General features: G+C 40.3%; 3 protein-coding genes across 13 annotated transcripts; 1 reads left to right on the forward strand and 2 right to left on the reverse strand.

The window, feature by feature from the left end:
• Positions 1-12,712: 12,712 nt before the first annotated feature.
• Positions 12,713-20,840, reverse strand: LOC117408372 (ubiquitin carboxyl-terminal hydrolase isozyme L1-like). Of its 2 annotated transcripts, none has more exons than XM_034013314.3 (9): positions 20,721-20,840; positions 20,617-20,628; positions 19,919-20,047; positions 17,581-17,734; positions 17,081-17,166; positions 16,792-16,839; positions 14,436-14,505; positions 14,145-14,203; positions 12,713-13,233 (listed from the first exon to the last, which is right to left on the reverse strand). In XM_034013314.3, the coding sequence occupies exons 1-9, from the start codon at positions 20,751-20,753 to the stop codon at positions 13,150-13,152; spliced, it is 675 nt and encodes a 224-aa protein (XP_033869205.1). In that variant the 5' UTR covers positions 20,754-20,840; the 3' UTR covers positions 12,713-13,149. The 2 variants fall into 2 exon arrangements, with proteins under 2 accessions (XP_033869205.1, XP_058862440.1); XM_059006457.1 differs by having other exon boundaries at positions 20,578-20,628.
• A 31,327-nt stretch (positions 20,841-52,167) lies between these two features.
• On the forward strand, positions 52,168-178,253 carry LOC117409505 (amyloid beta precursor protein binding family B member 2-like). 8 transcript variants are annotated; one of them, XM_059006459.1, is made up of 17 exons: positions 52,168-52,336; positions 95,838-95,957; positions 102,661-103,446; positions 118,116-118,324; positions 124,071-124,199; positions 125,136-125,198; positions 125,568-125,653; positions 125,741-125,801; positions 139,401-139,547; positions 142,503-142,630; positions 163,002-163,116; positions 164,410-164,497; positions 165,057-165,137; positions 166,080-166,127; positions 169,447-169,562; positions 171,061-171,237; positions 175,481-178,253. In XM_059006459.1, the coding sequence occupies exons 2-17, from the start codon at positions 95,912-95,914 to the stop codon at positions 175,649-175,651; spliced, it is 2,451 nt and encodes an 816-aa protein (XP_058862442.1). In that variant the 5' UTR covers positions 52,168-52,336; positions 95,838-95,911; the 3' UTR covers positions 175,652-178,253. The 8 variants fall into 8 exon arrangements, with proteins under 8 accessions (XP_058862442.1, XP_034766949.1, XP_033871558.1 ...); XM_034015667.3 differs by having other exon boundaries at positions 52,170-52,336; positions 171,058-171,237; XM_059006458.1 differs by lacking the exon at positions 52,168-52,336 and adding an exon at positions 52,347-52,423 and having other exon boundaries at positions 171,058-171,237.
• Positions 178,254-179,563: 1,310 nt separating this feature from the next.
• On the reverse strand, positions 179,564-226,211 carry LOC117408905 (putative methyltransferase NSUN7). 3 transcript variants are annotated; one of them, XM_059006462.1, is made up of 12 exons: positions 226,164-226,211; positions 221,603-221,921; positions 213,000-213,058; positions 208,154-208,284; positions 205,687-205,839; positions 205,060-205,243; positions 203,866-204,076; positions 202,768-202,911; positions 202,223-202,324; positions 189,718-189,835; positions 189,013-189,136; positions 179,564-181,609 (listed from the first exon to the last, which is right to left on the reverse strand). In XM_059006462.1, the coding sequence occupies exons 2-12, from the start codon at positions 221,865-221,867 to the stop codon at positions 180,974-180,976; spliced, it is 2,127 nt and encodes a 708-aa protein (XP_058862445.1). In that variant the 5' UTR covers positions 221,868-221,921; positions 226,164-226,211; the 3' UTR covers positions 179,564-180,973. The 3 variants fall into 3 exon arrangements, with proteins under 3 accessions (XP_058862445.1, XP_033870222.2, XP_033870219.2); XM_034014331.3 differs by lacking the exon at positions 226,164-226,211 and adding an exon at positions 222,874-223,029 and having other exon boundaries at positions 179,564-181,606; XM_034014328.3 differs by lacking the exon at positions 226,164-226,211 and adding an exon at positions 222,874-223,029.
• Positions 226,212-281,873: the final 55,662 nt, after the last annotated feature.

A 281,873-nucleotide genomic window follows, 5' to 3' on the forward strand; every position in this document is an offset into this window, starting at 1 on the left:
TATGTGTGTGTGTGTGTGTGTGTGTGTGTGTGTGTGTGTGTGTGTGTGTGTTATATACTTCATTATACAACATGACAATTTATGTGTAAGTCACTGCAGAAAAAGAATGTCATGAGATAGACAAATTAAATATTGTAAACACAAGAATTAGTGTAAACCGTTTCTTTAACATAATCACAACAGTACAATACAAGTACAGTGTCCCACAAATAAACAGTTATGAATGCAAATCAATCATTCCCAGAAACACCTTAGAGCAAACATGCTGCCTTTTCTACTTGTTGTGGTTTCCAGGTGATACACAGCATAAGCTTTCAGTCTTCAAAACTGTTACAACCTGTAGCTGCATTCTATGTATCCCTATCAATTTGGGATTCAAAGAAATGCATGCACATGGATTAGGGAGTGGTTAACATGTAGAAAACAGAATGTACTGATTAGAGGAGAAACCTCAAAATGGAGCAAGGTAACAGTGGAGTAACACAGGGATCACTATTAGGTCCTCTGCTATTCCTAATATACATTAATGACTTAGATTCTGGTATAGTAAGCAAACTTGTTAAATTTCCAGACGACACAAAGATAGGAGGAGTGGCAAACACTGTTGCGGCAGCAAAGGTCATTCAAAATGATCTAGACAGCATTCAGAACTGGGCAGACACATGGCAAATGACATTTAACAGAGAAAAGTGTAAGGTACTGCACGCAGGCAATAAAAATGTGCATTATAAATATCATATGGGAGATACTGAAATTGAAGAAGGACTCTATGAAAAAGACCTAGGAGTTTATGTTGATTCAGAAATGTCTTCATCTAGACAATGTGGGGAAGCTATAAAAAAGGCCAACAAGATGCTCGGATATATTGTGAAAAGTGTTGAATTTAAATCAAGAGAAGTAATGTTATTATTATTATTATTTATTTCTTAGCAGACACCGTTATCCAGGGAAACTTACAGTCGTAAACAAAAATACATTTCAAGAATCACAGTACAAGTAATAATACAATTAAGAGCAAGATAAATACAATGACTTTGGTTCTAGCAAGTACAAGTATGACAAAATACGATTCAATAACGGATCGGATAACAGTGTCAGTGATAGTTACATCAGGATATAATTAAATACAAAATACTAGACAACCAAAAAGGAGCAGTTAAAACTTTACAATGCATTAGTAAGACCTCATCTAGAATATTGTGTTAAGTGAAAAGTGTAAGGTACTGCATTCAGGCAATAAAAATGTCCATTATAAATACCATGTGGGAGATACTGAAATTGAAGAAGGAATCTATGAAAAAGTTATAGGAGTTTGTTGACTCAGAAATGTCTTCATCTAGACAATGTGGGGAAGCTATAAAAAAAGGTCAACAAAATGCTCGGATATATAGTGAAAAGTGCTGAATTTATATCAAGGGAAGTAATGTTAAAACTTTACAATGCATTAGTAAGACCTCACCTAGAATATTGTGTTCAGTTCTGGTCACCTTGTTACAAAAAGGATATTGCTGCTCTAGAAAGACTGCAAGAAGAGCGACCACAATTATCCCGGGTTTAAAAGGCATGTCGTATACAGACAGGCTCAAAGAATTGAATCTATTCAGTCTTGAACAAAGAAGACTACACGGCAATCTGATTCAAACATTCAAAATCCTAAAAGGTATTTTCGACCTGAAAAAAGAAACAAGGACCAGGGGTCACAAATGGAGATTAGATAAAGGGGCATTCAGAACAGAAAATAGGAGGCACTTTTTTACACAGAGAATTGTGAGGGTATGGAACCAACTCCCCAGTAATGTTGTTGAAGCTGACACCCTGGGATCCTTCAAGATAAGCTACTAACAACCAAACGAGCAAGATGGGCCAAATGGCCTCCTCTCGTTTGTAAACTTTCTTATGTTCTTAAGGTCCATTATGGATACCTTCCGGTAAAAACACTGTTTTGTTTATTTTACAAGTCAGAGAAGTTGCATAAAGATGTCAAAATATTCTGATAATTTTTTTTGTTTCTGGATGAATGAGCCCACACGTGTGTATATATTGTGTGTGTTTATTCTGAAGAAACATTGCTAATAATACAAGTGTATTATTGTTTGCTGAGGTTGCTTTGCTAAAATAACTTCCAGGAGTTTTTTCTTTTCTTTTTTTAATTAAGAGACAGATGTTTTCCTCTTCCTGAGCTCAACCTAAACAGCACGGGAGGAGAGGTAAAGTATGTATAGGGCTTGAACTTTTCTGCTTTTATTTTCCAAATTTCTACTTTCCTTTAAAGATTAATTAGTTGTTGTTAAGCTATCTCTGCATCATAATAAAGAGAAAACTATTAATTAAAGACTGGATTTAAGATATTTTTGTATTTGCTACAAATCAAGGAGACTTGAAATGATGGACTTACTATCAGTGTACAGTCCGTACTGGGTATTTTATGCTGAAAAGAAAATCTGTCAAGTCCACTGTGTTAAACGAGTGAAAATAACAAAAAAACGAGACGAGTGCAATAATGAAATGCAATTAAGATCAGCGATGTGCAATTAATGTAATTTGTCATGTCTTTTTTAAATAAAAATTAAGCAAAACAGAATCAGGCTCAGTCAGGAAGGTAAAAACAAGTGACATTTTTTCTGAGTTTAATTAGGAATCAGAATTGGTTAAAAATTTTGCTTATGATTGTAAGTCACCCTGGATAAGGGCGTCTGCGAAGAAATAAATAATAATAATAATAATAATAAGTTCAAAGGGATGTCATGTGATCAAAAATAAAACCTGAAAACTTCAAGTCCTAAGTATGTATTACTAAAGCTGGTGTCTTAGCAGTTCAGTAAACATCTGCTTGACCCACAGTAGGCCACATAGTGTATACACTGTACAGTACATGTTGAAGTTTTTGGTTTCCAAACAAAAAAATAACTGTTCTTTTGAAAACAATGCTTAACATACTGTTCACTAATTTTGGGTCTTTTTTGCTGTAGAAGTACTGTAACAGTATTCTGAGAGTGCTTTCTTTCCCTGATTAACAGGACAATGACATCATTCGTACCATGACAAAAATCCTGAGTGATAAATCCAGCAGCTGTTTGAGACAGGAAAGGACATCATGTCGGCTTCCTCACAACACTAAACAAGTCATACAGAAATCCTCGCCACATGAAAAGCAAGACAAACAACAGTGGTGTGATGCAATGTTATTATACCTACTTACACATGCATTACACTACATCATCTCATTATTATCATTAATGAATCCACAAATTTGCTGTCTTAAACTAACCCTAAAATGAAGAGATTCACCCTTCATATTCCCATTAATCAGCATGCCTGTAAACTTAAATAGCGTTGCTTCTTGGATATTAATTAACTTGCACACACTGTCTATCAGGCTGAAAACCACTGGAGGATGTTCTACAATTAACTAAGACCTATAAACTGCAATACAGACTTGATTAATTATCTGTTCATCAAGTTCTGGAACTAAAAAGGCTAATCACATTTTGTACATGGTTACCTCAACAACCTAGCTTTGTAGGGAAAATGGAACACTAGTCTGTGTTTGTTTTTATTTTTTAAACTGATTTAAAATTTTGAAAATAACCTTCTTATGGTGAGAACATGGGTCTATTGTAATAATCTAAACCAGTTGTGTCAAACTCCAGTAATCGAGGGCCTCAGGGTCTTCTGGTTTTCATTCCAACTTAAGCTCACAGTTAACATAATTGATCTATTTGTTCAATTGGACATATTTAATATTTGTCAAGGTCTTTTACAACTGATGGTTTACAAAATACACTTCAATCAAGATACACTACACTGTGACAGGGTAGCCGATGTGGTGACATCAGACCAGAATGCAGGAAGAAAACAACAAAGACACTGCAGGTACAGTGCAATGGCGCTTGTGCCGTTTTATTTTTGAATAACAAAAATAAATAAAATATTCAAACAAAAACACTTGCTCACAGAGCAAAATAAAGGTTTTAAATAAAACAAAATAACAAACACAAAATACTGTGATCTGGCTGGGCAGTAGGCTTCACTGATCGCACAACAAAACAAATACAAAATAATAAATTGCACAGGGATGGAGGGGTACCCCGTTCTAAAATAAATACAAAATACATTTATGTCATGGCTTTGCCCTGCCCCCTTTTCATGTGCAGGGCTCCTCGTCCTGCCACAGGCCCTGAGAGAAGTGTTAAATTTGTCCAATTAATCAAATAATTAGACTAATTAAGTAATTGAGAGCTCAGGTAGAACGAAAGCCAGAAGACACTGTGGCCCTCCAGGAACTGAGTTTGACACCCCTGATCTAAACAATGGTGAATCTTAATGCTTCCACCTAAAATGTATTGTAGTGTTTCGTGCAAGGGGCAGAAACCAGAGGAAGACTTTGAATGCTTTTTATTATCATGCTTCTCTCTAACACACATAATCCACAGGTCTGTCAGCAGCACTCGATACAATACAGTGACCAGAATGCCAGGCCCAGCCCCTTCTTATACACTTAGCTCCGCCCCTGTATGTAAATCAGAGGTGAACACAGCGGCGGGGGGAAATACAGAGTGGAAATACAAAGCGAGAATCCAGGGAGGGAAACACAAATGCACATATTGCTACATTGCCCCTACCTTAGTTCCTTTTTGTCCCCAAAAAGTCCGCAGGGCGCAATGCCTGAGAGTCCTGCTGGCATTCACAGTTCCCGTCCCATTAACAGGGCAGGGGTGCAGTGTGTGGACTCCTGCTGGCATGTCACAGCGCCGTGCATGAAGTGGCAACGGCAAGTGGAGGTCCCACTAGTGGCAATGGCCAGGTAGGTGCAGAGCATGCGGTTGAAACGCTCAACCAAGCCATCACTTTGGGGTAAAAGGGGGTGGTGCGGGTCTTACTGATCCCCAGCCGCTTGCAGATGTCGCCTTCCTCTCGAAGTTTCACACTTGGTCGGTGGAGCTCCTGGGGGACCCCGAACCTGGAGATGAACCCTCCGATGAGCACGTCCGCCACCGTCTGCGCCTCTTGGTTTGGTAGCGTGTAGGTTTCTGTAGTCTACTGCTGCCAAAATGAACTCTCCAGCGGCAGTCACAGCTCCCATCCGAGAGCAGGCTCGCTCTCCAGCGGCAGTCACAGCTCCCATCCGAGAGCAGGCTCGCTCTCCAGCGGCAGTCACAGCTTCCATCCGAGAGCAGGCTCGCTCTCCAGCAGCAGTCACAGCTCCCATCCGAGAGCAGGCTCGCTCTCCAGCGACAGCCAGCACTTCCAGCAAGTAGCATGCTCCCTCCCCACCAGCAGTTAGAGCTCCCACTTGAAATCACACTCACTCTCCAATCGTAGCTTGTCCCTACAGCAGTCATCTCTGCGCTCCAGCATTGGGTTGGGGTGTTGACTGTTTGGGACAGCACCAAGCTTCCCTCTGCCCCGGTCAAGGCCCTTTCTATGCCCGGCCCCCAGGTCTGACAACAGTCCTACGAATAGGAGATGTACCTTACCAAGTTCACAGTGATTGCCAAGGTGAATGGGTGATCTATGCAGGAGAAAGTGGCCCACCTTGTCGCCATCCTGGAGGGCCCTGCCGAGCAAGCCTTACTTGACCTACAATCAACTGTACGCCCAGGAAATGGGAGCCTTTGGAAAAACTGGGAGCCCTAGCCACAGACAACGAGTACCTATCCCGGCAGGCATTCCAGCCCTGCCAGCGATGACGGAACGACTGGCCCTGGACATTTTAATTCACAGGCTCACACCCAGCGAGCTCCTCTGCCTGGCATGATCCCAGCCTGGTGCAGGAGCTTGAACAAGCTGAGGATCACCCCCAAAACAGCCTCCTCCGACCGACTTGCTTGTAGTAGTGGATGACTGGGACAAGGGCAAAGTCTTTACAAGATGTGCTCCATCAATGACTTGCTGTTCTGGGCACTGGTAGATACTGGGTCCACCATCAGCCTGGTAAGGCCTGGGATCCTACCAGCTGACCGCGACGACGACCCCAGCGACTGGCAGCCCACAGCAGCATAGATACGAATTGTGACCAGAGACATGGCCCTGATCCGCAACAAGCAGACCCTCCACTTCCTGCTTTCTGAAGCACTTATTCTGGCTCGCAGAGATTGGGGATCAATGCATCCTTGGGCTGGATTTACTCCAGAGACTGGAGGCGTGACTCAACCTTACCGAGCCAGTGATGGAAGTTGGAATCCAGAACCGGGTTACCAGCATGGCCACCCTGTCACAGAGCCCCACTCATATCATACTTCCTACTTCCCTTGGCTAACCACAAGCAGCGTCGCACTGTCCCAACTCATTCGCTGGGGCAGTTCATCGGCCAATCTATCATCTCGCCTCCGTCCATTCCAGACTTAGAAGACGCCATTGAAGGACTTTGGCAGCGGTTCCGAGAAAGGCTCAACAGCAGCTGCGGTCCCTCCTGGTCGAGTTCTGGTTCATCTCCTCGGCGACACCCCAGGACACGGACTGGGCTACCTCCGATCTGGGTGCGGCCAAGATGGCTCCCTCTAGCCAAGTGGGAGGCCACTGAGAGGATGGTGCAAGAGATGGCCGCTGCCGGAGTCATTGAACCGTCCAACAGTCCCTGGGCGGCCCCCGCACTGTGGGTGAAGAAGAAGGATGGAACCCACCGGTTCTGCATGGACTACCGATGACTTAACACAGCTACTTGCAAAGATTCCTACCCGCTTCTCCGGATCAACGAGGCACTAGACTGCATTTCTGGCTCATTGTGGTTCAGCACCCTTAGTTTGAGAAGCAGCTACTGGCAGGTGGAGCTGTCCCCCAACGCACACTTGAAGACCGCTTTATCCATCGGACAAAGACAGTGGACTCTGCAACACCCCAGCCACCTTCAAACGCCTAATGGAGCGGATGCTGGCCGACGTTCCCCGGGTACCTTGTGTCGCCCACCTTCCAGCGAGCCAGACTTCCTCCGCATTCGGCCAATGTCATCTACTATGGTGAGGCGTGCCAGGAGGCATTCGACTGGTTGCAGGCACTAGTGCTTGCCATTTTGGATCCCCAGAAGGACTTCATCCTGGTCCTGTCCCAGGATGGACCGGATGGGGAATGTGTCATTGTCTTCTATAGTAAGGCCTATTGCGTTACTCGCCGGAAGCTACTAGCCGTCATCCGGGGGGTCAAACACTTCCACCCCTAAGGTCTCTACGGTCGGCGCTTCAAGCTGCGAACGGACCATGCTTCGCTCCAGTGGCTCCTCTCCTTCAAGAAGCCAAAAGGACAAATGACCCGCTGGATCAAGCTCCTTCCTCCAGGGCTATGACCTTGCCATTCACCATTGTGCCGGCCAGAGTCATGCAAACGCCGATGCGCTCTGCGGCCGCCCTTGCGAATAAGCCCAATGCCGCCACTGCGCTAGACTAGTAGATAAGGAGCAGCTTCACCTGCCTGAGGTGAGGGCTGCCACCAGCATTGGGGAGGAGTTGCCCAGCAACATGTTCATGGAGCAGCTTGCACAGCATCAACGGGAAGAATCAGAAGTGGTGCCAGTGCTGCGTTGGAAGAAGGCCAGCCAGCATCCACGCAGGGAGGAGCTCTCCGGCCTAGCCCCAGCAGTGAAGGCCGCACTGGAGGTCAAGGACAGCATACTCTACTGCCTGTTAAAAGGCTAGTCCCGAGACCACCACCACTGGAAGCTCTTGGTTCCGGAGGGATATCGTGCTGTAAGCCGTGGAAGGCGGTCCCTGCATCGGACACTTTGGCATCGCCAAGACACTGGCTTGCCTCCGCTCCCGGTTCTATTGGGGCCACTGTCGGGCCGACATGGAGACGCACTTCCCCTGCTTGCGCTGCCAAAAAGGGGTCGCTGGACTGCGGACACTACCCGCTGCAACCCTTCCAAGTGGGGGATCCTATGGAGAGAGTGGAGGGAACTGATTAATTCTGGTCGCAATGGATTATTTCACGAAGTGGCCCGAAGCATATGCCCTCCCCGACCAGAATGTTCACACCTGCACTGACACACTGCTGGAGGGGATGCTCACCCGTTTTGGTCCACCAGAGGAGCTGCCGAGTGACTAAGGGCAGAATTTCGAGACCAAGGTGTTCCAGGTGGTCTGCCACAGCCTGGAGTTCCAGAAGATTCTGGTAAAGTAAGCAGTATAGTAAGCAAACTTGTTAAATTTGCAGAGAACATAAAAATAGGAGTGCAAGCACCGTTGCAGCAGCAAAGGTCATTCAAAATGATCTAGACAGCATTCAGTACTGGGCAGACACATGGCAAATTACATTTAATACAGAAAAGTGTAAGGTACTGCATTCAGGCAATAAAAATGTCCATTATAAATACCATGTGGGAGATACTGAAATTGAAGAAGGAATCTATGAAAATGTTATAGGAGTTTGTTGACTCAGAAATGTCTTCATCTAGACAATGTGGGGAAGCTATAAAAAAGGTCAACAAAATGCTCGGATATATAGTGAAAAGTGTTGAATTTATATCAAGGGAAGTAATGTTAAAACTTTACAATGCATTGGTAAGACCTCATCCAGAATATTGCGTTCAGTTCTGGTCACCTAGCTACAAAAAGGATATTTCTGCTCTACAAAGAGTGCAAAGAAGAGTGACCAGAATTATTCCTGGTTTAACACTAGAACCGCCGGGTTTATGCTACTACCTAGAACCGCCAGCAGTATTCATTTTGACGGGTACATTTTAAACAGCTTCGATATGAAAATGAAACACAAACTATCAGATACAACTCAAAATTTTATTTATGAACATCATATCTAACATTTGCATAGCAGAAACACCGTATTTAAATGAAAATATAAACATAGAAGGCTTTATTTTCAAAATTAGCACATATAACGCATGACTTAAAAAAATGAAAACTATAAAAAAATAAACATTTGAAAAGAAAATATTGTGTAAACAGCTGTAAACGGGTATATGTACATACAAAATTGTAAAAACGAAGTAATTATTTATTAAAAAAAAAAAAAAAAACATAAAGAAAATACCTCAATTCCCATTGTGTAATGTGAATGCGCATTCAGGGAAGCATACTTCAAAGTAGCCCCCATATTAGCACGGTGTAACGCTTATCAACTTGTCGTGTGCATTTACCACATGCTGCTCTTTCACATTGGGCACAGATATCAGAAGTTTTATTTTTATTGCATTTAGTTACCTGGCATTGTTTTCTGTTGCGTGTGTCACTTGATGTGCACTGTATCCAGGTCGAGCTGCGTTTCCCTGCCGCTTTGCAGTTTTCTGATCGAAATGTTTCTGCCAAAGCTCCGTGGAAATGAAATCTCTCCTACTGATATTTTCCCCGGTGCATTCCTTGTACAAATTGAAGGAATTGATGGCTGCCATGTCCAGTACATTGTAAAATACAGCAACTGGACACTGGTGATTGCTTTCACTGAGTACTACGTTTTGCGCAGATGGTGGAAACTCTCTTCTCACTTTGTTTACTGTTCCAACCAGGCTGTTTTTTTTTTCTTCAACTGTTTTGCTAATTATAGTGAAATAAAAAAATTGTCATTGGTAATATTCATCCCTTTTCCTAAGCACGGTTACATCAGCCTAACACATAGTCTCTGACCAGCTGGGTGAGTTTCATCTTTGCACAGGTAGGGGTTGGGTCTGCTGCCAGCTAAAACATGATCTCAAATTTGACAGGTTTGTTTGATATATATTGTGTCCAGCAACACAGTGCTTTTGTCGGAAACAGCTCCTTGTCCATGTAATGTTTTATGTTTAGCTTGAAGCAGGCAATGCTGTTTTCAATTAAGTCATTCCAAATTTCTGATGCCAAGGCAAATATATCTGTAGTTGCTCTCAAATCAAAATGCAAAAATATCAAGATTTCTCGAAAACTTCTTGTAATAGTAATATTATAAGACAGCAGACTATATATGCTCATGTATGCTCACAGTTATCCAAGGAATTGATAGGATTACAATAGATATTTGGATAACACATATCTAGACTTCAAGAGCAATATTCTATTCAAATACGTACTGCTGTAAACTCAGCGGATGTAGAGATAACAAACTGGCTTGTATACATATAAAAAATAGCATTTTGTAGGTTATATTAACAATGAAAGCACGTATTGTAATAAGCCGTCAAAATGACGGTTCTAGGTAGAAGTGCTTAGAACTTGTTTTTATTTTTGCGATTCTGTCTTTCAAACGCTGTCAGGGTATTTAATACATGTATTTAGGAAAAGTCAAGAACGGACAACCGCGTATCTTTAACACACGCAGAGTAATTTACATTTTAAAAGTGAAAACCGTCAAAATGACTGCCTTGGCGGTTCTAGTGTTAAAAGGTATGTCGTATGCAGACAGGCTAAAATAATTGAATCTATTCAGTCTTGAACAAAAAAGACTAAGCGGTGATCTGATTCAAACATTCAAAATCCTAAAAGGTATAGACAATGTCGACCCAGGGGACTTCTTTGACCTAAAAAAAAGAAACAAGGACCAGGGGTCACAAATGGAGATTAGATAAAGGGGCATTCAGAACAGAAAATAGGAGGCACTTTTTTACACAGAGAATTGTGAGGGTCTGGAACCAACTCCCCAGTAATGTTGTTGAAGCCGACACCCTGGGATCCTTCAAGAAGCTGCTTGATAAGATTCTGGGATCAATAAGCTGCTAACAACCAAACGAGGAAGATGGGCTGAATGGCCTCCTCTCATCGGGCTCGTCGACATACTCATGTCCTACCGGACGGAGACCCAGGGGTCCACAGGCTGCACTCCCGCTGCGCTGATGCTTGGCTGCCTACTCCAAACCCCCGTGGAGCTGGTGTTCGGGCCCCCACCGCAGTCAGAGATCCCGGGCTTCTCAGGAGTGGAGTACATGGCCAATCTACAACAGAGGCTGGAGGCTGGAGGCTGCTCATGAGTTCGCCACTACACTAGGACCATGTATAGGACGGTGCATGCTGGGACCTAATTAGCATATGCCCAAAGCGGGGCATGCTGGGACAGAGCATGTGGACTTTTTAACGCTCCAGTTGGACAAGTGGACTGTTCTGTTCCCCTTTTTGGACATTAACCCATGTGTTATTGTTTCCCTTTGTGTATACCACTGTCCTGTCCTGTCTAGGGTAAGTGCAATGTGTTACCGTCAGGTCTATGTGAGTCGTTTGGTGTGACCCCCATCTCTCCCCAGCACATGTTGAATGTTCTGATTTGCAGTTGTATAAATAAAGGCTGATTGAACGCTATTGCAGACATGTTACAATAGTCTTTTATTATAGACATTGTCAATGTTTACTTTATCACAAGGAAAGGGAAAAAATTACCAAGACGAAAGCACTGCACAATATTGTAGTGAAAGCATGGTAAAAACAGTTGCAAACAATGTTAAATCACTGTAAATACATAGTAACAGCATGACAGTGCTAAATCTTGTAAACTTTAACTGTAGTTAGAACCGATTGTATACAAGATAACTCCCACAAACTGAAAATAGTAGTGTCAAAAATCACAAACCTTTTTGAACTGCTTCCACAAATTAAAGGCTTTACTTCTCTTCTAGAAGATGTAAATCATTGAGCACCATCTGCTGGGTATTCTAGGTATTGCAAGGACAAATTGTAGTATAGGATAACGCTGCGGTGTATCTGTTGTATGCTGCTGAAATGCCGTAACCTTTGAGTTATTGGAATGTTTAATTAAAAAAAAAAAAAAAAAAATCAGTCTCAAATTGTACTGTTTATATTGTTTTGTGTCAAACTCAGGAATACATTTTCATTTTAAATGGGATTCATTTAGCTTACGTTTGAGGATGGATTTAAACTACAATGCTGATCCTTGTTGATTAGAATTACTCAACAATCCAGACTTGTGAACCATTCAGAAAACTAGACTAACAGATTGTTATATTTATTTAAAACCCATTAGACTTGTAAGTTAGTATGAAGTGAATGGTTAACTTTATACAATATACACACTGTATTGAATAAGGGCAGTGTGGAGTAATGGTTAGGGCTCTGGACTCTTGACCAGAGGGTTGTGGGTTCAATCACAGGTGGGGGGCACTGCTGCTGTACCCTTGAGCAAGGTACTTTACCTAGATTGCTCCAGTAAAAACCCAACTGTATAAATGGTAACTGTATGTAAAAAAATAAATAAATAATAATGTGTCTTCTTGTAACATGTGTAAGTCATCTAAGAAATAAATAATAAGGGTATGCCTGCAATACACAGTATATGGCTACATGATGTATTATTTGATCTGTGCAACTACAGGTACTATTCAGAAACAAGTCTGGTAAAGAAAGATCAATATGATTATACACAAGCAGCATGACTGCAACTCTCCACCACTGGAGCAGACACACCATATAAAAATATAATATTATATATATATATATATATATATATATATATATATATATATGCATGCAAGGCAGCAATCAAGGGTCCAGGCACATTTTGACCAAGGTGTTTACAGCAACGCTAGTTAATATTTAAATAAAAGAACATCTTGCCATTCCTAATCTGCTTTTATTCACACACCTCCCAAGACATGCATGCAGTTTGCTTTTGATTTCACTTTTTAGTTTGTATTGCATTTCAAAATAGAGGGCAGCAAATCAGTTAAGGAGACCTTGTAAGGTAGTTTACATATTACACCTGAAATCACTATTAGGGAGACTCGTCACAAGCAGATTAGTGTTTTTTTTTTTTCTTTCTTTTTTTAAAAAACACACCACACACAACTATGATGAACACAAAGGTACATCCAGTCATTTATTTTCCAAACAGCTTAGCACTAAACAAAGTACACAAGTTAAGTTGTCCAAAGAAACAAGTTAAACTTGACAAAATGAACCTCATGTGGCAGTGCACTACAGAAAACATTAACAAAGCACTGGATACCACAACATGCAACAGAGTTACACCAAACACCCTCCAAGCAGCTGTAACCACCCAGTCATCTTGAACACCTCAAAATGAGAATTTAGAAAACCCAATACAGCCCTTTTTCAGTACAGGGTGCTAAAACAAAAGGCCCTTGGTCCTCGTTTTAAAAGTACTCCCAATACAGAGCAACATAACTCTTTGCAGGAAACCCCATTACACAGAAAGCGCTTGCAAGCTTGGATCGATGTGCTACGGATTTAGGTGAAAGTAGTCACCCCCCACCCCCCGGTCTTGCTCTTAAGCTTTGCACAAGGCCACGGCAGAAAAGCGAACTTCTCCTTTCTCACGTTCCATAAACTGCCTGCAGATTTTTGCAGCATCCTGGGGGGTGGGAGGGAGGAGGAGGAGGAGGAGGAGGAGAGAGAACATTATCACGTTAGGTTTCACAATAAAAAGATGCAAAATCAATCTAAAATAAAACGAAAGCCATCTTGGAAAAGCTACACGGAAACATTGAAGTGCGTACAATTAAAAGGTGTCTTGACATAGTATTCAAATACATGTTTACTTCTTTTGAGATGGCTTAAGGATTTGTTACTATTACTTTATCATTACTTATTGCCACATGAAAACAGCCCAAGCAGGATAAACCATCAGCAGCTATTTTTGCCAAGATCAGATCAAACTTACTTTCAGAGAAAGTGGAAATCACACTTTAGGATAAATCAGCTGCAGCTCCAAATATATTAGCATTTCATTAATAAAAGCATACATACTCATGGTGGTATTTCTTCCCATGTGCAATTACTGTATCCGACTGACAAATTTACAGAGTAACTCAACAGTATTAAGCACACTTTAGTAATATTAACCCTTTGCGGTCCTATGTCGGACCTGGTCCAACATCACAATTTTCCCTTTCCGGTCCAATGTCGGACCCTGTCAGACAGAGACGCAAAAAACAGGTCTAGTCGTTTTTTCTCCGGAAAAAGCCGAGAAAACCATTCAATGGCTGAGTGAGACTGATAGGAGCAGAAAAAAAAAAAAAAAAAAGCGTATCTCATGAATACTGAAAATTGGACCGGACGTGCTTAATAAATGGACCGTGAAGGGTTAATAGCAACTATTAAAAGCCCACTATACAAATGATACAAGACAATGCTACAGAAACACACCATGGTCATAAAGTCACCAGAAGCAGGGCTGCACCTTAACCACTCCAGCAAAAAAAAAAAAACAAGTTAAAATGTGGGCAGCCAAGACATGACTTGCTACAAAATACTGCAACATACCATTACAAAGGAGTCTTCTTTTGTAGCTCCGTGATTCACAGGGAATTCCACTCTGCCATCTGAAGGATTATAAAATTGAAGACCAATTGATTATGTATGCTACAGTATTTAGAATCTTTATATACTGTTCTAGTATAGAAATCATAAACTGTCATTTAATAAGGCAAAACTACTCCTTTGTGGAGGATAGGACACTGCAAAAAACAGATACAGAAGTAAACTAAGAATAAATCTTATGAATAAAGTCTTGACAGAACATTTACAGTAGTACAGCATTTTCACATTACTTACCCAATTCATAGAGCTGCCCATCAACATTGGTGAAGGTAATAAAGTGAAAATTCACATTATCTTCCTCTACCTAGAGACGGTTAGTTTACACACACAAAAAAAAAAAATAATTACAAAGACAGTAGTCATCCTGTATCCCATTTCATGGCAACTACAATTCTGGTCATCCCATTAGCTATCTTTACCTAGCATATTAATATTGTTTGGTTGTAAACTACATATGCTTCAGGAAGTTTAAGGCACCGTTAACACAACAGCGGTCAGTCTATGAACTTCATTATTCCCACCCTCCGGAGCCACTGATTTGTCAGACTCAACCCGCCCTTGGGATCCGTAGCAAACTGCTATTGGTTAGAAAGCAGAATAAACTTAGCCTTCCGTTCGTTGTAACTGCAATGCTACAATAATGCAAGTGTCAGACTGGATAAAAGTAGGACTGCAAGGCAAAAATGAAAATGCCAAAATAGGTTTGAAATTGCTTGTTAAAAATGCATGGCAAATCACAGTGCTGAAAAAACAGTAAGCGGTTGGAGACAAAAAACAGACAAACTTATAGGGAGAAAGACGATTGAGTACTTTTAAATGAGCAATACATACTGTAACTTGTTCTACAGTTCAGTGCAACACTTAAGTATGTATGGTTCAGATTAATGTATTTGTACAGCTGAATTTAATGCAGTTGTACTGCACTGTATGCAACTAATGTTTTGTTTACTGGTTTAGATGGTGGATCGTTTATTTCGAATTTATGCAAGCAGCACAGTTTAATTAAAACATTTGCAAGAGCCAATGCAGCTAGAACTATTGTCCAGGTATGGTTTTGGAAATAAATTATGGTTCTTAAATTTGTTTGGGTACTTAAGTTAAAATAAAATGGGTTAATACAGATGTGATGCATCACTTGATTTTGAGCTTACATTTTTGGAAAAACTGCTAGAAAACTATTAACTAAAAACACTCAAATTAATGGAATGTTGCAAACAAGGGTTATCAAAAAAAAAAAAAAAAAAGTTTTGCGCATGTAGGAAATCAATGGGGGGGGGGGAAATGTGTGTGTGTGTATGTAATAATTGATTATATATTATATATATAACAATTACACACACACACTGCTGTGCAAAAGTCTTAGACGACATGTTGCATTTTTCTACCGATGCATTATGAGCATCTACAATTTACTCAAAGCCTCCACTAGTGTTCTCTACTATACTAACAACCTTGACTTGCATAAAGAAAGAAACACATAATGGGCAGCAGTGTGTAGTAGTGGTTAGGGCACTGGACTCTTGACCGGAGGGTTGTGGGTTCAATCCCCAGTGGGGGACACTGCTGTTGTACCCTTGAGCAAGGTACTTTACCTAGATTGCTCCAGTAAAAACCCAACTGTATAAATGGGCAATTGTATGTAAAAATAATGTGATAACTGTATAATGTGAAATAATGTATAATGTGATATCTTGTAACAATTGTAAGTCGCCCTGGGTAAGGGCGTCTGCTAAGAAATGAATAATAATAATAATAATAATAATAATAATTAGCTCGCATCACTCGATTTTCAAAAGTGTGTGGTATCCGAAGCATAATCAACAAGTACAGAGAAACATCTGCAACAAGGATGAGCAATACTTGAAGATAATATCCTTAAGGAATAGAAATACGTCAAGCGTTGAATTGACAACAGAACTGGCAGAAGGCACAGGTGGCATTGTCCATCCATCAACAGTATGAAGGTCACTCTTGAAAATCAGGACTTAAAGGATGTGTTGCAGTAAGAACACCTCAAGAAAGGGGAACATAAATAATTCTAATGCCAAATCAGTCTGTCATACTGTGCAGTTACACAGCACTTCCAGTTTCGATGGACAAATGCAGCCAAAACAAAAGCAAAACGAGACAAGCTACGGTAATGCAGCAGTTAAACAGTTTTACATACAGCAATTTATTTTTTTTAAAAATCAGCTCTCTTGTTGCTTTTGTGCATTCATTTGCAAGTGAACTGTGACATTAGGGCCTTATTGCACAATTCTGAATACGGTTAATTCTGGAAATTTATCTTTTGATTTTGCTAAATTGCATTGCCTTTTATGTTTTACGCAGTTCTGTGCATGGGTAACATTTTGATTTCATTTAGCCGTTGGGTTGTTTATGGGAAATTCTACAATATGTACCAGATTTAAGTATGTATTGTATTACAGTTAACACGTCATCTAGTTTTGGCACGCGATATTTTCAGAATCATATCATACTATACCCCTCAATCAATGTCCTGTCCCTCAAACTACACCTGCATCATGTACTGCGTAGAGGGTCCTCGAATAAAAGCCAATTACAGATTTTATTGCAAGTAAAATGTTACCCGACACTGTCCTTCTGCTGCTACTTCGTCATGGATAGCACGTATGTCCTAAGAAAAGAAAACATTTATATCCCAGTCAAAATTAGTGTACAGATTTGCTGAAGTTCAAAAGTACATTTCTATAGATGTATTCAACAGCCATCACAGAACCTTTAGGATTTATTTTCAGGCGAGGCTTCAATTGATCTAGTTGTAGAGCAGCTACCCAGTGCTTTGCTTCATCACATACAAGGCTGGAGCACAGAGCTAGAGCAGTTCACACTGAAAGGGATTTCAGAAAATGGCCCACCTGGTTCTCTTCAAGATGCTTTGCTCTCTCATCTGCAGACAGAGCAGCTGTATCGTCAAGGAACTTCTTCAGTGCAGAGCCACTCTCTGCAAAACAAATGTACCACTTCTGACATCACATTTCAGTGGGTAACAATATTGAAAGACTGAGGGGATTCTCAGTCACGATTCCCAGTGTTAGATGGAGAGCAATCTTGACCTGAACTACTCCATTAAGACATAATATAAAATAATGGTGTTGCTCTCTGGTGTGACAGCATGGTGAAGCAGAGAGGCCTAGCACAAGATTGTGCCGAGGCACTGCGAACAGGTCATTGTGCATGGCATTCAAGGTTAGCATGTCAAGGAGGTACACCAGGGGCAAGTAACCCATTAGAGATTCAACAGAAATGGCTTTTCATAAATCCATGGGATATGAAAGATTAATAACGCACTAATTTCCAGGTCAGTTAAACGTTACATTTTTTTCTACACCTTTACTGCATCCATTTTGGCACATACCAAATTCCAGCTTGCTCATGTTGTTAGCAGCAGCATGGAGAAGGCCAACCGTACTGCAGGAATTTACAATCGTCTGCTTCACAAAGTAAACCTTCTTGCTCTCCTCTTGTTTTCCAGTCAACTCTCCAGCCTGCTTGACCCTGAAGGCAGCATGCTGTAAAAAATAAAATGACCACAATTATATGTAATTTATTACACACACGACTCCATAACTGCATGGGCTTGGAACTGGCATGAGGTCATGCAATGCCAACAGGTCTATACGTGCGTGTACACACACATATGACGATCAGCATTCATAGATATTTCACTTTTTTTATTACAAGTAACTTAATAGAACAAGTTCTGAATACACACTTTAAAAGACATTAGACTCAATGCAAACACTTCTCCGGCAGCGCACGATATTAATTAATGTACAGTATAACACCCAGCATAAACCAAGTTATTATAATACAGTCAGTGCCACTATCAGGATGCCTCAATATGCTAAAATATCCCAAACAAAACGAGGCAGTAGAGACGACCCAAGTCACTGGTTTCTAAATGAAAAAACAAATGAAATCACATTAGGATTACATGTTAAATACAAGTCCACTTAAACAGTATTCCTAAACCAAATGAAAATCGTCATTTATTTCTAAATGAGGCCCTTTGCGATGTAGACACACCAACTTTGTACCACAGCAGCCTGAAAGACCACAAGAGAGTCCAACAGCTCCTTCAACAGTTCAGCGTGGTTTACCCAAGACAGTGTACACTGCACAACCTGTCTCACCCTGGAAAGCGATCTCCGTTCATGTGGAAATACTGTATCCCAGTGAAGTGACGTCTGTTATACCACAGAAATAAACAAACGTCTCTCCCAGAGTTGTACAGCTGACTGTACAGTTAAACAGGTGTGTACAATACCTTACTGTAGATCTTGTAAGAACATAAATATGAGTCGATAGCACTGTAAAAACTGTCAAGACTGACAACTATTTGCCCCCCCCCACCCCATGAAGACTCAGTGTGTCGTGGCTCGTTTTACAGATTCGCTTTGCCATTTTCTGTGGATTCCCTGCTGTTGCTATGAGCGCTACAATCACTTATTTCTGAAATACGCGAACATTGATAGAAAAAAAAAAAAAAATCACACATGTTCAAAAACAGTACAGCTGAAGCAATGACACTCACAGCAATACAACGTTGACTAGACATATGCAACAGACGTGGGTGTGCAGTGTCAATCTGTAACTTTGCAATGGGCTCTACCACGTAGCAATAAGAATGGCATTTGGCTACATCATCCTGAATGAGTCATCCATTATGCATTTCACATAGAAAATCTTGCACTAAAAACAGGACCAGCTGCAGTCTATGCAATTAAGCAATTATCCAATATGCAAATAAGTGGAGCCAACCAATATATATTTGGGTTAGTTGACACAAAGGGATTTCATAGAATGCCGCCCCCCCCCCCCCCCCCTTGAAAATAGAGCTTCAAGCACATCAGTTTCAGGACGACCCAAAACTTTTATACAGTATAATATAATGCATAGCATAATACCATTACTGCCCCAAATAGAATTGATCAAACTAAACTGATACATCCTACCCCTATTATCCATTCAATTATCACCTTCCGAAATGTAGTTTGTGCCAAAAAATGTTAGGTGGAGTTGAATTGCCACTGTCAAATTAACAGTGATCTGTGGAACTTTGTATTTATGGCACCAATCGGAAGCAATGTCTCCGCCGACTCCCCTCTACAGAAAATCACAGACAAGGCTCATTATAGGGGAGACCCAATAGGCCTTGTTTTGGCACACAATTTCTGTTAAGTTTAGAGTTTATAATGGGCCTTGCATAGAACCATTGATCTGCAGACACTTTCTGTAAATCTGCGTTTCAAAAGAGGCTTCAATATTGGTTGTATGAAACGCCATAACTTTGGGCTTTAGTTTGAATAGGAACAAATGTAAAAGCACATCCATTGAGTTTCAGTAACATTAGCTACAGAGACGTTCTGCTAAATTACTTTAAAAAATAGCTTCGTTCACTATCAACCGAGATATTTTCAGTTTTCCCCCAGAAACACCACTTTTCTACAACCATTTCGATATCAAAACTGTATCACGTCTATACTATAACAGATAAGGAACAATGTAGAATACATAATATTGTTAATTTTAAAAAGTGTTAAAATAATGGTGAAAAAAAAAAAAAAAAAAGTCAGGAATTGTGGGCAATTAAGGGTTATTCCATTCGCTGCACGTATGTGCACAACATCCTCTCCCTTCTACTTGTCGAGTGCGCCCAATACTGCGAGAGTCTGTGCTGGCCAGCGCCCTACCTGTGGAGTGAGAGGAAACAGCAGCATGACAGCGCAGCTTGGAGTTGGCACCGAGGAGAGAGATTCGTCTTCAAAGCCCAAAACGTCGACAAAACGCCAGCTTCCAGAAACACCCAGCTTGGACAGCACCTGTGTAACGATAAATCAAACACGAACAGACAAAAAAATAAAACCTTGACATTTACATCTCTCTTGGTAACAAAATTTGGCACGTAAGGTAACAGTTATACAATTAGCCAAATCCAATAACTAAGCAATGTCTTAGTAAGACAAATAAAATATTGATTCAGTTTTTCAATTTGTTTGAAAGTCAGAGGTAACCTTTTTTTTTTGTATTTAGAAGTCAACGTGTTAATTATAATTTGCCCCTGGAACCATAACGTTATATTATATATATATATATATATATATATATATATATATATATATATATATATATATATATATATATATATATATATATATAATATATATAATTTCACACGAGTTACCAGGTGTGGACACTTAAGCCCTAAGGGCAGAGACCACGCCCTAATTGTACAAAGTAACAAGGGCACGCCATTAACCAAAGCCACAGTTAAAACTAATAACAATTGCTAAAACTACAGAAAGTTTAGAGATTCTGTCAGTTACATCATCAATATTTTGACGACAATGACCGAGGTACTCAAGTGACTCAGCAGACAGCACACACGTACTTTGTTCAGCATCTGAAAGACACAAACAATGACAAGGAAAAATAAATCAGCCATTTAAAATATAAACGTTATATACAACCGTTATATTTTCTTAAGACTAATACCTCAGGGTTAATTTCCATAGTTTTCCACTCCATTTTGATTATCTTGTCTTGATCTCAAAGCGTCTGCACCTTTCACTCTAACTGAATATGTTCTGCTGCCAGCAAGGCGATAGCCAGAACACTATATACTTGTCGTATTCCATTATCAAAAAAAACGGGGGAGTCATTCACAACAAATAGGTTTTTTAAAAAAAATCAAGATTAATTGCAAATAATGACCTATCTCATAATAAGATCATATTTACACACTAATTGAAATAATGAAGTCTATTAATCTTCATCAAACGTGTTACAAAAATACACGTTTTATAAACTGTTTTAATAGCACAGTCCAGGTCTCCTGATTCACATGGAAGTTGCCAGCAAAGAGCAACGGGGAGCCACAGCTAATCCGTGCAAACAGCAGTGCAAAATGAATGCAAACACACACATTCGATGATATATGTGTGTGTGTGTGTGTGTGTGTGTGTGTGTGTGTATGTATGTATGAGTACATCTTTTGTATTAAAATAAAAAGGTATGCTTTCTGTTATTATATAGCAGTGCAAGTAATATGAGTGAGAATCAGGAATGGATCCAGGTGGATAAAGACTTAAGCCCCTTTCACACTGACACTCCTACCTGGGTCCAGACCCGGGTTCTGGCTACCCAGGTCACAATCCCGCGTAGTGTGAAACCAAGTACCTGGGTTGTAATAGTGACCCACCTCAGGATGTGGGTCGATGCGTTTTGACCTGAGTTGAGCAAGACAAAATGCATGACCGCCGGTCGTAAGCCGACGCAGTAACAAACAGTCACGCCTGCATGAAGGTTTCATTTATGCAAGGAACGTTTTTGTTTATTTTGTTTAGCCATATTTTTGTTGATTAAGACATGGCAAAAGTCAGATTGCAGCAGGGATGAAGAAATATTTGCTCTAATCAACATTTGGGCCGACGGTTCAATCCAGAGAAGCATTGTGTACTTGTGTCTGTCACCCAGGTCAACCCTGCTTTATAAAAAGCAGTGTTAAAATCGCATAGCAGACCCGTATGACACCAGGTCCTGACCCGAGTAGGTTCCGACCCGGGTAGAGCATGCCAGTGTGAAAGGGCTTTAGAAATCATTCCAAAATCCTCACTGTAAAAATACAGTGCAAATCTCAGTGTCCTCATAATAGTGTGAATGTGTTTAAAATCAACAGTTTATCGGGTTACCCAAATGCAATTTGAAGGGTGTGTAAGAGGTTAGAGGTATATGATAAAAGCCTGAAGAAAATGTGAAGTTAAAGTGCCACCGCTTAGAAGGCTGTTGACATTTTAGTGAGTAAGAAAATTGCCTGTTGATTTGACCTTATCATTTACTAATCGCAGAAAAGTGACTACAAAAAGACATTCAACTTCAACTAGCTTGTGCTGTTTTATCCATTATGCAGCTAAGCCCAGGGACTATAACCCCTTTTCCAGCAATACCCGTTTGATAGTGGCACCAGCCACAACATAGTCTCATATCATAAGGGAAAGACACTATATTAATGGCATTCACCTTATTACAGGGAATCCACGTTTCCCATTATGAGGACAACAGTGCGCCATCTTCACCCTGTGAATTGTAATTGTAATTGTCGCCTTGGGCCAGCACTACCCGGAACAACAACACCACAGTCACTGTCTATTATTATCACCCACCCCGAGCACTACTGCACGCACCCGGACTGGTGACCGTGTTTAGTATTATTGTGGGGCGGATAATTATTATTTGGCTAGCAAACCATTATTATTGTTTGCCTTCCGTGCTTTACACATTGGTGTGTATTGCTGGAGGATTATTGTTTGGTCGCCAGCCACTCAGTTGAAATGGCCAAATTAAAGCGTTCTGGTTATAGCTCTGCTTGAGATCGGGTGGCCACACAGACCACCAAGGAGGTCTTTAAAGTATGGCTAATCCCACCCCACCCCGTATCCCTATATACGGCAAACATTTGGCTACCGCCACGGTTATGTTTGCGACTTGATTTTTAACTTTAACATTGTTTTGGTGGTGGGGTATGTCCTGGTATTGCCATGAATACAGACAATAACCACCGGCTGAAGTGAATGCCAGGCCACTCCCCCCAGGAGCCTCTCCCGAATTAAGGATTTCCGACATCCTGAGTCCACTAATGTGTGGGTACTGTGGAGTCCGACCTGTACCGTTACCAGGTAAGAAGCTCCTTTTATATATGCCGGCTGTTGTTCCCACGCCCATCCCAGGTCACAGTCCATCTGCAGACATGCCGTGATCTTGTGGCCCAGCTCGTGGCATCTGAAACATAGAAGAGTAGATGGAAACACATGCATTGGCGGGGTGGATCTGTTCCCCCCCTCAGCCAGGGGCGGGGTAGGGGCGCTCTCTATCCCCAGTCGGGGATCAATCCTGGCTTGCCATGAAGGAAGGCCCCAGCCGGCCCCCTTGGGGTTTACCTTACCTCCCGGTATGGGCCGGGTGGAGGGATTCCCTGGACCCTCTCTGCGGGGACCGACCTCCCAAACCTCAGCAGTTGCAGCATCCTGGTGCGCCTCCGCGAGCGGTACCGTCTGTTCCACCATTGTTGGTTGGTGGTGGCGCACCCATGTGCTCATGGTCCTGACAGCACCTGCAGCAGCTATTCCATGACCACCAGGTCGACATTCCAGAATTTGTATTCCATCCAGCAGCGACAGGATTTAAAATAAACAAATCCCCTGGGCTGGGTGAGATCCTCCCAATAGTACTCAAAGAAATGAAAGAAGTTATTTACAAACCGCTAACCAAGATCATGCAACAGTCTCTTGACACAGGGGTTGTACCGACAGACTGGAAAATAGCAAACGTAATACCGATCCACAAAAAGGGAGACAAAACCAAACCAGGTAACTACAGACCAATAAGCCTGACTTCTATTATATGTAAACTTATGGAAACTATAATAAGATCCAAAATGGAAAATTACCTATATGGTAACAATATCCTGGGAGACAGTCAGCATGGTTTTAGGAAAGGGAGATCATGTCTAACTAACCTACTTGACTTTTTTGAGGATGCAACATTGAAAATGGATAATTGCAAAGCATATGACATGGTTTATTTAGATTTCCAGAAAGCTTTTGACAAAGTCCCACATAAAAGATTAATTCTCAAACTGAACACAGTAGGGATTCAAGGAAATACATGCACATGGATTAGGGAGTGGTTAACATGTAGAAAACAGAAAGTACTGATTAGAGGAGAAACCTCAAAATGGAGCGAGGTAACCAGTGGTGTACCACAGGGATCAGTATTAGGTCCTCTGCTATTCCTAATCTACATTAATGATTTAGATTCTGGTATAGTAAGCAAACTTGTTAAATTTGCAGACGACACAAAAATAGGAGGAGTGGCAAACACTGTTGCAGCAGCAAAGGTCATTCAAAATGATCTAGACAGCATTCAGAACTGGGCAGACACATGGCAAATGAAATTTAATTGAGAAAAGTGTAAAGTATTGCATGCAGGCAATAAAAATGTGCATTATAAATATCATATGGGAGATACTGAAATTGAAGAAGGAAACTATGAAAAAGACGTTTAAAAAGGAGTTTATGTTGACTCAGAAATGTCTTCATCTAGACAATATGGGGAAGCTATAAAAAAGTCCAACAAGATGCTTGGATATATTGTGAGAAGTGTTGAATTTAAATCAAGGGAAGTAATGTTAAAACTTTACAATGCATTAGTAAGACCTCACCTAGAATATTGTGTTCAGTTCTGGTCACCTCGTTACAAAAAGGATATTGCTGCTCTAGAAAGAGTGCAAAGAAGAGCAACCAGAATTATCCCGGGTTTAAAAGGCATGTCGTATGCAGACAGGCTAAAAGAATTGAATCTATTCAGTCTTGAACAAAGAAGACTACGCGGCGATCTGATTCAAACATTCAAAATCCTAAAAGGTATATACTATGTCGACCCAAGGGGACTTCTTTGACCTGAAAAAAGAAACAAGGACCAGGGGTCACAAATGGAGATTAGATAAAGGGGCATTCAGAACAGAAAATAGGAGGCACTTTTTTTACACAGAGAATTGTGAGGGTCTGGAACCAACTCCCCAGTAATGTTGTTGAAACTGACACCCTGGGATCCTTCAAGAAGCTGCTTGATGAGATTATGGGATCAATAAGCTACTAACAACCAAACGAGCAAGATGGGATGAATGGCCTCCTCTCGTTTGTAAACTTTATTATGTTCTTATGTTCTTATGACAGAGATTCAATAAGTTTTGGATGGTCCCTCGGTGCAGGATTGCCTGCTTCACACAATTGTAATCCTGTGCCTCCTCTGTGTCCTGCACCCGATATGAGGCTTGGGCCTCCCCTGTCAGACAGGGGACAAGCTTAATGGCCCATACCACCCAGGGCCACACTGCCACCTCCACCATCCTCTCAAACATCACCAGGAACCAGTTCGTCCTCCAGACTCATTTTTAGCAGCTTGAGCTGCACCGCCATCATACTGGCAACCATGGCTTCAGGATTTGCAGTGGCCATAATTGACAGCTTTACGCCCAACGATGGGCTTCTTGGGCATCTCTGCTCCTGTAAAAACTCTAAAAGCTGTGATGGATCCATCGTTCCCCTTTGCCCTGGGTTCATCATTCCACTACTGACACCAAATCTGAGAGAGAGGGGTGTGAGACGGAATGAATACACAAGTCTGTAGAGTTTAAGTGACTCACACAGTGTATTATATTTACATGGAAGTCACTATTTAGAAATATATACACAATAACAACAGTCTTCGTTGTGGTTTGTCAATCCTCTTGTGCCGTGCTTCCCCAGCCTCCAGCAATCCCCTACTTGACTCTGCGGTTTCAAAACACCAGGGCAACAAAACAACAACAGCGTCAGCTCTCTCCACTTTCCTCTTCTCCACAGTACATGCCCAGACTCCCTCCAGCCAGGGATCTCTCACTATTCCACATAGCCCCCTTATGTACCCCAGGCCATGCCGCTATCAATCCGTCACAGCCAACCGCTACTCGGTTATACTTGTGACCTAACCCGGTTTTGATTTGAGCTCAACCTGAAACACATGTGTTTCCGCCCTTCCCAAGATGGCTGATGGAACCAGACCCTTTTCTTAAAGCAGCTCCATCTTGGTGAGGTTGTGCAAGCAGCTCCCTTTAGTGTGTCCATCTGTCGGGAGGCCAGATTTCACTCCTTTTTTACCCTTCTTCACCCCGCCAGAGCTACCTTGCTTTCATTTTTAGCTGTATTTTTTATACTTTTATACCTTTTTATTTATGGAAAGCTTCTAATGTGACTTAGCAAAGTGACTTACGATTCTAAGTACCTACTGTAACTGCCTTCCTGCAGATTCCAGGGTAGTTTTCAGAACTCCTATATGCTTAAGATAGGTTCCCTCGCTGCACCATTATATTACAATTTGATTTACAAGAAACAAGGCCCTGTAGATGCCAATGCAGATATGATTTATTTCTTAGCAGACACCCTTATCCAGGGCGACCTACAATTGTTACAAGATATCACATTATTTTTACATACAATTCCCCATTCATACAGTTGGGTTTTTACTAGAGCAATCTAGGTAAAGTACCTTGCTCAAGGGTACAGCAGCAGTGTCCCACCACCTAGGATTGAACCCACGACCCTCCGGTCAAGAGTCCAGAGCCCTAACCGCAACTCCACACTGATGTTTCTGAACAGTGTGTCAGTGCATTGCTTATAAAGCAATACAGTTCAGCAACCCAGCTTCTGGACTGCTGGCCTGGCACCTGAAAGTACTCATACAATTTGTATTTTTTTTCCCCATCCCTAAGATTAATGGCAGGGGAGAGAACCCAAACAGTGGTATGGTAGATGACAACTGAAAATACCCTAATATTCAACCACTATTTCAAACATAATTTCCAAAACAATTGGTTCCATAGAGAAATATCTGGGCTATAAATACCTTCAATATAACATTTGTTTGTCTTTGTGACTAAATATAAAGGTATAATACACCAGACGAGTTAAAGAGTGTATAGTTAATAAAATCTGTTCAGAAAACTTTACATTTGTGTCTTCCATGTGCTCTATAGCTCTCAAATGTGAAGTTTTGAAAGAAATACCTGCTACAGCAAATATTTTAAAAAATGTTATCTTGCTTGCTTGCTTTTTTAAAAATGTTTGTTACTGTTTCACCTCTGCAGTGTCTTCAGGGTTAAAACCTTATTTATTTAAAATATATCAAGCCAGGAAAGACTCTTGAGTTACAACAACACATGTGGGTCTAACAAACACTCATCTACAACAATCATCATTGCTCACACAATAAATACATACTGTATGCAATACACAGAGATTAGAATCATCTAGCAACAACAGCAGCAGCGGAAATAAACCAATAACAGTGATCTGCCAACAGAGCATCTTAAAAAAAAAAAAAAAGTAATCTTCAATATTGACAAAGGGCCTGCAGGCTCATCATGCAGCAATTTTTTTTGGTGCAACATTATTTGTTAACACAGGAGTCGAAGTAAAAATATGAACTTCAAAACCAAAACTGACTTGTTGTTATGCCAAAGAACAGTAAGAAAATGTTGGCTTGGGCCTGATTCTCAAAGAGAATGCACACATTACAACTTACCGTAACTGATGAAGCCTCAGCCCTGCACCATATCATTGACCACAGCAGCACCATGAAGCAGCACCCGCTAAGGAACGGGAGTGTATCTGTCGGATTGGCCATGCCTTTGTCTCAAGGATGCATGTGGCGCCAGACCCCAATAAGAGCTTCACACAGTCATTTCTAACATTCTGAAATCAGCATAGAGTTGAGCTTCTGAAGCAGTTCCCTGGTTCTTTACAAGACAACCTTTCCCGGCCTTTTTTTCCACTGCCTGATCTAGATTGCATTTCTTCTAGGAACCTTGTATTGCAATATAAATCACTCAAGCCCATAACATAACCTTTAGGCTTTTCACAATAAACGTCAGCGCATTCTCAGGTGGGTCTACATGACCAGCTCCAGTGAATTGCTGCTCTATCTATACATTGCAATACCTATTTAGTCTCTGGCAGCCTCTTTTTTACCTGGACCCATATCTTTTGTCTATCATGTATGTAACAGGGAGAGCAGCCCTGTACAGGGTTTGTTTATTTTAGAACGGGGTCTCCCCCTCCGCCCCTGTGTTATTTTGTATTTTGTGTTTGTTTATGTATTTATTATTTAGATTTGTCGGCGAAGCGCCGTATGTTTTGTTTATAAATATGACGACGTAGCCGAATGTTTGTTTATTTTGATTAGTAGCGTGGATGGGAAACCCCATCCACAGTAATTTAATAAACTCGTGCAGATTGTGGCCGAGGGGTAATAGACTAATTACTAGGCAGTTAAACCCCGGCCACGGTATAAAAAGCCTGCAGCTCTCCAGCTCGGGGTGAGTGTTTGAGAGGAGTGTATGAGAGAGAGCGAGGAGAGCAAGAGCAAAAACGAAACTGAATAAAATAATACAATACAGGAACAGTGACAGCGACTGCCCAGCCTGACCTGTATGGTTTATTTATTATTTTGTGTTCGAGACTTGTTTTGTTTAAATATTTATTTTCGCTCTGTGAGCAAGTTTCTTTTTGTTAAAATATTTTATTTATTTTTGTTATTTAAAAAATAAAACGCAGTACTTGCCTGGTGTCAGTTTTCCTTCCTGCTTCTGGCCTGACGTCAGACCGCCCAGCCACCCTGTCACAATGTAAAACAAGCAACTCTTTAACTCATCAAGAAATGTAGAGATTTAGAATCAAGAACAATTGCAACTTTGACTCATTAAATGAGAACATTAGATTTGTATTTCTCATAATATAAGGCAGTATTGGTTGGATTTCAACCATGCTTCATTGGAGGCATATGCAGTCTTGCACAAAGGTTAATGTAGATCACTGAACCTAAATGTAAACTACAGTAAAACTACCAAGTTACTGTAATGGAATTCTGATAGACTGATAGTCTAGTAATATAACATGATTTGGAAACTTTTTTTTTTTTTTACCAGGGCTTGCTGTTTCAGGATATGGAATGAAATACTAAAAGTCTATCTGGTTTCCTCGATGAAGCAGTAGGTATAAATTACTTCTGTATTATACTGAGCAAACACCTGCCTCTATTTTGATATGGATTATTTTGTCTGTCATGCCCAGCCAGTAGAGCTGCGGCCATGAAACACTGCTGGGGTTTTGTCCTGCATATTTACTGTAATTTCCAATATGAATAGCATAGCATCATGTACATTAGATCAGGACACCACAGTACCCCTCTGTGACCTGTCAGAGCACCTCACTGCAATCAGCAAATTACTGTATCACCCTATGGTTTTATTGAGAATGCATAGGGAAACTTTTAGAATAAACCTGTTTAAATGTTTAAACTTAATGGTGATTGGATGATTGATTGAATCAATCAAGCCCCTGGCCACATGGTATTAAAGGGAACAAAAGAGGTTTGTTTCTGGAGTACCTGTAGGAGGAGAGGAGAGGAGAGGAGAGGAGAGGAGAGGAGAGGAGAGGGAAAAACGAGATAAAAAGTCGAAGAAATAGTGCACCGGAAAGCCATATCTTGGGTGTGGCATTGTGTTTATTTTGAAGAGTTTTAGTTGTAGAGTTGTGTGTCTGGGTTTCATATTTCAAAGGGACCTGTCTTGCCCAGGATGCTACGCCACACATTGGTAAAACAAATGTGTATATAATGATATAGATATATACTAAATTAATACATGTGTAATACCCATCATACAGGAGGGCAGCTAGCTTGTGAAGTGTTTTCTGCTCAAATGAGACCAGGCGTTCCTCCAGGGAAGCTTTGAGGCCAGTAACCAACCGTGTGTTGTACTTGGAAACAGCTTTTTAAGAAGGCACAAAGTCCAATTATACACCGTATGCCACAGCTGGCAGATATAATGTTGGAGCCCTGGGTGAGTTGAGTGGCTTCTTCAAATGGTTCTAGAATATTGACCCTCTCTTGGAGTATGTTGATGTCAGCTGCGGTGAGTTTCATGGCGGACATTGATCTGCTTGATCTTGTCCTGATCTGCCTTGAAGATAGAACACACCATCTTTGCACCTGAGTTCCAACGGTTGACAGTGCTTGTTTGGAGTCTTTTCTCCACATCTAAGATGCCAGTGGCAATACTAGATTTGTGGGCATGGGACAGCACACTACCTGCCTTGGTGAGAGATTTCATTTTCTGGGGGCACTTGGCTAGGGCATCTTTGATGACAAGCTGTAAGCTATGGGCCAAGCAGTTTTCTCTTTAAGGAAATACATCTAGAGAATCGTCAATGCTAACATATTCCACAATGATATCATTGACATCTCCAGTTCAGGGCGTTTCTTCTACAACATACAAAAATAACAGTTATTAGGAAATAGCTGCTCAGATGTAATTATAATGTGGCTTTCAATCCCTTGTTAGTGATACAGGTGCAATTCATTTTTTGTTTGCATTTTTCTTGACACTGCAGCATGCATATTTACAGTTTCAAAACTTCTACAGAACACGACTTGATTACACACCCCCATGCTGACTCAGGAGAGACAAAGACGGACACCAGCGTCCTCCGAAATGTGCGCCATCAGCCGTCCACTTCATTTCACTCTGCAGGCCTGCCATGCACCTCAGAGCCACAGCGTCGGAGGACCACGCAGCTCTGGGCAACTTACAGGCAGGCCCACAGGCGCCTGGCCAGTCCACAGGGGTCGCTGATGCGCGGTGAGCCGAGGACACCCTGGTCAACCTAAGCCCTCCCCCACCCGGGAGGCGCTCGGCCAATTATGTGCCGCCACCTGGGAGTTCCCATCCACGGTCGGCAGTGGAATAGCATGGACTCAAACCTGCGACCTCCAGGCTACAGGGTGAATCCTGCACTCCACGCGGTGCCTTTACTGGATACGCCACTCTGGAGCCCCTCGGGAGATGTAATTAACTTTGAAAGGGTTATTTGTTATTTGAAAAGTTTGCCCAATATTTTAATAATTTAAAATAATTTTTAAATAAATATTTGAGTGTGCACAAAATATTTAAATATTTGAAATAATTGATATTTATAAATTAAATATCAAATATAAATATATTTGTCTCAGGTCTGATGTTCCACTTTCAAACTTGTAATTTAAATTTACATTATTTAACTAATTTAAACTAAGGTCTCCGAAAATAAATTGATTAAAACGGATACCTGCGCCACCCTGAAATTTCTAACGGTAACACCAGTCCTCCAGCTGGCAGTCTACCCTCATCACTCCATATTCTATGATTACCACAAAGTGCTTTCCTTTTTGCCTCTCACTCTCATTGATTGGTTCCAGCCGGACCCCAAACTTTTCAACTGCTTCTTTGGCAGTCTCCATGTTAACACGTGTTTATTTATTGTATTTTATTTATTGCATTTATATAGCGCTTTTCATAAAAAGGGCGGCTAATTCTAAGCTAGTCACAAGCACTTCCAATCCCCTTTGGTTCCAGAGAGGCAACTGCAGCAATCCATTTCCACTCTTAACATTGCTCCTGTCCCATGAATCGTCTATGGAACAGGCTATATAAAAATAAATAAATAAATCAAACATCACTCATAATGACTCTTTAAATCATAGTAGACTTGTTGCTGTCAGCAATCAGACTCACTAACAATGCAGTCCCTTCAATTGGCAGCAGACAAGAGAATAGCTTCTATATCTATTATCACTAAGAAGTTTTTCTGGTGAAATTGCCTCACCAATTCTCCTGTTACATTGTCCAGAACCTCATAATACTGTTGCCGATAATAGACTTTTACATTTGTATGTCTGTGATTTTCAGAACCAGAGCCTAGCTTCTGGTGGATGCGTTTGTAGTGTGGTAGCACAGGTGGATCAGTCATTCCTTCTGATTTCTTTACAACACCACTGTAGAATTGATCAAACTCTGCTTCAGTTTGCTGGTGCTCTGTCATTCTTGCATGCCTCTGCTGCTTTATGGGCATTCTGCAGAGATGTCAATTTGCCTGATGGGTAGTCAAGGGCTGTTCAGCTGCAGAGAAAACCAGTAGAGCCAGTTTTAGTCCAAAGTAGGTCTGGTACTTTTCCAGCATAGCAAGAAGGCAAATCAAATTCAATCAGCAGGGTTGATTTTACATTTAATGCCAAAGCTAAACAAGGTGTGTTGCTCCCTGCCTTTGCCTCTTTGCTGCCGGGCCATATTGCAGTTATCTGTAACAACATGTCATGTATGAAATTATATAATTACCCACAGTTTATAAAATTTAATTATCAACCCGATTACACTTTTAAAATGTGTTTCAGGCATTTAATATTGAAGTTAGTACAGAAAAAATGGAATGAAAAATAAGAAACATATGCTTACGGGTGCATAATAATTTTAATGCTTGAAAAACCATGGAAACCATGGAAGGTGCCATAATAGTCATAATAATGATGACTTACTTTGCTAAGAAAAAAACTAAGGAAATATGCGAGGACAGTTAGTACTTAAAACTGATTTGTGACACCATATCTTATCTGCGGTGACAGTAACTTGTTTAATAAATTAGGCTCATAACGTCTTCTGAAATATCCCCCAAAAAGAAAAATATATATTATATTCTGGTCATTTAAAATGAAACATTCTCAGAGCTATTCACTGTTCGTCTGTAAGGGCCTGTGACAAGCAGGCTGTAGTGGTGACGTCAGGCCATGTAGAACACAGGACTGGTGAGTGAATTGCACTGGTTGAGCTGGTTTATTGCAAATCAAAGGTTTAAATAGAAAACAAAACACTTTCACAAAACAAACGGTGCGTTGGCCAAAACAGACAGACACTAACAAACAGGGCACGGACACTAAACACACAAGTATCATGCTGGCCCTCCAGCACGATAGCAATTGTTATCTTCTTTCTTTATTTATTTTCTCCTCTCTCTCTCTCTCTCGTTCTTTCGCCCTTGAACACACAACCCTGAGTGAAACGTGCACCTATATATACAGTTGTGATGGGATTCAATTACTAATTAATTATTCACTTGAATCCAAGCACTTGAACTAATTTGTGAAGTGATTGTGCAATCCCCATGCCTAAATACATATTACAAATATACATTTTAAATCATTCGTGCTCCACATAGCCCCATTATATCCCGTGCACCAATACCTATACACCAACATTAACACTCCACACACAACATATAACACAAAATACACACAGGGGCGGGGCACACTGCCACAGGAACTTACATGTAGGCTAATGCGCATTAGTAGTCTAAATATTTTCCTCTTAAGAAAAATAGTAAAATACATACATTAGCTCTTCCTTGAACTGTTGCCAGGCAAAGTTCTTCAAGAAGACTTCTTTGCAAGTGAAAAAAAGGCGTGTTGTGATTTCCGGTCTCATTACACCGCTCTCATTGGTTGTTCTTAAGTCGTGCATCGACAAATTACCGTTATTTCCCTGGGACTAGCAAAATGTTAAAAAATTAAATAAAATGTGACACCAATTTCTGTGGCGCCCAATGGATTTCTTTTCCTGTGATTATTGGCGGGGACCAAAAGATAATCTGGCCCCCCAAAAACAAAATATTGGTGGAGCCTGGTCCCCTTAGCCCCTGTGGTTCCTATGCCTATGCAATGAGTTATAGAAAAGGAAAAGAAAATTGACAAAAAATCATCTCAATCAGCTGAATTGGTTAAGTCTACAAATACAGACATTTCAAATGTGCTTTTCTCAGTTTTATCAAGTTCTTGCACTACAGCAGTGGTATTCAATTACATTCACTGGAGGGCCAGATAATCCAGTGTCCAAATCTTGGGGGGCCAGACGGCACGCATGATGTGCATATCGAATACAATTTCTGATTGCCATTTAATAATAAAAATATAAAGCAAATATATGTATCACTGTAATGCTATTAAAACTGCATGCTATTAATCTTATGAAATTAAAATACATCTAATTTCCTTTCTTTTTGTCTAAAATTGACACTCGCTCCTCGCACTGTCTTTGTTTTCAAAAACTTACTGCGCAACAAGCATGCAAGTTAAGTTATGAAAGCAGTCAATCATAATCAGGACAAATTTCGCCCTCCTGCCAAATACTGTACTGACACGAATGGGAATAAATGTGCATACTGAGTGTGTGATTAAACTAAAGTTTATTGATTGAGGGTAGCTTACACACCTGTATTGTGAATGTGCATACTGACTGTGTGATTAAACTAAAGTTTATTGAGGGTGACTTGCCACTAGGAACGCTAGTTTCAATGTAGAGTAATGAAACATTTTTTTATAACAGTATTCCTTCTACTTTAAGACACTCGAATTTAATACACAGACAAAATTTGCCAACCTCAATTACGCTATAAGAGTCTTACATAAAGGAATATAATTTTTTTGCAATTAAATGCTACAAACTCGTCTATTAGGCATATTGGGAAAGCATATTGTATACTGGTAAATGAACATGCCTGTAATAACAACACATCTCTCCTAGTCATCAAGTTGGAGGAGTCCTCTTTATTACTCGGCATCTCCCAGGCAATGACCAGCTCCTTTGAAAATGGCTGCTTGATGGACGTTTCGAGATTGTGCAGTGACATTTTTGTTCACGTTGCTGTTTGTGTACTCGGGCAGTCATGTCTTTTATTGCAATTTTAATACACGGATCACTATACTCGAATTACTCGCTATTTTTGATAAGAAAAAATTGGTTTAAAAAGTGCGTCTTAAATTAGAAGGAATACAGTAAGAAATCTAATTGAAATAAGTTAATTCTGTAGTTCACATCTACATCAGTGCTGTCTTCTTCCATATCTCCAATGACTGAGACTTTTTGATACAAAAAGATTGGAAGCCTTTGCTGTAAGAATTTGATAAGTCCCACTTATTTGAAACTGAAAACACATTTGAAATGTCAGTATTTGTAGACGTATCCATTTCAGAAATGCTGTGTAGTAAATATGCTCACAATGAAAGTACTACAGATTAAAATCCTACTGCTATTTAACACTAATTTGGTAAAACTGTAAGCCCATAAATCACCAGCAGAGGGTACCAGACTGCCAGTGTATTTTTTCAAAGTTCTACAATGAGTATTCCTATTGCTGCTGTTGTGTTGTCTTCATGTCTTGCATTCGTAGTCCCTGTGGTTTTAAATCATTTCCCCTACCCTTGACTCACTACCCTTTTCACTCAATGTAAATGGATGCCTAATACAATCGACCCCCTCACATCGGAAGTTCAGCTTTTAGGAGTGTTTTCTCTGGTTAAAATATAAATATATTAGTTTATAATTCTGCAAAACAAATCTTCTGAAGAGAAACCTCAATAGACAATTAAAGAGATGACATATTCTGAAAAGGCAAGATGAATAAAGTGTCCCTTGGGAAAGGGACACGTCAATGCATATCGTTTTATTTAACTTTGCTATCCATACGCTTGCCTCATTGTTAACCTTTATGCAGTCATTATTACTGGGTAACAGAATGCATAATAGGTAACTACCTGATTTATCACTCTATGATTACTGGTTATAGCTGTTCGGTTTATATAAAGCATGGCCCACGTTTCTTACGGCAGGTACATGGTTTTTGATGTTGGTAAACATCTTAGTTTGCCAGTAATAATGAGCAGCCCCGTCAGTAAAAACGCTTCTGGTTTGAGGCTCTGATGAAGTGCCACACAGGGAGAGTTGACTATTTAAAGCTCCTTGCTATAATGTTCCTTTCTTGGGTATTGTGTTACCATAGATACAGCACAGATGGGATAACCACATTATGGTTACAGGTGTCTCTGTTGTGGGGCTGTAGGTGGAGAATGTTATACAGTACACCTTTTGTGGTAATTTTCTGTCTAACCACAAACTTACAGAAGAGTGACAGAAAGAAAAAATATATTGTGGTTGTGGTTTAAAACTTGATGAGTAGGTGGCTCAAGGATATCTGTCCTGGTGAAAAGGCACTTATGCCGGTACTTTTTATTTCCTGGTCATCTATTGAAAGCTAATATAACCTCCTGCTGAGGGTACTAGCCAATGACAGAAAATAAATAGCTCATTTTCTAAATATTTTTTTATTTTTTGTTTAAGGTCAGTTTTAAAGCTTATAAACACGTCATGAAGTTATGATTATGAAAGAGTAAGTAGCTTCCTTACTTTTACTCATTTCTTTCTGTTCCCTCACCTTTTCATGATGTTTGCAATCTTACTACGTTTCCTCAGATTTTTGGATAATTCGGTGTTAAGGTGCTTGCCATAGACAGAGTGCCAGAGCTATCTTGTGAAAGGCAGTGTGCTGCCAGCAAACTTGTTTCCACAGGCCACTAGATGGAGTTGGCTCTTCTTTAAGTAAGACACTTCAGCCTGTTCAATATCTCTGGCAGGCTGCTAGAACTGAAGAGAAGCTCACTGCAATAAATCACCACTCGTAACAATTGAAAATATCATAAAAAGGGGACAGTGAAAAAACGAAGAATTAAACTCACAGAAGGAGACCCTCTCCAGCGAAGTCTATCAGAACAAAACCCACAAGACTCTGTGAACCCCCTTGTTCTGACATCATTACTAACATTACAGTTGAGAGGTCTGTGAACAGGAAATGCAGGATACACAGAACCAGGGTTGAATGCGCTGCTGCGCGTTTTAATAATAAATAAGAGATTTAAACAAAACGGCACGGTGGCCAAAACAAACAAGTATGACGAAAACTAGCACAAGTAGCAATTGTTTTCTCTTTCTTTTAGTTTCACTTTAACTTACGTTCCGCCTCTGAACACTCCAACCTTGGTCAGTCACAGCTGTGGGTTTTTATACATGTGACCGTCTCCAGATTAGCAATAAATTAATCAATCTGGAGACAGTCACATTCTGCACAAGTTTAGCATGGATGGGGAATTTTAACCCCATCCATGCTGTAAAATGTGTTTTTAAACACCAAACCATACATTTTAAATAATAATAATGATAATAATAATAATACAAAACACACACAAGGACAGGGTGTACCCCGTCACAGGGTCTATTAGGTGGTTGAGGTTGGCCACAGGCCCTGCAATCCCATGAACCCCCATTTGAGTTACAGGTTACACTGTATAATATTAAGAATTACAAATAAACACTGATAAAGGACATTAAGACGGACACCCTTTTTAGTTTGTCAAGTACGGTATATCTGCTGCAGTTTATTGAATTGAGCTAGACAAGACAATATTAGCAGACTTAAACCCAATATATAATCTCAGCAGCCTATTTTAATTGCACATGCCCCTAGGATCCTTTCTGTCTAAAAAGCAAATATCAAGTGAAGCAGTGAACAAAATAAGTTGCTGTTTTTCCAATACATTTTCTTAGCCTATGGTTGTAGAACTCTGAATGTAAGACTTGGATAGACCACAGCCCTTAAACTCTACATGAATCAGACTGGTTTTCAATCATTCTGCCTGTGGTGGGGTGTGGTTACAAGTGATGACAGTCTCAGCGTTAGGTGCAACACAACCCTTTAAGCCAAGCGGACACTAGCCTACATGTTGCTAGAAAACGTAGAATGAAATCTGTTGCTTCTGTTGTTGCTTCAGATTTCAGGGGACACTATTCTACAGTATGGAGAAATTGTAGATAGAACGTTGATGGACAACAAAGAGAAAACAATACACAGATGATATTTCCTATCAAAGTTTGTACTGTCCACATAATTTACCAGCATTTTTTCCCCCTAAACTTTATTCTTAAATATGTATATATTGTGAAGGATTTCACATAATGTAAGGTTTGTTTGCCCCCTTTTAAATAGACCCAAACACAGAAATTGAAGTTTTTAAGCACATTTGTGCAGTATTTATTATTATTAACACAAATAACAGAAACAAACAAAACAAAACCTAACTCCCGCATGGATAGTTTGAATTTCTTTCCGTTAAACTGTCTCACTGGATGGCTAAGCCGTTTAGCAGTCAAATAAACACTTGAAACACACATGTTTGTACAGTTTCTTACACTGACATCCTCTTGCCTTCACACACACCGCCCTGATCAAACATTTTTGCCCCTCTTATATACCTGCCTGTTAATTATAGGCAGGTGACATTCATTAATTATATGAGCCAGGTGAACCTCAACCTGGCTCCCTCCCGTGGCATTCTGGGTGATGTAGTCCTTCAGCCCCTCCTGGACTACATTTTCCTCCCCTCCTCCCCATAGTCTGCCACAATATATAGGATTGTATTCATAATATTTATCATTACATTCATTATTTTGGTTGTTAATGTTATTTTTGCCTTGTTTTGCTTGAATGTTTTTTTCTGTTTTATTTGTGTAAATAAAACTAATTGTAAATAGAGAGAAGTTGAAATGTGATTGTTACACTTTTTTTATTATTATATTATTGTTTTGAACAGAATTCCTAATTATGCCAGGTGAGGATTTTTTTTTTTTTTACAAATCAGATAGCAGTAACTGTGTAACAATATTTGCAAGCTGTGTCTGCTGAACTGCAATGTTCAGCAGGACTCACTTTATCCATTACTATTAAGTTGTATCAAATGAAAGCCTTTATTTGAGACAAAATGACGACTGAAAACACAACTTGGGAACAAAAACTTAACACACCACTGCAGTTTAACATGAACATGAGTCTAATGCTTTAATTTTGTCGGCTTTAATGACGCTCCACCACATCTCATGGCTTTAACTGACAAATTGGTCATTAACTACCAGGAATGGACCGATTAACACTTATTTACTTGCCTATACCACCTATAAAAGAGGGAAAAAAATAAAGAAAAAAATCACCCTGAAAAAAATCGATAAGGAGAGTCTCCCTCACAGTATCTCACACAGTCTCTGCTTTCATTTTCTCCGCCATTTTTTTAAGCTTTTTTTGCCAGCGAAGAAGCTAGTCACATGACTTTTTACATCACTTTCATTGGCTGATTTATTCCACGACGTAATGTTGCTTTGTGACAGGCTAGCTGCAGGGATGACGTCAGGCCAGAAAGAGTCACACAGACAGGCAGTACTGGGGTTGAAACTGAAACGCAATGGCTGCGCTCACTAGGTTTAATGAAACAAATAAAAGGTTTTAAACAGAAAACAGGACACGGGACTTGAGGCCAAAATAAATAGACAAACAAAACAGATTAACACTAAACAAACAGTGGACGGACAGACAAACAAACACGGTGAGTCTAAACACTTATTATTTTAGTTTATTTTATCTCCTTCTCCACACCTGTTCTCCACTCACCGAACACACAACCCCAAGTGAGTGCTTTGTGCATCTATATATACTGTTGTGCTGGGATTCAATTACTAATTAATTATTCACTTGACTCCCAGCACGTGAACTAATTCTGTGCAACCTCGTGCTCACATATGAAATACTTTAAATGCACGGGAAGTGAAGTGCAATCCCCGTGCCTAAATACAATTATATATTTTAAACACTCGTGCTCATTACCCACATTATATCCCGTGTACCAATTACAATACACCAACATTAATACACGCAACATACAACATATAACACACAAATGCACACAGGGGCGGGGCACATTGCCACATGCTTCTACAAAATCAACAGCCCTTTGATACAGTTGCTTGCAACAAAGTTGCCTGAAACTTGTAGCTTGCACGTCACTTTCTACAAAAAAAGTCTCCCTTTCTACATTTTTCTAGCAACATGTAAACTAATGTCCCCTCGGCTTTACAGTAACAGTGCACAATCATTAACAATAACACGGTCCCTCTTGCCATCTTCTTTACCAGGTCCTGGATTCTCCTCTCCGCAGCCCTCCGCAGCCCTCTGAAACCCCCATCTGTGGCATGGGGCATGGGGTCTGCGTCAAACTTGGAGAGTGAGTTCACCTTTCTAAAGTCAACACAAAACTGATTGGTTTCGTCCGGCTTAGTGACCAACACCACCGAACTGCATCACTCAGTGTGGACAGTCTCCCTCCGTTCTCTCACCCGAACCTCCGGCTTCTTGATTATGCCATGCTCTATCAAATTTGTTCTACCTGGTTTGGATGAAAACATATCAGTAAATTTATTTATTACAATTTTTAGATCCTTTTTCTGTTCAGAATTAACTTGTCTCTCATCGGAATGTCCATCGTTTGCTGAGTGGACACACAGGGGCCTGTGACCTCTCCAGATGGTAGAGGGGAGACAAACATAGTCTCTCTCTCTCTCTCTCTCTCTCTCTCTCTCTCTCTCTCTCTCTCTCTCTCTCTCTCTCTCTCTCTCTCCATGGTTTTAACTGTTATCCCTGCTCAATCATTTGCACTAGACGGGACTGTTCTACATTTATGCTTATTTAATGTCAGGTCTCATAAGGCTCAGTTAGTGATTTTATTAAAGATTACAGGATTTATATTTTATCATTAACTGAAACTTGGCTTGGACCTAATGACTATGTCTCACTGATTGAGGCTTCCCCACCTAACTATTCTTTTTTCCCAGAAACCTCGCTCTACTGGGCGGGGAGGTGGACTTGCTACTGTTTTCTGTAGTGAACATAGAATTAATCAGGTTACTGTCCCAGGTTATTCATCTTTTGAGCTGTTAACATTAACACTAAATACTGCACTACCTGTTCATGTTGTAATTATCTATCGACCACCTAAGTTTAGCTCAATTTAGTGACTTGCTATCTTCATTGACAGTCCATTATGATAGGATTCTTCTACTGGGTGATTTTAACCTACATGTTGACACAGAATCTGACTCCACTTCTGTGGAATTTATGAGGCTACTGGATTCCTTAGATTATCTCCAGCATGTAAAAGGTCCCCCACACAATCGTGGCCATACTCTAGACCTGGTAATCCCTTGTGGTTTAGTTGTTAAAAATGTATTAACTACAGATCTCACCATTTCTGACCATCTTGCTATTCTTTTTGAGGTCAGCATACCAGTAACTATAAAATCCATGGAATGTACACTTACATCTCAGGATATTAATTCCTTAACTGCTGGTAAATTTTCTGATATACTGAGTTTATTATCAATCCCGGAGGGCTTATCTGTAGATGAGATGGTGAATACCTACAGCACCTCATTGACTGGTATCTTAGATGTTGTAGCGCCAGTCAAGACTCGGAGGGTTTTTTAAGAAAAAGCTCACCGTGGTTTAATGATGCTACTCGCAAATTGAAACATGAGAGTCGGAAATTAGAACGTCCTGTCCCATACCCCGCGTCTCACTGGACGGGGAGGTGGGACTGGTCTCCTCCTCTCTCCCTCCTTACTCTTTTCTGTCCCCTCCGACCTCTCCTCACTCTCTGTTAATACCTTCGAATTTCATGCAGTCCAACTAACCTCTCCCTGTCAACTCCTGCTAATTGTACTGTACCGTCCCCCAGGGCCTCTCGCTCACTTTCTAGATGAACTCGACTATCTACTCTCCTCCCTCCCCTCTCTGTCTGCCCCAAATGTCCTGTTAGGTGACTTCAATATCCATCTCTCCAACCCCAGCCACTCTGCTGGATTCCTCCCTCTCCTTCACTCCCTCGACTTCTGTCTCTCTCCATCCCCTCCTACCCACAAAGCTGGCCGTCAACTGGACCTCACCTTCTCCAGGGCCTGCTGCCCCTCCACCCTCTCTGTCACCCCCCTGGACCTCTCTGATCACTATTTCATCTCTTTTACTCAGTCTTTCCCCTCTCTCCCTGCTCCTCCTACCCCCACTGTCACCTCTCGTCGTAACCTCCGCTCTCTCTCCCCCTCTGTCCTTGCCTCCACTGCTCTCTCTCACCTCCCTCCTATCGACTCATTCTCACAACTCTCCGTAGACTCTGCTACCTCCACCCTCTTCTCCTCCCTCACCTCCTCCCTCGACTCCCTCTGTCCCCTCACCTCCCGACCTGCTCACCCCTCCCCTCCCCAACCCTGGCTCTCCTCTGCGCTCCGCTCAGCAAGAATCACGCTGCGATCTGCTGAAAAGAAATGGAAGAGAACCAAACTCCCTGCTGCCCTAGACCTTTACCGCACTCTCCTCTCCTCCTTCTCCTCTACTCTCTCCTCTGCTAAATGTACTTATTTCCAATCTATAATCCAAGCCTCCACTAACAACACACGTAAACTATTTTCTACCTTCTCCTCCCTCTTAAACCCTCCGCCCCCTCCACCTCCCTCCTCTATCTCCCCTGATGACTTTGCCTCCTTCTTCTCTTCTAAAATCTCAGATATCCGCAAACTCTTTAACACCTCTCCATCCCCTGCACCCACTCCTGCTCCAACCCCTACACCCACTACACCCCCTACTAACTCACCCTCCTTCTCCACCTTCTCACTCCTCTCACTCTGACCTCTCCTCCCTGCTCCAGGGTCACAAACCCACCATGTGTGCCCTGGACCCCCTCCCCACTCACCTCTTTCAAGCTGCTGCTCCTGCTCTACTTCCCTTCATCTCCTCCTTTCTCAACACCTCTCTCCTTTCTGGTCTCTTTCCCTCTGCCTTCAAAAAAGCCTCTATCACTCCCCTCCTCAAAAAACCTACCCTCGACCCCACCTCCCTCCAGAGCTACCGTCTCGTCTCCCTCCTACCCTTCCTCTCCAAAACCCTCGAGCGGACTGTACACCGCCAGCTCTCTGCTTTCCTGTCCAACCACTCTCTGCTCAACCCTCTCCAATCTGGCTTTCGCTCTGCTCATTCCACTGAAACCGCCCTCCTGTCTGTCACCAACTCACTAAAGTCTGCCCGAGCTGCCTCTCCTCTTTCCTAATTCTCCTCGACCTCTCTGCTGCCTTTGACACTGTACTCTATTCTACTATCCTCTCTCGCTGACCTGGGAATCTCTGGCACTCCTCCTACCTCTCCAACCGCACTTACCAGGTAACCTGACGTGGAGCAACCTCCACACCTCGCCCTCTCAACAGGAGTCCCCCAAGGGTCAGTCTTGGGTCCTCTCCTGTTATCTATCTACATCCGCTCCCTGGGCCCCCTCATCGCATCCTATGGTTTCTCATACCATTTCTATGCTGATGATGCTCAGATTTTCCTCTCCTTCCCCACCTCTGACTCCACCATCCCCTCCCGTATCTCTACCTGTCTGTCTACTATCTCCTCCTGGATGCACTCGCATCATCTCAAACTCAACCTCTCTAAATCTGACCTCCTTTTCTTTCCCTCCTCCTCCTCCCCCTCCTCTGATCTCTCTATCTCTGTTCCTCCGCTAAGAACCTTGGAGTCACCCTGGACCCCTGCCTCTCTTATTCCCAGCACATCTCCACTCTGGCACACACTTGCCGATTCTTCCTGAGCAACATACGAAGAATCCGACCCTTCCTCACCAACTACGCCACCCAGCTCCTGGTCCAGGCCTTGGTACTCTCCCGCCTAGACTACTGCAACTCCCTCCTGGCTGGCCTCCCTGCATCCGCCACCCGTCCGCTCCAGCTCATCCAGAACTCTGCTGCCCGCCTGGTGTTCTCTCTGCCTCACTTCTCCCACACAACTCCACTGCTCCGCTCACTCCACTGGCTAACCGATCACCGCTCGCATCCAGTTCAAGACTCTTGTGCTAGCCTACAGATGCCTTGACCAGACTGCACCCAGCTACCTCCAGACCCTCATCTTTCCCTACACCCCCACTCGACCTCTCCGCTCCGCCTGCACTAGAAGACTGGCTCTACCTCCTCTACGCTCCCCTGCCTCCAGAGCCCGCTCCTTTTCCACCCTCGCCCCGCAGTGGTGGAATGACCTTCCTACAGATGTCAGGACTGCCCATTCTCTGACCACATTCCGGCGCCTCCTTAAGACTCACCTCTTCAAACAGCACCTGTAGAACTCCTCTGTTCTTCACCTGGGACACTTATCACCCTTCCTTAAATGCGCTTTACTTGCTCTTATCTGCCCCCTATTTTACTGCATTTAATCCTGTACATCAGAGTACTGTAATCTGCCAAGTGTTTAATCTGTAGTATTTTGTATTTAATCATATCCTGATGTAACTATCACTGACACTTATTTGCTCCGTTATTGAATCGTATTTTGTCACACTTGTACTTGCTTGAACCAAAGTCATTGTATTTATCTTGCTCTTAATTGTATTATTACTTGTACTGTGATACTTGAAATGTATTTGCTTTCGATTGTAAGTCGCCCTGGATAAGGGCGTCTGCTAAGAAATAAATAATAATAATAATAATAATAATAATAATAATAATAATAATAATAATAATAGAACGGAGATGGCGGGTAACGAAACTGCATGTTCACTACACTATATGGAAGGACCACCTGGCTAAATATAGGAAGGCTCTGGCATTGGCCAGATCAACTTATTACTCTAACTTAATCGAAACTAATAAAAATAATCCTAGATTTCTTCTTGCTACAATTGATAAATTAATGAATCCTTCTCCAAATAGTTCCACCCTTGATACTGGTTTTATTCCTAGCTGTAATGACTTCTTAAATCACTTTAAAAATAAAATACTACACATAAGAAATCAGATTCCACAAACATATTTGCTGCACAGTATTACCTATTAGTGCATCTAAGGCTACTATGAAGGTCTTTTCTTTGATTACCCTTCAAGAGCTGACAGCTCTGATTCAGCACATGAGAACTACAGCATGCTCTCTTGACCCCATTCCTACAAAATTATTAAAAAACGTAAAAAGTAGCTATAGTAAAGCCAATGCTCAAGAAACACAACTTGGATCCTAAACTCATTAATAACTACAAGCCCCTCTCCAATCTTCTTAGACAAGGTTTTAGAGAGGGTTGTTGCATTTCAAGTACAAAGTTTTTTTTTAACTTTTAATGGTGTATCTGAGAAATTTCAGTCCGGATTTTGTGCTGCACATAGTACAGAGACAGCCCTTGTCAAAGTTGTAAATGACCTACTGATAAGCTCTGACTGGCTTTCCATCAGTTGTAATTCTTCTGATCTAAGTGCTGCTTTTGACACCGTAGACCACTCCATCTTATTAAATCAGCTCAAATACTCAGTGGGACTGTCTGGCCTTGTCTTATCCTGGTTTCAATCTTACCTTTCTGGTAGGTATCAATTTGTCTCTATTGGGGAGGAAAAATCAGCATTGACCGAATTTATTTGCGGTGTTCCACAAGGTTCTATTCTGGGTCCATTGCTATTTTCCACTGGGTGATATCGTCAGTAAACATGGTGTGAACTTCCACTGCTATGCGGATGACACCCAGCTGTATTCGTCTTTAAAACCTGGTGATACTTCTGTCGGGGTGTTAGTTGCTGCTTGCTTTGCTGACATCAAGTGCTGGATGTCTCAAAACTTCCTAATGTTGAATTCAGATAAAACAGAGGTTATGTTTGTAGGCTCCCATAACCAACTAAAAAATGTAAGATTGCATGAGCTTGACCCTAGCAGTCTTTTATCAAATCCTAAAACTGAAATAAAAAATTTGGGGGTTCTCTTTGATCCTGATTTATCATTTGAGTCTCATATTAGGGAAGTTTCTAAAGTATCCTTCTATCACTTGAGAAACATAGCCAAACTGAGACCTATTATCTCCTTATCTGATGCCGAGAGACTAATGCATGCCTTTGTTTCATCTAGAATTGATTATTGTAATGCACCTTTTTCTGGGGTCCCAAAATGTGTGGTATCCCGCTTGCAGCTTGTTCAGAATACCGCCGCTAGAATTCTGACTAAAACCAGGAAAAGTGAACATATTACCCCTGTTTTGGCCTCTTTACACTGGCTCCCTGTGCAGTATAGAATTGATTTTAAGATTTTGCTGTTAACTTACAAGGCCCTGTGCATTAGCACCTACTTATTTGCAGGAGTCACTGACCCCATATTTTCCAAACCGCATTCTGAGATCACAGGATGTGGGGCTGCTGGTTATACCTAAGTTTAACAAAAGCAACATGGGAGGTAGGGCTTTTTCTTGCAGAGCTCCGAAATTATGGGATGATCTGCCTTCATTTGTCAGGGAAGCTGGGACCGTTACAGTTTAAGTCAAGACTAAAAACGCACTTCTATAAAAGGGCTTTCTTAGTGGGTTTTAATGTAACTTTAAAATTGCTGCTTTGTATTATTATGTGTATTATGTGTATATCGAGTCGCATAGTCCACTTATTAAAATGAGTCGATACCCTGAGTCTGTGCCATCCAGCTGGCCCACGATATCGACCCAATCTGATCAAATTGGCTGGAAACGAGTGGCAGCGGAACTAGGGGTGCCCTCTTAACCCCTTTAGCGCCCGTCAATTGACACTTTGAACAGGATGCCGTCAATTGACACTTTGAACAGGATGCCACATATTTTCGTAAATCGCTGTAGATCCCCGGCCAATAAAATCTGGCCAGGACCCTCTCTTCCGCCTTTTCGAACATGAGGTGCCCCGCAAATGGGATATTATGGCAAGCCTGAGCACCTAGGAACGAAAAGGCCAGGGAACCAGCAGCTGCAGCACCACCTTCCCCGTCCCCGATAGCTGATTGTTTACAGTGAAATACGGGTAACAGACTGGAGCCGTATCATTCACCATCCTGCCGTCGATACATCACACAAGTCTCTACGGACCTAAGGGGGCTGTCACCATCTTGCTCCGTGGCCATATCGACATTCTGGTCCCAAAACACTAATGTATCAAGATCAGGTGGTGTTGTAACCTCTGTTGGGTCTGGGTTGGTTCACGTCCTGCAGATCACACAGGGGTTTGTCTGATGTTTTCCCCTCTTTGATTCTAGTTCTCGTATCTCTGTGAATACAAGAGAGTGCCACCGGCTGTTGAGCCTGCCTGGTCTTGCCTCCCATGAGCTGGAGTCGAATTAAAGTTTGTCCGCACCCAGAGTCGACTAACTCTCAGGTGCTCTGTTGTCCGACCTGCACCAACACTAGATAGGAAGACCCCTGACCCACAGTTCCCCTAATACTTGCCAATGTCTGTCCCAACCACCCGAGGCCACACTCCTTCATGGGGCAGTTGGCGATCTATAGATCCGGCTCATGGCAGGTGAAGGTACTAGGGAGAGAGACTTATCACTGTCCTGCCCCCCAGCCAGGAGTGGGTTAGGGAGGTTTTCTCTACCCCATCTGGGGTAGACCCCCCCAGTTGGCCCCACCTAGACTACTGCAACTCCCTCCTGGCTGGCCTCCCTGCGTCCACCACCCGTCCACTCCAGCTCATCCACAACTCCACTGCTCGCCTGGTGTTCTCTCTGCCTCGCTTCTCCCACGCAACTCCACTGCTCCGCTCACTCCACTGGCTCCCGATCACCGCTCGCATCCAGTTCAAGACTCTTGTACTCGCCTACCGATGCCTTGACCAGACTGCACCCAGATACCTCCAGACCCTCATCTGTCCTACACCCCCACCTGACCTCATCGCTCCGCCTGCAGAAGAAGACTGGCTGTACCACCGCTACACTCCCCTGTCTCCAGAGCCTGCTCCTTCTCCACCCTCGCCCCGCAGTGGTGAAACGACCTTCCTACGGATAGCGCTTCAAGACACACCTCTGAAATTCCCCATTAGTATGGCTTCTCCTTTAGAAAAGGAGAAGCCATACTAATGGGGGATTTCAACTTCCCCCGTATAAAATGGGAGAACCCGGTGGGGAGCATGACGGACGAAATTGAAATGGTGGAAATGACAAGTGACTGCTTCCTAACGCAATTTGTCAAGGCACCGACTAGAGGGGAGACATGCCTTGATTTAGTCTTTTCAAATAATGAAGACAGAATAACTAAAACAGAGGTCAGAGAGCCATTGGCAAACTCAGACCACAACATGGTCTCATTTGAAGTATTTTTTAAAACCCCCAAAGTAATGACTAAAGTTAAGGTTTACAATTTTAGAAAAGCAAACTATGAAGGTATGAAACAGAGACTAACAGAAGTAGATTGGAGTAAAATAGAGAGAACATCCACAGAAAAAGGATGGCTGTTTTTTTTAAAATGTAATACTAGATGCGCAAAACAATTACATCCCAAAAGTAGACAAATCTAAATCTAAAACAAAATGGCAAAAATGGTTTAATAGATCAATTAAAAAAAATATTCAGCGAAAAAAGGCACTTTACAGAGCGTTTAAAAGGGACCAAAAACAAAGTACACTGAAAGAAAGAACTGCAAACACAAGTCAAAAAGGAAGTTGGAAAGGCCAAGAGAGAGATAGAAATCAATATTGCTAAGGGGGCTAAAACGAATTCCAAAATGTTTTTCCAATATTATAACAGCAAGAGAACATTCAAAGAGGAGGTTAAATGTCTAAGAGTCACAAATGGCAAAATCATAGATGATGAAAAAAAATATCAAATATATTAAATGATTACTTTTCACAGGTTTTTACAAAGGAGGACACGGACAACATGCCCCACATGTCGACCTGTTCCTATCCAATTTTAAATAACTTAAGCAAAACAGAGGCAGAAGTGTTAAAGGGACTAGGAGCTCTTAAAATAAACAAATCCCCTGGGCCGGATGAGATCCTCCCAATAGTACTCAAAGAAATGAAAGAAGTTATTTACAAACCGCTAACCAAGATCATGCAACAGTCTCTTGACACAGGGGTTGTACCGACAGACTGGAAAATAGCAAACGTAATACCGATCCACAAAAAGGGAGACAAAACCGAACCAGGTAACTACAGACCAATAAGCCTGACTTCTATTATATGTAAACTTATGGAAACTATAATAAGATCCAAAATGGAAAATTACCTATATGGTAACAATATCCTGGGAGACAGTCAGCATGGTTTTAGGAAAGGGAGATCATGTCTAACTAACCTACTTGACTTTTTTGAGGATGCAACATTGAAAAGGGATAATTGCAAAACATAAGACATGGTTTATTTAGATTTCCAGAAAGCTTTTGACAAAGTCCCGCGTAAAAGATTAATTCTCAAGCTGAACGCAGTAGGGATTCAAGGAAATGCATGCACATGGATTAGGGAGTGGTTAACATATAGAAAACAGAAAGTACTGATTAGAGGAGAAACCTCAAAATGGAGCGAGGTAACCAGTGGTGTACCACAGGGATCAGTATTAGGTCCTCTGCTATTCCTGATCTACATTAATGATTTAGATTCTGGTATAGTAAGCAAACTCATTAAATTTGCAGACGACACAAAAATAGGAGGAGTGGCAAACACTGTTGCAGCAGCAAAGGTCATTCAAAATGATCTAGACAGCATTCAGAACTGGGCAGACACATGGCAAATGAAATTTAATTGAGAAAAGTGTAAAGTATTGCATGCAGGCAATAAAAATGTGCATTATAAATATCATATGGGAGATACTGAAATTGAAGAAGGGAACTATGAAAAAGACCTAGGAGTTTATGTTGACTCAGAAATGTCTTCATCTAGACAATGTGGGGAAGCTATAAAAAAGTCCAACAAGATGCTTGGATATATTGTGAGAAGTGTTGAATTTAAATCAAGGGAAGTAATGTTAAAACTTTACAATGCATTAGTAAGACCTCACCTAGAATATTGTGTTCAGTTCTGGTCACCTCGTTACAAAAAGGATATTGCTGCTTTAGAAAGAGTGCAAAGAAGAGCAACCAGAATTATCCCGGGTTTAAAAGGCATGTCGTATGCAGACAGGCTAAAAGAATTGAATCTATTCAGTCTTGAACAAAGAAGACTACGCGGCGATCTGATTCAAACATTCAAAATCCTAAAAGGTATAGACTATGTCGACCCAGGGGACTTCTTTGACCTGAAAAAAGAAACAAGGACCAGGGGTCACAAATGGAGATTAGATAAAGGGGCATTCAGAACAGAAAATAAGAGACACTTTTTTACATAGAGAATTGTGAGGGTCTGGAACCAACTCCCCAGGAATGTTATTGAAGCTGAAACCCTGGGATCCTTCAAAAAGCTGCTTGATGAGATTCTGGGATCAATAAGCTACTAACAACCAAACGAGCAAGATGGGCTGAATGGCTTCCTCTCGTTTGTAAACTTTCTTATGTTCTTATGTTCTTCAGACAACACCTGTAAAACTCAACTCTTCCCTTCTGGACAATATAGCACTCTGCCTTTAATTCACTTTAACTTGCACTTATCTGCTCCCTATTTCACTGTATTTAATCCTGCACTTAACCCAATCTGTAGTATATTGTATTTCACTTGCACTCGTATCTAACCCTGATGTAACTATCAACACTGTTATCTGCTCCTGAACTGCCCCGATATCAAATCGTACTGTGTTTTGTATTTGCTCTTATTAGGACTGAAGTTATTGTATTTTGTGTCTTGCTCTTAATTGTACTGTAATTCTTGATATGTATTTTTTGTATACAAGTTTAAACCGCCCTGGGTAAGGGCGTCTGCTAAGAAATAAATAATAAGAATAATAATAAAGTGTCCTTTTCAGTCTTAGTGTGGCAGGGCAGATGCCCTGCTGGTGTAAATAGTAAGGCAGTATATTTTGTATTTAAGTTTGGCAGGGATGAGGTTAATTCCATCTCTGCCAAATCCACGTGGGGAATGTGGCTGGGTCTTGACTGAATACTTGATCATCAATCAAGTCCCAGCCACAATATAAAAAGGGAGTGGGATCCTTTGTTCTAGGAGCTCAGTGCCAGTGCCTGCCAGTGCCCATGCTCAACCTGAACAGTGGGAGTTTGTTTAAAGGGAGTTTTTCATTTGTGTTAGTTTACACCTTTTATTTTGACCCTTATGGCTTTGTTTCTTTGTGTTTGTTACTTAAAGTGTGAATTGTGCTGCTGACCAGCCTTGACCGCAACGCTACCCTGCTACATTTTGGGATGGCTATTTTTTTATTTCCTATTAGGTTATAAATGAATGCTGTTTTGATAGCCACTTACTAAAAATAAAAATAAAAAATTATTGGGGCTGTTCATCTGGAACAAGACCTGAAGGGCAAGATAAACTCTTTTGTATTGATTTCATAGGCGTGCTTCAATGCAGGAGACATTCAATATCTACTCACATTGATGATATTTAAAAAATAAAAAAATCTTATTCATGATTAACATCTAGCTCTCACATCCTAAAGATCAATGGATCAAATAGGGCTAGTCTGAACTGTAAAGGGGTGTGGTTAAACCTTCCCAGATCTTCTACTGCAGTAATGAGTAGAGGCAGACCAAATCTGGGGATAACGGAATTCCTCAGAAATCCTGGAATTTGCAGGCTCCCGCAGATTCACCATATTCTGCAGCTACATCGTGAGCAGAATTGTCATTTACAGACTGCCAAAGTGACCTGGTATAACTTTGTTGTTCGGTTCTAGTTTTGATAAATTAACAGATGTTTTGACTCCTTCAAAAAGTAGCAGCTAATTAATGAAGTCTCATGTGATGTCATGTGATATTTTTGTTTGACATCTTCTGAAGATTCTACTGACAAAAATGCTTGCTGTATTAAATTGAAAGTACTTAACCCATAAATGGTTTGATACGATTGTTTACTTGATTTAAATAATTATGAATACAAATACTAAACACATAAAATGCTCCGCAGAACACTCCTCAGATATCTACTTCAAATGTCTGCTGGTCTTGTTGATGTTTTTAATCAATCTCTCATATGAATATCTTGTTTTAAAACCCCTTTTGTTTACTTTCAGTAAGATGACAGTTTCACCTTCAATTGCAAGACATTCAAGATAAGCTTTTGATTTATTTTCAGCTCCAAGGAGATTAAAAAAAAAAAAAAACCTCTGCATCACTGGTGTTTAATTTCTTTGGTCATAAAAACAAGCTATTAAACAGAGATCTGCTTTTCTACAAATGTTCTCAGCTGTTCAGCAACTGGAACAAATTAACATTGGAATGCATCTATTTGTGCTTTCAATTTATAACCATGAACTTCCCATGACCTTCTTGTTTGGCGATTTATGAGGATCTTCATTACTGACAAACTGAGCCAGATTTAAAAAAAAAAAAAAAAAAAAGTACGGTATATAAGAAAATACAGCCAAGTCTTGGAATTTAAAGTGACATTATTAATTCTCCATGTCTTTAGTAAATGTCTTTCAATAGTCACAAAAAAACAGTGTGCGGTATGTAATAAAGATGCTGATTATAAAACTTTTCAGCTAATGTGTAAATGTTTAACAATATTCCTGAAAGACTTAGCAGCCTGTCCTACAGTTGCTAACATCTACGTTCAGCACCTGCCTATAACATTTTCCTACCAAAAGATGTTTTGTCACATATAATGTACCACCAGTCGAATCAAATTAATGAAAACAAAAAGAAAGAGAATTGTGATGCAGCTGTACTTCAGGGTTACAAAAAAGGTAAGCGTTACACAATGCGAATCTTTTTTTGTCAAATGGATGTTAGAGACTACATGAGTCTCTGACAAAACTTAAAACGATTGCCGTCTTCCCAGTGCGCATTGCTGTGCAGTATAATGTACAGTTAATTTATAAGGCAGTTGTTCCTTTCTAAAAAACGTTCTTTGCGATAAACTGGATTCCAGCTAAATTTAAGTTGCTTGTAATTTAAATCACCCCGTCCGTCCCTTCCTCTCTCTGTCCTTCCTGCGTTTTCACACGCCACGACTGCTCCTCCCCCTGGGATTGCAAAGCTGGAATTATTTCCTGAGGTTAGATCTGTGATTGGAGTGTTCAGTTCCGGAGTGCGAAGTGCTCCTGGAGGCAGTGACATCTGGGGAAGAAAAACACGACCAAGAAAGAGGCGCAGCACGGGAGGTAAGTGGGGTGGAATTCTAAGAATTTCTATTGTACGCGTTTCCTTTGCGTCTGTACGGATAGGAGTGATGTAGATTTGCCCATCATGTAAGTAACTTTTATGTAATCTTTGTGCAAAGGCGGTGATTTTATTGTTACTGTATTCGTTTTTGGAAGAATAAGGAGAGCGAGAGCGATGGTTGCGGCAGACGGTCGTACTGACTGCGTCGTCTCCTGTGTTTTAGTTAGTTTATTTTATCTAGTCTTACTATACTGTATTTAACATTTGCGTTAACGATCAAATCGTGTTGCAACGTCTGGATGTTCGGATGCAGAACATACCGAGATTGCTGGCTTTTTTTAATATTCAGACACAGCTAATTAACTGTGCTGGTGCTGTTCAGATTTGGGAGGAGCTGGTGGGACTTGCCTTATTCATAGCGAGAACACATTTAAGCATAGGCATACAGATACATGGAAAGTTATACACGAATAATGTTTCCCGTAATATGCACAACAACATGAGAATGTTTTCTATGTCTAGGTGAACATGATTTAAAAAGGTACAGATGAATCAATGTATTTGAAAAGTCAAACAAAGATCCCAAAGGGTATGGTATTAAAAAAAATGAAATACGCATCAAAACGGTTTCTAAATTAAGAGTGATCTAATAGCTCGACTTGTTTTTCATGATAAAGGAGCATCTCCTGCTGCCTTTGTCAATATATATATATATATATATATATATATATATATATATATAATTTATAATGTGATGTAAAAGATATTGACAGTGTCGACCCAGGGGACTTTTTCGACCTGAAAAAAGAAACAAGGACCAGGGATCACAAATGGAGAATAGATAAAGGGGCATTCAAAACAGAAAACAGGAAACAGAGAATTGTGGGAGTCTGGAACCAACTCCCCAGTAATGTTGTTGAAGCTGACACCCTGGGATCCTTCAAGAAGCTGCTTGATGAGATTCTGGGATCAATAAGCTACTAACAACCAAACGAGCAAGATGGGCTGAATGGCCTCCTCTCGCTTGTAACCTTTCTTATGTTCTTATGGCAGTAGGTGCTGGTTCATGAGCATTGAAAGAAATCTGTTGACCAATTCTGTTGACACATTATTTTTTTATTTTTTTAATATATTGATCTATTTGTGAATGATTATTGTATTTTTTTTTGTCTTCAGCTGAGTACTTTAGATTATAGTGTCATCTACTACTACTATTATTATTATTATTATTATTATTATTATTATTATTATTATGGTTATGCTGAGATTTGTAGAAACAACCACTTTGTTGTCCCCCTCCCTCCTCCCCCCTCGTGAGTTTATTGCAGTTTGTTCCATGTTTGTTCCAGCAAGAATCAAAGCATGTACATTGTTGCCATTGTTCCAGCCTTTGCAAACTGCTTCCAGGTCCTCTGGAATTGACAATAATCCCTCTGTGGGCCACACTGTTTCAGTTTACAGAGTTAACACTTATGTAACTCTGCAGTGTAAAGCCAGTGGCTGGACAGAGGATGCAAAGGGAATGCAAAGCTTACTCGGTAGAGGTCGATGCTCAGGTGCATTGGTGGAACGTTGCCACAATTTTCATCTTCAGTTCTCTGTTCCCTCTGCACTGTTATCATGAGTTCTTCTGCTGAAGACAGGAAACCCTGCACCAGCCTGTGGCAAACTTCCTGTGTGCAATTTGTTACATCGTTTAAGTATGCATTGTAATTCCTAACAAAAAAAGTATGGTTTACAATGCATCCTATTTATTGAAAATAAACTACATGACGCACACAGCACTGCAGTGTGTGTGTGTAAACTGGCAGACTGTGCTATGGATTAGTGGTGACATACGGGTAAAATAAAGATACAAGGTTTACAGATTATTTAAAGCGAATGAACCATCCTTTAACAACGACCTGTGATAAAAGGACAATGGTTTGCTGGCCAGAACACGCATGTGACAGAATCATGACTGTCATATATTCGTTGTCTATGTTCAAATAGTTTTTTTCTGTGACTTGACATATGTTTTAAAGGACTGAATCAAGCACTGGTAAGAAAAAGCATAGAAAAAAACCATGACTTCTACTGTTCGTGTTACCAAATCTGTAGAATTTCTGAAACATATTCATATGTTCTGCTTTTTTTTATCTTTCCTACTGATCTGCATTCCAGTAAGCCTTTAGTTAAGACTAGGGATACCACGTGGCCTCGTAATAATTCAGGAACACTTTGGGACGGGATGAGGTTTTTATGTTGCCCTTAAACTGAAAGAAATAAACACGTGAATTGAGCACTAAACACTGGCTTTAATTTATACTGCTTCTTAATTATCCAAATCATTGTGATAATACAAATCTTACAAAATAAAAAAAGCATCTTGAATAAACGTGTGTAGGTTTATTCAAGATACTCTTTTATTTTGTAAAATGAGTATTTCAGTTATCGGTATTTAAAAGTCGCTATTTGTATTGTGTTAATTAGTAATATATATCCCTAATTTACACTGACTCTCTCAATTAAATAATAACACTGATCAGGTGTTCACTCTGGCTGGTGTCAGGAATAGTGAACAGCTGGTCAGTATTAATGATTTGAGCGGGAGAAGGCAATATACTATAAACTATAAAGGAACTTTAAAATATATATTTTTAAAACTGTTAATAAAATAAATACTGATGGTGGTACTTATTTATTAAATTTGTTAAACGCTATTATTGTATTGTCATGCTGCCTCGAGATAATTCATCAACACAATCAATTTAGCAAAAGTGTAGCACTGAATTCACATGTTGATTCCCTTCAGTTTAAAGGCAACTTCAAAATCCTGTTCTGTGTTCTGGAATTATGGGGCCAGGTGGCCACCCTACTTCAGACCCATGTTATAAAAAGTGAGGGCTGATCCAAGCAGGTGTGGTTGGGATGCCTTCATGTTGAGTCACTTTACATTTAATAAAATTAGTAGTGGAAAATGCGAGTCAGAATTTGATTCATGCCCTGGCACAAGGTATGCTTAAGCAATCACATTTTTGTAGCTTTTTGTCAGGGCTCATTTACAGTATAATATACCCTGGGTACTGGATTTAATTATAGCAGTTTTCTCTTTGGAGTGGGCTGTTTCAGCAAAATAAACTGTTTGCCAGGAGATTAAAGAGACCAGGTATCCCTAGTGTATTTACCACACAGAACTCTGGTGGACAGCAGCTTAACCCGTGTAAGAGATTACAGTGTTTCTTACTGTCTACAATAAATGCCATACTGGACGTGACTTTCCATGTACAGTTTATTTTGTAATACAAAACCCCATCGCAATACAATCTTGTATTTTTTTGTATTTTTTGTAGGACGGTTTGTAGTTCTGTGATTCCAGGAGGAGTTAGGTCTGCAAACCATTTGATTATTAAAATGATATTTCATTGGTTTAAATGGAGCGTTCTATACATACACATTTATATTTTTGTTTTAATGACTTGACTTTATTGTGTTATCCTTTTATTCCTTTTTTTATGGAACGATGAGTATTGCCATCCTGATTTTATGTTTTTGAATGAATAATGTTTTTGGCTTTAATGCCATCTTCAATGCAGAATGTATAAAACGGGAGATGTGTGTGTTCCTGCATTTTATTTAAATGGAACTTGCTCATACAGATTTATACAAACCTGTATTTTACAGTGCAGTATTTTTGACACTTAACGGCAGCATCATTTGATTTTGCAGAAAGTGGGGAGGGTATGAACAGGTCAGTGAAACGAATGCATCCTTAGGCCCATGGGATCCATCTGCAGTACTTCATTTCCCTACTGCAGGCCTCTAGGTTTCCCCTTCAAAGATCTCCACATGTTGCACAGTGAAAAATAGAGGACATTATATAGAAATAAACTTGGTTAAATAATCCATTTCCTTGGCTGAGTTACTTAATGTATCCCCCACACTGTGCCCTATAGAAGCAGCAGCTGTTTCAGTGCTGTAATTGGCAATTGCACGTAAGATTCAAAGAGCATCACAAGTCCTTGTTTGCGACTGCAATGCAGTGATTATTAAGTCCAATTAGCAGCCTTGTGCAATTTTTCATTACAGCAATTACTTTGATTTTACATTGTACTTCTTTCTTCCTTCCACTTCTTAAAGCGTTGATTACTATAAAAAAATCTTCAGCAATATTACATACAGTGCTACCCCTTATAACGCGGTTGTCAGGGTCCATCATTGGAGGCCGCGTTATTTGTGTTTCGCTTGATAAAGTATATTGGCATTTTTGTTCCCGAAATGATTTACAAGGCCCACAAGCCAAATTAATATTGTAGCGTACGGTGGAAAATGAAGGAAGGAGACCCACACAATTTGCAGGTACTCGAATCCACGGTTTATTGGGACGATTGTTCCTGGCCCCTGCCAGCCTGGGCCACACCAAAAACAACCAACGGTCTTGCACATTCACACAGCAGCTTGTCTGACTCGGCTGTCAGCTCTGTCTGTGTTGATGTGGGCTTTCATGTCCTCGCCTACCCTGATGTCAATCAATCCCAGCTGAGGCAAGCTTACCGCTTCCCTGCTTTCACACACACACACACACACACAGGATCTGTAGACCAGTCGTGTAACAGTATAAATCCTGGGTCGTTACAATATAATAGAAACTGCAATTCCACCAGTTTTAAGTTTACACCACTCTTATTTAAATTGTATATTTTTTATAATAAATGTTGTACACTGTAAAATAACACAGAATCCAAGGATGTTTATACACACTTGTATTGTTTCGTACTTGTTTTGTAACATTAACATTGCTTCTACTTATAGAAAATAAAAAATACAGTGCAAGCACAGGAGCTTTAGAAGTACAGTACTATATGTTCCAGTTTGAACTTAAATGGGTTTGAGTATGGTAATGTAAAACAACAGTAAAACCCAATGATTGAGTCAGATTGCATTATGGGGGAAATAGGAGCCACGACCTTACAGTGTTATAACTGATTCTGCACTGTAAGGGGTCACATTATGACAGGGTATTTTGTTCCTTTCATTGAACAAAAATGGATTGTTTTGCAATAAGCACAATTTACCACAATAATTTTCATGCAATTTTGTCGTCTTGGTGATAAACCCTTTTTCATAGTCAATTGCACCAATTATTTTTCATTTTAACTGATTTTTGGTGCACCTAGCTGATAACTGCTCATGTTTGAAGGTGGCAGCACTACTGTATGTGAGCCACATGCAGTGCAGTAGGTTTTGTATGTAATCACCAGTAGCCAGTGTGACATTAAGCTACTGTCAGTGATTGAGGCTGGTCTGCACCTTGCAGGCAGGTTTTAAAGTTGGTAATTTGGCGAATGAGATTGCACAGCATGAACCAGTTCAAACTACTGATGCGCTGCTCGCTCATTAAGGGTTTGCTGAGTCTACTTCTGCCTTCACCGATACAAAGAAGGATTCTGCTGCAATAGGGACACAAGTGTAAACAGTTTATCAGTTCAGACCTGTAACGGGAGATGAGAAAGGGTTTAAAGTGCTCCTGTGCTATTGCTGTGGAAACATTTAATTAGAAGTACAGTCCTGCTTGAGGTGGTGTTTAATGTGTATGCAGAACTCTTACAGGGGAGGGGGTCAAACAAAATGACCCAAACTTTAGTTAATGTCAAATTATGGAATTACTAATTGTCCATACAACTGAATGTAAATTGACATTAAAAGCGCTCCGATGGCTAAAAGCTCTTCCTGCGTGAAATCACAGAGGTTATCCACAAACATCTGCCATGTCTACTGTGACTCAAACTATAACCCCCCCCCCCCCCCCTCCCCTGGATAATTCACTTCTATAGAATTCAACCTTTAAGAAATCAAGTCAACATTGATTCTTCACCATTTTATTGTCTGCTCTGTTGCCACCCAGCTAGTTCCAGCTCTACAGTAATGGCATTAGCACATGCCTGGTTAGTTCTTTGCTGGTGAGTTAATGGCCCACAAGAGCGTAAAGCACCCATGGCTTCACCGTGGGTCCTATAAATAACAGAGAGAGCTCTTCAATATTAGTGGTTAATAGCTTAAATGTAATAACTGAGTTTTAGTCAAGGCAGGCTGCTCAAGGCTTCTTTGGCTTCTGGCAAGTTTCTCCACTTTCATTATATTCCTTGGCAATTTAATCTCTTTTGAATTCTGTTTTCTAGAGAAGATAAGCGAAAATGAAAACCTTACATTGAATTATTATTATTGGCCAATAAGGTAGGCTCAAAAGCAGAATAATTTCTTCCAAGGGCAGTTACAGGGAGTTTTTAATAATTATGTTGAGTTCGCTTCTGAGACTGCCCTCTTATGAACACAAAGAGGACCACTTGAGAAGATGGTGTCATAAGAAACAAGTTTATGTAAAGCATTTTGTTTGGTGCAGGACATGCATAATTTACAGGTAACTTGTGTTTTAAAGAAATTCTACTACCACCCCTCCTTTTAAGGTGCCAACAGTAAAATGTTTAAACATTGAAGTCCGATGCAGTGGCCTTTACCTGCTAGATAATTGACCGTGGTGACGGGTAATGAAAGACAAGGCCAGTTATCTGCATGTAGTGACTGCTGGTGAAGATTTCTTTTTTTATAGAAGGACCTTTTTGTGTTGTACCTTGGATGGGATTACTTGGGCTGCTTGAAGAGCATGTCTCTGTTCAAAGCAAGTTTTAAGATTCCAGTCCTGTTAGCTTGTAGGGCATCTACCATAGGATAACAACTGCTCTACTCGGTATCAGACAATCCCTGATCAATTATCAGGTGATTATTCTGTTCATGAGAAGGCAAAAATGTTAATTAATATCCAGAAATAGGGTGCATGTAGCACTGATTAAGTATTGATGCCAGTAACCTTCTGCTATACCGCATCAGTATGTCTTGAATAAAGAATGACCAAATAACTTTCCTAGTTTTCCTTTTGGGTAGAATATTTCAGTTCACAAATATTGGTGTTACGTTGGATTTGATATGGGTTATGTACCCGTACTGAAATCTGAACTCCATTGACACCCTGTAATAGGTTTTGTTTCAAAGTGCACACCTACTTCAGTTTTTACTGAATAACAGAATCCAATTTGAAGCGTTACTCTTTCATAGCAGGAGATGAAGAGTGAACCTTTTCTATTGAACAAAAAGTGGCAGACGAACACAACCTCCTGGCTTTGCACTGACGTGAACTCTGCACATCAGTGAATCGCGCTCTGCTTCGTTTATCAAGATGTCATCTAAATCTCCTAGACACACTGCACAGAAGCTGGTTTTGTCTGGTTTTTGATGCTCCTGGTATGAACTGCTGTATCTCCTCATTCTCAGTATAGGAATCTAAATGCAGGAGTCGGGAGCTACACATGCCACATCTCTGTGAACAGCTCTAGTGAACATTCCAGGTCATTTAGACTGGCATTATTTTTTTGTTTTCATGTAAGTGGTTTAATACTGATGAAGCAAAATAAACTGGTAATCAACCGTAGGTGTTTACCCCCCAAAACCCTGCATGGAATACAAGTATGAATCATAAGATCAGCATCTTCAATGCTAGAACCACATGTTCTTCCACATGCTCGTATTCCACACTTGTGAATCAAGTGTGTTTTTGTTATGGTATTTCAAATCCTCACAGATTTCTTTGTTTGACCATCTGGGTAGGGGTTTAACATTGAAAGCCCGACGCACACAAGGACACTTTGTGCGAAGCTCTTCTAAAACATGAATAGAAAACATTTTCAGGAAACCTACCCCCCTATCTATGTTATCCCCCATTGATGTTTGAAAGGGTTCTCCAGTACCAAATAAAGCAAGCTGCTTTTACTGTTTGGAATAATAGTAAAATAGGTTTAGTAATTTGTATAAATTGGTGTTTGTTGGTTTCTTGGTATGAAACGGCTCATTTATTCCAGTTGTTGCGCTGTAGAGTTTGACTGAATGCACCATTAAAAGGTCAACAATCAGTCAGTTGTTTTTATTCAGGGATCCTTCCAGAATGGAATGGCAGCCAGATTGTTTTATTTTCTTTGTGATGCAGAAAACTGTGCATGTTTACAAATGGTTTTAGGCTGGTGTTATTAGAAAACTCAAACCTATTTTCTGAACTGCTCTCTTTTGGGTTTTTTGTCTCTCTGTGTCATGTTTAGAGTGATGTGTTGGTCAACTCTAGGGTTGCGTGGTATGCAACGTGAAAAGACTGCTGTGGCGTATCGAGATGTGTGAGAGCAGCCATGAAGATGGTGGATGAATTTGCCTGCTCGTACCCTCTGGACTGTAATTCATTTGTGTTATGTGAACTTATAATTGAATTTATGTCCGTCCATTGATTTACTGTTGACTTACAGCACCAGCAGAACTGTATGCGTTGCCGGTTTCACTCATGGGTTTGTGCCAAGCTGCAGTGTTGACGTTTCAATTTTTTTATATTAAAATATGATTCCTCGGTGTCTGTTTACTATACTGTGTGATAGTTTACCCTGACGAGTACATCCTTCTTTACTTTGTTTACATTCCATTCGACATGGATGTGCACTGCATCTCAGTGGGGATGGAGTGGAGGCACGCATTGGGGATGGAGTGGAGGCACGCATTGGGGATGGAGTGGAGGCACGCATTGGGGATGGAGTGGAGGCACGCATTGGGGATGGAGTGGAGGCACGCATTAGGGATGGAGTGGAGGCACGCATTAGGGATGGGATGGAGTGGAGGCACGCATTAGGGATGGAGTGGAGGCACGCATTAGGGATGGAGTGGAGGCACGCATTAGGGATGGAGTGGAGGCACGCATTAGGGATGGAGTGGAGGCACGCATTGGGGATGGAGTGGAGGCACGCATTGGGGATGGAGTGGAGGCACGCATTAGGGATGGAGTGGAGGCACGCATTAGGGATGGAGTGGAGGCACGCATTAGGGATGGAGTGGAGGCACGCATTAGGGATGTGCTTTTGGTCATTTTTTATGAACGTTTTTTTTTAATGCTATGCAGGTGTCAGCATTTAAACCATATCTACATATATACACACTCTCTTTATATTACATTCTGATGTATACTGACAGCCCTGGTTAGTATTTTCCAAGCAAAGAACCCCTAAATAAGCAAATAATGTTTTAAAATCGCAAAGACTTAACTACAAAATAAAAAAAAACGAAAAAAAAAACATGTATACACCAAAGTATATAGAAATTAGAGCTGTCACTCGAGTTAATTTATGGACATTAGTTGATTTAACTGGTAGATTAATCGGTAGATTTATCCGTGCACATTTTTAATTAAGGTAACGATCTTATAGCGGCTGTTCTCTAGTAATACAAAAAAATCAATAGAATCTAAAATATATATATATATATATATATATATATATATATATATATATATATATAAAGGCCCGTTGGGAATTTGGTCTTTTAAAAAACATTTGTATTATTATTTTTATCTCCGTAAATGTCGCTTTTGTATTTGTGCTGCACAAATGACATATACCTGTGCTGGCCGTAAACTCCTATACGAGTACAGTGTTCCATAAACCCAACATTGTGATCTTTCCATCAGTTGTGTCTTGCAGTCACCAAATTGAATTCCCTTGCAGTGTGAGGGGAGGGACACCATCATGGGGGAGTTCTAACATTGGGGTCAAGATCTGTGAAATATCAACAAGCAACCTGGAATTAGAATGCCATTCGGTGAAGAACTCAGAGTAGCGTTTCTATGAATGCTGTACATGTCTGCCGGCACGCCACACCACGTGTTCCTTTCTGCTTTCCTGATCATGTTTTGTTAGTTCTGAGCAAACACAGGGCCTGCTGTGTAAATGAAAAAAGACTTCATAAGAAAAAGTCAGCAGAGGAAAGGCATTACAAGCAAGGGTGCCAGTTTGTTCTTTGACACTGAAACCCTTGTTCTGACACATGCTGGTGGTGTAACACTTTTGGTTTTAACTTTCTGTGTCTCTAGCTGCTTCCCCCCCCCCCCCCCCCCCCCCCCACCAATACAAACAGACTCCTAAGGCACCAGACGCCAGATTGCTGTTTTTACTTCATCAAGAGAATGTAGAGGCCTGTATCACATTACAAATTTTGAGCATCATGAGTGATTTCACTGTAGTACAGACTGAGAGGTGGGAAATGCTGAACAGAGACTAGGCCTGTCTTGCTGGTTGAATACTGACTGATGACAGCAGTAGGAATATACAAAAACAGCAACTGTTGACGGAATGGCAGGTGTCACTGGCGTCTTTTGAGCGAAAAACATTTCTGAAGTTTAAAGTAAGGGTATAATGTTCATGATTTAAAGAGAAGCTGTATTTAATTAATGGGACTGTTATATTGAGCCAGAGTGTTTGAAATTAGCACCCGCCTACCCACCAAATGCAAGTTGGTTGTTGTTTTTGTAGTGGTTTTTTTTGTGCCCGAGGGCGTGGGATGTGGGGGTGCTGGAGATATGGCCACGCTTGCAACCTTTCTGTTGTTAACCTCAGTTTGAGCTTGGTACTGTAGATGTGCACTGCCTTCAATAATGTCAGGAATCAACTGTTTCAACCAATTAGCATTGCCATTTGAGGGCTGGCATTCAGTGTTTCAACCAATTAGCACTTAGCATTGCCATGCAAGGGTGGGTGTTTATTGTTTCTCAATGTCTGATGGCAAAACACGAAAAACATGCTTTATAGCACCCAGCAACAAGCGAGTACACAACAAACCTGGTTGTATTGGGGTAGGTCTCGGCTTTACAACAGCAGTTTAAGATTGCACATAGTTACTGGTACACCTGGTGGTCCCTAATGGAAACATTGGTATTTGAGATGAAAAGGTTGAAAACCACTGCTCCATAGCATCCAGCACCACATTAAAGAACATGCTCTATAGCATCGAGCACCACATTAAAGAACGTGCTCTATAACATCCAGCACCACATTAAAGAACATGCTCTATAGCATCCAGCACCACATTAAAGAACATGCTCTATAGCATCCAGCACCACATTAAAGAACATGCTCTATAGCATCCAGCACCACATTAAAGAACATGCTCTATAGCATCCAGCACCACATTAAAGAACATGCTCTATAGCATCCAGCACCACATTAAAGAACATGCTTTATAGCATCCAGCACCACATTAAAGAACATGCTCTACAGCATCCAGCACCACATTAAAGAACATGCTCTATAGCATCGAGCACCACATTAAAGAACATGCTCTATAGCATCCAGCACCACATTAAAGAACATGCTCTATAGCATCCAGCACCACATTAAAGAACATGCTCTATAGCATCCAGCACCACATTAAAGAACATGCTCTATAGCATCCAGCACCACATTAAAGAACATGCTCTATAGCATCCAGCACCACATTAAAGAACATGCTCTATAGCATCCAGCACCACATTAAAGAACATGCTTTATAGCATCCAGCACCACATTAAAGAACATGCTCTATAGCATCCAGCACCACATTAAAGAACATGCTCTACAGCATCCAGCACCACATTAAAGAACATGCTCTACAGCATCCAGCACCACATTAAAGAACATGCTCTATAGCATCCAGCACCACATTAAAGAACATGCTTTATAGCATCCAGCACCACATTAAAGAACATGCTCTATAGCATCCAGCACCACATTAAAGAACATGCTTTATAGCATCCAGCACCACATTAAAGAACATGCTCTATAGCATCCAGCACCACATTAAAGAACATGCTCTATAGCATCCAGCACCACATTAAAGAACATGCTCTATAGCATCCAGCACCACATTAAAGAACATGCTCTATAGCATCCAGCACCACATTAAAGAACATGCTCTATAGCATCCAGCACCACATTAAAGAACATGCTCTATAGCATCCAGCACCACATCAAAGAACATGCTCTATAGCATCCAGCACCACATTAAAGAACATGCTCTATAGCATCCAGCACCACATAAAAAAAAAACCCTAAAGAATATTTTAAATTAAATGTCAATGTATCTATGAAGAAGTGATATTACAATATTGCTGTGCTCCTTCTCACTTTTAAATACCAATCCAAGTGTTTTATGCGATATATGTTTTAATTTCATTAAACAAAGTTGTAGAAAGTAATCGTACTCTGTTTTTAGTAGGGCTGTGTTCGAAGTGTCGTTCGCTAGCCCGGAATTCGAAGGTGGTTCCGAACCTTGGAAGTTTCGTCGGGCGGCATTCACGCACTGTCGGAAGTTTTTTATTTCTCCGTTAACAGAAACCGTTTGACAATGTGTGAAATACTTTATATAACACATTAAAAGATTGCTGGCCGTGCATTGGAGCAGGGTGTAATGCCAAAGCACTGGAGGAGTACCTATAGCGGCAGTATTGCTTCAATAAAATATGTACTGAATACCTAGTGTACAAGACGTAAGAGAAGTGCAATGGTAGAATAAGTATGAAACATAAAATATACGACAACACTAATCATTTTTATTTTGAAAACTGAGCACCGAGTAAGCTGAAGCACCGCCCCTTTAAAAAAAAAAAAAAGAAACAAAGCGCAGTTGAAAGGTCACAGCACAGAGGCAGGCGGTGTCCTAGAAACAGGTTTTAAGCACACACATGAAAACTGAAATAATCAATGTTAACATGAAGCCACGGCCTCCAGTAATAGTTTCTTCAGCAAGACTTACAGCAGCTTTTCACAGTCTTGACTGAGGTACAGTAGCGACAAGCACAGTTTGAAGTTGTTTATTTGTGCTTGTTGATTTGAATACTTTAGTTTCTATAGGTAATGCTTTATGTATAATTAAAGATGGATTATTGTTTTATTTCCTTGCGGTGATGACGCTGTGACATTCTGCTACGGTTTTTAAAACTATATTAGAATAGTTTATTATAGTTTCAACACAGTTTTGGTGAACTATCCTCAATAAACATTTTACTGGGCCAGTAGAATGCGTGTCGGGCCTGTGGATGGAAAAGACATCTCAAGCCCTGGTACTATTATCCAGTTATTTGATTGATTCATTCATTTATTTGTGGAAGGGATTGGTAGGGGTGGAAGATTGCATGACAGATTATCCCTTGCTCCTTGTGAGTTGTAGCTAATACAAACAAGCCTGTCCTTTTTAAATTAATAGGCAATTAAGTGTCCAGACAGCTGAGACACACCAAAAGCAGTTTTGTATTGATTAGTGTTGAAAATGACTGCAAACCACTGAAAACAATGTTGGTAAGCTGTTGTGTGTCATAATGGACATACTGTACAGTTGTCTGAAAATGTAGTACAACACTTTTTAATGTACATTTAGTGGCTGGTATGTAAACTGGCTGCTTTTAACTGCACTGTATGAAGTTGTTTTAAACTTATAAGCAATTGAAGGGAATTGGGGACACAATTTTAAATAATTCTACTTTTGTGTTTTTTTTTTTTTTTTTTATCAATAGTCAGATATAAAAATAGTCAATGTCATCTACAGGAAGCCTCAGTAGCACTCACCAGGGCACTCTCCATCCTTTCTTTCAATAACGTGTGCTTTAAAAATACATAATAATAATAATAATAATAATAATTTATTTTTATATTGCGCCTTTCATTGTGTACCACAATAACAAAGCGCTTGACAAGATACGAGACTAGGGTGTGTGAACTATGCATCGGCTGCAGAGTCACTAACAACGAGACGTTGTTGTAAGTGACTCTGCAACTGTACCAGTCATTTTAGTTCATGAGGCCAAATATTTTGTAATGTGTTGGTTTAAACTTTATAAATGTATTTGAATGTAAAGAATTGATGAAATATTTCCATGTACTGGTATATCATCTCAGATTATTTATATATATATATATATATATATATATATATATATATATATATATATATATATATATATATATATATATATTACACACACACAATCTATACCCTATTCAGTGGGAATGTTTTTTAAGCAGCTTTCTCAGCATGTTTGTTTTTACAGTGTATCTTACTGCCAAATAAAAAGTGGTCCATTACCCTGGCCCAGAGAAATGCCTGACACAGGAAATGGGCTTATTACTGAGTCCAGGTTTCGGGGTGTTGTTACAGAGCCCCATAAGAATTGCTTGGGATTTGGTGCTGTTTAAGTGACGCTGCATGACTGCTTTCTGCATGATGGCCTCAGTCTTCAGCAGGATATAGGTTATGGCCCCAGGTCTAAGGAGATCGAAACAGACAAACAGTGGTGCCAAACAAGATTGCTGCCTGTCAGTGTTTTTGACATCTTTATTGTCATTCTAGTGTGTGTTTTAAATAGCTAACCTCAGGCAGTTGCAACTTGCAGGTTCAGATTCTGTTTTTTTTTATTATAAAATGTTCTTGTGTTAATAGTGTACAAATTCAGCAATGGGTCAAATAATTGATTAAGAAGGATTTAAAATGAGAAATGTATCTGACACAAATTTGAGTTTAGAGATCAAATGTAATCATTTAATTTAAAATATTATATAAAGCCAGTAACAATCTGTCTGTGGTTGAAAAATAGTACAACCCAATAAAAGATGGTCTATAAAGGACAACAATTAATTATATATGAGAATGACCTTACTTTGTCTGTTTGCTTTTAAGTTGGATTGATTAGAGGCTTGTCATTATGATGAAAAGCTCTATTATGTGAGCAGAAGGAGAGCCTATAGCATTCATTTTCACAGTTCTCTGTCGTGTAGGGTTTCAGGCAAAATAAACCTGATAATGGGAAGTGATGCATTAGCGTGAAATGCTTATGTGTTGATGTGCATCTTGTCAATATTTCACTCTCTGACTGTAATATGCCACTGTTTCTATCTTAAAGACAAGCTCTTACATATTCAGTGATTTCATATCTCTGCAAAACTCTCAGGCTGATGCTGCATGAAATGGATACTGTGCAGGTCCCTCCCCGAAAAGCTGCATAAAGGCAGTTAAAGGCTGTCTGGTGGGGATAAGTAATTTCAGTTTCCAGTGTGCTGTTTCATATGCATTCACTGATCAAAGCCAAGTTTAAAGTGGGATGTCAAGAAATGATCGTCATTTTATTTAAGGGCAGCAGACCTGTCCCCTCCTAAACATATGAAACTGACTTCGCAGACAGCTTGACAATTTGCAAGTAAAGATTGGGATATTCTCACCTCTGGAGCATTACTGTTTTTTTTTTTATTATTAGATGAGCAGAGAATAGTATCTTGCTACTTTTAAGTAGTGTGTTTTTTTAGGTTGTTTCTGCCCTTAAGGATCACTGCCAGCAGAGGTCTATACATTGTTACCGAGACATCCAACATTTCAGAACATCGTTTTTCAGTTTAGCAGCGAGAAGAGGGTTTGAGACCGAAAGTAGACAGCATGATATCATGAAGTAAGTAATCTCATTTTTTACCCCCCAAAAAATAACTCAAAAGAAAACGGCCTGATGTCGATAAACGAAAGTGGCAAGAAATCTGGTGCTTCTTGATGTCTTCATCTTGGCCCATCATTAGAGTGTTTGGTTTGTCTTTTTGTGGCGTGTAACTTCTGGGCTGTCCTTAAAACGTGACTTATTATACTGTAAATACAATGAATATGAGCCTATAAGGTCTGTGCTGTACAGGAAGTGAGATATTTTGTTTTATCTGGCAGCAGTATGCAAAACAACTGGCTGCTTTAACCTTGGAAGTGATAGCCCACTTGGAAAGTTCTAGAATGATGCTGTAGCCTCTGACATCATTACTGTCGTGACCTAGCATCTGTACAGCCATGTACATTATGTGGAGTCAGGCCTGCTTTGCCTGAACGGTAAGGGTCCGACGTGTACAGGAAATAGCTGCGGTGTAATTAATATTCCCCTCATTTAGAAAAGCGCAGTGCTTGGATGAATTCCAGGGGCTGGCCTCTACCCTGCACTGTATGCTTTGGCCCATATCAGCAGGGCAGAGAAATTGAGCAGGAAACTAAACTTATTTCATCTTTCTATTATTGCAAGCTTTCATGACACCATATGTGAAGATTATAGCTGTGACTGCGACAAGTCTAAGAATAGCTAAACCCAGTTGATGAGTTTTAACTTTGTGATTTCAGACAAGATTTTACAGTATGCATCTACAGAGAAGATGATTAAAGCTGCAAGGACCCACAATTTGATAATGTAATAGGATTCTTTCATAGCTTCTGTGCACTGTAGGTATTCAGAAGACTGAAGCATTACCAAGACAGCTTTCCTTTCCTTTGCAGCCTCCAGTATTGCACATATTCTTGCAATAACTTTTTACAGATAGAATTTATTTTCTTATAGGCATACTGTATAAATCAGCTCGAGAAGCTAATCACATGGACATCAGATCACAACAATACAGTCTCTGCGGCTGTCTGTTCAGATGTATAGGACATTTGAATAAAAATATAAAAACCATAAAAACATATTGTAGGAGGCAGCAACTGGAGGTAATGTGTCATGTTGTGAACACTACAGCTTGTTCACTAACCCTTTGACATTCCCTAAAAGGTAGTTTTAACTGTGAGTACACAAGCCTCCCTCTGTGAAACCTTCTGTCAGCGCTGTAAACAAACAGACATAACCTTGCGACTACATGCAGGAGGCCATGAGCTGCAAGATGCGATAGTGTCGGGAAGCAAAAGAAATAGCCACTATCTTACACCTTTCAAAGAAAATAACTTGTTAACCGGTCTTTATCATGGACAAAAAAAAAATGTTAATGGGTCATATTTGTCTATCAACAGTTTTCATCTTTCTAGGTACTCCACTTTATCCTTGTGAATTCGTGTCACATCAGTGACTTGCTGTATTTCTGTCAAGATCCCACGACATCATCCTTCGTTCCTAATGCTGCTTCCTTTTTTCCTGACCTGTTTTAACCAAGGCTTTAAAGCTGCATTATGAAAAAGAAGGGCAGCCCCACTGTGGATTATTATTTTGCAGGTAATACAGCACTGTTGTGTGAGGTTCAAGCTTCAAATGTTGGCGGGCTCTTACTCTGCATTGTAAATCCCACTGTAGAGAACTGGAAAACGTGGACCCGGGTACGTCTTAAGTCGGAGCGGACTGAACACGCTACTGAATTACGCCCCTTTCACGTGATGTTAAAAAATGAGCTCCCCTCAGTTTTTAAGTTTGATATTAATTATGTTGATGTAATTTTAAGAAATGTAACGAAAGCAGGACTTCACTGCCGCTGTTCTTCGTTCGTTTAGACAAAAAAAATCTATGACTTTTAGTGTTTGTTTCTTATTGATATTGTTAAAAATTGTCAAAGCTTTAATTAAGAAAAAAAGAAGATTTGTGTACCATAACATTAAGACTTGATACTTTATTGGGGCCCCCCAAGATTTCCTCTGGGACCTTCAGTTTTATTAGTTGAGAGTCCTTGACCCGCAATGGGGGGAATCAAGTGTGCCTACTTGGACAGGCTGAAGTTGTCTGCTCTTATATTCACAAAGCATGTGGACCGGCAAGCTATGGGAATTTAAAAAAAATGTAGCTTTTTTTCTTGGTGTAAAAGAACCGCTGCCACTCTGGTTCGTTGCCCCTTTAAAAACACGACCAAACACACACAGGAATGGATTTTCATGCGCTGACGCTCTATATTTTCAATAAACAACAAAATAAAACAAACACAAAATAAACACCGAGCTCTTTCGGAGCACTAACCACCTTTCGGGAACACCCTGACTACAAGTAGGACGGCTAAGCCGTTTTCCAACCAAACCAAACACAACAAACAAACAAAACCACACAGGTTTATAAATACTGCTTATGTTTTTCCTCTGGACTGCTCAGAAGCAGAGCACCTCTTCTGCCTCCTTCTACTCAGCAGCCATGAGCAGACTAACTGCTCTCCTTTAATACCCTGCACTAAACACTAATCCACTTTAACAATCTGACATGACTATAAAAACAGGGACAAAGACACTTGCACGGAGGTTCTTTTCAGGTGAACCATTTTACTTATTTTTCAATAGAGATCTTATTCTCTCTGTTTATAGGGTAGAGCAGGGCTACTCAACCCTGGTCCTGGAGGGTTGCTATCCCTTCTGGTTTTTGTTCCAACTGTACCCTACATTACTTAATTGGACCAATTAAGTGCTTATTAGATGCTTAATTGGTCCAATTAATCAATTTAGTGTACAGTTAGAACAAAAACCAGGAGGGACAGCGGCCCTCCAGGACCAGGGTTGAATAGCCCTGGAATAAAGTGTTATCATGTGCAATCTTCATTCATATGATTTCATGTTAAATTGAGAGAGTACTGTATTTAAAGAAATTAATACAGTAGATCGTGCTAACAATATGTACAAAAGCAATTTGTCTTTTTATGAAACAATTATCACCAACAAAGCAATTTGCAGCATGGCATTGTGGGAAGAACTAGATCCAGTATTGCGGTTGGTTTTCTGTTAACATGGACAATAGTCTGGGCATTTTAAACCCTGCTTTTGTATTACAGATGGGGGTCACAGACTGTGTATAAAGCCAGTACATCACTTTGCAATAGTATTGTGGAGAAAAAATACAAAGTGTCTGATGGAGGCACCAGAAAAAAGGGTTTTCTAACACGTATGTTAGAAACGTGTATGCCTGCCATGCTTTAAATACATTGGCCTCATGAAAAGAGCACTATGACCTACATCCACTGTACACACATGTAAAACTGAAGTGTAAGACTGACTGTCTTTTACTGCCTGCTATCTCTTCTAGTACAGCAACAATCTGCAGATCCGTGCTGTGATTCTTATTTCAAATTGTTTGCTGCATTGCTTCTCTGCCAAGTAATTGTCATGCTTGTGATGGATTAAGTCTAGTCTAAATGCAGCCGTGCTGTCCCTGGAGGATGTTGGCAGCCTGGGATTGTTCAGTCTCCGCTTCCAGGATGCTGTGTCACCAAATACCAGGTTTGCACAGTCATCCTGACACATTGTTTTCTCCGGAGTTAAAATAAGTAACAATGATTAGCTTTCAAATAACATGGTTCTTTAGTGGAGACAATGTCAAGATAAGTCATTATATACAGTACATAACACACCTGGAGCAGGTTCTTTACCACTACAGGGAATGAAAGGGCAGATGTGACTCAGCCTTATCAGGATGGACTACACTCTTCCGGTATGCAGTGTGGTTCACCATCCCTCTACCATGTGTTTCATGGTACACTATTAGCTAGAAACCACCAGCACTTCACACAGTCGAGCCCCCTCAACAGCAATTTAGACAAGAAAGGAATGAGTTGTCATGTGCAAAGCCAACATATTGTAAGCATTGCAGTGTCCCTCTGCAGGAGGCTGCAGACGGCTGATTTTCATGTTGGGGAAGCACTCTTTTGATCCTTTCCCATAAGAGCTGAATGAACTACATAGATATAAGGCTTGATACATTCCAGTGAGCTGCCTTGCCATGTCTTTTGATTGTATTATTTTGTGTAGAAGGTGTTGGCTACAGCTTGGCCAGTCAAAGCCGCTTTTCATATTGCGGTGCCTAAGGACTGTAACAGGAGCCATTGTAAACAGTACTCCTGTATCTGTCTGGTTTTTGCTATTTTACTATTGGTTGTATTCCATCAGTAACAGCTGTCATCTTTAAGTCTCCAAGGAGTCCCTTTAGTGGAAGGAAGTCGGGCTGCTGAAAGGAAAGCCACGTGACTGGCCATTGCGTCGGCCTCCTTGTTTGCTTTAGTTTGAGCTGCTACTCCTGCTGTTAAATTCCAGGCTCCCAGACTGGTCTGTTGAGCGCAACAAGATAGCACTGATCTCAGAGCAGCCTGCAGAACACCTGAAACACAGTGCTACAAACTCGATCTGCTTGTACGGTAATTTCAAAATGATCAATGGAAAAGGGTACCAATTAAATGCCACCGTAGATAAAAGCACAATGTGAAAGTGCATATTTTCGTTATGGTTGCGTACTTGGTCACAATGATAAAACGATACTGGTTAGACAGTGGTCTATTTGTATGTATTTAATTTTGCTACAGTTATTGTGCTGTCTCTTTGTGCTTTCATGCACCCTTTCTATCTGTAGAGTACCTAGAGAACTGTTCATCCATTTGTGCAGGATTTTTGGATTGGGTATCAAAATCTACTCTTGCATGATTCTGGTCTAAAATCGGTTGATTGATAGTCTGAACAAATTTGATTCATTTTGTTGCCCATTGGTGGTCAGTATACTTTTTTTTTTGTTGTTGTTATGAGATGCTATATGTTGAGGCTATATTGTGAACTTTATAAATAAAACCTGTACAATCTGGCATCGCTTGGGACCAGAAAAGTGTGCTCAATTACAGTTGCTGTAGAAAAAAATAAGTCAATACTGTACCTAAAAAAGGTAACATGGCAAAACTATTTTAACACTTAAATTTTATTTTTTATTACTGTACATACTCGGTATGCTAAACACAATAATGCCTCAGCAAACTTTAATACACAATGCCTCAACAAAACCTGTTCTTAGAAGTACCTGTTTAGACCATTGCCATAGAAAGACTTTCGCTTGTTCGTACTGTACCTGCATGCAAGATTCAGGCGCTTTCTGCTGCTTTCAGGTTTTCTCCACGTTGCTTAAATAGGCATCTTTTCTTTTTAGATTGTCTGAAACAGTTTGCCTTGCGAATTTTTGTTTTTTGTTTGAATTTTTCACTGAGCTTTTTTTTTTTTTTTTTTTAATTTAGTCGTTGCCAATTAGTTTTTTTTATTATTTTCTCCCCAATTTGAAATGCCCAATTATTTTTAGGCTCTGCTCACCGCTACCACCCCTGCGCTGACTCGGGAGGGGCGAAGATGAACCCTCGCTGTCCTCCGAAGCGTGTGCCGTCAGCCGCCCGCTTCTTTACACTCTGCGGACTCACCTTGCAGCCGCCTCAGAGCTACAGCGTCGGAGGAGAACGCAGCTCTGGGCAGCTTACAGGCAAGTCCGCAGGCGCCCGGCCAGACTACAGGGGTCGCTGGTGCGTGGTGAGCCGAGGACACCCTGGCTGACCTAACCCTCCCTCCCCCCGGGCGACACTTGGCCAATTGAGCACCGACCCCTGGGAGCTCCCGTCCACAGTCGGCTGTGAAATAGCTTGAACTCGCGACGTCCAGGCTATAGAGCGCATCTTCACTGAGCTTTTTTGTGTTGGTTAAACATTCAGCTTTTTAGTGCAACATTTCTTTCAAGAGGTCATTCATTGTGTGGCTGTTTAGACATTTATTTGCTGTTCAACATCAAAATGGCAACGGCAGGACATGAGTATATATGTAACATCTTGCTTTTGTTCTGTTTTTTGTACTGCTAGTTTTAAACCTAGAAAATAAATCACATGACCCAGTGCCAGATTGACATTGATTTTAGTCAGAAGAAACGTAAAAATAATTCACAATTAGAAGTGCAACTGTGTTTCTCAAACTACAGTATCCTTTTGCCTCCATCTCTGCAGCCAGTCAAACTCTAATTGTGTTTTCTCCTTGTACCTCGCCAAAACCAAGTGACTTCTATTTTGTGATTATCTCAGTATGCCATAATGGGCTATTTGGTCTGGCAGATGGAATCAATGAGTGTATACCAGATTATTTTGGTTTGGAAGCAAGTGCAAAAGCAAGCCATAGCAGTATATAAGTAGCAAGAGAACACTTTATGGTGATTTTGTGATCTGCACTTTTCAGTGTCAACAGGGGGATAGATTGAGACCAGCTAACTCGTTTCACTTGTGACTTATGTATTCTAACCCAGGAGCAAAGCATGAGAGGATCGTAAATGAAATGCATGTCTGGGCAAGAGTCTTCAGAGACCTCTGCCTTGTAATCTCATCTCTAATGCCTGATGTTGTGAAGTTTTTATCACTCACAACTCTTGAATTTACTGTCCTTATGTGACTCCCCTAGGTACCATTCTCTGCCACTGGATCAGAGGTGCTGTTTATTTGTATTTCCCAACCCTGTAATTTTGAACTTGTGTAAATTCACATGTTTGATTTAGCTTGTTAGCCACACCTGGCATGCACGAAGGAGCTGTTAGAAAACAGGGAGATAAGATGGCTATTGAGAATCCTGGAGTACAGTGCTCCCTCGCTATAACGCGGGTCTCGGGATACACAATATGATTGTTATAACCGAAGCGCATTATAAACAGGGGAGGGGGTGGGGGGCGCCGCGGGACACATAACACACACCTGACTAAAATACAAAATAAAATAACTCCCTCTCTATAATGCACATATAGTGAAGCAAAAATTTAACTTTCCGTGAATTAACCACGCATGTAATCAACACTATATTTTTTCCCACTCGGATCATTTTAATTAGCAGTTTTTAAACTATAAATAGCCTGGCTAAATGGTGGTCGGGAGTTCAGTTCGAAGCGACAGACAAGCAAACCAAGTATGAGAAGGAGAGCGGGTCGGGAGAGGGGAAGAGGGAATGGGCTCGCCACAGGTTCGGCTGCCAGAGCAGGGCTGAAGTGAAGCTAAAGTGTCTCGTCTACCGAGAAGTCTCAGCTCCTCTCGCAGAAAAAAAAGTAAATACATTAGGAAAGATAACCTCATAATAGGCCTAATATTTATTTAGCTATAAAATGAATACTGAATAAGATGTCTGTGTTATAGTGCCAGCGCAGCTTTTCTTCAGTTCAGATGCTGTATCAAAAGAGAGACAGAAACAGACGTTGGATTGAGAAGTTGTTTACAGTTTGAACAACACCGGCACTGTATTTACTGAAGAAATATTGCATGAATCACTAGTATAGGGAACTGGGGGACGTGCTGTAGGAGCGTTATAACCGAGAGCCTTGTAGCGAGAGAGCACTGTATTTACAAATTGTTTTACAAAGGAGATCAATCAAGTCCTATTTTAATGATCTACAAACAGTAGCATGGTTCCCTATGGCACTATGTTGGTCTAATGTAGCTCAGCAGTGAAATTATGTGTTGAAGTGAAATTATGATCCGGTCATTCCCTTTTGAAGGCCTAGGATACAATCTGGTTACTGCTGCATGTGAATGAGGTTGATGGCAATAATGGCTGTCACATGTTGGCAGCTGTTTTGAGTCTCTAAAGATCATGCCTGAGTCCTTTTGGAGCAGCACTGGAGGATAATATGTGTGTATAGAGCTAAAAATGCCTATAAGAGCAGTCTGAAGAAGTTTGAACGTTTAGTTGATAATACTACTTGATGTGGATCAATAGAGAATGTGAGGAAGTAAGTGTTAGTCCAGGCACTATCACTGGGCAGCTCCACAATTAGGCAACCTCGCAGAACATTTCATGTGGCGTAGGCTGTCATTTTTAAGGGGAATAGCTGTAGTTTTAGAACATATAATGCTAATGTATGGAATAAGTCAATGGTATGACAAATACACGAAACAGAATGCAACCAGATATATCCACAGATTTAATGTAATTGTTTTCTTATTGTGATTTACTGAAAGGTTTCTCCTGTTTTAATAAGCACTTGTAAGTAATTCTGGCAACAATTCTATTCAAATAAAATACATTCTGTTAAGTTTATATTTTAACATTTGTACCAAGCAATTTCAGACGTGTACGAGGAGGGAGGAGGGAGGAGGGAGGAGGGGGCGGAGCGTGTTCCATTTGATATTACTTAGCTTGTGTTCGTACTACCTGAGGGACAGCTTCACAACCTTGCAAAGCCCTCCCTTCTAAATAAACCACCACTATCGTTCGCTACAGAGAGCGGTTGGAAGGGAGGGTTGGGTGGAATTGGAGAAGCTATTTGTTAATTGCATGACTGTTTGTTTAATTCTCTCTGATTTACAAGCCAGCTGCCCCTTATGTAGGCAGCTAGAAAATGGTTTTCAGGTGGAAAGCACTGGCTGTGGCTTAGAAGGAGATTTGCAGTACATTTTGTACCGATTCACTATGCAAATCTAGCATCAACTGTGTCTACCCAGTTTAAAGGAGCAACATTCAGAACTGTTTCAAACACATTACTGTGCTCTCGCTCTCTCATTTTCTTGTCGTGGCTACTGCATTTCAAACTATGAGATACGCAGGTCAATGCAACTAACTCACACAATGGATGTTGGCTTGCAGCCCAGTATTGTACAATCCTGTCGCATTGCTGCCACTTGATAGAGGTCAGGCACCCACTACCTTACCAGTGCTAGATTGTGTCAGGTGGTTGTGGGACAAGGCAGAACATTATGTAATACAAAGTTGCTGTTCCAGGGTTATGGATTGGTCAAGTAATTCACCTTTTTTAGGATAAAGTTGGGATAACGTTTGTATTACTTGTTGCTTGAACATTAATGGCTTGCTTATTGTGAAATAAGTCTTTTATCATCTGGGATAATGTTATGGTTGCTGTGTGTTAATGGGCTGTGATATTCTGTACTCTGTGATACAGAGGCAGTGGCTGAGCAAGTTCAGAGTAAGTGGGAGTAGGTGACCCCAGATTCCCAGGATTTCTTGTGGAAGAAGCATTCTGAACATATTTCTGATTCCTATCTGCACAGGATGTGACTTGCATAGCATACAGTTCTGTACTATTTACAGTAAGTATAAGTCTATAAGAAAGTCTTGAGCTTGTATTCAGTATAAAAAAGGCTTGTTGAAATCCAAATTACTAGCCTGTAGACTATCAAGAGAACAATTTGGTAATCCTTTATATGTAGCATTAATATAGGAACAAGCCAGTTGAGCACAGCAAGGCCCCGCTTGTACTGCAGAGTGGCTTCCCAGAAGTGTTAGTCATTCCTTTTTATAGGAACAAGTGCTCACTACACTTTGACCTCCAACATCCAGTTAACTTGATATCATAAGATACCAGATATGTTACATAACATTGAAGAAAGGTGGTGCTTCTTTATTTTGTTTCACAGCTCTTTGTCACAGTGTTTTCACCCAGAACCCCCTCTGCCTTGGAACTCATAGATCTGTAAATTCATCCTTGTTGAAACTTTGTATATTGAATAGGATTGTATGTGATTGTGTAATGTATTCTCAGCAGGTAGCACGTGATTTGTGAATGTGTATTCTCAGCGGGTAGCACGTGATTTGTGAATGTGTATTCTCAGCGGGTAGCATGTGTATTCTCAGCAGGTAGCACGTGATTTGTGAATGTGTATTCTCAGCAGGTAGCATGTGTATTCTCAGCAGGTAGCACGTGATTTGTGAATGTGTATTCTCAGCGGGTAGCATGTGTATTCTCAGCAGGTAGCACGTGATTTGTGAATGTGTATTCTCAGCGGGTAGCACGTGATTTGTGAATGTGTATTCTCAGCGGGTAGCATGTGTATTCTCAGCAGGTAGCACGTGATTTGTGAATGTGTATTCTCAGCAGGTAGCATGTGTATTCTCAGCAGGTAGCACGTGATTTGTGAATGTGTATTCTCAGCGGGTAGCATGTGTATTCTCAGCAGGTAGCACGTGATTTGTGAATGTGTATTCTCAGCGGGTAGCATGTGTATTCTCAGCAGGTAGCACGTGATTTGTGAATGTGTATTCTCAGCGGGTAGCATGTGTATTCTCAGCAGGTAGCACGTGATTTGTGAATGTGTATTCTCAGCGGGTAGCACGTGATTTGTGAATGTGTATTCTCAGCAGGTAGCACGTGATTTGTGAATGTGTATTCTCAGCGGGTAGCATGTGTATTCTCAGCAGGTAGCACGTGATTTGTGAATGTGTATTCTCAGCAGGTAGCACGTGATTTGTGAATGTGTATTCTCAGCAGGTAGCACGTGATTTGTGAATGTGTATTCTCAGCGGGTAGCATGTGTATTCTCAGCAGGTAGCACGTGATTTGTGAATGTGTATTCTCAGCAGGTAGCACGTGATTTGTGAATGTGTATTCTCAGCAGGTAGCACGTGATTTGTGAATGTGTATTCTCAGCGGGTAGCATGTGTATTCTCAGCAGGTAGCACGTGATTTGTGAATGTGTATTCTCAGCAGGTAGCACGTGATTTGTGAATGTGTATTCTCAGCAGGTAGCACGTGATTTGTGAATGTGTATTCTCAGCAGGTGGCATGTGTATTCTCAGCAGGTAGCACGTGATTTGTGAATGTGTATTCTCAGCAGGTGGCATGTGTATTCTCAGCAGGTAGCACGTGATTTGTGAATGTGTATTCTCAGCAGGTAGCATGTGTATTCTCAGCAGGTAGCACGTGATTTGTGAATGTGTATTCTCAGCAGGTAGCATGTGTATTCTCAGCGGGTATTATTATTATTATTTGTTTATTTAGCAGACGCCTTTATCCAAGGCGACTTACAGAGACTAGGGTGTGTAACCTATGCATCAGCTGCAGAGTCACTTGCAATTACGTCTCACCCGAAAGACGAAGCACAAGGAGGTTAAGTGACTTGCTCAGGGTCACACAATGAGTCAGTGGCTGAGGTGGGATTTGAACCGGGGACCTCCTGGTTACAAGTTCTTTTCTTTAACCACTGGACCATACAGCCTCAGCACATGATTTGTGAATGTGTATTCTCAGCAGGTAGCATGTGTGTCTTATTGTTCCCCCTTATATTCCCTCACCAGTGTAAATATTTCTCTTGACAAAGTTTCTTATTAAAGGGTGGATCATTGGCTTCAGCTGACTGCTTTGCTTACAATGTGTCAGAAAAGGTAACTCTTAATTAATACAGTTATTGTAATCTCCACCTATCATTACTTGGCTGCCATTTGCTTTATGATCGATCACAGCCAAATGAATTAGGATTTCATTAACAAGTAAGAGATTTGTATTGCTTGTGCATATCTCAAAGTAATGCAAAATGGATGGCCAATGGTGCTTAATGCAGCATATAAATAGTGTTTGGTACCTAAACGCCAATCAATGGAATAAAATGGTTAGGGCAGTAGAATAGTGGTTAGGGCTCTGGACTCTTGACCGGAGGGTCGTGGGTTCAATCCCAGGTGGGGGGGGGGGGGGGACACTGCTGCTGTACCCTTGAGCAAGGTACTTTACCTAGATTGCTCCAGTAAAAACCCAACTGTATAAATGGGTAATTGTATGTAAAAATAATGTGATATCTTGTAACAATTGTAAGTCGCCCTGGATAAGGGCGTCTGCTAAGAAATAAATGATAATAATAATAATAATAATAATAATAATAATAATAATAATAATAATAATAATAATAATAATAATACTTTAGTATGTGATGTTTGCCTACGAGACTGAGAATGATTGATATGTATAGGGTTTGTTGTATCTGAATATAAAATAAACTTGATTACACTGCGTTTGTATTTTTAGCAGTATTAGCAATAAAAGGTATGTCTCTGCAAGCATACGTGTATGTTTGTTTTTTAATCTCACGATATTGCAATATGGAAATTTATCGATATCATCTCAATATATCGATATTGGTGCCCATCCCTAACTAAAACACAATGCGGCATATCTATGTTTTAATGTGGAACTCAAATTAGGTATAGCATGCAGGGCTTGAATTTCCATGCTAGACCACGGGAATCGCGCATTTTCCAAGTTGCTCCCGCATATCTGCAACTTTCAGTGTGGGAAAATCCTGCAGAGATATTTTAAGACACCAAGCTACTGTATTTTTCACCGAATTTAGAATGCATAAAACTCAGTCCCGTTCATTTTGGGGCGCCAATGCACCGAAGGTTGAACCTGCTTCATGGCTTGTTTAAAAGTACAGATTCGGGGCTTTCCAAAGATGTATTGTATTCAGTGTGTGTATGCGGTACTCCTAGCCGGAACTACGATTGCCTGAAGTTAAGCCTCTCATCATGTGACAGAGTTCACAGCTTAGGTTTCACAGCTTAGTCTATTACTCCGTCATTGTAGCAGCTAGTCTGAAAGGGGTGGTATCGTGGAACGCTTAGAAGCTCAGCTTCCTCCCCATGTTCATTTCATATTCAATGGTGCAGTGTTTTTTTTTTTTTTTGAGACATCTATGATTTTTTATATATGTATAGCAGTGACCAAACATGATTTTTTTTGGAAAAGCGTTTTTTTTTACACATATATTCTCAACTCTCACATATACACCACCCACTCGATATATCGTGGGTGTCGGGGTCCATTATAAATCCGCTATATATCTAGACCTATAGAAAAAGAAATAGTCTAACAAATAAATACTGTACAATCACTCCCTCATTTTATCGGGAGCATCAGGGTCCAGTAATTTGCTTTGTGTTACTGTGCAATACGTGTGTATATAACAGTACGATATTAATGCTTTGTTTTTAATTGTTTTGTATACTTTTGTTTGATGTGCAGTACGAAATAAAACGAACAGTAATTCTAAGTGAAACTGCCTATGTATATTGCAGCTAAGGCATACGCAGTTAGACAGTAAAAATGGGGAGCCAGCTCCAGGACCGCGATATATCCGAATCCGCAGTATAGCAAGGGGCGATATAATGAGGGGTGGGTGTAGTATGCCTGATCATGTTGCAACTTACATAATATGAAAGGAAAATTTTTTTGTGGCCTTTCATTTGATATGTTACATGCATGCAGTACAAACTATAGTAACAGCTGTTAAACATACATAAATGAAAACCTGAAAAACAGGCAGAAATAGGGCTGAGTGTAAAGTTAAAAAAAAAATAATGGAGTGCTGGTTAAAAAGAAAAGCACCTTTTTCTTCTGCTGCAGCAAAAACTTCACGTCAGCCAATGGCAAAAGCAATGGAGAGTGCTGTGTCTCACAGTGATGAAAAGCTGTTAGGTCTCCTGAAAGCAGTTTATTTTAAAGCAACACCAGTGTGAATGATGATGCAGTAAAATATATATATATATAGTTTTTATGCAAAAGTGCCTTTTCTTTTGCCATTCCCCCCTAAAATTTTGGAATCCCTCCCATTGGCTGCAGCATAGGTGGGGGAATCCCCCCAGCACACACAGTGTAGCAGTGTGGAGTAGTGGTTAGGGCTCTGGACACGACCCTCCGGTCAAGAGTATTCAATCCCAGGTGGGGGACACTGCTGCTGTACCCTTGGGCAAGGTACTTTACCTAGATTGCTCCAGTAAAAACCGTATTAATGGGTAATTGTATGTAAAAAAATAATGTAACTGTATGTAAAAATAATGTGATATCTTGTAACAATTGTAAGTCGCCCTGGATAAGGGCGTCTGCTAAGAAATGAAAAATACTAATCATAACACAAAAATGAAATTCAAGCCCTGGCATGTATGTTCAATGTATTGTATACTGCATATGTACAAAACATTGTAATAGTTAATGAGATACAAAAGTGGTACCCTGAACATACACATTGTGTTGCTTTGTTGTCAGAATGTGGTTCCTTTGTGCCTGGGTGTGTGGTTGGTAGCTCTGAAAAAACCCTTTTCAATGTTTCACATTTTCTTGTGATTCCTTAATGAGAGCTGCTGGAGGCAGCTGTTCAGCCCCAGCTGTTGATTGGTTGAAATGTTCTTCTTCGTGGTCGGGGAGATGTTGTAAAAAGCATGGTTTGATGAAGGGAAAGGAATTCAGTGGAAAATTATCTTGGAGGTTTTTTAAGCCAGCGTTGGGAAACAATACTGTAAAACAATTTTTTTTACGGCAACTTAATTTCACTAATGGCCCTCAAGGTACATTTTGGGGCAACAAATGCATGGCTTTTGGTCTTCTAGATTACATGATTCAAAATCACAATCTTTGTTTTAAAAAAAATAAATAAATAAAAATAATGGCATATCAAAATCCAGTTCAGTACCTGGCTATTTTAGCTGGTGTTGAAGGGTCATACACATTGTAATGTCCTCTTTTACATGGTCGTTCGGTAGCCTCAATAACTTCTTCATTGGCAGATGCTACTGCTCTTCTTCAGATGCCTTTTCTTCTGCATTTGTGTCAGGAGTTCCTGGGTTGTTTTTAAACTTTACCCAGCGGAGAAGCATGAATACCAGTAATTTAAGGCAACCAAGTAATACAGTGCTGTATTCAAAAACAATGAACAGTTCTATTCTAATCTTTGGGACCAGCACCATGGCAACTGAGAGAGTGCACGTGACCGGAAGTAATGTACTGCAGTTACCCATCACAGTTTTTTTTTTTTTTCTTTTAATGTACGGTACATACATTTTTCTGTATCAAAATAATGAAAAAACTGCAAATTTCAATCGAACATCAGTATGTAGTACTTTTATGATGATTCCTTCACACAGATCAACATTTAAACAGTATTGTGACAATGTACTCTTGTCACGTGTGTGAGTAACCGCATTGCAAGACAGAGACATGGGAGTTGGAGTTGAAACACTGGCACAGGCGTGCAAAATTTATTAAACACAAAACAAAGTAAACAAATGGGTCATGTGACACTATCAACGATGGTAACGCACAGAGGACACATAGACAGGCAGGCAGCAAGTCTCAATCGAGCACCCGTCTGTAAACAATCATTTGATCAAACATAACATCTCCAAAAAGCACACAAAACAAACCCATTTCCATATATAAATTACACCAATACTAGTTTCCCCCTGTGCAGGGCAATCACCCTGCTACAGGTATGTTTAAAAGAAAACAGTAAAGAAATGAACAAGGAAAGAATGTACACTTACATGTTGAATACAGTAATTACATGTCTTTTCTCTTGAAAAAACTATCCAGCGTAGATTGCTTCTCACACCCGTTGCCTGGTTGCAGTTTGTGTGAAGATGACGGACAGGCAACGATTGCATTCGTCATGCATGATTCGTACTACAGTAGGTCATCTTTGAATTAGTCAACCATGGTCTTTGTTTTCGCTGAGAGAATAACACACTTGACACTGGAGAAAGTTCAGTGTCAGTCAGTACTGAGATCGTTGTATCCGCGTCGATCCTGTACGTGATCGTTCTAATAGGGCTAATTTGCATTAAAATAATCAGTTCTGTTCTGTTGCTGTTGGGATCGTTAAAAACTGGTGCTCGTGTGTGTGTGTGTGTGTATATATATATATATATATATATATATATATATATATATATATATATATATATATATATATATATACACAGTGCCTTGCAAAAGTATTCAGACCCCTGACCAATTCTCTCATATTACTGAATTACAAATGGTACATTGAAATTTCGTTCTGTTTGATATTTTATTTTAAAACACTGAAACTCAAAATCAATTATTGTAAGGTGACATTGGTTTTATGTTGGGAAATATTTAAGAAAAATAAAAAACTGAAATATCTTGCTTGCATAAGTATTCAACCCCTGTGCTGTGGAAGCTCCCAGTTTACACCGATGAAAGAAATTGCCCTAACGAGGACACAATTACCTTACCATTGGCCTCCACCTGTGAACCATTAAAGTTGCTGTCACATTTTCTGGATAAAAACCCCACTGTTGAAGGATCATTGGTCAGGCTGTGAATCTGAAGGAAAATGAAGACGAAAGAGCATTCTACAGAAGTTAGAGATAAAGTAATACAAATGCATAGATTAGGGAAAGGGTACAAAATAATATCCAAGTGTTTGGATATCCCAGTGAGCACAGTTGGATCAATAATCAGGAAATGGAAGCTGCATCACACCACCCAGGCACTGCCAAGAAAACGCCCCGCAATTAATTTCTATTCGCAGGTTGAGCAGCATCTTCAAAATCTGTTCGGGAACTGTGTATTTGCTCAAAGCACATTTCACAATTCGATTTATATCGCTCAAAGACCGAAGAAGCTGTCTCTTCTTTTCTTTTCTGTGTTCTTTACTTGTTTGGTATTTTCGATTTCACAATTAAATGCAAAATAATTTGCTCAAAGACGGAAATAACCTTTCGTTTCATTCTTTGATAATTTGTAAATGCTCAAATCGGGAAATGGTTATTTTGGTCGATGATTGACCGAATCCTGACTAGGATTGTATTATATATCTATATAAAAATCTCGTCCAGTGGATAGCCACAGCGAAGGGGGAAAAAAAGACAGCAACTCCTGTTAAAATCAAGTCTATATCCACTCAGAGTTCTCATTAAAAGTAATAATCTTTATTTCATATCTTTTAAAACTTCACAGCTAACACGTTTCAACCCATAGGTCGTCTTCTGTGCTCTGGATATGGACTTGATTTTAATGAGAGTTGCTGTCTCTTTTTTCCCCTTCGCTGTGGTTTTCCACTGGAGTAGATTTTTGTATGCAGTTGTCCCAAGACGAAGCACCCTGTGCTTGAAAAGTTTTTTCGAACACTTTTGCAGTGCACTTATATGTATGTGTGTGTGTATATATATATATATATATATACACACAGACGTGCTCAAATTTGTTGGTACCCCTCCACAAAAAACGAAGAATGCACAATTTTCTCTGAAATAACTTGAAACTGACAAAAGTAATTGGCATCCACCATTGTTTATTCCATATTTAATAGAAATCAGACTTTGCTTTTGATTTTTTATTCAACATAATATTGTAAATAAGAAAACAAATGAAAATGGCATGGACAAAAATGATGGGACCGCTAACCTAATATTTTGTTGCACAACCTTTAGAGGCAATCACTGCAGTCAAACGTTTTCTGTAGCTCTCAATGAGACTTCTGCACCTGTTAACAGGTAGTTTGGTCCACTCTTCCTGAGCAAACTGCTCCAGCTGTCTCAGGTTTGATGGATGCCTTCTCCAGACTGCAAGTTTCAGCTCTTTCCATAGATATTCGATAGGATTCAGATCAGGACTCATAGAAGGCCACTTCAGAATAGTCCAATGTTTTGTTCTTATCCATTCTTGGGTGCTTTTAGCTGTGTGTTTTGGGTCATTATCCTGTTGGAGGACCCATGACCTGCGACTGAGACAGAGCTTTCTGACACTGGGCTGTACGTTTCGCTCCAGAATGCCTTGATAGTCTTGAGATTTCATTGTGCCCTGCACAGATTCAAGGCACCCTGTGCCAGGCGCAGCAAAGCAGCCCCAAAACATAACCGAGCCTCCTCCATGTTTCACTGTAGGTATGGTGTTCTTTTCTTTGAAAGCTTCATTTTTTCGTCTGTGAACATAGAGCTGATGTGACTTGCCAAAAAGCTCCAGTTTTGACTCATCTGTCCAAAGGACATTCTCTCAGAAGGATTGTGGCTTGTCAATATGCATTTTAGCAAATTCCAGTCTGGCTTTTTTATGTTTTTCTTTCAAAAGTGGAGTCCTCCTGGGTCTTCTTCCATGGAGCCCACTTTCGCTCAAAAAGCAACGGATGGTGCGATCAGAAACTGACGTACCTTCACCTTGGAGTTCAGCTTGTATCTCTTTGGCAGTTATCCTTGGTTCTTTTTCTACCATTCGCACTATCCTTCTGTTCAGTCTGGGGTCGATTTTCCTCTTGCGGCCGCGCCCAGGGAGGTTGGCTACAGTTCCATGGACCTTAAACTTCTTAATAATATTTGCAACTGTTGTCACAGGAACATCAAGCTGCTTGGAGATGGTCTTGTAGCCTTTACCTTTACCATGCTTGTCTATTATTTTCTTTCTGATCTCCTCAGACAACTCTCTCCTTTGCTTTCTCTGGTCCATGTTCAGTGTGGTGCACACAATGATACCAAACAGCACAGTGACTACTTTTCTCCATTTAAATAGGCTGAATGACGGATAACAAGATTGGAGACATGTGTGATACTAATTAAAGAAACTAATTAGTTTGAAATATCACTATAATCCAATTATTTATTATCTTTTCTAAGGGGTACCAACAAATGTGTCCAGGCCATTTTAGAATATCTTTGTAGAATAAGCAATAATTCATCTCTTTTCACAGCTTCTTTGCTTTATTCTATGACATACCAAAGGCATGCAAGTATACATGATAAAATAGCTTTTAATTTCATCACTTTTCAGGAGGAATGAAGCATTATTTCAATGAGCTGTAAGGGTACCAACAAATTTGAGCACGTCTGTGTGTGTATATATATATATATATATATAGTGATGGAGTATATCCGCGGTTCTCAAACAAAATCAACACAACTAAAATATAGCCATTGCTTACTTTTACAGCAAACGGTATATAAATAATAATAATACATTTTTCAAAAATTACATTACTTACCTAATGGGAGGGGTGAACTTGCATGGATGAACACAAATCATTGAAAAGGGGTTTGTGTTGCTGAAGTAAAGACGAAAGTCATCTTCAGCAGTGAGGCAGGTCACGTACTTGTGTGTTTGTGTTTGCAGAAAAACCTGATTCACAAAGGTAGGTAGACAGCAAAGGCATGAGTGCTTTCAGAGCTGCAGGTGATAACTCTGGAGATTCTTGTCGCACAGAAATCCAAAAGTTAGCAGGAGGTTGCTCAGAAAACCTGAGCTTCAGTGTCTTGTCACAAAAAAAGTCCTTCAGTGTTTCTTCTGCTGTAAGTGGCAAATTAGCACTTGCAGTCGCTTCAGTAATAAAGGGGTTTCTAATCCATCCCTCTGCTTTCCCATCCTTTCCATGGAAGTACTCTCGAAACTGTAGCTGAAGGCTTTCCAGGTGGCTGGTGATAATGGATTGTAAGTCACTCTTTGACAAGGCACTCTCATCCAAAAAGTTATCTTATAAATAAAATGCTGCCAGACTGCCACGATTTATGCATTCGTACCACCAGGCCAGCTTCTTGATCCAGCTTTCAATTTTGTCAATGAGAGGACATGTATCTTGTCCTTGGAGTGACATGTTAAGGATCGAAAATATCTGCAAGCTAGTGAAGCAAACCATTCAAAAGACCAAAGAGGGGTTGCAATGGCTGGCAGAACAGAAATTCCTCTTCAAGTTTCCCGTCATCTTCAAATCTAATGTAGGTCAGCATCTGAGCACTACCTGACACATCAGTCATTTCATCCAATTGAATAAAAAAAAAAAATACTTTGCTTTACCTTGACAATCAGTTGCTCATACAGGTCAATAGCCTTACTGTGAATACGCCTGGCAACAGTGTCATTAGACAGGGGAAGCCAATCAAGCTGGCTGGCAGCACTTTGCCCCATCATAATCGAAACCACCTGCTTGGCGCATGGTACAAAAAAAGTTTCTCCAATATTGTTGGGTTTACCAGTTTTGGCTGTCCAGTGTGACACAGCAAAAGATGCAGGGAGAGCCTTCTTGTTAGTTGTAGCCTCCAACTGGAGTACTTTTGTATGGCCCCTTAGCTCTGTCAACTTTCGCTGAAAGAAATCAATAGGTTTCCCTTGAAGAGAACCACACACCGCACACACTGTGGCCATGGCACCTCTTCAGAACCAAACTGTATTCCAAATATTTTGTATCATGCTTTGGGGGCGTTGTTTTTTTGCTTCTGATCGGATCCTTGTTGTCAGCACTTATTTTGCTTTGCACTGCCGCTCGACTCCCCTTCATTAGTACAGTTTTTATAATACTCTTCAGAAAACGCTCCATTTTAAAATACTGTAGCAAAATATTATTGCTTGCAAAGAAGGAACACAGACAGATACTGGGGAGGGAGGGATAGAAAATACAAGGAGGTATGCACCAAAACACACAATAATATAAAAAGGGTAAACAAAATAGTCTTGTACGCTACACGTACTTTATCATTTTCCAATCAGACAGATGCTCAGATTTCACCCAGCTGTAACAAGACATTATTACAATTAGAATGTTGGTAACCATGGTTTTGTTGCATGTTGAATATGATAAAGGGGTTTCGCTAAATAAGAGGTTTCTCGATGGCATAAAAAGTCTGTTTTTTTTAAAAAGCATAAAGATAGATTTCACCCATTCTCTGCTTGAATTGAAAAATAATGATTGGAAAAAAACGGTAAATTCTTTAAAAAATAAAGTCAATATTAATCGTCGATTTGGCAAAAAAATCAAAATTGACTAGTAGCAAGCCCATTGATAACGTTTTCAAAGCGCTTGTCCTTTAAGATACAATATGAGAATATTATTAAGAACGCCCACTTATACTAATAAATAGCAGTACATCTGATTTGAGATTAAATACAGTGACCTCTGGTTGATTTTATAAGATATTGTAACTGCCAGAAATCTCCCACATACTGAAAGTGATTTTGATACTGTATTAAATGGTTCTTTAGAAACTGGCAAGAGATACAGTAGATGTGTGAAACATTTTATTTCGCGTGTGGTGCCATTGTCTGTTCCATGTTGTTAAAACTGCAAAGAATGTTTAATGTTTATAAATCTTTGTAGATTTAATTGCCATATTTTACTGTATATATCTTAACTGTGCACAAAGCCATTTTTATTATTATTATTATTTATTTCTTAGCAGACGCCCTTATCCAGGGCGACTTACAATTGTTACAAGATATCACATTATACAGATATCACAGTGCTCCACACTGCTGCCCCAGGTTGTGTATTTTACATTGCCAAGTTATGTAAAATACAGTACCTATCATGTTTTCTTTTTACAGCTACCCCTAGGATTACATTTTAAAAAATGGAGCTGAGATGCTTTTAAAAAGGCTTTAAAAAAAAAAAGTATAAACAAAAGAAATAAATATGATATATAAATGGCATTTCGTTATAGTATATGCACAGTTAATTGCACAGGTTGTTTTTGGGGTTTCATTTGGTTCTAGACTAATGGCATCATTATTAAAATGTTATCCTATTGAAATTTGAGTGGAAAACCAGAAATAAACCTTACAGTTGGAGAGAGTGGTTCTGTACAGCACACTAGTAGGATGAAGTGTCTCCAGAATCTAAATGCTTTTGTTTGTCAACTGCAGAGATATGCTCACATTATGTGTGACTTTAACAGGGATCATCACCTCTTGGGACTGATTTCATGCAGAGCTGTCCTATCTAACTGCACCTGGTCGCTATAGTTACTGTTGTCCAACCTACCTCTCAGATCTCCTCCTTCAACAGACAGCTAGCCTACCTGTTAATTCTACTGTACCACTGCATGACAAATGTCAAGTACAGTGCCATTGCTTATTTCTGTTTGTTTATTTTTCATGTTTTTTACAGTCTAGTTTCTGACCTTGTACAAATTCAGACACCTGGAGAATGACTGGATTTTTAATTTTTTTTTTTACCTATTTATGGTAACAGGTATTTTTTTTTTTTTATTATTTTTTAACAAATATTAAACTGTTTTCAGACCTATACCATTCTTGGTCATTATTGTGATCCATGTTAATCTTAATCAATCAATCAATCAATCTTTATTTTATATAGCGCCTTTCATAGTGGACCACCATCACAAAGCGCTTGGTCATTTTTGTGATATGTTGTCCATCTTATGGAAAAGGTCATTCAAAGTGACCGATCTTGTTTGAACCCAGTTTTTTTTTCTTTTAATACCATAGTGCACAAAATAAGAGCTTCAAATTATTTGACTGGCTACTTTATTAACTAATAGCCAACTTTGATTTGCAATCAGCACTGAGGCTAAAAATGTATGTGAAGTGAGAGATAAGCCTAGGCACGAAGCTAGTGCTAATGAGAAGTCGAGGTAGCGTCTGTCTCTCCCTGGAGCTTGGCTGGTAGTGTAGTATGTAAATCATGCATTTTTAATGCCTCCCTTCCACTCCCCCTTCCCCTGTGTCTTGGTTGCCGTGATGCAGGTGTTATGATCACATGCTCTGGCTTGCAAAGCATTGCAACAGGACAAGGTGAGTGTGTTTCTTATTGATTGTGATCGTGGATTACTGTCGCTATTGATTGTGATCGTGGATTACTGTCGCTAACCCGTTGGCTGCATGCACATATGCATACACCACCATGCTTTGTTGTATTGAGCTTTCACATGAGGCAGAACTGATGAGCAGTGAAATGTAGTTTAAATCACATGCTGCGTCTGACAGGGAGAGCTGGTGTAATTAAAGATGCAGTGGTCAGTGATTTTAAATGGGATATTTTCTGTAGTTTTATGTCTTTCGGCTTAGACAAGTCTTGATGTAGTTATTATTTATTTCTTAGCAGACACCCTTAACTGTGTTACAAAATATCACATTACAAAATATCACAGTACAAAGTATCACATTACAAAATATCACAGTACAAAGTATCGCATTAGAAATGAAACTGAAGTGTGTGAATTAGATTGCTCTTCTTGTACTGACTTGCTGTGTTTTCATACTAGCTACTAGTTTTCTAAACATGCTTAGAAGGAAGGGCTATGTTTAGAGTACCAGTATTTTTTGTAATATAATGTTACTGTATAAAAAAAAAAAAAAAAAAAGACTTGGTTTCTTGATTAACTAACCAGGCTAGGCTCGAAGCTTCAAAGTGTAATCATTAGATAGATGCTTTGAAAACATTGATGGTGAATAATTGAATGCGTTATTTATTGTAGTTATAGTTAGGTAAATACAAAGTACTTTACTGCTTAAGGTTTGTGTTCAGTTCCTTTTCTCCTTGCACATTAATATGCATGCATTCTGTGTTCAGATCCACTGTTCATTTAACCTTGTGGGCGAATACGGGTTGCAGTGAGCAGATGACGATGAATTGATTTGGGTCCAATATATTTTAACAGCAGGGGATGCTTTTAAAGCAAGGGATTGAAATCCTTTTATTGCACTGGCTTGTGGATATTTATTGCCTAAAGTAATGCAATAGCTCAGGAGCTTTCACCATTTAACCTCTGCTAAAACTAGGTATATTTTAGGGATTGTGTTGTAATATCCAAAGGGAACAAATCTAAGGACCCGAGGAATTAATTAATTTAAAAGATAATGTTTGCAATTTTAATACATTTAAGGAAATACTAACAGAAATCCGAATTCAATTCGAGTGTCTGCTGCCTGATAGAGTCTTGTTCCAATGGGTGGGGGGGGGGGGGGGGGGGTGTGTGTGGTATATTGGCTTGTTGTTTTCAGTGTTCAATCTCCACATCTCATTGAGAATTGGGCAATAAAAGGCAACTTGTACATTACTGTAGTCAATAATTTGAGTTTCGGTCTGCAAGAAAAGAATGAGTCCTTGCTAGTGTTCCGCGGTATATCGATGCCAACGGTATATCATGATACCAAAATCCTACGATACCTAATATCGGGGTAAAATAAAGATATCCAAGTCACGCGGTTTTACCGTGATTTTTTTTTTTTTTTTTTTTTAGCTTTTAAAACAAAACTTTGTAATTGTGTGCTTTAAAACAATATGAACTAAGCTTATTCATTTACGCGTGGCAGAAGTGACTACTACCCTGTGCATTCTGGGAAAATGTAATTGCTGCAGCAGTCATGGCGAATGCCGGAGAGAAGCTTGGTGTGGAGCTATTTTTGGATTTCAGCCAGATGACAACAACAGCAATCTGGTTGAAGGCGGACAGTCAAAATGTCGAAAGTGTTTTAAAGATGTGAAAAACAAAAGAGAAAACCCTACCAATTTATTGAAACATCTTTCAGATTGCCACCCGATCTCTTTGCCGAAGTTTACTTTTGCTGTAGTTTCTTCTGTTCTTTTAGTGTAAGTAAGTGAATCCCAGTGCATATTGCTTAATAAAAAAGTCACAGCAAAGATAACACATAAAACAGGAATGTGCTTTTAGAGATAATATGGCGGAATGATTGCTTATATATATATATATATATATATATATATATATATATATATATATATATATATATATATATATATATATATATATATATACATACATACATACATACATACATACATACATACATACATACATACATACATACATACATACATATATATACAGAGTATATATATATATATTTATATATATATATTTTAATATATTGAGGTAAAAAAAAGGTTGATTCAAGGGTTATAATAATGTTTCAAATCTTTTATTTTCAATGCCCATGCATGTGTTTTTACAACACACCGCACAGTTTACAATGAGCAGACCTGGGGTCCGGGGCCAGACTAAGTCAGATTCTCTAGATCTGTGTCCCATCTCACAAAATCACGTCTCGTTGCTGCTGTTGGTCTGTCTTCAGCAAACGCACTGACAGCTGTTTCCTGTGCAGAGATCATTACATTGCTTAAAACAACAGCCAGTTTGTGTAAGTTGGCTTGTACACTTGGTTAGATTGGTACAGTATTCTCAATGGAAGTAGTGCAATGTTTACTAATAAGCTTCAGTAAATCTTAAGATTAACCGGTAAATGTCCGAAAAAGCATTATATTTCTTCATGAAACTTAAGATTTACCAGATTTCAACTTTTTTTATATATATAATATATACGCACATACACATAGTAATCTGTCGCGTATCCATCCGTCACATATCCGCCCTAACCTTTTATCTGCTATGATCAATCTCTTCAGAAACGTTAGCTTATTATTAAACAGAGACGATCAGTTAAGAGATTGTAGTTCCTACTAAGTTTTCGTACACTGTGTTGTATGTGCTCTGTGCGCTGCCATTGCTGGTAGCGTCACGTGAGCTGTTCAGTGTGTTCATGTAAATAAATCCTGTTCATCTGCGGGGGGCGTATCAACTTCAGCCTCCGTCTCGATCTCCTGCCTGTCACTTAGCAGCAAATGCACGCACCCACACGGCAGACGGCTACTCTGTCACAAGCATTAATACCCTGTATCTCTAAACAAGGGATTTAAGGATCTCCCTAATTAAAAGCTGAATCTCAAAACAATAAGTGTGTGAATATAGTAATTGTTACAGCTGTGTATAATGGTATTTAAAACAGGATTCATTTATCTGCTTTTTTACATATCCACCCTTACTCTGGTCGCACCGCAGACAGATTGCGACGGATCACTGTGTGTGTGTGTATGTGTGTAATATATATATATATATATATATATATATATATATATATATATATATATATATATATATATATATGCTTCATAAAATCTGATGAAACCTCCTGAATAAAGTTACGTTAACATATTGAATTACATAACGCTTGGGTTTCCACTGAACCACTGGCGTAGCTAGGGGGTGGTTTTAGGGGTTTGAGCCCCCCCCATATGAATTAACAACAAAAAATATTAGCCATGTGCAAAAATCTCAGTCTGTTGTCAGCACACAGGTTCTAGAGGCACATCATGCCACGAACAAAAGAAATTCCTGAAGACCTCCGGAAAAAAGTCTGGAAAGGGTTACAAAGCCATTGCTAAGGCTCTGGGTCTCCACCAAACCACAGTCAGAGCCATATTGTCCAAATGGAGAAAGTTTGGGACAGTAGTGAATCTTCCCAGGAGTGGCCATCCTGCCAAAATCTCTCCAAGAGCAAGGCATAAAATCGTCCAGGAAGTCACATAGAACCCTAGATCAACATCCAGGGATCTGCAGGCCTCTCTCGCCTCGGCTAAGGTCAGTGTTCATGACTCCACCATCAGAAAGACACTGGGCAAAAATGGGATTCATGGCAGAGTAGCGCGGTGGAAACCATTGCTCACTAAGAAGAACATGAATGCTCGTCTCAAGTTTGCCAAAAAGCACCTGGATGATCCTCAAGAGTTCTGGAACAATGTTCTATGGACAGATGAGTCAAAAGTGGAACTTTTTGGCTGACATGGGCCCCGTTATGTCTGGCGAAAACCAAACACTGCATTCCACAGTAAGAACCTTATACGGTCAAGCATGGTGGTGGTAGTGTCATGGTTTGGGGATGCTTTGCTGCATCAGGACCTGGATGCCTTGCCATCATTGAAGGAACCATGAATTCTGCTCTATATCAGAGAATTCTACAGGAGAATGTCAGGCCATCCGTCCATGAGCTGAAGCTGAAGCGCAGCTGGGTCATGCAGCAAGACAATGATCCGAAACACACAAGCAAGTCTACATCAGAATTTGTATTTTTCAGTTTGTCTTTCCAGCTTTCTTTTCCTCAAGGAACTTTGCTTTTTCTGTGGCCTTTATGGTCTTTCTTCTTTGGAAGTATTCTCTTCTATCTGTCTTCCCTTCCCAAGACTTTTTCTAGAGGTGCATGGTGATTCATGCATTTGGACCTGGCCTGCTCCAGATACAGAAGGCCTTTCTGCACTCTTATTACCCTGATTTACAGGATGTGGTGGTGTTGATTGTGGAGTGACAGTGGTCAGTTCTTTTCGTTGTCGGTCTGTCTTCTGTTTTTTATGAAAAGCCTTTTTCCAATTCTTTCTTCTACCTCTCTGTACCGTATCTGACACTTCACTTACTGGCATGTATTTCTTTTTACTTTCTCTTTCCTTTGCTAGGTACTTATTTTGTCTCTCAATATAATTTTTTCTTCTTTCCCTGTATCTTCTAAACTTCTCACAAATACACAGCTCAGCCTTGCTATATGCAAAGACATCTTATTAATATCTTAACTATCAGCTCTGAGAGAAAATCTGGATCCGGAAGAGAATATAAAACTGATTGTAACCCTAACTATCTCTATATAATGGGATTTTAGTGTTATTAATGTTTGACACCCCAAAAAATGATTTGAAGTATACAAGTAAATAATATAAAAATCATAACCGACACTAACTTCTCATAACCAACATTTTTCTTGTTTTTGAAAAGTGTCGTTTATGAGAAAAATTGTGAGGTGTCGGTTGTGAGAAATTCCACTTCTTTGTCCATTTACAACAAACAGGGCAGCCATTGTTTTCTGATTTCAATGTAATAACAATGAGGATAAAGTAAATTTATATTAAATACATGTACATTTCAACAATATTTTTATTTCCATGTTTTGCTAGCGGTGTTGGTTATGAGCTACACAACTGTGCCAGGCTGCACTAGTGAGTTAAACGGTAATATTTTAAAAATAATGAAGAGCATATTTACCTCTGTCTCCAGTCCTTCCCTACAGAAACCCTTGAACTTTCACCTTGTTTGAAAGACTTTATTGATATGTTATGATTTCTACACAAAAAGTCAGTGGGTGTCGGTTATGAGATTTTGTGTGCAAAACTCTGGGACATGCATAGAATGGTGTATAAATAGAAAATGACATAGCTTTTCTCATATTTAACATATGTTTTTTAAACAACTTAAATACTTCTTTCAGATTTTTGTATAAAAACATAACATTATAATAATTAAATGTATAACATTTCACTCTGAAACTTAAAAATCAAACTCTGGGACGGGTCGGTTATGAGATTCAAAATATGAAAGTACAAAAAAAGGCAAAAACATTTTTTTAAATGTATTAATAAGTTATTGTGCAGAGTAGATTAAAATGTTACCTTTCTAAAAATATATAATTTTCAGTAGGAAATTAATTTGTTTTGAGAAATATGTCAGCCGGACACCAAGTTACATAGTTATTTGAAAACTCCCCTGCTATTTATTTAGCTTTACTACTGTGGGGTGACTGTTGTTAACAGCACATGTGTAAATGCTTTCCTCCCAGACATACCCGCACAGAGATTATTTGCTGTTCACACTGACGTTCAGAATACTATATGTTGGGATCAATTTGAGCTAGAGATTTTGTGTTTGGTGTAGTTTCCTTGCTTAACTTTGTAGAAATTGTAACAGAAACTGAATCAGATACTGAATGAATGCACTCGAACCAGGCCACTGTAGTGAAAATATTACACAGGATACTGTAGCTTTAAATGGACTTCAACTTCTGGAATGAGTTTTCTTTTCTACTTGCAAAACTGCTGAATTGCTCTTTCTAAATGAAATTTGGCATGTATACTTGTCCTGCAAATTGCTAGAGGCATTGATGCTGTTAGATTAACAATTCCTGAATTGCTGGACAAGTCATTTCCATTTTAAGGAGAAACTGCGATGATTACAGTTTGTCTTTGTGTTTTGTTTTTTTTGTTTGTACAGAAGGACGCTGTGGTCCCCCTCAAGAAAAGTTTGCCAGCTTTTCCAGAGAGGCTGTAATGTGCTGACATACCACTATGGGCAAGCGCTACCCAGGAGCTTACTGTCATCCAAACAACTCACGTATGTACTTCATTGATTTATACAATTTAATTCAGTTCATTAAGGCTGTGTGTGTGTGTTTGGACTTCTAATGGTAGAGCTGTGACTAGCTTCAATGAAGCAAAAAATAAGTGTTTTAATAGTTTAAACATTTAACTGCAATTAAACAATAACCAGTAGTTGCACTGAAGCAATCCAATAATCACTGTCTCAATTAGTGCATCTGCATCATAGTGTCCAGTGTCTCTACAAAGGATTTTTACTGTTGGGCTTTCCATGGTGTTGCAAATTGATATACTGTAGCTGAAGCGACTAATGATTTCTTAAGAGGAACACAATTCTGCATCAGTCCTATAGTAAACCTGACAGACACCAGAGTCACGCTGAATTAAAGAAACACTAACAGTTCTTACACCTGTTTTTCTACCCAATTTGAAAGCCTCCTCACTACTGGAAACTAGATACCGATCTGAATATCAACAAGCATTCTCCCCCTCCCTAACTCCATGTGAGTGCAAAGACAAATAATAGGTTTTCAAGGCTGAAAAAGTTTGAAAAACACGATTCACTAAAGGGTTAAGAATCAGTTTAACATGTGTTCCGATCTGTACACAAGTTAGCTTTGCTGCCTGCTGTGGTTTTAGTTTAACACCCCATTCATGTGCACATTTTTCATTTCACACAAGAGACAAACAGCTGAATTTCAGAAGCTGTAACTCTTTCTATGCTCGACACACATATTTAATTGTGCACTGAGCTCTGAAAGACAGCTCTCAAGTGCACTGTGACACGTGCCTACTACCTTTGAGTTGAATTCGTCCTGTAATATTATTGCCTGAGGGTACAGGGAAAAAAAATGTGCAGAGTTTAAAGCTAAGTTAAAGCTAAGGATGATAATGTTATTTTGCTAACTACCATGACAAATTGATTTTAAATAAACCTAACTACAGGAAAAGAAACCGACATTCATTGGTTATCATTCGATTTTTGAGTTTGAAATCGAATGCGATTCTTCAGTACTCCTTCCTAACTTCTATATAAGGCTTCTGATTTTCGGTTTTAACTGATAAACACCAATAAAACTTTGCCAGTGCAGTTGGACAATGTCCCTCCTTCCCGATTTGTATCAAGAATTCATTCATTCTGAATACTTTAAACCCAACCCAACTACTAAGTGGCAGCAAATTCCTACATTTTCTATTGGAGACTCCGCAGACAGGGAGGATTGTACGCGCTTAAGACAAGATTACAATTAGAAATGGAGGATTGTTCTTGCTCACGCGATTTAAAGCTATGTTACAATTAGATAGGGAGGATTTGCAGAATTGCGAAATGTAAAAAAATGCCTAGACACACAACCCTATAAGAATATGCCCGTGACCAAAAGGATTTCGTAGTGGAAGACAGCAAAGGAAAGAAGGCACAAGTGTGCAAGTACTGTCGAGTTACTGTACATATTGTAACAGAAAAAAAACAAAATAACTGAAAACAATAATTTCGCACCGTATATAAAAAGCGAAAGCCCTGAAAAAAACGATTTTGCGGTATCTTCATAAAACTAAAAAACAGATGCCCTACTTTTATATAGGACTTTCATAAATTGCTGACCGCACAAGACTGGCACACTCTGTTTGTCCTCATTTGCTGGCAATGCTTCTTCACATTGTACTGCCAGTGTTGCAGTTATCTCCATGTCCATTTGATTCTTGCTGTCTTTTATGCTGCTTACATCTCCTCTCTCTCTCTCTCTCTCCCTCTCCCTCTCCCTCTCCCTCTCCCTCTCCCTCTCCCTCTCCCTCTCCCTCCCTCTCTCTCTCTCTCTCTCTCTCTCTCTCTCTCTCTCTCACATTTTGTTTTAATGAGAAGCTTTTCATTCCCTCGTGAATTTTTGTATTTCTCTGTGCTGCCTGTCAATAACTTTGATCCAAAAGATAGTGTTTTCAGATGGCAAAGAATGTGATCAAAGCCTTGGTGTCTGTGTCCACCAGGGAGTGAATATTATCCAACTCGATACTTTGAGGTGGTGATTCTCTTTCAAGCAGATATAATTATACAAGGCGTTTTATATTATTTTTATAATTAAGTACTGTTTTTTGTTAAGTCTGTTCTCATTGTGTTTTTTCTGTTTTACAGATAATACGCGCAGACCTGTCTGCAACGTGGTGCTCAGCATATGTGCAGGACTGAGATTCTTGTTGCTTGCTAATTTAACCCCCATATCTCGATGCCGTTTTGGTGTCCGCTTTTTAGCATCACCATTGCGAAGGCTGTTAGCCCATTCTAACAAGCAGGCTTCCCTCAGTCTTGTGTTGGTACTGACCTGAGTGGTTTTGCCGAACCGGCCTTGTGCCGACCAAGTTCCGAACCAGTACCGACCCGCTGTTGAAGACACTGAACCGTTACCAAACCGCCCCACTACCAACCGGTGTCAAGATCACCGGTCCGGTACCAAACTGGTCCTGCTCGGGTCTTGACCCGCCTGGTCGATTTTATATGTAAGCAGATTGAGGCAGTAGCTGTACAGCCCTATACTGCACATTGCATTGCTTGCTCCTTGCATTAAGCCCGGGTTCTATCTCTGGACGATTGTCATCAGTGCCCCACAGACATCTGGGTGCTTACTACCATTCAGACCTGCTACTGTGCTGCAAAAACGGGCTATTCACATTAGACCCCCTGTAGTTGGATGAAGGGTTCTACTCCAGGTACTTCCTAAACAGGTTGGTGGACTCAACCTGTCTCTGAGCTGAAGGAGGTTAAAAATGTTGACAATGCAACAGTTGTTGCAGTCCATCAGCCCAGGTGACTGGTTCACCACGGTGGACCCCTTCCATTGGGTCTCCTGTGCATGCGTCCTCTGCTGGCCTGATTCAACAGCAGGGTTTTTTCAGCCCACGTTGAACCGCAACCTCCTATTTACAGTGTCCCACCACTGTCTAAAGGCACTCTCTTGGTGGAAACAGCCGGCCCATCTACACCTAGGCAGTTTCACCAGAAGGGAGCTCGTCACCACGGATGCGTCCAGCCTGGGCTGGAGCACTGTGTGGAATGGCCAGGGTGTGCAAGGTGTGTGGAACCTCCCTTGGCAGGGTCTCCACATCAATGTTTTAGAGCTGCAGGTAGTTTTAACTGGCCTTGCAGAATTTTTTGCAGGACATTCGAGGGAGACGTGCTTGTCCGTACAGACAACACAACAGTAGTGGTGCATCAACCACCAGGGTGGCCTCAAGTCGCCCAGTCTCCATTATTTGGCACCGCAAACATTTGCTATGGGTGCACAAGGACCTCATCTCACTGTGGGCAGTGCATCTGCCCAGGGTGACAAACTCGGCGGCGGACTTCCTCTCAAGGGGAGTCCCTAGGTGCTCAGTCAACCCACTGTCCCATTTGGTTCTCCATAATAGGAAGCGGGGAACTGCTGGGAATAGATGCCTTTGCACACTAGTGGCTGAGGCATCTGTTATACGCCTTCCCACCGCTTGCCCTGCTCCCACTGTCTGGAGAAAATCAGGCAGGACTGGGCCAGGGTTCTCCTACTAGCCCCATATTAGCCCTGGAAAATCTGGTTTTCCACCCATGATGCAGCTCTTGAGCGGCCAGCCGTGGAGATTGCCAACGCTCCACGACCTGCTCAGTCAGGCACGGGGGACCTTATGACATCCCAACCCATCAAGCCTGCAGCTCTGGGTCTGGCCCCTGAACTGCTGCATTTATACCGTCTGGATAACACCCTACAAAATGCCAGAGCAGCGTCCATGCATTCCCAGTACTTGTACAAGTGGGGGCGTCTTTCAGACGTTGTGTCTGCCTCGTGGGTTCGACCCCATGACTTGTCCCATGGAAGTAATATTGCAATTTTTGAAGGACCTGTTTGACGAGGGTAAATCCCCCTCTACATTTAAAGGTCTATCTGGCAGCCATTTCAGCGTGTCATGTTAAGATTGTCTCGGTCTCCCCAGGAGCTCATTTCCAATACACAGGCATGTGTATTGGATGGTTATTATCATATCTCTGGTTCCCTGAAATAGAAATGTAACCACTAACCTTCAAGGTTGCTGCGTCCAATATTAAAATAAACTGAATTCAACAATGGATGTGGCTTCAATGAGAAAGTTTCCAGTTTCTTTTAGTATTTCTAAAATTAACACTATTGCGTGTTTTATTGTTATGGATGATTTTAATTTGTCACAGTCTCAAGCTCAGGTCAGGTGTGACTGATTCAGCCCACCATTGTACCTAGAATAGCTTAAAAAGAAATCAGCTGCAGTTTTACCTGTGACCATTTTACAGATTGACCTTCATACTGTATTGTAACTCCATGTGCTTTGTTGGTCACCATGTAACTGTGGACAGGACTACTGGAAAAACTGATTGCATTCTGCCTATGATGGAAATACTGTAAGGTCTTTTTAGAAAGAAGCTGCTCGTTAAAATAATAATAATACTGGTAATAAAAATCTGTGACCTGTAGAAGTCTGTATGTAGTCTTCAGTCTAATGGAAATCTAAAGTGTACAATCATGTCCATTTGCTGTGAGCTAGTATTGTTTGCTGTATCCCACTTAATGGTATTGTATTTATGTTTTGCATACCAATGGCTACAGGCCTGTATTTGTAATCTCTACAATAGTGATGTGTTATTGACCTACTAGGTTATGCAGAGTGTGTTAATGTCATTCTGTTTCTTAGTGAGCTTGCAATGTTCTCAGCATACCATCAGTGTCAAGAAGAAGGAACAGTATGATCTCTATATGCCCTGTAAAAAGCGTTCCTTGCTCTTTTGAAGAGCGGAGGCAATGTTAAGTATTGGCTATAAAGCCCTCTGAGAGGTTATTTAAACACTTCATGTGGGAGTCCCAACCCTAATCTACCAGTGGCAGAATGACTGCTGCAGTTTTAAAATGGTCTGGTTTCTTAATGGTCCCCCCCCCCCCTTTAAAAATGATGACACAGCTCCTATTAATGTAGATACAGGTGAACACAGGAACAGATACGACTTCAAATCTGTAAACATTAAACTGATTTATAATATCAGAAGGTATATTTTCCATCTTCTGTATTTGCTAGTTTATTGTTATGTGAACCAGATATACCGTCTGGTAAATCCTTAGCTAGGTTATTGTCTTCAATAAATATTGCATTGCAGTGCATGTAAATGTTTTTTTTTTTTTTTAATTTAGTCGTCGCCAGTTATTTTACCCCGGTTTTCTCCCCAATTTAGTATGCCCAATTATTATCTGTATCCTCGGCTCACCGCTCGCAACCCCCCCGCCGACTCGGGAAACGGCGGCTGGAGCACGCGTCCTCCGAAACGTGCTCCTGCCAAGCCGTCATTTTTCGCACTGCAGATCCACAGCAATGCCACCAGACCTATAGTGCCGGAGGACAACACAGATCTGGCGGCTCCACTGCAGAACCACAGGCGCCCTATCGGCCACAGGGGTCGCTGATACGCGGTGAGCCGTGGATTCCCCTGCCGACCTAAGCCCTCCCTACCCGGGCAGCGCTCAGCCAATTGTGCGCCGCCCCCTAGGAACTCCCGGTCACGGTCGGCTGTGACATAGCCTGGATTCAAACCTGCGATCTCCAGGCTATAGGGCACATCCTGCGCGGAGCGCCTTTACTGGATGTGCCACTCGGGAGCCCCAGTGCTTGTAAATTTTAACATGCCGCTGTTTTAGCATATTGAGAGGAGATTTAAAGGCACACTGAAAATCAATTTTGATCAGCCCTGGATAAGAAACACTTTAAGAAGCTGGAAATGATTATTATTAATGTAATTTAATTCATTTTTACTTGAGTTTTTACAGATAGACTATGAAAGCTTTATATATTTAAAGGGCATGCAAGTTCATGCATGTAATGCTTTAAATAATGAACCAATCAGAACCATTGGGAAGGTTTTTATTTTTATTTTTTTCATTTTGTTCTCTTAAGAGTGCATGAGATTGCTTACAAGCAGTGTATGTATGCGTGTTTTATTTATTTATTTATTTATTTATTTATTTATTTATTTATGTTAATTCCTTTTAAATAATCCCTCTCTTCAGATTTCAAATTGTAACCTATATCCTGATATCTCCATTGTTGAAGCCCCTCCTGTGATTTCATGTCTGAAGTGCTTCCAGGTCAGATTCCCTCCTGATTTATTACTACATACATCATTTGACGGTTTTGTAACTTTTAAGACTATTGTTCATTTATTTGTGTTTTAAATGTATTTAAAAACTAAAAATAAATACTTTGAGGTAACTCCATGTTATTCTACATTTAACTTTCCTTACTGACTTTTTTGACATCACCACGTAGTCTTGATTTAACTGCAAGTGCACAAACTGAATTTCACAGTGGCATTTGTTTTGGTGTATAGTGTTTTGTTGTGGCAGGAATGGATACAAATGGATGCTACCTTGCACCTATTTCAGCTCCAACACTGAGGGTTTGAGTCAATGAAAAATTAAATAAAAATGCCCTCTTCTGTGGTGCTACTATTAGATCTAGCTTCTACAGGAAATACTCCAAACTGTCCACTGTGTTAGCAAAATGTCAAATCGTTTATACTCAGCAAGCCTACAATTGAAAACTCAAGTAATGTAGTGCATAAATGGCTAGAGTGTCTGTAAAGAACAGGGGCTTAACACAGACACTGTATTTCTTGTTTATATTTCAGTAGAAATATGTTTGGTATATGTCGATCATATCTGCTCTTCTTTCCCCATTTCTAGTTGATTCCTCTATGGACATAATGTCAGTGTGTGTGGCATCAAATGGCAGTACAACGGACCTGGTAAATCGCAACAGCCCCGCTCCTCCCAACTCGCTCACCCTGCGCACCTCCCACAACGAGCTGCTCAACTCAGAGGTCAATCTCACAGAGGTCAAGAACAACACCCCACCCAAGTGTCGCAAGAAATATGCCCTAACCAGCATCCAGAGTGCTATGGGCTTAAGTGATCCAGCGGCACAGCCCCTCCTGGGCACCACCTCCACCACCTCCTCCTCTTCAGCCAACCCCAAACTGGCCAAAAATGGGGAGAACCAGCTGCGCAAGGCCGCCGAGCAGGACCTGAACAAGAACTTCACAAAGTCCACCAAAGTCCCCGGCAGCAACGTCATCTCTGAGCAGGAGGTCAATGCAGAGTCCAATCAAGCCAAGAGAACCAAGAGCTTCCTCAATGACTTTGCTGACCTGGAGGGCACAGTCCTGGAGGGAGAGCCCCTGTTTAAGGAACAGAACTCCAAAGAGGGACAGGATCCTCCAGCGCCGGGAATTCTGCTAAACGGTGACGACCTCCCACTCTCCAAGAATCAAAACGAGCCTTCCAGCCCCGAGGAGTCTCAGATCTCAATGGCCTCGTCAAGCCCTGAAACTAAAAAGGACCAGCCCAAAACTGGTGCCAAAACTGACTGTGCGCTCAACCGGATCCAGAACCTGGCCCCCAGTGACGAGGATTCCAGCTGGACAACCCTCTCACAGGACAGTGCCTCTCTCAGCTCCCCGGAGGAAGCAGGTACGGTACTAGATTCGTATTATTGGGTGTATACTTTTAGCCTTATTAGCTTTGGTCTTATTAATTGAGACTACATGCTTTAAGGAAACTGTTTTGTAAAAAAATTATTTTGCTCAGACATTTCTTTGAAAGCCTACTGGTCATCAATGGTCCATCAATGGTCTACTACCGGCTGACATATTGGCATCTATTTAGTTGTTCTAAATGGACACAGATCCACATAATTTGACCATTTTTAAAGTGTTACTGAACAGACTGTAGGGTTTCCTGCTTTGTTGTACGCATTCTTGCAATATCTTTTTCAACATAATCACGATTTTGTTTTGGTATTTGTATTCGCTTATACCTGGTCATACATCCAGTATTTTTGATTTCCCATCAAAATGTCTTCTGAATTCACAACAAAGGTGGCTTCAAGCCATCCTATTCAATCTGAAACATTTCATTGGTTCCTCACTCCTCTCCCAAAGTTTAACATTTGATTGATAAAATGGATGCTGGGATTTTCTTTGAAAATAAATAAATAAAGAATAATCATACAGAACTGTTCATGGTATTTTGGTGACTTGAAATGTGTCGTTTCATGTTGCATTTGAGATCCCAGCACATAAAAACCTACTCTGTGAAACATACATCTATAAGCCCCAACATCCATTTAAACAGGTACAGGGAGTTTGGTATGTGAATTTGCTTATTGAAATGGAGAAAGAATAATACATGTTGACATTTTAAATGGATGGGACTGTGGAGAGTGGAAAATGTCAGTCCAGCCAACACTACTCTGTGTCTCCACAGGGGCCTCCTCAAGAAATTGATTCTATTTAGTATTGTACTGTAATTACCTTTTGTGGCTGTAAATCTTTAAATGTATTTTATCAGTTAGGTTTCACTTTGATTCATAGGGTTCAGTTTAGGTTTCTGTCAGATGCTAATGGTACCGTTCACTTTGACCTATAACCTAAGATGGCTGCCACATTGTGGTCGTGAGTTTTTGGTTTCTGGATGACGAAGAAAGAACGCTTTGATATTGTGGCTTTGTATTCGACACAACAGTTATATTTTCTGATTTCTCTTATTCAACTTCAATCGTGTTTATTGTCTAGTAATTTTCAAAAGCTGTTGTCTAAGCCTCATATCTCTGTGACCACAGGAGGTACCTGGCAGGGTTATATGTATAATATGCTGCATACTAAATGTGTCCCTGAGCACGGCCTTTTAGTCAATCTGGCTACGAGTGTCCTGTGACCCTGATTTAGGGAACATGCTTTCAGATATTAATATATACACTTCTCTGTGTGTGTGTGTGTGTGTGTGTGTGTGTGTGTGTGGCTTTTTTTTTTGAAATCGTGTTTTTTCAAAGTCTGTTTTTTAACAAAATAAAGTGTGATATTCATATGTTTCTAACCAACAGTCTAGTACAAGTTATGATTATCAAATTCGATTTTATTCCATAAAGTTTGAAAAAAATACCTCCTGAGTTAAAGCATTGCTAATTGTGCTCTGTCTTTTATGTTTGGTGCACAGCTGTATTCTTTGATTCCTTCTGTGAAATTTGAGAGGCTAGGTTAGTATCCCCCTACTACAACACATGCTAGCAAAGATACCTGGGCTAGATGTGCGCATGTGTAGGCACAGTGTGTGGCAAGGCGACTGCACTCTACGTGGGATGATTATTGATGGCCATTATTCTTCAGCGTAAATGTACAGTTTCTAAAGGCTGCTGTAGACCAGAACCCTGTCTGTAAATACATCAATGTCCTGCCAGTTGGAATCAGTTCATACAAATTATATTGTATGCGCCCACACACACACACAGAGTTTGTGTTGACGCAAAACTTTATTAGGCAGAAATATAACGTTGGTTTATTGGAGTTCACAAACCATAATTGTTTTCAGCTTGGTATGGTAAGCCCTTCATTAATTATTTTCTTTATTTTGAGTTTCCAGGGCATTGTGTTAATGGCATGTGTGTAATAAACCTTAACCCTTTGCGGTCCTATGTCGGACCTGGTGCAATTATTGCAATTAATAATTGCAATTATTCCTATCTGGTCCAATGTCGGACCCTGTCCGACATCATCAAAAAGACGCAAAAAACGGGTTTCTGGTTGTTTTTTCTCCAGAAAAAGCCGAGAAAACCATTCAATGGCTGAGTGGGAGCGACAGGAGCCAAGACAAGCCGGAAAAAAAAGGGCGTATCTCATGAATAGTCATACTTGCCCCTGGCATCAGATAACGGCGGCCATAAGGAAACAAGCTGGCTGCTAGTGCATCAGTGCTCAGAGAATATCACAGACGTTTTGCAGAGCTTTTTTCAAATGTTATAGTAATAAAATAATGACTTGGATCGCATTATTGAGGCGTTTGGTGATAAAACGAGTGATCATATTATTATTTATTTCTTAGCATATGTGAAAGCGATAGCGAACGAAAGGGTGGGGCGGGACTGGAGATGCCTAGTGAGTGTTTTGTTGATATGCAGGGCCTTTTAAACCCGTTTGACTGTGGAAAAAAATACTTTTAAAAAGCGTGTCTAAAATTAACTGCGCGTGTGAAAATAAATTGGACCTGACGCGCCTGACACGCACTTAATAAATGGACTGCGGTCACCAATTCCATACACAACACGTGCAAAATATTTAATATCTAAACATGCTGAGTTCATTGTAGGCATCAGCTGTATAGATTAACCATTCAGCAGAATGAGACAAACAAACAGGTGAATACAGACACAACAAACCTGGTTGTATTGGGGTAGGTCTCGGCTTTACAACAGCCGTTTAAGATTGCACATAGTTACTGGTACACCTGGTGTTCCCTGTTGGAAACACCGGTACTTGAGATGAAAAGGTTTACACATTTAATCAATGTTTAAACATTTAATCAAATTGCTCATGTTTCAAAATTTTCATGTTTAAACATTTAATCAAATTGCAATTTAAAGTTGCATAAAGTTTACCTTCATTCAGAATTCAACAAAAATGTTTATTTGGGGGAGCAATAACTACACTGTACAGAAAAGCAGTAAAATGAGACATGGAAGCTGTAGTTGTGTTTCTCCATCACCATTATAGAGTAGCTTTTACCATCTGCTGATAAATTCCTATTTATATTTGGAGGTGAAGCATGTGCTTCTATAGTTTACTGACGCACAGGAAACAAAACCCTCAAGTAGTCTTTGGAATGCAGCAGTGGGCTGTCAGGTGCTCCCAAGCAGTGTATTGGGGGAGTTGAGCCTTAGCTCAAAGATTAATATTATATCATAATTACTAGAGCTAGTCTGCACGATAAGAGACTATAGTGCTATATTTTAGAAATGTCAGCTTCCCCCAAAGGATGCTGCCGCAGAAACCTGTCATGTATTATACAGTGTGATTAAAGACATTTTGAGAGCCGATCAGCAGTCAGAAGAGCCTATCAAACGATGCCAGCTTTTCACTTTCTGGAAGTCGAACCTTGTAAAATCAGTTCACTTTGTCATATTTTTGGGAGCAGAAAATGAACTTTATGAACTACACTTTGGTGATGAGAAAAACCTGGTAGCAAAGCCTAGTTATGTTTTATTGTTTTCAGAATTGCTTTAACATTTTTGTTCCCTGTCCAAATGTACTGAATTTGGAGTCCTGCGACCTCTTTGTTGTTGTGGCTTCAAAACTAATTTCATTGCAGACTCAACCCAGATTTGAACTAACACCTTGAGGTATGAAAGGCATAAGAGACTAGTGTAAAGTTTATTCTAATATACTCAGCTGTTACACACAGCCAGCGTATGTTTAAAAAGGCACTGTATACAACATCAAGCTATAGCATTTAGATTTCAAGACATGTCGCCAACATACTTTGCATACATTATTTTCTAAACAAACTTTGTTAAGGCTGGAGAGAGGCAGACAAAATTCAAGCACATCCTGTCGATGTGATTTGCTCAACTTAAATAAATGACCAACTAAATTATTTACCTTACAGGTGAAATAAGAGTGAACAAATACAGCTGGGGAAGGGCTAAAATAATATAAATACGACTTCCAACAAACACTAACAGAGAAAAAAAAACAATAACTAGATATATATCACTTTACTGATGCTACCGGTGTCACAATGCAATGAGCATACGAGAGCACAGTGTCTTCTGGGAATAGTAGTTTATCTGGTACACGCTGAAAGTTGTTTCCAATCAGCAGAAATGCAGAGGAAAACTACAACCCGTCATCCACGCATGTCAACAACATGCTGTCCTAGGATTTCCCACACTGTCGAGCAGTGACACAGTTTATCAGTTTACCGTCCCATGTGTTTTTTAAAATGTTCCTACTGTTATAATGGATTTCTTCTATGGTTAGATCTGCTAGTACTGTGGTTAATAGCAGATAGAGTTTATAACGGAGACTTGCCTCCTCTGGGGAGCCAGAACTGCTGTTTTAATATAGGAATGTTGAATCTACGGTTTTGGTAAAAATTTAATTTTATTTCTTGCATTTTAGACATTTTAGATATTTGACTTTTTGTTTTATTGAACATTATTCTATTATAATACTACACAACTCTGTGTGTGTGTGTGTGTGTGTGTGTGTGTGTGTATATATATATACATATATATACACACCGTGCCTTTACCGGATGCACCACTCGGGAGCCCCTGTTATCTTACTGTTTTACAGCTGTATTTATTATCTTCTATTATCAGTGTGGCCAGTAAAAAATCACCCTTTTATTGCCACGTTGTTTTAACCTCTGGCCATATTAATAATGCCGACCTAAATCAAAGTTTCATTATAGATAGTATCTAGTAGAAATGACTAATTCCACAGCAACATTATAGTGCCTTTTGCTTATAAAGATCATGATTACGTATCCATTTTACTGAACATCTTTTCTGTTGTTAGGATTATTATCCTCTAAATATGTTTTTGATAAACCAGCAGTTAGATTTTTTTTTCTGAATTAAAATGACCATGTCTCCATATATTGATATAAAAAAAAATCACTGTTCCATGCTTAAATATAAAAATATCTGAAAGACCACTCCCATTTTAATAAAGAATTGTGATGCTTGCGTTTATTCTTAGATTGTTAAATAGGTCAAATGAACTGCATATCCTGAGGGTGAAATTCAGTGTGCAACTCTGTGTTTATTATTTCTTAATTGTTCTTCTTTGACGCACTAGCTCCTGGACAGTCTGGAGTTGATAGCTGATGGTAGTGTGTCTGATTTCTCCTGTTGTAAACACTGCAGAATCTCCTCTCACTCTGGCTTTGGTCACATGACTTCAAGCTCAGTAATACTGCAGGAAAGATGATCTTCAGGTTGCTACGACAACAGTGTGTGCTTAGAGGAAAGACTGTTCTAAATGACCAATTCCGTTACTGCTTAGCACCTCCCAGGGAACAACGATCCTGCATTACCCAGACAGGAAGTCTGGCTGGTAATTCATTTATCCAGCTTGCCTGCGGTTTAAAATATATATAATCCTTCAGGCTATTTTTAATTTTTTATTTTATTTTATGCCAGTACGTTACGTCTTTGCCATGATGCTCGGAAAAGACTACATGCTGGCCATTGTAATTGTGAATTACGAGGGTAGGTACGGATTCACTTATTCTAATGTGCATGCAAGCGACTGAAGAGTGAAGTAAACGTGGGGGTAAAAATAAATAAAGTTAAATCTGTATTCAAGCTGATACCTTGCAGCACCCGGGAGACAGTATGGCTTTGTGATGAAGGAATTTCATTAGAAAGGCCGCTTTACAGCCTTGAAATATTGTTTCCCAGCTTGTATGCAGTATTTAGAGACTGCAGGAAACTTACTGTAATTTTAGGGATTACACCGGTCAGGGAATTGATGCGTAATATGTTCAGTTGTGTCCCTGATCAGATTACAGATAAGAAGACATAAGAATAACTGAAGAGAAGGAAGATGCAGAGATTAAATCATCTGCCTCTGTGCTTCGAGGCAAAATGTTGCTTTTAGATGCTTGTTTTCATCAGAATGAAAAATGATGTTACAATCGGGACTCGGTAAAAGATCTCCAGGTTGTCATTGTACTCGGCTAGTCCATTAATCTTGCTGCTGGTTCTTGAGAGCTGGGCTGGAATGTTTTAGTGTGCGAGGGTAACCATGGTTGCTTCGGGGGTCAGGTTTTCTTATGAGTGGCTCTGGATCTCACAGAGACCTCCACAGCTGCTCTCTAAACAGTCGTCACAGCTCAGCAGCCTGGAGCGGGGAGGTCTGGGAGGTACTGTAATAGACTATTTCAGAGAAGTCAAAGGTGCATGAATTCCTGTGGTTTTGATATAGTTCGCCATCAAAATAAAAGTTAATGACAACACCTCTGGATCCAGTCACCAGGAAATGTATGCAGTAGAATGAGACAGCAAGAGGCTAGGGGTGCATTGGGTCACCCCTTATGAAACCTGAACCGAAGGGAAATTAGTTTGTTTCTCAACCTTGTACCAGGTAATCGCAATTGACATGAAACAACCAACAAAGTAGTGTTATGATTTGACAAATGGCACAGTAGAAGTGATTTGAGAGAGGACCAGGGCTAGCAGCAGAGAGGTGCATTGACTGGAGCTTTGTAAGGGCATTTGCAAATTGCCTGTTACAGTCTGTATTCAGTGCTACAGTTATTGTTCTCTGCCTCTGCTCTATGTAAAAACAAAATAAAACTGCAGAATATTTGATACTTGGGATGAGGAGGTGGCGGAAACCCCACCTCGACAGCTTTTGATGTCTGTACTCTGCTTTGGATTCTTTCATCAGATTGGCATTGTACCATTTGTGATGTCATGGTTTAAAAATAATTTTCTTGCATTATTAGCAGGTGCAACATTATGACTACCCTCTCCCTTTTTCACGCGTTGAGGATTTTTGTGATCTTTGATTTTAAACTTTAATTTGGGTATGCAGATATATTAAATATAGTGCTATAGATTGATGTTTGCTGCCACGTCCAGGTACCAAGTCACTTTCTGTGTTGTAGGTCTATCGAGGACCATACGCAAACGCTCATCGTGCTCTTGAACTGAACGGCCCCAGACAAGAATATCATCCAAAATGATCTCACAAGGTTGTCCAGCGAACAGCTGCTCCATACATCTCTGGAAAACCTCACTGCCAGTAGAGATACCATACGGCATACGTAGAAATTTGTATCTGCCCAGTGGCGACATAAATGTTGTCAATTTTGACGATTCTTCATCAAGGGGAATTTGCCAGAATCCACATTTGGCATCCAAAATGCTAAATATCTTTGCATTGGGCATATCTGCTATTACTTGCTCAGCTGTCTTCATTGGATGATATGGTCTAAGTAATGCCTTGTTCAGGTGTACTGGATCAATACAAACCCTGATTGTGCCATCTTTTTTCATAGCTGCTACCATTGCAGACACCCATTCAGTGGCTTCTTCTATGGGAGCTATGACACCCAACTTTGTCATTCTGTGTAATTCCTCTATTTTTGTTTTCATGGCAAGAGGTACTCTCCTAGACACACACACTGTAGGTGGTACAGAATCATCCAGACTCATATGATAAGTTACAGGCAGTTTCCCAATTATATCACAATCAAAAAGGTCTTTATATTCCTCAACCTCTGTCGCTGGTTGATGTATTGTATATACATCTGGCCCAAGATATATTAGTCCCAATACAATACTGTCAGGCAGACCCAGTATCGGTTTAACATCCTGGTCCACCACATGAAATTGAAAGTTTCCACGTGTGCAGTTCAATATTACTGTACCTTCTGTCTGTATTGTCTGTCCTCCATATGCCACAAGATGAACTTTTTTCGTGGCATCCACTAAAATGTGTGGCTCTGTTTTTTTTAACAGTATTTTTGGCAAGACATTACATTTTGCACCGCTGTCCACCTTGACTTTAATCTGAATATTATTGCGTGCAACTATAAGGGTTGTGAAGATTTCCCTCTTTTTCAGTTGTAGTATCCACACTTTCACAGTAAAATGTCTCAATGGGCTCATCACTTTGTTTTAATTCCAGCTCATTTACTCTCTTCACTTTTCTCAACCTGGGCTGGTAATTAACTGTGGCATATTTCGTAGCATAGCGTGTTGTTAGTGGCTTAACATTACTGACGGGCCTTGATCTACAACATTTTGCAAAATGATTCCATTTTCCACAGTTATCACAGCATTTATTGAATGCAGGACACTTACCCCTTTCAAATGGGTGCTGACCATTACAGTTTGAGCATAGTGAACCTTGTAATGAAAAAAACTGCAGCCTCTTTTCTCAGTTCCTTTGTACTTTTCTCAGACTGTCCATTTAACATGCAGACATTTATTGCAGATTGCAGAAGCATATGATTGTATCAGTTCATCTGGCTTCTGATTTGTAGTATTGAATATGTGTCTGTCCATAATTACATTTTTTACAGGAAGACAAATCTGTTAATTTTTTTAACAGTACCTCAGGATCTTCTTTATCCTCCCCCTCAACAAAAACAAAGGACAAAGAACTTTTGCCGCCCTTTCCGACAGACCAGCGTAGCAGTATACACGCCATTCTTTTTCAAACTTTTTCCAGTTATCAGCAATATTTTCATCAAACACAAGCGGATCGATGCGCCGAAGTCCTTGTGCCATTTTTCAACCGCGTCTGACACCATGTAGAGTTTGTAAAATAAGAAAAGGACTAATCTTAATATTTATATTCAGTCTCTTTATTTAACACACAGGTATATAGAAACACTCACTCCTGCTAGCATACGGAAGTGACCTAAAACTCCCAGCCACCCCCTTTTACCATCCCCATACCATGGTTGCTAAGCAACCCTATAAAAACCAACTCCCATATTCTACACATACCATACAAAACTCACTTGAGTCGTTATATCAGCTTGTCACGGATGTGGTGATGTCAGCCCAGGAAGAGAATCGACAGAAAGTCAGTACTCAGGCAGGAGTTGATCCTTGCGAGGCGATGGCGATGGCGATGGCGGCAGCAACAGGTAGTCTCTCTCTTGCGGTGGAGGTGGGAGCTGCAGGCAGTCCCCCTGTGGCGGTGGAGGCAAAAGCAACAAGTGGTCTCCCTCTGTTGGTGGAGGCAGGAGCAGCAGGTAGTGTCCCTCAGGTGGTGGAGGTGAGAGCAGCAGCTTCCTGTGTTAACTGTTATTCAATAGTACTGTTTTGCGTATCTTGTAATGTGACAGGGGCTCCATTTTAGCATTTTATTTTAATTGCGTAATAGCACACTTTTTTTTTTTTTTTTTTTTGAGAATTTCTGGTTTTTTTGTGGAAAACTAGAATCCCTGATGATCAGTCATACACTAATAAACACAAATCATCCCATGACGTTTTTTCTATCAGCCAGAGACATCTAGGCCAATGAAACTGAGCAGTGACAGTCATCCAGCCACTGCTGTGTGTATAAACCAGTATAAAGTAGTTTATTAAACAAAACCATTGAGTTTGCTTTATTAGCAGTAACATTCACAACATATAAAATAGGGCTGTCCGTCAAGCCTTCAAATAGCAATCTATTAACACAAAATATAATCGTTCGAATAAATATCGATTAATTGTACCGCCCACATATATTTTCATTTCGTCCGTCCTCCATCCGTCCCCCTCCCCCTCCCGAGAAGTGGTTATTTTAATATCACTGCTGTTAAGTATTATTATTATTATTATTATTATTATTATTATTATTATTATTATTATTATTATTATTATTATTTTATTTCTTAGCAGACGCCCTTATCCAGGGCGACTTACAGTCGTAAACAAAAATCCATTTCAAGAATCGCAGTACAAGTATAAATACAATTAAGAGCAAGATAAAATACAATGACTTCGGTTCTAGCAAGTAAAAGCATGACAAAATACGATTCAATAACGGAGCAAGTAAGTGTCAGTGATAGTTACATCAGGATATAATTAAATACAAAATACTACAGATTAAATAACACTTGTGACAGATTACAGTACTCTAAAGTACAGGATTAAATGCAGTAAAATAGGCAGCAGATAAGAGCAAGTAAAGCGTATTTAAGGAAGAGTGATAAAGTGTCCAGAGGGGAAAAGAGGAGTTTCTACAGGTGCTGTCTGAAGAGGTGAGTCTTGAGGAGGTGACGGAAAGTGGTCAGGGACTGGGCAGTCCTGACATCTGTAGGAAGGTCATTCCACCACTGCGGGGCGAGGGTGGAGAAGGAGCGGGCTCTGGAGGCAGGGGAGCGTAGAGGAGGTAGAGCCAGTCTTCTAGTGCTGGAGGAGCGGAGAGGTCAAGTGGGGGTCAAGTACCATTATGTTTTTAATAAAACTGATTTATTAAAAACATAAAACCATTAATTTTCAAAGACTTTTTAAATTTCTGTCAAAAATGCATTTGATAACTCTAATGGACACTTTCATACCCAGAAAAAACTCTGGTCTGATTGCGGCTGTGAGCAGTTTAGTTTGACTTATTTTTTGCTGTGATTGTTGCTGTCTTTCTAATGTTTTTTATGCTGACGTAGAACTGTAGCACTAGTGCTTGTTTATATGTATTTAAGATGCCAACCCATCTCCTTCTGCTCACACATTGACATATGGACATGTTTTTTTAAATAGTTTGGGAACCGGAATCGGACTCAAAATACCCGGGTCCTTAATGACAGATTCCCGGTTCAGACCCGATTTTCCAAAAATCTCCTCAAATGCACATCAGTAGTTTTATCAGCTGTGGGCGGCACTGATTGTCATCCGTCAGGAAATGCAGATGGAGCACACAGCCCAGTTTGAAAAATACATCCTAAAAAAACATAAAAAGCAGTGTTCCCAGGTTTACCAAGGAAGCGCAAACTATATACAGTCAGTTTTAGAATGTGCACCATTTATTTACAGGCTGTTTGCCAGGAATACAACGCCTGTCGTCCTGCTCTGGATTCAAGGCTCTTTTTTACATCGAATACACAGAGGGGCGTACTTACAAAGCATTTTCAAAACTGATTTGCTGGTAGGATGGGACCAGCAAATCAGATGCTGGTTAACACGAGCAGGAAAAGAAGAGCTCGCCCACTGCTTGTCTAGCAGAAATACTGTACCTAGCAGGGCAGGGCATTCGGTGCATTTTCATTGATAAACTTAAATAATGTTATTAACTATGCGCGTTACAAAAATGTAATTATTTAATCGATTACCCAGTGTTTATATCGATTGTATATAATGGGGAATGCAATCGATTGAAAAATCGCTTTTTCGATTTAATCGTAGCAGCCCTAATCTAAAATTGACAGGCAGTTGTAATATTGTGATACAGCTATTAGGTCACTGAAAATCATCTGATAATTCAATATATTGGGTTGCTTAACTCCTTGGTAAATTCTGTTTAAATATAGGGGGCAGGGGAGGAAAGATGTAATCCTGGAGCGTAGTGGGACTGCATCCCCCAGACTGCCATGGGGTTGCTATTAAGCCAGAAGTGGAATCACCTTGCACTAATTTATTGAGGAATCACCTGCCTCTAGTTAAGCAGGCAGGTATACAATAGCAGGTGCCTCTGGGTAAAGAGTGTTGTTTCAAGGCTAAGGCCTGAGAAGAGACCTGTGGGGAATTGTAAGAAAGGTATGTGTGTGACTTGTTCTAGTAAACAAGTGGTTTGAATGGCTGGTAAACGGCTTAGCAGTCCAGTTATAGTTTAAGGACTTGCAATGCTTAGCTGAGCACTCCTGGAGGATTTAGGCTTTTCTTTTGTTTGTATTATTTTGTGTAAACAAATACATATACAGGCACCATTTCATTTCACTTGCTGTTGTGAGTGGTCATTTTACACGTGAAGACAGTGGAAAAGGTCTCAAACGTGGCACAGCAAGCCCCACTTTGCCACTGCTGTTTATAGTTGAGCTTTTTTGAAAATATTACACCAAATGTCTCTCCTATTCAGAAATTGCTGGCTTGCATAGCCACAGGAGGGGTGGCAGGTAAAGAACATTGAACGTACAAGTAGAGAAAGCTTTTAAATGTAATTTGTGTTAACCCAGATTTCCTATGCTTAATTTAATTATTGCACTAGAATGGGTGAATAACATTTTATGTGTGCATCTTTTTAGTTGAATAGTCTCACTGAGCAATACAACGGGTATTATGTAAGATACCAGAGGACTGGAATATAACAGAAATGTTAGAGGTGACTTTTCAATATTCAATGTTTCTAAATGTCACTAGTCTCCTTTTGCGTTTTACTGTAGGCCTGTTCTACTGCAGGGCAGAAGCACTATTGAGCAGTATTAGAAACCAAGGTCTGCAAAAAACGTACAAGGTTGTTCATGATTTAAGAGTATGAAGTAGCTGGTATAAATGGTTGGTTATTTGTCTCATTCTATAGGGTTTAGCTGGCTTTGACCTTTCAGGGCTGCTGTTTTTGAGTATTTTTAGCTGCCCAGCTGGAGAGGAACTTGACTTGGACAGGATTTAACAGCATGTTAAAGCCCTCTCACACAGTGTTGCCCTGTGAAAATTCACCTTGCATGTCACTTTCCCAACCAGCAGTGTGCAATAAGGTTAAAAACTAATGTGGCAAGAAAATTTTAATTGTACCCAAGCACAGACCCCAGTAAAATGTACCCAAAAACAATGCAACTGGATCAACAGTACACTGCTCCAAAATCATTAAACAGCTACTCCGTACAAAACACAACATACAAAATCTGTGTTTCCTTACAGCATCCAAGTTGCAATTCATCAATATCTAACCACTACCCTGCTTTATACAGTACAGGTGCCACCCTTTAAAGGTTATCATCACAACACATTGATTGGTTTCTTTACAACAACCCTGAGTATTGAGTCTGCCCCCAGAGAGCGCGGTTTAGTGTAGATTCTAGACCGATCCAATCCGGACAGACATCAGAAACTTGCATACCAGAACCAGAAAACTGTTTCCTACTTAACATTCATCCTATCTTTGATATCGTATATAACTTAAAAGTCTGAAACAATGTTACTACTAGAACGACCAAGGCAGTCATTTTGACCTTTTTTGGAATTAAAATTTAAATTGTGGTGCGTGTGTTTTAAGATACGGAGCTGTGCTTGCCTGACTTTTCCTAAATGTACTAATTACCTTGACAAGGGAAGAATCGCGTAGCTGCAAAAATTAGGGAGGTAAAATACTGTCATACCTATTCAGGTCAGAGGTCAAATTGACAGATTAACATATAAAACTTATCATAACAATTAAATGTTGCGTTATTATTTGTATTTATCAGTCGGGACTTGCCGCCATTTATTGAAGTTTTATTATATCGGTCTGCATTCCTGAAGTGAGCGGTCTTCTGACATTTCTATTGTTTCAGTGAGCCTCCTGATAGCCCATCAATCAGCCTTGACAGCTCACGGCGCCCGGCTGTCTGCATTCTAGTTACTATATAAGTGTCACAGGATGACACGAGTGGAAGGGCTGTCAGGCTGCAAGGTAGGGAGACTCGGAGACAGACGACAGGTGAAAACGCTACGGCGCGTATTTATTAAACAAAACACAACAAAATAAACAGTTTAAACAAAAACAGATCTCGCACACACTCTAACAAAGAAAACCTCTACACTCTCCAGAATCCTAACACCAACTAAACCTGTGCTCTCAGTGCTCCCTTATATACACACCAGTGCAGCAATTTACACCCACTTAATCAATTAAACCCTCCACCACATTCTCACATGTTTTTAAAGTGCCAGTGAATTAACCCTTTAATTACACACCGCCAAACACACATACACACACACACTATAAACATAGGGCAGTACCCTCATTCTGCCACAATAAGTCACTTGTTTGTCCTTCATTGTTACCCCAATACACATTGCGGAAGATGCAGGACATCAAAGCTGTGTTTGGAATTACTGCAACGTTTACCAAACAACAATTCTGATGTAGCAGAGATTGACAATGAGGAATTTGTAGCACCAGCACCACCGGCACACAAAATGATGGTAATGATGGCACTGTTTGGAACACTATAAATCCTGGTGTTGAAGCTGCAGGTAGAAGTGGCTTCAGGAGACTAGAAATGTGAAGAATGTAGATTTAATATATTGCCTGAGAAAGGTAACACGAACAATTCTATAAAGCTCACACTCTGCACTTCCATTCATTATAATGGTCTTTGTTGTGCAGTTTTGAAACATGTATTAAAATAGTGTTATATGTCCTTGGTCATTAGCCCTCACCCCTTTAAGAGCCTCTTTATCGTTACCATTAACCAACCGGTAGCATGCATTGACCCAGTAGACACTGCAGAGGTGACCAGGAAGTGCAGGTGTGACAGATTTCCTGTGAGGTAAGGCATGGGAATGAAGAACCTGCTTTAAACTACAAGATTCATGTTTTTAAGTGGAAATCCATGCTTGCTATAACGTATTATTTAGAAACTGCACATTTGACACCTTCTTGTGTCTATTTTTTTGTAGAAACTGGGGCTACTGTAAGACCCCCAGAGCACCTGACATTTAGTCATCATTTTTAACCAGTTACATTGAGGTGGTGGGTGTTTCTAGACTTTTCATATAGCTGCTTTTCCATTGGTGTGATTTAATTGTGCTCGTGAGCATGAACAGTTCTTGTGTCTTGTTCAACTTTGTCCTTCACTTCATAGTTACAATGGCACATCTTCCTGCTTCAGTGTTCAGGTTCTAAGTTTTAACCTTTTGTATTTGTTTTTTGTTTTAGCTGACATATGGAGTGACCAGTCATTTCAGACCGATCCAGACCTGCCCCCAGGCTGGAAGAAGATCAGTGACATGGGTGGTATCTATTACTGGCACATACCAACAGGAACCACCCAATGGGAACGCCCTGTCTCCTTATCGGCTGACATCCAGGGGTCGCAAAAGGGGTCACTGAGTTCAGTCACCCCGTCTCCCACTCCAGAAAATGAGGTAAGCTCCTAATTTAGGACTCGTTTTAAATGGCAAAGTTACTTTTTACAAATGTCTAAATACACAAACACTTTTTGTTTAGACTGTGGCTCGGGACACTAAACCACTTCCAGTTTTCTAGCAGGTAATGACCGCTGCGATATTGATTTTAATGAGACTGCAGTTAATGTTCTTGCAAACAGTATTTACAAGATTGGAATTGCTGTTTTGAATTTGTTGTTACTCCAAAGCTGCCTTGTAGGAATTTGGAAAGATTCTCATTAAATGCAGTGTAACTATATTTTATGTCCTTTTAAAAAGCTATACAGTGCTCCCTCGCTATAACGCGGGTCTCAGGGCACACACAATATGAGCGTTGTAACTGAAGAGCATTATAAACAGGGGAGGGGGTGGGAGGCGCCGTGGGACACAACACACACCTAACTAAAATACAAAATAAAATAACTCCCTCTCTATAATGCACATATAGTGAAGCAAAAATTTAACTTTCTGTGAATTAACCATTCATAAAGCATCATGTAATCAACGCAATATTTTTTACAAAAGCAAAAAAAAGGAAACATTCCCACTCGTGGATCATTTTAATTAGCAGTTTTTAAACTATAAATAGCCTGGCTAAACGGCGGTCGGGAGTTCAGTTCGAAGCAACAGACAAGCAAACCAAGTGCAAGAAGGAAAGCGGGTTTGGAGAGGGGGAGAGGGAATGGGCTCGCCCCAGGTTCGGCTGCCGGAGTGGGACTGAAGCGTCTCGTCTCCCAAAGAAAGCCGCAGCTTCTCTCATAGAAAAAAAGTAAAAACATTAAGAAAGATAACCACGTAATAGGCCTGATATTTATTTAGTTATAAAACGAATGCTGAATAAGATGTCTGTGTTATAAAGTGCCAGCGCAGCTTTTCTTCATCAGATACTTTAGCAAAAGGGAGAGACAGAAACGGAAGTTATACTGATAAGCTGTTAATAGTTTGAACAACACTGGTACTGTATTTACTGTAGAAATATTGCATGAATCACTAGTATAGGGAATTGGGGGACATGCTATAGGAGCGTTATAACCGAGAGCCTTATAGCAAGGGAGCACTGTAGTTCCTTTCAAGTACAACATGTAACCATTACTGAATGGGTATTTACCTCCTAAAGACCCGAATCCTGAATATTATATTCACATTTCACATTTATATGTAATATTTAAACTAATTGCTGTAATAGATTTTACTAATTAGGTATATTCTGTGCACTACAACCTGTTGCTTGTTACACCACGCTGCGGCCTTGTGCCCCACATGAAGCCAGCGGCTCGAGTCACTCCTTCCCAGGGATCCAGCAACATAAGTCGGCTGACTTTGTGCTCTCCCACCAGCTGCATAGCTCCGGCTAGAGCTTATTTTATTTCTTGTTTTTGCTTTTTAGCACCATATGAAACATTTTATACTATTTATGCAATTGTTTAATTACTGTTTTTTGTTGAGAAAGTATTTTCTCTTGTGTGTTTCAGTTTTTTACAGATACTACGCGCAGGCCTGTCTGCAACGAGGTGCTAAGCACACGTGCTGCAAGAGCAGCTGCTGGACTCAGCAGCACTGCACAGGACCAAGACACTTGCTTCGGCTGTTGTTGTTGCTTGCAATTCAACCACAGTATCAGTAGTTTTGGTGTCAGCTTTTTAGCATCACCATTGCTATGGCTGTTTGTCCATTCTAACAAGCAGGCTTCCCTCAGTCTTGCGTGTGGTTTTGCCAGTGACTTTTACAGGTGGACATCCCTGTACGTTTCCATCCGTAGTTACTGCGAACTGGTCGGTAGACCCGTACTGAACGGTACCGAGGTCACTGACCCGGTACTGAACCGGTACCGAACCGGTACCGAGGTCACCGTCCCGCTCCGTTCCTGACCGGGTACCGTACCGGCACCGGACCTGAGATGACGTTATCGTACCGGTACTGGCCCGGCACCGTCCTTGTACTGACCCGGTGCTAAAGTCACCGAACAGGTACCAAACTCACTTGGTACCAACCCAGTTCTGACCTGGTACCATGCCCATACCAACCCGGTGCTAAAGTCACCGAACTGGTACAGAACCGACTCGGTGCTACAGTCACCGAACCAGTACCGACCCGGTCCTACACAGTGCAAAAGCCAGTACCGGTACCGAACCAGCTTGGTGCCAACCGGGTTCCGAATCAGTACTGCACCAGTCCTGAACCAGTACCGACCCGGCATTACGCCAAACTGATACCGAACCGACCCGGTACCTTCCAGGTACCAACCGGTGCTCAGGTCACCGATCCTGTACCAAAACCGGTCCCATTCGGGTCTCTCCTATCCCCTCCCCCGCGGAAGAGGAAGAATAGTTTCCATTCCAGGCGATCGGCAGACTCGGACCGGATGGAAAAGCTTTGGGCAGCTGATTCCCACCTAGGAATCATTCTCGCTGAATTACTGTGGGAACGTTCTGTGCCACCTGGCCCCATGGGGCCACGACCACAGATTCGCGACAGGAGGACAGCCTCTCCCATATCTACCCCAGTTCACCCAGATTTTCTATTTTGAGATCCAGTCTTCCTGGGACCATACAGCAACAGCTCCTGCTGTTTCCCGGTCGATGGACACCCTGTATAGTGTGCGTGATGTGGAGAAGCTGGGCCTGGCCCATTTTCCGCTGGTTGAGGCTTCTATTGTTGCCTTGGTCCACTCACCTAATTTAGCACTCCTATCCAAGGATGCTGCCTGCCCTAACAAGCAGTGCCCGATGTCTGTACCACAGACATCTGGTGCTTACTACTGTTCAGACCGGCTATTCACTGTAGTTCAAGCACGGTTCCACTCCCTTTCGGACCCACAGGACGCTGCTTTGGTGTCTCAGGAGGTGGAAGCTCTGCTGCACAAACGGGCTATTCGCATGATAGATCCCCTCCAGTTGGATGAAGGGTTCTACTCCAGGTACTTCCTAGTGCCCAAGTGGGAGGTTGCCTCAGACTGATCTGTATCTGAGTCGAAAGAGGTTCAAAATGTTGACAATGCAACAGCTGTTGCAGTCCATCAGGCCAGGTGACTGGTTCACCATGTTGAACTGTGACCGCCTATTGACAGTGTCCCACCACTGTCTAAAGCCACTCTCTTGGTGGAAACAGCCGGACCATCTACGCCTAGACGTAGTGCTCGGCAGTGTCACCAGAAGGGAGGTCGTCACCACGGACGTGTCCTGCCTGGGCTGGAGCGCTGGGTGGAATGGCCAGGGTGTGCAAGGTGTGTGGAACCCCCATGGCAAGGTCTCCACATCAATGTGTTAGAGCTGCAGGCAGTTTACCTGGCCTTGCAGAATTTTTTGCATGTGCTGGCAATGGTGGCGTACATCAACCACCAGGGTGGTCTTAGGTCGCCCAGTCTCTATCGTGTGGCCGCAGGCAGCACATCTGCCCAGGGTAACAAACCTTGTCCTCTCAGGTTCTCCATAATAGGAGATGGGGACCCGCTGGCGGTAGATCCCTTGCTGGAGGCTAAACGTGTTGCTTAATGCACTCATGAAGCATCAATTTGAACCCCTGCATTCAGCTGAGCTTAAATTGTTACTGTTTTAATGCGGCTTTCTTGCTCGCTATCACCTCCGCAAAGCAGGTGAGTGAGATGCAGGCATTATCTATAGCCTGCTTAATTTTTACAGAGGCCAGGACAAAGGTTAGGTTCCGTACCAATCCAGCCTTTTTGCTGAAGACGATCTTGGCATTCCATGTCAACCAGTTTGTGGAATTGGAGGCTTTCCATCTACCTCCTTTCCTTTCTGACAGACAGCTCCATATGCTCTGCCCAGTTCGGGCCCTGGCATACTATGTTGACAGGGCGAAAAGTTGGAGGCAGTTCGAACAATTTTTTGTCTGCTGTGGGGCGAAGTCCCATGGTCAAGTCCTGTTTAAGTAGCGGCTGTCCAAGTGGATAGCAGACACGGTCAAGACTTTGAGCTGGCCAACTTGCCCCCTCCAGAAAAGCTCACTGCCCCATCCACCAGGGGCATGGCTTTATTCCAGGGTGCATCTGTCGGAGACATTTGCAGTGCAGTGGTGTGGGTTACTCCCCATACATTTACTAATGTCGTGGATCCTCAAAACGCTGGTTTTGGAACTAGTGTTAAGGGCGGCTTCTCAGTCGACCCTTACAACACAGGTATAGAGGTGAAACTCTCCCTCAAATCTTTTCACCCTAGCTACTTGTTAGTGGGGTTATGAATGAGAAGGCACAGCCTTGTAGCATTCCAGTCGTATGCAATCTTGCCCTTGCGACGGCTTTGGGGCACTCACCCATTCGGTACATTGAAAGGGAATGTTAGGTTATTATCATAACCCTGGTTCCCTGAAATAGAAATGTAACCATTAACCTTCAAAGTCGCTGAGTCCCATGATTGCAGCAAGCTTGAAGGAAAAATGATGCTGAGATCTGTGAGCACTGTCCTTTTGTGCCCTCAGGGGCGGGCCATGACTGCGTCACATGCTCAAAGAGCAGCTTTGGTATACAATTTTCAGGATTCAGGTCTTTAGGAGGTAAATACCCATTCAGTAATGGTTACATTTCTATTTCTGGGAACCAGGGTTATGATAACGTTTTCTCTAATGAAATAAGCACTCGCATATAAATTTAAGTCACCGTTGTTCTTGTCCAAAACATAATTGACAAACATTTTTTTACTGCACTTGATGTTGTTTATTTGGATTACAGCTATATCTTTACCAGTGTTATTCTGTAGGATGTTTTACATCATTAAATAAATGAATGCAGACTTTACAAATCTATGTAATTGGAATATTTTTCAATTACTAAAAACCATAAGCTCAATTCAGCCGGTTTCCAATGTTGAGATTAATATCTCACCGGCATAAATGTCTCTCAAGTACAGTAATGATGTGTATTCACTCACAGGTAATGGTGAGTTAATGAGTTTAAATGTGTTTCTAACCCTGTGGTCTATCCCTTGAACCACTCCTTACATGGCCATACAGGTTATGTGTGACAGACTTGTGTATGGGTATCCTAATGAATTTAAATCTACAGTATACGCCTGTGAAGAAATGGAAGTTTGTGTTATTCACTGTGGCTTACGACATCCCTTTTTTGGGTTTCACACATTTAAAATCATTGTGTGTTAGTTTACCGCCTTTTATTAAGCAACATTATTGACTTTGCTTGTATCCATTTGTGTGTATTTTCTTTGGTATTCAGTAGGAAGGGTACATTGCAGAAATTAAGTTTCTGCTGACAGCATCAGCATTTTTAAAGGATAATTAAGAGGACTCAAGCAATACTGCAAGCTTTCCCATATTGTTTAGTTTAACACACCTCAAACACGCAGTTTTACAGCAGTCATAAGCAACTTTTCTCCAGGTTATTTTTAGTGTAATAGAATTTCAGTTTTTTTTACTGAATGTAGTAACATATGTTTTCTAGCATTTTCCTTTTCATGTTGATTTGCATTATTTTGTGTGTGTGTGTGTGTGTGTTTGTTGACCTGCTTCTGAAGAACACTGTTCAGTTGGAGCCCTTGATAGCTGCTTCTGAACTGATGCCTTGGGGGGAATAAGCAGCGGTGCTGCTTATATTTATATCCTTGGAATTTCATTGATTTTTTATTCAGCTTGTTTACCAGGTTTTCTCATGCTAGGACTACATTGTCTCCACTGTCGATTCTTACAATACAATAAGATGACTCTCTTCATCTTCTTCTCAGCCTCCTCGTGACCTTGTTTTTTGTGTCCCTGGCAGGTAGAGACTCAGGACGAGGTGTTTCTTGGGCCTGCAAGCAGCATATTGGAAGACTCCACCGAGCAGCCCACCAACTTGTCCTCAGACAGCACCGTGCCCTCCTGTGGCTTTGTTAACAGCTGTTACTTTGTAAGTTCTCTTTCTGTTGCAGCTGAGTGGAAACAGATAAATCACCTAATATATATATATATCTATATATATATCTATATCTATAGATATATATATATCCATTTTAAAACTTGCAGCGTGTGAACCCCCCCCCCCCCCCCCCCCTCCCCCAAAATGCATTACCTGGTTAGCATTCTGTCTTTCTCTATTGCTTTTCTCTTGCATTCATATTACGGGTCTAGTGACCTGACTGCAGTAGTACTTCTTCTTTTGAAAGCTGAGTTTTTGCTCATTTCAAATTGATGCTGTGTCGCATGAGGTGCTCCATATAAAAGTACCCCACAGGGTCACCTGTTTAGTGACATGAGGGAGCAGTTCACTCTTCATGTCCATTCAACCCTGTCTTTTATGACTGCTTATATAGAACTCCATTGCAAATTGTGTTGTGGTTTTGTGTTGTGGGGTACCACAACTCATTAATTTTGGAAAGCCATATTCAGACCCCGGACCTCGAAGATGAACAGCTAAAGCATGTTCCATCCACCTAGCCACTTTCAAGTCTTGTTTAACAGGTAACATTTTTATACTAACTTCCCATTTTGGGTAAGTGAGCAGTGATTGTAGCATTGGTTATATTGAATAAAAGGGTATCCTGGTAAGAAATTACACCATTTGTAACATTTTCATGGTAGAAAGCCTTTGGAAGAAGAATTTTGCCCTCGCACCAAAGCATTTGACATTCCCTTTTTATTGCCAATGGTAATTGTCTTACATTTCCCTAGACAAAAAAGCAAAACATGAACCTGAGGTTGTAAGCAGGGGGCATTCCCACTCCGAGTGGAAGTCTGTTGTATTACTAACCTAGTCTGTCTAACGTGTTAACAGGAGTGTCGTGTCTTTTTTTCCCTTTTTATCAATGTGTTTCCCTTTCACCTGTGTGAATAACTGTATGTCTAGAAACAGCCATGGAGTGATTTTGCTGTGCTGAATGGGGGAAAGATTGATAGTGAAATCTGGAAGGCAAGTATATATGAACTGTCAGTTTCAGAGTATTTTGAATGACTTGTGCATGGCAGTAGCTACCTTCTCTACCCTCCCCGCCCCCACCAAGCATTCTGCTCTGCTGCCTGTGCAGCTTGATGTGTGATTAGTGGCTGAAGTAAGGCACCCCCTAGAGAACGATATTGCTTCTGGACTGTCAATAACAGGTATTAAAAATGTAGGAACAACTGCAAGGCATGTGTTACTCAAGTGAAAAAAAAGCTTTTCAGGGTAAATATTAGGCATGCCCGTGCACCAAAGGATTGCAACATTTCTTTTGTGCAAAGGCTATGCTATAGATTATGAAGAGGTTGTACTGCGACTCATTGTCCATGTTTGTCATTGTAGGATCTGCAAGCAGCTACAGTGAATCCTGACCCCAGTCTAAAAGAGTTTGAAGGAGCCACCTTGCGCTATGCCTCTTTGAAACTCCGGTATGTTGGTGCTTCTCGATGCTGGAATCACTGTTTGAGATGTATTTGCAGTCTGCTGTGTCTAATTCTGTTGTGTTCTGCTCTTAGAAATGTGTCCCAGTCAGACGAGGAAGATTCCTGCAGCATTAACAGTGACCCAGAAGCCAAGGTCAGTACAACACATTTAGCGGCTCGGTAATGGAGATTGGGCCTGTCGGGATCGATGAGACGCCAACTCATTCCCGTTCATAGTGCTATAAAACAAGCCGATTTGGGTTCTGCCATTGTGGCTTAAAATCCGTAATCATGCTGAAATGCTGACATTCAAATTTGAAATAAAACTACTTGACTGAGGCAGGTTTTGAAGTAAAACAAACCATATTTCTGGTGAATCTCTATTAAAATCTAGTGAGATAGAAATGTTTATTACCGGTATAGTTAAATAGTTTGGAAAGAGGAAAGAAAAGGGTAAATGTGAGTTGCGGGCCTTGCTGCATATATTGTTCACTGTCATGTATTAACTTCACCACTAGCAACGAACATGGTGCTGACCTTGTTTTCTGGAAGCTTGTAAAAGCTCACCCGCACTGCCACCTACTTTGCAGTTGCAGTACTTCATGAGTACCGTGAACCAGACATTTGAACGATCCTGCAGAGCACTGTTCCATGCAAGCCAAAGAAGCTGCAGAATGTTCAACAAGATTACATATCCCTGTAAACTTCATTACACAAATCATTACAGCTTCACCCCGTTACACAGCTGTTTAAAGTGCGGGTGCTGTCTCCCCACTACCTGGTATTTGTGAAGGGATCAAAGTGCTGAGATTCAGAGTGATGAAAGATAGAAGACAAATACTAAGTGTAATTGAATACACTCAGTACTCCACATTACACTTGCTGGGCAATATATTTTAGAAATACAGTGTAATCTTACAGAAATGATCCAATCAGATATAAAACTTTTTTGTTTTCTGGGGAACAATGTCTATTTTTAAAAACTAAGGGAAGACTTGAATGATATTTAATTTAACAGGCAGGAGTGATTTAGCAAGCCCAGAGTGTGTTGAAATTTGGCCGGGATACCAGAAAACGTATCTTGTACTATAAATATGGTCCTGGGATAAAGTGTACAAGTAGACATTGTAGTATTTTGTGAGAGGGTTCATGAGAGAAATTCAAACCAGGCACAAATATGAGAACCCTTGCTCTTCTTTTTTGAAGAAAATGCCACCAACAGTACCATGCACACTAACTGTATGAGGTAATTGCACACAGGCTTTTAAAATGTTCTGCATGTATTATATATACTGTATGCTTCCTTGTCATTCTGTTTGTGGAAACGGACATTGTTCCAGATTTCAATAAGAATGCGTTCTTGAATTCCAATGCTGCCACCTCCTGACAATGCACTACACCTGCAAGTGCAGACTTTATCACTATTTTGTGTGCATTCACAGTGAAGCTACACAGATGGCAGAGCATTGTTTTTTAAGTAGGTAAAAACAAATTGTAATGTGTCTTGACTAAAACATTTTTTTATACGGTCAGCCATGTTTTTAGACCTTTTTAGCACTTGCAGTTCAGCTTGTATTCATTAAGAATATACAGCAGTAGAGGGGGGTGATAGAATGACATGGAAGGCAAATGGGGTCGGTGGAGATGAAATGAATCGCAATAAGACTGCATTAACGATGTATTCAAAATTGTAATACTATTCAGAGAAAAGGGCCTATACACATGCTATTGCTGCACCCAATCTACTTTATTTAACAGGCGTACTACAGTCGGGTAGGTGTTGCTCCCACAGCAAACACTGCAGGTAAATACATTGCTGCTCTTTATTTCCCCTGTAGTGGATGTATATACAGTATGTAATCTCTGTTCTCTGTCTGTCCATTGACAGAGACGTTTTGTGGTATTAAAAGGCTATGCACCTAAGTCTCATTGAATATCACACTTTATTATTCTGCTTCTGGCTATGAATATTTGCATAAAGCTTGTGCTGTCTCGGGTTCGATCAGTGAACACTCTGTGGTTTCATTGCGAGTCAGTCCCACTTAGTAACTGGGCCACAGCAGGAGCACCACTTAACATGGATGTCAAGAACACTCGTGTCTGAAAGCCAGTTACAGTATCCGCATCAGTCTTATCCTTTCCAGCCTGTGTGTGGTTTGTGCATATTGTCTGAATGGAAAAAAGTCCTTGAAATGCAGTACATTTGTTATCCCCGCGTGTTTGGGGTGGGGGGTCATATATTATAGTCACCATGGTGTTGTCCGTCCATCCGTTATAACGTTAGTGCAAGGATAGTGCATTAGCTGAGGATCCAGTAACGTGATGCCTAGATCAGGGAATTCCAGCAGCAGAATTCTGAATGAACTGAAGGGGGCGGATAGCCGAAGCAGGGAGACCAGCTAGGAGAGAGTTACAGGAGTCCAGTCTGGAGGGTACAAGAGCTTGGACCAGGAGCTGAGTGGAATAAGTAGCGAGAAAAGGACGGATAGATGTTGCTAAGAAAGAAGCGGCAAGTGCGTGTCAGGAAAGAGATGTGTTGAGTGAAGGAGAGGGAGGGGTCAAGAACAAGGAGGCTGGCTGTGTGGTCCAGTGGTTAAAGAAACAGGCTTGTAACCAGGAGGTCCCCGGTTCAAATCCCACCTCAGCCACTGACTCATTGTGTGACCCTGAGCAAGTCACTTAACCTCCTTGTGCTCCGTCTTTCGGGTGAGACGTAATTGTAAGTGACTCTGCAGCCGATGCATAGTTCACACACTCTAGTCTCTGTAAGTCGCCTTGGATAAAGGCGTCTGCTAAATAAACAAATAATAACAACACCTAGGTTTTTAGCAGAAAAAGATGGAGAAAGAGTGATATAATCAAGGGGTACTGAGATAGATGCCAGAGGAGGGGAGAGGAAGCAGAAGGAAAGTAGAGGAGGTCCGATTTAGAGAGGTTGAGTTTGAGGTGGTGAGAATGCGTCCAAGTTGAGATAGCCGAGAGGCATTCTGAGATGCGGAAGGTGATGTGGGAGTCAAAGGAGGGAAAGGAGAGGAAGATCTGGGGATCATCAGCGTAGAGGTGGTAGGAGAAGCCAAAAGAGGAGATGAGAGTGCCTAGTGTGCTGGTGTAGAGTGAGAGCAGGAGGGGGCCAGGACAGCTCCTTGAGGTACACCTGTAGAGAGGGAGCGAGGAGAAGAGAGAGAGCCACGCCAGGAAACCTGGACGGGATGATTAGAGAGATAGAAGGAAAACCAGGCAAGAACAGTGCCTGAGATCCCCAGGGCAGAGAGAGAGAGAAAGAACAGGAGAATAGCATGATCAACAGTGTCAAAGTCAGAGGAGAGGACAAGGAGAATTAGAATAGAGGAGAGGGAGGCAATTGCAGAGAGGGTGGTTTCCGTGGCATGTGCAGGATGGAGCCCGGATTGAAGAGGGTCAAGCAGAGAGTGCTCGGTGAGGAAGGATGCCAGCTGGTGGTGGACAGCTCGCTCGAGAGTTTTGGAGAGGAACAGGAGGAGAGAGACAAGGCGATAGTTCTGGTCAGCGGAAGGGTCAAGAGGTTTCTTAAGAATGGGGGTGACGCAAGCAGTTTTGAAGGCTGAGGGAAAGGAGACAGAGAGCAGAGAGGTGTTAATGAGGGAGGAGATAAAAGGAAGAAGAGCAGGGGCAATGGATTGAAAGAAGCGAGTAAGAAGGGGATCCAGGGTGCAAGTAGTTGGCCTGGAATCCAGGAGCAAAGAGCAAAGGTCTGTCAGATAAAGATGTGAAAGTTGAGAATGAGGGGGAGGCAGGTGGGGTGGGAGGGGAGAAGATGATCTGGAGAATAGCTTCTGAGTGTCCTCTACTTTGGAGCAGAAGGAGGCGGCAAAGTCATCTGCTGTAAAGGATGAGGATTGGGGAGAGTGTGGGGGTTTAAGGAGGGAGGAAAAGATGGAGAAAAGTCTGTGGGACAGGATGATAGATTGATAGTAAGAGTGTTTGGCAGAGGTGAGCTCTATTGAGGCAGAGAGGAGGGAGTGGTAGTGGGTAGCTTGGATCTCTTCCATCTCCGCTCAGCAGTGCACAGCTCATTAAGGGATGATCGCAGTGTAGAGGATAGCCAGGATTGGGTAGGGGAGGAGCAAGCAGGTCGGGAGGTGATAGGACAGAAGGAGTCAAGAGTTGCGGTGAGAGAGGAAGAAAGAGTCATGGTGGTAAAGTCTGCTGAAAACTGGGAGGAGGAAGTCAAGCTCGTCAAGTAAGTGAGCAGGGGGACCAGGGGGCCATAGAGAACAATAAGAAGCAGATGATGGGGAGAATGCAATTCAACAGCATGAAACTCAAAGGTGCTGACAGAGATGGAGGAAAGAGCAGTTTCAGGATGGAGAAAGTAGGAATCCATTTCCCCCGCCTTGTCCTGAGGAGCGGGGGAGAGTGAGAGAGACATAGAGAGAAGGTAGAGCAGCTGGGGTAGCAGTGTTCTCAGGGGTGATCCATGTTTCTGTAAGGACAACAAAGTCTGGAGAGAGATGAATGACGTAGGCAGAGATGAAGTCAGCCTTGTTGCAGTTCCAGAGGGCACCAGAGAGAGAGCAGGAGGAAGCAGCAGAGGATGGGGGAGGACTAGAGCGATAGAGAGGAGAGAATGACTGGGTTAGGAGAGAAAGTCAGTGGATAGAGTGGGCAAACTAGCGGTTAGAAGATAGCAGAGGCATGGAGCAATGTAGACAGTACACAGAGGCAGAAAAGGCAGAGAGTATAGGTGGGAAAGAGGCTGGAAGGTAATAGCAGTTGCTATCACCTGTGCAAGTCAAAGTAGCTAGTCAAAGCAGTTCACAGTACAGTACAGCATGCCCCTGCATTTCGCAGATCGCACTATGCAAATACTGCAATAGTGCACATGTTCACACCTGTATCTGATTTGATCAGGACAGCAGTGTGGAGAAGTGGTTAGGGCTCTGGACTCCTGACCGGAGGGTCGTGGGTTCAATCCCGGGGGGGGGGGGGGGGGGGGGCACTGCTGTTGTACCCTTGAGCAAGGTACTTTACCTAGATTGCTCCAGTAAAAACTGCTGTATAAATGGGTAATTGTATGTAAAAATAGTGTGTTATCTTATAACAATTGTAAGTCGCCCTGGATAAGGGTGTCTGCTAAGAAATGTAATAATAATAATTAGCAGTGTTCGAGGGATACTTCCTTTCATTTTAAAGCTCTAACCCTGTAGAATTACTCCAGAACACAACGCATCACTGTTTAGAGCAGAGCAGGTCCAGTGGTTCTGCAGCATGGGACGTATTGATGGAATGTGAGTGGGGTTGACGGGCCTGTCGCTGTCTGTATGGTTGTTATGCAGAGTCGTTGCTGAGGGCTGCAGTGACAGGATGCAGACTGGGTGCCTGCGACAGGCAGGACTTGGCCCGGTGCCACACACAGCATTAAAGTACGCCTGCTGTCTGAAAAGAGAGACTGCGGATAAATAATGCAGTACCCTTAAAAAAATAATGCAGTATCCTTAAAATAAAAAAAAAGCTTTTTCAGAACTGTTCTGAAAGTGCGCAAACATTTTTTTTTTTTTTTCCTACATATGCTTCTCAATTATAGAAGACAGTTTCTTGGCCTGGTTTTTATACTCTTGATGAGGTGCACCTGCAGAAATATGCTGTAGTTCAAATCAGTTGTGGGTAAGCTAGACTTTAAAATAAATCATTTTTAAAATAATGTATAGATGCATTAGTTATTTTTATAAATGGGTGTGCAAATAAAATACAAAATTTGACATGAAGCTATGTTGGTGAACTAGTGTTATCTGCTGTGGGCTTCTGTGCAATAAAAGTAATTGTAAAAAAAGAAAAATGGGTTTGGCTGTCACTCATGAAAGGGTTCCTGTTTTTGGAATCATTAATCAAATCGATAAAAAGTAAAGGGTCAATGGCCGGTTATGTTCACTCACACCCAGCACACTGTTGACAGTTGACAGATGCCAGAGCCCAACTTCACCACAAAGTTAAACAATAGCCTTTAACCTGAGGCACATTCAAGACTCTTTTTCTCCTGGGTTGTATCTCTAAATGTTTCTCTGAAGCAGTGCTCATTCTCCTGTGTTTCCGGAGGTTATGTTTTTTTAACTGTTAACCAAGATCATGCAACAGTCTCTTGAGACAGGGGTTGTACCGACAGACTGGAGAATTACAAACAATACTGATCCACAAAACCCAACCAGGTAACTACAAACCAATAAGCCTGACTTCTATTATATGTAAACTTATGGAAACTATAATAAGATCCAAAATGGAAAATTACCTAGAAAGTAACAGTATCCTGGGAGACAGTCAGCATGGATTTAGGAAAGGGAGATTGTGCTTTGCAATGGATAATTGCAAAGCATATGACGTGGTTTATTTAGATTTCCAGAAAGCTTTTGACAAAGTCCTGCATAAAAGATTAATTCTCAAACTGAATGTAGTAGGGATTCAAGGAAATGCATGCACATGGGAGTGGTTAACATGTAGAAAACAGAAAGTACTGATTAGAGGAGAAACCTCAAAATGGAGAGAGGTAACCAGTGGAGTACCACAGGGATCAGTATTAGGTCATCTGCTATTCCTAATCTACATTAATGACTTAGATTCTGGTATAGTAAGCAAAGGATATTGCTGCTCTAGAAAGAGTGCAAAGAAGAGCGACCAGAATTATTCTGGGTTTAAAAGGCATGTCATAGCAGACAGGCTAAAATAATTTAATCTATTCAGTCTTGAACAAAGAAGACTATGCTGCGATCTGATTCAAGCATTCAAAATTCTAAAAGGTATTGACAATGTCGACCCAAGGGACTTTTTCGACCTGAAAAAAGAAACCAGGACCAGGGGTCACAAATGGAGATAAGATAAAAAGGCATTCAGAACAGAAAATAGGAGGCACTTTTTTACATAGAGAATTGTGGGAGTCTGGAACCAACTAATATTGTTGAAGCTGACACCCTGGACCCTGGGATTCTTCAAGAAGCTGCTTGATGAGATTCTGGGATCAATAAGCTACTAACAACCAAATGAGCAAGATGGGCCAAATTGGCTCCTTACGTTTGTAACCTTTCTTATGTTCTTATGTATAATGCTGTGTGTAAACCCATAGCTACTTGAGTTTCACATGGCCTCTTAGAGGGATGAATACACTTAAAAGCACATCCTATTCTTAATTAATAAGATTACATCTATTGAGCTATGTGTGAAGCTGCCTGCCCAGTTCTTAACACTGTCTGCAGTGCTTGGAAAAGGGAAAGGAAAGATAGGAGGCAGATGCTGAAGTGTGTTACTGAGCATTGCAGGGATAGGGGAGATAATGAAATGCTGCTCATTATCACTTGGCATGATGATTGGAATTATTACCAGAACCTGTCAGGTTAATCTCCTTATCTGCAGTGGCTGAGTGATGAGTTGAGACTTAAATGCAATTCCTTGTTGTCTTTCCTACAGCGTGTATCCATCTGCACATTATATGTATTTAGAAGGCAGCCTGTGTTGGCCAGTTTGTCTACATTCCCCACAAGCAGTTGAAACCACTCTCCTCCTTTTTAAAACCTGCACTGGTGAAGACACAATCCCAGTGTTTTAGTTTTACCCCTTCAAAACCTGTTGCATGATTACTTTCAAACAGGCAAGCTATTACCTGCAGTGGAAGAATGATATGAAAGACTCATGTATGCTTTGTTTAAAAAAATAATAATAAAAAAACAAATCAGGAAACACACATAAAACTTGTATTTTCAACATGGGCTTCTAGTATAACTTATTTAAAACAATTATTTGAAATGTATAGGGTTGGTCCAAACAAAGTTTCCATACTGTTTCATACCACACAATTCCCTCGCTCCCCAGAGCAATTACTGTTCTATATTGAACCCATTTTATATGTGCTTCTGCAGCTTAACCTAGTATTTTTTTCATTATATTTACCCTTTTGTGAAAAGGTTTAGCCTGACTTCCCCATATGTTCTCTTTTTCAGTATTTCTGCCAGCAGGAACAATTGCTAAGAAATAAATAATAATAATAATTTTACTGAGTTTCCTCCTTGAAGTTCCATGGGAACGAGATTCCCTAGAGCTGCCTGCTTCACTGTATTTGCTTCAGTCATTTTGACTAGTATGCAAACCTTGACCGTCACCCAGTATACATTACTGTGTCATATAATTGGAGGAAGTGACAATCCTAGCAGTGTGTCATAGCTTCCATGTCATGGGAGGTGATGGGTTATTGCAATTAAACATCATTCATGTTGGTTATTTTTGCATGTTGCATCATTGTTCAGGTTCAGGTTACATTGACATTGCAAAGTTTATCCTCCATTGTTGCAGACTTCAAACACCTTGTTCTAGAGTTAAACCCAGACAAACTGATTTTGACAATACAGCTGGATATAAAGTTATTTTCATTATCCACTCATTTTATTCTTACAATGCAGTTAGAAATGCAGAGGTGCGCTGAGCACGTTCTGTTAGAAATGCAGAGGTGTGCTGAGCACGTTCTGTTAGAAATGCAGAGGTGTGCTGAGCACGTTCTGTTAGAAATGCAGAGGTGCGCTGAGCACGTTCTGTTAGAAATGCAGAGGTGCGCTGAGCACGTTCTGTTAGAAATGCAGAGGTGCGCTGAGCACGTTCTGTTAGAAATGCAGAGGTGCGCTGAGCACGTTCTGTTAGAAATGCAGAGGTGCGCTGAGCACGTTCTGTTAGAAATGCAGAGGTGCGCTGAGCACGTTCTGTTAGAAATGCAGAGGTGCGCTGAGCACGTTCTGTTAGAAATGCAGAGGTGCGCTGAGCACGTTCTGTTAGAAATGCAGAGGTGCGCTGAGCACGTTCTGTTAGAAATGCAGAGGTGCGCTGAGCACGTTCTGTTAGAAATGCAGAGGTGCGCTGAGCACGTTCTGTTAGAAATGCAGAGGTGTGCTGAGCACGTTCTGTTAGAAATGCAGAGGTGTGCTGAGCACGTTCTGTTAGAAATGCAGAGGTGCGCTGAGCACGTTCTGTTAGAAATGCAGAGGTGCGCTGAGCACGTTCTGTTAGAAATGCAGCAGTGTGCTGAGCACGTTCTGTTAGAAATGCAGCAGTGTGCTGAGCACGTTCTGTTAGAAATGCAGCAGTGTGCTGAGCACGTTCTGTTAGAAAACTTTTTCTGCATTTTGTACAAAAAATAAGTTTTTTTTTTTTGTTTTGTTTTTTCTTTTTGAAAAAAGTTTTTTTCTCCCATTTTAACATTACCAGTGTTGTTTAGCAACCCTGGGGCAGACATTGAGTGCATCGTTACATCCAAGATTGATTGGTTCAGTTAAAGGATTTACTGGCAAAGATCTGCTGAGACCAAAGTCCTGACCCTGTAGCGTCTCAACAATAATATTGAAAGATGTGAAAAATAAATACACCCAATACAATTCTTGATACATCTGGGATATTAAAAGAAGTGTGGCTTTACTATTTTAGCTTCAGTATTTACCTCTTGGGAGGAAACCTCTTTCTCAATTTCTAGTACCGCACACTGGCACTTGCAGCCACTGTCAATAAAAAGTCCTTTTTTTTTAACCCTTTCTGCAGTGGAAGCATTCATCATCGTGTTTTTAACTGAAATGATTTCCCATGTGTGCGGAAGATATAAGAGCCTTGCTTTTCTACCCCCTGGAATAGCACGCTCTGATTCCAACATTATTAGACACACCACGACCCAGATTTATCAATATAGTTACACCAAAATTAAATTAGCATCTTTTTGTTTGTGAAAGTAAAATTAAACTATATAATAAAAAATAAAAAAATCATACAAAACGATTAACCACTGTCTTTGGGGGGGGTTCATTTAAGTACTCGGATACTGTATGTTCCCAAGCTCGTTACGAGTTGTGTTACACTGACAGGTTTATTTTACTTGGTACATACTTTAACACAGTATATCTGTTACTCTCTCAGAGCCTTTTGCAACAAATCAGAAATGAAAATGTCAGCTCCCCAAAGATTTGTGGGTTTGTTAAAATGGTACCAAAACTAACAAAATATAGGGAGGCACCTGATGGCAGTTCTCAAATCATTAAGTAACCCTAATAATCCAGTTAATTTACTCCAGATTCATTTGTATTTTGTGCAACATTAATGTAATTTTATACCGGTCACTTTCAGAAAGTTTCTACTCAATCACATTTGATTTGTTCCAGTCATATCTTTTGATTTTAAAAATAATATATAGTTTTGTTGACAGAAGACCTTTCTTTCTTTCAGGACAGCCTTTCCAAAACACAACTTCAGAAATGCGTTTCATGTTTCTTTAATGAGCTGGTGCTTTAATTCATATAAAAGTTAATATAATGCAAAGATATTAAGTTATCCGAGGGTGTGCAGAGCGAGTCATACAGCGCAGGTTCACGTCCTGGCTGTGCCGAGTCTCCGGTCTTCGCTGGGGATTCAGAAGGTATCGTCGCATTGGCTCTGGCACTCCTGTGAGTTATGGAGGTAAAACCAGCAGGGACTGCTTCTTCTCCTCATTGCGCTACAGCAAACCCTACTGGCCAGACGCCCAGTGAGCTCAGAGCGGACACCGGCAGGGCTGGCCTTTGTCCTCCAGAGGCCAGTGGCTCGTTGACATCTGTTCTGGAGTTCCTGGGTGTAAATGAAGAAGCTGGCTCGGTCATGGCATCGGAGGATGCCCACTGAACATTCGGATCTCTGGAGCTGTGTGGGGAATTGCTGCGGTGAAGTCTGTATATGATGGCAGTTAACCTTAATGTGTAGTTATTCATAGTTACCACATGGTGGCAGCACTTGATAGCACGGAGTATGATTAGTACCAAACGAGTATCTTTTTACAAAATCGTAAATACAGTATTTGCTAGTTTCTTCATATACAAATCTTAGATGCAAATAGTAGTTATGGTACTACTAGATTGCAAATGACAGGCAGTGGTGCTTAGCTTGGTGAGGAAAGTTATCTGAATTTTGATGTTTTATTTCTGGAGATCTGTAGAAGAGTATGAGTGGACTGTGCAATAACATATACTATCACAGGGATACGACGTGTATGTTATCACAGTATTGTTGCTTTTAAATGCAAGGCATGCACCTATTAATGTGGCATTGGAAGTGCACTGATTTTTACACTTTGATCCCAGAACTTTTCAGACAGCAGCTCTGCATTTTGGAAGGGTCTGCTTGCAGTATTATGAACATCAAAACACATTGTCTATCAATCGCTTCGCATTACTATTGCTTTTCCTATTCTTCAGTGAGCGTATTAAAGGAGAGAGGCGGCTTGTTTGCAGACCACCACCTGCTGAGAGCCCTGACACCCCCACATTGAGCTAGCCAGCAAGCACTGTATGAAATGAAGTCATCGTACAGGGATCAGGGAGGCACTGCACTGCAGTCCCACGTACAGAAAAGGGATGCAACTGCACCCAGGCCCAGCCTTTGGCGGAGCCAACTTTAATGACTAGACTAGACTACTTTACTGGGATTAGAAGAGAAAAAAAACCTAGCAAGGTAGTATTGGCGGACTGTCAATCAAATTTGCAAGTCACAGCTGACAGATTGTCTATCTGGCTAATAGGTCAGTGTTCAGGTCATGTTTGCTCTGCTAGGAGCAAAGGCGTAATTTCGAGAGCCCGAACAGAACTAGACGATCTGATTTGGCGAAACCGTTCCACCTTCCTGTCGTGGAACGTGTTGTGCTTGTTCAGTCGAGGAGTTCCAGGTAGTTCCAAGGTTTTGCATCCCCTACTTTTTTTTTTTTTTTTTTTTTTTTTTTTGATTGAGACATTTAGATGTTTTATTTAACATCATGTAATCAAAGAAACTACAGAACGATATTGCAAAACTCTTCCAGAAGACATAATAGTAGTATAGTATTTCATGTTAGATTTCAAAATGTCACATTTTGAAATTGTTGTCAGTTTTTCATTAAGTATGAAAAACTACAAAATGGTATGCAATTCAATATGTTAACATAGCATTATTCCACAGGCTTTGTTCGACTCTGAAGCTAAATGATTTAATTATATAGGGAGATGCAAAACTTTTGGCCATAGCTGTACTGCTAATTCACTGTATTTAGGGATATTATAACTGTACACAATTACTGGCAAAATACAATGAACGATTTATTATGGTCTGTATACTGCATAGCTAGATTTGATTTTTTTATATATTTGACCCATATATTATAGTTTATTACATATGATATAAATACTGATATTAGACTCATATAAATATTGTCTAAAAAAAAAAATCACCACAATGCACAAACAGCATCCCCAAATCGCTGTCATCCATAGAACAGAAATGGAAATCAATGATTTTGCGAAAAGGCTAAAACCTGTTCCATTTACACCGAACAAGCTGAGCATGTCTGAGTCTGTCTGCCTCACGAAATCACATCTTAACTAACGGTTGTTAAACATTCAGTATTTAAAACAGTTACATGCGTTTTGGGATATTAATTTGTTAAGTATATTCATAGAATGATGTTTTCCCTTATGAGTTGTAAGTTTACAAATGCATTTGTACTGACTGTGGCCTAAGTTTTGAGATGCAGACGTGTGTGTTTTTTTATAGAAACGTTTTCATACTAACTTCTGTACTTGATAACATTTGTTTAAAAATCCAATTGATGCCTATGATTAATCAAATTGATTGATCTTGTTACACAACTGATTTATTAAAATGTTTGGATATACTGTTACTTGATTGATTACTGTCTTGTTCACTTTCATCTTAAAATAACATTAGAGTAGGTTTTGTTGGGGGGAAAGAAAATGAAAAATATGTTTTTGACCGATTTCCGATTTTGCGCTGATATATTTATTTTCAGTGGGGTTTGTTTCTTTAGGTTGTGCTGCAGCAGCGCTGTGCGTTTTTCCTTTGTTGTTGTTTTTTTGGGGGGGGTTGGGCCCAGGGCCTTAACCTTAGAAAAAAGTGGTCACTTCGGGAGTTCGGCTTAAACAAACCTTGGCGAAAGTGTGGAAGACGAATCGCCAGACCACCTGATTGCATGCAGTACAATACGCAGGGGAAATTAGCATGAGGCACTGAATTCTACGTAACACAGGCACTGCAATGCATTTGAGGGTTGTATCAAAGCACTATTGCCTGGAGGTTCTGAAGTTACTGATGATGCCCAAAGGCTGAAAGCATTACTGTTCTTTACACTTTACCTCTGTTACCTTCAGTATTATTGCTGCCCATTTAAAACCAAATAGCTACCGATTTGATATTTCTAGGTAATAGACCAGGAGTAAGTCTGAAAAGCTTGATATAGAATCTGGTTGGTAATTAGGGGATAAATAAATAAATGCAAAATCTGTCATGTGCTGTATGTCTTTCTCTGAATAAAATGCATGAAGAAATGTTGAATGTCTCATCGGGGGGGGGAGGGGGGGGGCGTTGACTGCAAATGGATTATCAAAGGTCTTCTCTAGAAGTAAATGCATTAGGACTCCATCTCATGCATATTTAATAGATCCCACTCATATTTACAATTGTTGGTATTCCCTACAGTGGACCCTGTCCTCGTTCTCTCACACTCCTGTCTGACAGATATTTATCATTTATATAACATACAGATGAAAAGAAATGCTTATGTTTAAACTTTTTTAAAAGGCCATGTATAGCTAGATGGCACTGGAAATGCTGGCTCCATTACCTGAGTTTGTGTAATATTACTAATGCAGAGTACCTCTCTTGAGTACAGCAACGTTTAACTGGATTCAGTGGAGTACTGTATTATACTGTATCTACACACACACAGATTCCCTTTTATTTGCAGTGCTTTGCAGTGCGCTCTCTGGGCTGGGTGGAAATGGCGGAGCAGGACCTGGCTCCAGGGAAGAGCAGTGTTGCTGTTAACAACTGCATCCGTCAGCTCTCCTACTGCAAGAACGACATCCGAGACACCGTCGGGATATGGGGAGAGGTGAGGAATTCCATCAATTTAAACATGGATTCCAGGAATTAAAAACGCCATGTATGAGCATCCACCCACAGCACAGGTGTAAAGCTGGGATTTATTTCATGTTTTTATCTCACGGTAGCTCATGTGCTTGTACATTTCTAAGTGTTAACTTTGAACTTGTTTCAGACTTAATGGAATGGTCTTGTATATGTACTGTATGCACACTTCATTTTCACTCATTCAGTTTCCTAGTAAAAAGCTTGGAGCCTGTCCAGTGAACACTGGAATAATTCCAGAGCTCCTCTTCAGTCTTGGCAAGACCCAGAACTGGCAATATGGAAATTACATAGTCCTTCTGGTCAACAGCCTCTTGTGGAGATACTCTTGTTAAACTGTGTGTTTGACAAGCACTTCAATTGCCCCTTTGCCAACATTTCCTCAAGCTGTTTTTGACCCTTTTTGTGAAACACATTACTATTTAAAGTGGTTGGCACTAACACAATATATATTTTTTACCTGGGTTTCAGTTTGATTCCCTGTATACTGGAGGTCTTAAATGTTCAGTTGTAAACATGATATCTGGTACTATAATAGGTTAACCTTTCTTTCAGGTAGCCTTGCACAGTAAAATTGCTCCCACTACACCCCTTTTCCTGACAACCAATTGCTTCTCCTAATGGTTGACATGCTTCACAGTCAGTAACGTGCCATCATCACCGTCGCCCTGAAGATACTGAAATGAACTAGGAAGTGAAGCAGTGACAGACAACTTGAAAGGAAGGCATGCATTGATAACTTAACCCTGTGTAAGACCACATGCAATGTTCTAAAATTAGCATACATGCAGTCATAACTGCCTATTTGACACACTTAAAAACACTTTTTTGCTGTGATTTTTTTTTTTAATCCTTCTAAACGGCCCCACTAAAGCTTCACTGTTAAGATATTTGTACACAACGGTTGTCTTACATTGTGTCCTAGGCCTCTGGGCATGGATCTCAAGTCTCAAGGTTTACCCGTGAAACTCACGGTTTTTCACAATTTTGAGAGTCTTACGGCCGTGCAATGGATTCTCACGTTTGTGCATAAGTTTGTTATTGTTTGTGAGGCTGTGAAACCCTTTATACATGATGCAGCGGTAAATCCAGGTGGGGGGTCACCATGAAGAGATGTATATTACCGTTCTATGTTCCTGTAGCTGCTATGCAATCTCCCCCCTTACTCCAAAGATAGAATTGCCTTGTTGTCTCAAACTGACGGTTTGTCTGCGCGAGCCTTCTATGTTTCTGTACACAACACGTCATTACTCGAACAGAGTCGAAGGAGAGGCTGTCAGACTGTCACTGTCTCATTCACGCAGAAATTACCAGAAATAAAAGAGAAATGGACACCAATGAGAATTTAATTATTAAAGTGAAAACATAATGTTCTTTATGATGCCAGTGTCAGTGGTTATAAAGACAATACAAAGAAAGACGCCATATGGTAAGAAATAACAGAACAATTGGAAATTGATGGGATGTCTATCTCTTTATTTCACCTTAATTTCGGTCAAAGTGACGGGGAGCGCCACACACTGGTTTTTGTATTTCTGTAAAATAATACTTCTTTGTTTTAATAATGTTGACCAATAATAATCACATTCACACACTTAACTGAAGATTTTATTAAAACTGAAAATCAATAAAAAAAATTCTCAGTTATTTACAAAGAAATGTGTAGATGTATTATTTTTGAATGATTTACATGTTAAACCAGATCACACATTCACTGTTAAATGTCATTTTTTTTAGTCTGTGGTCTATCCAGACTATTTCTTTGTTTTATTTATTTTATTTCGTCTCCACAAAAGGAGCAAAAGCAGACAGTATATTCTTATCATGACTAGCGACAGTTTGTGACGTACTCGATAAAAAAACAATTAAAAAAAAAACTACATCCGACTGTTTCTCCTTTCGTTATACTATTTACTGTGTTTTGAATACAGCCGTCAGAAAGACTGCTGCGGGGCTTCTAGGTATGAGTATATCACCAGTCCTTCTAGTGTTAACCTTTTGTTTCTGCTGCCTGAATAGTACAACCATCTTGTGAAGTTCTAGAAGCGTGTGTCTGAGGATTTAATAAAAGGGGAGGGACATATTGGTACGGTATATGATCTACTGTTACACACAAGTTGGTGATTAGCAAATAATACTATGCGCTTGGCTAGTGGCCTAGCAATTAAACAGGCTTCCGAATTGTTTGCTTTTAGTTTGATTTGTGACCTGGATAGACCACAATTTCCATGGCAAGCCTTTTTTGTTTACAGCAGGTTATTCATATGTTCCTTAAATAATCACACCACCTGAATAATGCATGAGAGAGCTGGAATTAACATGATCTAGTGAGCACAACGCGACAGGATAAACAAAGCCCAGGAGTGTATGAACATTTGTGAGGAATGTACGGATCACCAGCCTGTGCTTTAATAACTTTAATAAGTAGAATACATTTCCTTGATGCATCCAAGGGGACTACTGGCTATCAAAATGAAAGTATGATGCATAAAACAAATCCAAATGTAATATGGAAAGCAATGGAAAAAATGCCACAGTGTGGAAGTATAAGGTATCGTTTACAATTAAAATGTTTGCATTCTAGTAGGACAATACCTCAAAAAGCAATACTACAGAATTAAAATGTGTATCGTGACATCATTTTAAATGTATGCACAGATAGCAAAGGAATCTCCATAAAGGTTCTATATACAATATCTACAGGATATGCAGTAAAACCTTAATTGACCTGTTGAATAAGACAGGTGGGTGCTGTTTATTTATCATGCCTCTGCAATGGTAGTAAAAAACAGTCTTCTTCTCTGGGGTTTAATGGCTGGTCAGAGGAGGCGGATGGTAATGTGCAAGACGTTGGTTTTATTAATAGTAGGACCTAGGCCACTTGTTTTGTTCATGCCACTGTTCTGTTTTGATTTGATAGGGCAAGGATATGTATCTGATCTTGGAGAACAATATGCTGAACCTGGTTGACCCCATGGATCGCTCCATTCTTCATTCTCAGCCCATTGTGAGCATCCGAGTGTGGGGAGTTGGCCGGGACAATGGGAGGTAAGAAAAGGTCCATTTCCGTCCACTCTTTAGAAAGTGGTTACCATCCCACAGTTGTCACCCTATGTGATGAAAGTTTTATTTTTTACAGAACCTTCCCAACTATGAACAGGAGGTTTATATCAGTTACATTGCATTTCTGTGCATAAATAATAGGGTAACAACATAACAGTACTAGCTTTTTGTAATTTTCTTGAAACCACGTTTTGTGTTTTGCAGACTAATGTGCATAGCTGAGGAGTCGGTTTGTGATAGACACACTAGAAATTGTCTTTCTTAAGGATTTCTGATGTATACTTTCAGACTGCGACTGCTTAATTTTAAGGATATTGATCAAATATGTTTCTATATAAGGATTTCCCAGATATGAATGAATCGATTTATAAAATGGTGGTGTGGTCAGATTTGCTGCTGCAAGTCCTATCTCTCCCCAGCAGGGGTCACTGTTGTTCAGTTGTCCTCGCATACTTGGCAGTATTTTTTTTGAAAGGGTAAGGACTTTGCTAAGAGCAGCTTTACATGTTGCATTGACCTTTCCTAAATGTTTTAGATATTTATAAGTTGATGTTATTTGAAAGGTTGAGTGCCTGCATGTTATCAGGGGATGAAAAGACATCTGGTTATATACTACTTCCAGCTCATTTGGCGCAGTTGGTTTGTTGGCATTTTCAAAGAGGGAACATGGGGTGACAGTTCTGTACATGTGGTGATGGTATACAGAATTTAACATGAAAGGCTCTTATCTAGAAATGTTGCAGAAGCATTTGTGGGTTCGAGGACATTTTTTGTGCTATAACTTGTTGATTATTTCTATCTTCTATGCATTTGTGTGAGCAAATATCAGTAATGAGATAAGAAAAATGTAATAAAAAACTGCATCAACCATTTTGTCCCAGAATTGAAGTTTTAAAGGATAAGAAATTGAATTGAAAAAAGGGGTATGTCTGGAAGGACCCCTATTACAGTAGCAGGTCTCAATAATAAATCCTGAAGTGCTCCCGGGCCTTTATCATCAGCCCAGTCCCAGCCTTGGAAGTGGAAAGTGCCTGATTAAATCAGCCAATGCATTTATTTCATGTCTTTACACTTGCTGATAATTCCATGCCTCTTCTCAAAGTGTTTACCCTCCAGATCCATCTATTGCATAAATATCAACCAGAGTCAGTCACTCATTTTCTTGTTCATATAACAACTGCAAACCACTGCGCCAGACAACTGGCCATGGGGGAGAGAAATAAAAATAACATTGTCAGCATTGCTTGTAATTTGAAGAGTAAGTAGCGGGGTTCTGAAAAATAATAGAATTATACATCCCCACGTGCTGCTACAACTGTTTAAATAACGTACCTGTAATTGTTAACATTCTGACAACTTTTTACATTTATAACTTTTAAAGTCTATTTCAAAGCTCTTTTCAAAATGTCCACCCTAGTGCACTGGGGTCTGAGATCTGTCCTCTAAATCACTGCAGGAGGAGCGATTTAAAAAAAAGAAAATAAACAACTAAATACACTATCCGTGCACTAGAGCGGACAAAAAGTTGTCCTTTCAAAAGGCGAGTTCATTGGTGGAGGGAAATGGGCTGTGAAGTCAGTCAGGAATGATAATGCACTGTTCATTTGAATGATCAGCTTAGAAGTACAATCCTGTTTTTCTAGGGTGTCCCATCCCTATTTATTGGAGTTTGAGGGACCTGTTCTTAGTGTGTGTACTGTATTACAACTGTGTTTTAAATGCAGATCAACTGAAATACTTCCAACAAAAAAGCTAAACTCCTCGATAATCAGCATGGTGATTTACTTAACAAAATCAATAGGAAGTCCAAAATGAGCTCTTGTGCCAGATTAAATGAGGGTCGGGTGTATGTGTGTGTGTGGGGGCATTATTTTAGTTTGATATTATGTTAACTGTTGTTGGCTACATTTAAAGCAGTATTTAGCAGTTGTATGAAAGTCAAAGAGTATTTAATTAAATGTTGTTGTTGTTATTACTTATTTCTTAGCAGATGCACTTATCCAGGTTGACTTACAGTTGTTACAAAATATCACATTATAAAGTATCCTATTACAAAATATCCCATTATAGAATATCACATTACAGATAAGAGCAGTTATAAAGTAAGAGCAAAATAAAGAATACTGTAAATTGTGTTCAACAGGCTGGCTTTATTTCATGTGTAAATGTGCTTCAACAAAATGACACTGGACAAAGACTTTCAGAAATGTGCCGTGAGCCTTTGTTTAAAACCACTGAGTCTTACAGTCACATGTCCAGTTGTTTTCATTTAAGTCCAGGCTGTAATGAACATGTTTAAATGTAAAAATCTCATCAGAAAGAGATTTATTATTATTATTATTATTATTATTATTATTATTATTATTATTATTATTATTATTATTATTATTATTATTCAACTTTACAATTTTTTTAAACTTGGCTTCTCTCTCTACCAAAAAAATCCCCTGCTTCAGCAGTTTTCAGACAACCTGTAGAGAAGAATTCGAGGGGCCCTGCTTGCTAGCCAGAGTTTTGTTTTTTTTAATAGAAAACTGAACAGCAAGCACTTACCCAAATGCATTGCATTAAGTCATGCCTTGACCGGTTTTGAGAAACTGCTCAGACCGGTATCTCTACAGATAAGACTGCTCAGATCGGTATCTCTACCGATAAGATGAGCTTGCATCCTAATTTTACAATTAAGCTCTCATTTTATGGATAAAGGAATGAGGTAATTTTGTTTTCTTGTACCATAAAGTACCTTCCATTAGTTAATATAAAATATTATACACCTAAAAATATTATATACGCCAACCTTGAGCCAAAGATAGCACCTAACCATCAAAATCCCACTCTGGATGCTAAAATTCCCTTTTCTCCGAAAGTCCAATGCTGCCTCACTCATGCAGGCAAAAGTCGAGAGGCCTTTTTCAGTATGTCCACTGTGTACTTAATACAGACTTGTATCTTCCAAGGTTCTTAAATTAGGTCACAGCTTGTACTGGTTCTTTCACTTTTAAACATCAACAGTTTCCCTTAATAAATACTTCTGTTCTCTATCACAGCAAAACCTTAACACTTATGTTCTGTTTCAATTAGATTAGAATACGTGTGCTTAGCTTAAAGACTGCGTCCAAATCAAGCTTACCTCTTTTTCTAAATAAGAAACTTGACTGTGAACACACTCTTAAGCCAATTAAGTTATATGCTCGTTTTCTTCCTTTACAGTTTTTCTTTTACAATAAAACTTAAATAGATGCAACACTTTTTTTAGTTTCAAATGTAATCCTGTGCAAAGGTTGCTTTTTCTTTGCTATACCTAAGAGGCTCCGTGTTTTTGGCTTACAAACTTCTTCCCAATTAAAGTCACTGCTTTTCTGAGAAGAACTTTCACTGTGAACACTTTTCTAATTTAATTAAAGGAGGTACTCGCTTCTGCTTTTCTCCTCAAGGCTACCACCAAGGTTCTTGGTGGATGAGGAGGGAGGGTGGTGGATTCATGAGGAACAGAGATAGACAGATCTGCGGTGGAGGAGGAAGGGGGGAGAAAAGGTCTGATTTGGAGAGGTTGAGATTAAGATGATGCGAGTGCATCCAGGAGGAGATGGCTGAGGCAGGTAGAGATGCGGGAGGAAATGTCGGAGTCAGAGGGGGGGAAAGCAGAGGAAGATCTGGGCATTATCAGCATAGAAATTATATGAGAAGCCATGAGAGGAGATGAGGGTACCCAGGGAGTGGGTGTAGAGAGAAAACAGGAGGCGTCCCAGGACTGAGCCTTGAGGGACACCTGTCGAAAAAGAGCAAGAGGCAGAGGTTGAGCCACGCCAGGACACCCGGTATGTGTGATCGTAGAGGTAGGAGGAGAACCAGGCAAGAGCAGTGCCGGAGAGTCCCAGGTCAGCAATGGAGGACAGGAGAATAGAGTGGTCGACTGTGTCAAAGGCAGCAGAGAGGCTGAGGAGAATTAGGACAGAGGAGAGGGAGGCGGCACGGGTAGAGAGTTAGTGATGGAGAGAAGAGCAGTTTCAGTGGAGTGTGCCGGGCAAAAACCAGATCGGAGGGGGTCGAGCAGAGAATGTTGACAGGAAAGCAGGGAGCTGTCGATGTACCGCTCGCTCGAGGGTTTTAGAGAGGAAAGGAAGAAGGGAGACAGGATGGTAGTTCTGGAGGGGTGAGTGATCAAGGGAGGGTTTTTTTTAAGATGGGGTGATGCAGGCCTGTTTGATGGCAGAGAGCAGATATACCTGTCGGCTCTTCAAACAAGGCTGATGCTATGGAATCTGCTAAATAACTTCTACCTTCAAGGTACAGCATCCCTATTAAGCTGCTAAATGAGACTTCCGTTTCGTTAAGGGATGGCAAATAACAATCACAGTTGAAAAGAGAGATCAGAAATGTGTGTTCTTATTTCTGTAGACCCGTGGGCTGATTTTTGCTGCAGTGATGTCATCACAATAGTGCACATCAGAGCATTAGTTATTGGAGTTCTGATTTTTATTTTTCTTTATATTTAGCACTCGGACAACAATGACTTATTCACAGCAGCTGATTCAAAGTAATTATTGTGTGTGGGTGTGATTATCAGCCAGGCCTGTTCCTTTTAATTTCTGAGCAGACATATGAATAGTTTGCTTCCATTGTGTACATGTCTTTTTTGAAATGGTGCAATTGGACAACGTACTGACCTTTCACCTCTGTAGACCTGCACTCAAATACAGTGGTCTCTGCTTAATTGACCGTATTGCTACACCACCACCAAATTTGACACACTTGGCAAACCACATGGGGTGACATTACTGCAACAAAAATTAGCCTACGGGTCTACAGAAATATACCATGAATAAAATACTGTTTGATCTTCATACAACTGCTCAATACTGCTGTAAATGTAGCTAACAACAGTTGTTAACAGAATATCAAACTAAAATAATGCCCACACTCACATACACCGGACCCTCATATAATCTTGCACAATAGCTCAGTAAATCACCATGCAGATTGTTGAGGAGTTTAGCCCCCCCTAGGATATTGGTGACTTGCCTCCTCATAATCATTCAGAATAATAATAAAGACCGGAACAATATAATTATTGTGTCGCGGGTCAGCAGACATTCAAAGTAACCTCTTTTTATACATACAAAAATAAACAGATTGGCCAGGGAGAAGTCGCCTGCAGTCATATTTTTCCATGGTGTAAAAAAAAAGGGGGGGTTGAGTACCAGGCATGGGTTGCATAAATACAAGCAAGAGCTTCTAATGGAAGTATAGGTGGTTATTTTATTAAACTGTGTGCATACAAGCAGCAAGGTGCAAAACTCTGTTTCGAATACAACTCTATACAGAGACACGCACAAGGAAGAAACTAGTTTGATTCGCCACACAAGTAAAGAAAACAAACACTTACAGGTAATGTTTTGTTTTGCTATTTTAATAATGAAATGCATACGTTTCATGGCACTTTTTTAATCAATGTAAGCATTCTCAATTTTAAATGTTTAAATAAGAAAAAAAAACTAAATCTGTAGCACACTATGTTTTTATAGGAAAACTACTTAAAATGTATCCTCACGTTTTGAAATGCTTCTTAAATGTAGAACTGAATAATAAAGCATCGGTGGTGTTTGTGGATTGCAGTGACCATGGGGAAGGGGTCGAGGATGGAGACTCACTCATTTTGTGCAGGATTCAAAAACGTAGTGTAATTCTGTGCAGGGATCAAAAACGTAGTGTAATCCTTCCAACATTTAATTGCCCTCAGAATATGAGACGTTTCCAACATGTAGAGAAAATTCTGTTGGCTTCTGTGACAGATGCACATCATATTGATTCCAGCAGAATTGTTGATGTCGGGCTCTATTATTTAGTCTTAAAAATTGAAGTTTGCTGTCTAGAAGTAATGGAAAATCTATGTAAGAGAATGACTGATGGTTTTCACCCCAGTTTCAGAGCTACGGTAGATACAAAAGCCATTACTGGAACATGCGCAAGCATTTCTGTAGTAGTCATTTATGCTTTATATCTTTATATATTTATATCTTTTTTTGAGGCACATTTTAATAAAAACATTCTTGAAATGAAGAGATCTACTGATGAAAGTTTAATCCTATGAAATGCCTGCAAGCTTTCTTCCAGGCATGTGCTTCCTTCTGGGGAGAGCTGTATTATTCTCTTCATGCAGTCTGCTGTTATCCAGTCCCTTTCATTTCATTTGCCTATAACAAAGTATCTAGCAGTTGCATTGCCAGTTGTGCTATCATTTGCACAAATCCGATAATTCACTTTTGTTAATAAGCTGAATTGTAAGGATTTCACTAGCAACAGTCAGCCCTCTAGCTGTTAAAAGTGGCGTGCAATGTGCAAACTCAGCCAGTCTGTGGTTGTGCTAAAGGACACCAGGCTACAGCTGCTTTGACTGGGAGATGGGGGAGGGGTTAGAGGTAGTCCCAGTCTGGATTGTGACAGTCCAGAGCTCGAACAACTGAGCTAATTGCACACCCACACCTCTGCATAGACAGACATGGAATGATGACACTGACAAACTTTGAACAGACAAGCCTAATAGAAGTAGGTGTAAGAAAACCAAGTCAAAGATAAAGGCACCCTTAAAAAAAATAGTTTAAAAAAATAAATAAATAAAAGGACTTTGTCCTGGTTTAATAAACTGTGTGCAATAAATCTTTAATGCCAACACAGCAGTTGAATATATCACACCAGCCCCCTGTTGCCTTTAAAGCTTCTATCAATCAATCAGTGTTTATTTTATATAGCACCTTTCATAGTGTACCACCATCACAAAGCGCTTTACAAGACGCAGTAACACAAGAAATCCATAATACTTTGAATACAAAGAAATGCATAATACATGATATACAGTAAAAAACGATGCATAATACATTAAATGCAGTGGAAAGGGCATAATACATGATAGTAGCATAATACATGAAATAGTACATTAAATACAGTGGAGAGTGCATAATGCATGAAATAGTAGCAGCAACACAGCAGCTAATAGAAGATATCAGGCTTAGAGCATGGAAAGCAAGATAGAACAGGTGGGTCTTGAGAGTTGATTTAAAGCGAGCGTCAGTAGGAGCATCACGCACCAAAGCTGGGAGAGAGTTCCAAAGAGTCAGAGCCATGAAGCTAAACGAGCGTTCTCCAAGTGTGGTGCACTTTTGCTTGGGGATAACAAGCAGGCCGGAGGACCTCAGCTCACAGGCAGGGACATAGCGGGTCAGCAGGTTGAGGAGGTACTCGGGACCTGTGTGATGAAGGGCCTTGTAGGTGAGCAGGAGAGTTTTGAAAATAATCCTGAACTTTACAGGCAGCCAGCGCAGCTGGGCAAGACGGGGTGATGTGATCACGTTTTTTACATCTGGTAAGGATCCTGGCAGCGACATTCTGAACTATGGTTGCTGTGTGTTTGTGTATTCCACATGCAGAACGCAAGCTCCTGTATTCCGTCTTTGCACACGGAATGCATAACAGAACTGCTTCTTGCTGCTGCTGCTTTTTTTTTTGGTCTTTGCGCTTCAAGGGGAAAAGACTACATTGTCTGTAAATCACTTCCCTTTGTTTTCATAACAATCGCCTATTAGGTATGGTAATCCGGAGCTTTTACATGTCTTAATTGCTTAATAAGCGATACCCAGTGGTGGAGAATAGATCCATTTGAAAATGTCTTCATTTGAATGCTTCCTCTGCTTTTCAGGAGTATGCTTTTGTATTATAGCAAGGCATTAGAGATGGGATTATATACTCGATTTTAATTGATTAGTCATCGCTATGATTTTAATTTTTGAAGCCTCAATTAAATATGAAGTATTCGATTAATAACCCTGGTGCTTTTATATAGAGCCTCACATAGCTAGATACCCAGAACACGGAAAATTCAAACGTATTGCTAGACTCAAGCACTTCTGTTTTGTATTTGATTTGTGACGAGAAATAGTAGGGGAAAAAATCCTGGTTCTTGCTTCTTTTTAATAGTAAATAATGAATAATAATGTATGATAATATTACTGCAATGTGTCATAGAAACAGTCATAAACCGGAGTCCATCACCAAACAGTCCTTTAACTGCCTAGAGTTTCTGATTTTTAAAACATTACAAAAATAAGTTGGTTTAACCCTGATCAGCACTGGCTAGTGTTACCTTAGGTAAACTAGTGCAAGATTGCTGCCAATCAGGCTGTGAAGCCAGGGATTCATCTGAGCCACAGTTACATGCCATGTTGTACAAGTGCTTCCCTGGCGGTGGTTTTATAACTGGCTGGAATGCCCTCTCTTGGGAGAAACAGTGAAGCTCACAGGTCTCATTATAGAAAGGTCATTGTCTGTGCTGAATGCTTATAACATTTTTCAGCACCATGGACAACTCAGATGTTTTATTTTCTTTTTAACTCTTAAACTTAGTACTAAAAAGAGAATGTTATCCTCCATAAACTCTTTACTGTACGTGCAATGTGTTCAGCTTTTTTTGATCATCTGCATGTTCATGTGTATTCTTTAGTGCAAAGAGCTCCTAGTATAACCATGTATACTTCAGTGACCCCAGCGTGTGTTATTGTGAGTGGAATAATTTACCTCGTATTGAGCTCATAAGGCCCCATGGGCTGCTCCCACACTGGGGTTTTGCCCCTTTAAACTCCCAGTAAATCCTACGCTGCCCTTCTCAATCCTGGAAAAAACACAGTAACGCTTACCCAGATGCTTCAAGTCATTTTTGTTGGATAGCGTCCCACCAACATGAGCTTGTTTTTTGACAACCCTGAGGTGAGAGACTTTCTGTCCCATTACTAATCCTGCAAACTAGCTCAATCTCATTTGAGATAACAATGCAATTAATCTGCTCCCAGAAAGCAATGATGAAAGACCGCTTTAATCCAAGCCTGAGCATCTCTTTCTCAGATGAACCAGCTCCTTCTAAACCAACGCTGTCCCAGGCTCGATTTAAAGTTGGACATACTCACAGCCGAGACAGACCAAGAGCTCTTAATGTGCTTCAAAATAAATACAATAAAAAAGAATGATTACATGCAGAGATTCAAACCACATTTTTTTCCGTTCCGGTTCGGCTTCTGCACGGAACTGGAATTTTTAGCTCCGGTTCCGAAAGTTCCGAACAGCTGATTTCGTTTCGTTCCGGATCAAACTAAATGAAATGCCGGTTAATACCGGTTCAGTTTTTTTTCTAGTCAAGTAGGCTATTTTATTGGTTTTTCATGGGTTTTTATTTTCTAGAATTAAACAAAAAGCACGAAATACAGTAAACTCCAGATAACTCGGCACTCAAATGGAAAACGGCGTGACAAGTTATCCATCTGTATTAATAAATGCACGCACTTCCTGTCTGTACAAACAACAATGCCTATGTTGCAGCCTTAAAATAAGACAGCAGTCCGCTTTTTTTTTATCTATTTCTCCATTGCAACTTTATTTTGCCTTTTAAACAATTAAAAACGGCGACATTTCCAGCAATCTCGGTGGGTTAGCGTCCTTACATTCAACATAATACATTTGTCTGAGATAAACTCTGCAGCTAATCGAAATCATGGCTCCATGTGCCACTTTCTTTTATTTTCTCTGTTCTGTTCCACCTTTCAACTTTGTGGTGTTTTTGACTACCGGTATATAAAATTTAAAAAAAAAAAAATTTCTAGAGCTCTAACATCTGCCGTATATTTGAAAGGTAATAGCAAAAAACATTTTTGTGACAAACATCTCTTCAAAGCATTCTATATTAACATAACCTACATATTTTATTGCATAGCTTCTCTGTTTTAAACAGAAGATATGCAGAATAAAATCCTCTCAATGTAATAAATTCCGTATGAACAGTCTTTATTATTAAGCACATTGTTATCATCGGTATGCACATTTCACAGTAAGACATACAACAAATGTAACATGTACACACGTGCAACCTTTCTACATACTACTTTTGGATATAACAATGAAAATGAAACACTGAACAATTAAATCATGAATCGTTAAACGATAGAGAATACAATTAAATAAATTAGTTATACAGTACAATAAGTATTGCTGTTTTCTGAAGTCGACAGCAAAACATCTTAACTCTTAATATCCAGGATTATAACTAGCAAACGACTGGTTAGCAAAGCACTTCACTTGCCACACATAGTTTTACAGCGCGTTTTCTGTGTACATAACTTAATAAGTTAATAACAATACCTGTTTATTTTGAGCGAATACTAGATCATGTAATTGTCATTGATCACTAAGACCATGGGAAGGGCGCATTTCTCAAAGTATTGTATGTTTGAAAACAATGGAAAGCGACAAAGAGAACAGACTGAAAGGTAATGGGGGGGGGGGGGGCGTTATTAACCGATAAACTAAATCTTTAATATCATTTTCTTTCCAGAACGTAATAAATTAAATTAGTTTCATTTTTTATTTCTGTTCCATGAGAATTTCGTGTTTTTTTCGCTTATCGTTTCGATTCTGGCTCCGTTTCAAATCCCTGATTTTATATTTAATCTGCATGGCAGAAGGATGGAAATATCACCCACATCTGCATATGTTTGGTTTATCAAGCATTGAAAAAGGAGGGGGGGGGGTTAGTAGACGTGTATGGGGGTGTAAATCTGCTGCAGCAGCAGTGGCTGCATTCAGAATTCACTTGATACAAAATGAATGAGTTGCCTTCCTCTCTGGGGGGCTTCACCACAGGTCGCTGAGGTACATGGCTATATCAGGAGCACTTTGCATCATCTGATGCATACCGATGCCTGAGGGAGAGCAGGGACCAGTCTGAGTGTGGTTGTGAAGGCAGCTGACGTGCTCTGCATGCATTCAGTTCTCCCTCCCTCCCTCCCTCCCTCCTGCTTCTCTCTCTCCTCTCTCTCTCTCCCTCTCTCTCTCTCTCTCTCTCTCTCTCTCTCCCTCACTGCAGTGATAAAAGGGGGTAAGAGGAAGTGTAAAGGGAAGTCTGTAGTACAGCCTTTCACTTTGAAGAGCAGATACTATTTTTTTTAAAGGAGGCTGGAGTGTAATTTCCTTGGGGAGAGGGTGATTGAATAGGGGAGGGATGTCTTTTTACAGAGACAGTGAAATACATCCTCAAGTGATGCAGTTAATGACCCAGAGATCATCGCTATGCTAACGTAGGGATGGTTGTCTGTTTCACAGTAAGTACCTACTGCTCTCTCTTTTACTCTTTTTTTTCTGTTTCTTTGTCGGTTGATTTAAAGTGTAGACTGTATAGTTCTGAAGTTCTTCTCAGATGTAGAACATGGAATTTTTTTTTATTTTTTTTTTTCACTTTTGAGATCCTATGTAGGCTGTCAGAACCACCAGAGCCAGGATTAGTGGTTTCTCCCTCCAGACCCCATGTTGTGAGCTTGCACAGGCAGCTGCACAGGAGGACAAAAGTTGGCAGTAAGTGTAGGTTTTATGGCAACTCGACTGGAGTGGCTGTCAGTGGGAAGCTATTCACACAGCGTGAAGATTTAAGGATGCATCTGGAAAGGGAGCACAATAACTAAGGTAGTTTTAAAGAAGCAATGTGTGTGGACTCTCTGCTGGTATTTGCTGAAGAATATGTTACTGTAATAACCCCCTATGAAGGATTGTGTCATTTTCTTGTTGAAATAAATCATTATTAAAATCTGATCCCTGCTGCCCTTTACAACATTTGTAGGCTGGATTATGTAAACCATTATCCTGAATGTCTATTAGGCTGAACTAATTGTGTGCTAAATGTATTCTCATTTTATTGTAGCTTGTTGTATGTGTGATACGTGACACATTAGTGTTGGCCAGGATATTTTTGGATTGGCTGATTTTCATGTGATTTATGGATTCTGGTAATAATGTTAAGTGTGTAATATGAGACAGACATAGGAACTTTTAGTTGTGAAATAACCAAACCAGTTTGCACGTTTATAAAGGAAACCCAACACCTGACATACCATATACAGTTCAGACACTAAGTCTTTCTTTACCAATTGGTATTACTTTAAAGATTAATTACGACAGCATGTTCCTGTACTTCATGGGGTTCACATTAAACTATAGCCCAGTTCTTTTAAGAGCATGTTCAAGATGGTACCAAGCACCTCAAGGATAGATCGCTATTTAAGACTGAAGTTTTAGCCATTATTAATCTGTAGCCACATGTTCGTGTGTGTACTTGGCGTTATCAAGTATATCTTTCATTGTGTAGTTTAATGAGGGTTCTTTATCCCAGAGTCCCCTCGTCTGGTGGATGGATGTGTTGGGATTGCTGATGGCAGCTGTGAATGCTTCCCTGTGTATTATACATGTGTTGACTGTAGTTAGGATTGCTGATGGCAGCTGTGAATGCTTCCCTGTGTATTATACATGTGTTGACTGTAGTTAGGCTCCTGCTGTGTGCTGCAGATTTCTTTCTCGTTTTCAATTTACACCCTTGGTAATCCTCAAGGTTTCACGCTGTTGAGAAGTGGCATTCCTGTTGGCTGGGAAGGGGAAATCACTCTTGTCGAGTCTGTGCTTACTTAATCTCTGACATTGTCATAAATTATACGTAGCACCAAGACCTCGCTGATCAGCCAGTCACTTATCTACATTTAATTAACTTTATAATGATGAAGTATAAAAATAGTTTCATGACAGGCTGTTGTGAATAATGGGCTTCCTCAAGCTCTTGCTGTTGCTGCATTTGATACATGGGGCACCTTGGCTGGTATCAGCCCCACCTCAGTGCTATTTCTAATACCTCTCAGTATAGTTGCCTCCTAGTTGTTTTTGATACTGCTGAGAAGCCCTTGTTTTAAAACCATTTTAACTGCAAAATGTAATTAATGTCTACAAAACATAGAGCTGAAGGAGGGTCTAGAAACGAGTAGCATGTTACTTTTGTTACTAATTTAAAGGTTGGAAGTGAGCGACACAACAGATGAGCTGTATCAACAGAGAGCTTGCAAGCAGAAGATGAATACTGCAATATGTATGTGTCATGTTAATGATCATGGACGTTCCGCTACATAACCACGGTGCTCTTTTAAAATTGTACATGATGTTTTTGCATCAGCCATGTTTAATAGTACAGCTGTGGGGAGATTGGTTTCAGTTGTAAAAAGGTTAATTGCACCACTGTGCAATGCATACATACATTAGCTGCTATTAATGACTCTGATCCAATGAAAAAATCTGCCTTGCTACTGCAGGCATTTATTGAAGCGACCGCAACGTATTATGCTGTGTAAAAAAAAATGAAGCACTCTGGCCATTCTTTGATGAGGGTATTCCATGAGCTAGCAATGTATTACTTCATTTAGCAAAAAGAACTGCTACCAGATTACTAGAATCAGGCCCTGTTCATTCACCTGAGTTCAAATAGGAATGTCATTTTAATTATTAGCCTGTGAAATGTCATTTTACCACAGAAAAATAGTTTTAGAGCATTAAATAAATTGTTACACTTCATTGGGTAAAAAAAATAGAGAAGAAAATTTCTTTTATATGTAAAAATAAATTCAGCTTCACTCCTCTTGTTTCTTTTTTATTGTATTTCTCTTTTTCGATGGCTTTAAATGACATTGCACACGTCTGATAAGGAAATATTGGTGAAATATTACGGTAGTTATATTTTTCATTATTGCTGGGATGAACCCATCTGTCTGGTTTGAAATAAAAAACCTACAGATTAAATAACTATACACTGTTATTTATTTTAAGTTGATATAAAAAGTGTATTGGGTCACATAGTTTAAGGATTATAATGTACACAAGAACATACATTTGAAAAATATAATGCATAAATCCTTTTAATTTTACATTTCAAAAAGCAACAAAGCAGTTGCTCTGTGTGACTGTAACTAGAAGACAAATTCATGCCTATTTCTATATCTCTCTTGTCAAGAAAGAGGACCTTAAAATGGAGAGATTCATAGTTTGAAGAAAGGGCATCATGCTTTCTGTAGCACTGGTCTATAGGGTCTTTCACCTACCTTTTGCTTTCAGGGGTTGGGGGCCTAATGAAACCCGTACTGTCTGAAACATTTTGCATACAAGCCATTTTTAAGTCAATATGTTTTAACTGCTGAGAAGACTGAAGAAAAATGCTGCGGGAATCAAATTGCAGACCTTAACGTAAACTGCTGTGCCACGCTATCAAACAAGGCTGCCCCTGAAACAGTACATTGTGTATTTAGTTTTAATAAAAAATAAAATAAAATCCATAATTGCATACATAAACTCATCAATAAAACAGGTTACAAGAACTTTCATGAGATGTAAATGCAGTCAATTCTCATGAAGACAGAAGAGTTAAACGAATGCCCTAGTTTGAACAGGAGACTGTAAAGCATATTTGGAAATGACTTAACTTGCATTCAGATTAGCATCTCTGTAGTGTATTTTAGTGCTGTTTTGGGACTACAGATCCTATGATGCATTTAGAGTTGCCATAGTGCTCACACATCAATGTAATTTCCATGAAGCATAAAAATGAGAGACCAGCACAAAAAACGTGCATTATCCTTGCAGACAAAAGTGGAGGTGTTGAAAGTGGTGGATAATACACCTTCGTACAGAAAAAGAAAGATGTTGCTGCATTCTCACAAACACTTTGTCAACCATTTTGAAAAACCAGAGTACAGTAATACAGGCCTATGAACAGCAAGCTGGTTATGCAAGTCGTCCGCGTTTCCCATTTGCTCAATACCCTGATGTTGAGAACGCCTTGCTTTTGTGCTTTAAAAATGCCAGTGATCAGAATGGGACATGCAGATTTCAAGTTGCAATGTGTACTTTTTAAAAGTTGATTTACAGCTGCATTTACAATAAAAACGCACAGTACTTTTAAAGTATAATACTTTTCATGGCAATGTAATTTAAATTAGATTTCAGTGTTGAATAATAAGAATTACTCACAAGACAATTGTTTTTGGCGTTCCCTTGAAATTTGTATTAATGAGAGTTGACTGTATATAGATTACAGTAGCACAGCCAGGCAGAAATTTATTTAGCCCACTGATGGACTTTTAACCCTTTGCGGTCCATTGTCGGACTGGGTCCGACATTGCAATTATTCCTCACAGGTCCTTTGTCGGACTGGGTCCGACATCATTATAGCAACGCAATAAACGGGTGTTTAGTCGTTTTTTCTCCGGAAAAAGCCGAGAAAACCATTCAATTGCCGAGTGGTAGCGACAGGAGCCGAGACAAGTCGGAAAAAAAAAAAAAAAAAAAAAAAGGCGTATTTCATGAATAGTCATACATGGTATCAGGTATCAGATAATGGGCGTCCATAATAAACAAGCTGGCTAAGTGCGTCAGCGCACTGAGACTATCATGGACATTTGCAGAGCTTTTTTCAGATGTTATAGTAATAAAATAATGACTTTGATCGCATTATTGAGGAGTTTGGTGATAAAACGAGTGATCTGGAGATGATCGATCGGTATGTACGACTATTATTATTATTATTATTTATTTCTTACACAGCTGAACGCTATAGCAAACAAAAGGCTGGGGAGGGGCTGGAGATGCCTAGTGTGTGCTTTGTTGATATGCAGGGCCATTTAAACCCGTTTGACTGTGAAAAAAAATACTTTTAAACAGCGCGTATAAAATTAACTGCGCGTGTGAAAATTAATTATTCCTGGCGTGCCTGACGCGCGATTAATAAATGGACCGCAAAATGTCTGTATAAGTTATCCTTCATCTTTCTGTAAAGTCCCGCTGAAAGAGTTACTAAAACAAAGGCTGTGCCAGATGTTGACTTGGCTGCTGTTCTGCGAATTAGATGTTATATTAACAAAGTAAATCTACAACAGTCTTATTTTTACTTTTGGATCGAAACGATCAATTTGTAGAATTGAATTTCAAATGAATTCTACAGCTGCAATAAGTCAGTGTTCCTCAGTGGCTCACTTAGTAAAAGTTCTCACATGTAGAGTCAGGGAGAGAATTTTAAATCGCTTCAAACCAGCACTGTTTTTCTGTTTTTCAAATTGGGAGCACAGGCACTTACTTCAGAGGAACCAGCAGAAATGAGTTGCTGGGCATTTCATATGAGAGTTTAATTTGTCATATTACATTCTAAATTCCATAAAAATGACAAAAAAGCACAGTTTTTATATAAGTAGATTTATTTTGGTAGCAAAAAATCAACATCATCATCATTCACCGTCGAATTCCAATATGTATTGCAATATTGTCTTCAGTATTGTAATATATTGCAATACAGATCCTCAGTCCCAATACCCACCCTTAGTGATCACGCTTTCTGTGTGTTCGCTAAGATGTTGTGATAACCAGAAATGCCTATGGAAAGCTTCTGTCCTTTTCTGAAATGCTGTAGTCGATACTTAATTTGTGGAAGCACATGGCAGCCCATATTTTTTCCTCTTCTTCCAAGGTAATTGGTTAGGATCTCCAAGGATTTGTGAACACATGAATGCCCTCTTCCTCAATAATGCTATTAGAATTCATGACATTTTTATGTCACATCAGAGCCCATTGCACAGAGAATTAAGAAGGCAATGTAACACATTTGCATTAAATCACTGGGGGAAATAGCTTCTCAATTTAGAGGGTCATACAGGGCTTGAATCTGCCCTAGCTGGATGGTCGATTTCCCTAGTTGAATCTTTAGAGTTAATGCTGTCATGAAGAGTAAACAGACTGGTTCAACTGAGGTTGTACTGCAGAGCAGGTCTGATGAGAAAGCAGTCAAAAACAGCTGCCGCTCCTTTTCAATCTACTTGCTTTTCGCTCCCCTTTTAAAATAGGCTGTACAGGTTATTGTCATCTATTTATTTACTTGATCCTGTGATGCATACTTCCTATTTTGTGATGGTCCCAAGGGAAGCTCAGTTTTCCGCAGCTTGTTTTTCAAGATCACAGGATATCCTTGCATGTGATTACACTTTAATCCCTTACCCCTTTTGGTATCAAGCATGTTTGTGTCCGACTCGAAACGCTGTACTGTATGTGTGTTTTTGTTGCTGACTATTTCTGCTTTTGTTTTCTTCTACTGCTTTCCTGGATTCAGAGAAAGGTAATTCTCTTCCTTTCATTTTCACTCCATCTACAAGCCTAGCAGCATTCTAGCCATGATCCAGTCACCAGGGGGAGAGCTGTAGCCAAACCCTGGCACTGACCGGCCTAAACATGGATGCTTAAATGTGGTTAACCTTGGCTTTACAGTTCCAGTGACCATAGTGTTGTAAATAATGAATGGCACTGCCTTAGGCAGTTCTGATCCTAAACATGAACCTGATTGCATTGCCCTGCATTGCAAGTGAATAACCGCACCATCAGTCTGAAATGAGATATCTTGTGTCCTGCTTACACCACTGGAAGTGAATGTTACAGTTACTCCCCTAAATTGGGATTTGCATCTGTCAGTATTCTTCTCTCTTTAAAAGCACCTGTCCTTCTTGCTGGTAGAAGCTGTATAGACAAGATAAAAAGAAAATATAACAGTTACAAAATACAACATGCGTATTGTATAGTGCTGGGACCAACATGGATTTTACATGTTTGAATATTCTTTCAAATTGCAAGTGAATATTTTATATGCTTTCATTTCAATTGACTGCATATTACATTCTAATTATATCTCAACTCATGATTAAATTGATACAAAAATAGATATTTGTTTTAAAAGCTAATTGATTATACATATACATATATTGTTGTTTTTCCAAATGTCTTATCCATTTGTCACAGATGTATAATCAATCAGTGATATAATCAATGAAACCCTGGAAAGGATGTGGAACCATTCATTTGTTTTTTTTTGGCAGACATACAACCATTTTTAGGGTTCAATAAACAAAAAAACAAAAAAAGTTTTTATATATATATATATAGTGTGTATACCTATAATGTATATGTGAATCAGTGGGTGTAAATTCTGGCCTGTGATTGGTTAAAACCTCATCATGGGAGGAAAAATATATTGAACTATTGCCCGGACATCCTTGCACCACCGGGCAATCCTCTCCTTCTGTCATGTGATTGGTTTACATCTGTGAGTCCCGCCCCTTTTCAAAGGAACACCTTTCTCCCCTGCACTCCTCACAACAAGAGAAAATGGCTAAATATGAACAAATTGCTGAGTAGCGATTCTGTGACTTAACAGATAATGAATTACAGGTAACAATAGTCTTCCCTCAGGGCAATCATTTTCCACTATAGCCGCCTCCTCTCCAGTCCATTTTTACTATATAGAGATAGATAATATGCATACCAACTGAAACCCACTCAACAGAACAGAACACAAATGCAATGTAGACAGTATACATTCTAATCAATAGAACTCCTCTGAGGAGTAGGGGACTTGCATATTATCAGCATTTCTGATTTGCTGACAGATACTGAGGCCTGTGTAGGCTTCCTATCTCTTTGATACTATAACATCAGACAATCGGGTGGCTTTCTACCCCCCCACCCCCCTAATTCATTTCCTGTTCTAGAATTCATTTTGTATTTCCAAAAAATACAAACAGCATGCATTAATGTTCCTGCTAGTTTCATACCTGTTACAGATAAAGCTACAAGTTAGAAACTAAAGTGTTGTTTTCAGGCTAGAATTAAATGAGCTTTAACATTTTTTTTTCTCCCCCAATTTTAATAAAGACAACCACCTAATTGTTTCCTTTTAATTAGAACACCACATAGTAAAACTATGGAAGTCTCTTTATTGATGTATCTCCTCAGACATGTTGTATTGTCATGGAGTTTGAACCTGCACACAAATAAAAAAAATGATTTGGGAGATCCAGACATATAAGCATAACAAAAACCAAATATCTCTCTTTTTTTTTTTTAGATAACCATAAAATCTTCATCCCCTTATATTGTTAAGCTGGGGATGAATTCCTTGCATACTGCACCAACAAACAAATACAGTAACCGAATACATAAACCCAGCTTGTTCTACGAGTCCCAATGGCAGTATCGATCGGAACAAATACTCAATTAGCCGTAACAGATGGCCAGGTAATGGTACTGACTAATAGGTTTCAAAGCAGCTTGCGAACCCGTTTCAAAGGGCCCTCAGACCTGTGTGTTCAGTTCACTGACGTAATTGACACTTTGTCCTTCGTTTGCTGACAGAGGTTAGTATAGCTAAATGCTTTTTTTTAAAATTATACAGTACATATCTAACTTGATGTTTGTGCCCTTTGTAAACGAAAGACAATGATAAATAAAGCCCACCAATTGCGCTGTATAAAGTATGATTTACTTTGCTTTAATAGCAAGCCATTTATTAAACAGCTGTGGCTAATATCTGCCAGGTAATGGGTTCCTCTGGGCATTGATTTTTATGACCTGGTAATACGAAAGGCCAGAGGCTTGCCTTGCAACAAATCTAATACATGTCTTATGTGGTAAGCGCTGAGCTGTGCTCTTAAATTCCTGTCCTTACTTCGAGACGCACTGTGCAAGACCCAAGGGAATTGACTGAGATGTGCCTCTGCTGATTTTTTAAATGTATTTTATTTCATTATCTTAACTTAAATTTTTAAGTGTCAGCAGACTTGCTTGCATTTACAAGCACAGATTGCTGTACTAGTGCATTAATTAACAAGGCTGTATGCTTGACTAACTCAGCATGACTGTCACACACGAAGAAGATATACAAAAAAAAAACAACTGGCTGTTTTTAAAGCTCTGAAAACAGTTTATAGAGCATATTCTGAATTCAGATGCAAATGCTGTACCCTTGCTGCTGGTCTTGGAGCAGCTTTTTCCTGAACTGAATAGCACTGACAAACAGTAACTGTATTGCTAACTTGCAGTTGGTCGATGCATCGGCCACATTAGCTTGAACAAGCTTGCTCAGCAAACCATTTCTTAACAATGCAAGCCAAAAACCACAACATTTCAGGAAACTGGAAGATAGTAGTGCTCTTGCATTCTTAGGACTAATACTGTTGAGTTCCAGTTATCTGACCTGACATTGGGCACAGCAGTCTAAATGAATGTATCAAAGGCCATGGTGTAATATACTGTGAGCATACTGTACAGCTATGGCCAAACCACAAAATGATATCGCAAAAGTCTACCGGTAGCAATAATAATAGTACAGTATTTCATGCTAGATTTTGAAAGGTCACATTTTTCAATTTGCATCAGTTTTTTGTTAAGTATATGGAAATCTACAAAAGCGGTATGTAATTAAATATGTTAACATAACATGATTCAGTAGAGTTTATTAGATTTTATGAAGCTAAATGAGTTAATACTATAGGGAATGGAAACTTCTGACCATACATGTATAGAAGTACTCAAAGATGAAGTGTTTCAGAATATGCATATATGATATGTAGATGACACCTATTGCCCTAGTCCTTTAGTAATACAGATATCTTAACTGTCTTATTTTTTCCTTGCCCTTTTGTAGGGACTTTGCATACGTAGCAAGAGACAAAGACACCCGGATCTTAAAATGTCATGTGTTCCGATGTGACACCCCAGCGAAAGCCATTGCAACGAGTCTTCACGAAATCTGTTCCCGGGTGAGTTACCACAATGTGTTATTACTGGTGCTTTAAGTGGGTTCTGTTGTGGAAAATCCTTTCTGAATATATATTCTAGTCTTTTCCGCATGGTACTCAACATACAGCACCCCTGTTTTGTCTGTGCCATACTGTACAATTCTGGAGTCCTCAAGTGAGTGCAGTCCTCCTGTGTGTAGTGCCCCCTGGAGAATGATATTATATATATATATATATCCTTTTTTTCCACCACGCCACCAGTTTGTTATTGAGGGCGATGCTGAGCAGTCGGTCAGTAAACGTGACCTTTTTAAAATGTTGCTCCTGAGAGTTCCATGTCTGTATGTGAGAGTTGTTTTTTCCACTGAGTTGCTTCCAGCGCATTCTTCTGCTTCAGTCCACTGAAGTAGATTTTTTTGTGTATGATGTATATAGTACTAGACTCGTGAATTGTTTTTACTTTAACCATATATACATTTTGAATAGCTTTTAGAACTGCACTTGAGATTTTTTTTTAATTGATCACAGAGTGATTTCCATGGCTGCAACCGCTATACTTGTGTCCTGTCTGCGCATGTTGTTTTCAGGGGCACAAGCACACGTATGATTGCCTATTGGAGGCACACATGGCCAATGCTGCCTATTGTACACACATGGACACTCCTTGTCTTGTGATCAGAGGCTGAACAGAGCTCCAATATACAGGAGAGGATTAATTCCAGTATATGGAGCGTCAGACCGTTGAAGTAGATCTCTGCTATCTACAAGTCACTAAAACCGTTTTCTTCACTGAATTCCGACACGGCACAAATAGTTTTTGCCCCTTTTCTTAGTATTTTCTACCTTGGTGTTTTACTTACTCTTTTATACATCTTCTAGAATTGTCATTTAGATACAAGAAAAGTAGGCTGTGTCGAGCAGGACATGGTACTACATACCAGCATTTATCTGCTGTAACTGGAATGCTTAAAGACAAGCATTTTAAGGCGTTCAATTATAATATGAGAAACAAGGTTGTGTGGCTCAGAACCGTGTTAGTGCATGATCTCTTTGATTTGTGAGATTTCCTGACACTGCAGCCAACATGTAATTTTTAATGAATATTTTAAAACGATACTGGAGTCGACAAAAAGGATCATTATAAAATACTGGAATGTGCAAAACCGGCATCGACAGTAATATCTCAAGAGAGAAACGTTAAGGATGACGTGTTCAAAGAAATAACTCATCAGTTTTCTCTTCCCTGCCCATCCATAACTTAAAAGCACTCAATCACACTCTCACACTCTGTTTATTTTTTCCCCTCCTCCCTAGATCATGGCAGAGCGTAAGAATGCCAAAGCTGTAGCTGGCAGCTCTGTGCAGGAGAGAGTCAGTGTGGGTCTGGATGTTCCCCTGCAAGGTAGGTGAAGACTTTCTGTTGCAGAACTATGGACAGATAGATTTCACTGTTTCAGTGTGCTATTTATTTATTTTTTTGGTTTGTTTTCCTAACCTAGCAGTGATTTAAATAATTCAACTCCAGTTTGTATCTTTTTCAATTCAGTTTGCTTCTCATAACATCAAGAAGTCTATTTTGACCATAATAGATGCATGAAATACATCTGTGGTTTGGTTTACTGTGTTAGTTTTGTGAGGACACTTTAGTGAACTAACTTGTCTATTTAAAGGATCAGTCTCCCTCTTAAAGTTTTGGTGTTTGGAAATGTATCAGTTATACATAAACCCTATTCAAAAGGGAGTACAATGTACTTGGCACTGAACAATATTGTTCCTCTATACTGTAATCGACATTGTCATTGCAAATAGATTATGCAATGGCATATTGCCATTTTACTGCACACTGCATTCAGCTGCCAGCCATTTGTTTCATGTCCTGGTTTCTTAGACCAAAGCCACACAGAAGTCAGTGAGCCGTGATGGGTAGTAAATTGAGAGCTGACTGTTGTTCTGTTTTGCAGATTTCCCTACACCAAAGACAGAGCTGGTGCAGAAGTTCCATGTGCTCTACCTGGGAATGCTACCTGTGGCCAAACCTATAGGTAAGAGTGTTATCCTGGCTGCTTCGCTCAATAGCAAGATCTGCTGAAGGTGATTTTATTTATTTTTTGTCCCACTCCTTGTGGTATGGAGTATGGTTGCTTTAACAATTATACACAGCTTAATGAGATACTGGAAGAGAGTGGGTATTGCAGACTGTAAAAAATGTTAACAAAAGCACTGGAAATAAAAACGAGGACACCTATATATACAAAAAGGTGTATTGTTCACAAGTCATTCAACAAGTGTGCAAAAATTATATAAACCACACCTTGATGGAATTATCTGACAAACGTTTCGACTGAACGCCTCAGTGTCGTAGAAACATTTGTCAACTCAATTGATATACATGTACAGAGACACGTAGTTTCAGTAGGACTCTCTGTGGACGACGGATATGAAAATCAAACATCCAAAAGTGTAGGCAAGTCTTGCGAGTGTGTATAATATGCAGTATGCCAGGAAGGGTTCTATATGTGATTTTGAACAGCTGTATATAGATCCACCCCTGTTTTAAGACAACGGACTCGACCCCAAGATTAATGTAAAACAGAACTGGTGATGTCCTGTTAAATACCTAAATTGTATTGTGTATACAGTTGGGGTTTATCTAATAACTTGACCAAGAACACCCCCATTCAGGGAATGACACTTGGTTCAACCCAGAAGGATCAACATAAAATAATTAACTGGATCACGCTGCCATGTTACTCTGTCCACTGCCAAGAATATTGGAAGCAATAAAATCTGTCTTTTTTTTTTTGAAGTTTCCTATTTTAACAGGAGTACACTCAACATGGTGATTGCCTAATAGAAAAAAGAAATAGAAATGAAAGACTGCTTGAATCGGAAGCTGCAACCAAGAATGCATGTTGTTTGTGTCAGTAAAGTCAATATTACTACTCCTGGCATCTCTAAAATGTGTATTTTGTTTTTTAATAAAGGGCCTGGGGGCAACAACTCCCAGAAAATGCAATTGCTAAGTCTCAACAGTAAGTGCCTCTTCGTGATTTTGAAAAAAAAAAAAAAAAAAAACACTGTGGAAGTAAACAATTGCCTCTTTTCCATTTGGGGAGGAGGATGGGGGGTGGCTAGGGGGAATTTTAGACAAGGTACGGTTCAGTTTTTGTAGGTTTGGTTTTCTTTTGTGCTGGTTTTCCATATAGACTGCAGTAATTATAATGAATTCAAGCCTTGGGTTACTAAGAAAGTTGAACACGTATCAGTAAACATGTATTCTCTTCTAAACTTAACTGACCTCATTTATTCAATGCTGTCAGGGCCGTTCTTTTTAGACCGCCTCTGGATTGACATTCAGAACTCCATGTTAACCGGAGTCACGTATATGGAAAATGAGCAGTACCAAAAGCAAACTGCTCCAAATGGAAACAAGGCAAAATAAAAATACAAAAAACTACCCAAATCAAAATTATTTACATTCAAAAAGCATTCATTCAAGATCTTATTTAATTTGATTCACACTGGCATGTAAATAGATGCCAAATTCTTGACATTAGAACATATGCTAGGATATCAAAATATGCAAACCAGCTTGAATGAATGTATATGACCTATAGATTTATTATTATTATGATTTATTGTAATTTTTTTTTTTTTTTTTAAGAATACCACCTACTATGACTGACTTACTGAACAATAATCAATTTTCAATTAGTGAAGTGATAAGAGAAAAGCAGGATTCAAGTATTATTTGGTATATCCCTCACACTAGAACAATGTTTAGACAACATGTTCTAATGCATAACTGTAGAATTATAAAATAATGGTACATAATTGAAGTCCCATCTACTGACTTAATTCCTGGTATGAAGAGGCGCTTACTAAGCCAGTAACATTTGGGGTCTTCAGTTTTATGAATATAGAATGACATTGCACTGTTTCCTGCTGTATAGACACAATGGAAAGTAACATAGTTCAAGAAGAAAATAAATGTATTGTTGATGAACGTTACTTTTCATTCCACTGTGAATTTGAAAAACAGCATAAATCTATGATAATGTTTTAATAAGGGGGTTGTCATATTTGTCATCCTGTTAAACTGTTTCGTGTCTGGAGGTGGCTGTGTATTTTAAAGTCGTGTCTGGAGGTGGCTGTGGATTTTAAAGTCGTGTCTGCAGGTGGCTGTGGATTTTAAAGTCGTGTCTGGAGGTGGCTGTGTATTTTAAAGTCGTGTCTGGAGGTGGCTGTGGATTTTAAAGTCGTGTCTGGAGGTGGCTGTGTATTTTAAAGTCGTGTCTGCAGGTGGCTGTGGATTTTAAAGTCGTGTCTGGAGGTGGCTGTGTATTTTAAAGTCGTGTCTGGAGGTGGCTGTGGATTTTAAAGTCGTGTCTGGAGGTGGCTGTGTATTTTAAAGTCGTGTCTGGAGGTGGCTGTGTATTTTAAAGTCGTGTCTGGAGGTGGCTGTGTATTTTAAAGTCATGTCTGGAGGTGCTTGTGGATTTTAAAGTCGTGTCTGGAGGTGGCTGTGTATTTATTTTAAAGTCGTGTCTGGAGGTGGTTGTGTATTTTAAAGTCGTGTCTGCAGGTGTCTGTGTATTTTAAAGTCATGTCTGGAGGTGCTTGTGGATTTTAAAGTCGTGTCTGGAGGTGGCTGTGTATTTTAAAGTCGTGTCTGCAGGTGGCTGTGTATTTTAAAGTCGTGTCTGGAGGTGCTTGTGGATTTTAAAGTCGTGTCTGGAGGTGGCTGTGTATTTATTTTAAAGTCGTGTCTGGAGGTGGTTGTGTATTTTAAAGTCGTGTCTGCAGGTGTCTGTGTATTTTAAAGTCATGTCTGGAGGTGCTTGTGGATTTTAAAGTCGTGTCTGGAGGTGGCTGTGTATTTATTTTAAAGTCGTGTCTGGAGGTGGCTGTGTATTTTAAAGTCGTGTCTGGAGGTGGCTGTGTATTTTAAAGTCGTGTCTGGAGGTGGCTGTGTATTTTAAAGTCGTGTCTGGAGGTGGCTGTGTATTTTAAAGTCGTGTCTGCAGGTGGCTGTGTATTTTAAAGTCGTGTCTGCAGGTGGCTGTGTATTTTAAAGTCGTGTCTGCAGGTGGCTGTGTATTTTAAAGTCGTGTCTGGAGGTGCTTGTGGATTTTAAAGTCGTGTCTGGAGGTGGCTGTGTATTTATTTTAAAGTCGTGTCTGGAGGTGGTTGTGTATTTTAAAGTCGTGTCTGCAGGTGGCTGTGTATTTTAAAGTCATGTCTGGAGGTGCTTGTGGATTTTAAAGTCGTGTCTGGAGGTGGCTGTGTATTTATTTTAAAGTCGTGTCTGGAGGTGGCTGTGGATTTTAAAGTCGTGTCTGGAGGTGGCTGTGGATTTTAAAGTCGTGTCTGGAGGTGGCTGTGTATTTTAAAGTCGTGTCTGGAGGTGGCTGTGTATTTTAAAGTCGTGTCTGGAGGTGGCTGTGTATTTTAAAGTCGTGTCTGCAGGTGGCTGTGGATTTTAAAGTCGTGTCTGGAGGTGGCTGTGGATTTTAAAGTCGTGTCTGGAGGTGGCTGTGGATTTTAAAGTCGTGTCTGGAGGTGGTTGTGTATTTTAAAGTCGTGTCTGGAGGTGGCTGTGTATTTTAAAGTCGTGTCTGGAGGTGGCTGTGGATTTTAAAGTCGTGTCTGGAGGTGGCTGTGTATTTTAAAGTCGTGTCTGGAGGTGGCTGTGTATTTTAAAGTCGTGTCTGGAGGTGGCTGTGTATTTTAAAGTCGTGTCTGGAGGTGGCTGTGTATTTTAAAGTCGTGTCTGGAGGTGGCTGTGGATTTTAAAGTCGTGTCTGGAGGTGGCTGTGGATTTTAAAGTCGTGTCTGGAGGTGGTGTCTTTGTAGAAGTGGAGAATCAATGTGAAATCTTGTAATATTGTGCATTTAAATATGATCATATGGCATGAAGCTGCACTCAGAAATAAAATAATGACTTGAAAAAGAAAATGATAAAAAATCTCAATTCCATCAAATTGTCTAGAAATGTCCAAGACCCCTTAATGACTATAAAAGATAGAAATTAGTTTTGGTTTTAATGAAGTTATGATTGTATATTTAGGGTTCATTTGGACCTACTTTTAATACTAAACATCCATATTTTTGTACAACTGTCATTTTATGTAATTCAAAAAAATATGTTTTCCTTTTAGGGCATTTATTACAAACCAATGTTATATAATTGTAGCTCACTCTCGTTTTCTCAGATAGGAAAAATTGACCCATAATTAGCTTGTTTTCCTGACCTCATCCCACTGCCGCTGTGGATTGCCTAAATTATGAATACAGAAAGACACATTAACTGCCACCCTCTTGTCTAAGTGTATTTTCTCATTCCCTTAGGCATGGATATACTGAATGGTGCCATAGACAGCCTGGTGTCTGCCTCCGGCAAAGAAGACTGGGTGCCAGTCATTTTAAATGTGGCTGATGCTACAGTTACAGTGATCAAGGAACAGGTAAGACAGAACATAAGAACATAAAGTTTACAAACTAGAGGAGGCCATTCGGCCCATCTTCCTCGTTTGGTTGTTAGTAGCTTATTGATCCCAGAATCTCATCAAGCAGCTTCTTGAAGGATCCCAGGGTGTCAGCTTCAACAACATTACTGGGGAGTTGGTCCCAGACCCTCACAATTCTCTGTGTAAAAAAAGTGCCTCCTATTTTCTGTTCTGAATGCCCCTTTATCTAATCTCCATTTGTGACCCCTGGTCCTTGTTTCTTTTTTCAGGTCGAAAAAGTCCCCTGGGTCGACATTGTCAATACCTTTTAGAATTTTGAATGCTTGAATCAGATCGCCGCGTAGTCTTCTTTGTTCAAGACTGAATAGATTCAATTCTTTTAGCCTGTCTGCATACAACATGCCTTTTTAAACTTGGGATAATGCTGGTCGCTCTTCTTTGCACTCTTTTTCTAGAGCAGCAATATCCTTTGTAACGAGGTGACAAGAACTGAACACAATATTCTAGATGAGGTCTTACTAATGCATTGTAAAGTTTTAACATTACTTCCCTTGATTTAAATTCAACACTTTTCACAATATAATATAATATATATATTATCCACGCATAATAGATTGCCTGTAGTTACTGCTGTTGTGTGTGTGGTCCAGTGGTTAAAGTCCAGGGCTTGTAACCAGAAGGTCACCGGTTCAAATCCTACCTCTGCCACTGACTGACTCACTGTGTGACCCTGAGCAAGTCACTTAACCTCCTTGTGCTCCATCCTGTGGATGAGATGTTAAATCAGTGTCCTATTGTAAGTGTCTCTGCATGTAGTGCACAGTTCACAGCCTACCTCGGTAAAGCGCTTTGTGATGGTGGTCCACTTTGAAAGGCACTATATAAAAATATTATTATTATTATTATTATTATTGTATCAAGTGTTTTTATCTTTCCTTTTATAAGTTCCTAAATTAAGACAGTGATGTGTTTCTTTCTGAGTTTGACTTCAGCTATTGTGAGGTTTGTCCAGACTGTACAGTGTCATGTTGTCGTCATTTGTAATGCCAATGACTGGCAGAGAGATGCCACTTGCCATTAATTGTAAGTTTTTTGAGGGCAGTGATCTTCTTTGTCCAATGTAAATCTAAATCTGTTTCCTGTTGAGTGTGGCGTTTATTCCAAATGTGGTAACTGAGTGCAGTGTTTATTCAAGGGCGCAGTAGATTTTAACGCAAAGAAATCCTTGTCAAACTATCTCAACACAGACTGTCTTCCAAATGCATTGATGTCTTTGACTTGGTAAACACTTTATCATATCTACTGCGCTTTCAGAACAGTATTTTGTACATATTCTTTGAAGACTTGATTTGAGCACTTGCCCTATGGGTGTAATGTTTTATAGATAAGGGTCACATGCTTTGGTTGCAGAGCCTGTCAGCTTCTGTTCTGTCAGCTTCTCTGTATCATGAAATATAAAACAGTGACTGCACTTTATCCCTTAACTCGACAGAAGGAAGACGAGGTGCTGGTGGAGTGTCGAGTACGCTTCCTGTCCTTCATGGGAGTCGGAAGAGATATCCACAGTTTTGCCTTCATCATGGATTCAGGAAACCAGCATTTCGAGTGCCATGTGTTCTGGTGTGAGCCCAATGCTGGGAATGTATCTGAGGCAGTACAAGCAGCTTGTATGGTAAGTTAGTTTGGTGATGCAGCACATACACCTTTTCATTGGCCGCTTTGCCCTGCCTAGAGATTGATCTAATGTATAAATATGTTTCTATCAGCTACTATAACTGTACAAGCAGTTCCTTTGAGATACACGCACTAATCCCAAGACTAGGGTAGTTTATAAGTAGGTGTCACAAAGACGGCCAGAGTGGGTGGCGTCAGACCAGAAAAGGAATACACAGACAGTGGTTGTGATGAGCCGAGTGCAATGGCTGCACTCAGCGTTTATTAACAAAATAAAAGGTTTAAACAACGGAATACAAAACAGGACACGGCACTTGACGCCAAAATAAACAGACAGACAAAACGACCAAACACTTAACAAACGGTGCACGGAGACAAACAGACACGGTGAGAACAAACACTTTACGTTTACGTTTTTACTGCTTTAACTCTCCTCTCTCTCTCTCTCACCCGTTCTCCTCTTCCGAACACCCAACCCTGAGTGCAAGAAATGTGCGTCTATATATACTATTATGCTGGGATTCAATTACTAATTAATTATTCACTTGAATCCCAGCACGTGAATTAATTCTGTGCAACCCCGTGCTCACATATTACATTTAACCAGCACGTGAAGTGATTTGTGCCCTCCTCGTGCCTACATACAAATCTACACTTTTTAAATATACGTGAAACACAGACCCGTTTATATCCCGTGTACCAATCTATACACCAACATTAACATACGCACGCATACATACATACACAGAAATGCACACAGGGGCGGGGCGCATTGCCACATATACCCCCCCTTGTGCGCAGCACACATGGCCTCAACGGCCACCTCCCCCCTTAAAAATCCAGCAGTCCAGGACAAAGTCTCGGGCTGGGAAGGGAGGCTTCAGTGGGCCCATGGCTGGCCATGCTGTCAGCACCCCTGCCGGTAGTGGCACGGCTGACAGCCTGTTGGTCCACTCCTGCAGCGAAACTGCTGCTGGGGAAAGTGGTCTCCAGACCTCCTCCCCCTTCTTTGTGGCCGACAGCTCCCCTTTCTGGGGCTCCGGCCACCGTACTCCCCGTGGTGGAAGTACGGGAAGCAGAGACAGCTCCTGCTGTTCTGCTTCTGGCGGTGGTGGAGGCAGAGGCAGCTCCTGCTCCTCTGCTCCTGGAAGTGGCAGAGGCAGCTCCTGCTCCTCTGCTCCTTCCGGTGGTGGTGGCGGAGGCAGAGGCAGAGGCAGAGGCAGAGGCAGAGGCAGCTCCTGCTCCTCTGCTCCTTGCGGTGGTGGTGGCGGAGGCAGAGGCAGCTCCTGCTCCTCTGCTCCTTGCGGTGGTGGTGGCGGAGGCAGAGGCAGCTCCTGCTCCTCTGCTCCTGGAGGTGGTGGAGGCAGAGGCAGCTCCAGCTCCTCTGCTCCTGGCGGTGGTGGAGGCAGAGGCAGCTCCAGCTCCTCTGCTCCTGGTGGAGGTGGAACCAGCAGGTATTCACCCTCTGCTGGTGGAGGTGGGAGGGGCAAGCAGTCCTCCCACTGCGGTGAAGGTGGAACCAGCAGGTATTCACCCTCTGCTGGTGGAGGTGGGAGGGGCAAGCAGTCCTCCCACTGCGGTGGAGGTGGAACCAGCAGGCATTCACCCTCTGCTGGTGGAGGTGGGACCAGCAGGTATTCACCCTCTGCTGGCAGCTTGGGTCCTAGGGCTGTGGAAGCCCCGACTTCCCTCTCTTCGGGCTGTGGACGCACCGACTCCTCCCTTTTGGGCTGTGGACGCCCCGACTCCTCCCTGTTGGGCTGTGGACGCACCGACTCCTCCCTGTTGGGCTGTGGACGCACCGACTCCTCCCTGTTGGGCTGTGGACGCACCGACTCCTCCCTTTTGGGCTGTGGACGTTCGGGCTCCCCCCACTCAGGCGTAGGACGTTCGGGCTCCTCCCACTCAGGCGTAGGACGTTCGGGCTCCTCCCACTCAGGCGTAGGACATTCGGGCTCCTCCCACTCAGGCGTAGGACGTTCGGGCTCCTCCCGCTTGGGCTGTGGACACTCAGGCTCCTCCCGCTCGGGCTGTGGACGCAAAACCAGCAGGCATTCTTCCTCTGCTGGTGGAGACGGGGACAGCAGGCATTCTTCCTCTGCTGGTGGGACTGCTACCTGGGCTGCTGTTCCACTTATAATTGCCTCCAGGTAGCTGAGGACCAAACCCACACCTTCCTCCCAGGTGCTTACGGTCTGTTCCCTTGCATAAGCCTCCCATCGTTCCCTATCCATAAACTGCAGGAACTGGACGACTACTGGTATAGACTGGGCCTCCAGCCCAGCATTTTCCAGCATCCAGTCCCGCACTTTGATGGCGTCTTCTGCCATTTTTTTTTTTTTTTTCTTTTTTTAAATCCAAACTGCGGTTCCTGCTCTGGCCTGAGTCCTGGAGGCGCTGTCGATCCCACGCAGGACACCACGTGTCACAAAGACGGCCAGAGTGGGTGGCGTCAGACCAGAAAAGGAATACACAGACAGTGGTTGTGATGAGCCGAGTGCAATGGCTGCACTCAGCGTTTATTAACAAAATAAAAGGTTTAAACAACGGAATACAAAACAGGACACGGCACTTGACGCCAAAATAAACAGACAGACAAAACGACCAAACACTTAACAAACGGTGCACGGAGACAAACAGACACGGTGAGAACAAACACTTTACGTTTACGTTTTTACTGCTTTAACTCTCCTCTCTCTCTCTCTCACCCGTTCTCCTCTTCCGAACACCCAACCCTGAGTGCAAGAAATGTGCGTCTATATATACTATTATGCTGGGATTCAATTACTAATTAATTATTCACTTGAATCCCAGCACGTGAATTAATTCTGTGCAACCCCGTGCTCACATATTACATTTAACCAGCACGTGAAGTGATTTGTGCCCTCCTCGTGCCTACATACAAATCTACACTTTTTAAATATACGTGAAACACAGACCCGTTTATATCCCGTGTACCAATCTATACACCAACATTAACATACGCACGCATACATACATACACAGAAATGCACACAGGGGCGGGGCGCATTGCCACAGTAGGTCACCATGATCTCAACATACCCATACTAATAATCATCACACTTGAGTGTTAGGAATGAGAAGATGCATTGTATTCCTTGCTAGCACACTGTATCGATTTACTTTAACATTGAGACAGAGTTCTAAAAGGAGAAATGGGCTTGTTCATTTAATGTCTTTTGTCCTTATGGCTTGGTCTCATGAAGTCTGTATTAAACATTAAAAAATCTCTGCAATAGAAGTACATGTTTTAAAAGTGATAAAAACCAGGCAAACCAATAACCTGTAAATGTCAGAGAGCTAGAAACGTTGTCTTTTGAGGCAACGTTTTAATTAAAATAACTGAGTAAATCACACGGATTATTGCTCCTAAGGGTTTCTTCTTGGCATAGTTAAGAGTATTGCATGAGACCAATTACGACACACTAGAAATAAAAATAAAGTCCTTTTGAGTTGTATTTCCTGGGTTGTAGTTTGTGCACCACAGTGTATTGTATATCATTTTGTTCCAGAATATTGATTTATTGCGCTTAATATGGTTTGCATTATTGATCTTCCAGAAATCTATTTCTCAATGTAAATATTAGATCGTGAGCATGGCTGAGATTGCATTGGGAATTGAGACATTCCAGCCAGCAGGCCCGGTCACCCCAGGGGGGGTGTTTGTGATTTTGCAGTAAAAAGCACATCTCCGTTCAGCTGGTCCGTTCGTTAACCCTACACCTGCCCCCAGATTATTTTATTTTTACCGGCCCATTTACTGCTTGTGAAGTGGCTGGAGGCAGGCAATGCTGGCTTGGGTGCCACAAAAATATATATATATAGATAGATGTATATTATAGTAGTAAGTATTGCTGGGATGTTAGCTGGGTAGGGAAATATTGAGCAGAAGCAAGTGTTATGGGTTCTTTAATGATGGGAGCAAAGATTCCGTCTTTGAGAAGAGAAATTTGATTTAGAATATAATCCAAACCGCATACTGAGAGGGATACACAAAGTATGTGAGCTGGAGTCCTTGACACAGTACTGATGTGTTCCTAAATTCAGTCAACAGAATCACACAGATTGTTGAGTTGCTTGGTCTTCGTGGGGTTCCAGCAACAGTTTAGGAAGAGTTTACTAGACTTGGGGCACTGAATCCGGTTTGAACCCTGTTGCTAGGAGATGCATTGCTTGACGGAGAAGTCAAAGTGTTCAATATGTTTTTCTTTCCCTTGCAGTTGCGGTACCAGAAGTGTTTAGTCGCCCGACCTCCTTCACAGAAAGCCCGCTCTGCCAGTCCTCCAACAGACTCAGTGACCAGACGTGTCACAACCAGCGTGAAACGAGGCGTGTTTTCCCTCATTGACACTTTGAAACAGAAGAGACCCGTTGCAGAACTGCCCCAGTAGTAATGTACAGCCCAGCCGGAAGGATTCATTGGAACTCTAAAGTACAGTAGCAGTTTGTGTGGATTCCGTAGCTACACAGAAACACACTGGCATTCACCCTCCCTTCCCTTCGTCGCCTCTGTCTCCAGTGCTCTATCTTATTAAGTGTACAACAAGCATGCTGTAACATTCTAGTCATCATGTTGTCATGTGATAGATGCATGAATACATTTTCGGTTGCTGTCAACACTAAATTGAAGTCTAACAGCTGGGCTTTGTCTCTTTATTTCTCCTCTTTTTTTTTTTTTGTTTTGTTTTGTGGTCGACAGAGTTCAACATACAGCCTTGAACCTTCAGTAATATTTCTTCCATTGGACTAGTTACCCACCTGCAATACAGATAAACTTTATCAGAGCACTTTTCTCTGTCAAGGACACTGGAATAGATATTAAATATTGCTTGGTGTTACTGTGTCATTGCTGTTCACATACAGCTCTTCTGAAGCTTTCGTATCCACCAATTTAAAACAAGTCCTATTTACAGTACTCCTTTTTTTGTAGATGTTAGGCTCTGAAGGCCTTTTATGGTTTGAGTGGTTTTGTCGGGTATGCTCCGTGGAGTGGAAGTAGTAGACTGAAGATGCTGTTTGACACGCATTTCTTAGCTGTTGTGAATTCACTGCTGCTAGATCTCCACTTTTCCTAACTTTCTTGCAGTACTTAGATGATTCTAAAATGTGTTCCTTCAAAATAAGGCAGATGTCTTGCACAAGCTCTTGGAGGGTACCAGGGATGTGTGCACATTTCTAGAAATTGAAATGTATATCAGCATTAAATATATATGGAGATAGATCAGCGTTTGCAAAGAACCCTGTAGGAGAGGAAGGGTGATGAAACATGGTAGAAATGCCAGACATGTAGAAATGGTTTGTGTATCTTATCTTTTACACCACTGGCTTCAAATATCTTTTTTTTCTTATTTGTTTTACCTCCACAGTTTAGTTCTGCTGCTTAACGTTTTTCCAAGGTGACACTGCTGCAAGAATTGGCCTCTTGTAGCAATACAAGAGGCCAATAGCATTTATAGCGTCATTCATTATTGTATTGTACTATCTGCATTAACATGTAAATATCCAGCACATATTTTAATTTCTGTAAAGCTTAGAAATTTTAGCTACTTAGCAGGTAGACCCAGCATTCAAAGAAAGTACCTTTTTTTTAATATACATAAAGAGAGTTGAAAGTTTGAAACAATGTGAATCCGTTCCGTTTGTAAAACCAGATTTGCGTACATATATCGCTTTATAAGCTATTTTTATTTTAATTTTTTGGAAAGCCTTGAAACATTTTTTGTCAGAAACTTTACTCTGTCATGGCCAAAGTGTAATGTTTAGATGGTCCGTGTTGTAGATTTAAAAAAAAAAAAAAAAATCGAAATTAAGAAAAAAAAAAAAAAGTAAGTCAGTCTCTGATTTTATTTACTGTGTTTAGCCCAATTAGTTGTAGTGAGACTACAGCAAGCATTATCTATGCATTCTTTTATTAGCAGCTCTAAAAGCAGTTGTCACTTTGCCTTGCATGTCCCGTGACAATTTAAAACAAATTCAGAAATATTTTTTATTTTATTTATTCTATTTTATATTAACGTATACCGGGTTATTATTATGTTTACTGTATGCTCGCGGTCTCTCCCGCACTGTAGCCAGCACTAATTTACTGGATGTAATTATCTGTCAAGATGACAGTGCAGATTAATAAAGGATTGTTCACATGTATCTGAAAAAGTGAGCCAGAGCTTTGCTGAGTAGCAGGCTGGAAACATAACCCCTGCACCAAACTGGCTTATTACATCAGCAAACTGGAAGCATGGGTTCTCTTCTAGTTGAGAAAACATGCTAAAGATTCCAGTATACTTATCAGACATTTGGTAGTGCAGCTGAATATTGCATTTGATTAATTAGAGCCATGTTGCTTCTCAGGATGGTAATGCTGTCCTTACTGTTCTATAATGTACAGTACAGTAAAGAAAACCCATGCTTGAAGGTGTGTGTGTTTCAGTTGACTGGGCATTCAATGCTTGTTGATACTGCAGTTGTTTTGGTTCTCATTTTAATTTCGGCGTGGGTTGGGGGGGAGAGATGCTTTCTGAGCCTTAACTTTGGAGCAGATTGATTGAGTGCTGAGACTTAAATAGCTTCCAGCAGGTTCTTTTCAGCATGACTGCTGCTTTCCTGATGGGAGCGCTAGACTGTTGCAGGCCCCAGCAAAACAAAAAGAAACAAACCATTCCCCCAATCGTGTGATGCTGTGAGTCCAGAAGAAGGTGGATATGTATAAGTCTGTAACAAACTCAGTATCTGCAGCAGCTGTGGTAAACATGCACATCACAAGATTGTACCCAAGTACAGTATGTCGTAGTCTTATGGCCTATTGTGAACACACATCATTTACTTCTGCTGTATTTATGGTTCTAGCCAGCTCTCTCTAAATAGAAGTCAAGTGTTCAAAATGCCTGTTAGTTTTATGCAGCTGATTTACAGTAAAGTTGGTTTCTTCTGCTGTTCACTAATTTTACACCATATAAATGTAATCTGTTGTGAGAATAAACTGCATATAAAAATACAGCCTTGTCTCATTGCAATGGATTTGTTCATATGCATGTTCAAAGCTTATCTGAAGCTTTTGGGTGTAGCTAAGCACTTGGCTTAATATTTTGATTATGGTTCTATGCAGTTGGATTTTTTTCAGGCACGTAATTATCGAAGAAGAAACATATAATGTGAAGAATTCAACCACATATTGTACATTTTTATTATCATTTAGAAGACTTAATCCAACAGCCATGGTTAAAAAGAGAAAGGAAATGTAGTGTTTCAAAATGCTACCGTGATATAATTACTATACTTTAAGTGGCTCAAAGTAGAAAAATGTGAACTTTTACATCACGTGAAATGTTCAGCGTGATTAGGAACTGTAGTAAATCCACCGAGGATTTTTTCTTCAGTAAAAGTCAACTATATAAATAGTGTTATATATCTGTTAGTAATAAAAATATTTTGAGAGCTGAAAATGAAACTTTTAACTTGATAAAAATCCCCTCTTGGAATTGATTTTGCTTCGGATTAAGAGCAGACTAATGTTCTTGTATTTTACACAATGCATGCAGTCCTATTAAATTCAAAACTATTTCCTATTAATGTTCTGTCAGCTTGCTGCCAAAATCCTTTAATGTTTTTGTATTTGCCAGTGCTTTTGATCTCATATCTCTATTAGATATTTCTTTTTTTTCTCTCAACAGGACAAAAATATTGCTCCCTCATGTAAAAGATTAAAGAACACCAGTGTGTTGAATTCAGCTCCAAGTGGAATACATGACTAGCACAACTGCATCTTTCCCATGTTATTGTACTCCACTGATTAGCTGCAAAAGCAGGAATTTAAGCAGATGGCCAAATGTAAGCAAAAGTGCAACCCATAAATACTGTGGTTTTCACCTATATCATTAAAATCAGAACAAAATATGTTCCATGTTTAACACAAGTTGACAACTGCCATCAATGTACCTGTCTGATCATGTGTTATTTGTACTTATAATAAATCATTTAAAAGGGCTTTATGATGTAATATCCACAATTTCCAAATGTGAAAACTAAGCTGCTGAAAAACCTCTTAGAAGCATTCACTCGGCATACAATAAACACGGGATGAAGTTAATTATCATGGGAATCTGACATTAATGGTTTGAAATGGCGAGATCCTATGATCTAGACAACAATTTTGAATTTCCATTTTTGTCCATGTCCTCAATGAGTCACTGTATATTTGAGTGCATTTTCATATTGGAATGAAATGACTGTAATCAAGGTGTATTGTTTTATATGAAGTTATTAAGACATAGTGATACAACTTTCTAATTATATACACTACATGTATATTGTTTTTAAGAGACATTTTTAATTTCACCTTATGATTATAACCCAGAAGTAAAAGTACTATACATGCAGGGTGCTAACATATGATTTATACATCAAATAACATACAAGCACAATACAATGACAGGTAACGTAGATTAATATATATATAAATAATTATGCATTATGCATGCAGGTAAAAACTACACATCCAAACAGATTTACTGCAGTAAATTATGCAGTGTTTGGCACATGGAATGGAACACTTTTCTTAACTGAAAAAATCAATAAGGAAGATTTCAGAACAGTTGACTTGATTAATGTGACTTGCAAAGATGACATTTTTGCCTATACACAGTAGAAGTAGCATTTAGTTACTGTAGCAGATTAAGTGATTTTGAACATCAGGATTAGATTTACTAATTTTAATAGAAAAAAAAAGATAACGTTCCTAATACTCACAAGGACCACTAACATGCCAAAATTGATCAGGAATTTTAGCCATTGTTTAAAACAGACGAACCAGCAGTTTTTTTTTTTTATGGCACAGTTTAATTGATACAGTAAGAAAGAAATCTTATTTAAAGCATGACCTGTGACTTCATGTTGTTGGGGAGCGGGGTTCATGGCTGGTGCTGAAGAGGCTTCTCGACTAGTAATACTGTACATTGTTTTGTCATGCAAGGCTATGTAGCTTTCACTGGCTTATCAGATTTGGATAAGGGGTTTATATCCGTAACTGGAAATGATGTGCTTGAGCTTCAAGGAGAAAATGACAAATCCCCCACCCGTCTGCACACACGGTTCTAAATCATGTTGGAAGGAGGCGTTCTACTGCATTGGTGCAGGGCAAGAGAACCCCTGCAGAATGTAAAAAAGATTCAAGTACCATCATACCCCATTCTAACTGGAAATATCCCAATGCAGCATTGTTTATGTATAAATGTAACACCATAGCGGTTAAATAAACTAAAGATGTCTGGATGACCAGTATTAATATCATAAGACCTTAAGTGTGCATCATAGTTAAAAAAAACACTAATTAAAAAAAAGTGGAGGTAATACAGTTCATATTTGAACATAGGTGTTAAAAGTCCTGGACAACACAGATGGAGCTTCTATTAATGCATACTATCTTATTTTATTGTGTTGTTATATTTATGTCTCATTGTCTACCTCCCCTCTAGATAAGGCCAGCTAGAAGCCCCCGGTTTTCCAATTAGGGACTCAATATATACAATAGGTATGGCCTTGAGACCTTGAGGTATTTGAGATTTGATCTCATGAAACACAGGCTGTGCTCCGAACTTCAGTGAACATTAATGTACTTCAATATCCACCCGGGTAACATTTTAAAGACATTATATATATATATATATATATATATATATATATATATATATATATATATATAAAATATAATGCGTGGGCACTCATAACCAAGGTCGAGGGTGCTTTGCGGGTGAAGTTTGCAGAGTGTCATTGTGTTTGCTCATGTTTGTAGAAGATGTCTGTGTTAGTGAGTTCCTTGGGAGACTGTATCTACTCTTCCAGTGAAAATATGAGAGATGAGGAGGGCTTTTGCTTTTACACACATAGGAGCTGTGAGACAGAGCAATCACTGGAGGGAGGGTCAGCTCCACTGGCTTCAGTACATACATCTCTTCAAGTCTTGGCCTTGCAGCACTGGAGCGACAATGTTCATAATGGCGCTCTGTGGTGGAACTTCTAGAAAGACTCTTTTTCACTGGACTCATCCTGGACATGGAAGGAATGGCCTTGGAGAGTCCCTTTGGTGGAATGGAAATGTTTGCCTTGCTCTCCCTGAACAAGGAGTTGCTGCTAATGTAAGGCCTTACCGCAATGTCAGTGGCCTCTTCACTCTCTTTTTTCAAGAATTCTGCAATTCTGCCCTGGGTTTCACTGCTCACAAGGGTGGTCTGCGTTGCTGGCTTTGATTTCCTTCTTTCTTTCTTCGCTGGTTTAGTTGTTTCAATACCGTCCAAGAGCCCCTTGGCTGCAGCTCGAGCCAGAATGTCTTTGACCGAGACTGTCCCAGAAGGATCCTGCTAAAAATAATACATAAATACAGAATCTGGTATGTAAACCAAACGTGTGTTTTTTGTGAACAAAAACAAAAAGCAATCGCCTAGGATTAAAAAAAAAAACCATGAATTCGCTCCGTAACCTTACGGATATTCACACATCAAACTATGAGTGAGTTCAATCAACTTACCTGGTGGATATTAACACCTCAAACCATAAGATCAGTCAGCTTACCTGGTGGATATTCATACCTCAAACCATGAGTGAGTTCAGTCAACTTACCTTGTGGATACTCACACCTCAAACCATGAGTTCAGTCAACTTACCTGGTGGATATTCACACCTCAAACCATAAGATCAGTCAGCTTACCTTGTGGATATTCACACCTCAAACCATAAGATCAGTCAGCTTACCTTGTGGATACTCACACCTCAAACCATGAGTTCAGTCAACTTACCTGGTGGATATTCACACCTCAAACCATAAGATCAGTCAGCTTACCTTGTGGATATTCACACCTCAAACCATAAGATCAGTCAGCTTACCTTGTGGATATTCACATCTCAAACCATGAGTGAGTTCAGTCAACTTACCTTGTGGATATTCACACCTCAAACCATGAGTGAGTTCAGTCAACTTACCTTGTGGATATTCACACCTCAAACATGAGTGTGATTTTGAAGATCTAGATAAAAATGTATGACATACAGACAAAACAGATCGAGGCGCACCTCCACTATAACACTGCCATGCGGCCATTCTGGAAACGATAGGTACTCCCGAATGGCATGCTTAACAATTATTGGAAGGATACACTGTACATAGTGTAAATAATCCTGGGTCAGATGGGGTAATGAAGGGGTCCATGCATTTACTATTCAATAAATAATCAAATATAACATGATCAATCTTAAATATCTCCAGCACATAGAAAAAGTAGCACTGTTCTTAATATATTTAACTGAATAGGACAACCAGACAGGTTTGCTTTCTATGGAGAAAAAAGGGCTGAAAAAAGGGCTGCGTGTGCAGGTTTCTCCTTCTCCTATCCATAAAGCACCCATGAAGAGCTTGAGAGCCAAATCAACACAGCCACCCTAAAATTCAGTTCATATTAATTAACAGCATTTCTCCATATACCCCAAGATCGCAATGTACTCAACAACTTGTGATAAAGGTGCTCAAAGTTTCACACACAACTGAACAAGTTGCTCACTAGAAATATGCAAAAATGTAAGTGTGACATGTATGAATACAGTACTTCCATCTCCACTATATCCCTAACTGAGTTAAGCAGCATATATTGACGATGTGGTTATTTGCAGCTCCACCTGGCGAGAGCATTTGGCTAGGATCACAGACATCCTTCAGTCTCTAAGGGTAGCCCTGCTGACAGCTAACTTGAGAAAATGTGCGTTTGCCAAAACAGAGACACAATACAGGGTGAAACCCGTTGTCACCAAGGTCCAGGCTTTGGTGGACGTGGCAATCCCGAAAACCAAGGCTCAGGTGAGGTCTCTATTCGGGTTAGCCGGTTATTACCAAAGATTCATCCCCGAGTATGCCACAGTGGTCAATCCCTTAGTTGACCTCACCAAAAAGAGCGCACCAAATTCAATTAAGTGGTCAGTAGAATGTCGGGGCGTTTGATACTGTTAAGCAGAGACTCTGCCAGGCCCCCGCTCTCATCACTCCAGACTTCACTAAGAGATTAATCCTCCACACCGATCGTCAGATGTCGGTTTGGGTGCAGTTTTGTCCCAAACGGTAGACGGAGTAGAACACCCCATCCTGTACCTCAGTAAAAAGATGCTCCCTCCGGTGTGCAACTACTCGGTGGTCGAAAAGGCCATTAAATGGGCTACTCACTCTTTACGATACTACCTGCTGGGACATTCATTTGATCTCGTCACTGACCACGCCCCACTCAAGTGGTTAAGCACAATGAAAGACAGCAGTGCCCGGATAACTCGGTGGTATCTGGCATTGCAGCCCTTCATGTACCACATAGTACACCATGCGGGAAAAGACCACCAAAATGCGGGGGAGTAATGGGAAAAGCAGATTTAGCCGAGTGTTCCTTCAGCTCCACTCTGAGCGGTGGGATATGTGACAGAGATCGAATGATTCTTGGTGTTAGATCTCCCTCCCGACCTGCGAGGGCGCTGTGTAAAAGGAACAGAATACCCTGGACTAAATGGCATGACAGTTTATTCCCAGAGTTAGGTGGAAGTCAGCCATCTAGAAAGGGGATAGAGCTAGAGTACACAAAACCAATAACCCGGACGGGAAACGGCGTGGCATCCGCGGATTGGAGGAGCGGATGCGGTCGTTGACCAAGGGGTCATGGGTGACGTTATAAAAAGGGGACGTAGTGATGTGATCTGTTCCTTTGTGAATGGTTACGTTAAATGACCAGAAGGAGAACCTGTGCTGTGAAACAAGTGTTTTGTTTGTTTTTGTTTGTCATTAATAAAACTATACTGTTTGTAATTATTTGGACGGCTAACACGATCCGGAGCTGTCGCCAAACGCCAGCACTAAACCCGGATCAACAACACTGCACTTTTGTTGTCACTAAAGAACTGTATTCACCACGAGCACTAGAGCACGCACTGTGGACTGGTGTTTGTGTTTGTGTATGTGTTACGTGTGGGTGAACTAAAAACGTGACTGTTATTATTTCTGGGCCAACCAGCGGATTACAATTAAACAGGATTACAAATAAGCAATACTCGCCGCTGTATTGCTTCATTACCATTGTTATTATTTGCTGTTGTTTTGCCATCAGGCCATTGGATTTAAAAACCATTAAAGCAACATTGCACCTGGATTATAATTGTCTGTCTGTTTATTGATCACCTGCACACTGCTAACCACTTGCCACAGTACTCTGTTAAATAGATGAGACTCGAACTCTGTTAAATAGATGAGACTCGTACGCTCATACAAGCAGTTAAATAGATGAGACAAGGAGTTAAATTATGCAACATATATACTGTACAAGAATTAACAAACTGTTTTTTCAATGTGTGCAGTTCTTTATATTACTTGCTCATAAACACAGTATACTCTTATCGTCTGCTTAAATTAGTTCCTCCAGTTTTCCGCTGTTCCACGACCGCGAAAAAAATCACGGACTTTGCTCAAACATTTCCTCCCTACTATCACTGTACATGTCACCAGCGCGCATACACTCTATTTGTATAGTGAGAAGTGTGGCCGGGTTTCAGTGCGAGCTTTCGTTCAGCCATGGAGAGATTCCTAAGGCCATCGGTGAGTTGCTTAAACAAATCTAAATTAGCACAAAAAAAATGCAAGTCCAGTATTTCCAATAACTCACCGTCATAGCTTCTGTTAAAACGACAGACAACCGTGACAACGACAATGGATAGACAAACAGTGGCTACTGAAGAACGAAATAAGGGAAGATGATGATGATGATGATGATTATTATTATTTTACCAAAGGATTTCATAGGTTAGTCACAAGTTCAAAGTGAAGCGTTGTTCTGTTACTCCTATGTGAAAGGTCAGAGAAAAACAATGAGGACCTTGCTTGTATTCCCGATGTTGCAGGTCCTGAAAGAGGTCACTCTAATTATATATGGAAACACACACGTTTCTTGCACATGATGTAGTAACATGAATGCTCAAAAAGGAAGGGGGCGGCGAACTATATTAGATATTATCCGAATACTTGGGATGACAACGTTTTTGTGACAATCCTCTTTTTACTTTCCTGTTTGTTTTGTGGTATGTGATATGTGATGGTAGCACTTTCACATGTGGTCTTGATCAAAGAAACAAAAAAGCTAGTTTATCAGCCAATCAGTGTCGCCTGTCACTGTTTCCAAGCGCTTGTCACAGCTTCCAAACTATTTACATGTGCTGTCTTGATGTGGACACATTTTGGTGAACAACACATGTTTCTAAAAATACCCTGTTACATTTGTTCAAAAATGCTCCAAGCCTAGTACACATTTGTAAAACAGTGCATTTGTAAAATGTACCAATGCTAATTTGAATCCCAGTTCACCACTACAATCCTATTCTGCTAGTCAAATTTTATTATTACTAATGTGATTAAATACAGTCATATGTTTTGGCCACAACTGTATTTTTCAAGAATTCTTATGTTTTACGTATATTTAAAAAAAATGGCATCCAATAGTCAGTGCTGTAAGAGTTTTTTTTGAAAAAAAAGTGAACTCTCTTTGCTTTATTGTATGTGTTTTTTTCTTTGATTTCCATAAAATATGGCAAACATGTTTGTTCTGGAGTTTTCTTTTCAGATTTTAGTTAATTTAAAAAAATGAATTTAACTAACTGGGACTTACTTTTTCTTATTTATTTATACTCATTAACACTGTTTTTCATTAAAAAGTCATTGCCGCTGAATTTTGCAGAAAACACTGTTTTCTCGATGCAGATTTTAGGAGATTTTACAGTGGATTTCCGTGGGGACTATTTATTTCTTATGTGTAGAACGTATATGAACTACAGCATCTCTTCATTTGATTAGAAAAAGGAAAACCTATTGTATCTCTAATTACAATTCAAGAGATATGGACAGCTTTGGCAAAACCTTGTTATTATCATTAGCAGCAGGAGCAGATTTTGAAATTTGAATGATGAATAATGTGTGTAATATATATATATATATATATATATATATATATATATATATATATATATATATATATATATATATATATATATCTATACACTACATAATGAACTGGCCTGGTTCTGATGTGCATCATGCTTAACAAATAGTTTAAGGTTACCCCCTGACAATAACACTGGAAGAATGTGGAAGGGAAACTTGAATAATTTCAGTTTCAGTCTTCCCATAATGTCATTTAGTTTGAAGAGGCAGATGTGGTTCTAAATTGCATGACAAACAAATCGAATGACATTCAAGACTGTTGAAACGGCATCACAGGTAGGAGAAATCCATTATAAAGCACTGCATGCAAGATCAGGATAAGATTGCTTTAACCATCATTCGTCTCCAGAAATAATGATTGTTTTTTTGTCATTGGTGATGTTTAGAATATGAATGATTGTGATTCTTTGCGCATAAATCGGAACCAGTGATACTGTACTCTTCAAATAAAAATAAAACACAATGAGGCTAATTTTGATAAAGGCTACAAAAAATGAAATGCAACGTGCAAACTCAAGATCACTTGCGTGGCGTCCTACCATATCTCCCATGTTGTGAACAACAGTAAACACTGGTCAATCCATGAAAAGTGGGAGGCAAAAAAAAAATGGAAATCAAGAGAAACTGACTTCCCCTTTAATGTGGAATACTTCGAACTTCACATGCATTTTCAGTGATTTTTTGATAATAAAATTAAATCACTGAATGTTAAGCATTTCAATTTTGCAATGTTTTTTTTTTAAATGTCTGCAGCTGTGCACATTAAACCTTACACTGAGCTTTATTTGTGCAGTACAACCTGCAGATGTGAGGCATGGACGTACCCAAAGATGTATTGCAGACATGCCTGTGAACATGCAGCGGATTATTTTGCCAGTTTTTTTGTGTTGTGTGTTTTGTTAATGTAGTTATATTTTTGGAATGTCCGTGCACATTAAACCTGGCACCAGCTGGATATGTGGCAGTTTCTATAATGGTACAACTGAGCCCCTTTCAAACGGCAGCTGCAGGTTTTCTCCTAAGCCTGTGCAAATATTGTTTTCTTTCTTAAGCCACATTGTTAATTAGTAAAAAAAGAAAATGCCAAACTAGTTCATTCATTTCTTATTAACCTAGTTTTTAAATTTCTTATTGATGTTTTTGTTTGTATTTATTTAAACAATGTCCGTCTCTCGTAACTTAAGGCCAATACATTCTTTGCAAAGCATAAAAAATTTAGTCTGGAGATTCTGTGTCGAGTACAGGGTGACAGGATATCAGACATCATAAAGAAATTCTACAAATCCTAGCGCACTGCAATCTAATGCCAGCTACAAGATGGATAAAAGGATTTAAAACTGCAAACATAATCTAAACAGAGAAAAAAAAACGAGAGTATTCTTTATTTTTACTTTAATAAAGTACTTTTGTATTCAATTAACTAACCTAGCGTGTGTGCCATAATTTTAATGCTACAAGTAAAAAGACTGTAGAACCTCTCAAATCAAGATATATAATATCCGTTTGTGTCTGCGTTTAATGATTTTATGATGTGTTTATGCTTGTACACAACATTCACAGTGGAAATATCTGCAAACAGATGAAATCTGTAAATCTGAGGGGTAAAAGCGGATGCTGTGCTGTAAATCTGAGGGGTAAAAGCGGATGCTGTGCTGTAAATCTGAGGGGTAAAAGCGGATGCTGTGCTGTAAATCTGAGGGGTAAAAGCGGATGCTGTGCTGTAAATCTGAGGGGTAAAAGCGGATGCTGTGCTGTAAATCTGAGGGGTAAAAGCGGATGCTGTACTGTAAATCTGAGGGGTAAAAGCGGATGCTGTGCTGTAAATCCGTGAAACACAAGTGTGTTGTATCAGAAATATAATTTCCATTATTTTACACATTCGCGCTACATTCAACTGCAAAGAGGATTACTTTTTTCGTCATACAACTGACAAACAGTTTTTAATCAAAATAAATAATACATTGTTGTAACTTGTTAGTTTTCAACATTGTCACCTTGGCTGTATCACTCACAAGCAGCTGTATTCAGTACTTTCCTGCCTCAGCATTTGCTCTTTCAAAAGACCTGCTTTGGGGCTGTTGGATCGCGAAGGCAAATTTTTGCCCAAATTTTTTGCCGACACCTGGAAGTAGTACTTCCCAAAATCTGATTGCACCCACCTAACGTCCTGTAATCACACACTAACGACCTTTGCCTTAGCTTTAGTTCCTTGCCATGTGATCAAAATTGGGCAAAAATGTATATTTAAATTAAAAAAACAACTTCATAACATTTTAAACATCCATTATTTTTATGAAAGGAACAATTGTAATAGTCTATAACTAGCAAGAAACTATGGTACTCAATAATGTAACTATTGTTTACTGCATCTTAAGAGGAAATAGTTACTAGAGACAGCTTTAACATTTGCAGTGTTTAGGTAGGAAGACAGCAGGGGACAGCCCAAACCCTAAACAATAAGATATTTCTCCCATAACAGGTTTTATTTACTACCATATTTCAGACATTTGAGTCTATTGAGTTTAGTTGAATGTAAATAACATTAATAATGTACCATTTAAGTTACAGAAATGGCAAGTCTCTATGGTATTTTTGACCCAGGGAGGGCCCTATTTTAAAGTGGTTGTATTTAGTTCTGCCAGCTCTAACACAAAAGTACTGTAATTATAAGGCATGCAAGCCATGCTGCTTGAACTGCCTCTGCTCATTAATACAAAGCTTGCTGTATTTATTTGTATTATTTATTTTACTCACCTCTCTTGTCAGCACAGCCACAAAACAGCCATTGTTTGTCTCAGACGGTTCCAGTTTGAAACATTTCTCACTTGCGTTTTCGATTTCCAAAATGCTGCAGAGAGGCAGGACTGGGGGGCTAAGTCTGCAGAGTGTATCATAGATACAAATCATTACTGGCATACTGTGCATAACAACATGAGCTGATGCAAACCACCCAACCCATACTGGTTATTATTATTATTATTATTATTATTATTATTATTATTATTATTATTATTATTATAGGCACCAAACCATGCAGAGTAGAATACAAAACAACATTTAAATTATACTAAACAGTGGTAAAAATCTAAATATGAATTTATTGTATTTTTATTTTATTAAGAAGACGACTTAGGGGGGTGATTTTATTAATTTATACCTTGTGGGAATAAGCCATCTCAGGAGCATTTTACAACACCAGTGAATTCCTTGAGTGTCATGAACCAGATAGGCAGTAAAACGCTCAATAAATACCCAGCTGTGGTTTATCCCGACGGGGTATAGATTGATCAAATAGACCCCTTAACAGTGTCTTGAGGTTTTCATAAGTTTTACCTACAAATCAAAGCAGTTTGTTGAAGGAAAAAAAGTAATGTTATAACAAATCCTCAGATCTATAAAAAGTCATGCAATAGTTGTATTAGCGGCATTACTTGTGCAAACAATGTCTGTACACCATACCTGTATGGCTGAACTTTGTTTCCCTCAAATTTATATTCCAGTGCTTTTTTCACCACATCTTCATTCTCCTCTGGGTAAACTGAGCATGTGCAGTACACCACGGCCTGCACCTTGGGAACTACAGAGCAGATACATTAACAGGAAGGTAATCAATGTTTTGTACAGTGCTTTGAGATACCCCTGTGTAAAAGCGCTATAAAAATGTAAATAAATAAAATAAATAAACATAACTTATTGGGATTTTATTTTTATATTTAGTGTGCCCAATTATTTGACCCCTGATTTTCTCCCCAATTTAGAATGTCCAATCATTTTTTCTCCTCACCGCAGCAATTTCCCACCCAGCTCAGGAGAAGGTCAGTGTGCATCCTCCGATCCATTTCCCAGCCAGAGGAGGACAAAGGCCAGCCCTGAGAAACAGTCCCTGTCAGTTTTGCCTTCCTAACCCACGGGAGTGCCAGAGCCAATGCAACGTTCCCTTTGGAATCACCAGCGAAGACCAGTGACTCCACACAGCCAGCTTCCCATAGTTTTAATTCAGATTTTTATGATTAGCTTTTAAGTCATTAATTCTATATTATGTGTTTTTTACTAGTTCGGTTTTAGTTTAAATTAATAATTCTTTAGCAAGACTACCTCATTTAAATCACTAAAACACATGGGCAAATAGTAATTACAGACAAATATTAAATTGCATGATTATTCCTTGAGGGCCTGACCACATTTTGTATTATTTCAAGAGTCCATTTCAAATTACCCTGATTAAATGTATGATGAACTCAATCTAGGCAAGAAAATTCAATATCACAACTGCTTTACTGGGTGCCCAAGGGTTTTTCCATTTAAAAGGCCTACTTGTGTGAGCGGCTTATATCTACAGTGCGCCTCATTTCACATAAAATGTTTACAATTGAAATGTCCAGTCTAAACTTGTCTAGTACAGCTACTTTAACATGTGAGTTTTCACTGTCAGAGACTGATAAGCTTATATAGATATACTACTGGCAAAGTGGATATGCCCCCGTTAAAATGTTTTCATGAAGATCTGTTTATTTGGAAAACAATTGTCGTTATTTGAACTCATTGCAGGAAGGCAGACAGCAGTGCTTGACAACTGCTGATTAAAATGCAGACATAAAATAAAATACGTCATAAGTTAACCTTTCATTATTTTATGTTCAATGCTGCTGAATAAAAGAAAAAAGTAATGGAGAGGAAAATTTCAGTCGCTCTTAGCAAAAACCAATAACTTTAGACATCGATACACCCCACAGAATCTGACAGGTTACTAAAACTGACTGACTTAGTTAAAAAAGGTATCTACCAAAAAAAAAATAAAAAACCAATTTGTAAAACATTGTACTTGGTAAGTGAATTGTTGTTTTGTTTTGTGTGAACTTTTACTAGTGCAGTTTCCAGGGCACATGTGGAAATGTGTTCGTCTCAAAGGTGCTCTTCCCTGGTAAAGGTGAGAAGTAAAAAGTATAAACTCTCTGCCCTTCAATGAGAATCCCATTATAAAAGACAATTACTTCAGACCAGTACTGTTATCCTCCCATTTGGCCCCATACAATTAGCCTAGTTAAACTTGCCATATTACCCCCTCCCCCGAGCAAATAACTGCTTTTATTTTATGACCCCAGGAATATAGATTTAATTATATATTCTCCTCAGACCATCAATGGGAAAATATGACAGCTTCTATTTTTTTTTAAAGCAATCTTAAAAAATATTATTACTTTTAAGCACCACAGGGAATTGCTTTCCCTCTAGTAAACCCTAATCTTATGATAATGCACAACCTCTTGAAGATGTATGGATGTAAGATGCACATGGCTGCAGGAGTTGTGATGTCACCATATCTGTCAACATCAATAACTGAGAAGTTTTCCCAAGCCCTCTAGTTCTTCCAAATACATTCTTTAAAAGAGTGGACATGTCTGGGTCTTGAACATGTATTACTATATAGGAGGCTGTGTGGTCCAGTGGTTAAAGAAAAGGGCTTGTAACCAGGAGGTCCCCGGTTTCAAATCCCACCTCAGCCACTGACTCACTGTATGACCCTGAGCAAGTCACTTAACCTCCTTGTGCTCCGTCTTTTGGGTGAGACGTAATTGTAAGTGACTCTGCAGCTGATGCATAGTTCACACACCCTAGTCTCTGTAAGTCGCCTTGGATAAAGGCGTCTGCTAAATAAGCAAATAATAAAAATAATAATAATAATTACTAGAAGCAGAACAAGGTCAAGGGACCAAAGCAGCTTCCACCACTGAACAGCATGAGTGTAACCTCCCACTAACTTCAGCCACAAAGCAATGAGGCGATCACCGGATGATAGACTACAGACTACAGGGATTATTTTATCTATGAATCTCTTGTTCTTTTCTATTTCCTGTAAATGCTGTAAAGTCTTTTATGGCCCAGTGACTTTAAAGGTTATATTAATCTTTATTATTTTTTTTATTTTTGTTTGATGATCTCTTTTTAAAGATACATCTCCAAGCATGTTTTAAATACTGGCCAGGTTCCCCAAACAAATTTTATTACTTTTAACCCAATTAAACTTTTTTTTTAAAGTTATGAAATTAAAATGTCCAACAGTGCATGTTTGTCAATTTTGCTTTTTTTCTGTCTGTAAACATATATAAAAAAAAATTAAATAAAATCATATTTGATTGTGTGGTAGCCTTCTTTTACAGCTCTGAATCGTGCTTAATTTGCTCTCAAGAACTGGTCATGGAGTTATGGAAAATAGACCCTTATAGCTTTTACATCAGTGTCACAAAGACGGCCGGAGTGGGTGGCGTCAGACCAGAAGCAGGAAGTAAATAAACAGAGAGATGTGGTTTGTTTAAGCTGAGCGCGTGATCGCGCTCAGCATTTAATAATTAACAGCACAGAAAATAAAAGGTTTGAAACACAAAAACAGGACACGGCACTGGTAGCCAAAAGAAACATATAAACAAAAACGGACTAAACACTTAACACACGGTGCACGGAGACAAACAAACACGGTGAGTACAAACAAAACACTTATTATATTTATAATTACGCTTTTAACTCTCCTTCTCTCTCACCCGTTCTCCACTCTCTGAACACCTAACCACCAGTGAGTGAAAATGTGTCTCTATATATACTGTTGTGCTGGGATTCAATTACTAATTAATTATTCACTTGAATCCCAGCACGTGAATTAATTCTGTGCAACCCCGTGCTCGCATATTATATTTTAAATGCACGTGCGTGATGTGCAATCCCGTGCCTAAATACAAATCTACACTTTTTAAATATACGTGAAACACAGACCCGTTTATATCCCGTGTACCAATCTATACACCGACACTAACACACGCACGCAACATACAACACAGAACAAGCAAATGCACACAGGGGCGGGGCACTTTGCCACATATACCCCCCCTTGTGCGCAGCACACATGGCCTCAACGGCCACCTCCCCCCTTAAAAACCCAGCAGTCCAGAACAAAGTCTTGGGCTGGGAAGGGAGGCTTCAGTGGGCCCTTGGCTGGCAATGCTGTCAGCACCCCTGCCGGTAGTGGCACGGCTGACAGCCTGTTGGTCCCGTCCTGCAGCGAAAAAGCTGCGGGGGCAGGTGGTCCCCCGACCTCCCCCTTCTTCGTAGCCGGCAGCTCCCTCCTGTGGGGCTCCGGCCACAAGAACTCCTGCAGCGAAACTGCTGCTGGGGAAAGTGGTCTCCAGACCTCCTCCCCCTTCTTCGTGGCCGGCAGCTCCCCTTTCTGGGGCTCCGGCCACCGTACTCCCTGCGGAGGTACGGGCAGCAGAGGCAGCTCCTGCTCCTCTGCTCCGGGCGGTGGTGGAGGCAGAGGCAGCTCCAGCTCCTCTGCTCCTGGCGGTGGTGGAGGCAGAGGCAGCTCCAGCTCCTCTGCTCCTGGCGGTGGTGGAGGCAGAGGCAGCTCCAGCTCCTCTGCTCCTGGCGGTGGTGGAGGCAGAGGCAGCTCCAGCTCCTCTGCTCCTGGCGGTGGTGGTGGCGGAGGCAGAGGCAGCTCCTGCTCCTCTGCTCCTTGCGGTGGTGGTGGCGGAGGCAGAGGCAGCTCCTGCTCCTCTGCTCCTGGAGGTGGCGGAGGCAGAGGCAGCTCCTGCTCCTCTGCTCCTTGCGGTGGTGGTGGCGGAGGCAGAGGCAGCTCCTGCTCCTCTGCTCCTTGCGGTGGTGGTGGCGGAGGCAGAGGCAGCTCCTGCTCCTCTGCTCCTGGAGGTGGTGGAGGTAGAGGCAGCTCCAGCTCCTCTGCTCCTGGCGGTGCTGGCTCCCTCTGCTGTGGCGGCTGGGCATGTGCACGCCGTGCTGCCTTCAGCAGCATAGCGAGAGGCTGCTGGGGGACACCAGCATCCTGCCCTTCTCCCCCCCAAAAATTTTCAGGGGGTTGAGCCTGTAACTCCTCCCCTTCTGGCTCTTGGGGCTGAACCAGCAGGCATTTTCCCTCTGCTGGTGGCTTGGGTCCCAGGGCTGTGGAAGCCCCGACTTGCCTCCCTTTGGGCTGTGGACGCCCCGACTCCTCCCTGTTGGGCTGTGGACGCCCCGACTCCTCCCTGTTGGGCTGTGGACGCCCCGACTCCTCCCTGTTGGGCTGTGGACGCCCCGACTCCTCCCTGTTGGGCTGTGGACGTTCGGGCTCCCCCCACTCAGGCGTAGGACGTTCGGGCTCCTCCCACTCAGGCGTAGGACGTTCGGGCTCCTCCCACTCAGGCGTAGGACGTTCGGGCTCCTCCCACTCAGGCGTAGGACGTTCGGGCTCCTCCCACTCAGGCGTAGGACGTTCGGGCTCCTCCCACTCAGGCGTAGGACGTTCGGGCTCCTTCCGCTTGGGCTCCTCCCATTTGGGCTGTGGATGCTCAGGCTCCTCCCATTTGGGCTGTGGAGGCAAAACCAGCAGGCATTCACCCTCTGCTGGTGGAGATGGGGACAGCAGGTACTCACCCTCTGCTGGTGGAGATGGGGACAGCAGGTACTCACCCTCTGCTGGTGGAGATGGGGACAGCAGGTACTCCTCTGCTGGTGGTCCTGCTACCTGGGCTGCTGTTCCATTTATGGTTGCCTCCAGGTAGTTGAGGACAAACTCCACACCCTCCTCCAAGGTGTTTGGGGTGTGTTCCTGCTGATATGCCTCCCATCTCTCACTGTCCATCATCCACAGGACCCGGACGACTATGGGCAGAGACTGGGCGCGTGATCGCGCTCAGCATTTAATAATTAACAGCACAGAAAATAAAAGGTTTGAAACACAAAAACAGGACACGGCACTGGTAGCCAAAAGAAACATATAAACAAAAACGGACTAAACACTTAACACACGGTGCACGGAGACAAACAAACACGGTGAGTACAAACAAAACACTTATTATATTTATAATTACGCTTTTAACTCTCCTTCTCTCTCACCCGTTCTCCACTCTCTGAACACCTAACCACCAGTGAGTGAAAATGTGTCTCTATATATACTGTTGTGCTGGGATTCAATTACTAATTAATTATTCACTTGAATCCCAGCACGTGAATTAATTCTGTGCAACCCCGTGCTCGCATATTATATTTTAAATGCACGTGCGTGATGTGCAATCCCGTGCCTAAATACAAATCTACACTTTTTAAATATACGTGAAACACAGACCCGTTTATATCCCGTGTACCAATCTATACACCGACACTAACACACGCACGCAACATACAACACAGAACAAGCAAATGCACACAGGGGCGGGGCACTTTGCCACAATCAGTAACATAATAACTGATTTAATTGCTAAACTACGTATATGCAAATAACAGGTGAATCAAATCTCACCTTATAGAAGATGTATTTTCTTTTACGACACCAACACAGCACTTGCTGCTTACCATGTTTATGAAAGTTTATAAAAGTCTTTGAGCATCCATGGAGACATGAAGTAATTCAGTACTGTATGAAACATTGAAACATCCTCCAAGGACCAAGAGACCAGAGTCCTCAAAACTGCAATGAACCCCCCTGTGCTACCACACACAGCTATTAAATAACTTGTTAAGAAGCTGAACACGGAATCATCTCTATTTGGCTGGATAAAAAGTGACTTGCATTTTTAAAAATAAATCTCTTGCAAGTTGTCGCTGCTTGAGTGGCTACATATTGCAAATGACAGGGAAGAGGCTTTTACTCCCTTAACAGTCTGCTTCTTCAGCCAGCCTGTCAGAAGTATGCCGGCATCCATTTGTCTAATCCAACATTTATTATTAAACAGCTATGGAACCATTTCAATGTTTCATTTTTTTAACAAACTATCTCAGTTACACTGGTAATCCAAAACTCAAGCTTGTTCAAAGCTTAGTAATTTTCTTTAAATAATGTCCAAGTTAGAGGATTAGTGGCTCTGTCCATACATTAGCACATATTCCAGTCTAGAGTAGCAATTTGCATATATACTGTGTATTCTGTTTGCGGCAATCTTAATTTTGTATTCCTACCAATGGGAGTTATTTGACTGCTAGATTAACTGGGGATCAAACCTATGAATTTCCAATTAAATATGTCCAGTATCCACAATTCCTGTGGACTAAACAGAATAGTGAATCTGAAACAAAAAAACTCACTCAATATGCTGTCTTTATCTTAGTGACTGTGTTCTTCTAGATATTTTATAAAAACAGTTCATTTTAAAAAATCCAACAAGAAGACGAATTTCTGAAAATATCCCTGTAAACCAAAGCTTTCAAACAATGTAAACAAACATTTGAAAGCTGATACTCGAAACAGCAACATTAATTAATTTGTTGCACCTAGACTTCTACTCGTTTTGACATTTCTGAATAACTAACAAAGATTGTAAGCAAGACATTCATTAACATAGTCTTTTTATTTCAAATTTAACAGCTCTACACAAATGAATTGAGGTTAAAAAAATGAACAGGTCTGCTAAATCCTTCATCATTAATGTTTCCAGACTTTTAGAGCAAGTGCATTAAGTACAGGGTGATTAGAAAGTAAGTTTACTACATCAACACACCATATCTCATGCAGTAAACTTACTTTCTGATCACCCTGTACATCAAAACTTGTATTCTGATATCTGCAGCAACGTTTGTGTTCCTTCTGTGCCACGGTAAAAAATGGCACATAACGGTGCTGTGATAATTAGGTAAGGAAATCATAAACCCATAGCAACATACTATATGTACCATATATTACAAATGATACTGTAAGAAAGATGATTTCTGATGTATATTTAATACATTATTTTCTCAAGTCCTCAGATCATCTACATATTACGTCATTATTTATTCTCTTTGCTAGAAGACTTAAGTGAGCATGACCTGATTAAAAATGAAACTACATAATATTGATAAAATGACGATATACATTTTGACCATAATCACAGTGTATAAGAAATATTGACCCTTGAGATAAATATTCACAAAGGGAAAACACCTCTTGGTTAATACATTTTGATGGTAATCAGGCAATATACGTATGTTTTTATCTGCCAATGTAGGTGAATATCTCTGACGATGAGGAGTAGAGACTCCTAACGTATCCTTTAAGGTTGTCACTTTTTTAGCCAGAGAAAGACTTAAATATACAGTATATTACAGTGGAATGAAATGATTTTTGCCACAATGTAGTGGCACATTCTCTTGCTCTGAAAGACAATATTTGTAGTAATATGTCAGCTAGTCAGCCTCCAAATAATACACGTTAGATTAATGGAAAGCAATATGAAAAAACCTGTTTACCCTACACACACTTTTTTTTTATTTTATATACAGGCTTTTTGGCATCAGCCAGGCATATTTCACTTCCTCAAATAACTGCGGCAACAACTTCTATGGTTACACAAAGTTGTATGTACCAGAAGCTTGCCATCCATCAACTGCAGAGACAAGATCAAACACACTCTGCGTAAACGCATCAAATAGAGAAAGTTATTTTGTGAACCATGATTAACAACCAGATGTCACTGGTTTGTCACTTATATTGTTATGTTGTCTTATCTTAAAATTCCAGCTATTGGCAAAAGGCAAACTTTCAGAGATCTGTGCAGTTAACATGTCGCAATGAAATACAGATGTCAAACAAAGCTCTAAAAAAATGTTCTGCCCTAGTTAAATCATTTGTATGTGCTTACACACGCATTAAAAAGTGAACATTAGCAAGACAACAGCGGTTGGCATACTACAAAAATTCACATCCGTATGCATATCATTTACGGTCAAACCAGCTGAAGTAGTTGCACTGTCCTTGTTTGTTATTTTGGAAGGGAAAATGTTGTGTTCTGAAAAACAGGGGTACAGTACATTGGAGACCGAGTGCACAGTATAGTTTATTCCACATTCCTATATATTTTCCTATATATTAATGTATTTAGCAACTTGCAGGAACAGGCACCTCGAGGCAATGATACTAGGAATCTAAAATTGAATCGGCAGCGAGAAGCTAAGTTAATAAAGTGTGTTTTAACCTTGGCTTGAATCCCTAATTGGAAACAGAAATACGATTCTGGACAGGAATTCAAAAGTTTTGATTGAGAAATAGCCCATTTTGCCCCTAGGGTTCAATCAAAGTGAAAGAACAGAAAGAAAATTGGCATCTGTGTATCTGAAGGCACAGGCAATGTACACAGCATCCTTAATACACAAGCACTGATCCCCAGAAGATCCTATATACAGTGAGTAAGCAGCAGCATTTTATTATTATTATTATTATTATTATTATTTGTTTATTTAGCAGACGACTTTATTCAAGGCGACTTACAGAGACTAGGGTGTGTGAACTATGCATCAGCTGCAGAGTCACTTACAATTACGTCTCACCCGAAAGACGGAGCACAAGGAGGTTAAGTGACTTGCTCAGGGTCACACAATGAGTCAGTGGCTGAGGTGGGATTTGAACCGGGGACCTTCTGGTTACATGCCCTTTTCTTTAACCACTGGACCACACATTTTGACTTGGTTGAATGAATTAGATGTGATGTGTTAGATTGTTTAATACACAAGCACTGATCCCCAGAAGATCCTATATACAGTGAGTAGGCAGCAGCATTTTGACTTGGTTGAATGAGTTAGAGGTGATGTGTTAGATTGACAGAACATTTATTCAAAGGATTTAGCTGGTACAGTATTTTACGAGGAAGTCCAATATCCAGAAAAAGTACATGGAATTGAGTGAAATGATCTAAATGCATGGACATCACAGCACCAGTCTGGCCCACACTGACCTGCAGAGTAAAAATGTTTTTGTGTTTTCTTTAAATTTGAAAATGCAAACTGCATGTAATCCCCCCCCCCCCCAAAAAAAAAAAAAAAAATTATGCATTGCAGTTATATATATTTTTTCATTTAAAATGTAAAAATGCTTCCATTTGTGTCAAAGGGGAAAAAAGTGAAGGTAATTTTATTCTGATATACTTATTCCAACTTTTTGAATAAAAACATATGGGCCATATCAAACCTTTTTAAATAGAGCAAGGGTGCCCAAAGTGCGGCCGAACAACCCCTTTAATGCGGCCCGCAGCGTCTCTCAAATTGAACCTTATTACGTGGCCCGCAATGGACCGAGCACCTGCCAAGCATTGATTTATAGCAGCCTTTACAGCAGAGGTGCCCAAAGCGGCTTGTTGATATTATTTATTAAGCAGCATACAGGTAGACAGGACAGCAGGATTACGTAGGAACTCGCATAATAACATAGGAATACATTTTTGCACGTACTACGCATGAACACTAATGACAGATCGACGCAACAGTTTCTACGTGCATGTCAGATTGTGAGATACAGGCAAGCACTCACAGTAACGGGAAAAAACGAGAAGCGCAAGAAGAGTTTCGAACATTTCAAGACCAATGGACAGGAAAATATTTTGTATTTGAGAAGGAGGGCAAACCTCTTTGTCTTCTGTGCAAATAGTCCATTGGAGTCATGAAAGACTATAATGTTAAACACCACTACAGCATATGATCAGTACGTGGGTGAGCATAGGAAAAGGTGGGCGGAGATATTGCGGCGTTGTTGATTAAGAATCAACAACGCAGCAATATCTTTTTTCTAAAATAAGGACATAATGTACTCTCCTTTAAAGTTTAAGATACAATTGATTATTGTTGAGGTGGTGGGTATACCATTGTTTATTTGCAATAACTCAACCCTAGCCAGAGACAACTTACTTGACTGGAAATGTGGAATACCCATCGCCTCAATAGTAATTGATTGTAGATTAAAGGAGCCCAAAAAACTTTTTTTTTTAGTGCCCGCATATAAGAACATAAGAAAGTTTACAAACAAGAGGAGGCCATTCGGCCCATCTTGCTCGTTTGGTTGTTAGTAGCTTATTGATCCCAGAATCTCATCAAGCAGCTTCTTGAAGGATCCCAGGGTGTCAGCTCCAACAGAATATAGTAATGATACTCTTCACAAATTGACTTATCAACAATAGTAATATATTAAATGATTGATACTTTTCATTTATTGAATTGAGTGTTATTGTCACTGGCAACAGGAATAAATAAAGCCTGATATGTAGCATATCAATTATCCATGCAAATCTCTATGCTATTCACTCAAACAAAAAAAAAAGTTATTACAGGAAATAGAAGACAGAAGCACAATGCGACAGTATAGTTACAGCACCTTGCCTGACAACTGCAGAAAATGATTTTGCTCTCATCACAGTTCCTCAGTTGGTAAATGAATCTAAGGCACTAAAGTGTTCTTTTCCCAATCAATCCGTGCTAACAGAAAAAAAAAAATATTGATAACTTTTGTTGAATTAAATAATAGAAAACGATGTCTGCTTTATCAGAATGGATCTTGGGACAAACTATAAAATGTGTTTCTATTCCAATTGCTGAAATTAATTGACCTCCAAATGGTCAGCATTAAATTGTATTACCGTTTTAGACTGATCGGACAAAAAAATGAGTGTCCTGCTTTAGTATGTCTGAGGACCACTGTAGCATGTCTGTCTTATACATTGCACATGGCTTGACCAGAGTGGTGCTTTCTTGTAGTTGCCATTCCAGGAAACCCAGTACTATCTTGATGGACATGGTGCTCACTCTTATGAAATCACAGAGATCCTTCTGCTTTCCCTTGATTGTTGCTCAACACTTACACAGCTTATATAGGCTGAGGGATATTCTCATTGTACTTACATTCTCTAATTGTTTTGCCACTCAGTGTATAAAATAGTATTTATTAGTTCTTTGTGTGGTCTGTGTAGTTTCATTCAAGTTGGTTTGGCCAGGGACCCTTTTAAGAGTGACCGTAGATAAGCAAAATCAGTATCATTTCTGGCTATTGCTAATTGACATTCTGTTTAAATGTGTTACCACTGTGGACATGGCTTCCATTTTCCAATTCCAATTGCACTTGAATTCTCATTAGAAGTCAAAACACCTAGTGGACTACTGCATTAAATTATAAGTATGGAGATAGCTGATTCCAGGATATTAGGTACTTATCTACATCACTGCATTCTCATGGTGAGATAGCGTATTAATGTGGTTTTCATTATGTTTTATAAAATACGATTTTTAGCTAATAAATTATCCAGCAAGTGTTGTATAAATAGCACTACTGAGACAAACATGGCATTTACTCATTCGGATATCCTTTTAATAGGGGGCAGCAGTGTGGAGTAGTGGTTAGGGCTCTGGACTCCTGACCGGAGGGTTGTGGGTTCAATCCCCAGTGGGGGACACTGCTGTTGTACCCTTGAGCAAGGTACTTTACCTAGATTGCTCCAGTAAAAACCCAACTGTATAAATGGGTAATTGTATGTAAAAATAATGTGATATGTTGTAACAATTGTAAGTCGCCCTAGATAAGGGCGTCTGCTAAGAAATAAATAATAATAATAAAATTCAGTTAAGTATTCAAATACTTCTTCATTTGAAAAACATAATTAAAGCTATTATAGGCAACACTTAATTTACCCCACTAAATTAACTAAAAAAAAAAAAAAAAAAAGCATGCCATGTAGTAGGTGACGTTAGACATCTCTTTTTAATTTTTTTTTTTTTTTTTTTATTCCTGCCATTGCCGTTTCTTTGCAATAAAGTGGCCAAAGACACATTTTCACTTGCCATTTTTAAAACTGTCATGCAAATTGGGACAAGGTGATAAATCAGTGTAAGATAAAACACGTTGTGTTTTTAATGTAATTATGTAATTTCTGGCAGACATGGAATGTGATTTGAATATTCAGATGTTTGTCCCAGCACTAAAAAACAGTATAATCAGTACAGTAAGTCCTTATTTAAGTAATAGGACCCTGCAATGGGAAGCTGCAGAAGAGGGCACTGCTGTACAGACCACGTCAACTACCAAAGTTGATAATCAGGATCTATTTTTGAACTAGACATTATAACTGTGCAGCAGTTACCTACCTTGTTGTTGTGCCCTGGAACAGAGCTTTCTGACAGGAGGATGAAAAGTGTGAGTTTTCTGTATTTATTTATTTTGATTACATTCCTGCACTTAAGGTAAATATCACAGACTTACATTTCACTGCGTGTGTCATGATTTGTTCTTGGTGCTTGGCAAGGTCGTTCAGTTTATCTTCTGATATTGATCCCCTGGAAATATCCTGGAGAAGACCAGCATCTAAACAGATAAATCACAAACTGTCAATGCAAGCTTGACATTAGGCTTAAAAGCACAAGTGTGTCAGTAACATAGAGTATATCACTTTGACCAATATGTAAGTTGCAAGTAACAAAATTAACAAAAGTTTAACATTGAAATTCACTGCCAGGCCTCTTCTAATACCCCCTGGTTCTGATCTCTCAATAACTTGTGATTGAATGTATAAACAAACGGACAGTCACATCTGTATATCCCTGGAATCTAATGCTCTCATTAATGTGTGCGGAAGAACATCCTCACAAAGTTTCCTCATAATCGCACTCTACCGATATGTAAACTCTAAAGGGTGCTGTACGTACATATCTTCCCACCTGGGAGATGCACGGGGGGAACTGTTACGTGTGTATGTTCTCAACCCCTAAAACCCTGAGTTTTAAAGCAAATGGAACTTCATACAGTACCTTCATTTTCATTTAAGATGAAATCGACTGGATTACTGACACCAGACACACTGCACGGAGGCAGGAGCAAAACAATTTTAGCCGTTTGTAATCGTGGATTTGTAGGATCAATGTCTGTAAATGTGTCAGGTATTAGCTTTATATCTGTAAAAGAAACATTAAAAAAAACAGCCAGTTATTGCAATGCAGTAACATGTATTTTTCTACAGTATTATCATTCCATGTGTGATGAAGGGCAGCAGTGTGGAGTAGTGGTTAGGGCTCTGGACTCTTGACTGGAGGGTCGTGGGTTCAATCCCAGGTGGGGGGCACTGCTGCTGTACCCTTGAGCAAGGTACGTTACCTAGATTGCTCCAGTAAAAACCCAACTGTTTATAATGGGTAATTGTATGTAAAATAATGTGTACTAATAATAATGTAATTGTATGTAAAAATAATGTTATATCTTGTAAAAATTATAAGTCGCCCTGGGTAAGGGAGTCTGCTAAGAAATAAATTTTAAAAAAAAATGAAGGGAATGCTTTAGGGTCAGCTTGGGTCACCTGCTGGACCAATCAAAAGTGTCAAATGGACATAGTTATTAAAAGTTTGATTAACTGAATAAAGTGTGAAAGTGCAATCTAAACAAACAGTTTAATCAAAACAGACTTCTAAAAATATAAAGTATTAGTAACACACATGGATACATATGGGATTACAGCAACTAAACTCATGAATTATGTTTTACTGTAATTAAATTCAACAATTTCATATCAGATCCAGCACCAGTGTGGATGTCATGCTCCTATTGCAATAAGCTTATATATGCATGGCTCACAAATGTCTTTTCCAAGCTTTTGTGATACAAGTATTGAAGAAATCTGAATATAAGTTGACCCAGGCAATTGGCATCTGCCATTCATTTTAAAAAGATTTAATGCCGTGTTTAAAAATGTTTGAATTTGTTTCTAATCAGTCCATGTACAGTATATCACCTGTTAAAATGAAAAAAGTGAAAGAAAAATTGTTGTGGTTGACTTTAAACTGCACATTACTAATCAATACTTAAAGATACAAAGGTGTATGTCTTGGTCTAATTAACAATGTCTAACCACTTACTTCTGCATTGCATTTGTGTGAAGAAATGTTGCAGTTGTTCCTGCTGGGATTTAGTTTTCACCCCACAAACAAAGATTTTGCTTGTGTTCTGATTGGTCAGTGCAGACATGTGAGCGATGGTCAAGCCTGATGCCACGCTTCCAATGATGACATCATCATCCAGGTTCATCAAGGCCTTCACGGAGTGTGCAGCCAGACTGCGAGATTTATCCTAAGCATTTTAACAAAGGGAAGAATTTCTGTGACGTCACATATTGCAGGGTTGACTTCACGACAAGATTCCCATAAATCTTGAACCAATTAAAACATGTTGATGCCCTCTGCGGGCAGTACATCACAGGCAGTAGCTCCACTACTGATCTGTGCAAATGTGAACGAACCTTACAATCCTGCCATGGTCAGTGGCACTGTGTAGTTCACTGCACTGTTTAACCTGCTACCCTTCAGTCATCAAAAAGAAGGGCCTCAGTGATTGGTAAGTTTACAGATCTCAGTCTTGCTGAGAGTGGAACACCAGTGGCACAGTAATATTCCAGAGATGGAAACTACATTATCCTGGTTGTTTGCCGTGTGTGTTTTGATCTACATAAAAATATATAATTGGTAGTAACTGGTTACATTCCTTAATTATATAGGGCAGCAGTGTGGAGTAGTGGTTAGGGCTCTGGACTCTTGACTGGAGGATCGTGGGTTCAATCCCAGGTGGGAGACACTGCTGCTGTACCTTTGAGCAAGGTACTTTACCTAGATTGCTTCAGTAAAAACCCAACTGTATAAATGCTGTATTATCTGCTGTATTATTGAATTGTGGTTTGTCACACTTGAGAATTATTGTATTTCTTGTTCTTATTGTATGACTTATATTGTAACACTTGAATGTATTTGTATTCGCTTGCGATTGTAAGTCGCCCTGGATAAGGGCGTCTGCTAAGAAATAAATAATAATAATAATAATAATAATAATAAATGGGTAATTGTATGTAAAAATAATGTGATATCTTGTAACAATTGTAAGTCGCCCTGGGTAAGGGCGTCTGCTAAGAAATAAATAATAATAATAATAATAATAATAATAATAATAAAATCTAAGCAAACAAAAAAAAATACAAGTGTGCTCCTATTTTATAATGCATTTAAATTCAGACCTTTGTTTTTAGTAGGTGTTATTTAAATCACAATGTCGTCATTACCCACCTGAATAATTAGCTTGTAGTCTGTAAAGAGCTCCATTCCACAAAGGTCATCTCTGAGATGAGCAGGAAAACCCAACAAATCCTGACAGTGCAAGTCCTGACAGAACGTTAATCCTTCAAGTTCAGTGATTGATTTTACCTTCACAAATCCATCTCTCACCAAGGAACTGCACACATCTTCAAGGCTAGTAATATAAATCACACAAGTTAAAAGATGTTCAATCCCTCACATACCAAAACTTGAACACACACTCCCTTAAAAGATGGAGTGCTAATAAAATAGCTTGTTAGCTTTATACTACAGGTTCCTCTTTCATTGTGCTGATTATCTATTGGTTCTTCATTTATTTTTTATATTAATTCAGGATATGCTAACATTTTAAATACAAAGCCACAGACAGCTAGAGACATGAGGTGATTAGGTACCAAGAAACAGTCGCAACTTTTCATCTATAGCATGCTATCTGCATATTCCAAACAGAAGGATAAAAATGAAGAGCCACTGACACCTCATGAACCGCCTTCAGTTTTACTGTTTCCTCCACCATTACTGAAAGGCTGTTTTTGCCTCAGAAAAGACATGTACAGAAAACATTCTAAATTAGCGTCAAAAATGAAAATAAATGACCTGGTTTTCATTGTGTTCACCCAAGCGTACAGAGGGAGGGTAGAGGCTCTCTCTTGTTTTTTCCTTACAGTTTCGGGCAAGAGGTAGTCGATGGTAAGAATGTCGAGTTTGATTCGACAGCGAGCCAGAGAAGCAGCTATTTTTGTTTTAAAACTGTAAGGGAAAAGACACACAATAAAAGTCTCTTGCAGTGGTTTTGATCATGTCACGCCTGTTTACCATTAAAGAACATTCACACTACTTGCTAAAAGATTATTGCATTTTTTTTTAAACACACTATAGCTCATTCGCCAAATGTTTAAAAGCTGCATTGTATATTTTTTGCCAAATGTTGAAAACCTGCATTGTTAAAGATTTTACTTGGTCTCAAGGTACTTGCATTGTGAATTTTACTCTTTCTACAGAGAAAGTCTTTGTCTATGCTATCTGAATGACGTTCCAGTGAAGCCTGGACATCACCAAAGAAACAGGAGCTATGCAAACATTTCAGAGCTGGCATGCAGCAATGTTACATGAAGAGTGAACATCAGGATAAGAATAATTTGTAGCTACTGATGCTGAAATTATTCTCTTACTTTGAGATCAATGGGATGGTACAGTACAACATCTGATGCATGTTATGAATGATGCGCTTCTCAAAGTTTAGGGTATTATTTGTTAATGAAGATAAGGAATGGGCAATGCATTATTTTTGATGCATTTCACGTTCACATTCTTCTGCTGGAAAAAATACATTTCTTAAGGTCTAGGAAAAATAGCTCCACTAAACCAGGCCCAGTGTATGGACACCATTTAATTCGTTTCTGTGGAGGGGTTTATTTTTGCAAAGTTACTTAGTGCTGAAAGAGGGTTTTCTTTGTTTATCCTTAGCCTGCAAGTTTTCTGTCTGTTGACATAAAACACATATTATTTTCAGGTATTAATCACATGGCATGCACACTTACCCTCATGATTTCATAATTTAAACACAAAATCATAAATTCAAAGGCAAATTTATAACAAGAATTGTTAAGTAAACCAATATTAATTAAATGACACTGATAAACACCTATCGATTTTTTTTAAAGCTTTTTCTCTTTACATTTTTTTTTTTTAAATGTTGAGAGCATGGTGAAGGTTAGAATAAGGTGAGTATACCTCTACAAATAAATCCTGCCTGTATTTATACATTATAGGAATAGCTGAAGCTTTTAATTATGTCAACAAGGCTTAAGTCCTCTCCATCACAACCTCAGAGTGCATGCAAAAAATGTAATGACTCACCTTAAAGGTGTAAACGGAAGCACACAAGGGAAGTGGCCTTGTCTTAACCCCAGTGTTTGATCTACTTTACATTAATCCTTTCATAGTCAGGCACATACTGCTGATTCTATCTGAATCCTTCCAGGAATCTTGAACACTGCTGTCTTTGCAATATTAGACATAGGCTACTGTGATAGAATACAGTGTATTGGGCAAGGGGGGATTGATAGCATCGGTTTTTACTCTGGTGCAAAGGGTAATGTGAATCCATGTGGCTGTCCACCATTTCGTCCACAATTTTTCTTGCATTATGTTTTATTCATTATTGACTAAATATTTTTGAATAGCATTTATACAGTGATTCGACCAAGTCTCTAATCAAGCATCTGCACCTAGTAATCAAGTACAAGAAGGGGCTATTTAAACAGAAACCCACCACTAGTGCTACACATAGCTTTGACAAAGAAATGTGAAGTAAATTCAATCTAATTTAATATATAACTTTGCCGGTGGGCTTACAACCACAGTGGCTGGAATGTTCCTAATGAAGATTTGTAAATGAGGGCAAAATTAAAGAATTATGGCTGCCACACATCAGACACGATGCAACTTTTAATTGAGCGACATGACCATACACACCAGAAGCGACACAGAGGCGATGCGACAGATTTGAAAACTACTCAAAATTGCTATTGACAAAACTATGATCAAGACTGGTACATATTCAACAATGTGATGTGGAAATTCCAAGTGTCTTCTCTGACGGTATTTCAACATATATGGCAATAAATCATACACACCAGGCTCATCCAGCTCCTTCTAAATGGACTCCAAAATATTGTCTTTCAAATCAGAATCTTAATAATTGCGATGACCTTTGTTATAAAGCTCTGGGTATTTTTCCACGGCAAGTATTATTGTTTCCTCCATCATTTTGGATACTGCTTCACCCTGCTGGATCATGTGCGTTAAAGCTGTTCTGATTGGTCAATTCCCTAGTTACCACGTGACAAATCGCAAAAACTAGGATTCAATCCTATTTATTTCATGTCGCTCCAGTGTCGCCCTGGTGCTGCTCCCACGTTGCCTGTGGTGTGAAAGATACTTATCAAAAGTATAGGTTCTATTCATTTTGTTGCATTGCTGCACAGTTTCGCTTGTCGCATTGTTTCTGGTGGGTAGCAGCTTTAAAGGACCTCAAGATTCTGTTTTTCAACAGCTATACCTGTTCAGGGACTTTTCTACTTCTCTTACTTCTTCTATCTCCTCTTCATCAGCTAGACAGAGTCTGGGTTGAAACTTGCGATCTTGGAAATCATACAACATCACCACAACCAGGCTAGTCAAGTCATCATGCTGTAAAGACACAAATAAAATAAACAAACATATTCACAATGCAGTATTTCAATGCCCTATAGTCTGGGGATCGCTGGTTCGAGTCCAGGTTATGCCATCGCCGATCGTGGCCGGGAGTTCCCAGGGGCCGGCGCACAATTGGCCAAGCGCCGCCTGGGAGGGGAGGGTTCAGGTCGGCAGTATAATCCTCGGTTCACCGCGCACCAGCGACTCCTGTGGCCGATAGGGCGCCTGCGGTTCTGCTGTAGAAGCCACTCAGATCTGTGTTGTCCTCCGGCACTGTGGATCTGGTGGCTTTGCAGTAGATCTGCAGCGTGAAAAGACGGCTTGGCAGGACACGTTTCGGAGGACACGTGTGTCTGCCACCGTTTCCCGAGTTGGCGCTGGAGTTGCAGCGGTGAACTGGGATAAAAATAATAGTTGGGCATTCCAAATTTGGGAGAAAACCAGGGTAAAAACCATTGGCGACGACTAAATTAAAAAAAAAATCACATTTGTAGGTCCCAAAAACATAGACCAGATGGCACTAACTAAAGTCTGTATTTAATGTGAAAACAAAAGACTACTACAATTCATCTAGTGAATGTCAGTAGCAGGTGATTGGTTAGCATGTTTCTCCTCCTGAAATTCATGTGTTGGTCGACTGCCAGCCAGAAAAGCCAAATTACTATTAGAAACCTCTGTTCACGCTACTAAATAACAGCATAACCCAAAAGGAAGGACTTTGCGCCCTTTGCTGGGTCAGTTCCTCTGGCTCTGTAATCAGCTGGTTCAGATTCAGTAATGCAAAGACACTGTGCCATTGCAATATTTCAGGGGTTTTTGTTTTTGTTTTTCCAGAAATAACCAATTCCCAGGCTAGGTCATGAATCTAGAGTTTGGTCAGTTAGTCACTTAGAATTTCAGGATTGAGACATAATTACAAAAAAAAACAAATTATAGACAATAATTTAGATCTTTTATTTAACATCATGTCCAAAATGTCAATCTTTTCAATTTATGTCAGATTTTCATTAAGTATATGGAAAACCACACAGCGGTATGTAATTCAATATGTAAAAGTAACATTATTCAGCAGGTTTCATTCGACTTTATGAAGCAAAATTAGTTCATTCTATAAAGTGATGCAAAACCTTTGGCCATAGCTGTACTTACTGTAGTAAGGTTTGTGTGAACTTTAAAAGTGATGAATGCTTTGATGTTCAACCTGAATGCAAACCACTATAAATGCTTAATGCTTGACATCTCCCTGGGTCTCTTGCAGCTGAGGTAAAATGCTTCAATAACCCTAATAATCCTGTTGGGTAATAAATTATGTTTTTGCAGCCAGGGAATGCCTTCCTACAGAAATGTTCAAAAATTGTATTAGCTGCAAAGGGCACAATTCCATTTGTCATTTAGCAGGTAATACATTCTGCTTGATTAATTCTTACTCATGCGCGCTGGGCTTTGCCTAGCCACACTGATCTCACAAACTTTTTTTTCCATTGAGAGAGAAATGGACATTGCAGTGCAGCCTCCTCTGTTATGCTGTTATAAGATTTACAGTCTTTTCCACATCAGAAGCTGTTCAAGGTGGAACTTTATGGGTCCAAATACAATTAGAACAACGTTTTAAACCGTACTTCAAGGTGCCTGGCTTTATTGTGCAGGATGTTAAATAGCAGCCTGCCATCTGATGTTATAAGCCCATTCATTACCTACGGCAGACCATTTTTCAAAGAGCTTCCCATCTTTACACAGCAATTTAAAGACTTGCACAGATTGCTTTTCTTTGCTGTAATTGACAATCACAGCTTAAAATACTGCCCAACCCTACTTTAATCAGCTCTGCCAAAATTAAATATTTGATAACACATCTATTTTTTTTATAACTACACTTATTTTTTATATATTTAGTTTGTTCAAGGATACAAGAATCCAGCATCATAATCTTTTCAATGTTTGTAAGTATTTAAATATAGTGAAAAACCTACAGGCAGAAGTCCACATAAGCTGTGTTTTTACGCATTAAAAAATCCGAAACGTGCAGTAAATTTGAATTTAATGCGTAAAAAATCGCATAGCAATTTTTGCTGCACAGCTTGTCGCCTCCCCTTAAACTTCCAGTAACTACATCTCCCACAATACAATGTCTTCAGTTACTAGGAAACTGTACACAATAACAACCAACCCAACAAACATTATCCAATCTCTGGCTAGCCCTGTTGTCTTTGCAGCCAATCACAGTAAGAATAAGAAAAATTCGACAGTACACAGGTTGAAGCTTAAACACCCCAGTCCAGCTACAAATCCAACTGGAACCATTGTCAGAGGCAACCGCTATAAAAAGGTGCCTAATATTAAACAAACTGTTTTATAACATATAAATGCATTTCCTTATTGTATTTATCTGTATGGCTTTATATTGAAGTTAACATGTTCACTGAGTTTAAGAATTTAATGTTAAAATTGAAGTAACGTAATTAATTTGCAGTCAGTGTGATACCTCGAAAAAAATGCGCTGAGCCGATAAAGAACCTTGTAGAACAAACGCGTGGTTGTACTGTAGTTCAAAGTAACATTGCAGTTAAAATGGAAGGCTCTTTTTTAATGCCTACCCCATTACCATTAAATATTGTACAGTATTTATCGAGATTGCTCATGACTTCAAGGTAATACATTTTACTCTCTGTGTTAAAATTAGAGGGCAAGTTACTCCCAGACCCGGGGTCCCTGAGTGACTCATCTAGCTGGGAGCACAGGATGAGTCACGCAGCTTGGACAACACCAGTTCACATCCAGGCTGTGCAAAGAGGCCGAACTCTGTTGGGGAGCCCGAGGGGGGAGTCACATTGGCTCTGACGCTCCCAGGGTGGGGGATGGGAAACCGACAGTGATTGCTTCTCATTGCGCAACAGCGAACCCCACTGGCCAGACACCGAGCACATTCAGAGTGGATAAAAAGCAGGGCTGGTCTCTGTTCTCCAGGATCGGTAGCCCGCCCACCTGTGCTCTGGATTGCTCGGCGTAAAAGCAATTCTGGCTTTAGGCTTGTGAGATCGGAGGACGCTCATAGAACTGTATGGGAACTCGCTGCGTGAGGGGAAAAAACATAATTGGACATTTCAAATTGGGGGAAAATAAATAAAAATTTTAAGTTCCAGACCCACAACCCTATCTGGAGCGCTGGCTACAGTTTAATATTACAAACTCATGGTAGAGCTTGAAATGGAAGACTGATATGATACAGAGATTATTCTGCATTTACCATTTTTATGAAAAAGCTCAATTTAATCTCAGTTCAATACTACAGGAGGCCTATTATATACTGGAGAACACGCAAGAGCCATTCCCAGAAAAAGATTCAGTCAAAGTTTTACGACCTTTCAATTGCTGTTTTTGAACTAATATTTAATGTCGGGTTCAAAGGATAAACACATTCAATTAAAGTTAAATATAATCCAATGAATGATGTAAAATATATAATTTTAATGTACTCTGTGGATAACATTGTTTTGGGGATGTTTCGTGGACCCCTGGCATTTGCTCACAGACTCCAGTGAAATTAAATTGGCATCTTAGGCCACAAACCATGCAGTTCAAAGATAAGTGACTTAACATTCAACGAAAGAGCAAGCTCTGTAGTCGAGAGGCGAGTATAGTACGTGTCTTATGTTGATGTCATTGTTATTAACTCATCTGCAGCTAGGAGGAGATTCATTACAACATGTTGGGCACTTCTACTATATTTAGTAAGAGGGGTTTAAGTGAGATAAAACAGTCAACAAAGGAGCTTCAACCTGCCTTTCCAGATTTACTCATCGGTCCTTGTAGAAGGATAATGTGCATCCTAGATATGTATTATGTTGAGAATAGGTTTTTAATTTTACAGTTTCAAAAAACACATTTAAAACATTATTTGACCTGCACATGAAGGTGCAGTAAGTTTGAGCTTGGGGTGTCCATTTTAAAACAATTAAAGGGTGGTACAGTAGAACATCTTTTTTTTTTTTTTTTTTATACATTAAATGGAATTATCGAAACATAAAACAAGAAAGACAAGAGCAAAACAGATGTGTAATTTTTAAACTTTTTATGACAATACTACCAGCTGAGCTTTAATTCTATTAAGTTTGAATGGACTGGTCAAAATATCAGCTTGTCTCTTCAGGTTTTTGTTATCTCATTGAGATAGAATCTATAGCATCGATTCATGATTTTTTTTTTTTTTTAAACCCGTTTACTGTGTAAATGTTTTGCACCAGAAACCAATTGCATAAGTCTCTATTTGCGTTAACAGTATCAATCACTTGGGTAAATGTTAGCATAGTAGGCTGTGTATATTTGCTACTTTATCTCAGCATTGCAACACAAAAAGTGCAGGCTACCAAATAATGAGTAGAAATATTACAGGTTTGTGTACGTCCAAGCTTTAGTAATCTGTGCTAAAGACACTGAGCTTTGTTTAAATAGCTTTAAACAGCTTGAACAAAAAATGTAAGTTAGGGGATTTTACTGCTAACTAACATAAAGCATTTACACACAGCAGGGTATTCGAATATGGCCCGAAATATGCATGCCCAGGCGTCTTCATCAGCTCAAATTGTCTCACCCCTTAAAACAAAGCATGACCAAATCCTAATTTGTAACATCTTGTATTAAACCTTTTGACTCCCAAGTATGCATAATCACAAACACTCCCAATCAAATGCTTAAAACAATATTTTACTTACAGTTGGATTAGATGGGTAAAAACAGCTGTCAATCATTAAATCTTCAAGAAAATCTTGATCTGAAACAAAGTACAAAAAGATACATATTTACCAAACCTTGGACAAAAAAAACAGTTAATAGTTAGCCTGCTAAAATATCTGTAAACAAGAAAGTGCATTTATAAACATTACAGAACTTTACTTAGAAGTCTTTCATGTGTTCAGCTAATTATTATATTGTGTCAAACTAAATCAGTGTTGTTTTTGTTCCAGGTCATGTACAGCACAGTACCAGCGTTTCTTCAATTCAGCTACCGTGGTTATAGCGTGCCTCAGCTTTCATTCAGTCTATTTCACTACTGTTCGGGTGGCTTGAATAGTTTATGTTAACCTTCTATGGGGCCACTAGATATTGTCTTTAGAAGTATTTGTTACAAGTATTTGTTCTACTGAGGTAAGCCTGTTTTTTAACGAAAGAAGATAGCAAGTAAAGTATTTTTGCCAACATTTTTCTCTTTAAAAACAAGATCTGCTCTGTTGCAAAGTATATCAATCCAATTTCCTATTCCAATACTGCAGCTTATCCCATGCCTTTTTAATGACAATGCCTTTTTAATGACACATACTGTTTCAGGCAACATATTGTTTTAAATGTTTGTTTTAACTGTAATGTGCCACTTGGTTTGACAAATATACACATTGTAAAGTTAGCTTTTAAATGATCATTTCAGAAACACAATAAAAACAAAAATCAACCGACTGTATCATTTTCTAGGGCTATCTATTTGTATCTATTGGCAAGACCCTGTTTTCTTTAGCCTATATTCTGGCAATCTGTTAACTATGCTTCAAATATTTTGAAAGTAATGAAAAAAGCTTCTGAGCAAAAAAAAACCTTCACCCTTCTCGACTTGTGTTTTCTTTGTAGAGCTTTTTTGATCGAATTTGCAAGACATTTTTGTTTTGTTTCATTTTTTAATTTAAGAGCCTGTAAAAAGGGCAGTTCTCATCAAGTCCCTCTTGTCTTTAATCGATCTGTGGTAAGGGTGTTTCTGTGAGCTCTTTATCTTCTGTTTGCAGAGTTTTTCTTTTCTTTCTCCTGTATTAATTACATTCTGCAGGATTGTGTGCTCAGAAGTCATTTTCTTTTCAGCTCAATAACAAGATCAATGAATATTCAATACCTAGGACATGGCATAGCACTGTTGGCTGCAATAACTGGTTAGAATTTTCCCGATGAGGTTTGCTCTCATGTAATCAATGTTTGCCTTCAAGCCCCCAGAATAAAGCATGGTGTTCATTTTTCCGCTCTCCACAAATATGGGCAATAGCAATTTCAGACAACAGCTTATCCTGTCCTGACAGCTGTTTTTTCCCTGCCCTATATGAGTATTGATAACAGGTCTATATTGGGTAATATTTGCCCAATGGGCAATGAAGGCAAAATGTACTCTGCAATCCAAACATACACTGTCCAGACATGCTCACATCCGTTTCATTAGAGCAGGGCCTTGTTTTTGCCTGCAAGGTTTATTTTGTGATCTTCAACATTTACCTTCTGTCTTGTTATAGCAAATAATAATAACAATGTTATCAGCATTGGGTAACTCAAACAGTGACTCAAACTATTTGAAATCAATGAGAATAAGTTAGCTAATGTTGCCCTACAGGGTGATGCAGAACTAAATAGAAGGAATACAATATAATCGATCTGCAAGCTACAGTAGTGTATCTACTGCACTGATTTAATGACAGTATGACTTGAATACAGTGCTCCCTCCATATTTCCACATTCGATAATTCACTAACCTGGTTATTTCACTGTTAGGTACATTTCCCTTTACTAACTCGCTGTTTTCAATATTGCAAACTTTTTGATGTGTGTCACAGATGGCTAGAGTGGTGCGTGTGGTTGGCAACGTCAGGTTCTGGAAGCAGTAATCAACACAGATGATACGGGGTGAAACTGCTGCAGCATGAAGCGGAACAGCGAGGATGGAGAGTCCGGGTTTACCCAGTGGAAGTGGGTTGTCGAGGATTTGTGGCACACTCTACAACCCGGTTTCTCAGAGACGTCGGATTCAGTGGCCAAGAGTTGCGTCGCAAAGTGAAGAACTTATCTGAAGCAGCAGAGAGGAGCAGCAACTGGCTGTGGTTGAGACAGAAAGATTCTGGCTGGGGATCTCAAGCACAATAGAAAGAAAGAAACGCTGATGTACAGGTAAGTAAGCTGGGCTGAGTTGAGTGGGGGACGGAGGGGGGTGATGCTGGGACGCCAGAATCACCGTCGAGCCCTCTTGAGGTGTTGTGGGCTAGTCGACGAAACACTGAGGATGGAAGGTGCCCACTTGAAAACCCCAGAGATGTACCCTACTCAGCTCAATCCAGACGGTTGTCATGCTGATGCGCTGGGGAGGCCGCACTGTGGTTGATCCCCGGAGCCAGCATCGCAGCCGTTGTGTGTACTGATGCGCCAGGGAGGCAAAATAAGCTGATCCCTGGAGCCAGCATTACACTTCAACCATTAACACCAGACAGAAGGATATCTACATCATCATATGGAAGGAAACGTAAATGGATGAAGACACATATGGATCACATTAGTTTACTGTAAAGCTACGTCTTAGTTGGTGCTTATCTTGGCGAGAGCCGAGTTCAAATCAGCATGAAGTTTTAACATCTACTCTCGTGTAATGGAAATCATAAAAACAAAACAATTTAACAAAACACACAATAAAAAGGGCACATGTGCCAAAGTAACACAAATCTTTTATCTAAAACGAATACCTTTGTTCGCTGGCAGGTAGCATTCGTTCTCGATCTTAATTCTCCTAACTCTCTCCCTTTAATGAGCCAGGGCGGTCTCTTTTATATCCTGTGGCTGGAGCCTTAACTATCCATTGATCAAACAATTACCTTATTAAAGCTCCAGCCACATTCTCACAGGTTTATTTAAGGATGGGGAAGTAACTCCTTCCTTGCCAAATAATAATAATAATGCTGGCTTTTCGTCGGCCACAAAAAAAATAAACAATAACGTCGGACGGCTTTCGTCCATCCGCACACAAATACAATATAAAACAATAATAATAAATGCTAACAATAATCATACATAAATCAAATACACATAAGGGGTGGGCACCCCGTCACAATGTGTAATTCAGACAGCAAAATAAAGAGCGAGTACTGTAGTTAAAAGAAACCAGTGTGGCGTTTCACAAATAGATACTGTATGTAGGGTCAAGAAATTGACAATTTCCACACAATAACTGTAGATGGTTAAAAGATTAAATGGTGCAGCTATGAATACAAAGTTGACCCAGTTCTGCATGCATAGGGGAAATATGATTGCAAACAAAAGAGTATAGTAGACAGATCTTTAGTGGAGCACATTGGGGATGATCTGATCAACCTTTACCGGGATAAGACACAGCACTGGGGATCACCCTGGACTGCATCAAACACCTATCCAATGTTATTTTGAGATTACCCCTAAAAATACGGCATTGATATAATCTGGGTGGTTTCTTTGGTACTGTAAAAAGCTTTATCCCAGTGGGGTATAGGTTGATCAAATCATCCCTTTACAATATCATACAATTTTATAATAGCTATACTGTACATAAGACTCCAACAACATACAACAAATATAATACATTATAGTGCTACTACAGTATTTGTTACTTTGTATTTGTTTTACTTTGGGAGGGCAGTGGTGATGTTGCTAGTTCTAATGAGTAATGAGAGGTAACATATTATGTTTTAAGCCTTTGGTAAAAGGTAAAACTCTCCTATAGTGTACACTACACTTTTAAGGTTATTTGTACAGGTTTCAAGTCAATATCAGGTGGACCATTTCAACAAACAGAAAGCATGAATTCACTTTATCAGTTTGGAATTACTGTTGCTGTGTTTGTTACAATTGATATACTGTACAGTACCCAAACAGGCTACAATAGGATTACATGGCTTTTGTGACAGCGCGAGTGTATTGTGCAGCGTGCTAATGCTTGAGAATAAATCCTAATCATAATGGATTCAGTGAAATACAGTAAATTCAAGTTTCTGAAGAGCCTACAGTAGGAAAATGCTTTAGGTCCTGGAGAGCTGCTGTGGCTGCTGGTTTTCGTCTGTCAATTATTGGCTTAATTAGTCAAGATTAACAGGTGTTCTAGATCTTTAGCCACTGATGATGTAAAGACACCTATAAAATGTGCTGGATAGGGGCTCTCCAGGACCAGGGTGGGAGACCCCTGCTTTAGGTCTATGTAAAAAAGTGGTAGTTATGTGGGGGTTTTGTTTGAGCGCACTGTCACTGGTATACGTGCATACAGTAAGATATTTACTGGTGTATTACATCACATAAAATAACAGGTATCAGTATAATGAAAAATTTTAGCAGATTACCATGACGTACATATGGATAGAAAAAAAGGAGCTCTATATATCTCCAGATTCGGATAGGCCTACTCTCAATAAATTGTTATAATTAAAGTACTAACCCAGTTTTATCACAACTGGATCTGCTACTGTATACAGAGTTTTTAAAAAAACACATCCCACAAATAGGTGAACACAATGCCTAGAAATGTAATATATATAAAGGGAACAGAAATGAAACAAATTCAATAGTTTTTGTGAGTCATTGGCTTGTTGCTGATCAAGTAAACAAATAACCACACAAAACCATTGACCTGAGTTCAAATATATACAGGGTAGCAGTTTAAAAAAACAAAAGAAAAATCACATAATAATCTTATCTTCAGAAGTTAAACATGGTAGTAGTGTACAGTATGTTACAGTAAACGATGAGTAAAACAATCAAATATTGGAAAAGGTTGGAGATTAACTTGTTGATACAGCTAAAGAGAAATGCCTAGGCCTAAACATGCCCGAGATATCTCTGTCAAGTTTTCAAGAAGAACAACAACTTAACACCCTGAAGCTTCATGTTTCTGATAACTTAATCAGAGAACATGACCCCGCAGAAAGAGAATGTAGCCTAATAAATAACTTTAAAAATCAGAAAGGAAAATAGAAGAAAACCATCCACCATAATTATTAACGAATGCAGTGTGGAGTAGTGGTTAGGGCTCTGGACTCTTGACCGGAGGGTTGTGGGTTCAATCCCCAGTGGGGGACACTGCTGTTGTACCCTTGAGCAAGGTACTTTACCTAGATTGCTCCAGTAAAAACCCAACTGTATAAATGGGGAAATGTATGTAAAAAAATAATGTGAAATAATGTATAATGTGATATCTTGTAACAATTGTAAGTTGCCCTGGATAAGGGCGTCTGCTAAGAAATAAACGAATGGCCACATACAGTGCCTTGCGAAAGTATTCGGCCCCCTTGAACTTTGCGACCTTTTGCCACATTTCAGGCTTCAAACAAAGATATGAAACTGTAATTTTTTGTGAAGAATCAACAACAAGTGGGACACAATCATGAAGTGGAACGAAATTTATTGGATATTTCAAACTTTTTTAACAAATAAAAAACTGAAAAATTGGGCGTGCAAAATTATTCAGCCCCCTTAAGTTAATACTTTGTAGCGCCACCTTTTGCTGCGATTACAGCTGTAAGTCGCTTGGGGTATGTCTCTATCAGTTTTGCACATCGAGAGACTGAAATTTTTGCCCATTCCTCCTTGCAAAACAGCTCGAGCTCAGTGAGGTTGGATGGAGAGCATTTGTGAACAGCAGTTTTCAGTTCTTTCCACAGATTCTCGATTGGATTCAGGTCTGGACTTTGACTTGGCCATTCTAACACCTGGATATGTTTATTTGTGAACCATTCCATTGTAGATTTTTCTTTATGTTTTGGATCATTGTCTTGTTGGAAGACAAATCTCCGTCCCAGTCTCAGGTCTTTTGCAGACTCCATCAGCTTTTCTTCCAGAATGGTCCTGTATTTGGCTCCATCCATCTTCCCATCAATTTTAACCATCTTCCCTGTCCCTGCTGAAGAAAAGCAGGCCCAAACCATGATGCTGCCACCACCATGTTTGACAGTGGGGATGGTGTGTTCAGGGTGATGAGCTGTGTTGCTTTTACGCCAAACTTAACGTTTTGCATTGTTGCCAAAAAGTTCGATTTTGGTTTCGTCTGACCAGAGCACCTTCTTCCACATGTTTGGTGTGTCTCCCAGGTGGCTTGTGGCAAACTGTAAACGACACTTTTTATGGATATCTTTAAGAAATGGCTTTCTTCTTGCCACTCTTCCATAAAGGCCAGATTTGTGCAGTATACGACTGATTGTTGTCCTATGGACAGAGTCTCCCACCTCAGCTGTAGATCTCTGCAGTTCATCCAGAGTGATCATGGGCCTCTTGGCTGCATCTCTGATCAGTCTTCTCCTTGTATGAGCTGAAAGTTTAGAGGGACGGCCAGGTCTTGGTAGATTTGCAGTGGTCTGATACTCCTTCCATTTCAATATTATCGCTTGCACAGTGCTCCTTGGGATGTTTAAAGCTTGGGAAATCTTTTTGTATCCAAATCCGGCTTTAAACTTCTCCACAACAGTATCTCGGACCTGCCTGGTGTGTTCCTTGTTCTTCATGATGCTCTCTGCGCTTTAAACGGACCTCTGAGACTATCACAGTGCAGGTGCATTTATACGGAGACTTGATTACACACAGGTGGATTCTATTTATCATCATTAGTCATTTAGGTCAACATTGGATCATTCAGAGATCCTCACTGAACTTCTGGAGAGAGTTTGCTGCACTGAAAGTAAAGGGGCTGAATAATTTTGCACGCCCAATTTTTCAGTTTTTTATTTGTTAAAAAAGTTTGAAATATCCAATAAATTTCGTTCCACTTCATGATTGTGTCCCACTTGTTGTTGATTCTTCACAAAAAATTACAGTTTCATATCTTTATGTTTGAAGCCTGAAATGTGGCAAAAGGTCGCAAAGTTCAAGGGGGCCGAATACTTTCGCAAGGCACTGTATTGGGAGGGTCCTCATAGATTTGGACTATGTTAATCTATACAGAAAGTTACAGAAGATAGCAAGGTAATTACTAGATATATTTAGAAAAATGGATCTGCTTTCACTCCCTGGTGGCAAAAATATACACAAACATGTTTTGGCCTCTGGACAAGTTCAGTTTTTAGTTGTGGACTGTATACAGTTTTACACTGTAGAGTACTGTAAACCTGTTGAGTGCATTCTTCTAGACAACTCTGTGGACTCCACCGGTTTTTGTACTTTACCATGATGCAGGAGAAGTCAGCTGATGGCATGATATTCAATGTACAGTAATCCATCGCGTATCCGCCTGTTACATATCAGCCCTACCCGTTTATCCGCCATGATCAACCTCTTCAACAACATTAGTTTATTATTGAACAGAGAAGATTAGTTCAGAGTTTGTAGATCCTACCAAAGTTTTCGTACACTGTGTTGTATGTGCTCCGTGGGCTGCCATTGCTGGTAGTGTCACGTGAGCTGTTCAGGGTGTATCAACTTCAGCCTCCGTCTCGATCTCCTGCCTGTCACTCAGCAGCAAATGGACGGCACCCACACGGCAGACGGCTACCCTGTCACAAGCATTAATACCCTGTACCTTTGTAAACAAGGGATTTAGGGGAGCTCTCTAATAAAAGCTGAATTTCAAAACAATAACTGTGTGAATACAGTAATTGTTATAGCTCTGTGTAATGGCATTTAAAACAGGATTCATTCATTCAAATTTCTACATATCCACCCTTACTCTGGCCCCCCCAGCAGTCTAGAACATGAAAAAACACATTGCAAAGCATCATAATCAAGAGCTAGACAGTGTGAGCAACAGAGGAAAATGATACAAAGAAAATTGCAGTACCATCCATCCATCCATTATCATTAACTGCTTACTCCTTTACAGGGTCGTGGTGAGCCGGAGCCTAACCCGGCATACACAGGGTGCAAGGCGAGACTACACCCTGGACGGGGCGCCAGTCCATCACAGGGCACCACACACACACACACACTCACACAGAGGGCAATTTAGAGTGACCAATCAACCTGGACAGCATGTCTTTAGACTGTGGGAAGACACCGGAGTACCCGGAGAAAACCCACACGAACACGGGGAGAACATGCAAACTCCACACAGACAGTACCCTAGGCCGGATTCAAACCCAGGACCCTGGCGCTGTGAGGCAGCAGTGCTAACCACTACGCCACTGTGCCACCCAATTGCAGTATCAGAGCAACAGAAAGATTGAAAAATAAACTATTTACATTGTATTTATTCGTATGTTCTTTCAGGGGAAAAAATTAACAATGCAAGACTTGTGTGGAACACTTTCTAACGTCATTTCTATGCCCATTAATTTCCTTCAGCATTAGCAACTCTACAGTGCGAGTCCTACCTAATCAGTACCAGTAGCATAACCTTCTTTAGCTACTATTTAAATAGGCGAATACATCTACTCACTGATGCAGTTCAATTTGCTGTGAGCAACACTTTTGAACAGGTGTAAATTGAAAAATGTTTAACTAAGTTTGTGAGATCCTTACTTTAAAGTATGTCTTAGTACAAGTATGATACAAAACCTTAAGAAAAGTTTCACACAGTGCTTTGCTTAGAACAACGACTTAATAAGCTGTTACTGTAAGCAACCCCATTACTTACATTTTAATGCACTGAATGCAAGTTCGAAAGACCAACGCTGAGACTTTTCATCTTCGAACACTGGCATGGGGAGATTGGTTAATGTGCCGTAGCCCACTAGTCGTTGATCTTGGGGTTTCTCCACATGAACGTTCTGGAAAATCTTTGCTGCATTCAGGTAAACATAGTCTGGGTAACCAGTTGAATTAGCCTTGTCCGAGATGGTCAGGTCATCCAAACTGGAGATTTCGTTCATCCTCTGTAAGCTGGAGGACTGCAATTCCATGGCACTTTTGAAAGTCTCCCTTTATTAAAAAGCTGCAGGTTCCACTAGTTTGCTCTGTGAAATTAAAATAAAATTTTGTGCATTTTAGTGGAATGCAATCAATATAACATGGTCTATCATGCCCATGGTAAATACAGATACTGTATCAATTTGATATTAAAACTTTAGCTGCTGTATAAAAAAAAAAAAAGATTACAAATTGTTATTATTTTTGTATTGCTCTTTTCATGTTCTTAAAGGATCAATATAAAACTCCAGTTCCATAGCATTTTGAGAAATTCCAGGTTTAAATGTGATACTTAGACCCAATTCAGAGTTTCTCTCTGGTTTGCCTTATAAGCCTCAGGTGTGACAAATTAAACTCACAGTTACTGTTTGGAAATAAATATCATACCTTTATTCTGATTTGTTTGCATCCTAGGCTATAACATTAGTTTCAGAAGCATGCACCTCTGGCTCTCAGTGTGATAACAAGCAGGCTTTAGAGGGGGTGCCCATACAGCTAAACGTACATCGTGGAATGTAAACAAACTACAGAGTACAAGCAAACCGGTCAATACGATCAGCATTCTGATAGAGTATAACCATACAAAGAAAGCTACATTACAGGAGACTACATCACTGATCGACTACATAATAATATTAAATTAAACCACCTTTCATACCCAGATGAGTAAGTTAAAAGTTACTAGATGGACAAAACATAGTTATATATACTTTATTAAACTAAAATCAGATGGAATCAATCCAAGTCGATTTACACTGATAACTGTCTCTACTACAGTAACAGTAGTATGCCATCCCACTGATATTTTTTTTTTTAAAAAAAGAGCGGTTTGGTTTTATATGCAAACTTGAGTTTACAGTATCACATTTTTTTGTAAGCATCATTTTAGATATCTGCATACACACATTATTATTATTACTGTTGTTATACGGTAAAATACATCATCAAAATTTACTTTCTTGAATGTTAACATTTTCAGAGCGAACCTCAAATTCTTACCAAGGATGCCTTGAAAAGTCTTCAAAAGTTTTCAGAAGTTACGGCAACTGTTACGTTTGAAAAATATGTGCCTACAATATCTCGCAACGCTATCTCAAAAACAACACCAATATAATAAATCTAATCCCATCCCTCTCTGGATTTCAATCTGTTCAACACCCAACGTGAGAGAGCTAAGGGGCGGTATTATTCAAATTTAGACTGCTCCAACGTGTCAAGAAGAGAGAAAACAAAAATAACTACATGCCAAAACATATAAACTGACATACAGACTGGATTTTATTAGTCTTATTTCTTAAATCAATACCGTGCTTTATTAAATACGTTTCTGTGACCAGACGTTGGTAGTTATTTGTAGGGTATTTGTGGGATAAGAGTGACCCTTTTTTATCATAATGGTACAGTCAAGCTTTCACTTCTATGGTAACAATATGTAAATTAAGCGGTTTATCTCCTACTCCTTAGCTTCCTTCAATTGATGGCGCTGGGAAGATGGCGGCAATTAATCATTTTAAAATGTTTCAGTACAGGTGCGGTGTTATTTTGTGGTACGCTTTAAAAAGTGGTACACCGTGTTATTCCCTTGCCTGTGCATTCGCAAATGATTTAACTCAGAAAACAAGGAAACGCCGACCTGAACAGACTGAGTTTGGCCCTTAAAGTTGTTTTTAATATCATTATCTTCACAATTCAGCAAATTTATGTGACTTTAACTGATGAGAAACAAACTGTGTAATCTAAAATTGTAAACATATTCGATGCTGTGGATAAACTACAATGTGTCTTGTTCGTAGAGATTTGTACAGCATAGCGTACCACATTCTGACGATGTACCACTTTCTGGCCTCCCAGGTAGTAAGCAAATAATTGAAACTTTTCTAAGAAGTGAAATTAGCAGCGTGTCAGTAAATAAGCTTTTTTTGGGCGTTAATATACCACACCCTGGCTTGCCGGTAACATGTTACATTAGTACGTTCGTCATTTATAGGGTGCCAAACAGGCAACTTTGAGATATATATACATAAATGTTTAATACATGGATTGATATATATATATATATATATATATATATATATATATATATATATATATATATATATATATATGTTTGATATACAGTGTTGTGAAAAAGTATTTGCCCCCTGTCTGATTTTCTGCATTTTTGCACATTTTTCACATTGTATTGTATTGTATTGCATTTGGTCAGATTTTTTTGTGGGTTGTAGTAGTATATAGAGGGAGTCAGAGAAAAAATGACACCAAAGTTTGGTGCCATTTCTAAGGCTCTGGGGCCATATTGTCCAAATGGAGAAAGTTTGTGACAGTAGTGAATCTTCCCAGGAGTGGCCGTCCTGCCAAAATCTCTCCAAGAGCAAAGTGTAAAATCGTCCAGGAAGTCACAAAGAACCCTAGAACAACATCCAGGGTTCTGCAGGCCTCTCACCTCGGCTAAGGTCAGTGTTCATGACTCCACCATCAGAAAGACAGTGAGCAAAAATGGGATTCATGGCAGAGTAGCAAGGCGGAAACCATTGCTCACTAAGAAGAACATGAATGCTCATCTCAAGTTTGCCAAAAAGCACCTGGATGATCCTCAAGAGTTCTGAAACAATGTTCTATGGACAGATGAGTCAAAAGTGGAACTTTTTGGCCGACATGGACCCCGTTATGTCTGGCGAAAACCAAACACTGCATTCCACAGGAAGAACCTCATACCAACGGTCAAGCATGGTGGTGGCAGTGTCATGGTTTGGGGATGCTTTGCTGCATCAGGACCTGGACGCCTTGCCATCATTGAAGGAACCATGAATTCTGCTCTGTATCAGAGAATTCTACAGGAGAATGTCAGGCCACCCGCCCGTGAGCTGGAGCTGGAGCTGAAGCGCAGCTGGGTCATGCAGCAAGACAATGACCCGAAACACACAAGCAAGTCTACATCAGAATGGTTGAAGAACAAGAAATTTAAAGTTTTGGAATGGCCTAATCAAAGTCCAGACCTAAACGCAATTGAGATGTTGTGGCAGGACCTGAAACGAGCAGTTCATGCTCAAAAACCCACAAATGTCACTGAGTTGAAGCAGTTCTGCATGGAGGAGTGGGCCAAAATTCCTCCACGGCGCTGTGAGAGACTAATCAATAACTACAGGAAGTGTTTGGTTGCAGTTATTGCTGCTAAAGGTGGCGCAACTAGTTATTGAGTCTAAGGGGGTGATTACTTTTTCACACGGGGGCATTGGGTGTTGCATAACTTTCTTTAATAAATAAATAAATGAAATATGTATCAAATGTTTGTGTTATTTGTTCACTCAGGGTCCTTTTTATCTAATATTAGGTTTTGGTTGAAGATCTGATAACATTCAGTGTCAAAAATGCAGAAAATCAGACGGGGCAAATACTTTTTCACGGCACTGTATTTCAGTGCTGGGTATGTATGTCAGTGCTGGGTATGTTGATATATATATTATTATATATCATAATATAATATATGTATTGACTTGGAGCAGTTCACAAATACTGTACGCAACACTGCTATTATTCATTACAGATTAGGAGGTAAAGTCAAAAGCCCCTTAGTAGCCCAACAGAAAGCCTAATTCAAAATAATATACCGGTATATATTAATTATTTACTATTTTTTCATTAAAAAAAATATACAATTTTAATAACGCTTTGGTTAAATTAATTTTAGGCTACATGTATTACAAATGTAAGCATCAGGACCCCGCTGAGCTTACTAACAATGTGCCAGCTCCAAGTCAATACATATATATCAAACATTGATGTATATATATCAACAATCATCAATCCATATATATCAAACATTGATGTGTATATATCTCAAAGTTGATATATTGCCTGTTTGGCACCTGTGGCAAAGTGGTGAGTGAATACAGGTGAGTGCAGTGCAGAGTGAATATAAAACAGACAGAATGATTTCCAGGTGTAAGGGTGTTTATTGATTTAATTAACAATGTCCAGAGCCTTATGGCAAACACCTGTAAATAATAATGTTGGAGTGATACAGCGGCGTGTATCACTCGGTATTTGTAATTTCCCGGGTTTGACACGTAACCAATAAGTCCAGTTTTACACACCAGCACTAAACACAAAACACAAACACAGTTCTTAGTGATAGTGAATACGTGCATTTGGTGTAATACAGTTCTCCGTGAAATGCAGGGGTGAAACTGATGTCCGGGTTTATGCTGGCTTTCGCTACAGCTCCGGATCATGCAACTGGTAGTCTATTAAAAAAAGACTACAGTTAACAAACACAAGACAAAACTCACGGTTCACGAAACAGCACAGACTCCTTGTAGGTTTTCAACACTAACCATTTACCAAGGAACAGAACACGTCAGCTCTGACTCCTATTTATATCCTCGCTCATGACCCCTAGGTTAACGAGCGCATCCGCTCCTCCAATCCTCAGATGCCACACCGTTTACCGTCTGGGTCATTGAGTTTGGATACCATAGCTGCGCCCCTTTTCTAAATGACCAACTTCCACCTACCCTACGGAATAAATTGTCCTGCCATTTAGTAAGGGTACTCTGTTCCCGTTACACAGTGCCCTCACGGGTCAAGAGGAAGATCTAACACCAAGCACCATTCGATCTCTGTCACAGCACCCCGTACTCATTTTTGCAATTTATTTATGTGCTATGTTGACACTGCAGCAAATTAGTTAATAGAAACTCACTCGACTTTGAAAATGGGTATCATTAATCACAAGGATAATGCATAATCTTGTTTTAAATCACTGCAATTATCCTTAGAGAATTATTATGAGAATTATTATTTATTTCTTAGCAGATGCTTTTATCCAGAGCAACTTACAATTGTTACAAGATATCACATTATTTTTTACATACAATTACCCATTTATCAGTTGAGTTTTTACTGGAGCAATCTAGGTAAAGTACCTTGCTCAAGGATACAGCAGCCACCACCTGGGATTGAACCCACAACCCTCCGGTCAAGAGTCCAGAGCCCTAACCACTACTTCACAAAGGACACCCTGTCGGTTGGTCTGGACCTCCCGTCACTAGACCTGGAGCCCAGGAGTCGGCAGAATCGGGCACAGTTCTGCACTTGGTTCCCTGCTCCGCTCCTCACGGACACTAAGACGTCGCTGCGCTGCTCCCAGACGTCGCTTACGCTCCCCCTGGTCACTGCTTCGCTCCCCCTAGATGACCGGACGTCGCTGCACTGGGTCCCAGCTGCAGACCTCTGCCCGCTGCTGCAGCCTCCAGTGCCCCGGTTGTCGTTCGGGTCACCCCTGACAAACCGTTGGGGTCCCTCGTCGCCGGTGCGCGGTCCCTACCTGGCTGGGCCGGGACGTGGACCGATCCACCCTCGAGTTCGCCCGTGGAAGAGGGCGAAAATGGACATTTGTGGACTCGAGGGTGGGTGGTTGGGTTTTAGGGGAGGAGGTGGCCGTTTCGTGGCCTGTGTCTTGTAAAGACAAGGGGGGGGGATGTGTCCCGCGTTAGTCAGGGAGTTCCTGTTTGTGTAGTTAGTGCTCATAAAGAGCTAGGTGTTTGTTTTTGTATTTTTGTTTTGGTGTTTATTAAAATAGCGCAACCGCGCAAGAAAAATCAATTTCTGTGTGTTGGGTCACTGTTTTTAAAGGGGCAACGAACCCGAGAGAGGTGGAATCGTTACAATATATTATATATATATATATATATATATATATATATATATATATATTGTAGCGACCTGGCCAAATTGAAGGGACGTGTGTTTGTTGTGCGTCTTGTTCGTGTTCTGTGTATTGTGAGGCGAGCCCACGCCAGGTGTATAGTTAGCCAATCAGACCTCCTCGTAGCCGAGGTTAGGTTGCACTATGCCAGGTCAGGAGGGCTTGCAGGCTGGTAGAGCGCAAGGATTGGTTGGTGTGCAGGACGGGGGTGTGTGTCGAGGGGGGAGGAGAAGAGTAGTGTGTGGTTGAGAAAGAGAGAGAGAGAGCAGGAAGCGGCAGTGTGCGCGGAGAGATAGAGAAACTGAAAGGGAAATACAAGAAACAGAGAGTTTTCATTTTATTGGCGTGGGTCTTAGCCGATAGGGACCTTTAGAGTTTGTTCAAAATAAAGAAAGTCGAGTTGATTTCACTACCTGTCTGTTGTCTATTTGTTTGAGAGGAAACGGAGACCACCGCTCGTTACAATATATATATATATATATATATATATATATATATATATATATATATATATATATATATATATATATATATATATATTTTGTGAGCGGGTGGGTGCACACAGAGAAAACAGACAGTAGTTTCCAAAACAAAGCAAGTTTTTATTCCAGTATTCTATAAGGCTTGCTCTTATACTGCAATGTCAGCTGCGTTATCAAGACGTGTCCATAAAGAAAGTAAACAGTTCAAACAAGATTTCAAACAAAACAAAGCCACCAAAACAAAAATGCCGATGTAAACCAACTGGACCAATAACCACGTCCAGTTGGTGAATAGGTAATTCCACCTGGGGTTTGGGTTTTTCCTAGCTTGCTTGGCTTCTTCTTTAGGAAACCCTTCTCCTACCCGTATTCTGCAGTCCATTCCTTTATGAATCCCAGCAGCGGACAGGTCGTTCCTCGTAGCCCCTGTAGAGAACAGGGAATTGCAGATGCAAAGGACCACAACGTTATCCGACACTGATTCCAGTTATTCTATTCCGGTCTTATTGTAGATAAACCCCAGAGGTTCTCAGGCAGGAAAACAAAACAAACAACCCACCAGAGTGGCGGCACATGCTCCCTTTTACCAGCCAGGCATTTGGCTGTTACAGGCTACAGGTGTGGGCCAATTAAGGCCAATGATAGTCTAACAATAGTCAAACCATAATTGCCTACCTAACCACACCTGCAGCCTGTTGGCCCGTTAACTCCTTGACGTTATGGCAGGCATGTATGCTGCCCACAGGTCCATCTGATCATTACTGGCAACCTCTGTGGGCTCATACCAAGCCTGCCATGAACGACTCCTGGTGGTAAACTTGTGAGCTGGCTCACAATATATATATATATATATATATATATATATATATATATATATATATATATATATATATATATATATATATATATATATGAATGATTGGGCCACGACGAAACTTTAAAGTATGTTTTGATTAATTAAGTAAAGTTTGATGTTCGCTAACTTCTTAAACAACATTCATGACGAGTTCAATGAATATCAAACTGTATTCAATTAATCAAAAAAGTTATTTAGCAGAATATTTTTAAATCCTGTGCCGCAAATAGGGACCACCATTAAAATAATGTTGCTTTACTAATCAAGATAATATGTTTAGTTTGTCTCCTTGATTAATCTTAAAATTACATTTCAAGATAAGCACATTTCACTTCAGAAAAAAAATAGACTTTGTATAAAGAATTTATAAAGCAGTTAGGGATAGTTATCCAGACATCTTGATTAAATAACCCTATTTTGAGTTCTAGAATACAACCTATTCTTTAAAATAAATAAATAATAACTGAAAAACATATAAATATTGCATTAAAATATGCTTACTGTTTGCACAAATGGTTTAGCAACATATGCAATTGTAAACGTCTTGTGTTACTAAGGTGTGTAGAAATGCAGCAAGTAGTCAACCACAGAAATTGAAAATGGGGTTTTGTTGAGGATTAAACATCTTCAGTAGATTCACATCATGCCTCATACTAGTTACAGACACAGCAGGTAGATGCTAATACATTAAGAAGCTATGCCTCTTCACATTCTGCTTGGTTGAGAAAGATAAAAGTGAAATGATCACCTGTGACTTCTACTTCTCCACAGGATGTGTATTTGCTACAGGAAACATGTCCTTTCAGCAAACAGGAACCTGCCAAAGTCATTCCACTAAAGTTCCCTGTGATCCCCGCATACATACACATCACCACATGACCTATATAGCCACTGAAGTGTGGTGGCAAACATGATGAATTTTGTATAAAAAGAAATCCAATTTGTATGTCTGTTGGAAATAAGGCTCTTGCTTTATCAACTCAGACAGGTTGTTTTGGATAAATTGATATCTGTTATTTCAGCTACAGTACTGGATATTTACTCAATAAAATATTGACCCAGTATTGTAAACAGATATTTTAATAGAGTGTTAAACATACTTTCTAAATATGTTTTTATTTTGTTACTATGCAGGTTAAGAAAACAAGAAGCCTTTAAACATGACACATGCATTTCAGAGCGTTTCGTACAATGCACTGACAGCTGTTACATTGAACGTGTGGGGTTTTCACAGGGAAACGCTGAAAAATTAAACCATTGAATGTATCTAATATTTAATCCACACTGGTTAACTTCACAAAACAATATACCCCACAGTCACTATCTTATAGTATACACAAATTATTTTTGTATTATAACTTAAAACAAAAATTATCAATATGTAGGGGATGAATTGCCGCGGAGACTGAATGTCGGGGATCAATTGCCGCGGAGACTGAATGTTGGGGGTGAATTGCCGCGGAGACTGAATGTCGGGGGTGAATTGTCACGGTGACGGAATGTGATTGTTAGAGAAAATGTACTTAAGGTAATGCATTACAACTGGCAATCTAAATTGTATCAGGAGTTTCTTGAGTCTCACCGGGAGATGGGAGATCACGCCGCTATATCGGGAGTCTCCTGATGAAATCGGGAGACTTGGCAGGCATGCGTATATAGAAATGTTCAGGCTGTGAAAAAACGACTTGGAAGAAGCGCTGCTTGTATTGTGTATTTGTTTTGTATATACAAGAAGGATAATGTTATCCATTGCCTATCTGATGGTCAAACTGATTTAAAATGTTCACCAAAGTGTATAAAACAACAACGATCATTTGAAGCATTTGGAAGACCAGACTGAGGCAACGTGTTATCACATACTATAAATGAATAATTTAGTTATCTTCACGATGAGAGTGTGACAGGGAGGGCCCTGCCACTGGTTCTTGCTCAAATGTGTGCAGCTGGGACGCTGAACACGGGACGTGTTACTAGGCAACTAATTGAGCATACCAGTATTCCTGAAGAGACACTGGATTGTTATGGTGACATTGTATTATTTATTTTATTTTATAATAGTGTAGCAATCCGTGCATTCATGTTTTTGTACTGTATTCCTACTGTGTTTGTGTACTTTAATTCCCGCTATATTGTGTTCCCTTCCTGCTCTGTATTTCCAGCTGTTGTTGGTTAACCATGTCTCTGTATCTGTGTGCAAATGTAGCCTGCACGTGCGGTGCCTTCTGTGTCTTCCCTGTGATTGGTTGTTGTTTGTCTGTGCCCATTGGTCCTTGTGTGTAAGCTCTGGTACCCACTTAACATAAGGGGCGGAGCTACATTATAAAAGGCGCTGCGCCGCCAATTATGTTGTGAAAGTAGTTGTGTTCTGGACGCTGAGTCCTGTAATTGAGTCCTGTGTCGCTGACTGAGCGGTGGACTCGGGATTGGGTGCTGTGAGAGCGGTCGACTCTGGTTTGGGTGCTCGTGAGAGAGTGTCCAGCAGCGTGTGTCTGGTTAGGTGCTCATGAGAGTGTGTGTTAAATCAATAAAAAGGATTTGAAGAACAGAATCTCTGTTTTCTGCCACCTTGCTGAAACGCTACAATAGTTTAATAGATAGAGCTGATCTATGTATATTATTGTAGTTTTCGTTTTTTGTTATTAAAGACGTTTATGCAGTACCTAATTTTACATTTTCGATATAATAATAATAATCCTCATCACGTTTCACAGACTCGTTTACTGTTGACAAGGCCAGTTTACAGGAGACCGTTCAGCAGAGACGATGATCACAGAGGGAAGGATTTGCCCTGACGTGGTTCAGTTTCCATACTACACTGTAGTTATAAGAGAGACTACATTTTCAAACAGAGCTGTAGGAGATTATAAAGATTTAGACTGCGTTAAAAGAAAATACCATTCCCTAGTAATCTGTGGAAATAGAGGAGGAGTCTTTTTTTATTTTTATTTAAATGTTAAACATCTTAAGTATACAAAAACCGATTGGTATTTATGAAATGCGCATCCTAAAATATTTTCTTAAGCAGTGGTGGCTGGTGGCCAAAATTCTTGGGTGTTCACATCTCAGATGCAGGGGGGCGTCCAGGGGCCCAATCTCAGTGGTACAAGCACTGTCCAGTGGATCTGTTTCTTGTTTGAAGCGATACAAAAAGTTTCCTCTGCAATGTCTTATGGCAAATTTTTCGATTGCTTTATTATTAAAGTCAAGAATGTCAGCCATCATGTCTTTTTCAATTGGTAACATGGCTAAAGCATTTAATTGTTCGGTTTTCATACTGTTTCTCAAGAAGATTTTTATCTGCATCAGTGTTGAAAAATACCTTTCTGCCTCTGCTGTAGTCATCGGAGTGGTAATAACTATCTTCAATAGTTTTGTAATCCCCAGAAATGTTCTGTCCAAGTTGTTATGTATCATCAGTTCAAGCATACTAATGCATTTGCAGCATTTTTAAAATCTTCCGTTTCATACACTGTTTGTAAGTCAATGCATAAGGAAGTCTTACTAAGCATTGGATGTGCTTGAACTGTTTCTTTTAGTACACCGTCTGGGAAAGCTACCTGATATTCATCAAAATGGTTACTGCAGCAATTTTGCAGAGACGAGGTGCTTTCTGAAGGCAAACCGTTCCTTTGCGTGAGAGATGACGATGTCACAAATTTGCAAGGCAGCTGTGTCATAATCTTCTGTGGTATTTGGGCCCCTCTTGTTGGCTTTGGTGGCAGGTTCTCAGGGAGGCTGGATTCCAGGGCTCTAACAGATGCTCGGATGTCCTGAAAGCTTTTAACAAATTGAGTTATCGCTTCATTTTCTTCAACAGATGTAATATTCCTTGCCTGGATTTTTTACAAAATATCCACCGTCATCATTATCTTTTGGAACAAATACAGGAAGTACAGAAACTCTATGGCTATGGCAAAAACCATTAGCTTCTCTAACTGTGACACTGTCAAAGTCTCCTGAATCACTAATTGTTTGAAAACACTCTAACAGGTGATTACGCTGTTCAAACACTGTCCTCACTGCTCCACTACCAAAATCCCACCTTGTTTGAGGAGCAGTTGGTCATCTTTTCTTTACAACTTCATCCAAAACAGCAGTTTTCCTTGGAAAGAGAGAAAAAAGTTGAAAAACCAGAGAGGGTCTGGAAAAAGATTTGAGACTCTAAAACTTGACTCGATGCTTGTCCCATTATTAGATTGAGTTGATGGGCGTAGCAATGGACTGTCACAGGATGGCTTGTGGTGGTGACGTCAGACCCAGAAGAAACACAGCACTGCAAGGTGATATGGTGAACGAATTGCGCTGTTGCGCAGGTTTATTGTAAATGAACAAATAAAACAGTTGAACAAACGAATAACACTTAACAAAACAGCATGGTGGCCAAAACAGACATACAAACACAGTGGACGAACACTAAACAAGTATAGTGCGAGTCCTCTCGCACGAGTAGCATCTGTTATTTTTCTTATTAGAATTACTTTCTCCATTTATCTCTTCCTTTCTCCACTCTCGAACACCCAACCCTGTGTGCGTGAAGCATGCACTCTTTTATGCAGCTGTACCGAGACTCGATTGCTAATCAATCATTCAATTGGAATCTAGGTACATCTGGAGTGAACTAATTGTACTCCCCGTGCTTCCCATTTTAATCTGCACGTGAAGTGATTGTGGAATCCTTGTACCTAAATACAATTATACACTTTACATCATCTGTGCTACGTAACCCACACTCTGTGTACCAATCCCTTCAGCAACAATAACACGCCACATACAACATATAACACAAAAGACACACGGGCGGGCCACCCTGCCACAGGGACATTTGGATATTTTTCCCTTACACACTTCTGGACCCCACCGGTCTGGCCACACATTACTCTAGCTCCATCGTAGCTCTGTGCAATTATTTTATCCTTTTCACTTTCTTCTGTGAATATGGCATCTAGCTGTTGCATAATGGCAGTGGAAATAGCTTCAGCATTTCCATGTTGCAACTCAGTAAACCCCAAAAATCGCTCACTATGATGTGCACTTTTTGGGAACAATGTACCTAAAAACTAGTACACTTTGGGAAATATTTGCAATGTCACTGGTTTCATCAACTTGAATAGGGACATAATCAGTCTGTTTCAGTTCTTTCACAATATTTCCCCTGCAAACCTCTAACATGCAGCCTAGTTCATTTTGAAATGTCTTAGAGGTGCATTTAAAGACTGTGGCCTTCCTCAAGTGTGTTTCCATTCCCTGATCAAGCTTTGAAACAAACTCTACCAGCCCAAGAAACACACCAGGATTGGAAGATGTTGATGATTCATCATGACCTCTTAAGGCCAATTCAAAAGCTCCACAGACCTTTATGCATTCAGTGATGGGTATAAGTACAGTAGGAGTTGCTGGGAGGCTGTGACTTCGGGAGCAACCATAGTTTAGGGGATATTGATCCCAAACAGTATAAAGAGGCTTTACATACTGTAATACTAGTAGGTTCGTGGAACGGGACAGTTCTGTTAATGAGGTTAGCGCTCGCCTTGTGTGGCAAACTTTTATTTTTAGCTTTGTTTTGTTTTCTTTATTAAATCTGACACTAGGGCTACCATTGCTGCGCCTGTGCGTCATGTCAACAACACCCAATGCTCTGTGTCTGCCTCATTATTATTCAGTGACGACACACACAAATACACATGGCTTTCATTGAAACTGGCCTCAAGAATTTTAAGAACATAAGAACATTTACGAACAAGAGGAGGCTTTTCTTAGCCCATCTAAGCTCAAAGCTTTATCGAGTTGGGTCTTAAAGGATCCAAGTGATTCTACCTCAACAGCATGACTAAGTAACCGTCTGCATGAATACAGTGGCTCTCAAAAGTATTCACCCCCTTTGGACTTTTCCACATTTTATTGTGTTACAACATGGAATCAAAATGGATTTAATTAGGAGTTTTTGCCACTGATCAACACTAAAAAGTCAATAATGTCAAAGTGAAAAATAAAATCTACAAATTGTTCTAAATTAATTAAAAATATAAAACAGAAAATAATTGATTGCATAAGTATTCACTCCCTTTGCTATGACACACCTAAATAAGCTCTGGTGCAACCAATTGTCTTTAGAAGTCACATAATTAGTTGAATGGAGTCCACCTGTGTGTAATTAAGGTGTTTTACATGATTTCAGGTTAAATACACCTGTCTCTGGGAGGTCCCACAGTTGGTTAGTACATTTCCTAACAAAAACTACATCATGAAGACGAAGGAACATTCAAAGCAAATCCGGAATAAGGTTCTTCAAAAGCACCAATCAGTGGTAGGATATAAGAACATTTCCAAGGCATTGAATATCCCCCGGAGCACAGTAAAGTCCATTATCAAGAAATGGAGAGAATATGGCACAACTGTGAATCTGTCTAGAATAGGCTGTCCTCAAAAACTGAGTATCCGGACGAGAAGGGCACTAGTCAGGGAGGCCACCAAGAGACCTATGGCAACTCTAAAGGAGTTACAGTCTTCCACGGCTGAGCTGGGAGACACTGTGCATACGGCAACAATAGCCCGGGTGCTTCACAAAACTGGCCTTTAAGGGAGAGTGGCAAAAAGAAAGCCATTGTTGAAAAAAACACATCAAATCTCTGCTAGAGTTTGCCAGAAGGCATGTGGGAGACTCTGAGACCAAGTGGAAGAAGATTCTATGGTCTGATGAGACCAAAATAGAGCTTTTTGGTCTCAGCGCTAAGTGCTATGTTTGGCGCAAGCCTAACACCGCACATCATCCTGAGAACACCATCCCTACTGTGAAGCATGGTGGTGGCAGCATCATGCTATGGGGATGCTTCTGCGTCAGGGCCTGGAAAGCTCGTGAAGATAGAGGGCAAAATGGCTGCCGCAAAGTACAGAGAAATCCTGGAGGAAAACCTGCTGAAGTCTGCAAGAGACCTGGGATTTGGGAGAAGATTCATCTTCCAACAGGACAATGACCCCAAACATTCAGCCAAAGCCACACTGGAGTGGCTTAAAAACAAAAAGGTCAATGTCCTGGAGTGGCCCAGTCAAAGCCCGGACCTCAATCCATTGAGAATATGTGGAAAGAGTTGAAAATTGCTGTTCACCAAAGGTCCCCATCCAACTTGACGGAGCTTGAGCAATTTTGCAAAGAAGAATGGGCAAAAATTGCAGTGTCCAGATGTGCAATGCTGGTAGAGACTTATCCAAATAGACTCATGGCTGTAATTGCTACCAAAGGTGCTTCTACCAAATATTGCCTCAAGGGGGTGAATACTTATGCAATCAATTATTTTCTGTTTTGTATTTGTAATTAATTTAGAACAATTTGTAGATTTTATTTTTCACTTTGACATTATGGACTTTTTTGTGTTGATCAGTGTCAAAAACTCCTAATTAAATCCATTTTGATTCCATGTTGTAACACAATAAAATGTGGAAAAGTCCAAGGGGGTGAATACTTTTGAGAGCCACGGTAGGTGTCTCCTGTCTGTCCTAAGTTTATCTCTTAATTTCCAACTGTTCTCTAGTCCTAGTTTCTGTACTGTGCCTAAAGTATCGGTTAGGATGAACTATGTCAACTCCCCAGACATACATTTAAACAAAAGGGCTTTTCACTATTCTATTTACATAAATCATAATCATACTAATAAATCATAAAAAAAATATACAAAGCCATACATAGACTCAGTTCTTTCATACCTTTAAGCCCTGGGATACTATGATTCATCTTTGTTGGGCTCGGTGTTACATGTAAAACGGTTGACATCTGCTTTGCTTAACAAGACTTGAACATGTCATGTTTTACCTCCTACTGCAGCATGTAACATGGACATTTGACCCATAGAGTGATGTAGTGGAAAGCAGATTTAAATAAGAGAGGTGTTAGATTTGAGTGCCTATAGCTAACATTACCTTTGTGAAATGTAACAATCCTGGAGAGTAAAACAGATTAATTATATTCTGTCATCACTAGTCAATTAGAGTGATGCATTTCCAGATCAAGATGAATGCCTTCTGTATGACACTGTATTAAACCACACAGGTCTTGTGATATTAGAGTCCTTTGAGTTTAAACTCAAATGTCTTTCAGCAAGTTTACAGAGATTTCGGAGATGCAGAGCATTAATCTGATTTACGCTTGCTTTCCATCGTACATGCCAGCTGTATTGTAATCTGCCGCAGAGCCTTGCTCTACTGTAACCAGGGCAACACACTTGTGTGACAACCCTAAAAACCTTGAGAAAACTCCAGCAACCGAACGTATACACAAGTGCACATTCTACAGCAACGTATAAATAACGGAGTGCACAGACATCAAGACATCTTTCTTTATATGCTAAACTACAGGATGTCAGCTTTCAATGAAATACAATGTTCATTCTTAAACCAAGTGGAAAATGTCCTTTTAGAATCTTCCCTTTTTCATTCACTGAGCTCAACCAACCCAGAGGCAAACAGCTTTCAAAGAGGAACTTGTTCTCGTCTCCCTCTACTGGCTTTGATTGGAAGTTGCAGTTGCTCTAAACTCACACAACACCCTCATGAAGCATATTCAGAGATAATAATCATAGAAGCCGTATACCTTAGACACAGAGTACTTTATACATGTCTTCTATTATGGTCCACGTTGTTCAAAACATCAGGTATGGGACTAGTGGAGCTGTAGCACAATAATAACATTCGCTATGCTTATGTCATGGTGTCCTGCTGTAAACATATACGTTTAAAGCTGCTTAAAAGGATGCAGATCCCAGGGTACAGCTAATCACACAGGTCCGTCCAGCCTCATTTAAGACATGCATTTTGATGGATGCTCAACTCAGGGGAATCATAGTCTATGAGCCCAGCTTGTGAGGGAGTTATGGTAAAACACTCATTGGAGATTGTGATTAAGGATCATTAAGAGAAGAGCCCTGCAGTTTGTGATTACATAACACTTCATAAGTTTGGATGGTGTCTTAGCATGTATTTGCTGTGCCAGTGTCCTCATGAAGATATTAACACAAGACGTAGTAAAGGGCTGTTTCCCTTACTGATAAGAGTAACTAAAAAGAGTTTGATTTTGTGTTATAGCGATATCAACATCTTTGACCACATTCCTCCTGGAATATCTGTTTAGCCAGTACATAAGAAGAGTAATTTGTACATACATCTGATTTTCCTAACAGTCACCTCAATCACAGTTTTTGTTTGTTTATTTTTATGATTTGAAACTTTTTTTTTTAATATATAAACCACTATATGGATAGCAGCACCATAATTAAAATGTAATTCTAGTGTACCTGTTTGAAGTTATGTTGATTTAATGTGACAACATGAATGTGGAGAAACATGTATTTTGATTAGATAAATATAACATTTACTATATGATGAATGATATCCAAAGAATATTACCGGTACTCAAACTGTACTCTGCTAATCATTCAAATGCATAATTTCCCAAAGCCCCTTTTCGCAGCTATAATTGTATTACTGTTATTACATTTCTTAGTTTTTTTTCAAAGCTCAGCATGTACTGTAGTATACAGTATATAACAATGTTAACACATGATGTTCCGTGGCACTTTATATTCTGTTACCATAGATTCGAGGGGAGGATTGTAATGACAAGAGGCATTAAGGAGTAAAAGACCGTGATGAATCATGGTACCTGACAGTTTATGATGTAGAACTATTGATAGACCTATTTGAAGACTGCAGCTTTGATTTATTGGCTTGTGAGGATCAATGCAAGCTTCATTTAGAAGTATTTTCCAGTTTAAGTATGCATTCTTTTTTTCTTTTAATAGCCTTGTGACAGGCTGGCTAAGGGTTATTGAGACTCAGAGACAGTAGCTGTGGTTTTAAGTGCTGTGGCATGCATTTATTAAACAAAATAAACACACAAAAATATTGCTCACAGAGCAAAATAAAAAGGTCAAACAAAACAAGCAGTGAACACCATCAACAAAAACACAGAAAGAAAGTAACTGGCACAAGGGCCAAAATAAAAGGTTTAAACAAAACAATAATATATAGCAACAGTGCTCTCTCCTCTCCTCTCCTCTCCTCTCCTCTCCTCTCCTCTCCTCTGCTCTCCGCTCCTCTCCTCTCCTCTCCTCTCCTCTCCTCTCCTCTGCTCTGCTCTCCTCTCCTCTCCTCTCCTCTCCTCTCCGCTCCTCTCCTCTCCTCTGCTCTCCTCTCCTCTCCTCTCCTCTCCTCTCCTCTCCTCTGCTCTCCGCTCCTCTCCTCTCCTCTCCTCTCCTCTGCTCTGCTCTCTTCTCCTCTCCTCTCCTCTCCTCTCCGCTCCTCTCCTCTCCTCTCCTCTTCTCTTCTCTGCTCTCCTCTCCTCTCCTCTCCTCTCCTCTGCTCTCCTCTCCTCTCCTCTGCTCTGCTCTCCTCTCCTCTCCTCTCCTCTCCCCTCCTCTCCTCTCACACACATTTTAAACCACCGGTTTCACTCACCCAAAACACCCACCTCAAACAAAGGATTTTTCTCTCTTTAAATACAATGTGGCTGGAGCTTAATTAACCATTAATCATTAAATTAAGGCTCCAGCCACACTCACTTGTATTTTGCAGGGATAGGAATTAACCCCATCCCTGTCAACCACCACAACCAATAAATAAGCTACACTATTTGCAAGCCTTTACAATGAAATATTCTTTTTTTAAACATAATAAAAATGAATGACATGTTATACTGTCAATATACCTGTTGTGGTTTTAAACACCCAAGTTCATTTCTACACTTCTACACTAGCTAACTGAACGGTGAGTGTGCTGTGAAAGAAGGGTTGTACGTGTTGAATTGTTAATGAAATAATGTGCTTTTACTTTATCAATTATCTAAAAACACTGAGTAAGTTCAACATAATAGCGAATGGCATCCATGGGAAATTTTGGGAGAATAAACTGGGGCAGCTACTTTTAAATTATATACACAGTACAGTAGTTAGTTTATGTGTGTCTGTCACACGCATGCATACACCTTGTCATAACTTATATAATTTGTGTAATTTAGTAGGTAGATAAAGGTCCCTGGCAGAGCTGAATGATTTGTGATTGGTCTGATTTATTTTAGAATTGGCTCTTTATTGATGCACTAATCTGGGTCAGTAACGAATGTATTGCAAGAGGCAGAATACATTGAAGGCCTTATTATGTTTTGTTGGCTCTTGAAATGGTGAATTAACACATTTCCCAAATAACGGTAGAGACGGACATGTTTACTCTTTCCCTGCGATGAACACTGATCTTCTATGACAGAGGACATTGGAAAAGCAGGGGAAATAGCTTGTAAGGCAGAGGTACGAAGTATTGGAGGCTATTTCTGAAATCACGTGTGACCACCATGGTTCAACGATGAAGGACACCATCCATCATGACCCTTGGAAATGGATAGAAGCCCTCCTCAAGACAAATAGCATTCATATTGAGCAGTTGTTGCAATAACACCCATGACCCATGATGGAGTCCCAGAATATTTATGCCAGTCTTATGGAGCCTCTCCCTGCTTGTACAGTGTGCTCACTTTATAATTTAGAATTCGAGTCTTACAGATTACTCATGACTAATTAATTATTCAACGTGTCAGAGATTTGCAGGTAACTAGCTATTTATAAATGTTTGATTATATGATTTATGGCATATGAAAAGTTAAGAACGAGAGGAGGCCATTAGTGCGTGTCTGTTAGTACTGTAGACGATTTGCTCCCAGAACTTTGGTGTGGGATGGGCTTTTTCGTACAGGAAAAGGTGGGCACGACAGTAATAATTATCTTGGTACTAAATCTAAGGATTTGTAGTTTTTATTGGTAAGACAATGTGCAAATTAAGAATCTCCATACAGCTAACTATCTCTGTGGCAATATATGAGAACTGCAACAGAATCGTAGATTTAATCTACCCCTTTGTCTAATCAATTCTTAAGTGAAAAAATGACTCACCCATTCCATACGCTTAGCACTCTTGTCTCCATTCAATTTCCACTTGTGTTCTCTGTTCCTGAACTCTGGTCTGTACTTGAAATAGTGAATAGATTCACTTTGTTGACTTCTTTTAACATTCAGTGACTTTGATTATGTTCCCTAACCCTTCTTTATCCTATGCCAAATACGTTCAGTTCCCTCAAATTGTCTTCATAACTTTCATTCCTGGGTTTCTTTTATGAGCTTTCCGCTGGACTTTCAAAGCTGTAATGGCCTTTTGTTGTGTGGAGAACAAAACTGAACAGAGTAAGGTGATCTAAACAGAGACAGATCTAAATACTGCTGCACTTTAAACCACTTAAGAAGTTGTCAGTGTGTTTTGAATCACAGAAATGCACTAAAGAGAGACACATGCAATGTTAGGTGTTTGATTTTTCAAACCGTGCAACAGAAATTATTATTTATTTCTTAGCAGACGCCCTTATCCAGGGCGATTTACAATCGCAAGCAAATACAAATACATTCAAGTGTTACAATATAAGTCATACAATAAGAACAAGAAATACAATAATTCTCAAGTGTGACAAACCACAATTCAATAATACAGCAGATAATAGTGAAAGTTACATCAGGATATGATTAAATAGTGATAGGTACATCAGGATATGGTTAAGTACAAAATACTACAGATTAAACACTTGGCAGATTACAATATTCTGAGGTACAGGATTAAATGCAGTAAAATAGGGGGCAGATAAGAGCAAAATAAAGCATATTTAAATGAAGGGTGATAGTGTCCCAGGATACAACAGAGGAGTTCTACAGGTGCTGTTTGAAGAGGTGAGTCTTAAGGAGGCGCCGGAATGTGGTCAGGGACTGGGCAGTCCTGACATCTGTAGGAAGGTCGTTCTACCACTGCGGAGCAAGGGTGGAGAAGGAGCGGGCTCGGGAGGCAGGGGAGCGTAGCGGAGGTAGAGCCAGTCTTCTAGTGCAGGCGGAGCGGAGAGGTCGAGTGGGGGTGTAGGGAGAGATGAGGGTCTGGAGGTAGCTGGGTGCAGTCTGATCAAGGCATCTGTAGGCTAGTACAAGAGTCTTGAACTGGATGCGAGCGGTGATCGGGAGCCAGTGGAGCGAGCAGAGTAGTGGAGTAGCATGGGCGAAGCGAGGTAGAGAGAACACCAGGCGAGCAGCAGAGTTCTGGATGAGCTGGAGCGGACGGGTGGCGGACGCAGGGAGGCCAGCCAGGAGGGAGTTGCAGTAGTCTAGGCGGGAGAGTACCAGGGCCTGGACCAGGAGCTGGGTAGCATAGTTGGTGAGGAAGGATCGGATTCTTCGGATGTTGCTCAGGAAGAATCTGCAAGTGCGTGCCAGAGTGGAGATGTGCTGGGAATAAGAGAGGCAGGGGTCCAGGGTGACTCCAAGGTTCTTAGCGGAGGAAGAGGGAGAGAGTGTGGTAGATTCCAGAGGAACAGAGATAGAGAGATCAGAGGAGAGGGAGGAGGAGGGAAAGAAAAGGAGGTCAGATTTAGAGAGGTTGAGTTTGAGGTGATGCGAGTGCATCCAGGAGGAAATAGCAGACAGACAGGTAGAGATACGGGAGGAGATGGTGGAGTCAGAGGTGGGGAAGGAGAGGAAAATCTGAGCATCATCAGCATAGAAATGGTATGAGAAACCATAGGATGCGATGAGGGGGCCCAGGGAGCGGGTGTAGAGAGAGAACAGGAGAGGACCCAAGACTGACCCTTGGGGGACTCCAGTTAAGAGAGGGTGAGGTGTGGAGGTTGCTCCACGCCAGGTTACCTGGTAAGTGCGGTTGGAGAGGTAGGAGGAGAACCAGGCCAGAGCAGTGCCAGAGATCCCCAGGTCAGCAAGAGATGATAGTAGAATAGAGTGATCAACAGTGTCAAAGGCAGCAGAGAGGTCGAGGAGAATTAGGACAGAGGAGAAATGTATGCTACTTCAGTGGCAGTATTTATATTCATTGTTTAGATCATTTGACTCGACCCCAGTATTCAAAGGGTGGTCTCACCAATGCAGAACTTCAACATACCCTTCCTCTGATCCCAGGGGAAGGAAGCGATTGATTGTCAAAGAGGTTTAACCGATGGAGAAAGCCAAACCAGTCAACGATGAGAAAGGACTTATTGCATAATGAATACATCTTGGACTGCCACTGTGCCCTGAGAAATAAATATCATATCATAATCACAATCTCTGTCCGACTGTGCTGTGGAATGAAAAAGGCTTTGACTGTCTGACCATAAACTGAAACAAATGTAAAGATGACATGTACTATCTTACCTATGATTACATTATTAGTGCTAAATGTGGTCTGTGAACCAATTGTAGTCATGTGTATGTTTTTAAAAAGACAGATTTTTTTTTTCTGGACCCTGAAATGCCAATCCTATATTTTTTTTTTTTTTTAATGCTTGAGAGAGAATGTATGTGTTGAAAGCAGGAGGACACATTAATTACTTCTCATCTAAAGTACAGCGGCACCGCTAACAATTCAACATCAATTCTTTGAAGGGGCATTAGATAGCATTAAACAACAGCTTTGTTTAACTATCAAACAAGTTTTTTTCTGTTTACATTTTTATCTTAATGTAAACACAGTACATACTTCCGTATTTTAAAGGGAGACATTACAACACTAATGTCCTGTTTAATATCTTATTTTCTGTGTAATGTACAATTTCCAGCAGGTCCCCGGTTCAAATCCCAGCTCACTCACTAACTCACTGTGTGACCTTGAGCAAGTCAGTTACCGGTAAACTTCCTGTGCTCCGTCTTTCGGGTGAGACGTTGTTGTAAGTGACTCTGCAGCTGATGCATAGTTCACACACCCTAGTCTCTGTAAATCGCCTTGGATTAAGGCATCTGCTAAATGAACTAATAATAATAATAATAATAATAATAATAATAATAATAATAATAATAACTAAGACTTCCAAAAGCTACTTCACTTTTCCTGCTTTTAAAAGAGTACAAGGGCCACCAGAGGGCAGTGTAACACAAAGAAATACAAATGCTCACATGTTTAAAAATGTTAATTAAAATTATATATATATATATTAATTATTTTCCCACAGGGACAACTGCAGGGTTAAAATCACTGAAAATATTATCACCATAATCCAGAACTAAAGTGCTAAAAGACTCCAGTCTGTTAGTCCTCAGCATTCTAGAGTTTTACAGCATTTAATCCTGTACTTTAGAGTACTGTAAATTGTCACAAGTGTTATTTAATCTGTAGTATTTTGTATTTAATTATATCCTGATGTAACTATCACTGACACTGTTATCTGCTCTGTTATTGAATCGTATTTTGTCATATACTTGTACTTGCTAGAACCAAAGTCATTGTATTTTTATCTTGTTCTTAATTGTATTATTACTTGTACTGTGATTCTTGAAATGTATTTTTGTTTACGACTGTAAGTCGTCCTGGATAAGGGCGTCTGCTAAGAAATAAATAATAATAATTATAATAATAGACTAACCTGTACTCCTGGGATTCATTGAGAGGGTTTTATTTATGTGTGTGTGTGTGTGTGTATATATATATATATATATATATATACAGACGTGCTCAAATTTGTTGGTACCCCTCCACAAAAAACGAAGAATGCACAATTTTCTCTGAAATAACTTGAAACTGACAAAAGTAATTGGCATCCACCATTGTTTATTCCATATTTAATAGAAATCAGACTTTGCTTTTGATTTTTTATTCAACATAATATTGTAAATAAGAAAACAAATGAAAATGGCAAGGACAAAAATGATGGGACCGCTAACCTAATATTTTGTTGCACAACCTTTAGAGGCAATCACTGCAATCAAACGTTTTCTGTAGCTCTCAATGAGACTTCTGCACCTGTTAACAGGTAGTTTGGCCCACTCTTCCTGAGCAAATTGCTCCAGCTGTCTCAGGTTTGATGGGTGCCTTCTCCAGACTTCAAGTTGTAGCTCTTTCCATAGATGTTCGATAGGATTCAGATCAGGACTCATAGAAGGCCACTTCAGAATAGTCCAATGTTTTGTTCTTATCCATTCTTGGGTGCTTTTTTGCTGTGTGTTTTGGGTCATTATCCTGTTGGAGGACCCATGACCTGCGACTGAGACAGAGCTTTCTGACACTGGGCAGTACGTTTCGCTCCAGAATGCCTTGATAGTCTTGAGATTTCATTGTGCCCTGCACAGATTCAAGACACCCTGTGCCAGGCGCAGCAAAGCAGCCCCAAAACATAACCGAGCCTCCTCCATGTTTCACTGTAGGTATGGTGTTCTTTTCTTTGAAAGCTTCATTTTTTCGTCTGTGAACATAGAGCTGATGTGACTTGCCAAAAAGCCCCAGTTTTGACTCATCTATCCAAAGGACATTCTCCCAGAAGGATTGTGGCTTGTCAATATGCATTTTAGCAAATTCCAGTCTGGCTTTTTTATGTTTTTCTTTCAAAAGTGGAGTCCTCCTGGGTCTTCTTCCATGGAGCTCACTTTCGCTCAAAAAGCGACGGATGGTGCGATCAGAAACTGACGTACCTTCACCTTGGAGTTCAGCTTGTATCTCTTTGGCAGTTATCCTTGGTTCTTTTTCTACCATTCGCACTATCCTTCTGTTCAATCTGGGGTCGATTTTCCTCTTGCGGCCGCGCCCAGGGAGGTTGGCTACAGTTCCATGGACCTTAAACTTCTTAATAATATTTGCAACTGTTGTCACAGGAACATCAAGCTGCTTGGAGATGGTCTTGTAGCCTTTACCTTTACCATGCTTGTCTATTATTTTCTTTCTGATCTCCTCAGACAACTCTCTCCTTTGCTTTCTCTGGTCCATGTTCAGTGTGGTGCACACAATGATACCAGACAGCACAGTGACTACTTTTCTCCATTTAAATAGGCTGAATGACTGATTACAAGATTGGAGACATGTGTGATACTAATTAAAGAAACTGATTAGTTTGAAATATCACTATAATCCAATTATTTATTATCTTTTCTAAGGGGTACCAACAAATGTGTCCAGGCCATTTTAGAATATCTTTGTAGAATAACCCATAATTCATCTCTTTTCACAGCTTCTTTGCTTTATTCTATGACATACCAAAGGCATGCAAGTATACATGATAAAATAGCTTTTAATTTCATCACTTTTCAGGAGGAATGAAGCATTATTTCAATGAGCTGTAAGGGTACCAACAAATTTGAGCACGTCTGTATATATATATATATATATATATATATATATATATATATATATATATATATGCATTGACCCTCAATTTAATAAAAGTACCCCTGGCTTGTACATGCTTTGTCCTGTTACTCAAGGGGTGCAAATTTGGTGCTGTGGCATTAGGTTCTAGGTATGCTTCGCCAGGGTACGTAGACGTGTTAAAGTATTTATTTTTTTTTGGTTATTATTCCTTAGCAACCATAGCAGCTGATAGTTTCTCATTGGGCCTGGACTACTCACATGACCCTCCCACAGTCATCCACATACACAGGAGAGAAGGTTTGTGTCATGTGGTAAGTTTAGGGGTGCTGGATTAGGACAGGTTTGATATTTTCACACCAGTAGGCCTCTCTTCAAAAGGACTTGCACCCCTGTACTCTATATGGGTCATTCATTATTTTGGTAGCTCAATAAAACGTATCGCACTTTACTGTTTACCTTTATTGTGTTTATTTAAGCACTAAAATGGCCACAAAAAATGAAATCTATAGATGTTAGAATGAATGTTTCAGCAAAGTGCAAAGTGCAGAAAATCTTCCATCTAAAACAAAAGTGCTGTTTAACAGAAAAGGTTATGTACACTGGTTAATCAAAGTTAAAATGATACAAATATAGAGTAAGATTGCTTATTAAACACCAGGCTTAAACATTTTTGTACATGTTTATGATACGGGAGTGATGGAATACAGTATTATAGTTATTAGATTTAAATCTTGAAAGAAATCTTTAAAGTATAAACGAGTTCAAACTGCAGTTTCAGCCTGACATTAAAAACATGTTTTTATTCATTTATTATTTTATGCTTTTAAAGCATGCCATGATTTATCACCATAGAAACAATGATAACACATAGTATAACATATATAAATGATCTGTACTTTGCTGTTGTCTTATCATGCAAGCTTATGGATTGCATGATAAGTTTTGATGTTCTAATCCTCATATTGTGATGGTATCATTCGACAATTACAGCCCTTCAATCACTGGATGTATAATTGCACTAAACTGAGTTTCCTGTTAACAGTAGGCGACACTTTATGATGCAAATATGTTTATTCAAAGTCTTGGAAGGCCAACTTCTCATACTCCATAGAGTTCACATAAGTAGTTTAAAACAATTCTAAAGATCCCATTAAAAAATGTCACCTAAAGTAATGTTAATTATACATGCTAAGAAATGTATAGTACTGGAAGTCATTTTTCTTTTTGTAGTAATACCTGTGTAAATGCTTATTTGTAACTTAATGTCAGGGCAAAGGAAAAACAGAAACAACAGCTCATATTTATTATTGAACACAATTTTTATTCATGAAATATTGATCTGTTCCTTTGAAAACCTTTCCATCATTGTAGACTTGGAATGACAATATATTCAACATGTACCTATTGTGCATTGAATGTTTATTGAATGCACGTGCACTCTCTTGTATATATCTCAGAGAGGGAACAGTCTGTATTATTTAGATGAATGCTATTCACCTCCAGGCATTTCACTCTGAAATGAAAATGTAGTAATTCAATGACATCACAGGCTATATTGTCTAAGTATTACTTCAGCCCATAATTAAAGATGATCAGCCTTATACATTATTTATTTCTAAAATAACCTAATATTGTTGAAATTCTGCATTGTCTCCAGATATTTAGGTTTTAATGTGATATGTGACACAAAAAACATTTTAGGTACGATGGGCAATTTTTACCTTGTGTTTTTTGTGATGGCCGTGATGTAAATAATGTTTGAAGACTTCTTCACCGTCCATCAACCTCTCCTTTGACTTTGCCATAGTTTGACTGTGACTGTGTTCACTGTTTCAGCCAGAGCAACAAGCTCCCGCGACACCATGAGATGAAGACAAGCAGTATATGTAGTGCAGTCAATTAGTATTTAGCTGTTTGTCATTCTCTACAAAAAAGGGACTTCATTATACACTGGTGTAGACTGGCTTAAACACTTTGAAAATATGGTGCTTTCATGCATTCTAGAAATAATCAAATGCCCGATTTGAAATATAATACAGCCCTCTGTTCTTAACCTTTGGAGGTGCCAACATCAAGAATCAAGTTATTCTTGAAACAGCCTTAGAAAGGCATAATGACCTTAACGCAGTAGGGATTCAAGGAAATGCATGCACATGGATTAGGGAGTGGTTGACATGTAGAAAACAGAAAGTACTGATTGGAGTGAGGTCAAAAATGGAGTGAAGTAACCAGTGGTGTACCACAGGGAACAGTATTAGGTCCTAATCTACATTAATGATTTAGATTCTGGTATAGTAAGCAAACTTGTTAAATTTGCAGACGACACAAAAATAGGAGGAGTGGCAAACATTGTTGCGGCAGCAAAGGTCATTCAAAATGATCTAGACAGCATTCAGAACTGGGCAGACACATGGCAAATGAAATTTAATAGAGAAAAGTGTAAAGTATTGCATGCAGGCAATACAAATGTACATTATAAATATCATATGGGAGATACTGAAATTGAAGAAGGGAACTATGAAAAAGATGTTTAAAAAGGAGTTTATGTTGACTCAGAAATGTCTTCATCTGGACAATGTGGGGAAGCTATAAAAAAGGCCAACAAGATGCTCGGATATATTGTGAGAAGTGTTGAATTTAAATCAAGGGAAGTAATGTTAAAACTTTACAATGCATTAGTAAGACCTCACCTAGAATATTGTGTTCAGTTCTGGTCACCTCGTTACAAAAATGATATTGATGCTCTAGAAAGAGTGCAAAGAAGAGCAACCAGAATTATCCCGGGTTTAAAAGGCATGTCGTATGCAGACAGGCTAAAAGAATTGAATCTATTCAGTCTTGAACAAAGAAGACTACGCGGCGATCTGATTCAAACATTCAAAATCCTAAAAGGTATAGACTATGTCGACCCAGGGGACTTCTTTGACCTGAAAAAAGAAACAAGGACCAGGGGTCACAAATGGAGATTAGATAAAGGGGCATTCAGAACAGAAAATAGGAGGCACTTTTTTACACAGAGAATTGTGAGGGTCTGGAACCAACTCCCTAGTAATGTTGTTGAAGCTGACACCCTGGGATCCTTCAAGAAGCTGCTTGATGATATTCTGGGAGCAACGAGCAAGATGGGCCTCCTCTCGTTTGTACCGGGGGAGAGCTAAGCTATGGGGCATGGAAATTGCAAATTGAGGCCAAGCTCTGGTTTCAATCCCTTACGGAAGTACAACAGACCTATATGATATCACAGACATTAGATGGGATAGCCAAACAAGAAATTGTGCTCCTTCCATTAAGGGAACGTAAGACTCCCGGTGAGATCTTTGCAGTGTTAGAGTAGCTCTATGGGGACCGCCTTCCGTTAGCACAGTTAAGGGCTAGAGTCTATAGCTGTAGTCAGGAGCCTGGGGAGGCAGTGGGGGCTTTTGTCTTGGTGAACTGTTTTCCAGGTTGCAGCAACGGGACCCCACTAGAAGCGCCCTCCAGGATACCATCCTCCACGATCAGTGGATCTCCGGCCTCCTCCTTGGAACAGTACGTCAGATCCTCCAGCAATGTGTGCGAAGTACTCCTGCCATGACGTTAACCGAGGTTGGTATAGAGGCCAGGCTGCTCATCGAAGATAGTTAAGGATCTCCTTAGGAAGTGATCCATCCCCATCCTCCATTGCAAGGACCTCCTGACAGGCGTGGAAGGCAGAGATTTGGGCCGAGGTTCTGGCTGAAGTCCAGGGCCAGTTGACCAGCTTATCCCGTTCCATCGCTACTGACATGCAGGCTCAGTTATAACGGTTCCAACACATTGTCCATTCAGCTCCACCCCCCTACCTTTTTGAGGGACCGCCCCCGCCTCGATTGGCGTGGCCTCGGGGCCTGCATTCCAGTGGGACCACCAGAGTAATGCTTGTGTAGTGCCCGGAGATGTCCATGACCCTCTAAATCCTGTTCAACTTTAAACTACTAGACCCGGTCACTGTGGGACAAGTGGCTGGAGGAGAAGAAAGGAGTGGAGTTAGTCTCCTGTCTGACATGATGATTGGAGTGCTGCCTGTGGGTGGAGGTGGAAGTTCAAGAGCTGCAATGTTTGCTTAACACTATCTCAGGTGACATTGTTTAGTAATGCCTTCTTTAAAAAACACTTTGCTACTACACCGATCCAAACAACAGCTGATATCCAGTGGTCGACGCTAAAGGCTGCCAATGGATTGGAGCTGCCCTATGTTGGATATGTAGTCCTGGATTTTCAAATCGGAGGCATGAGCATCCCGAACCAGGGGGTTATGATAGTCAGCGATGGTTGTCAAGGCACCGATATAGGGATCTTAGGGATGAATATTATCTCTGCCTGTTGGGATACCATCTTCCGTTGTGATCCAACACAAGACAGATACTTCTCCGCTTCGATTCAACCAGCTAAGCGCAAATGAGTAGGAACAAGCCTTTGCCCAATGTTGACGGATAGCTGCTGCCAAGACCCCTAGTGGCAAGATTGGCGAGGTTCGTCTAGTCCGCCAAAGACTGGTGATGATTCCCCCTGTAGCGAGGCGATGGTTCGGGTTCGGGTAGTGGCACCACCATCCAGAGAACCGTATTGCGCCATGATTGAAGCTCCTAGGCTGGACAAAGAGTGGCAAGTAGCCTGCACCCTGGTTACAGTACAGAAGGGTTATTGTGTGCTTTGTGTACAAAATGTCCACCCCTATCCCGTGGAAGTGCCCCAACGACGGAGCTTGGGCGTTATTTCACAGTTGGACCCTCAAGATGTCCGGACCAAGAGGGATGTCATACTAACTCCTGAAGAACCAAGGGTGATTCGGGTTGAGGTCAGGACCATCCATCAGGAGGAGTCTACCCCGGTCACTGACCTGGCTTTATCTGGAGACAGGCTGAATAATTATCAAGAGCGGAAGTTATCAGAGCTGTTGCAGCATTGGACCAAGGTCTTCGCCAGTCATGACAACGACTTTGAAAGAACCAACGCGGTACTACATCGGATCCCTACTGGAGAGGCCACCGCTTGTCGTGAGCGGTTCCGTCCGATTCCACCTACCTTGTTTCAAGAGCTTTGGAGCTTGTTGGCCAAGATGCTGGAGGGAGGGGTAGTGAAGGAAAGTGCCTGCCCATGGGCTGCTCCAGTAGTCCTCGTAAAGAAAAAAGATGGATCCTGGAGGTTCTGCGTGGACTACTGACGGCTTAATTCCATCACCCACAAGGACGCTTACCCCCTCCCCCGGATCGAAGAGTCACTCACAAGCCTTAAATAAGAAGCCTGGTACTCCACCCTGGACCTTGCCAGCGGGTACTGGCAGGTTGAAGTAGACCCCAGAGATCGTGAAAAGACCGCCTTCACCACTCCCTTGGGCCTCTATGAGTTTGAGTGGATGCCGTTTGGGTTGTGTAATGCCCCAGTCACCTTCCAGAGGCTCATGCAGTGTTGTTTAGGGAGCCAAGTAAACGAGTCCCTCTTGATTTATCTGGATGACGTTATTGTTTCCCCAGACTTTGACACCCATCTGGAACACCTGGAGCAAGTATTTGAGTGTTTGTGGCACCATGGCTTGAAGCTCCAACCCACTAAGTGTTGACTCCTACAGAAGGAAGTGAAGTACTTGGGCCACATAGTGAGTGTGGGTAGCCCCAGACCTGGAGAAGTTAGCGGCAGTACGGGATTGCCCCCCTCCCACTACCGTCCGCCAGGCAATTCACCCCCTCATTCGCCCGGATTGTGATGCCGCTGCCGCTATTGGTAGGGACGGTGGCTTCAGTGAAAAAGACGGCTCTGGTGGAATGGACATCCACCTATCAAAGTGCATTTGATGAACTCAAGTGGGCCCTGCTGGAATATCCGGTGTTGGCTTACGCAGATTTTGCCCTCCCATTCTGCTTATTCACAGATGCCAGCTGTATCGACCAAGAACCACCAACATTAATGCGACGTGCTTTCCCGTTTTCCAGAGGAACGGACTGTGAAGGCCCAAGCCCTTGATGTGGTACCTCCCAAGTGCATCTCAGACAGGGCTCCACATGTGGAATGGGAGGCGACCCAGTGGGAACAGTGGCAACAGAAAGATCATACTTTGCGGGCCCTACAATATTGGCTGGAATTAGGGAGGTGCCCCGATGATGCGACTCAGGAGGCTGCTGCTCCACCATTACGCTGTCTGCTGGAAGAATGGAACCACTTGATATTGAAGGACAGAGTGGTAGCCAGAAAGAACCTTGATTTGCAGATGGATGAGATCCATCTACAGATCTTGGGAATCTACCAGGCCTTGGAACACCAGAGTAGTGACAAGACCCTGTCCGTCCTCAAAACGAAGCTTCTACTGTCCCCAGGTGAATACCGAGGTTGCCTCGTGGACTTTGAGCTGTCCCTCCGGCACCTTGAACAAGGCCGGACTGAGGGGAAGAGCCCTCTTGCTTTCCATTCAAAGCAGTGCCCCCATGTAAATTGTAGCTATGCAGTATTTGTCGTTAGGAAGAGAAGGCAATGCCTATCTGTGGCAAAGTGGTGAGTGAATACAGGTGAGTGCAGTGCAGAGTGAATATAAAACAGACAGACAATGATTTCCAGGTGCAAGGGTGTTTATTGATTTAATTAATAATGTCCAGAGCCTTATGGCAAACACCTGTAAATAATAATGTTGGAGTGATACAGCGGCGTGTATCACTCTGTATTTGTAATTCCACGGGTTTGACCCGTAACCAAAAAGTCCAGTTTTACACACCAACACTAAACACAAAACACAAACACAATTCTTAGTGATAGTGAATACGTGCAAGTGGTGTAATACAGTTCTCTGTGAAATGCAGGGGTGAAAGTGATGTTTGGGTTTATGCTGGCTTTCGCTACAGCTCCGGATCGTGCAACTGGTAGTCTATTAAAAACAGACGACAGTTAACAAAACATTAACAAACACAAGACAAAACTCACGGTTCACGAAACAGCACAGACTTGTAGGTTTTCAACACTAACCATTTACCAAGGAACAGATCACGTCAGCTATGACCCCTATTTATATCCTTGCTCATGACCCCTAGGTTAACTAGCGCATCCGCTCCTCCAATCCTTAGATGCCACACCGTTTACCGTCTGGGTCATTGAGTTTGGATACCATAGCTGCGCCCCTTTCCTAAATGACCAACTTCCACCTACCCTACGGAATAAATTGTCCTGCCATTTAGTTAAGGGTACTCTGTTCCCGTTACACAGTGCCCTCACGGGTCGAGAGGGAGATCTAACACCAAGCACCATATGATCTCTGTCACACTATCCCTATGTGCTTGTAATGGTTGATTTATTTTCTAGGTTTGCGTGGACTACCCTTACTAAAGACCAGAGAACATTGACGACTGCTCAGGTGTTATGGCGGACCCTGATACAGCCCTTCGGGTGTCCCGAGCAGATTCATTCCGACAGTGGAGCTGTGTTCAAGTCCGCCGTCATCCAGCAGTTGTGCAATCTATATGGTTGCACCAAAAGCAGGAACACCCTATACCATCCACAAGGTAATGGAGGGTGTGAAAGAATGAATCAAAAGCTATTATCATTATTGGGTACCTTAACAGATGAGGAGCAACGGCACTGGGAGGATAAGTTACCAGAAATGATTCATGCTTATAACAATACGGTTCGTGCTAGTACAGGCTTAACCCCTTTCTGTCAAGTTTGGCCGTCATGCCCGGTTACCAATAGACCTAGTGTTAGGGACCTTACCGTCTACAGTTTCAGGGGACTTGAACCAGTGGGTGCAGTCCCAGCAGCGTAACAGGCTGATCAAAATCAAATAAATCTGGGTAATCAGGCTATTTCATTATTACCAGGGGAGAGGATGTTAATCCAGAGTTTTAGACGCCAGGCCCAAAGAAAACTTTCCCATCGTTGGGGCCCAGATCTGTTTATAGTGATCACTCCCCTGCGACCAGGCCACCCGGTGCATCGTATCCGCCCTGAGGGTCAAAATGGTCCAGAAAGGACTCTCCATCGGAACAATCTCTGAGTGTGCCTGTATGAACCCGCAGCCTTCCCCCCCTCTCCTGTGGCTGCCCCTCAGATGGGTTTGGAGCCCCCTGGGTATAAGGAATATTGGGAGTGTGTGGCCTTTTATTGGCCTCTCTTCAAGCAAATGATGCCAGGGATCCCAGTCCCAGGGGTTGTAGGACCACTCGGGTCTGCCCCCCCCCCCCCCCCCCCCCGAGACACCCCCGACAGAACAGCTCCCCACCCCTGAAGCAGTGTCCCCTGTCCTCAAACCAGTGACCTTACTGTGGTCTCAGAGGGAAGGCCGAGGTCATGCACCTGCCAGGTACCTTGATTAAATTAATGAGATATTTCTCGGGACGAGAAACAGTAAAGCGGGGAGGAATGTCTTAAGTGACCAAATGGAGCACTGCACTTTTTTCCACTTTTCACTGATTAATTGATTTCCACTGTTTGTTATAATTTGCTGTGATTATTTGGTTTTATTTTATATAAATTATGTTCAGTTTTTGCTTTGGTGTGTTTATTATTTTGTTGTATTTATTATTAGTACACTGGTGACCAAGTGGTAGAACTGATTGACATTCTGAGGAACCTAATTGCATCACCTGTTACCCATTACCTCATTTGACTACTAACTGCCCTATAAAAGGTGTACTGTCAGCACATTGCAGGCATATAGCAGGGAAGACTGTGTTGCTGGAGGACCCAGACCAAGAAGTGGAAGAGAGGAATCGCTGAAGGAACAGACTGCAGGAAGAACGTGGAAAAGTTGGACTAAGAGATCAAGGGAAGTTACAACCAAGTAGTAGTACTTTTGTTTGAGTAGTGAACCCTGTCTAGCTTGCAAATAAGTGCACAGGGCTAGAATAATTTTGCTCAGTGTGTGATTGGAAACCATTTTATTTGACAGTACAACACATATATTGACTTTACTACTATATAGGAGTTATGAAGTGTGTCAAATAGTATTATACCAATTGTACATAATTATTGTGGTGGTCTGTATATAAGACAACCTGTTGGAGTATCGTTAGAAACTTAAAATTGGGATACAATATGTTGCAATGCAACTGCTCTGATGGTGGCTTTGTTTGTTCTTTTGCTTGTTACAGCAGGTACCTGGGCCCGGGGTTTAGGGCTGACCCCCTGTTGGACAGTGACCTGTGGGACAGCATTCGGGACGGGGAGAAGCTGTCCCCGGGTTTTGACGGACAAGGGCCATTTTTGGCCTGGAGTGATACTACAAGCAGGGACACAATGAATACAAGGTTGTATCTTTCTGTGCTACGGCCTCTCTTCTCACGGTCAGGAAGCACCGGGACCCCCCCCCCCCCCGCCTATTTGCACAATTGAACTTGTTTTTAGATAGTGTTAACCTAATCCAGTAGTTTTAGTAAGAATTGCTATTTTAGATAGATGTCATATTTATAGTTTTAGTTGGGATTGTATTTTATTGTGTAAATTGTTATTTGGACAAAGATTATTGTGGCCAATCATTGCAATGAAAATTGAAGCTTACTTACCTGTGTTGTCGTCCTTGGACGTTCATCTGGGGGGGGTCAGGGTTGGTGTCACAGAATCCCAAAAGAACCTGTAGAGAGAGAGTGGAAACGGGAGGGTTAACGTGAACCTGTAGAGAGAGAGTGGAAACGGGAGGGTTAACGTGAACCTGAAGAGAGAGAGTGGAAACGGGAGGGTTAACGTGAACCTGAAGAGAGAGAGTGGAAACGGGAGGGTTAACGTGAACCTGTAGAGAGAGAGTGGAAACGGGAGGGTTAACGTGAACCTGTAGAGAGAGATTGATTGATGGGTAGTTAAGACTCCAGCCACAGTATAAAATGACCCACTCTGGGCTCATTAAGGGGGTGGTTGGAGACAGACAGACAGAGACAGACGGATGGACGATTGATACTAGTTTTGTGACGTTTTTACAAAGGTACTTGTTTGCTTAGAATTTTTGTATTTTGTTTTGTGAACCTTTTGTTTTGGCCTGCGTGCCCTTTTGTTTTGTGTTTAACAGTGTTTTGTTTGTATTTAATAACCATACTGCTGCGGCAGTGTTCAGCCCCTCATTTCAGAGTTCTGTGTACTGCTTTCTGGTCTGGTCACACACCGCACGGCCCATCCTGCCACAAGCTCCAGTAACTTAAAGGCTGTTTATAGGTTTGCAAATACTTCAAAGACAGATGGTAGTCTTTAGTTAGGTACAGTCCAAATGCAACAAAACTTACGTGTTTAAAGCAAAAAATACTTAGTGCCTTAGCTGAATCTAGAAATATCTTTCTTACACTTTGTGTTTGATTCTCACCTCCGCATGGCTCTTATAGCCCAAATGGTTGGACAGCTGTATGTATAGACCTGAAATGAACAGGATACAGAGGGACGTACAACATAGCACTTTATAAATAATTGGTTATGGTTTAAAAAAAAAGTGTACATAATGGCAGATCCAGTGCTCACTCAGGTAGCACATTAAGTAAACGGTTTAATAAAAATCTCTCAGTGCATGCTCAGAAAGAATATTATCGTTACAAGTATGACTGGAATGTTGTTTTAGCTTTACCCAGTATCAAGTAAGGTCATTTTAGTAGCATTAAAAACACTTGCTTGTGGACTTTGTTACAGATATTCTATACGTGTTGCTGTCTTAGCACAACAATTTAGTGTGTAAAAACACAATGTTTTGTTATTATTGTTTGACAGCCTGGATGGGGTTAAAATGCCCATCCAGATAAAATCATGAGAATGCGTGATCAACAGCGAGCGATTATTGACAAACTGTCTGTTGGCTGTGCACATGAGAAACCCTGTGCCCAATGTGGTCGGTAAGTGATAGATACAGAAGTTCAGCAAAAACGCTGTGTGCACAGGAATAAGAAGTAGCTATTTAATACATAGTGCTGTATTTGAAACACTTGCCTGTCTTTGCAAAGATATGCCAAGAAAGTATTGCACACTGGGCGTGACAATCCATGTTGAAGTATAAAATAAACGGGATTGAAATACGGGACGTTGAAAATGATCTCGCCAATGTGGTGAGGCAATTAAAAAGACAAGTAGAATGTTAGGCTATATTGCAAAAAGTGTGGAATAGTCCAGCGAGTATATGTTAAGATTTATACAATGCCCTAGTTAGACGCCACCTAGAATACTGGGTGCAGTTTTAGTCATCTCACTACAAGAAATGATTGCACTCGAGAAGATACAGAGAAGGGCAGCTAGGCTGTTCCCAGGACTCAATGACATGAGCTATGAGGACAGGTTAAAATAATTAAATCTCTTCAGCCTAGAAAAAAGAAGAGAACAAAGGAACTTGAAGTCTTTAAAATCACAGATGGTATATATAAAGTTAACCCAAGACACTACTTCAAATTTAGCAAGCAGAACAAGAGGGCATAAGTGAAAGCTGAGTAAAAGTTTAGAACAGAAGGTAGGAAGCACTTTTTTTACACAGTTATAAATGCATGAAATAGCCTTGCAGCTGAAGTAGTAGGATCTAAAACACTGGGAACAAAAACACGAGGACCAGTGGTAGTGTTGTAAGTAGTAATGCAAGTAGGAAATGGATTTCACACCTTTCTTAACATCCCTTTAATAAGGCAGTATTAGACCAGCAACGCTTTAAGACCTTGTAAAAATGTTTATCAATGGACTTTTTAAAGGTAATGACCACAATAAAAGCATTACCACTGATACAACTGCAATAAAACCAGTAATGTTAATGTGGATGACTATCCCATTAAAAGCCACAGCAAGCTTAGTGTATTTAATCCAGGTTCTTTACCAAGGTTATTCATACACTGTAGGTTGTTCTGCAGGTTTGTGAAGAAAGCCCAGATGCAGTACCTTAAAACCTGACAATGCATCTCTCCTGTGTTCTTGTCAGATTTGAAATCATTTTATTGATTGTTAAATTGGGTGATCAGCATTCATTTAGGCTAAAGAAAAATATGCAACACTAAATTAAATAAATAGATAGATAGATAAGGGGTAATAGTCTATATAAAAAGGGAATTTTGCCTACAAATGACATACAAAAATTAATATTTACAATAGGAGTTATTTCACCTTTGATGGAACTACCATAAAGTACTGTTTATTGCCATAAATCTGTCGGAAACACTAAGTTATGACCAACTTATCCATTTAAATGGGGCAGGGTGTTGATGTCAGGAATGACTTGGTGGTGAATACACAGAACATGAAGCAGTCAAGTGCTCAGCCTGACATGTTAGCAAAACAACCCAATAAAACACAAAAAAGTGTCGCTCACAATGATCAATAACCTGGACCAGCCATCCAGAGAAAGCATGTCAAACTGCTCAATGCGTGCCACTGTAAAAGGGGGGCGCAGCAATACAAGGTTCCAGTCAATATTACATGCTGTTGTTTGTCAAGTGCAGTGTTCCAGTTAACCCTGATCGCTGGAGAATATTCAAGAACTCGGCAATGCTCTTTTACAGGAATGGTGTCTGGTTGCCGCGTAGCTCTGTAGTTATAGTTTTGTGTTAGGGATTGCTGTCAATGAAATGGCCGCAGGCTGTAAGCTGATATGGAATTTGTGCAATAAAGTTCTAATCTTTACAGGAAGCTGCTGAGTAAGACCTGTGTGCGTGTCTGAAAGCAGGAACTTAAAGGGGTAAGGGGCTCTTTTGTCCTTGCAAGTCCATCGCTGCAGTAAATTACCTCTTTAAAACCACAAAGGTCTTTGCAAAGAAACTGAAAGAGGATGTGTGGATATGTCTGTGAGGAAACAAAAGACGCACACTTGTAATGCATCATAAACACCATTACTCTTGTACCAGATGTTATTGCTTCGAATCTTAACAAAACTCTAATTGAAATGTAGTCCCTGTTATGTAACAAATTGGATTTAAGTCTGCAATCTGGAGAAATTACCATTTCGGGTGGGCTGAGATTGTTCAAGGGTAGCCTAATGCCTGAAACAAGAACAAATGACCCTGGACAGTAACATAGCTGTATTTGTGTAGCCTCCTGCGTAGAGACCATACATTTTAGCAAAACACAGCTCTTCCAAAGGGTGTCACCACTCTACTTACAGCCTAGAATGACAGGGTGTGCTTCCGCATAAGTTTTTGCCTATAAAATTGTATTTGTTAATAATGTATTAAGTAACGTAATCAACTTAAAGGAAGCCAGTAATTGAAGCTAGCAAAAATTAAAAGGCACATTTTCTGACAGGAATAAAACAATTGAAATTGTATGATACTAACATAAAACAATTAAGTTGCAATATGAATTAAATGAATACTCAGTAACGTTTTTTGCTGGTTTTATACTAGGTTCTTCTCATTGAACCAAGGTTTAAAGGGTATATAAGGACCTTTTTATTGTATTGTGTTACATGTTCCCATGTGTTGCTACAGCTGTTTAAGTAAGGTGTGTGTATTGTTTGAATTTTTTTTTTTTTTTTTTTTTACATCGACAACTTTTTTCCATTTTTTAAATTACAGTGCTCCCTGGCTGTTTCTATTATAGCTCCAAGATGGCTTTGCATGTATTTCTCAGAACTACATTTCCCATCATCCTGTTGTTCACTGGTAAATCCATCTCAGTTACATATGTGAGCAGGAGGGTGATGGGAAATGTAGTTTGAGTGGTCCATGCAAAGCCATCTTGGAGGCAGTGGAATGCAATTTAAAAGTTTAAAAAAGTGGTCAAAATGAGAGAAAAAAAAAAACCACACACACCTTACTTTAACAGTTGTAGCAACACATGGGAACATGTAACACAATAAAATAAAAAGGTCCTTATATACCCTTTAAATAAGGTTCTTCTCATGGTAGTATAGCCAAGCATGCTGAAGGTTAATCCTGATAAGAACATAACATAAGAAAGTTCACAAACGAGAGGAGGCCATTCAGCCCATCTTGCTCGTTTGGTTGTTAGTAGCTTATTGATCCCAGAATCTCATCAAGCAGCTTCTTGAAGGATCCCAGGGTGTCAGCTTCAACAACATTACTGGGGAGTTGGTTCCAGTCCCTCACAATTCTCTGTGTAAAAAAGTGCCTCCTATTTTCTGTTCTGAATGCCCCTTTATCTAATCTCCATTTGTGTCCTTGTTTCTTTTTTCAGGTCAAAGAAGTCCCCTGGGTCAACATTGTCTATACCTTTTAGGATGTTGAATGTTTGAATCAGATCGCCGTGTAGTCTTCTTTGTTCAAGACTGAATAGATTCAATTCTTTTAGCCTGTATGCATACGACATGCCTTTTAAACCCGGGATAATTCTGGTTGCTCTTCTTTGCACTCTTTCTAGAGCAGCAATATCCATTTTGTAAGGAGGTGACAAGAACTGAACACAATATTCTAGGTGAGGTCTTACTAATGCATTGTAAAGTTTTAACATTACTTCCCTTGATTTAAATTCAACACTTCTCACAATATATCCGAGCATCTTGTTGGCCTTTTTTTATAGCTTCCCCACATTGTCTAGATGAAGACATTTCTGAGTCAACATAAACTCCTAGGTCTTTTTCATAGTTCCCTTCTTCAATTTCAGTATCTCCCATATGATATTTATAATGCACATTTTTATTTCCTGCATGCAATACTTTACACTTTTCTGTATTAAATGTCATTTGCCATGTGTCTGCCCAATTCTGAATGCTGTCTAGATCATTTTGAATGACCTTCGCTGCCAAGTGTGATAGCTTGATCATTTCTGTGTGGTGCAGTGCTGTTCTGTTCGGTAAACCTTTGAATCGGTCCTGTAAAGTTCTCAACTTTGATTTTCTATTGAAATGTATATCAGGATGTGTGCTAATACATAATAGCATAAGGTGCTGGCACAACACCCCTTAGCTACAAACACAAAGCAGTGTAGCTCAATATTAAGTTTCATCAAATTCATTATAAAGCATAACAAATATATTGTCCAGTGCATAGAATACGAATAAATACATGTCAAATATCAACATGTTTGTAAATCAAATCCTTATAAATCCCTTTAGTAATACTGTAGAATGCTTTAATAAAATTAAATATAATATCCACTACATGCACTGTACATCTGAAGTGAATTGCTCCTTAATTAAACGTTTCATATTGTTGAATACTAGACCTAAAACAAACAAAGAAAAACTGCTTAGTGACTAATATGGTTTACGGCATTTAAATGACTAGGATGACAGCCTAAATCACATTTAAGTACACATTTCAAAAGTTGCTCTATTTAATTGGTAGGTGAGTGACTATCTTACAGCATTCACACCACTGTAAAATTCCAATTGTACAGTATTGAAAAAAAACATCTGTATTTTTATGAACACAACAAACCGATAAACAGTTCAGTAGAAGCAGCACAAAAATCATCAGGAACTTCTTTAAATAGAAATAAAACACAGCTCTCTAGGGTATGAGTTTTGCACAGTGCATTAATCTGATCAAACATAATTAATGCAGCACCATCCAACCCACTGACATCAGTCCAACTGCAGCTTGCACTAAAATCCCTCTTTGCTGGTGACACATGAAGCACAGCTCTCTAGAGGAAGCAAAGCTGGGCAGATTTGAAAGAGCTGTCAAATATTCCTTCAATACAAAAAACAACATGCCCCCCAGGAATCTCACTTTTACCCACAAGTTCTGTCAATGTGGAAAGTTTGGGACTTGTGTATTGGAACAAGGAAGAAGGGGAAAAAACATGGATGGACATTTGCTTTTTTTCTGAAACGCTCCGCAAACTAGCATTAGGTGGAACACCACAAGATTTGTTTATATTTTCGAAAGACAACTGGAAGGCATTTCACTGTTGATCATTTGGAGAGTTGTTTTTTTAAAAAAAAAAAAAAACAGAAAAGAAATGGTTTTACAAAATGTTTATTGTTATCTTGAATAAACTCATTGACATTTATATCTACAAAACACTGATAGAAGTCCCAATTACTCAGTGGGACAACTAAACATTTAAATGATAAATATATTTGTAACGATCACTCTGCACAACTGAGAAGCAGTTGCACTGTCCTCCCTAAGGAGAAACTACTGGCCCTATTCCTATAGCTAAATAAGTCAGCAAGAGTGACAGACAGCAAAAGCAGGGACGTCAGAGGTGTCAGTTTCACGAACAATCAGTTTATTATTGTGAACAATAATGTCAACAAATGAAAAAATGAACAAATGAATGAAATGAATAATGATAAGAAAGGAATTCAAATAATTGCAGGTAACAGGTAAGAATAAAGCTGGTACAGATAAGTATGTAGGGACAAACAGAAGGCTAAACAGTATCACAAAGTAGAAATGAATGGTGTCCGGAGGGTCTCCAATAAACCCACACTCACAAACACAACACACAGATAAAGACCAAGGATAAATAAATAGATACAGACGAAAAACAGTGACTTGTGGAAACAATTACATTTAACAGTCTCTATGGCAATGGTGGGAAAATGACAGGTAGGCCCAACAAGTCCAGTAAAGCAGGGTAATTGAAATCCATACAAAGTAACAAAATAACAAAAAATACAGGAAACAAAGTATCAAATTAAAGTAGAAAAAATCCAACCAAAAAAGAAATGATCTCACCCACAAATAAGGTAGTCCAGCAAAGTGTCCCGAAATGATGGTGATTGTAGAAAGTTGAAAACATTGAGTACGTTGAAATTGTTGAGACTGTCCAGTAGTGTTGAGTTGAATGGTGAACAGTTGTTTGAAAAAAATCAGGAGGATCAGGAAAAAATGGAGACTGTCACACATAAAACAACAAACACTAAACAGACCTAGAAAAACAGCCAAACTTAAACAAGTAACAGTGAAAACAAAAAGAGCAGTTTAGACAAAGCGCAGCAACAAAAGAAAATGAACGGATGCACTGGAATTATCTAAGGATGGTAATGGATTCACTGAAATTTAAGTAAAGAAAATGCTGTAGTTTAATGGATTCCTCTGAGAAAGGGAGTCTCCCTCAGGCCTGATCAGCCAACTTTAATACAACTGCTGGCTACTAAGGAGCTCTGAGATTGGAGGGGTGGAAATCTGAATAAGCCAATGGGGAGAGAGGATGAACAGAGGGTGGTTGCAAGGAACTATGGGAAATGAAGTTTTGACCTGGCCAGGCTACTGACCTTAATTAAAGGGACAGGTGGGTGAGACTTACACCCACATTATGTAGCATGGGAATTGCTACATATTCCCCCCCCCCCACACTGGAGGTGCAAGGGACAAACGCCATAGTAGCGTTTTAAATTAACAATATTGACGGTATCCTCTTTGAAATAATCTGGCTCCCCCTCTTGACTTTGTAGTTGTTGGGTCCAAGTCTCTTGGTTACAAGAGCTGGCCCAAACCATTTAGGGGCAAGTTTTGCGGAAAACTTCCCAGAGGCATCAGATAAGGGGTGAGATCTTATCCAGACTAACTCACCTTCTTCATACTGACAGTGTGCTCTCCGGGCATTGTAATTCCGAGCTTGCCGTTTTTGAGCTTTGTCAACGTGATCCCTCACCTCTTCGGCAATCTGCTGCTGGCGATCTAGCAGTTGGTAGGGATCGGTGGATGGAGCAGGAGCAACAGCGATTAATCGGTCCAATGGGCCTCTGATGGTCCTTCCGAGCGCTAGTACTGCAGGAGAGAAGCCAGTGGTTTCATGTTTGGCGGTGTTGAGGGCGAAACGAAACTCGGGTAGCCACTGATCCCACAGCTGATGGTTTTTCCCGACGAAAGATGCAACCATGGTCTTTAAGGTGCGGTTCACGCGTTCTGTCAGGTTGGTCTGTGGGTGGTAGCTGGTGGTGAGTTTTTGTACTACTCCCCAGGTCTTGCACACCTCTGCGAGTAGCTGGCTCGTGAACTGAGGTCCACGGTCTGAAAGAATGTGTTGCGGTGTTCCCCATCGAGTGAATATTTCCTGCGTCAAAATGTTCACAATTTTGGTGGTCTTACTGTCCCGCAATGGAAACAGCTCAACCCACTTTGTGAAGTAATCAACAATGACCAGGATGTAAGTGTTACCTTTTTTACTTCTGGGGAAAGGTCCCATTAGGTCCAGACCCAGCATCTCTCCGGGCTCCCTCACAGTAGTGGACTGGAGTTGACCTGCAGGTTTGGTGTTGGACGGTTTGTACTTCTGGCAGGTTTGACACTCCTTTATGTGGCGCCATGTATCTTTACGGATGGAGGGCCACCATGCAACCTCCAGCATGCGCAACAGGGTCTTCATCCTGCCCAGGTGACCTCCCAAAGGGTTGTCATGGTAGTGGTGGAGGAAGGAATCCGTCAGCTGTTCCGGAATTACCAGCTGGTATCGGAATCCTTGATTAGGAATGGGCACCCGGCGATACACCAGTCCCTGCTGTTGGATGAAGGAGATGCGGTTATCATTGGCAGTATTGGAAGCAATGTCATTGATGATGTCAGAGATAGCTGGGTCTTTGGACTGAGCGGCCGCAATCTGGTCCATGGTGGTGGGAAGATCCATGCTACTCGCAGGGGCATTGCTAGCACACACTGACGCAGAAGGAGTTGAAGGTGGTACAAGTGGAGCTCTGGAGAGTGCATCAGGTACAAGATTCAGACTACCTTTCCTGTAAATAACGGTAAAAGTGAATTGTTGTAGGCGAAGAGTCCAGCGGGTCAGTCTGGAAGAGGTTTTTGGGTTATTGAATGCCCAGGAGAGTGCAGCGTGGTCAGTGACAACCTCAAACTCCATCCCCTCCAGATAATGCCGCCATTTTTCTACTGCCCACACGACAGCGAGACACTCCTTTTCGGATGTGGAGTAGTTTTTTTCGGCAGAGTTCAGTAATTTGGAGGCGTAGGCTATTACCTTCTCATCATCTCCTTCTAGCTGAGTCAGAACCGCTCCTAGTCCTATATCGCTGGCATCAGTAAAGACTCGGAACGTCTTGTTGATGTCCGGGTGAGCGAGGACTGGAGGACTGATCAAAGCTTCTTGGAGGAGTTTGAAACTCTTCTGGCACTCTCCTGTCCATTTCCAGGGGACATCTTTCTTTTTCAAGTTGTTAAGTGGGGCAGCAATATCCGCAAACCTGGGGATGTACTTGTGGTACCACCCTGCCAAACCTAGGAACCGTTGAACCTCCTTCAAGTTGGTAGGAATGGGATATTCCTGGATGGCTTGGAGCTTGTGGGGATCAGCAGCTACACCCTCACCTGAAACCACATGACCAAGGAAATGGAGAGTGTGTTTAAAGAAGTGGCATTTTTTGAGATTGAGAGTAAGACGGGCCAGATGAAGTTTGTGGAAGACAGCTTCGAGGTCTTGAAGATGCTGCGCTGAGTTTGGTGAATAGACAATGATGTCATCTATGTAGACGAAACAGATCTTCCCTCGGAGGTCTCCTAACACTCTCTCCATCAGCCGTTGAAAAGTGGCTGCAGCATTTTTTAACCCAAATGGCATTACATTAAATTGATAAAAACCAAAGGGTGTGGTAAACGCAGTCTTCGCTCTACTTGCTGAGTCCATCGCCACTTGCCAGTAACCCGAGCGTAGATCAAGGGAACTGAATACCGCAGCACCACTCAGGGACTCCAGGATGTCATGAATGAGGGGCATGGGATATGCATCAAAGACAGTCTTTGCATTCAGCTTTCTGTAGTCCACACAGAACCTGTAACCACCATCTTTCTTCTCTGTGAGCACCACTGGAGAGGACCATGGGGAGTTAGATGGTTCTATAACTCCGTCCAGAAGCATGTCTTGGACGTGTTCCTTGATTAAAGCCTTCTTCAGTGGAGACACTCTATACAGTCGACCCCGAACAGGGACTTCGTCCTCAGTGGAGATGGAGTGACGGGTGACGGTGGTCATTCCCAACTGATCAGTGCAGACTGAAGACCACTTTTGCTGGAGGTTCTGGAGTTGTTGCTCGACAGGAGATGGTTCAGCTGAAGTGATGGTCATGGTCACCTTCGCCGGTTGGCATGGCTTTGGATCAGAGGTGATAGGTGGCTGGCAAGATGTATGGAAGTAGAGGCTGACACTCGATAAGGACCTGTCCCAGGAAGCTTCCCCCTCATACCGTGGCAAAAAAGGATGGTAGGAGAAATCCTTCTGATGTTTGACACCATACTGCCTATTGACAATGTCAATCTGGGTATGAGTTTTCTCCAAGAAATCCAAGCCTAGAACAAGGGGAAACGTCAGGTGATGATCCTGTAGGATATATGTGCCTAGAAACCAGATCTCTCCATGGAGAAGGTAAGTGAGGCGAACTTGACCTTTGGCCTGGTGTGACTGTCCATCCGCCAGCATGAAATACTGGTCCTGTGCAGACTCCAGCTCTTCCCCTGGATGAGCGATCTTCCTCCAGAGACTCTCTCTCATCAGAGTGAAGGTGCTCCCAGTGTCCAGGACTGCAGGCCCTTGGAGCCCTCGAACGCCCACATCCACGATCAGCAGAGTCAGGCTTGCAGCAGGAACTATATTTTTCTTCTCCTGGCTTCTCACCATGCTGACCTCTGCCGGCTTCTTCGTAGCTCCTTTCTGGCTCCTCTTGTCCTGAACGGCTTTGCTGGAATTTGACTTGACCCAGTATTCCCGCTGGGCAGCGTTGTCTCTCTCCACCTGGGTCCCGATGCGCACCAGTTCTGCCACTGTCTTCACTGTTCCCCTAAGGGAGCTTGCCAGTTTGGGATTACAGCTGTTGAGAATGCGACAAACCAACTCAGTCTCCTCCAAGTCTGGCTTCCAGCGCAGACATAGGGCACGGTAGTCATAGGCGAAGTCAAGGATTCGCTCGTCAGGAAGTTGGAATCTGGAGCGAAGTCGGTCTTCCACTTCGGTCTGGAAGTCAGGCGGCAGAAAGGCTTGACGGAAGACAGTCTTGAACTGCTCCCAAGACTGGATTCCCTTGCGCTCCGCGACCCACCAGCTCTTTGCTGAGCCTTTCAGCACACTGGACATGGTTGCCAGGATCTGATTTGGTGTCATGGGTCGTAGCGCTAGGAATTCATCGCATTTGTCCAGGAAGTCAATGGCATCGCTGCTGGCCTCCCCGCCAAACTCTGGGAAGTTGATTTTAATGGGCAGCTTTGCTTGGGGAAGACGTCCTTCAGTCCTGGAGCCATGGTAATCAGCAGACCCACCATCAAAGGAGAACTGTTGTGGTGCAGATTGCTTTCTAGAGGAGAGAGACGGCAAAGAAAGTGGTAGACGAGGGGTGCAGGTCTTTTTGAAGAGTTTCTTCAGCTCTTCTCCCCACAGCACATCGCGGCGTTTCAGGCACTTCACCACTTCCAGATCCATTTCATCAAGGGCCTCTTGCCTTCGATTCTCCATATCTGCAAAGCGCCCTTCGATGTAACCTCGCAGGACCTGTTCACGGTTAATGCTGCTCTCCTGTAACTCAGACAGCTGTGTTTCCAGTTGCTCAACACGGTCAGTGAGATGGGAACAGTACTCAGTTAATTGCCCTATCACAACACTGTCAGTAAGGTTCCCTTCATCATCATCGCCTCCAGAAAGATCTGCCCCTTCCTGTGTAATGTACAGATCACTAATGCGGGTGGTTCTCTCTGTGATAGGTTCTCTGATAGTCACATGGGGTCTATCTCCAATCTCAGAGAAGTTTAGCGAAGTCAAGGTCTGATCTTCCATTTCTGACATTAAGTTCCCAACAATTTAAACTGATGAATTTAGATATGAATTTAATGACACAAAGGGTCCCCGTACGGGCCACCAATTCTGTAACGATCACTCTGCACAACTGAGAAGCAGTTGCACTGTCCTCCCTAAGGAGAAACTACTGGCCCTATTCCTATAGCTAAATAAGTCAGCAAGAGTGACAGACAGCAAAAGCAGGGACGTCAGAGGTGTCAATTTCACGAACAATCAGTTTATTATTGTGAACAATAATGTCAACAAATGAAAAAATGAACAAATGAATGAAATGAATAATGATAAGAAAGGAATTCAAATAATTGCAGGTAACAGGTAAGAATAAAGCTGGTACAGATAAGTATGTAGGGACAAACAGAAGGCTAAACAGTATCACAAAGTAGAAATGAATGGTGTCCGGAGGGTCTCCAATAAACCCACACTCACAAACACAACACACACAGATAAAGACCAAGGATAAATAAATAGATACAGACGAAAAACAGTGACTTGTGGAAACAATTACATTTAACAGTCTCTATGGCAATGGTGGGAAAATGACAGGTAGGCCCAACAAGTCCAGTAAAGCAGGGTAATTGAAATCCATACAAAGTAACAAAATAACAAAAAATACAGGAAACAAAGTATCAAATTAAAGTAGAAAAAATCCAACCAAAAAAGAAATGATCTCACCCACAAATAAGGTAGTCCAGCAAAGTGTCCCGAAATGATGGTGATTGTAGAAAGTTGAAAACATTGAGTACGTTGAAATTGTTGAGACTGTCCAGTAGTGTTGAGTTGAATGGTGAACAGTTGTTTGAAAAAAATCAGGAGGATCAGGAAAAAATGGAGACTGTCACACATAAAACAACAAACACTAAACAGACCTAGAAAAACAGCCAAACTTAAACAAGTAACAGTGAAAACAAAAAGAGCAGTTTAGACAAAGCGCAGCAACAAAAGAAAATGAACGGATGCACTGGAATTATCTAAGGATGGTAATGGATTCACTGAAATTTAAGTAAAGAAAATGCTGTAGTTTAATGGATTCCTCTGAGAAAGGGAGTCTCCCTCAGGCCTGATCAGCCAACTTTAATACAACTGCTGGCTACTAAGGAGCTCTGAGATTGGAGGGGTGGAAATCTGAATAAGCCAATGGGGAGAGAGGATGAACAGAGGGTGGTTGCAAGGAACTATGGGAAATGAAGTTTTGACCTGGCCAGGCTACTGACCTTAATTAAAGGGACAGGTGGGTGAGACTTACACCCACATTATGTAGCATGGGAATTGCTACATATTATCCAAATGGAATAGAGCAAGGAATCGTGAGATCATAATACAAAAAAAAAAAAATCTCTATACTTTATATAGAACATCAAAGAGCTGAGAGTGGGCATTCCTAGTTCTGTTTATTCTAACAAAGTAACCTGGACTGTTTTGGTCTTCAGCATCAAAGCAGGACTTCTTTGTCTTCCTGTGTAGCCAGCAGTGGTGTAAATGTTTCTGTAAGTAAAAATTAACTACACTCCAACTTACTACCCATAACTAAGCAGTTATCAAACATACAAATTAAATAACAGAAAGAATAACCTACCTTACCTGATGTTTAGATCCCCAAGTCCATCCTCATGTTTTTCATTGCAAACTTGTTGAGTACTTACAGGTCTCTGTTTTACAACAGCCGTTTAAAGCATGATTCGCAGGGGACTAAAAACCTCAGAATTGGTCAAAAGCAGAGGAAGTGTCTAGTATTTTAAAAAAAATGTAATTAACATTTACTATACACACAACAAAACATTCTCAAGTATGACCAGCAGGCTATATCACTCAAAAGCTTGACCATCTCCAGACCAGCTTCACCAGCTTTACACCAGCAGCCACCAACTTGTTTTACCAGCATGACCATCTAAAACGCAGATTCACCAGCAGTAGACCTGCTCATTAACCAGCTTGACCATCTCCTAACCAGCTTGACCAGCAACAGCCAGCTGGTTCCAAGCTGATCAGTGCTGGAATTTCCAGCAGGGCTCCCAGACGTGGATTCGTTTTTATCAAGGAAAGTCAGTAAATTCAAAGTGAAATGCGATGTTGTGTCCAGAGAAGAAGCTTTTGTGACTGATTTGTAAACAATTGTAGCAAGGCAGGGAGAGGGTTAATATCCTCCCTGCTAAAAATGTCTGTTAATTGTTTTTATTATTGTTTGATAATTTATTTAATGGTTGATTCTCATTTAAAGAGAGCATGTAGTCTCTTCAGGTCTGCTGTGTGGAGGGCCCGACTGTGTGTGTTATCAGTCATATCAACGAAAAAGGTACTGTGTGTTCTTTTTCTTTGTGTTTTTCAGCCACTAAACTGCTTAGTCATCCATCTTAGTTAATAGAGTAGGTTCTGTTTTTTTTGTTTAGTTTTTGTTTATTTTGTTTTATTAAAAGTGTGCGCCAGTGCTGAGCTTCAAGTTCCTATGTGCTGGGTCTCATTTATAGGGGTAAACGAACGACCATGAGTGAGGCTGTGTTACAACAATGAACCAGGTTTAAATAACTAATTTCGTTGAACCTTCTTTTCGTTGAATCTTTCTTTTGAGTCACCCATATGTTTTGTATGTTCGCCCCCCCCCCCTCCTCCCGAGGCCATAATAACAGTATGTGCACATTGTCCATTCAAAGGAATTGAAGGCTTAATCTGTTGTAAAATCGACAGGGCTCTGCCCAGTTACATCTAGATATGTGTTTTTCACTCCCACGATGTTGAATAGTTAATTTCGGCGGCGGGGGGGGGGGGGGGGGTTAAACCCCTAAAACCACCCCCCCAGCTACTCCACTGGTACCCAGAACTGCGGGAGTTGGCCAAGAACATCGCATCTGCTGTGATTGTATTAGCAAACACTTCTTTGAAATGCAAACACCAGCTGATTGACTTCAGTAATGAGTTGAGTTGAATAGGTTTAGACAGATTATTATTCTACAGCAAGCGGCTTTATATCCACTGGGCAAAAGAGAACTCAAAGCACTCATTAGTCCCATTTTCACCCAAACACCAAACCTGGAGCCTCGTGGTCTGCTTGAGTCAGGGTAAACGGGGTATGTATATACAGTACTTACCAACCGACCCTATGTAGTGTATGATGCTCACCTCAGACTGAGAAATGACAAAGGTTATTTTGGACCTGACAAAACAATTGATTAATTAGTTCAAGCCAAATTCCATATTTGCAAATCTGCAGAGGTGGACCATAGGTTTTTTTTTAAATGCATTGGTCACAAATTTAGGGCACTTACATTCAGATACAGTAGAACGTTTACAAAAAAGCTAAACAGAAGGAAAGAAAAACAATACAAATCTGTAAATGAAAGACTTAAAATGGTTACAGTAACATGATAAAATAAAATGTTCTAATTGAAATAAAACGCTAATTAATTATCGGAAATTTCCTTGGTAGTTGACCTTGTCCATACCTTCCAGATGCCGTTCTCTTCCAGACAGTAACGCTTTCTAATCAGGGTTTTATAGCTTCATAATTAAAGCCGTTGTACACACTAACACCATAGGGTCATTCCATGTCAAATCAACGGGGAGTCAGGAAGATTCATTTTTCACAGTGCATAGACCTACTTGACTGATGAACACAATCAAAATACTAGTTCTATTTGCACTGTGTCTTTAAAAGTAACAGCAGAATGTAGGTAAGTAAAACATGACCTGGTAACAAAATGCACAATTAATACCCTCAGAAAACAATGTGGGAAAATCTGATAGACAACTTAGTTGTAGTATTCACAATTAATTTTAGTAACATTTTATTAATATAGCTTGATTTGCAGTCCCTCTAAAAAACAGAATCCATTTATCACACATGAGGATAACACAAAGCATGTGTGACAGCAACCTATTCTGATCTGTACAATATTTTAAAAGACTAATCTTTTATTTTATGTTTCATCCCAATTTATATTCCATCACAAAATCAGTAAGAAAAAAGTCAGCAGTACCTGTGTGGGTTCTCCTGGGATGTGTCTGGAGCATTTGGCTCTAGACAATTCGACAAGATGTGGAACAGTATTGTTTAATAACAACTAACTATCAATAAGCATAAAACAACATGTTAAACCAATAACAGAAACAAATTAAAATTCAATTTTAAAGTCAGTTAACTTACTTTGACAAAGCCATTCATGTGGTTTTATTGTACTGTACAATACCCCTCTGTGACAGGGTAGCGTTGCAGACCCAGATGGTATCGGCAGGGAAGGAGACGGAGAGGCAAGGAGGCTGCAGTTTAAACACAGCTGTGCATTTTAATCAACAAACAAAAATAAAAATACAAAGCAAAACACTACTGCTCACAGAGCAAAAATAAAAGGTTAAACAAAAACAGGTCTTGCACACAATGAACTAGACCAAAATAACCAGCTCAAGGTCCAAAACAAAAGGTTTAAACAAAATCCAAAAAAATGTAGGCTGGGCATTAGCCTTCAGTACAAAGTTTTTCAAAATAAACACAGAACAAACACTCACCCAAAAACTCCCTCTCCCAAACAAATGATTTTTCTCCCTTATGTGGCTGGAGCCTAATTATCAATTATTCAATTAGCTCCAGCCACATTCACACATGTATTTTGGCAGGGATGGAAATCAACCCCATCTTGCAAACCACCACCAAAACACCACAAAACCATATTATTTACAGGCAGGGCCCTACCCTGCCACACCCTCTATAAAAGTAATCTTCGTTCTGCAATTGTGCTCTATTGGAAAATAAAAATCAATTTGTGAGATATGTGTGAAGCTTACATAAGCAATAAGGCATGACAGGGTGCCTGACTCTAATATCACCATGCCCCAGGCGGTTGAAGCCACCATATTCGAGTATAATACACGAAGGCTATATTTGCATCCTGAGCCATTCTGGGAAAAAAGGCATAATAGCACACTAGTGATGTCAAAATGTCATAATTCCTCTAGGGCAAAATATACTTTAACCCATTCGACTCCTTGAGACCACTTTCAATTCAAACACAGAATGTCTCGTTTTCAATCACTCGACAACACCCACAATAGAGAAATGTTTATTAATGAGCAACAAAATGAGAATACGTAAAAAACTGACAAGGATATTGCTGCTCTAGAAAGAGTGCAAAGAAGAGAAGCCAGAATTATCCCGGGTTTAAAAGGCAAGTTGTATGCAGACAGGCTAAAAGAATTGAATCTATTCAGTCTTGAACAAAGACTACGCGGCTATCTGATTCAAACATTCAAAATTCTAAAAGGTATAGACAATGTCAACCCAGGGGACTTTTTTGACCTGAAAAAAGAAACAAAGACCAGGGGTCACAAATGGAGATTAGATAAGGGGGCATTCAGAACAGAAAATAGGAGCCACTTTTTTACACAGAGAATTGTGAGGGTCTGGAACCAACCCCCCAGTAATGTTGTTGAAGCTGACATCCTGGGATCCTTCAAGAAGCTGCTTGATGAGATTCTGGGATCAATAAGCTACTAACAACCAAACAAGCAAGATGGGCTGAATGGCCTCTTGTTTGTAAACTTTCTTTTTAGGAACTTTTAACAAATCTGTCTCTGTGAAGATTTACAATCATCCTTCACCAACGGGAGCACCAACCAAGCGAGTGACATAAACCTTCAACTTTGACAGCGACTAACAAAATAAAAAAAAGAGCATACCCCATTGAAACACATTTTCCTTAGAAATACAGGTTTTTTTGCAGTTCATTAGCTACCCAGTTTAATTCACAGTTCCTGAATTATCAAAAAGAAAATTATATTTAAGATTCTTTAATATTGACTTAATGTATGTTATTATTATTCATTAAATTCACTTGCAATTTGAACCTTAACACCCATGTATTGTCTTGTTTTATTAAAGATACTAATATCCATGAATTATAAAAAGAATAATAGATGGGCTTCAGTGAGTTACAGGAAAACAATTCCATCTCGGGTTTCTGTGACAGTTTATAAACTCCACCCAACAGTCTCATAGTTTATGACATCACATAAACCCTAGATGGAATTATTTTCCTGTAACTCACTGAAGCCCATCTATTATTCTCTTTATATCACACACCCTGAAGTGCCTTGTTGCACTTCTAAAATGGGTTAACTAACTAAATAAAAAAGGAACGTTTTTTAATTAACAAAAAAGCAATTTAATTAAATATCCTTTCTCCAAAAACTACGCTAAGAAAAAATAGTCCCATATACAGTAACTTTAAACAAAATAAAACCAAAAATGCATTCATTAAAAAAAAAAGTGATTTATAGATGGTGAATTGAACATTGCCATGAAAGTGCAGTTTTTCTTTATTTGATTATACTTGTAATTCTTGGTTTGTTCATTAAATTTTAAAGTAAACTATTACTGGCCATTTTCAGAAATTAGTCACGCAAACCCTTCCTCACAAGACCTGCAACAGTATCAGGTGACAGTGCTGTTATTTTTTGTTTTGTTTTGTTTTTTAATCGTCCTTTGTTTTTTGCGGATGTGACAGAGGTAGCCTTACCAGATTGGCGCCACTGCTTCACAGTGGCGAGAACGACATTATTTACATTATGGAATACCAGGTCAATTATCAAAGTGACTTTGCGTTTTATGGCTGGACAACATGGAGAAGTACTGGGCCCGTGTTAAACAATTTATAAAAATGCAGGGCACAGCAGAAGAGATGATACCATCGTACCTGGAATAATTTATGTGGAGTGAAAGGTACGGCAGGAAATGTTGAGATGCTTTTATAAATACTCTGTATCACAGATCACACAGCTGTGCAGGCCTGGGGCAGCCACAACAAAACATCCATTTAACCACAAAAGGCTCTTTTAAGAGCCACCTAAATCTTTTTTAAAAAAGCTGAAAGTTTTAAAATATTTTTTTTAAAAACTATGCATTTTCAGAATGGGATAGAGAAACGCTGTAGTTTTGGCAGAGTTCAGGGAGAAGGGGCAGAGCGATCAGAATGGCAAGTTTTGAATTAATTTGAATACTTTTGCTTTTTTTCACTATTTGAATTGAATTAGAGTCAATGATGTCTGATTCAGACTCACTCAAAATCTCACCTACACTTTGGTTTCCCATAAGGTCAACATTTACATAAATCTGGTGAGTTATTTTTATTGCGATGAAATAGCTGCTGCTTTCAAAATTCTAGTGGCGTCTGGATATCTACCAGTGATTTGCCCCTTTTTTAAAAGAAGCGCCGACCCATGGTGATATGCTGCAATATCAACACCCCATGTGACCTGTTTTGACCAATCAGGATAGAGTATTTAAAATATCCATGTTATAATGTAAAATACAGTATAACACTTGTGTATAAATGATATATTATTTTAGAAACATATAAATATATTCGTCATAGTCATATAGAGAGATTGCAGAGCAATGGGGAACTGTAAGTGGGGGACAGTGAGGGCAGTGCCAGCACTAGGATTTACTGGGCTCTGGTGAAAGACTGTGAAGTAGACCCCCCCCCCCCCCCCAGATCACGTGATCTCCCAACAGAGCAATCACATGACCTTAACACTGATCTATTACCAGCGCTCGTTCTGCGTCCCACCTCCAGAAAGACAATGTGTCATGTGATTTGCAAATTTGTGTTTTGATTGACAGTCCACCAATACTACCTTGCTAAGGTTTTTTTGCTAATCCCAGTAGATTAGACGGCGCATATATATATATTTTTTACGTTTAGTCATTGAATGGGCTCAGGAAAAAAAAATGGACTCAGGGCTGGGCCCTCCCAAGGGCTGGGCCCGGGGGCAGTTCCTTCCTTTGCACCCTCCCCCCCAACCCCATGTCAAATAATTAAAATGCAAATATAAAATGTTATACAATGTCTGGACAGTGTTTTAGATTTGAACACCACACGCTCATTTCAATAGCCCCTCCCCCATCTGGCTATAATTACAAACATTAGCATGTGAAAGGTCTGAAAGCAGAACTACATGTAAAGTCGTAAATAGCATAACAATGACGTGCCTACAAATAGCTTTCTCTGTAAAAATAGCCCCTGTTTTACTAGCATTTCTGTGACATTAAGAGTAAGTAGCAGGGTTTTAAAAAATATATAGTGCTCACCCTTTATAACGCTATAGTGGGGAGCCATAGTTACAAGACCATGCTACTTGTGTTCCGCCTTATAAGAGTATAAAAGGGCTACTGTAATGGCATTGTGGAGCAAATGGGAGCCACGACCTACTGTGTTATAACCGATTCCACACTATAACAAGTGTGTTATAACGGGTGAGCACTGTAGTATTACACATTCCCACGTGTTGCTACAACTGTTTAAATAACGTATCTGTAATTTTTCTTTTCATTGTTAACATCCTGACAGCTTTTATCAGACAACACTGTCAGTGCACTAGAACGGGCATTTTGAAAAGAGCTTTGAAGCAGACTTTAAAGTTATAAGTGTAAAAAGTCACAATGTTAACAGTGAAAAGAAACATTACAGGTACATTATTTAAACAGTTGTAGTAACACGTGGGGACATACAATGCTATATTTTTCGGAACCCCACTACTTACTCTTTAAGTAAAGAAACCTAATGTAATTCAACCTTCCGTGAGAGTTCTATAAGGGATAAACAATAAACATTTGGAATCAGTGAAATAATGAAACACCTGTTTGCCCAGCTGCTTTCTAAATATACTGCATACTCTATTTAATATATAAACTTTAAGCCAATCACAGTGCTGGAATCTTCCTTATTGTTAGATAATAAACTCACTTTATTTATTTTTCTTATGCTTGAATGGTTTATGAAAATACTGGGGATGTGGACAATGCTGGGTGAGGTGAACCACTGTGAAATAATCTGTATCAGCCCTTTCATCAGCTTTACCTTGTAACCAGGCAGATCTGCTTCAGAGACAAAAAAGAAACTGGTATATCTGTGAGACAGGACAGAACTGGATCAACTGCATGCTACCACATTTCTTAGCATTCTACTTTAGGATGCCATTTACATTATAATTAGGCCTTGAACTAGTGTCCATATAATATGCAGCAGGGTTCCCCGAGGCCTTTTCAGCCGAGCGGACTGCCCAGCGAAGTGGCTGTCGCTGCCCGGCTGAAAAAACACGATCCCCCCCCCCATCTGCAGATGCTACTGTGCCTTTAACAATAAGGGTTGATTGTGCTTCTAGCAGACTAGATCACTTGCACACTGCTGGGTGAAAAAATAAAATCTTAGAACCACATGACGGCTGTGTTACATCTTGACACAACATTTAACCAATCAGAGAATTGAAGGGGCAGGTTTTCTGTGTTAAGCACTTTGAGAAGCTAAAACATTAGACTGCTAAAAAATATCAGATCATTTTCAAAGCAAAAATAGTGACAATGAATGCAGGGTTTTCAAAATTAGTATTTATTAAAAAATATTAAGATTTTCAGGTATTATCATTCAGGCCATTTTTTGTCGTATTATTTTACTGTAAGGTGATAGGGCTGTAGCCAGTCAGCTGACGAAACATCTCCCTACCTTTCCGTCCTGGATGCAGAGATACTTTGTCATGTATTTGTCTCCTCTCAACTTGACTACTGCAACTATATGGTGGTATCCCACGATAAACCGACTGCAGCTAGTCCAGAATGCCGCTGCCAGGATCCTTACCAGATGTAAAAAACATGATCACATCACCCCCCCCCCCCCGTCTTGCCCAGCTGCACTGGCTACCTGTAAAGTTCAGGATTATTTTCAAAACTCTCCTGCTCACCTACAATGCCTTTCATCACACAGGTCCCGAGTACCTCCTCAACCTGCTGACCCGCTATGTCCCTGCCCGCAAGCTGAGGTCCTTCGACTCTGGCCTGCTTGTTATCCCCAAGCAAAAGTGCACCACACTTGGAGAATGCTCATTTAGCTTCATGGCTCTGACTCTTGGAACTCTATCCCAGCTTTGGTGCGTGATGCTTCCACTGTCGCTCGCTTTAAATCAACTCTCAATACCAACCTGTTCTCTAAGCCTGATATCTGCTATTAGCTGCTGTGTTGCTGCTACTATTTCATGTATTATGCTACTATCATGTATTATGCACTTTCCACTGTATTTAATGTATTATGTTTTTTGTTTTTGTTTTTTTACTGTAGATCATGTATTATGCATTTCTCTGTATTTAAAGTATTATGGATTTTCTTATTGTTACTGCATCTTGTAAAGCGCTTTGTGATGGTGGTCCACTATGAAAGGCGCTATATAAAATAAAGATTGATTGATTGATATAGTGCATATCAGCTATACATATGCACCAAAAAAGCATATTCCTTTTGTTGTGATATCGTAAAAGTATGTACCCAGGTGCTTGTGAGAAATATTGGGGGTTGTATAGAGGCTGTACGCCTTTTAGAAGAAAGGCATGATGGGATATCAGTGGAACACTTGTCAGCTGATCTACAATTACAAATGTTTAAGTGCTGAGGCGCTGGATTATTACATTCCGGTTTCATGCAACAGTTATGATGGTGACCAAACATGTGTACTGTTGTGTAAAAAAAAAATTGTTAAAATGAGCAGTTGCATTCAAGAAATGTAGAACAGCGAAAAACAAAAATAGACATGCATTAACAAGTGACAACCGGGTTTTTTTTGTTTTGGTTTGATTTTTTGTGTGAACTCCAATAAACCTAGGTTATCTTCCCCCAGTCAAATCGTAGCGTGCCTAAATAAGCACAGACATTTACCGTAATAAAAAACACTCATGAAAAAGAATTTAGAACATAAGAAAGAGCAACCAGACAACAACACATTATTCAAATTCTTTGTCGTATTATATATTTAAGGCAAGGTAAAGTTTATTTTTCTGTTAAACTCCCGCCTATAATGTTCTGTACAGAATTCCTGGGGAGAACCCTGTGCAGTATATAAGTAATTCATTACTCGCTTCCAGAGGCCCAAGTATATAATTACTCACTTCCAGTGGACCCCTGAGGTGTGCCTCGAGCATCTCACATCATTCACTTTCTTTCTCAGAGCAAGAGACATACTTCCCTAACCAAGGCATGGCAGATGTTCAGTCTGGAAAGAATGATGCTCTTCACAGCTGACCAGCCAAGAAAATCTCCCTGCACTCCAACAGGGGATTCAATTTAGTAGATTTCCAAACCCCTAGCCGACATGCGCCTCCAGCTGAATGTAAAACTCTACGCAGAGGAGCTGGGAATGATTGCCTCTGGTGACTAGAGCAATCTGGACACCCTGTTATCATCTGGCCGTGGCTCACTATTTATCAACGCTTTAAATTCTCTACCTTCATCTAAATCTTCAGGGCACATATTTATACTAATATAAGTTGAGAACCAAAGCGGAGGCCTGTGACAATATGCTTTAATGGTCTTGCCAATGCTTTAGCAAAGTAATGCATTAAGGTTTGGTAGAAAACCAATGATATTTATCAGTACATCAGTAAGTGGCTGTCACTAGTATCTCCTGTCTGTCTCAAATCATTATCCAGGCACTACTTCATATGAATGGTGTTTTCCTGGACTGGAGTTACCTACTGCTGCACTAGGCCACACTTACTTCATTGTGCTCTGCGTTATCCTTTGTTATCCTATAGCAAATACCGCATGCTAAAATATTTTCAACCATGCTTGAAATACAAAGTTAATTTTCCAAAACAGTACTACTTCCAGAGAGCTTTGAAATCACTAGTATGACTAGCACTAGCATGACCTTCACATTTTGAAACACCACTGTAAAGATATGTTAAAGTAATAGTTTGAACTACAGAGGCTTCCGTAGACTAGAATCAGTGGCGACATTTAGGGGGGGCACGCCTGGTCACGTGCCCCCCCAGATTTATGTCAGTCAGTGCTCAAAATATTTTTTTTCAATCAGTACCTCTTTCAACTAGTATACACATGACCCGCCACTCACAACTGACCAGTAACATGCTTACTGTCTGCCAAAGCGCGCGTTTCAAATTTCTGTTTGTGATTGGGATATTTACAGTCATTCGTGAGAGGTTCAACCTTGAACTCTTCTGATTGGACAATGCACACAGCTTTTACACTTTACAGTCCAAACGGACGTGCAACGTGACGTAACTCTGAGTGAGCTATTTGTTTTGGCCCTAATTTGTCTAAACGGCAGAAAACTGTTGATGAACTGTCTGAAGACAACAAGCTAGCAGCTACCACCGGCAGTCCTGCACCAGTCAAACGGTAATTAAATTAGTCAGGATTTGTGAGATTAAATAAAATGGTTTGCTTTGCTTTGAACACAAAATGTTAGTTAACAAAAATGAACAACCATAAGTACGAATGAAATTAGTGATTTTTATTTATTATCATAATGTGAAATTGAAATCTGATGCGCATGTTAAAAGTTCAAGTCCTTTGCTTTGTATTTCCTTTTTTGCTTTTAATTTAAGTGTTCTAAACTGAATATTTTTTTAACTATTTTGCACAACAGTGTATTTGGTTATTGGATCTTCTGTTAAAAAAAAAAAAAAAAAAGATTGTTCTTTATTTTTCGAAAATAAAACGTCAATGCACGAATAAGAAATCAGGTTGCCAATTGCACTCTCCACTGCGCGTTCCAGTTCCGTTAAGGCAAGAGCTGCGAAAGGAGTTGGATAGAATGGTGCTTTAAATGTAATCAAACCAGCTCAGGAACCTACTGAGTGGGTCAACGCCATGGTCTGTGTAAAGAAAAGCATTGGAACACTCAGGATATGCGTGGACCCTAAAGATCTTAATGAGAGCATCCTGAGAGAACTTTATCAAATACCAAAAAGGGAAGAAATATTAAGTGAGATGGCTGGAGCTCAGTATTTCACAAAACTTGACGCCTCACACGGGTTCTGGCAGCTGCAGCTAGACAGCGAAAGTGCTAAGATATGCACGTTCAACACTCCCTTTGGACGTTAGTTACCAAAGACTTCCCTTTGGCATCAGCCCTACACAAGAAATCTTTCACCGTGCAATGGAGAACATCTTCAAAGGGCTGGAAGGACTCAGAGTGTACATTGATGATGTCATTATATGGGGAAAAACACAGGCAGAGCACAACGCCAGATTTGACAGAGTACTGGAGAGAGTGCACCAGTATGAACTAAAACTAAACAAAGAAATGCCAGTTCAACAGGCAGGAAGTGACTTACCTGGAAGACAGATTGACATCAGCAGGAATATGGCCAGATCCGAACAAAATCAAAGCAGTGAGTAATATGCCTAAGCCAGTAGATAGGAAAGCCATATAGAGAGCCTTAGGAATGGTTAATTATATGGGCACGTTTGAGCCAAACCTCTCAGCTAAAGCAGTAGCCCTCCGAGAACTGCTGCAAGAAAAAAGTGAATGGTCATGGCAACACGCACATGATGAGGAGTGGAAGACATTGAAACAAATACTGGTTACAGAACCTGTGATAGCCTTCTTTGATCCAAGCAGGAAGACCAGAGTATCGACTGATGCATCTAAAGATGAATGGGAAGGAATATCTACTACTCATTGACTATTATTCAAAGAAATGACAGTCCTCACTAAGACAACTTCAAATGCGATCATCATGTACATGAATTCCTTCTTTGCCAGGCATGGCATTCCAAAAACGATAGTGTCTGACAATGGACCTCAATATGCAAGTCAGGCATTCAAGCAGTTTGCCAGACATTATGAATTCCGATATGCACTGTGAGTCCACACTATCCACAAGCAAATGGGAAAGCAGAGAAAGGAATCCAGATTGTGAAAACCCTTCTATAAAAGGTTCTGTTGGCATACAGAGCAGCACCCTTGGCATGTGAACTGTCGCCTGGTGAGCTACTCATGGGTCGGAAACTGCAGACCCGAGTACCAAGGGTTACAGCAGAGAAGAACAAAACACTGTTTTTTCAAAAAATGAAACAAATGAAAAACATCCAAAAACACTACTTTGATCACTCTGCAAAACACCTGTTACCGCTGAAGTCGCAAGAGATGGTGAGAGTTTATGATGCTGAAAAGGAACAGTGGAACCACAGAGCTACAGTGTTGAGGGAGGTGGCTCCAAGGTCCTATAATGTCTTAACTGAAGCTGGAAAGATTGTGAGACGAAACCGGAGACATCTGCCTAAAACCCCGGAGAAGCTGGATCGGCACACTGAAGAAACTATGCAGGCACTGCAGGAGACTGAGGAGGAACGGAACCAGTCAGGTGCTGGGGCTGAAGATAAGTGAGTGCTGCTCAAAGAACTGGTGCTGCAGAGGAAACTGCAAGACAATCCTACTGAGCCAAATGTCATGATTCAGAGGAAGT

This window comes from Acipenser ruthenus, chromosome 2, assembly GCF_902713425.1.
Source record: "Acipenser ruthenus chromosome 2, fAciRut3.2 maternal haplotype, whole genome shotgun sequence".
NCBI classification, from domain to species: Eukaryota; Metazoa; Chordata; class Actinopteri; order Acipenseriformes; family Acipenseridae; genus Acipenser; species Acipenser ruthenus.

Excerpts from the sequence above, each read along its gene's own strand:
- LOC117408372 (XM_059006457.1), bottom strand. The coding sequence starts at position 20,753 with ATGGAGTGGAAAACTATGGAAATTAACCCTGAG. Across the intron at positions 17,735-19,918 it reads TGTTTCCTCTCACTCCACAG|CATGCTGCCTTCAGGGTCAA; the intron begins GTAGGGCGCTGG and ends TATTTTTTACAG. Across the intron at positions 14,506-16,791 it reads CAGCAGAAGGACAGTGTCGG|GTAGAGGAAGATAATGTGAA; the intron begins GTAACATTTTAC and ends AACCGTCTCTAG.
- LOC117408905 (XM_059006462.1), bottom strand. The coding sequence starts at position 221,867 with ATGGAATTGCAGTCCTCCAGCTTACAGAGGATGAACGAAATCTCCAGT. Across the intron at positions 208,285-212,999 it reads TTTACCCATCTAATCCAACT|CATGATGACTTGACTAGCCT; the intron begins GTAAGTAAAATA and ends GTGTCTTTACAG. Across the intron at positions 181,610-189,012 it reads TGGCTGTGCTGACAAGAGAG|CAGGATCCTTCTGGGACAGT; the intron begins GTGAGTAAAATA and ends TATTATTTTTAG.
- LOC117409505 (XM_034015667.3), top strand. The coding sequence starts at position 95,912 with ATGGGCAAGCGCTACCCAGGAGCTTACTGTCATCCAAACAACTCAC. Across the intron at positions 125,802-139,400 it reads ACAGTGACCCAGAAGCCAAG|TGCTTTGCAGTGCGCTCTCT; the intron begins GTCAGTACAACA and ends TTTTATTTGCAG. Across the intron at positions 164,498-165,056 it reads TCTGGATGTTCCCCTGCAAG|ATTTCCCTACACCAAAGACA; the intron begins GTAGGTGAAGAC and ends TCTGTTTTGCAG.